The following is a 288,358-nucleotide window of genomic DNA, read 5'->3' as shown; positions in this document are numbered from 1 at the left end:
TGGGCCGGAGTTGCCATTGTTCTTGAAAGAGGTGTACAAATCCACGGGTGTTCCACGACAATAGCTGGTGAGGAAAGTCAATATTTTCTACCTTATGCTAATGGCTGTTATGGGGTGAGGCCCTCAAACTCGGTGTGCGTTTGAAGCTCATCTGGGCCCATAACTCTTTCCTTCTTAGTTCATTTGCGGTTTGCTCCACTGGCGAACAATTTTCTCTTTCTTCATCTTGGTCGTCTTCACAATGAACTTCAAAACCAAAGAACAAAAGTTCCTTGGAGGCTTCCTTTATAGCTGTCATTAAGGACTGCGAATTCAGATGTAGCCTGACCCAGTCCAGGTGGTCTTCGGGCATATATTCAACCACTGCAATGTCGTCCGATTTTGTCGCACAAAGTGTTGGAATGCAATAAAGCAGTTTTAATATGTTCCGTCTGTTCAAATTCACCTGTTTTTGTTTAGGCAAGATGTTTTTAATCTGGACTCTCTATAAACCATAGCCTGTTGTTGAAATTTGTTTTTTGCACCAATCACTTAAATGACATTCAAGTTTTTCAGCTTGAGCTCTCGTGAGTTTCGGGTTAAGTGTTTCGCACAGGACCTTTTCACGGATAGGAGAAGCTTTCGCCTGTTTACTCTGTGCCTTTGTTTCTTTATTAGCCAACGGCATAGAAAGCGTCATCACTTTTTGCTTTTTTGCCAGGCCACCACCTCGAGGAACGGCCACGTTCAACTCTGCAGGCTTCGGCAAGATTGACTTTCCTTTGTCTGTAGCAGTAGAGGAACTTTCCACCACAATGGAAGAGGCGTCATCTTCATCATCATCAATCGAATAAGTAGAGTACTCACATAACTCTAGCGAAGCTTCAGAGTTTGCATCGTCTTCAACTTCAAAGGCATCTCCGTTTCTTTTGGCACAATTTTGAGTCGAAATTTGTAATCCAGAGTTGTTAGTGGATTTTTGCATTGCCTCATTTGTTTTCTCGGCACGAGAAAATAGCGTTGGGCGAGGAGAAGTTGTAAGATTCCTTATACATTTTTTTTCACAACTTATTCGTGCACGTTTGGCTGCCAGTTTCTGATTTGGACGTCTTTGTTGTACTTTTAACTACCATTTCGTGGAGGTAGCTGATGATCATTCACAAGCTCTGGGGTGGTTGTTTTATTGAAAATCCCAAACGACACTTTCTTTGTTAGCGAACACAGCTCCACAACTACTGCCCTCGGCACTGGCAGCTTATCGCCACTTGCGATACCCTGCTCAGGTATAGCAGGTAACGCTCCACCCTTTCTTGTTTCGTCTGTGGCAATCTGCTGTGGCAAAGCTGGATTATTGCCTGGGAGCTTTTGACTGTCCCCAACTTTATTAATCGTTGAGATTTCACTTTGAGGTCTGGTAGATGCCTTTAGGGGGGCTATTAGATGACATTTCGGGCACTCTGGACCCACTCGACTACTGGGTACCCCATCGATCCCTTGGCAGATGTTATTTGCCTTGCAAGACGATGATGATTTTACTTCTGAAACTGTTGTAGGTCTTACAAAGGCGTGAGCGTCACATTCAACACGTTTTTTTGTTGTTATATTATGGCGCATCCATTTAGTACATTCAATTACAGCTTCGGTTAGAGATGCTTGATCTCCATGCGACTGTTGGGCAAGATCACATAATCTATTTTGCCATTTTAGAGAGATTTCAACTTCATGATCAAGTCTTTGCGCAATTATTTGCGAAAAAGATTCTAGGGTAGCGATCTTATTGTTGACAGAAGCTAACAGGGATGTTTGGTCACGAACGGCGTCATGCAACGATTCATAAAGCTTCATAAAGGGCAATAGAGCAATCGATGTTGCAGCAAGCACATTGTTGTGAATTTGTATGCCAACTGCCATTGATAAAGAGCTTTTTGAGGGTTGGTCGTTTCTTCCTTCCTCTGAAGCCATTTTTTCATGGGAGCTGGTGGTAGAGTGCTCAGATAGCAAACTCGCCACGTTAGAATCATTCGTCGTAGCTCTCTTTTCTACTTCCTTGACGATTAGCGACTCCGTGTCTCCAAGGGGTCTTAATGGAGGCGCCGTGGAAGAAGTTGCTTGGGACAATGGCTCGGATGACTTGCCACATGGATTTGCTGAGGAAATACTCTTTTTGGACTCCATCATCTTTGCTGGCGTGTGTTGGTTTTGCAAGAAACTGTCATTTAATCGGTCACACATGGCCAGGAAATCGGCTTTTAGTCTCGCTGTTAGCCGTACTTCACGTGCTGAAATTTCGGAAAGGACGGCATCAGGAAGGGACTTACTTTTTGATGTTTCCGTAGTAATAGCTTTCAGCCTAAGCAGCTCCGTCTGGTTCAAATCGATCTCTGGCACAGCAACAAAGTTGGCCTTTCGGCTCTCTACCGTGTCTTGCACTATGTTTTTTCTTGATGTAAATCTTAGAGGATCAATATGCCTTCTCTCCCCACGTCTCATTTCAAGTGTTGCATCCAGATTACCAGCCATGCTCGCCCCATTCTGTGATGGCGAACCCACCGCTGGCGGGATTCTTGGGGCGAAAGAAGTACATAGAACATGTGACCCACACGGCTCCCCGATGTCGCGTGAGTCACTCTGCCTAGCATACAGCGGAGACTGCACCATCACTTCCACCTGGCCCAAAACACTTCGGAGATTGATTGCGAGTAGGTCAGAATCAGTAAGCTCAAAGGGCGAACCCTGTGCATCCTCACTAGCGTCGACATACACAGACGGGGAGGGCAAGACGGCCGACTCTGCTTCACAACTAACAAACTGTTCACCAAGAGAAGTTTTGGGATCCATGGTTGTGGCAGGCATGGTTGTGGCAGGTGTGTGTCCATGCGTTGGCACTCCGAGGGCACCCAATAATGTTAATGTCAAGGAGGCAAGGGAAGGAACAGTGCCCACCACATTATCTGTATCAACCTCAAGTTCGATCAAATCAGCTTGGCTTACATCCTTTAACATTCTCTGTGGTAGCTTCTTGGGGGAAAGAAGAGATTTGAACCGCGTCTCAGGGCCAGTTTTTAGACTCTCGGTTGACATGCCGCAGTTTTCGCTGACCGTTTACAAGCAACTGGAACAACTGGAGACAACTGCTTCTACTTGCCAAGGATATACAAGCGAGCAAGCAGGCGGACAGTGGACCACGGTGGACTGCGGTAGACTGAACTCATCACCGAACTCCGCGCTGCGCTCCGCGCTCCCACGTAGAATATAAAGGCAGGACCAGAAGTTAAAGGGGCAGCAGTCTACCAAAACAAAGTTTTTTGAATCAGCTCCTCTCGAGTATGCACAAACAGAGTTCTGCGGTAGACTGAACTCATCACCGAACTCCGCCTTGTTGGGGACAGCAACGAGGATGCTGGCACAGTAGTCCAGTTTAGAGAAGACAAGAGTGGTTAAGAGATGCTTGGCGGTGTTGAAAGGAAGGAGGTACCTGATTTTCCTAATATTTAGGAGACTGAGGCGACCGGTTGTTACAGTTTTGGAGATAAAAGTGGAGACAGCGTGAGAGGAGTCATAGATAGATGATGCAGAGGTTTCTAGCTGACGAGGAATAGGGGAGTGTCAGGTGGGAACTGGATACACAAGCGAGGAGATGGGAGAGTATTTGGCAGGGAAGAAGAGCTCCAGACAAGGGCTTGATCAAGAATCGTAAGAAGAGAGACAGTAATAAGGAGATCAGAGTGTTCAACAGTGTCAAAGGCAGAGGATAGGCCAAGGAGAATTAGGCAAGAGGATAGGTTGGTGTGCTTGGACATTCATGAGAGTAGTTTCTGTGGAGTGACAGGAGCAGAAAACTGCTTGTAGGTGGTCACGAATTTTGTGTATGTCTAAGAAATTGGTAGTAAGACGGTTGCCACAGCACCACTGCTTTTTTAGGAGAGGGGTGACCGTGGCCATTTTGAAAATAGAGGGAAAGCGAGCAGAGTCGAAGGACAGGTTTAAGAGTTCAGTGAGGTGAGAGGCCACTAACGGGGCAATAGGCTTGACTAGCTGAGGAGCAAGAGGGTCTGATGGGGCACAAGAAGGGGTTATCCTTCATCAGAAGTGATAGGACATTAGTGTGACTAAAGTGGGAGATGGAGGCAGAGGATGATGGTAGAGTAGACGGAGTGTGGAGGTGAATAGGGAGTCTCTAATTTCTGAAATGTTTGCAGCAAAGTATTTGGCTCAGTCATTTGCTGCGAAAGTGGAATTGATAGTCATAGGCTTAGGAGGAGTGAGTTTAGGGTGCCCTGTAACTGACAAGTATGGTTGGAATGATAGTCGATTGAGGGTGAATTCCCTTTTCGCTCTATCAAGAGAGAGTTCAGAGAGTTCAGGGCAGAGAGGTAGAGTTGCTGGTCCTCGTGAGTAGGTACACGTCCATTTGCTCAGCAGCCTGCACACTTCTGTGCAGAGACAGTTTTTGGGGCGACGCATGGTTGAGGGCGCTGAGACTTAGTGGTGAACATTAGCAGTGGGACGTGAGCAGAGAATGAGTCATATAGTAGGTATTGCAAGCTGTAAAAGGCAGTGTAGTGGAAGAGGCATCAGTTATAGATTGTGTAGTGGGAGGTGCAGAATACATGAAGTGAAAAATAGGGGAAATCTGTATTGCATAGGGAAAAGTGCATTCTGGTACGTAGAGTCCTGTGGGATGGGCTCATATTGACTTGCACAGAATGGATTTTGGGGAATGTATTTATGTGGTATGACTATACTGAGTTATGAAGAGTGCACCTTGGGACATGTAGTCCTTGTGGAGTCCTCTATAACAGAAGAAAGGAGAGTGCATGCTGACCTGATAGTGTTTTGTGAGGCAAAGCACACCCTGAGACACATCTTCACGTTAAGGATTATGTATGGAATGTGGCAGGGTGCATTCTGGGACATGTAGTCCTGTGGCTGCATCTGCACTGATTGGGAATTGGGCCTTTCAGGATGTCTTGTGGAGAGTCCTCAATGAATATTTTGATAAAGAGCAATCTGAGCAAGCAGTATTGCACTGGGCCGTCCATGCAAAGCAGGATTTATCCTGTGACAATGTGGGCTATACATACGTGTGTGGGATTGCAAGCCAGAATGGGTTCTTGGCCTGTAGTTCAGCAGACGCCAGTGTACTGGGTTAGACAGAGTGCATCTGGGACATGTAGTCCTTGAGGGGATCTCTGTGTACTGAAAGCAAAAACATGCATTTGCAGACATAGGGCCTCATTACGACCTGTGCGGTGTCCGAATGAAGGGGGCCGGTACGGGACCGGTCTCCTTTATTCCGACAGTGCTGATTACAAGCTTCCCATCGCGGGACCCGGATCGCACGCCTGGTAAAACCAGGCGTGCTTTCGGGTCCAGCGAGGGGAAGAAGGAGGTAACCACGGGCCAGTTGTAATCTGCCCTTTGTTACCTCCCTGCCTATTACCATTGAGCCCTATGGGGGCTTAACTGGCAATGGGGAATGGTTCCAGCAAGGAGGAATGACCGGGTCCTCCAATGTTGGAATGACCCGGTTATTCCTCATTGCAGGAACCCGGTAAAGGAGCCGGTTTGGCGGCAGCCATGGAGCTACTAGCTCCATGGCTACCTCCAAACTTGTAATGAGGGCCAAAGAGTCATGGGGGGTCATCTGTACTGTGTTTACTGCGGCCCTTACAATAATGCGTGTGTGCATGAGGGGTGTGGGGGGTGTTCTCTGCTGAGTGGGCGTTGCCCCTGAGCTATCCTCCCGGCCCATTTGGGACATGTAGTCCTCGTGTGACCTTTGCACTTTGACACAAACTCCTGTTGAGGCATTTTTATTTTGGAATGTGTGGTACACTCTGGGGCATGCACTCCTGTAGGGGTATCATTAGTGAGTGAGGCAGGGTGTTGCATTCCTAGGACAGGTACTCCTGTGGGGGACTGCTGTTCGCACTCTGCCTCACTCAAGGATGAGTGCATTCTGGGACATGTGGTCGCTAATTGTGCTACTCGACTTGCCGAGAAAGAGGGCATTCTGGCACATGTAGTCACGTGAGTGTTTGTTGTACTCAAGGGGGGGTGACTTGGTTGGGGCATGACTTGTGCGGCATGTATTCTAATAGTAACATCTGGAATGAGTGAGGCACAATGCTCCCAGCGACATGCCTTCCTGTAAGATCATACGTGCTCAGTGAGGCAGAGTGCATTCTGGGACATTCCCTGGGAGCTCAGACCTGAGTGAGGTAGCTCTCACTGCGAGAAATGCGTTCCCGCTGGGCCTCTGTACTCATTGGAGAAGTGTGCAATTTGGCATGAGGTGGATTGCCCGGGCATATACTGGAAACACCTTGCTTGTGATGGGAGTTCTGGCCATATACACTAGTAACTGGCATGTGCCCAGGCACCTAGGCATATGAGGCTGAACCTGGGCATAAACTGGTTGTCGATGGTTATTTGGTGGATGTACAAGCCGTCCAGTTTATGGCCATCGTACCCTCACCTCACAAGCTCACAAGGCACAATTCATTCAGGGATGTTTGCCATCGGCTTGTGCCCCCACCCCCCTCGCCACTCCAACCCCTCCAGTAGGAGTAATGTCTGAAGTTTCATTAGGGTTTATTCTGAACAGAACATTGTATACACAAATCCCTCTGTACATGCGGCTGTGCCCTCACACAATCTCAGCCATTCATGGGCATGCTGGCACTCTGGAGGGCATATCTCAGAGCACCACCCTCATTCACAAAGGTCTTGACCCCAGGAGCGGTCCTTTTGTGGCACTTTTCCCTATGTCTGCCTGCCAGAGTTTAATGCTCTGTCCTAGCTGGATGAGGTTAATAGATGCAAATCACACTGTTTCCTCTTGTAAATGCCTATCCGGCCTCAACCATACCCTGTCCTTCTCTTTCTTTCTCCAGCCTTTTTTTCTTCTGTGGTGTTTTATGTTTTTTAAGCGAAATCTTTCAATGAAACACACCCCACCAACCTCCCAGAATATTCCAAACAAAACAGGGATCAGAGCTGAATCCTGGGGAACCCCACAGAAAACAGGAGCAGGCATACACCGATGGGGAGTGAGTGAGAGAGTTTGGGAACAGTCAGAAAGAAAAGAGTGAAACCAGGCAAGGACAGAGCAGCTGAGGACAACCGGCTGAGCAAGATGGAATGATCAATGGTGTCGAATGTAGCCGACAGATCTAATAAAATCAGCACTCCAACAGCATGTTGATCAGCAAACCACAGCAAGTCCTCCTGGGCAGTGTCCAGAGCAGTCTCAGCACCACGGCCCGGACGGAAAAAGATTGAAAAGAATCACAGAAATCAGAGTTTTCGAGAAAGGAAATCAACAAGGGAGAGAGCAGAGATTCGAGAAGTTTCATAAGAAACGGGTGGAGAGCAATAGGGTGGAAATTAGATGCAAGAGAGGGATCCTAAAAAGTATTTTTCAACAAAGGTATCGCCAAATCATGTTTAAGAACCGAGGGAATAGACCCAGACGTAAAAGAGTGATTCAACACAGAAACCACTCTAGAAACAATATCAGACGTAACCACGCTAGAAACAATATCAGACGTAACAGATTTCAACACTAGGCTTTCCTGTCATCCTTTATGAGGATGGCAGGCAGCTTCCTCTCTCCCTTCCTTCAGTCCCTGACTCTATTCACTCCACTCTTTCTAACTGTATGCTCGCCATCCAATCTTCTGTGTCTTCTCACTATCTTCACCCATCTAAAGCGGAAGTCCTTTGCTTTCCTGCTTTGACTATTCCCCTCCTTTCCCCTTTATCTGTCTCTTTTTCCCCACCTTCTCTTCCTATTTCTGCCTCAGCCCGCACCACGGGCCTTATCTTTAACACTCCTCTTTCTTTCACCACTCATGTTACTTATTCTAAATCTTGCCCTGTTCAGCTTTTTGACATTCCTAAGGCCTGTCGTTTCCTTACGTCTGATGCTACTAAGCTCCACGTCTCTTCTCTTGTTTTTTCCCGACTCTTCTATTGCTCTACCCTAGTTCTTGGACTCCTTGTCTCCCGTCTTGCCCCTCTTTGTTCCATTTGTCAGGCTTCCATTTTTGTACTGTCCACCCTCCCCTCACGGGATTCTATTTCTGCCGCCTTGCAGCACCTTCATTGGCTTTCGTTTGCTTTTTAATTTCCTTTGTGTTGCTTTTAAATCCCTACGTATTCTTGCACCTCCCTGTCTTTCTTCCCTTTTTTTCGATCTATGTTCCTTCTCGCTCTCTTGGCTCTCAATCCCTTTTTCTTCTATCAGTTCCACGTCCTCCCAGTGCCTCCTCCCATCTCGGCTCATTCTCTTTGTTAGCCCCTAAACACTGGAACACTCTCCCCTTTTCACTACGTTCTTTTTCTTCTGTTTCTCTCTTTAAAACCCAGCTCAAGGACCAACTTCTTTCTTCTTCTTAATCTCCCTTTGTACCACGCATTGCATCTGATCGTACCTTTACTGTTCTTTGTACAGCGCTTAGGCGTTAGCCACTATATAAATAAAAATAAAATAAAACATACATTACTGCCTTTGCAATTGCATGAATATCTTACCTCTTTCCATTTCCTTTGGTTTTGCTTCTTCTCAGGGATTGAGCCATTAAGGGTTAATAAAGTCTAAGTGGGCATAGACCAAAAAAGGGGAGGGCGCTACTGGTGCTTGCCCTCATTTATATAAAGAAAAGAGATGTAATTGCACCAAAGTAAAGACAAATAGAAGTAAGTGTGTCTTGAACCAATAAGAAGAAACATATTGTGGCAATCCTGTTATCTAAAGACCTGACCGCTAAGACCACCATCCGCAACTGGGTCGCCTGCTGGGACTAGTATTGCAAATTGGTGATGAGGTCCACATCCTGGTCTCAATATATGGTCCTAATGACCACCCCACAAGAACATTTACAGTGATTCATTTCATCGGGTGATGTCTTTCCAAGATGGTGAGTTTACCACGGGGGAAGATTTGACCACTCTCCTCAAGCAATAGCTTGCTAGATTGAACCAAAACATTGCGCCCTCCCAAATCGTGTATCATCAACGCTCGAAGAGATAATCACTGAATTGAGTCTGGAGGATGTGTAACGTTCATGCCTCGGATTGCACACATTGGGCATCATTATGAGTATGGTGGTGCGGTAAAATTCTGTGGTAACGTGGCGGTAATTCCATTACTGCCACGTTCCCATTGCATTTCTGCATGACCACACTACGAGTTTGGGGCTAAGAGCTGGAAGAAATTTGCCCACCTATCTTCCCCAAAATACAGCAAAATCGGCAGAATTACCGCTGGCGGAAAATCTGATGAAATCCCGATGGAGTCCTATGGGCTTAAATAAATGGGGACTAACACCGCCTACCACCACTGGTAAATCCACCGGACCAAGTGACGGTAACAGTAATTCCATTTGGTGGTATCTTGTTAATGTTACCGCCGGGATACCACCAAACTCGTAATGAGACCCATTGTTCTTTCGTACACAAAAGGCGTTCATGAGTATACCTATGCAGACAATGCCCTTAGGTATCTGATCGCTCAATGGCTGCCAGTATCCTATCACTTGGAGCCGCGCGGGCGGGAAGGATAGGCAGCGCTGACTTGCTACAAAATCACCCCGTAATAACGTTAAACCTTTTCGAACATTTTCGAACGATAAACCTCCGGTTTCAATAACTACTTCTCGGGAAGCTTTTAAGCCTGCAATTAAGGGTAGGTGATAGGCCGGCGGCTGCGCCCAGGAAAGCAATGCCCAAATCATGACTGGTGAGCTTCTTTGTCAGGTTTAGAATACCTGCATTAATTCAGATTTATGGCATAGAGCTGAAAATAAGAAATCCGATTTGTGAATTAATTACATAAACGGATTGTAAATATTTAGCTATTTCATTTTGCACAACTAGAAGTTTGGCCAAAAGCCAGGGTGACGCATTACACAGTTTCCCGACAACTGGGTTATCGGTCATGTTTCATGCACTGCTCAAGCTGTTGGCGACTGCCAGAATCTGTCCTGTGTTTTTCCATTTGGTGCCAGCCCGCCTCCAGCCTCAGCCAAGTCATGACATGATATGATATTGCATTTATAACACGCCTAGACACAAGTGTTTCACATCACCCGTTTGCTTTGCATAACTCAGTCTGGCCCTCAGGAATGCCTTGCCAACTTTTGGCATGCAGCTCCAGAACTCAAGTTCTCCCCAAGAATATGGCTGAGCTATGGGACAGCTTGCCACCTCCCGACAGGCAGAAATTGATATTTGAACGACAGGATAGCCGTACTTATTATAAACCGCGAGTATGCGCATACAGGCAAATGGTGACCCAGTTCTGGGAAGAGCATCAACAGCACACCTAACTTACAATGACACAAGGTCCTGGAAATGGCAGAGATGGCCTTTACAAGGAAGGGGCGGAGTCTCAAAAAGTAGCACAAATGGAAGGAGCACAGAGAATGCAAAGATGCGCTGTCCAGCCTCCTTGCATACACACGGCCCTGACACTAAAGTAATACAAGCTCCCAGCAACCGTAGGGATGCTAGGAGCGCATTTCACATGGATAGCCCCCCACCCTCAGTTGGGGGGTATGAAAATGCAAGTGGGACAGCCGCGGTCATTCCGATGTCCTTTGTTGGTTCGGCAGCTCCTTTTTTCGGCTTAAGTCAATGCTGGTTTAAACCCTGTTGAGGCCCCCAGGGAGTTGAAATTTCGGGGTCCCCTCACAAATTACCTCCTACTATCGGTTTTTCATTTGACTAACCACCAATTTTAATAAACCAATTTTATTACGGTCTGTACATTACACGTAAATAGTTTGCACCTGATTTTATTTACAAACTGCCAGCTGCCGGAAGGTGAGCTTTGAAGAGACAAACTGTTACGTGAATCTGATGTCTCTGGCTTATGTACTTTAAGTTGTTAATGGGAACATTACATTAATACAGTATTTTCTCTTTAGAGTCTTAAATGTAAAGTTTTCGTTTCTTTGAGTTGATTTATTTTTGTTTTATCTTTTGGAAACAAGTTTAAGGAAGCTGGATTGTAATTTTCTTTCAATATCAAATCAATATTATTTTGATCTGCTGTCGCGGGGCCCCTAAAAGGATTGGGGCTCTAGGCCGGGGCCTACTGTGCCTATTTGGTAATCCGGGACTGGCTCAAGTGATGAGATGCACAAGCGCATTATGAGAATCTGGCCCAAAAGGTTCAACCGCACAACCGTGGCCAGAATGCACAGCGCTTAGCCAATATCCCCCAGGAAATCTGGGCATGGCCCCCGTTGGACACACGGCAAAGATGTCCAGAGATGTCGCGTGAGCGGAAAATACAATGTTGCAAGAAGAGATCATATTTACATGTTGGTAGGTTGGGAGTGCCATGAATTAGTTGCTCACTATAAATGATTCCTTCAGAACTTATATTTAATAATGGATCAAGATTGAGGAGAACACGGTCAGAAACCCAACAGAGAGAGAGGCTGCCCTCCAAAAACATGTGCAATGAACACAATATGGCTGGAGCTGCTGCCTGTAGCCCCATTCTACTTACTTTAATTCAGACACGTGTGTAATAAAATCAGGGTCCACATTTAGCCGTGGTCCTGGTGCCTCGGGCTCCATATTAAGAGGGGATCCCTTCTGAACCCCAAAGGCGGTCCAGCATGATCCTTTTGTTACTATCGCATTCTGGTTGACGCCAGAGGGCCAGACTCGGGTTCAAGGTTCTGTACCTGGTTGCCACTCACCAGACCTAGCATTGCCTTCATGGTCAGGCCAGCGGGAGATGAATAGTATATCACACAGGTTCGTGTTGTAGCCGGGATCAGTACGTTTTTGTTTCTGGTAACCTTTCTAGACAGAGCTCCCCAAATCTCATGTTCCTCTCTTGGTGCAAACATGGCACCCGCCGTCCATTGTCAGTAACCACAAGGGCTTACATCATTGCCGCAATGCCTCTAGGCTTGCATGTGCAGTGTCAACAACCTGTTGACGCTAACTCTTCGGGGCCGCTACTCTTGACCCATTAAGTATGATGCATCCACATGTTTCTGAAAGTTCTTCCCGCTACTTTTTAAACACCCATATTTCTTCTGGCCAGGGGTGTTGCTAGGTCTGGAAAAGATCTGGGGCTACGCTAATGTCGGGACTGTCGGGACTTGGGGCTAGCTAACCTTTTGGTTGTAGCCTGTGAGCTTCTATCCGGAGCTACAACTAAAAAATGTCGGTTATAGCCCCCCCAACCGTCCTAGCAACGCCTCTGGTCTCAGGAGTTATGGACTCACAGGCATCTCACAAAAGCGCAGCACCGGAGTCAGACTTATTTAAAACCTATGGAACATTTTGGGTTGCCATATTTAATAGAGCTTTCAATTTAATGCTGGTGACTGGTCTCCTTCTCTCTAGTTGGCACTGGCAAGCGGTTATACCCCTCTTCAAAAAAGGCAAAATAACTCTGCTAAGTAAAATACAGATAATAGCATAACAACAGCAGCGGATAGGCTTCTGCAACAATGTATGGTCCACCATTACATAGGCCCTCATGATTGGTTGCCACTCTATTCCAACCCTGGACATTCGGCCCGTTAGCAGCACGTAAGCAACGAAACCTAGGTACAAGGGAACAATGTCAGACAACTGTCATCTTTAGCTAATTAGCCTACCATCTCTCATCAGTTAGGCCCCAAAGCCAAGGCTTCTTATCTGTAGTTGACCTTGCTGACTGTTCCCTTCTTCTCATCTTTAAAGGGAGTGTAGGTACATTGCTCTCTTCATCTGAAGCTTTATGAATAGGCCTTGTCTTCTGGTCTTGTAACACACGTGAGGAGACCATGATTTTGTCCATTCTGTCCTTTTCTTCAGTGCTATTTGATGCAATTATGTTTGGTGCTATCGCTCTCCTTGGCATCTGAGACTTGGTTGCTCCGTCTTGCATATGCTTTCTGCATCTTTGATTGTTCGATACTTGGCACTCACAGTTATTCACTCCTTTACTTAATGTAAGAGAAATATGTCTTACGTACATGGCTTATCCTCTTCAACTCCTCTCGTGCCTTACAGTTGCTTCATGCAGCAGCCTCCTTGATTCTGAGCCAAACACATATCCTTTGTTCTTGCACAAATCTGTATTCCAGCGCCTGTCAGCTCAGCAGCCTTAGTCTTCCTCTTCTCGAGGCTTCTCAATTACTATTATACGATGCCGACGTACATTTTCTCAACATGTCTGCTTTAGACGCGTTATATTTCCTGCATTAGCAAGCTTCTACGTGGTCTTCTCTACCTTGCGTTTCTGCATGTATACATCTACTGCATCTCTTGCTACTTATCTTCTACGTGTATTCTTCCTATTGGCAAATATCTTTAGTCACATCTTCATTCTCTAGCTGGCCATACCTCAGGGTTACTGCGCCCATGTATCTTCTTCATGACGTCACTTCACACTTGTCAGACTTTACTTATATATCCAGTGGTGTCTGCAGGCTCATGTCTACTGCATCAGTTCGCGGGTACATTTGGTAAAGTTGTCTGAGTGTATAGCGTCTTTCATACCTTCGATGTGGTATTGGGATGATACCAGGTGTCATGCACACTGTGCTCTTGATGTTCTTCCAATATGACAGAGGTGGGGGGTGGGATCCGTGTACATCTACCTCTCTACAGGCCCTGTTCCTGTTTAATCTGTTAATTAATGGTAAGACCTTCTGATTGCACAAAGACAGGATGTTCCTTTGGTAGGAGGTAGGGTGGTGTCCTTTCTTTGGTATGCAGAAAACACATTCCTAATGGCTCAACTACCATCCTCCACCCCCAGGGCTCTTCAGAATGTAATTGGCCCACATGGGGCCTTTAAGAAAGAAAGAAGGAAAGTTCTCAGTAGAGATCTTGAAATAAAAGTGCAGGATGGTTTCCAGGAAACTCTCTGTTAACTGTTTAGTTATAAGGATGAATGGTTGGAGGGGTGAAGCAGTTCCCTACTTGCGGACATTATTCTCTGAAAAGCTATTGGGTTGGCCTCACATTTGAAAGCAAGCCTCCAGTATGGCACAGACAAACAAAGTAATATTGCACATGGACAAGGAAAAATCCTAAAGCGTGGGGTTGAATGGTGCTGAGGTACAGGGGTGTTGTACGCTCGTGTCCAGATAAAGGGGGGGCGTGCATTTATAAAATGACTTCTGGGGGTACCAGAATCAACTACTAACTTCTTGGCTATTCACGAGGTGACTCAGCCATATATTTCATGTATTGCCAATATGGGACCAGTATTGCTTTGGCTCTTATTATAGTGTGAACCAATCGTGCCTTTCTCTCATATGATTCTGGGTGATGTTGGTTCCTGTCATTTTATAACCTAAATTCCTTGGATTAAGTTTGTCCGAGATACACTCATTACAGTTGACAGAAATAGGATAAATCGATTGATTAGAGAGTTGTGCATTTGTAAAGGTTTTATTCCCGCACCGCAGCGTGCATGTGCCCGCTCACCCCTCCCTTTTGTCCTGGTTGCTAACTTGTTTGTTGGCTCTCCCCACTCCCTCCCTCCCATTGTGCTCTCATTGGTTGGCAGACCCTTTACATCAGCCACCCAAGACACCCTCTGCCATGGCAGCCCCCTCAGCCAAGGACCAAAGGCTAAGGACAGCTCCAGTGTTGTGTGGTGCGACTGTTCAGGTAAGTCAAATATGGGTGTGTTGCATTGTGCTGTGCTCAAAACCATAGCCCTTTCCCCCTTCTAGGAAAATAAAATCTGGGTGTGTTGTATTGTGCTGTGCTCAAAAACCTTCCTTTTTTCCCCTTCTGGGAAAGTCGAATCTGGGTGTTTTTGGATTCCGGTAACTGTGGCATTGTTGCTGGTTCTCTCTAGGCTCCCAGCTAGATCCTCACGCAAGGTGTGCCATTCATTGTTGTGAGTGACTTGTTCCCCTCCTGTGTCTTCCTTTGTCGTGACCCCGGCCCTCCTCCTCCACTCCCCCTGCGTATTCTGAGTTGTGTGCCATAGGACTGTGCGTCTCTCTCTTTCTTCTCTCACCCCCTTCTCCTCCACCTACCTCCATTGCACCCCCTATGGTGCTTGCTGTCTCTCCCATCTTCTCTTATTGCCACTCTATCTCTTACCCTATCCCTCTCACTAGGTCTGGAAGGAAGAAGTCCAAAAGAGACATCCTGGTCTCCAACCCAGGCCTCCCTATCGCTGATACCTACACCAGTGTTTCCTCCAGACAGACCCTCGCTGACATCCTCTTTGTCATCCCAACTCCAGACCTATGGACCCTTCATATGGTCTCTGTTCTCTCTCCTTTCTCCTCCTTTCCCATTAACGGTGGCACTAGGTGGGAGGTCCTCTTGGCCCCCTTCCACTCCTCCAAGACCATCATTAATGTCTATCTGAACGGCACCAGCTTGGTTCAGGGCCCTCAGTCCAATGTCCTCCTTTTTGATAGGCATTTCCTGCATCTGTCACCTACTTGAAGAACTCCACCTAGATGTCCTTTCTCTCACGAGACATGGTTTACGGCCAGTTCTGTCACAGGATTTGACACTTTCCTCCCTGTGGGCTACAGGATCCTCTCTGAACCCAGAACCAATCTTTCCGGAGTGGGTCCCGGCACCTGTCACCCCAACGCAGGCCTACTCCTCCTTTGAATGCCTGGTCTGCAGGCTCTTTATCTGTCCCGGCCTCTCTTTAACTGTGACCACCATCTACAGGCTACCTGGCCAGGTCGCCCTCTTCCTCTCTGAATGGGCCAACCTCTCCTCTTCTCTCCTTGCTGCTACTTCTCAACTTCTCCTCCTCAGAGATCACAACATTCACCTGGATTCTTCTAATCCCTCCTCTGGGCTTTTCCACAACCTCTGCAACACTCTCTCTCTTTCCATTCTGCTTTCTGGCCCGACGCACTCTGCCGGACATAACTTGGATGTTCTCATCTCCTCAGACATTCCCCTCTCTAACCCTCTCACAAGTCTTCTCTCTTAGACTTACCACTTTCTACTCTCCTCTCATCTAAAAATCTCTATCGCTCAGGCAAAGCCCCCCTCCCGCAGTACCACCTACCTACTCTGTCATTCGGCCCATGAAGCGTATGTCAGTGGATGCCTTTGCCTCTACTTTCTCTGCTCCTCCTACTCCTGCGGCTAACATACACTCTGACACAGCCCTTTCTAATCTGCATTTTTCTATGTCCAACACCTTGGACATCCTTGCCCCTGTCATGAGAATCCAGCTGATGCCTACCTCCAAGTGTCCCGGGAGAATAGCTCAGCGGCAACGCGGTCGCCTTGGAAGCAAGACGATACAAAGCAACACAGGTTCGATCCACGGGTCCACTCTTAGAAACCTCTCGGTATTTAAGTGTGTTATAAATATGCAACTAAGAAGAAAAAAAAAACAATTACGCAACTAAAAAACAAAAACAATTCCTGTACCAGCGCCTTGATGCCCGTGGGTTGTGTGAGCGCTTTAAAAATGCAAAATAAAATAAGTGCAACTCTTAGTATGTTTCCAACCCCACCATCCTGAAAAGCAAGTGCAAGGTGGTTGAGAGGAAGTGGCGGGCTTTGGGTGCATCCTCTGACAAACTGACCTGCCGCTGCACCAAAGGCAATGCAGACTCTCTGTCCTGTCCAAGAAGAGAGCACCCATTCAAGCCAGCTTCTCTGCGGCCTCTAACAACACGACCGCACTCTTTAAAATCTGCAAGGAACTGGCCAAACCTGTTGCAGTATCTACCTCTCCTGTTCTCTCCCAGTCCCTCTGTATGTCTCTGGCCACTCACTTCTCCACTAAAACTCAGGACATCCTGTCCACTTTCTTCCTCTCCCTCTTCCCCTCTCTGACCCCTTTTGGTCATCCCTCCCTCTCCTCCTACTTTCTCCTGTTTCTCTCCGGCAACACCTGACGAGGTTTCTAGACAAGTCCAATCTATGAAAGTGTCATCCAAGCAGGTGCTCCACTGCTCCTCCAGAACCATGATGAACCATATTGACACCCTCGCTCCAGTGTTGGGCAAATTCTGTAATCACTCTTGCTCCACTGGAACTTTCCCCTCTCCCCTTAAGCACTCCCTTGTGCACCCCCTCCTCAAGAAGCCGTCTACCGATGCTGCCTGTCCGGCAAACTATCGCCCAATCTCCATCACCCCTTTCCTGGGCAAACTCTTGGAAATGATGGCCATCTCTCAGCTTACTCTCCACACTGAATCTGTGGGTTGTCTCCATGACCATCAGTCTGGCTTCAGAGCTGCCAGAGGCATGGAAACAACTCCCCTGAACACCCATAAAGATCTGCTTGTTAACCTTGATTCCAGCATTCTTTCGGTCCTCATCCTCTTTGATCTTTCCTTTGCTTTCAACATTGCCAACCACGCCATCCTGATCAATCGACTCCGTGAGAACTTGGGCATCAACGATCAGGCCCTAGTGCGGCTGACCTCCTTCCTCTTGGACTGCACCTCCCAGGTCCAACTTGGTCCCTTTCTGTCTGCCACCTCTCTCTCTACCTGTAGCGCCCCCCGGGCTCTAACCTCTCACCCTGATTTTTGAACCTCTACTTGGCCACTTTGGTCCACCTGATCTCTACCTTCTCTAACTTTCAGTGTTATGCAGATGACACTCAGCTTTCCTTCAGGCTCCTCTCATCTCTCACTCATTCCTGACTGTCTATCCGCAATTCAGGATTGATGCACCTCCAACAATCTCTGCCTTAATGCCAGTAATACGGAGATCCTTCTCATTGGGACCCTAGACCCTGCTTTCTCTCTCTCACTCGAGCCGCCCACCTTGGGCCCTCTTCCTTCACCTTCCTACGAGGCAAAAAACCTCACTCTTAGACTGCACTCTCTCTTTCTCTCCTCACATCTCGGACATTGCCAAGAAGTCCCACTACCAGTTGCTCCCAGTCAAAGTGACTCTTCCCTTTCTTACATTGCACCAGAAGCTCGCTGTCTCCAGAGCCCTGGTTATTTCAAGGCTGGAATACTGCAACAGCCTCTTTCTCAATCTGCCTTCCTCTGCTCTCTACCCTCTGAAACTAATCCAGATCAGGGCTGCAAGACTTATCCTTGGCCTTAAGCCCAGGGATCATATCTCTTGAGCCCTGAAATCTCTCCACTGGCTCCCGGTGGCTGCAAGGATCAAGTTCAAGATCCTTTGCATTGTCTACAAGGCTTTTCGGGTCCAGGAGCCACACTACATCCAACACTCTCTCCCAAAATACCTTACTTCTCGAGCCCTTTGTTCAGCTTCCTCCAACTCTCTAAGGTTTAGACACTTCTCCAGGCAGAGAGTTGAGGGTAGACATCTCTCCACTGCAGTTGCCTCCCTCTGGAATGGCCTCCCTGCCCCTCTCAAACTTTAGGTGGACCACCTAAAGTTCCGGAAGCAGCTCAAAACTTTCCTCTTCTCCTCTGCTTTCTCTCTCTCCCTCCCCTGCTGACCTACCTGACCTACCTGTCTGCTGTACCGACTGGTTGCTTGGCTACCCTCAGAGTCTCACAGCGTACCAGGCTCTTTCTTGATCAGTCACCCTTGCACTGCCTCTGGCCCTACCATGCACTTAGGGGCTGTAACTGTAACCCTACAGTCCCTTGTTCTCCTTACACTACTCAGAGCCGCCCTGCCCTGGTTGCACTAACTCAGAGCATTGCTGCCCTGTTTTCCCCTCCCATCTCCCTTGCACTTCCCCCTTCCCTTTCCCCTTGCACTTCTTGTTCTCGCACTTGCACAATCCGAATGACACAAGTCCTTTTAAGATCATTTGTCTTCTCCTCCCTCTGTCTTCCCTCCCTTGTCTTGTCGCGCCTAGAAACACTTGTGTACAGGCGAGTTATAAATGACATATCATATCATATCATATGAGGAGGCCACTGCGTCCTGAAGGAACGCATACAATCGTAAAAAATAGAAAAACTGAAGTGGTCACCAGGAGAGCTGTTTGGCCTGGTGACCAGATCTCGTGGAAAAGAACCAGCTCGCTAGATTCAGGCTGGCAGCCCTCCCACCAGGAAAGAGCTTATTGTTATGGCAGAGCAGAGAAAGGTTTCCCTAATTTCTCTCTGTTTCAGGAAGCAACAGAGTTTCATGTTATTTTATTCTGTGCCAAATGTGCAAATCTGCGTTGTAACTCTTTGGTACCCCTTATTAAAATGCCTTCATTGAAGGCAGTGTAGCTGTTTCTGGTGGGGTAAAGGGTTAAACATTTTTGGGAAACGGTTGGGGTGAGCTTTTAGGGGTCGGAAATGAGGTTTTGGGGGGAACGCCCCCAAAGAAAAAAAAGTGCATTCTCTATTCAATATTCAATATATCTTCATTCTTTATTAAAAAAAAAGTACTTCGGTATAAAGACATGTAACCCCTGTGGGTCTCTTATTCCAGTATCTGTTAGACTGCGACTCACATACAAAACCAGTTCCCTTTCTGAGTCCCAGCCAGGCTTGTGTTGCACGAAGGTAGCCCCCGACCGAACTGGACTTGCGTCTATGGTGAGCTCAGAGCAGAGGGCCGCGTCAAGGCGTGCCATTTAGTTTTTTTTGTAATGCTTCTTTACACACTGTCCACCACTCGGATATTCTGCCCTGTTTGGTGAGCTCCCTCAGTGGCCTGATGGTGGCGCAGTCTCCGACGTACTTGGCACAGTAGCTGGCCATGCCTAAGCATTATCTCATGTGCCCACCTCAGTGAATCTGGGTATCATTACTGGGGCTTTGTTTCTCTTGGCTCTGCCTATATTCAACTGAGAAAATATATTCCAAAGAATCTTTTTCCAACACTATTCTTGTGCATTGCACCTCAAGGCACACACCGGGTGATAACATTATATGAATCCTGTTACAGCAGAAAAATATAATTGGAAGTTAACTAGATAGTCTGTAATCAGCCATAGAGAAGTAAAGAAACCTACTATTACCAAAATGGCACATCTATAATGTAAAGGATGAAACCGATCAATTTCATCGTAACTCAATATCTGGGCGTGCAGCCCAATACACAAGTATATAACTCGATATCGTCATTTGCACACACATCTCTTCGGCTGGAATACATGGTCCTCGGGCATCAATTGGCACAAGGCAGAAGGCCACATCCCCTGGGGATTTTCCCCGATCCCCCTCGATCCCACCACACACGCAATGTATCACAGAAACTGATTGTATACGGCCAATATAGTCTCCCCTGCCTGCAGCAAATCTTTATTATTTAAAAAAAAATACTTCTATCCAGCTCATAGCCATGAAGAGTATACATTTCATCACAAAGAAATGATCAGAATCATTAGTCCAAAAGTTTAAAACTGTAACATTGAAGATAAATATACAAGATATAAAATACTGTTAAAAAACATCCAGTATAAAACCTGAAAGACAGACAACAATAAATTAAATACAGTTTAAAAACAACAAATGGAAGCATAAAACCATGAAAACTATATGTTCAGAAGGGATAGTAATCTTGGGTTGCTTTTTTAAAAAAAATGTTTTTATTTTTGTTTGGGGCGCCTCCCAACCTCCTGTATCCCCCCAAAAATTAATCGTTTATCCCACCATAAATATATTCGATATAAGGGTTTTCAAGTTATATGTTTAGATATATAAGTGTTTTGGTATAATTTTCGATTTAAAGACTGTATCCCGTAATCTTGCAACCCTTATCAAATAGTAATTATTTTACATTTAATGGCAATCTCAAGAGTTGAAGACTTCCACAATGTAGCCTCACTAGTCAATTATATTTATAATACAGTACTCGACAACTCCTTACACCTTGGAAGCTATGCTCAATAGATATATTTGAGAACTCTACAGACAATGTCCCATTTTTCTGTTTGTCTGCGGAGCATCACTGCCTCTGAGGTAGTGCAAATGCCTGCAGATCTTAACACATGTACGGTAAAAGAACGTAGCCGAAAATACTGAAGCTGAACAAAGCGAGGCTCAAATGCTCGCATTTTAAAACCTTTTTTTATTTTTATATATGTCCCCCGCTTTTGATGTTATGTAAACGGGGGACACCTCAGTAGCCCCTGAAGCCAATAATGCCAAACTGGGTGCGTGGGAGGCACCCCCGCAAATCCTGTTCCCCACGTTCAGCATTATTGGATCCAGCATTTTCTACTATCTCGAATGCGGCACAAACGTGCATGCCTTTTTTTTCTTCACGATCATTTCATCCGAAAACGATCTTAACGGTGTCTTTAACTAAAGTGCACGCAATGCCCTAAAGTTGGGGCAAAAAAAGAGGAAATGCACAATTGTTTCTTCATCCATGTTACAAAGAAGACAAATACCAGAGCCATCAGTAGCCCAAGACTTAGTAAAAGAAGCCAACATAAGGGTCCTCATCCAGAAGTTCATATAAAGGGTACATGCAAACTGGGGGACTGGCACAGTCAAGATATTCCTCAAATCCAAAATCTTGTTCGACCATAGGATAGCCTGGGCCTAGTTTTAAACCTTGACATGCTTCCTCCATTTTCGAGCTAGAGTGTGCAACAAACCGCTGTTTCACTCGGGCTTCAGTGGTACTTTTCTGTGCTGTCATACTTCATGCTCATCCATAGCATCCAAAGACTTTTTGACTAACAAAACCCATGGCAAGCTTTTTATGATAGCTACCCCTCTCCGCCACACAAAGCTGTGATACGTTCGGTATGAAGAGCAGAACCTCTTTGTGTTCCAGTCTATAATGAAAGTGCATACACAATCTCTTTTTTCATCAGCTTTCAAATTTAGGAGAGGAATTCCCTCCCCAAATAGACTCTCCAAATTGCATTCCATAATATTTGAATCTGTGGGTATGCCCAAACCTATGGGCCAGTGTACAGGAGATGAGCAAACTCGCCAGCAGACAAATGAGTCACCATAACTCATAGTGCGTATGTGTTCTCAAGTGTAAATACATATGTACGATTAAACAATTTGTGTTGTTTTTCACAATTTTTCAAACAGGAAGACATGTCAGGTATCAAATCCCAGTATGCCATAAAGCCAGACACTTCTATCAGCATCCCCTATTGCTCTGCCCACATAGGGGGCCAAAGCAGAGGATCCAGGACATATTATCTAGGAACAAGTGAGGCTAAACCAGCTTTATACATGGCTATTGATCATCAGGATCTTCAAGTGTGCTTTACCAGCACATCAATGTCTAGTTGGCAACCAATGGGTCAATTAGTTTCTTAAATGTGTCTACTATCCTTCCATGATCTAGCCAACCTCATGGCTGTAGTATTCTCTCCTAACACAAATCTGATAACGGAATAAGTCTTTGATTAACATATAGGTCTTGTATTCGTCATTATCCTATTCTGCTAGAAGTGTGTGCAGGAGACTCTCACCATTGTCAGAGAAAATTCTTAATAAGCAGTAAGGAAGAGGGTTGGTTAAAAGAGATGCCTGAAGACTGTTGCCTGGGGCTCCAACATCTCAAACTAAACTCTATAGTGAGGAATATTGAGATGTCTTGGGATCCACTGCCTTGAGGGATATAACACTTGCAGTGGGGTGAGCGTTGCTATCAGTGCCATCCCCTTCATTTGATTAGCCCAGTGCTTGAACCTAACTAGTTAGGCAGCTATGTTGTATAGACCAACAGTGTGACATGGTAAAGGGCCCCATAGTATTGCTTACTTTAAGAATACAAATACAAAAATGATGTCTGGCCTGCTTACTTTTCATTATTGAAATGAGATTTGAGATCACACCTAAGCTTGGTCAGTATTAGAATCGGAAGCATCTGAGACAAATAAAGCAGTCTCAGCAATGTCCAACTTGAGTCCAACTCCATATTCCGATCTACCACATATGGTGTCAGAGGTGGGATGCAGTGAGGTCCACTTGCCCAGACAAAGAGAGCGTCTTGCAGAGCGGGATCACCACCATAGCCTAACAGGGAGTGGTGCCCCATTGGGGAGAAGTGACAAATACCGCTGATTTGTCACAGGCTATAGAAAAGATAGTAGTCCTCAAGTCAACTAACCTCCTCAAGCAGTGCGCCAGTAGCCTGCCAGACCGTTCACCCTGCTTCCACACCAATCAGGAACCACCAAACTGTCTATAAAGGAAGAGATTAAGTTCTGTATGCAATCTCAGAGTGTCTTGGAAGTCAGACTCGCTCTTTGAGATACTAAATGACAGCTCCGTTTGCCTCTGAACGTTTGGCTTTGGCTTCTATATTTTTCTTTTTGAGATCCGAAGCTTATGATGCCCCAAACATCTCTTGATAGTTGTTTTCATAGTGTCGAAAGGCGTGAAATAAACGATAGTTTGCCTACAAAATCAGCTTTAGCTCCTCTTGGAGTTCGACACAGAAGTCTTTGTTGTTTAAATGACATGTCATCATGCTTCATGGTCGTTTGCTCCTAAACATGCTCTCTAGATACAGTGAAATATCAACAATCTAGTGGTCAGATTTCACAATTTTCCAGTGCCAAGTACACCCTCAACCAGGCCTTTGGAAAGGAAAATGTTAATTCTTGAGTAGGAACTACAAACAGGTGAGTAGAATGTATGGCATCTTTCCTGGTGTTGAAGTGTGTGTTGCACATGCACCAAGTCAGGTTTAATGAAGACATTTCAATCTAGAGATGGGTTCAGGGTGAGCCAACCACCCACCCTGAGACCTATCCAAACCTCCCTCGAGCCACTCGTTAAAATCACCAGCAATTACCATCATGCGTTCTGACTGTGGAGTTGGCAACCTGCCAGAGTCGGCTGAAAAGGAATCTTAATAGCCCACATGCGCATAAACATTCCCTAGGGTGATGGTTGTATTCGCTACAATTGCATCCACAAGCACAATACTGCCCTCAATGCCATCAGTCTCAGCCCTTGAAACAGGGACATGTAGGCTTTTATTAAATATGATGCAATCCTACGCCTTAGAAGAGGGACATGTGAAAGGGCCACCGTGAATCGACTATCCAATATGTACTTTTGATAAGCCTCTTAGTTATGGCTCTAGTAAAGGAATATCATGTCCGCCTTTTCACTGTATAATGTAGAGGGCAACTTTCTCTTCTTCACCAGGATATTAAACTCCTTAACATTCCAAGAGATAATCTTAAGAAGGTCAAACATACCAAGCAAGACCTAGCCAAGCCACGGCAGGGTTATTAGAACAGAAGACTAAAAAACAAGCTTGACCAACAAATTACTCACCGTAGCCATACCATAAACCTACATAAGATAAAAACCCACAAAAAAAGAAAAACCCAAGCAAGTATCTGATGCTCAGTAAGGACTGAAATCAAACAACACCTTCAAGTGAAAGCAAAAACCAGAAGAATTGGTCCATTCAATCGGAGAGTGCCCCCGGCCCTCTATCATCTGTGGTACAACATGTCAATGTTCCGTCTGGAATGTCAGTTCAGGCATCGTCCCCATATGAATTCCCCATGCATATAGATTACATTCTCTGAATTCTCATACCTCAATCGGGGTCTAGCATTGGAGATAGTATGACTAGCACCCTGTTTCTTTTTTTTGTTACAATGTACCCGAATGTGTGGGGCTTATTAAATCAGGTGTAAGAAGCGATGGATTTCAAGATTGTCCAGGTAATGAGTGAGATGTCAAGCAACAAAGGGAAGCATTCAAACTAGCATGTTTGGCAATAACTGCCAGCACTGGACCTACCTGTTGATGTAAATAATGTGTAGTAGGATCTTATTAGAAGAGAAAACTTGTTTTGTTCTAAAGGTCAGTGCAGTTGTCGCAGTTCATGCGTGCAAAGGTTTTTCCTGTAAGAACATGTACTTATATCACCGGATACCCCACCCTTGAGTCTAGATGAGAACTTCTGATAGAACCCAACATTATTATTTTCTAAAATCTGCTAACTCTTTTTCCGTTTCTCGTAGGTATTACGTCGATCCGGATCCTAAAACCCTTATTCACTACTCTACTTTGCGATGGCACGAAAGGACAGGCTGGCCGGTAATTTATATTGGGGAACAGCAAATATGGAGTGAGGCAACACTTGAGTCGGGCTTAAATCATGAATACAGGGAAGAGGAAAGGGAGTTGAAGAATCTAGGAAATAGAGTCTATTGAGGGTGCAAAACTGTTATTTAAGAGGATTCAATTCAACACTACAGCTAAGTCAAAGCCTAGTCTGGGGTACGGAATGGAAACCCTTATTGATATATCTTTATGTCCAGTTCATAAGTCCTGGATGACTACACCTATATAACACCCCTCTCCTAGAATCCCACTGACCCCACTGAGCCAAGAAGTAGTTCTGTTTTGCAAGTTTAAAAGGTTTATTTGAGAAAAATTTAACAAAATATATATATCACACTTTTATGATAAATTAATAATTAATATCATACTTAAGAACATGAGCAGTGATCAACAATGAATAATGTCCTACTAGTAAACTGATTTGGTTTCTCAGGAGTAGTATAAAGGATGAGGTAGCACACTTGGGAATAGGAACAGAAGAATAAGGTGGTAGAGAATGCTTTATATAAGTTCAGAGGGATGCAATGTTGAATGAAAATGCAGTACAGAAAATACTCAATATGATTTCAACAAAACATTGTAATCACTTTTCTCTGGCAATTCACTCCCCCCCCCTTTATACAATGCAAGGAAATGGAAGGGAAGCACACAGTTCTCAGAAATGCAATCAACTGTAATTCAGTTCACCCCAGCAAGCTTAGAGAAAACAGATATGAGTTTGAAATACAGGCAAAAGTGCTTTGAGAGGTGGCAATGAAGTGAGGAATATGCTAAAAATGGTTTTAATTCCCTTTAGGAGGTTCAGGGTGAGTGATAGCTAACTTATATGAGTTCAGGATCACTTTAACAATGCTCTAGGAGTAACTAGCAGGTTAAACAAGTTTTTGGCAAAGTAAAGCAAGGAAGCTGCCGCTTTTCACACGTGAGAGAAATCAGCTGAAATCGCAAGTCGCGGCAAGAGTATACATAGCAAGTCGGTTTTAGATTCGTTGAAAAGCTGAGATTCTAAGCTTTCAGAGGTAAGTTACAGCAAGTTTCTAGCCCAAACGGTTCCCGAGATATGCACGATTTTGTAAAGGTCATTTTTCGGATTTAAAGTTAAAAGCTCAGAGTGGCAAGTGACAGCTTTACAGCTGCAGAAATTACAAATGACAGCTATGCAGCTTTGCAAATGGCAGGTGACAGTTAGAAGGCAGTTCTCCTTAGGTTAAATATTTAGATTAGATTATTTTACACTAAGAGCTTATTCCTGTCACAATCTGATCTAAGTACTCACAAAATGTTTTGGAAGATTTGGACCTCGTCACGGATCTGTCAGGTTAGCAGCACTGGTCTCACCCCGGACGGTCTCTGCGCACAGCACTTCACAATCTGGTCTCTGGTTCCGGGTACACGGTCTGGTCTGCTGGCTCCTGGATCTTTTGCTCTGCTTTCTGGATGTCTCTACTTCCGGGTACAGCACTGCTTTCTGGCAAAAGTTCTGTTGAGAGGAGTTCTCAGTTCGCCCGGCTGTGGGTAGTTGCAAATGACTTGCTGGATGCTGAGGCCTGCTGAGAGGAGTTCTCAGTTGGTGGGTTCAGGCCCTTGCTTTAAGTTCTAAAGTATAAGTTCTAGGTTCTAGAGTATGTAGCTGGAATCAGTCTGGAGGTGGTGTGGTCCGGCAAAGCGCGTTGCAGCAACTGGATTTGAATGTCTCTACTTGTCCCAGCAGTCTCTTTTTATGTGTTTTGAAAATGGGTGTGTGCCTGGGCCTAGCTAAGCCTGCCCCTCTCTACTTGTCATTGGCCCAATTCTCCCCTCTCCCATGATTGGGGGAAGGAAATGTGAGTCAGAGTGATGCTGTAGGTTTTATGGGTCAGAGGATCCTCCCCTGGTCAGTTTCCACACAAATCTATATTTGACCCAAATACATATTACACAGATACGCAGTTGTTTAAAATTACATGCACCCATCACATATCACATGAGGTATACTCTGTTCAAACTCTGCTCTTCCTGGGGGCTTGCATTCAGAAATGGCAACATTTTGCACTTTTTAACTGGTTTTGCAATATCGGACATTTACCCAAATTTACACACATGTGCGCAAGGAGCGTGGACATTAATTGATAAAGTGTCAGATTTTTAACATGCAGACATTTGGAGTGAGACCCTATTTTCCGCTAGCAACCCCCCAGATCATACCACCAGGTCCTAAAACCTCTTAAAATGTGGGCAGAAAAATCACAAGAATTATGGTATCATTTAGATAATTTTGACAAGTCCGCACCATGAGTTATACATGTTTCTTAAAATCATATTCTGGCCAACAGGGGTGTGTCTTTTCTGGTCACATGGTGTAGAAACCAGTTTATCCAGTTTCTGCCTAGCTCAGAGACCCTGCCCCTCCCAGCTTCTGCCAAGGGGAAGCTATTTTACGGCCCCCTCAAAAAACCATCTGCCTGGGCCCTGGAAGGCCCATTGTTCAAGAGGAAGCCATTTACGATCCCCTCAATAAACCATCTGCCTGGGCCCAGCACAGGCCTTTGTTCAACTCCCTGTAGTTGCTCCACCCCTAATCTAATCAGAGAGGTGACAACTCCTTTTGGCAAGGGGAAGAGTGGCTGAGCAGGTTTTAACTCCTGTGGGGGTAGATGTCAGGCAGAATTCAGTTTCATTAAGCCAGGTTTCAGCTAAATGTCACTTTTTGTCCCCCAGTTTAAGTCTATTACGATTTTTACATACACATTAAATAATTACTTCCTTCAAGTCATTTCAGAGTATAGTTTTACATTGTATCCACCTCTTAGCAAGTCTTTCCTTGGTCTGGTTTTGTTTCATTTGTTCAGTTTTACACACAAGTCTGGTGGTTTTAAAACGCCGACTTTCTGATAGTGGTGAGTACTGGTAATGCAACCATTTTTGGGATTTAATAAAATTAATTCCCCACAGTTCTAGGTTGCTTTTGGCAATCAGTATTGCCATTCCCAATGGTTTCAGGCTACTGTGTGGGTAGCCCAATGGTGGTTTTAGGCAGTGCCCTCCTGTGCTCACAACATAGGCAAAAATGGGTGGCAGCATATTCTTCATGCATTTCCCTGTGCATTTTCTGGGAAGTTCTGGCCATCATGATGTTTTCCATGCCAGTACTGCACAGTTTTCCTATTCTGGCGTACATGTGGGCTTTTTGGCCATCTTGGATTTTCTAAGCCCACAGCACCAAATGTTGCAGCATGATAGCTCAAACGTGGGTCAGGACACCCAACAAAGCCCCCCCACGCGACTGCACTTTGAATTTGAGTCGATGGGGAGTCGGGTGCACAGAATGTTTTGACCCACGCACTGGTATGTCCGCATAATGTTCTTCCAATTCTGCAAATGGCACAGTTCAGCATCTTTTCCTCCATCCGGTACTGATCGATCGGTTCTCCTCACCGGTCCTGATGGGAATATTGGGCGGTACCCCGAGCCCCTTGGGTCTCTGCTCCCGGTCTCCGGATCGTCCTCCCTGGCCAGTCTCCAGGTTTTCTTTCTCCTAGGACGACAAAGGAAAAGCGGCAATACCTATTCATGGACATTTCTCCCCCATCATTGATATAGTGGGGTGGCATATCTATTTTAGAACTCAACAGATATGAACATGCACATTTTTTTAAATTAAGCGACAGGAACACATAAACCTGAGAAACACAGAATTTGATAGGTTATATGTAGGATATTTTTAGGGTTGGAATTGAATTACTCTGGAGCGGTACCCTCTGGGATTACAAAGGACTCCTCCAGTTGCTGCAAAGTGTGCCTGGGATGGCAACACTTCAACTGGTTTATGTGGACCCACTTGTCTTCCCCCTCTGCCAAACCGCCTTTGGGAATGCGGATCTTGTAGGCCACAGGGGAGATCTTGTCTATAATCTCAAAGGGTCCCTTCCATGTAGGCAAGAATTTTCGCTGTTTTGCCTGGTTTCTTTGGAAGTTGTATAAGTAGACCCGATCCCCCAAATGATATTCCTTCCTGGAAGTGTTCAGGTCATAGTGGGTCTTCATACTCTCGGCTGATCTTTCTAGATTCCGCTGAGCATAGGCAAAAGCATGTTGAAGGTGTTTCCTTAAATTCTCCACATACTCATGAGTTGTGGAGGCATTTATAAACGTTTGCTCTTGGGTTCTGTAGAGCAAATGCTGGGGAAGCATCATCTTGCGTCCAGTCATCAACTCAAATGGTGACATTTTGGTTGCAGATGAAGGGGTAGATCTGATGGCCATTAGGACCAGAGGTAATCGGATATCCCAACTTGGCCCAGAATCTGCCACAAACTTCTTTAATATGCTCACAATTGTCCGGTTGTAGCGTTCTACTGCTCCAGAAGAAGCTGGCCTGTAAGCAATGTGTAGCTTTCTCTTTACCCCCAGTATCTCCCACATCTTTGTCATCACTTCACTGGTGAAGTGGCTACCTCTGTCTGACTCAATCCTTTGAGGTAGACCAAAACGGGAAAAGATGTGGTTAATCATCAAGGCAGCTGCCGTTTCTGCCTTGCAGTTTGGGGCTGGGAGACATTCCACCCACTTGGTAAACAAGCATGTCACAGTCAACATGTACTTATTCCCCCTAGCGGAGCGAATCACGGGGCCTACAAAGTCGATTTGTAAATCTGACCATGGGAGTGTCATTCCCCTCTTTTGGAGAGGCGCCCGGTGTGTGAGGGATGTTGGCTGAAATTGTGCACCCACAAGACAACCCTTCAAATATTGGTTGAGGTCCTGGCCCATGTGTGGCCAGTAGGCAACCTCTCTTAAGATCTCAAGTGTTGTATGAAACCCCCTATGACCGGCGGTAGCCGCATCATGGGCGTGACTTAACATCAGGCTTCGGAAGGAGGTAGGAACCACCCACTGATCGTGGCCAGCTTGGGATTTCCTTACCAACAAACCGTCTTGGATCCGGAACATTTTTGGACATTTCATGAACACTGTAAGGTCCTCTTTCCCGTTGTAATCGGTATCCGTCAGGGGAAAGTTCTCAGGGTCCTCAATGTGTTGGCAAAATTTACCAATTATTGGATCCCCCTTCTGAGCGGTAATCAAATCAGCATCAGGGGTCTCCTTACTCCATTGTGCAATTGAAAGATCATTGTGAGCATTTGTCTGGGACCTAGTGATAGCAGTGACCTGGATTTCCCCCAACAGGGACTCTATTTCGATTAGATCCCCTTGGATGGCCCCGGTTTTGGCCAGCTGATCAGCTAAGTCATTTCCAGTTTTGTCTGGTCCCTCTACTTTGGAATGACCCTTGATCTTTTTCCAGTAGATGGTCATCCCATTCGATGTGACCAGATCATCAATGTTTTGGATTAACTTCCCATGTTTCAAGGGTTTGTTGTTAGCACATAACATGCCTCTGGTTTTCCAATTAACCAGGTGCTCCACGAACCTGTTCCGTACATAATCAGAATCTGTGATTATGACCAGTTCGTGGAGTTGATGTTGGACAGCAGTGAGGATGGCTTGATGCACAGCCATCAATTCTGCCACCTGACTACTTCGGGGACCAATTTTATATCCAGCGGAGGGTTCTGGGGACTCATTCACCCGTGCATTCCCTACGCCGGCCACCAGTTCTTTCTCCCCGTTGTTGTCAACATGGTAAGAGCATCTATCCACATAGACAGTGGGCATTCCCTCACACTTGTCCTCTTCAAAGACTTTGTGTGGGGAATTAAGGTATGCCTCCATGTTGTCCTTGATTTTTAGACTTTCGTCCTCGAGACAGTTTTCTCTGGCACAATCATGCAAGTCAGCCAGACCTTGCGCGAGGGGACTCTTCTTGTTTTGGCCATATCTGACCTCCACAGGAAAGCCTTGCATTGACAGAATCCAGGCAGTAATTCGGGAATTACTCACATTTCCGGCCCAGATTCTGTCACTTTGGAGATATTGCAGAGGCTGGTGTGGAGTCTCCACTATGATGTGTTCCCCATGGATGAACGGGCGGTAATTCTTCAATGCCCACACCATTGCCAGGAGTGCCTTCTCACAATCGTTGAATTTTTCCTTCACAGAGGATAAAGTTTTGCCCGCATAGGAGATTACTTTATTTACCTCGTCATGCTTTTGGTATAATACTGCCATCAAGCACGTATTAGAGAACCCCGTCTCCAGGAAGAACTCCTTGTTTCTGACAGCGTAAGCTAGGCAGGGCGCTTGTGAGAGGCTTCTTTTGAGTTGTCTTACTGCCTCGGCTTGTTCTGGACCCCATTCCCACTTGACCCCCCCCTTCAGGAGCTGAATCAGGGGTCTGGTGATCTCTGCGTAGCCCTCAATGAACTTTCTTCTGTAATTAGTCAGTCCAAGGAGGCTCCTTAGTTCCCGCAGAGTTGTGGGGTCTTTCAGTTTCTGAAGTGCTTCCACTATCTTTTCCTGGGGACAGAGACCCTGAGGAGTAATCTCATGCCCCAAGAAATTAACACGGGTTCTACACTACTGTGCTTTCTGAAAGGAAAGTTTTGCTCCCGCGGCCCTCAACTGGGTCAGAACATAACAGATCTCTGCTATGTGTTCCTCCACAGATGAACTTTTGATGAGGACATCATCTACATAAGCCAGGTTACCCCTTGCACCCAGGCAGGGCATGGCCTTGTGTAGGAAAATGTTGAATTCATTGCCGGAGTTGAGGTATCCGAAGGGAGTCCGGGTCCATGTGTACTGCTGGCCCCCAAAGGTAAAAGCCAGCTTGTATTGGTCCTCCCTACTGACAGGCACAGTCCAGTATCCATTGGTCAGGTCTATTGCAGTGAATACCTGTGACCCCTGGATCTGGGCCAGCCCTTGGTCAATGTAGGGCAGAGGCCATCGGGAAGTATGGACCCGTTTGTTGAGCTCCCTGAGGTCGGCGCAGAGTCTCCACTGGCCGTTTGGCTTCAATATTCCCAGCACCGGATTAATTAAGGTGCTGTGTATTGGATGAATTATTCCCCGGGACTCAAGGTTCTTAATTATTTCAGTAAGGGACTCCATGGATGCGAGAGGCAAACGATATTGCTTCACAAACACTGGAGTCATTCCAGGGTCCGTGGGAATTGCTGTTGTGTGGATGTCGGTGCGGCCACAGTCATATGAGTCTACCGCAAAGAGATCTTGGAAGTCCAAGAAAACTTGTTTCAACTTTTGCTTTTGTTCCAGAGTCACACAGGCATCAGCTAGGTTGACTCTCTCTTCCACCATCTGCCTGAAGCCTGGAAAGACTTCTGGTTTGGCTATCTCAGCGGCCTCCTCCAGCTGGGTGGAGAAGTCCCTGGTCAGAGTGCTGATTTGGACTGGAGGCCTCAGGTGGGAAAGGCAACCCTCATGGACCTGGAAAATCACCTCATCCCTCCTGAAGTCACAAGTCACATCTTCCTTACCATAGGGGCAGGACGTGTACACCAGGAAGTTCCCCCCATGCCGGGTAAAAATCCTGTCTGGTGTTGTATTGTCCTCACTGTCACTGTCAAAACAGTCCTTGGGGATTGGTCCTAACAGTTCATTTCCTAAATCAATGGAGAAATGTCGGTCATCAACCGCCATTCCAATAATGGTGCCTGCGGCTAGAGTAATACTCTTTAAGTCGCTGTTATCCACCTCAATTAGAATGGTGTCATGTTCTATGTTGACTAATGGAGTTGGGTTTACCCCCAACCCTTGCTGTTGGAGAGAAGCGTTTAGATGTATGTAAGCATCAGGGTTTTCCAAATGTTGTCCTCTTTTAACTTTCACTTCCAGGGAGAATTGTCGGGTCCTTTCTGGGATGGTGACTTCCTCTTTGATCTGAATTTCAACTGCATAAGGTAGCAATTGAGCTGACCTAAATGCTTTTTCTGGATCATCAAAGCCCCTGGGATTATCCGCTAATCGGGACCAAGCTTTGAAGTTTATTAGGTCCAAACTAATGGCAAAGCGATTGAGAATGTCACTGCCTAAGTAAAAGACGGCAGTGACGTCTCGCACGACCCAACAATTATGGACTATGCTCTTGTTGCCAATGGAGATTTTGAGCATACACCTGCTTAGCAGGAGATGTTTGGAATTAGGTGCTTCCAGATCCATTTCCCATTTGTCTATCAGTTTGAATGTGGGAATGGCTGGATCTTTTGGGAGTTGGCGGAACATGGCTTCGCTGATGAAGCTCTTACCGTTGTTCACATACACTCGAGCGAGAACAGAGTCCTTCCCATCATTTAACTGAACAGGGATGAACAACTGCTCTCCAATTTGCTGAATATCAGCCAGGCTCTGAGCTGATTTCACATCTTTCTGGACTATAGGAGTGGGAGTTTCTGATTGTGGATTGGTGAAGAATTTCAGAGTGTTTCCTTCCAGTGTGGAATACCACCTTAAACTGGAAGGAAGGTTGATTTTCAGAAATAGAGAGGACCCCCCATCACCAGTCTGTTGTCCTACTGCTATTACTGTCACGTCTGGAGTTTAGTTGTTCTGGAAGTGAAATTCTACTTGGTCAGATTTTTGTTCAACCATGTGACAGGTGCCGTTTAAACTAACATGGTTGACACTCTGTTTTAATTTTATTGGTCGGCTAGTCTGGGTCCAGAGGACCTTGTTTACACAATCTATTAGGGGTGACAACCTTCTCAGGAGGTCATTCCCTAGTAAACAAGGGGAGCCCTCTGGAGTCACTACTATGACCGGGTGTTTCACCTTGTGTCGCCCAATTTTAATGTCCAAGTCTGCAGTCCCCTCAATGGGAATTTCCTTCCCGTCAAAGTTCTGCAGTTGTCCAGGAAGAGAGATGAGAGGAATTTGGTAATTCTCCCCCCTTCCTGCATGTAGTTCCTCAAAGGCCCTTTTGGACAGAAGGGTAGCTTGGGATCCAGTGTCCACCAGTGCCAAAATTGTACCCTGCCCCTGTACTTGTACCGGGGCATAGTATCTTCCCTCCTTCTCCTCAAGGGGGCACAGATAATGCACATTTTTGGACAACTGGTGGGCTAACTTTCTGGTTTTGGACATTGCTAGAGAAGAGATTTGGGCAGAATTCTGTGGAGAGTCTTGGGAATCTGAAAGAAAAAGTTGGCAACTGGAGATCAGAGCCATTGTGGGTTCCCCTGGTTCCGGTTCTGGGCCGCCCCCCCCTTTTTGGAGGCAGTCACCAGGATGGGTTTGAACCAGGGGATTTTGGTATTGTGGGTTCTGGGATGAGATGATGGGCGGCGGTAGCTCAGTCTCCATATCTCCCCAGTCTGGATTGGAATCCCTTGTGACCCATTTTTCTTTGGGAGGAGTTCCCCCATCTCTGAAGGAGAAGATCCTTTTCCCAGGATCTTCTGAGGATCCCTCTCCCTCAAATTGCAAGATCTGTACCTCCTCCACAAAGTGGGTCTGTTTGGGTCCTTTGTTTCTCCTACCCCCCCTCTGCTCCTTGGGAGGCAGGCTTTCAGGGGTAGGAGATTTTGTTTCCGGTTCCTGGTTTTCCAGGGGCTGTTTACAAGTTGGGAAGGAAGCTTCCTCCAAGGCTTTACACCCCCCTTCCCCTTGTGCCTCCTCCCTGGGAACCGGTGGGTTATCGGGGTGCTGCCCCCATCATTGTTCTGGAGCACCCGGTCCCGAGTTTGGGGCATTCTGCGGTGGCATGCTCATCTGAGGGTTCTGTTGAGCCCTCAGTATGTGACCCAGATCTCGTGCCATATTTTGGACCTGGCGCTCAAGTTGTGAAACCCGCTCAGGCTGATACGGGGCTCTATTTTCTCCCCTGGGCTGATCCCGGGAAGGGTAGCTATCCCTTCTCTGGTAGTACCCCTGGTTGGGAAGATTTTGGTACCCCTCCACCCTTGGCCTCCCCTCTCCTGGATTAGGTTGTCTGGGCTCAGGGAATTGGGGAAAGAAGGATGGATGATTTTGGGGCTGGAAATTGGGTGGATACCTGGGGAAAAAGTTCTTCCCAGGATTTGGAGAATTTCTGCCCTCCTCGGGGAAGTTAGGAGGGAAGTTCCCCGGGTCAGGTGCTTGGCTGGATCCCCCCCTTGGGCTGGAGGAGTCCACACATAACCCAGGATTGGTCGGTTTCCCTTATAGCGGGGATTTACATACTCAGGAGAGCGGGGGACCCCATTTGTGGGACTACCTCCTCGACTCCCTGTCTGTGACTGGCCCGAGGGATTTCTGGGCTTAGGATTATTAGGTGCAGGTAGGTTATTAGGCCCCCCCATCTCCAAGTCTAAAACGGGGGCAACCTTTACCTCTGCCACCTTGGCAGCAGCAGGGGTGCTGTTGGTTTTGGGGTTTTTGGCCGCATTATTTTTATTTTCTATGGGCTTCTGCACCTCATAGATCCGGGTAGCCTGTTCAATGGGTCATGATGTATTTGGGCAAGGCATGGAAAAAAGTATTGATAAATTCTCTGCTGTCTGTGCGCACCCTTCTGGTGGTCTGCACAAAAGCACGCTTTAATTCTTGCAAGAGGATCAGGCCTCTTGTGGGGCCTGATCCTCCCCACACTGCAAATTGTAGGCTGCCTTGCGAGCCTCTTGGGGATTTCTGTGAACAGAAAAATGTTTTAATATGGCCGCCCTATAGGTGGACCACCTTGAATGATTTTGGTCCTCCAGCCCCACAAAGAAACTGGAGTACTCTGGGGAGAATGTCCACTTTACATATTGGATACAGCTTTGGCTGTCCTTCAAATGAAAAGTCTCCATCATTTGCTCATAGAGCTCCAAGTGTTCCCAAACAGAGTACTTGGCGTTCTTATGATAAGGCGTGATGACACTCCTGATTGCCTTAATCTGTTTCAATGGGTCCTTAAGCAAGGCCCTTTTTGCCTTATTGGCCTTTTTGGTTCGGGTAACCCTGGTCCATTCATCCTCTGACTCAGAGGCACTGCTCCCAGAGGTTCCTGTCTGCTCTTCCAGGTTTTCCGGATTCTGCGAGCCTGGGAATGGCTGGCAGAATGTGGGGACCTGGTCTCCTGTGTCCTGCGCCGTTCAGAGGAGTCTTCAGATTCCTCCTTGCTGCCAGGATTTGATGGGTACCCCCCCCACTGACCTAACTGGGCCGAAGTTTTCAGGATGCCCTTAATGGGCCTACTCTCCTGGGGTTCCCCACTAAATTGCACCGTGCTTGGGTGCCCATACCCGGATGCCCGCCCCTCATTCCTGGGAGGTACTGGCCTATGAGCCCCATACTTCTGGTTGGAGAGTAATCTGCCAACCCCGTGGCCCTGGGCTCATGTGTGCGAGGGGACATGGGGTGGCAGAGTCCCGGGACTGAGAGATATGAAGGCCTCTGGTACTAGGGCTCCTGAGGTTATGCTCAGGAGTCTCCCTCTCCCAGCGAACCTGGTCTCTATCCGCCCCTGCTCCCTGTTGCAATGCAAGAGCCTGCGCTTTCAGTTCCTCAGTTAAGGCCTTACTCGACTCTATCAGTCTCTCCTGCATCGCTACCTGTTGCTGGAGCCTATCATTGTGCTGACAGAGAGCCTCATTTTCTCTCTGTGCCTCCTGATTGGTCCTGGAGTACTGGGCCAGTCTCTGCTGCAGGAGGGTTACCTCCTGAGCTGTGTCCCTATTGGCCTGCTCCTTTCTTGCCAGAGCATCCTCCACCCTCCTGGTGTGCTCTAACAAGTTCTGGTGTTCTTTTTGGAGGTCACCCAGTCCCTGGAGGGCCAGGTGATTTTCTTCCATTTTCCTTTTTAAGTGGCAGACTTCCTGGCCTAAGGTATCCCTTTCCTGACTAAAAGCCTGTATCTGTGCCGCCAGGTCGTCCCTTTGCCTTTGGAAGGCACCAGCTTTCTGGTGCTCCTGATCAAACTCTGCCTGGGTATCCAGGTCTTTCAGAATCAATTTGATTGCTTTCCTCTTTCTCTCTGTTTAATCAAATTTGCAGGGTGGCTACCTGTTCTGTGCATGCCCTGTTGAAGTCCAGTTGTTGCTCCAGCTTTTTCTGGCTCTGCAGACGGGAGTCCAACCCTTCTTGGTACTCCTTCTGCAAGGCCAGAAATCTGGTATCCTGATCAGCCTTCTCCTGTTGCAGTCTATCCACGTCCTCTTTTATTTTAATGATATACTGCCTACTATCATTTTCCTACCCTGGCTCCCCTGCAGCCTCTGCTCAGAAGAGACCAGGTCAGATTGGACCTTCTCTAACGCCATCTGTCGCTTATTCGCCAGATCTTGGCTTTCAGTACATTTATCCTGAATGTCTCCCATAGATAGGTACAGGTATGCCGCTATCCTGGCAATCTTATTGTGTTCATCTTTGGCTTTAGGAGCCATATATAGTTCACTCAGGGCCACATGTAATGGACCCTGATCTCTCCATATGTCTGACCCTGTTTCAGTGACCTGTTGCGCGATGGCCTGCAACCAGACCGTTTGGTCCTGGTGAGTCCACTCACCTCTCACAAATAGCTTATGTAAGAGGTGCTCCCTCGCTATTTTCATGTCTACCAAGGTCGTCATTCTAGAGATTGATCTCTGTCCTGACTTACAGAAATTAGTATTTTATTTTTGCAAAACAGACCTTTTCCTTAGAGTGTCCCTTTGAAGAGGGCTTTGCAGCGTAAAACAGCGTGGTGATCCGACCGGATGTATGTATCCCGTCAGTTAGCACACTGTATTAAGCTGCACAAGTGATAAATCTAACCCAGACGTCCGGCTCGAGCCCCCACTTTGTAAGAGGATTCAATTCAACACTACAGCTAAGTCAATGCCTAGTCTGGGGTACGGAATGGAAACCCTTATCGATATATCTTTATGTCCAGTTCATAAGTCCTGGATGACTACCCCTATATAACACCCCTCTCTTAGAATCCCCCTGACCCCACTGAGCCAAGAAGTAGTTCTGTTTTGCAAGTTTAAAAGGTTTATTTGAGAAAAATTAAACAAAATATATATATCACACTTTTATGATAAATTAATAATTAATATCATACTTAAGAACATGAGCAGTGATCAACAATGAATAATGTCCTACTAGTAAACTGATTTGGTTACTCAGGAGAGAATGCTTTATATAAGTTCAGATGGATGCAATGTTGAATGAAAATGCAGTACAGAAAATACTCAATATGATTTCAACAAAACAATGTAATCACTTTTCTCTGGCAATTCACTCCCCCCCTTTATACAATGCAAGGAAATGGAAGGAAAGCACACAGTTCTCAGAAATGCAATCAAATGTAATTCAGTTCACCCCAGCAAGCTTAGAGAAAACAGGTATGAGTTTGAAATACAGGCAAAAGTGCTTTGAGAGGTGGCAATGAAGTGAGGAATATGCTAAAAATGGTTTTAATTCCCTTTAGGAGGTTCAGGGTGAGTGATAGCTAACTTATATGAGTTCAGGATCACTTTAACAATGCTCTAGGAGTAACTAGCAGGTTAAACGAGTTTTTGGCAAAGTAAAGCAAGGAAGCTGCCGCTTTTCACACGTGAGAGAAATCAGCTGAGATCGCAAATCGCGGCAAAATTCATGAATGCGTGAATCGCGATTACGGCAAAGTCGTAGCAAGTCGGTTTTAGATTCGTTGAAAAGCTGAGATTCTAAGCTTTCGGAGGTAAATTACAGCAAGTTTCTAGCCCAAACGGTTCCCGAGATATGCACGATTTTGTAAAGGTTGTTTTTCGGATTTAAAGTGAAAAGCTCAGAGTGGCAAGTGACAGCTTTACAGCTGCAGAAATTACAAATGACAGCTATGCGGCTTTGCAAATGGCAGGTGAAAGTTAGAAGGCAGTTCTACTTAGGTTAAATATTTAGATTAGATTATTTTACACTAAGAGCTTATTCCTGTCACAATCTGATCTACGTACTCACAAAATGTTTTGGAAGATTTGGACCTTGTCGCGGATCTGTCAGGTTAGCGACACTGGTCTCGCCCCGGACGGTCTCTGCACACAGCACTTCACAATCTGGTCTCTGGTTCCGGGTACACGGTCTGGTCTGCTGGATCCTGGATCTTTTGCTCTGCTTTCTGGATGTCTCTACTACCGGGTACAGCACTGCTTTCTGGCAAAAGTTCTTTTGAGAGGAGTTCTCAGTTCGCCCGGCTGTGGGTAGTTGCAAATGACTTGCTGGATGCTGAGGCCTGCTGAGAGGAGTTCTCAGTTGGTGGGTTCAGGCCCTTGCTTTAAGTTCTAAAGTATAAGTTCTAGGTTCTAGAGTATGTAGCTGGAATCAGTCTGGATGTGGTGTGGTCCGGCAAAGTGCGTTGCAGCAACTGGATTTGAATGTCTCTACCTGTCCCAGCAGTCTCTTTTTATGTGTTTTGAAAATGGGTGTGTGCCTGGGCCTAGCTAAGCCTGCCCCTCTCTACTTGTCATTGGCCCAATTCTCCCCTCTCCCATGATTGGGGGAAGGAAATGTGAGTCAGAGTGATGCTGTAGGTTTTATGGGTCAGAGGATCCTCCCCTGGTCAGTTTCCACACAAATCTATATTTGACCCAAATACATATTACACAGATACGCAGTTGTTTAAAATTACATGCACCCATCACATATCACATGAGGTATACTCTGTTCAAACTCTGCTCTTCCTGGGGGCTTGCATTCAGAAATGGCAACTTTTTGCACTTTTTAACTGGTTTTGCAATATCGGACATTTACCCAAATTTACACACATGTGCGCAAGGAGTGTGGACATTAATTGATGAAGTGTCAGATTTTTAACATGCAGACATTTGGAGTGAGACCCTATTTTCCGCTAGCAACCCCCCAGATCATACCACCAGGTCCTAAAACCTCTTAAAATGTGGGCAGAAAAATCACAAGAATTATGGTATCATTTAGATAATTTTGACAAGTCCGCACCATGAGTTATACATCTTTCTTAAAATCATATTCTGGCCAACATGGGTGTGTCTTTTCTGGTCACATGGTGTAGAAACTAGTTTATCCAGTTTCTGCCAAGCTCAGAGACCCTGCCCCTCCCAGCTTCTGCCAAGAGGAAGCTATTTTACGGCCCCCCCAATAAACCATCTGCCTGGGCCCTGGAAGGCCCATTGTTCAAGAGGAAGCCATTTACGATCCCCTCAATAAACCATCTGCCTGGGCCCAGGACAGGCCTTTGTTCAACTCCCTGTAGCTGCTCCACCCCTAATCTAATCAGAGAGGTGACAACTCCTTTTGGCACGGGGAAGAGTGGCTGAGCAGTATTAACTCCTGTGGGGGTAGATGTCAGGCAGAATTCACTTTCATTAAGCCAGGTTTCAGCTAAATGTCACTTTTTGTCCACCAGTTTAAGTCTATTACGATTTTTACATACACATTAAATAATTACTTCCTTCAAGTCATTTCAGAGTATAGTTTTACATTGTATCCACCTCTTAGCAAGTCTTTCCTTGGTCTGGTTTTGTTTCATTTGTTCAGTTTTACACACAAGTCTGGTGGTTTTAAAACGCCGGCTTTCTGATAGTGGTGAGTACTGGTAATGCAACCATTTTTGGGATTTAATAAAATGAATTCCCCACAGTTCTAGGTTGCTTTTGGCAATCAGCATTGCCATTCCCAATGGTTTCAGGCTACTGTGTGGGTAGCCCAATGGTGGTTTTAGGCAGTGCCCTCCTGTGCTCATAACATAGGCAAAAATGGGTGGCAGCCTATTCTTCATGCATTTCCCTGTGCATTTTATGGGAAGTTCTGGCCATCATGATGTTTTCTATGCCAGTACTGCACAGTTTTCCTATTCTGGCGTACATGTGGGCTTTTTGGCCATCTTGGATTTTCTAAGCCCACAGCACCAAATGTTGCAGCATGATAGCTCAAACGTGGGTCAGGACACCCAACAGTTAGATAGAGGTATTAGATTGTTAATAAAGAAAATGGGGTCATTATTAGAGGATCCTATCTTATTCCCAACGGGCAAATGATCAAGCATGGATGGAGCAGATCTGTGATGCTCTATAGGAATAACAACATTTTGGTGTTGTTGAGATGGGCTCTTGGAAGTTCGATGTCAGGGATGCTCTTCACATGACACTCTTGTTCCTGTAATATTGAATTGATGGGAGACCATTGGTAGTAGTGCTTATAATCAAAACCTGCAGTGCTCTGTTTCTTTGGATCATATTTTTGATTAGAATTCTACTTGGACAACACTAAAGGCTTATTGGTACTAAGTTGAGAAACTAGTGCCGCTGCACTAAAGCCAGGGCTAATCTGGTTGTGAATATATTTCAGTAGGGCTTTGATATCATAACAGCCCATTGGCCACCCACCTGGCCATGTAGCATAATATTCTGGTGTATTCCCTGAGCAGTATCTTGCAGGCCACTTTCAAGAAGGGCCTTCACCAGGAAGGCCTGGAACTCATTTTCTGTTGGTGGGAGGTCTCCTCTGACAGATCTCTTCATGTCTCAGGATGAAAAGTAGTGTCCTCGCTCTCCTTGGGAAATGCCTTTCTCCTATGAAATGAACAGACACTTTATGCGTTCCCTCTTCTTTGCCTCATTGGCAACATTCTCCACAAACTGCAATGTTCCATCAGCTGTCACCTCTGTCTAATTGCTCCTCACAAGTCCTCCAGGAGTTAATTCTTGGACCTGCTTGAGTTGATCCCATCCATGGCTTTTCCCCAGAAGACAGAACCTACTGTCTCAGCAGGGAGGTCAGGTTCTTGGTACCTCCATTTAATTGGCTTTCTTAGCAGCCTGTTCCCTGAGGACCTAAAGTTTGACCGGCTCAGCTTATCTCAGGAAAACGTAACATTGTTGGTGCAGCAAGAAATTCCAGTGCTCACATTCCATATTTAAGCAAATGGATCAATTGTTTGATATTGGAACCTAGACATGTGGCTCACATCCTCTCTGCTGCCCTGGATCAAGTCCTTCCTTTATGTCTTACTTAGCGATCATGGGTATCTCTCTGGATTCTTGCCATAGGTATGTCTTCGCCTTTGGTGCATACCCTTATGCTGGTGGCAACTGCTTTTCACTCTCAAACCTAGTGCTCAAGAGACACTTTAAAAGTCTTCTCAAACTCTATGCCTTTATGTGGGCTACTCACCTCTTCTCTGGCACATGCGTCTTTTAAACCTACATCCTTGGCAGACATTTCTTTGATAACTTGGAAGATGGCATTCTTAGTCGCTGTTACTTCATCTTGGAGAGTCAGTGAGCTCAAGGCTTTATGTGCTTGGGAGCCTCAACTTACCTTCCACAGGGACACAGTTACAGTCTGGCCTCCATCTTCTTTTGTTCCCAAGCTGCTGTCATCATTTCACTGCAATCAGGAGGTTTCATTGCCAGCTTTCTTCCTGAATCCTTCCTTGGACGCTGAGCATGTTCTTCTCTCCCTTCACGTTGCTAGGGCTCTGAAGATGTTTTGGGAATCATCAAGAGACCTCACATCTTTTCATCACTTGTTTGTTACCTTCCGGGGTCTGGCCCATGGCACAGAGGTCTCCAAGTCTACTGTAGCTCATAGTCCGGTAGCCTTCAGTCAGGAATGCTACAAATGTAGGAATGCGTCTCCCGGTGGGGGCATTAATGCACACATGTGTTGTGTCTTGACTGTCGTGTAGTCAGAAGAGTCCTCTGTCTACAAGTGCCGCACAGAGAGAATCTAAATCACTCTCTGTACAACCTTTGAGGCCACAGATGGGAGATGATCTTCCGGAACCGTGGACCTCTGGGAACCCCGAACCACTGTAAATAAAGCACCGGTTAAGTAACAAGCCTAAGACAGCAATAACAAACCAGACAACAAGGAAGTGGAACGGTCTTACCAATAAGTGGCCGTGGAGTATCTGCTGCACCTATAGAGGAGGTTCCGGGACCCAGCAAGGCTGTTTCCTTTTGCAGGGCAATGGATGACACTAAGCTGCGTGTGCCGGGCCCACCTGCTGCCAGAATCCGGACAAGGAAGCTGAGCGGAACGTAGTACCAAAGGGTTAAGGAAGTAGAATGTCCAGAAGGCAGTCCGTGAATCGTAACAAGGAATCCAATGAAGCAAGAGCCAGAAGCCAGGGGAAATCCGATAGCAGTCCGTAGAGTAATCCGAGGTCAGTGTCCAAGTAGTCCATAGGAATAACTTTAGCACCGAACAGGTGTCCAAATAAACAGCTGTGAAGCACCGAAGTGTTGTGATGCAGCTGTTTAAATACCGGCGCTGCCTATTACCTTCCGGTCACATGAGTCGCAACCGCATCACGTGAGCGTAACTTAGAAACACGTGAGCGGGAGATGCTGGTCATGTGATGCGGAAGAAGCCGGTCTCGCAGTCGCCAAGGGACACGCCACTGGAACGGGCATCTCTGCGAGTAGGCAGCATGTCGAACCATGCGCGGTAGCACATGGGGACTCGGGGAAAGCACAAGTGAGTCCCAGAACTGGGCAAGAGGACGGGATGGAGTGGAGGAGCGAGGACGGGCAGGGGGACACTAGGAACACTGAGGGGTGAGTGTGCGGAGTGCGTGACAACATGATCCAGGCCATAGCCGATTCTGTGGGCTTCCAATGACATGCCCCCTTAGAAGACCTTTCCAAGTCACCAGCCTGGGCTACTTCTGTTGCCTTTTGCAAACCCTTTACCACGGGCATCAATACTAGGTCTGAAATGTGCTTTGGAAAAGCAGTGCCGCGCAACCTTTTGACTAGTGAGTGGCCCCATCCTCCCTTTTAGAATTAGATGCTGTGCAATCGCCCATGAGTATTTTGGAAATGGGAAAATGTGTAGGAGTAAGTACAGGTTAATCACTGTAGTACCTGCAATACTTTTAGTGTTGACGTGTTAACTGTTTTGTAAAGGCAACAAAATTGTTCCGAAATACACTGGGAAGAAACAAAAAACCACCTACCTGGGGATTTATATGGTGAACAGATGTCTGAAGAAACCCTGGTGGATCTTCGAAGAATAGGAGAAATCCCCCTGATAACTCCTCAAAGGACCTGCAAAAGCTTGTCCTTTGTGAAACTCTGAGGGAAACCCTAGTGGGGGATAAAACCCTGGAAGAGCTGCTGGTGGGCGTTGTCTTCCTGTGGAGACCTGGTGAGAGCTGGTCTGGGTATTCTTTCTGGCTGTTTTAGACGAGAGGCCTTTGAAACTGAGCTAAATATAGTGGGTAAAAATGAACACAGTTATTCCTGAAAGTAAGGAAAGGAGAAGTTCCTATAGAGGGATCTGAGAGCTTACCATGTGCTAAACATGAAGAGAGCGGAGAGGTAAGGAATCTCCGTTGTGTTGCAAAAGTAAGAGGGCACTATGATGAGGGAAAGAAAAGACCCGTAAGATTTAGGGTGGATGTATCTAGTTCTATAAGAGTAGGATGAACTAGGAGAAAGCCTACCCTTTTACTTCCAAGTCCTTTTGAGCCAGCCTGAGTGGATGAGGAAAATCTGGAGGTTCCCAACAAGGTATTGCTATAAAGGAAGGGTGAGGTGTTTCCTCCTTATGGGTCTCCCTCTGTCTTCACGGACACGTTGGTAGTGTTCCCAGGATGTTGTAAAGACTGAAGGGTGGGAAGGAGAGCATGGGAGTGAAAGACTTTGGGTAGGCGGGTTGGGGGGGGGCGGTCCAGTGCATTCATTTGGGAGATATAATGCTGCGGTGCATCATGCGCTGGTCCCGCACCCATGCAGTTGAGCGTACGATGAGTATGGACGAAAGGTAATTATGGATTTGGAGTATATTAGTTTCTAGGATATGTAGCTTGTACTTTTTTTTCATTCATTTCACACATTCCTCCCAAGTGGCTTTTGTTTTGTTTTTGATTTACAACTTTATTTGAAATATGGCCACTGTGGTGTATGGCCCACTTAACTGTGGGTGTAGGGCCCCTTTAAGGGAGTGAGTCATGACTTTGTCACAGCTTGTCTAAATCAAAGGGCTCTGCTGGCACGTGAAGAGCAGTGAAGCAGCACCCCAGGAAGTGGCAACTCGTGTCTGCGTGGTTATTCTGTCTTGGGTCGCTGTGTGACCACGGCCTGTGATCACTGCCACGGCCTGGGTTACCCCAGCACCAAGGCGGTCATCTGCTGGGTGCCCCCAGACACAGTAACACATCTGGTGATCCGGATGGCGCAGGGTGCCCCCTGCGGTCAGCCTACTGCGAGCCTGCAGTACTAGTGGTAATCCGGGTGATCCCGGAATCTGGTGCGGCCTGGCTCGGTGAGTGGTGGCGGCCACCGCCACTTCTTGCTAGTACTCGTGAGAGAAATCATGAGATCTCGTGGGTCCTTTTTTCAAAACGCCCACCAAGATGGCCGCTCCATGACTTGACTAGTCTTCCGATACTTCAGCTACTATTCCAAAATGGCCACTGCTATGATAACGATGGTCACACGCTATTCCAAAATGGTTGTGCCGCTCCAGGATGTGTTTTTGGGCTTTTCCTTTGATACTAGCTGCACTATGATAACCCTGCGAACAGAGATGGGCATCCAGAGGGAACGTTGGGCTTCTGGGCTGAACCTGTGTTTTATTTTCTCAGGGTCTTAGGCTTTTCTCTAGAACCTACCTCTTATGAATTAGTGGGTCTTGGCGGGAGCACTATTAGGGCAAACCTATTGCAGTACTCATGCTGTCCGATACTGCCTTTCTTCGTTTATTTTCTCCTTATTTTTCCTCCGGTGACTGCTTCTCGGGATGCTGGACTATGAAGATGCCTTAGAATCCTTCTTCATTTCCGGTTGTGGTCTCCCATGGACAGGGCCGCAGTGATAATGAAGATTTACACAAAAGGCGACTCGCTCTTTACTTTCCCTCCGACCTGTTGCAGATGTGAAGCTATTCACCACCCCTCTTTCTGTGTCGCTGTCCGTCGAGATCCTCCCCACTGTCCTTACACCACTTCCTGTCCTTACTCGGGCACGGGAAGAGATGTCCAATGATACTCGGGGCTCTATTATCCCACACAGTCTCCGTCGATCAGCGTGTTTGTCTCTCACTCTTTTAAGGCATAAAGTTGTGGCTGTCCAAATTTGGATATGGCACAAACTTTAATACCAAGGTGAAACCCCTACAGCTGGAACAAAAGACCTGTTTAATGAGGAGTGCTTAACCTAGTGGTGGGCAACCTGCGGCCCTCTAGATGTTTTAGCCTACAACTTCCGAACATAAGCAGCGTAGTCAATGGTGAGGGATCATGGGAGGTGTAGTCCAGAACATCTGGAGAGGCGAAGCTTGCTCACCACAGCCCCTAATCGGATGTCTGGTGTCAACTCACAGCCGTCTCGTTACTTAGATATAGATCAAAAAGAGATTGGCTATTCATGAACATGCTCTAGCCAAAGGCAAGGCTGTCTACTGGAATATCCTTGTCCCAGGAGGATAGCTGAGGGGCAATGTGCTCGCATTGGAAACAAGATGACACGAAGCAACACATGTTCGATCCCTGGGTCTGTGCTTACAACTTCTGGGTATTAAGTGCGTTATAAATACACAACTAAGACATATTCCTGTAACAGCGCCTCGATGCCCCCGGGCTGTGTGAGCGCTTTAAACATACACAATAAATAAAATAAAAGCCTCCCAGCGAGACATCAGAATCGTGCAGCATCCCGGCTAATAACACTGCCTGGATACCCTTATTGGCATAGTATTCAACCACCCCGACATTGCTTGTTTGAACATTTCAAAATTGCTTTTCTAATTATACATCTCAGGATTAATTTCATCTGAATATATATTTCTTTTAAATGTATCCCTCAAATACATCTTCCTTCACTGAATCAAAAAGCAATTTCGAATGAACCAGCAAAAGATGGTGTATTTCAGGGAGGTGTTAGGGTTCCCACCACAGACAATACAAAAAAAACTCCATCAAATAGCCACAAAATAAACATTAAAATAAAATCATAAAAAGGCGACAACAATTTAAAAAACAGCAAAAAAACGAACAAATGACTTCATAAATAAAATTATTCTGAAGAAATTGATAAGTAATAATTGATAAACAATTATTGATTACCGTTCCTTTAAACAAAAATCACAGGGAATGGTGAACTGTTCTTCCCTGCAGCGAATCAGATGATGTGGTTATAAGCAGGGGTCCCAATCAAACTCGAATATTGTGCCATTACATAAAAATATCCAAGTATGCCCGGAACAATGAGCAGTATTTATGCTGTTTGATTCCAAAGCGAGGAGCTTGCCAGATGCATTGTGACAACACTGCAGCCTCCTCCTCACCCCTTAGCTCTTTCAAAGGCTGGGGGCGCCATTAGGAAGAGCACCGCTCTGCTGTGGCAAAGCGGTGTTAGACCCCCATGTGGCGCTGGGAGCCTGTGGAGCTGGATTACAGCAGCTGATGCCCCCCATTGGCAGTTGTGGTAAAACCTGTCCCACCCTGGCCTTGTTACCACCATCTAGGAAACTACCACTGTCTACATTTAGCACTGATGTCCCGCAATGGTGGAATCCCAGGGCCAGCCTACTTATTTGAAGACAGTTGTGCGTTCTTTGAAATCAATGCCTTGCCTTCTGTACTGTAAATTCTGTATTCTGTTATCTGTAACTACTTAACTTGAGTCTACAATAAAAATCCAGAGCGATTTTAGGTGACTTTGATCAGGTAAGGTACCCATATTTCTACGTATTGTCCTCTCCTATAGATGCTCCCCTCTCGGTCCGTAGAAATAATATTTATTTGAAACATCTCTCACTTGGACACAATTCCATATTCAGACTGGAACCAAACCCTTTCAGTTTCCCACATATTATTCTAGTGTGTCAATCATAAATTATAATCATTTTGGAATCCCACATTACCGGTGTGTAAACACGCTCAAATTGGCCGGACACGGACCGATGTCCGCCCATTCCCGGGGTAGAATGTTCTTCCAAGAACCTCAAAGGCAATCAGATTCCTTTCCAATGTTTTTAATAAAACAATGACAACCCCCTGTATTTGCTTAACTTCTTCCCCAGTTGTGTTCCTCACTGTGCCTTCTTCTATCTTTATTTTTATTCCTGACTTTGCTTTTGGCAATGAGCCAAGCGGCTCTTTCTCTGGATAATGCTGATGAGGGGAGCCATGTCCGCGCGCAGTGTATACTGTACTGGCCCTACCCCCCCCTAAGGGAAACACGCTTTCGTGATCTCCATCATGGGGCAAGGCGGGGAGATACACTGTGGCGCATTCAACGACGCGCCCCGCTGAGCAGCCTCTGGGACCGGGGAGGAGTGCTAGCCCACTTGCTTCCCAGAAGGGAACACAATGTACCATCCAGAGACAGAAGATTGTCTAACAAGTGGGGCCTGAAGCTAACGTAGTTGGGACCACTGCCGTGACACTGACATCTGTAAATGCCCACACAGTGCTGCTGAGTGGGCGTTAACAGATTTTGGGTCGGCCGTGCCCGCTCTGGCCCTACCCTGTCAACGCCTCTGTAGATTGATGGCTGAAGTCGCAGTTACAAAGAGTGTTGTCCCATACGCCCAACAAGGGAGTAAGATACTGGTCTCATAGTAGGTACTGGTGTGGGGCTCCTCCTAGGTTAGCAAGTGGTAAGCTGAAGAGCAAACAACCCTCCCCCATGCCGTGGAGAGCACATGTGGCACTCTCCAGGGACCAGCTGGTGAGGGAAAGGTGTAACATGAAGGCAGTGCAGTTCCAGGGTTGAGAAATAAGGGGTCTCCCACTAGGCTGACCATTGGGGAACAGACTTTGGGCAAGGCCACAGCAGTGGTGTGCACAGGGGGTGGGGGGTGTGAGGAGAATGTGGCCGTGCCAGAAGGGAAGCGGAGTAGAACATTGCATTGAGTTGGAACAGAGGATGGCAGAGAGGGGATGGGGGCACTGTTTTCTTGCAGGAGGAAGAGGGGAGGTTCATGGGTGACTGTTTGGAAGTGGATGAGATGGAGGATGCTTGAGTGGGGCAGGAGGTGGTGTCTGATGGACAGGGCAAGGTGCGGACGGATGGATGATGCCATCAAGCAGAAGATTGGCAGACAGTGGCAGAGGAGAGTGAGGAAGTCAGTGTGCAGCGAATGGCTGAGAGGGCAACGGATGCAGCCTGTAGCCCCCCTCCACCGCAGCACAGCAAAGGTATCAAAGGAGGACGAAGACGCGCCGAAGTCAGGTGGTGGGTTTAGGTAGGTACAGAGGTTACCAAGAGGCGAGAGGATGGGTGGGTGATGCTATGCTTAAGAGAGAGATGTTCTGCAGGCAGGGGCCGAGTGCAAAGGAGAGGGTTGGGGCTAGGCAAAGGGATGGGTGAGGGGACACATGGCATGGGCGCCGGCAGTGCGGGCGAGAGTGGGAGCACAGGCGTCCAGCCGTCTGGTGATTGGGCTTAGCCTGCAGGCGAGCTGGGGAATGGAAGGAGAAGAGTAGGCATTCTGTGGGCATCCCTCTGCGGCTGGGTGACCAGGGTCCCCCCCCCCTTCCAGCAGCCCCTTCACAGGAGGCCCATGCAGGAAGGAGTGGCTAGGCAGGGAGGACAATCCCTGAGAGCCTGCCATTTCGGTGCAAGGCCATTTCACAGACAAGGCACATGTTGGGGTAAATCGAAAACTGACAAAACAAAAAATGAACAAAAGTAAAAATTAAGCAGATTTAAAATGAAAACGAAAATGCAAAGATTGAAATAATAAAAAGTATGGGGTATATGGTATAGTAAAAAAGGAAAAGTAAGAAAAAAGAAAAAGTGTGTGGAAAGGTGATGGACTGGTCAGCAGGGTGGGAAAGGAGGGACAGCAATGTGTTCCATCACCAAAAAGGAAGGAATATAACCACAAATATTTTTAAAAAAAGTAAATAAAAAAAGGTCAGCAAGTGGCCTTGAGGGGAAAAGCCCAAAAAAAACCACTGCATTGAAATGGCTGCATTGAGTTGCCCTTGCAGTGGGATCTCTTACATTGAAATGGCTGCAGTGAGTTTCCCTTGCAGTGAGATCTCTTACATTGAAATGGCTGCAGTGAGTAGGGCTTCGTGGGACATGGCTTGTACTGACATGGCTGCAGTGAGTAGGGCTATGTGGGAGATGGCTTGCATTGAAATGGCTGCTGTGAGTAGAGCTTCGTGGGAGATGGTTTGCTTTGAAATGGCTGCAGTTAGTAGGGCTTCGTGGGAGATGGCTTGCTCCCGTCTAAAATGGTGGCATTGAGTTTCCCTTGAAGTGAGATCTCTAACATTGAAATGGCTGCAGTGAGTAGGGCTCCGTGTGAAATCTCTGCCATTGAAATGGTTGCATTGAGTTGTGTGAGCTCAGATGGATTGCATTGAAGTCTGGGCTTAAGTAAAATGGCATGTTCCTAAACGGATGGATTGAGCCAGGCTCATGGTGAGATGGCTTGCTCTGAAATGGATGGATTGAGCCGGGCTCATGGTGAGATGGCTTGCTCTGAAATGGATGGATTGAGTCGAGCTCCTGGTAAGATGGCTTGATCTGAAATGGATGGATTGAGCAGGGCTCATGGTGAGATGGCTTGCTCTGAAATGGATGGATTGAGCCAAGCTCCTGGTAAAATGGCTTGATCTGAAATGGATGGATTGAGCCGGGCTCATGGTGAGATGGCTTGCTCTGAAATGGATGGATTGAGCCGAGCTCCTGGTAAGATGGCTTGATCTGAAATGGATGGATTGAGCCGGACTCATGGTGAGATGTCTTGATCTAAAATGGATGGATTGAGCCGGACTCATGGTGAGATGTCTTGATCTGAAATGGATGGATTGAGCCAGGCTCATGGTGAGATGGCTTGCTCTGAAATGGATGGATTGAGCCAGGCTCATGGTGAGATGGCTTGCTCTGAAATGGATGGATTGAGTCGAGCTCCTGGTAAGATGGCTTGATCTGAAATGGATGGATTGAGCCAGGCTCATGGTGAGATGGCTTGCTCTGAAATGGATGGATTGAGTCGAGCTCCTGGTAAGATGGCTTGATCTGAAATGGATGGATTGAGCCGGGCTCATGGTGAGATGTCTTGCTCTGAAATGGATGGATTGAGTCGAACTCCTGGTAAGATGGCTTGATCTGAAATGGATGGATTGAGCCAAGCTCATGGTGAGATGTCTTGATCTGAAATGGATGGATTGAGCCGGGCTCATGGTGAGATGTCTTGATCTGAAATGGATGGATTGAGCCGGGCTCATGGTGAGATGGCTTGCTCTGAAATGGATAGTTTTTCTACAGGGGTAACCCCCACGTTCTGATGATATTCCCTCCTACTAAGCGAGGATAAATAATATGTATTTAAACAAAAGGAAGGAACATATAACACACTACATCAACACAGTATATATCCTCAGACAGCAATTTCTTGTAGCAACCACGAAACCAAATATGGGCTGCATTATGTGTTCTCAATAATCATCAAAAAGCAGTATTACCAAAAAATATCATTTTTAATATATTAATCTCTCTTCAGCACAAGAAATACACTCATTTGTTTAAAAAACATATACACATAACATAGTCATATACATCTTAAAATCATGCCACCTCACAGTGTACAGAATTAAATGCCAAAAATGTCATTAGCACAACACAACAATGGTAACTCAATTTTTCTCATTCCCCATTGTGTGAACCAGCCCAACTTATATAAGTTTCAGTCCTCTGTGTTTCAAAATAACCGGACATTCATCAGGGGCAGAAGTAATCCTGTGCTCCAGGTCGGTTCTTCATACATATACACCAGGTTGCTATCTCCTCGGGTGTTAAAGCTGTTCTTTAGTTGGATATAGTCACAACTCAGTGGCAATGTCATCCATCATCTTTCTTTCCGATTTCCTAAACGAACTATCAGTACCTATTTAGGCGGTTATCAATACTCCGAAAAACACTACAGTAAAAGCCTGTATAGATAGGGCCTCTTCCTTCTAAAATTCCTCTTGCTCTTATCTATGCCAGCTGATAACTTGCAAAGAGGCAGAGTACTACATCTCACGCCCGGGATAATAGTAGATCAACACCCCTCTGAAATGGGACATTGATCCGGTCTCATGTTGAGATGCCTTTGTCCGAAATGGATGGATTGAGCCGGGCTCATGGTGAGATAGCTTGCGCTGAAATGGATGGATTGAGCAAAGCTTCTGGTAAGATGGCTTGATCTGAAATGGATGGATTGAGCCGGGCTCATGGTGAGATGTCTTGATCTGAAATGGATGGATTGAGCCAAGCTCATGGTGAGATGGCTTGCTCTGAAATGGGACATTGATCCGGGCTCATGTTGAAATGGCTTGTTCCGAAATGGATGGATTGAGCCAGGCTCATGCTGAGATGGCTTGTTCCAAAATGGATGGATTGAGCCAGGCTCATGGTGAGATGGCTTGATCTGAAATAGATGGATTGAGCCGGGCTCATGGTAAGATGGCTTGCTCCGAAATGGAGGGATTGAGCCGGGCTCATGGTGAGATGGCTTCCTCCAAAATGGATGAATTGAGCTGGGCTCATGGTGAGGTGTCTTGCTCCGAAATGAGCCGAGCTCATGGTGAGATGGCTTGCTCTGAAATGGTGCTTTGAGCCGGGCTCATGGTGAGATGGCTTGCTCTGAAATGGATGGATTGAGCTGAGCTCCTGGTAAGATGGCTTGATCTGAAATGGATGGATTGAGCCGGGCTCATGGTGAGATGTCTTGATCTGAAATGGATGGATTGAGCCAGGCTCATGGTGAGATGGCTTGCTCTGAAATGGGACCTTGATCCGGGCTCATGTTGAGATGGCTTGCTCCGAAATGGATGGATTGAGCCAGGCTCATGCTGAAATGGCTTGTTCCTAAATAGATGGATTGAGCCAGGCTGTCACCCGCAGATGTTCCGACTGGCGGTTTCTTCCGCGCTGGGTTTTGGGACGTAGGTACGGGAGGTACTAGTCCCTCCTTTGTGTCCGTTATTTCTTCCTCCTTGTAGCGCGGGCCGCTGGGAGTATATCTTCTCTCCCGGCCTAGCAGTCCCTGCATTGCAACTATCCTTTGGAAGCTCTCGCTCTTCCGGGTTTCTTCGCTCCTGCCTCGCTCTGTCCAGGCTTCTGTCACTCGCGCCCTCCAGCGAGTGTTCTTCTTTCTTTTTCTCCCCTCCAGTTTTCTCTGCTGCCGCCGCTCCTCGGCGGTTACTGTTTCTCTTCTTTTGCGGCCCCGTTCCCGCGGACAGGCGCCGCCCCTTTCCCAATGCTTTTCTTTTCTCTCTCCGCTACTTGTTCTGGCGCTTTCTCCTTTGCCTACCTCTCTTCCGGTCCTCGCCCCGCTTGTTGCATTGGCTGTTGGGCGTTCCGTGGAGCCCTGTTCTCCGGCTCCCCACTGCAGGACTCCCCTGTTCTAGTGCAGTGTTGCCTTCAGTTACTCATACGGATCCAATCTATTACCTACCTCCTACTCATCTGAAAGTCTACTTTCCGCTGGAACTATGACTTCCGTGCTACATACCAGAGGAGTCCAAGGGTCTTTTCCCCATTCAGGGTTTTTCCCCTATTTCTGCTTGGTTCCGGAAATGAGGTCCTCGGACAGCTGTTCTCCTCAGCAGTCACGGTGGCCTCCCTCCGTGACAAGCAAGCTCATCGGAAAAAGGAGAAGGATTATCTACTTCGACGGCGTCTGCAGGACCCCAACAGCAATTCCGGCAGTTCAGGTGAGGAGAGTTCGACAGAAGGGGGAGAAGAGGGAAACCAGGCACTTAAACTGTCACAGATTGCAACGCCAAAGAAAGATACAATGTCAGCCGAAGGGCAAGTGCAAGAACGTTGGAAGGCAATTCATGCTATGTCTCAGGAACTTCAGGGAGTCAAAGCTGAGAACGCCCTCCTTAGACAAATGGTATCCGCCAGGGAAACCCTCCTCCAGAACTACCGCCTACAACACTATCCTCGGGAAAGTTTGATGGTGCCCCCAAGAAAGTGAAGGAATTCCTAGAGGCGTGTACTGTCTACTTTACTTTCCGACCCCGCACTTTCTCTACAGACCAAGCGAAGGTCGGCTTCCTAATCTCGAACATGACGGGCAACGCTCTGACTTGGGCCACTCCCCTAGTCACAAGCAACAATGCCATTCTCCAAGATTACGCAGCGTTCCAAAATTCTCTGAGACAGACTTTCGAACGCCCAGAGTTGTCATTTACTGCTTCTGAAGAGTTGTTGAATGTAAAGCAAGGTTCTTTGGACATCCTGTCATATATCTCTGCTTTCAAAACAGTAGCTTCTGGCGCAGGCTGGCCAGAACCGGCACAATATGCCATTTTCAGGATGGGTCTAAAAGAGGAGATTAAGGATGAGTTAGCCAGATCTACTCGCTCACCTACCTTCTCGGACCTGCTAACTGCTGCACTACATATCGAGTATCGCCTACAGGAAAGGAAGACGGAAAGACGCAAACAACGAGGCTCAGGATTCCTCCTGGATTCTCGGGCATACTCTCCCCCTAGTCGCTCTCCCGCTGCCGCTTCAGAGGAACCGATGCAGATTGGCTCCACAAGAGCACCTCTGACTGCTGCCGAAAGACGGCGAAGGAGAGAAAAGGAACTTTGCGCTTACTGTGGGTCGGATCAACACCTTCTAAAGGACTGCACAGAACTGCCTAACAAGAGGCAGGGAAACGAGCGCCCTCGGCATCAATAGGGACTAGTGTCCGGGGGTTTCCAGTTCTGTCTACTCGTCCCTATGTTTCCCTAACAGTTTCTTCTTCTGACTCCAAGGAAGATTCCAGACTCATGGTAGTTTCAGCTTTCATCATGATAGAAGGCGAGAAAGTGGAGACTCTCGCATTATTGGACTGCGGAGCAGCAGGAAACTTTGTTGATACCCTATGGGCCGATAAGGTCGGTCTACGCAGGATACCCCGGAAGGAAGGTCAGAAGATAGAAGGAGTTGACGGCTCTCCACTATCATCCAGACTCATCACCCATACCACTGAAGAGCTATCCTTAACAGTTTTTCAGCACTCGGAACTGATAAGGTCCGACCTCATCCGGGCTGTACATTTTCCAATAATTTTGGGAATCACATGGCTTCGCAGACACAATCCCCAAATCGATTGGTCAAATAACCAGCTGAGTTTCTGTTCTGCATACTGCACCGAACACTGTCTTCCACAGAAGAGTCAGAAGGGCCTTCAATCTATTACGGCTCACACCTCCAACTGTGTGGGGGTTTTTGCACTACCCAAGTTTTGCTTGAAATACTCCAAAGCATTCCAAGAGAGCCTTCACTCCAAACTGCCACCCCATCGGCCCGAGGACTGTACCATAGATTTGGTACCCAATGCACTAGTTCCATTTGGCAGAATGTTCTCTCTAACACTTACGGAGAAGCTTGCGTTACGAAACTATTTGGACACGAATATGAAGAATGGGCTGATTCAGCCTTCGAAATCCCCTGCAGGGGCTCCCTTATTTTTCATCAAGAAGAGGGATTCTACTGAACTTAGACCCTGTATAGACTACAGAGGTCTAAATAAGTTGACTATCCGAGATCGTTATCCCATGCCATTGATCTCCGATATCATAGAGGCTGTACAAGGAGCCAGAATATTTACCAAACTTGACCTCAGAAACGCATACCATCTGCTCAGAATCTCCAAGGGTGACGAATGGAAGACAGCATTCCGCACCCCATTCGCCCTGTACGAGTATAAGGTGATGCCATTTGGACTGGTTAACACTCCTGCAGCGTTTCAAAGATTTATGGACAGAATGTTTTCTGACATGCATCCCACTTCCGTCATCATCTTTTTGGATGATATCTTGGTCTACTCCTCAAACTTACAGGAACACATCGTTCATGTCTCTCAAGTTCTTGAACGTCTACAAAAGAACAAGCTATTGGTTAAAGCCGAGAAGTGCAAATTTGCAGTACCTTCTGTTCAGTATCTGGGCTACAAGTTATCAGAAGAAGGGATAGACATGGATCAAAGGAAGGTTCAGGCCATTCTCAAATGGCCCGCCCCCACTTCTGTCCGAGAGGTGCAGAGGTTCCTGGGGCTCTCCAACTTTTACCGAAGGTTCATCCCCAACTTCTCGGAAGTGGTGTACCCCATCACTCGCCTTCTTAAGAAGGAGTCCTCTCCGTTCCGCTGGTCAACCGATACCGAGAACAGTTTCAAGTTGCTCAAACATCTCTTCTGCTCAGCTCTGATTCTCCGACACCCGGACCAAACTCAGCCTTTCATCCTGGAGACCGACGCCTCTGCAATTGCCTTCGGAGAGGTACCACTTCAGGCTATCGGTGGCGTGGAACATCCGGTAGCTTACTTATCCAAGACACTCTCACCCAGTCAATTGAATTATTCTGTCCTTGAAAAGGAGCTGTTGGCAATGAAATTGGCTTGCGATGAATGGCGCCATCTGCTCATGGGGCCCGACATCCCTTCCTTATCAGGACTGACCACAAAAACCTGAAAGCCCTCCAGGAAATGGAGTGTTCTAATTCCAGGCAAGCACGTTGGGCCTATCTTTTCTCGCAATATGATTACAAGATTTCTTACATTCCTGGGTCACTAAACCGTCTGGCAGACGCCCTATTCCGCAAGGACTCTAGCAAGGAATGGGCCTTCGGTATCCGCTGAACCCATGTTTCTTCGCAATCGGATATTGGCCCTTGTTAGTTCTTTCTTACAAGAGGTTAAAACCGCTGTGGTTCAGGAACTTCCCCAATTACCGTTACACTCCGACTCTCCCTATCAGGAGAAGGACGGCTGGCTGTTCTTCAAGAAACTATTGTATATTCCGGAAGGCCCGCTGCGGAAGAAGATTCTGGATTGGTGTCACACTTCTCGCCTTGCAGGTCGCCGCGGGGGAATCAACACCCTGGAGCTCATCTCAAGGAATTTTTCCTGGCCTTCCGTGAGAAGAGATACCCTGGATTTTGTGAAGACCTGTCCTATTTGTGCTCGGTCTAAATATACTACAGGGAAACCGTTGGGGTTACTTACCCAAGTTGAGATGCCTACTCGCCCCTGGGGGTTGGTTTCTACGGATTTCATTGTAGACCTACCGGAATCCGAATCCTGTACCTGCATCATGGTCACGGTAGATGCGTTCTCGAGGATGGCTCATTTCTCTCCTCTTTCTGGTGTTCCTACAGCCACCAAGATGGCTGAGGTGTTTGCACGAGACATCTTCGGACTTCATGGTTTACCTGACAAAATCATCTCTGATCGGGGTAGTCAGTACACCTCGAGATTCTGGACAGCCCTGTGTACCCGATTTGGGATTGAGAGAACACTCTCTTCGGGATTCCATCCCCAATCCAACGGGATGACGGAACGCCTGAACGCTACTCTCGAACTATATCTGAGATGTTATGTCACTCAGCATCAGGACAATTGGGTTTCTCTACTGCCTACTGCAGAATTCTCGTATAACAATACCAGGCACGCTGCCATTGGTCTCTCGCCATTCTTTTGTACTTATGGGGTCCACCCTAAGTCCATTCTTCCGGAGGTTCCCAGTTTCACCAACTCCCCAGCGGCCGGAGAGGTATTGGATCAGATCAAGGATGCCCATGCCTTGGCATTGCGGAGTTTAGAGAACAGCAGGAGACGATCGAAGATCGGAGCAGATAAACACCGCAAAGAATGTCCAGATTGGAAGCCAGGCGACAAGGTGTGGTTGTCCACCCGGTTTTTACCCAGATGGACAAGGCCCTCTAAACTCTCCCCTGGCTTTCTGGGTCCTTTTCCCAATCTTCTCAAGATCAATCCTGTGGCTTACCGTCTTCGGCTGCCTCCTTCTCTAAATCTCATTATTTCATTCATCTCTCCTTAAACCTTTCTATTCCGATTCTCATCACAGACCAGTGCCCGGACACACTCCCTCACAGACACCCAATCAAGCAGAATTTGAGGTCTCCAACATTAGAGACTCTAGGTTCTACCGAGGGAGGTTGGAATACCTTTTGTCCTGGAAGGGTTATCCGGAGTCGGAGGACTCTTGGGAACCTGCTTCTCAGGTGCATGCTCCTCGCTTGCTCGCCAGATTCCACCGCCTGCACCCGGGGAAGCCTGGGGTGGTGCGGACTGGAAGGGGGCATACTGTCACCCGCAGGCGTTCCGACTGGAGGTTTCTTCCGCGCTGGGTTTTGGGACGTAGGTACGGGAGGTACTAGTCCCTCCTTTGTGTCCGTTATTTCTTCCTCCTTGTAGCGCGGGGCCGCTGGGAGTATATCTTCTCTCCCGGCCCAGCGGTCCCTGCGTTTCAACTATCCTTTGGAAGCTCTCGCTCTTCCGGGTTTCTTCGCTCTTACTGTGGAAACAGAAAAATAATATGAGGCCGGGAAGCCCAGACAGAAACACACCAACACAGGTTACAAAGAACATACAAGTGCTTTATTCAAAAATCTACAACAGTTACCAAGTCAATTGACAAACGGATAGCTATTCGGCTCTCAGAGTAACATAAAGAACTTCAACGAGGGTTCGATGTGTTAGTGAGAGAGAGAGCACATTGAAATACCTGGGTCTTTTATACAATTTGTCCAGCTCTTGGCCAACCCTCTCGCGGGTTAACCATTCTATGAGCCGGGCCTATGGGTTCTTTGCCAGGTCAATCCTGTAATATATGCATTTTGATTAGTTTCACTGATATAGTTGTACATTTACACATAGGTCAACGGTAGGACAAGGTCTCAGTTCGCGACCCCGACAAGTGACCTGCAGGCATATTAATTATTCATGTGTACGGAGGTCACAACGGCCAGAGTCTTATTCAGAATGTCATTCGGCCTCCATTTTGATGTTCAGGGTGACTTCCATATAACAAGAGAACCTAAAATGCCGGCTTAATCCAAGATGGCGACTTACATTACTTTCTCTAAGGTCAAGACCTTGCCGTGGAGTTTGTTCGCATATGATGTTTAGACAACTTGGCGCAGGTCAATACACATACAATTGTTACGATAGGAGGCAAAATAGTGTTTCAATTCCAACAAACCCTCCTTTTGGCCTATGCCAAGTGCTAATATCATTTCTAATATCTTTGTAAATAACTCCATGCATTGTCGTCTATACATCCTGAATCATTATCTGTAATATCTGTAGCCATTAGGTCGTTCATCAGAACCTCTCGTAACACAAACTCTTTAGTTGCTGTATCTGGGGCATACATTTTGTGCCCTATTGTGCTCACTGCCTGAGCACAACATCCCCCTAGCATTACACATATACTAGGTAGACATTGGAAACAGCAACAAAGGAATAGCAGGATTCCCAAAATAACCAGTATAACAGAAAGCACCTTCCAACCCCAGGATCGTAGAGAATCCCAGAACCAAGCGCTAATATTCCAATCTCCCACAGGAACATGCACTTCAGAACTAAGGATGTGCAAGTTCTGTATTGCTTTGAAAATTGGCGGTGAGGAATCTGGTATGAAAACACAGCAAGCGGACCCCACTAATTTGCATACTCCACCACGTTCTGCCAGGATGACATCTAATGCCATCCGATTTTGGAGTGCTACCAATCTTTTTGCTTTCTGTTCTAATGTCATATTGTAGAGTATATCCGTGGTCCGGTTGATGGTTCTCTCCAGTACTCTTGCTAGCCCCCTAATATTTTCAGAATTTGCTATCTGTCCCCAAAATGGCACAACTGATTTTGCTAAATCTACCAATACTTGCCCAGGGGTATCTCCGTTCTCGTCCCGCCGTGGGCGAGCCTTAGAAACTTCCAATGTACTAGCTATGAATACCCCAGGTAACAGGATTCCTAAATAACAGTTCCCTGCCAATCCTTGGGCAACCAGGGAAATGCTGAACTACCGCAAACGAAATAGACAGGCCCCCCTACATACAGAGGCCTGTTCTCCCCGGTCAAATTTACAATGTTCACACAACCTTCAAAATCTCCCATTGACCGAGTGCCATTTCTTTGTACACAAAAGGGGACTGAATCAGGGCTATGATTAATAGAGTAGGAAGGAGGAACAGCGTCCTTATTGCCTTTCGGAGCCATTTTAAAGGAAATCAGAGGTTGAAAAGGAAGAGATAGTTTATCAGATGGACTAATAGAAGCAACATTAGGTTTACTTCTATTTGCAAAAAGCGAGCATCCCAGGGGAGTCAATTCACGTTTCTCAAAATCATTTAAATTAGTTCCATCAAAGTTCCCTGAGATGCTATCATTCCAACGGCCAAAGAATAGTGCTCTAAGAGAGGCATAGCAAGCAGTCATTAAAGGTAAAGGGTGAATATACCATCCTAGCCCCTTATTCCCATGTTGCGGTAAATGGGTGCAAATCCAGCAATTACTCTTATTAAAAATGGCATGCGTTGAATTCATTATTATCATTAAAGTGTTATTATGGTACTTTCGTCTATGCTGGGAGTCTCTAGGTGACAAAGTATGAAGGTGCACAGAGGGAGTCAAAGCAGTAGGTACAATTTCAATTGGCAGTAGAGGTTTTAGAGGGTAAATTTCTTCGAAGTACCAAAGTCCCACAGCAGTAATTACACAAATTCCAATTACTATTAACACAACACAGCAATACGTTTTCGGGGCCCAGGCACATTGTTCGTTGTCCGAGTTGGTCACCCCCTTATTTATAAGTCCAATGCGAGCAGCAGCGGTGGAGGTGGCAGGGATCGTAGTTTCTCAATCGACGACCCCAATGTTCGTTGCTGGCGACACTACGGTCGCGCAACTTCTTAGTCCTTCCCCAACCCTAGCCAGCAGAATCCCTTTTTTCCTTTTGTTCAAAAAGAACTTTCTTATACAAGAGAAAACTTTCAATCGCTTCTTTCCAGATGCACAGGAAAAACCCTGTGCCGTAGTTCTATTTTCTTCGTCGAAGGTCGTACCTGGTGGTACCCAGTACTGTTTGATCCGGAAATAGGGTAACGTCACTTCCTGAGGGAAGCAACGTATCGGAGGCGACGGACGTCGCAGCACTTGAAACAGTGTTTTCCGGAAGTGACCTTTTCAAAGAGTGCAGAGACGAAATGGACTGTTCCCCAAGCTCCACGGCCTCAGAGAAATTCTCCAACACACTCACAGCGCTATTTGCTAATGCAGGATCAGAGATTGTAGCATCAGCGAGGTGTTCTGCTTCTTCTGTAACGTGTGGCGTCGGGTGAAGAAGTTTCTTGACATGAGTCGCATGGATCCAGTGCTTCTTTCCAGCCACCCGCACTGCTGTTTGGGTGACCAACAGCACCTGGTAGGGTCCCTGCCAGCGAGGCACGTGACAGGAAGACCTTTCGTAGGCCTTCACTAGGACCCAAATGTTAGCAGGTCTCCCCATCACTTCCTCAAATGGAGAGAGCCCAGTCTTAGTTTGAGGTGTGGTACGCATGGCTAACAATACAATAGGTAAGGCATCTGGCCATTTCAGTTTGGTGCCAGCACATGTTTTGGCAAGCTTGTTCTTTAGGATACCGTTATGTCTCTCTACCAAACCAGCACTTTGAGGATGCCTAGCTGAGTGAAATCGCTTTTCAATGTGTAACGCTGTGCATATATGCAAAATTACTGCTGCAACTAAATGGGGACCGTTGTCCGACCAAATTACCCTTGGCAGCCCAAACCGTGGAAAGAATTCCTTTACCATAGTCTTTGCAGTGGTCATGGCAGTGGCATCCTTAACGGGGAAAGCCTCAACCCATTTACTAAAAGCACAAATAATCACAAGAACATATTTTAGATTGTTACACCGTTCCATCTCAATAAAATCAAAGTGGATGACCTCGAAGGGAACAGAAGGGGGCCCAAAGCTACCCCTTGGAGTTACTGGCCCCTTCCCCACATTGTGCTGTAAGCAAATCATACAATTCTGAACATGTCACTGTGCAATCTTCAAAATTTTATCATTCATCCAGACTTGTTCTAACATTTTCGTGATCTGCTGAGCACACACATGCGTAGGTCCGAGTGCCATCGTAACCATCGCCAGCACATATGAATCAGGGTGCAACCATTTCCCTTCAGATGTATCCACTTAACACCCATCGTCACCTAGTTTCCCCATTCCTTCGGCCCACTTTTTAGATTCTTCTATTCTGGCATCAGCTTGGATATTCGCACAGACCCGATACCCTCATCCATTACATAGGCATCTTTTGTTTCCCTTAGAGCATACATGTCTGTGCTAAGGTCTGTGGCCGTTTGCCTGGCTATCTGGTCAGCAAAAGCGTTCCCCTTTCCCACCTCATCTATGACCTTACGATGTGCTGCACATTTCATGATCGCTAACTGACTAGGGAGCGAGAGTGCCGAGAGCAATTGCACTATCAGGGGACCATGCTGAATCTTGGTCCCATGTGAGGTTAGGAACCCTCTTTCCGACCAGAGCCTCCCAAAGTTGTGAGCCACCCCAAAGGGGTACTGGCTATCAGTATATATGTTTACTGTATGCCCTTCGGAGAGTTCACAAGATCGGGTGAACGCTATAATCTCTGCGTGGATTTATGCGGAATTCTCTTAGTTTCAACAACCGTACTCAATTTAGTGACTGCGTAGGCAGCTGTAGATGTACCATCGGGGAGTTTGAAGCAGGAGCCATCACAAAACAGCTCCCCTTCCGCATTGCCCAAATGAGTATCTATAAGGTCTATCCTGCCCTTCGTTTCCTGTTCAGTAGTATACAGACAGTCATGTAATTCCTCGTCACCGCAAACAGTACTTTGCGGGAAAGGTAGGAGTTCAGCCGGATTAAGAACACAACACCTTTTAATTTGAATGTGAGGGGCAAACAAAATTAATTCATACCTCGTCAGCCGTGCAGAGGTGAGGTGTTGCGTTTGGGTTTTATTCAATAGAACATCTACAGAGCGAGGTATCATCAAAATTAAATCATGGCCTAGGACCATTCCCTCACTCTGTTTTACAGACGCAGCAGCAGCAGCGACAGCTCGCAAACATCTTGGCAAAGCGCATGCGACAGGATCAAGGGCGGAAGAGTAGTAGCCGCACAGCCTATTCTTCCCTCCGCGTTCCTGTGTTAACACAGCCAAAGCACATCCATCACATTCATGCACAAACAACACAAAGGCCTTGTCATAATTTGGAGTACCCAGAACCGCTGCAGAGCATAACGCAGTTTTGAGAAACTCAAATGATCGTTGATGTTCCGATTTCCATGGCAGCGGCAAAGAAATGCCCTTCTTTGTCAAAGCCAACATCGGTTTTATCACTAGTGAGAAGTTCGGGATCCACAACCTACAGTAAGAAGCCATACCTATTAAGGCTCTGACTTCCTTTTGTGTATTTGGAACAGACATGCCGGAAATGTGTTTTATTCTTTTAGGTGTCAATCTTCTTCCCTCCTTTGACAGGAGATAGCCTAAATAGGCGACCTCCTGACAACAATATTGAAATTTTTTGAGCGAAGCTTTATGACCGTTTTCAGCCAGATGAATAAGCAACAATACAGTGCCTTCTTTACAAGCACTTTCAGAATCTGCAGCTAAAAGTAAGTCATCGACATAGTGAAGCAATGTACAAGTAGGTGGCAATTCAAGGGTATCAAGTTGCTCTTTCAAAGCCCTACTATAAATGCTTGGACTTTCAGTATACCCTTGAGGTGCACGAGTAAATGTGAACGAACGTCCCCCCAAGGTGAACGCGAACAAATATCTACTCTCCTTGTGTATAAGAATACTAAAGAAAGCATTCTTTAGATCCACAACACTAAAGTGCGTAGCTGTAGCAGGGATCATTGTTAGTATTGTTGTTACATCAGGCACAATTGGAAATTGTGGGGCGACAACTTTGTTAATAGCACATAGATCAATTATAAAACGGTATGGGATTGCATTGTCGCCTTTCTTGTATACGGGCAAAATCGGGCTGTTACATAAACTACCTGCAATCTCTTCAATCACTCCTCGATGCACGAAATCGGAGACAATGCACTTCAAAGCACGCTCGCCCTCAACTGATATTTTATACTGCGGAATGCGTGGTAGTTCAACTCCATGTTTCAAAACTATTTTAACGGGTTCGATCTGTAGCACCCCGACATCATTGTCGTCAACCGCCCACAAACATTCCGGAACAACGCTAAACTCAGGAGGCAATGGTCGAGTCAGAAACTGAGAATTGAGAAGTTGCTTTGGTGAAACCGTCAGTCGCACTCCGTCAGAGGAACAATGAATTACTGCACTCAATTTCTTCAACAAATTTAACCCCAGCAAATTCTCTCCACAGTTCGAAGTCAGGAGGAAGGGACAATGGTCCGTGAAGGGACCCAAAGAAACAGACACCGGCGAAGAAACCGGGCAAGCAGTTGGTATGCCAGAAAACCCTACAGAAACATTTGTTTGCCCTGACAGTGGAATGTTTGGAACCCGGGAATGATCAATGGAGCACTTCTGTGCTCCAGTGTCTATCAAAAACTGATGTTTCCTATTCCCCACTAACAATTCAACGTAGGGACCTTTCTGATTAACGGGAATAGGTGAAGGTTCCAAACCCTGCTTCGGGCAGTCCTAACGAAATAAAATGTCGTCGGAAGGAAGCTCTTCAGAAAGGTAGGCAGCAGAAGGGTGATCAAATATGTTTCTCGTGTCCACACTCGAAGTCTGATTTTCCTGTGAAAAAGGTTGCTGAGGATCTTGCGAGAACTGACCTCCGTCAGGGCCCCCTGCTCCGGGGCGACCTCTAGGTCGTCTACCCATACATTGTTTGACCTTTGGCGAAGGACGGGGCTCTGTGCTCGCCAATGACATTCCTAGCAGCAATAGGCACATTGATTAACATTCACAGGACCCAGAGGAGCTTTTCCTTTTGGGACATACTGACATCTGGTCTGTGAAGTACCTCCTCTGGGATTTCTAACAATTTGTTGTAACAATACTTTAGTCTTCAAATCTCCTTTCCTCTTCTCTATTTTCTCTTTTTCATTATTAACACGGTTCTCATAATACTGAGCCATGTGCAAAACTTCAGATTGGGATTTCGCCTGCCAAGCGCTCTCAGAGGACATAATCTGTGAATGGATGTCGGGCAACAATCCACGTACAAATTTGTCCACAAACAACCTTTTCCCAGACTCTGTGCCCAAGTCCTGTCCACTGAAGTCAGAGAATACTTGTTCGAATCTATTAAAGAACTCGGTGGCACCTTCAGTTTTTCCTTGAACACAGGCCGTAAGCTTGTCCCAAATAATTCTTTTCTCAGGAATTATGGTTTTCAATTTTGTGACAATTCTATCAGGCAAAGTAAGTATTACCTGAGGTGGTTTCTCACCAGCTGGTCTTTCCCCATCAAACCTAATCATGTTAGCCCACGTATCTCCCAACCCTGGCACATCGTCTATTGTTCGAACCTGCTTCCATAAATCTACGGGCAGGAGTACAGGGAATAGCAAGTCAATATCACTTAAGGTGAACACAGAGGACTGCAAAACGGACTCTATCTCTTTGTAGAATCCTGTCGGGTTTTTCCTAATATCGGGAATTGATTGTCTAATAGTGTTCACTTCCTGTCGTGAAAACGGGACGTGAACAAATTGCGATACATAATGTGCAGGGATGTCCACAGCGGGTGCACCAGTCCCAGCGTTAGCGGGAATCTCAACCTTTGGGACAAATGTCGGAGGAACCTCTCTCATAGGCAACTGAGATATAGGTAACTCAGACCGCTTACTAAGCAACGAGGCCAGGTAGAGCGCTAAGGCAGCTGAAGAAGTGTCGGGCGAGAAAGTCCTCTTACAAATACCCAATAACTCTATAGGACAACTAACCTTCCTCCTTACACATTCATCCTAACAATCCGAGATCCATCGAATCGCATCTTTGGTACAAATTCGTACTTCCTCAGATGCCAATCTACGACACGGAAGGAACCGTTTCTGTACATACATCGTCTTCACCATCCTCATCCCGTAATTTTTCAAAGTCCCTCCTATACTCAAACAATCTCTCAACATGACCATGTACTTTCTCCTCTGTGTCCCTCGAAAGCGCTAAAGTATTTAAATCCCTCACCCCTTGTGGGAGATCCGTATTATGTAATCTACCCCACATTACACATAAATGAGTCCCCAAACCTTCGATAAAAACATTTTTCTCGGGAAAATTGCCCATATTTGATAATGTGGAAAGAACGTTAGCTTGATCACCTCTCTCCATACAGCCCATGCAAATAATTCCTGTTTCTTGTCTGCAGAAACAGTATATCGAGTTCTAATCTTTGACCCCGCACCCCGATCAACTTCAGTCAATACAGAACCACTCGGGAGCGGAGGTGTGGGCAAATTCAATGAGGGTGCAACTATCGGCACAAGAGGAAGGGGTGATAGGATAGGTGGAGGAACAACAACTGGAGGAATAGGAACAGTAGGTTGTACAGGGGGAACAAGAATAACAGCAGGAATAACAACAGGAATGGGTGGGGCACCAGGGAGAGGATCATACGGAGGTGGCGCAGAGGTACCAGGTCTGCGTTCGTTTAACAATTTTTCAATAAATTCTTCAGAAGCATGGAAATCTTTAGAGGGATACATTTTCTGGATACCTAGTGAGAAAGCCCTATCCATATTTTTGACTGACTCCAAATGTTTTTCCTTATCCTATAACAACGCCTTTTCAGCATTTGTTTTATGACGGCGTGCATGTTTATCCCTACTTTTAAGCTGCTGCAACGCTTCTTTTTTCCAATTCTGCAAAACATCGAATGCTGCAGGTCTGGCCTTCTTTTTTAGCAAGACCGATTCTAGGTATTCAATACGGGGGATCTCGAAACTACTATTGATTGGCCACTGAAATTCAGAGGCATGTCTGGTTTGTCTGTGCCAAATATCATTAAATACTATACTTCCAATGCCATACTTACAGTACATAGTACATGCTGGCGACCCCTCCTGTGGTGCCGGGCGGCTAAATTCCAAAGATTGTCGATCGCTGCGGAACAGAGCCTTGAAGCAGCTAGACAATTTCCCAGGCATTTCACAAAAAATTGGTGTTACCTGGTCAATAATTGTGTCTGCAGATACAATACACCAAATTCAAATTGTCAGGGTTAAATTAAGAGTCGGGTCACGACTGCACCTGACCAAACCTAAGGAGGACCTACGGTTTACCAAAGAACTTACCTAACGAATTTTACCTCGTTTTTGGTGGTTTCGACAAATCTGCCCGCCTCAAACATGGACCCTCGTCAAGATGCCGTGTCAGACCACACGACTATCGTCCAAGGATCGGATCGTGCAGCGCTGCCGAAGTATCACGTCTCGTTCGGTCGGGCCCGCAGTATCACACCGTCCGATCCCGGTTCGATAGTCCGCGTCAACCTTCAATGATCCGGGATCAATCTTGAGGGTCCCTATTCGGGCGCCAACTGTGGAAACAGAAAAATAATATGAGGCCGGGAAGCCCAGAAAGAAACACACCAACACAGGTTACAAAGAACATACAAGTGCTTTATTTAAAAGCTACAACAGTTACCAAGTCAATTGACAAACGGATAGCTATTCGGCTCATAGAGTAACATAAAGAACTTCAACGAGGGTTCGATGTGTTAGTGAGAGAGAGAGCACATTGAAATACCTGTGTCTTTTATACAATTTGTCCAGCCCTTGGCCAACCCTCTCGCGGGTTAACCATTCTATGAGCCGGGTCTATGGGTTCTTTGCCAGGTCAATCCTGTAATATATGCATTTTGATTAGTTTCACTGATATAGTTGTACATTTACACATAGGTCAACGGTAGGACAAGGTCTCAGTTCGCGACCCCGACAAGTGACCTGCAGGCATATTAATTATTCATGTGTACGGAGGTCACAACGGCTAGAGTCTTATTCAGAATGTCATTCGGCCTCCATTTTGATGTTCAGGGTGACTTCCATATAACAAGAGAACCTAAAATGCCGGCTTAATCCAAGATGGCGACTTACTTTACTTTCTCTAAGGTCAAGACCTTGCCGTGGAGTTTGTTCGCATATGATGTTTAGACAACTTGGCGTAGGCCAATACACATGCAATTGTTACGATAGGAGGCAAAATATTGTTTCAATTCCGACACTGCCTCGCTCTGTCCAGGCTTCTGTCACTCGCGCCCTCCAGCGAGTGTTCTTCTTTCTTTTTCTCCCCTCCAGTTTTCTCTGCTGCCGCCGCTCCTCGGCGGTTACTGTTTCTCTTCTTTTGCGGCCCCGTTCCCGCGGACAGGCGCCGCCCCTTTCCCTATGCTTTTCTTTTCTCTCTCAGCTACTTGTTCTGGCGCTTTTCTCCTTTGCCTACCTCTCTTCCAGTCCTCACCCCGCTTATTGCATTGGCTGTTGGGCGTTCCGTGGAGCCCTGTTCTCCGGCTCCCCACTGCAGGACTCCCCTGTTCTACTGCAGTGTTGCCTTCAGTTACTCATACGGATCCAGTCTATTACCTACCTCCTACTCATCTGAAAGTCTACTTTCTGCTGGAACTACGACTTCTGTGCTATATACCAGAGGAGTCCAAGGGTTTTTTCCCCATTCAGGGTTTTTCCCCTATTTCGGCTTGGTTCCGGAAGTGAGGTCCTCGGACAGATGTTCTCCTCAGCGGTCACGGTGGCCTCCCTCCGTGACAAGCAAGCTCATCGGAAAAAGGAGAAGGATTATCTACTTTGACGGCGTCTGCAGGACCCCGACAGCAATTCCGGCAGTTTAGGTGAGGAGAGTTCGACAGAAGGGGGAGAAGAGGGAAACCAGGCACTTAAACTGTCACACAGGCTCATGGTGAGATGGCTTGATCTGAAATGGATGGATTGAGCCGGGCCCATGGTAAAATGGCTTGCTACGAAATGGAGGGATTGAGCCGGACTCATGGTGAGATGGCGTCCTCCAAAATGGATGAATTGAGCCGGGCTTATGGTGAGATGGCTTTCTCCGAAATGAGCCGAGCTCATGTTGAGATGGCTTGCTCTGAAATGGTGCATTGAGCCGGGCTCATGGTGAGATGGCTTGCTTTGAAATTGATGGATTGATCCGGGCTCATGCTGAGATGACTTGCTCCGAAATGGATGGATTGAGCTGGGATCATGGTGAGATGGCTTGCTCTGAAATTGATGGATTGAGCCGGGCTCATGGTGAGATGACTTGCTCCGAAATGGATGGATTGAGCCGGGCTCATGGTGAGATGGCTTGCTCTGAAATTGATGGATTGAGCCAGGCTCATGGTGAGATGGCTTGCATGGATGGATTGAGCCGGCCTCATGGTGAGATGGCTTGCATGGATGGATTGAGCCGGGCTCATGGTGAGATGACTTGCTCTGAAATGGATGGATTGAGCCGGGCTCATGGTGAGATGGCTTGCTCTGAAATGGATGGATTGAGCCGGGCTCATGGTGAGATGGCTTGCTCTGAAATGGATGGATTGAGCCGGGCTCATGGTGAGATGGCTTGCGCTGAAATGGAGGGATTGAGCCGGGCTCATGGTGAGATGGCTTGCTCTGAAATGGATGGATTGAGCCAGGCTCATGCTGAGATGGCTTGTTCCTAAGTGAATGGATTGAGCCAGGCTCATGGTGAGATGACTTGCTCTGAAATGGATGGATTGAGCCGGGCTCATGGTGAGATGGCTTGCTCTGAAATGGATGGATTGAGCAGGGCTCATGGTGAGATGGCTTGCTCTGAAATGGATGGATTGAGCCGGGCTCATGGTGAGATGGCTTGCTCTGAAATGGAGGGATTGAGCCGGGCTCATGGTGAGATGGCTTGCTCCGAAATGGATGGATTGAGCCAGGCTCATGCTGAGATGGCTTGTTCCTAAGTGGATGGATGGAGCCAGGCTCATGGTGAGATGGCTTGATCTGAAATGGATGGATTGAGCCGGGCCCATGGTGAGATGGCTTGTTCTGAAATGGATGGATTGAGCCGGGCTCATGGTGAGATGGCTTGCTCTGTCTGAAGATGGGTGGATTAATTTGCCCTTGTGGTGCGATTGCTGCATTACAGGTCTATCCTCTGCCTCATTTGCAGGGCAGGCCATAGTGCTTAGTAGTCAAAGTTTACGAAAAGAAGTAGTGGAACTGTGTTCCCTGCCAGCCCGCACCCGCTCCTCACAAACCCCATCGCCACGCCCCATCCCAGGCGCAATACAAATCCCGTAGCTGGGTCCCACCTTCCCTCCGTTCCACCCCCTCCACTGTGTAAAAGCTGAAAGAAACAGTGAGAAAAAAAAGCAAAATGCATTTTAAACGACCCCACATTAGCTTTATTCCTTGTCCCCACCAGCCTGCAGCTTTACGCACCCTCTCCTTTCTAATCACCCACCATTCTCCCCTCTTAGGGGGTATGCAGACACGCCTCCCACCTACCTATGAACTGCAAGTACAGCTGTGCCTGAAGAATTTTCATTTTAGTTGCTTGAATGCAAAAGAATCAGTCTGATTACTGCAGGATCAGGGCTATGATGGTGTCTGGGAATGTCCCTAGCAGGCCAATAACAGCAGCCCAGCAGTTCTATGACAGCTCACCTGATGTGAGGTTGGGGCTGATCCAGCTGGCCCCAGGTTCGAATCCCCAGTAAGGCAAACACAAACATGCCTGCTGTATAAGGGAATGCAGTGCAAGTTTCAACTTCTTCTTACACTTTTATTTAAAACAAAACCTTTCAGGAATAGTTTCTTTTTAAAATAAAAGTCTAGGAATGGTAGAACTGAAAACAAATAAGTATCGGAGCACCTCTCCCATCCGCTCCCGCTCACTTCAACCACTGTCAGTGCGGGTCTTTCCCATGCCATGGGATGTTTGTGCAGGGGTGTTGCTACGTCTGGAAAAGATCTGGGGCTATGCTAATGTTGGGACTGTCAGAACATGGGGCGAGCTGCTAGCTAGCCTTTTGGTTCTAGCCCCTGAGCTTCTATCCGGGGCTACAAACAAACGACCTGGGGCTATAGCCCCTTCATCCCCTCCCCCCAACAACGCCTCTGTGTTTGTGTATGGTCAGGTCACACAAACCCAGGAAGGGTCTTGAAGGCGGGTGTGGGTGGAAGGGGAGCACAGGACTGGAGCAGGATGTGGCGAGCAGAACTCACAGGCAAGGAGAAAGAGCGGGGCAAGAGAGAGCTAAGAGTTAGGTGCAGGAGATGACTTGAGGAGATGGGGAGGGGTATAAAAGGATAGGCCCTTCCCTTGGGGTGATAGGTAGCGATTGGAGATGGGGCCCCCACTTCTAAGGGCTAAAGCAGAGCAGGACAGAGGCACAAGAGCGCATGGGAAAGTTGGCACGCTTTGGAAACGGAAGCGGATCACTCCCACTGGCATGGCGCCAGTGAGTTAGGCTGTCTGAGAGGTGTCTGCCATTAAAATGGCTCGGTTCCTAATTCTTGCTGGATGTTCAGCGGAGGCCAGCGCACAAGAAGCTTTTATTGTTTTCAGATCGAATGCTCAACATGTGTGGGAAGAAAGACAGCCCCTTACTCAATGTTTCAGCCAAGTGGTCCAGGATAGTTTCTCAAAAACACAAAAGGAACAGTTCAGAAAGCGTCTGGCGGAAAAGGCACCTGATCCTTTTTAAAAAGAGATATGTTGCCTACATGTTACACATAAATAGCTGTATTAGGTGCATTAGCCCAACGGGCTGACCCCGCAAACCCCTTCCTCTGAGACCAGGAGACTCAGCCCATTAGATCCCTCTTTCACCCCAATTCGGAGGATATTTACTTTCACAAAGAGATGCTCATCATCGGGAGGTGTCGGCCATCTTAAATACTGGCAGAGGAATTGGCTTCATCATCTGAGGTTACATTAACATGGCCAGCGCTTTTCATTCCAGATTCCAGCCTGGAAGCGCGTAACTGGGGTTTGACTGCTCTGTGTATCCCCTGAGATTCTATCCCGGGCTACAACCAAAAGACCTGGGGCCATATCCCCCACCCCCAACCACACTCCTAGCAACGCCTCTGCTCTCCAACTTCCTCAATTTGGGAAGGCTTAAGCCTTCCCAAGCAAGTAGCTGGCTTTGCCACTGAATGGGAGTAAAAGGATTGTTAGTTGGTTACTTTTTATATGTATGTGTGTTTGTAATGTTGGGAGGGGGTTGTATTAGACCCTATGGTTTGTGACAAAATGTATGTTTCGAATGAGTGAGGAATACATTGCCATTATTTGAATATATGTGTACCAAGAAAGTAAATGAATAATAGGTTGGACTTGTACTGGTGCAAATCTGTTGTTAGTATCCATCTTGAGCACCCGCCATTTTACATTTCTTGTCTGTCATTTTGTTTTCATGCAGGCACTCTCCACAAGTACGTTTTACGACGACGAATGGTTATTCGGGCGAAGGAACGATACCAAATATCAGACAGGAGCAGAGTGTTGCTAGGGGCGAAGGAACGACAACAAATGTCAGACAGGAGCAGAGTGTTGCTAGGGGCGAAGGAACGACAACAAATGTCAGACAGGAGCAGAGTGTTGCTAGGGGCGAAGGAACGACAACAAATGTCAGACAGGAGCAGAGTGTTGCTAGGGGCGAAGGAACGACACCAAATGTCAGACAGGAGCAGAGTGTTGCTAGGGGCGAAGGAACGACACCAAATGTCAGACAGGAGCAGAGTGTTGCTAGGGGCGAAGGAACGACAACAAATGTCAGACAGGAGCAGAGTGTTGCTAGGTGCAGTCGATTTGGGAAAGGAAAGGAAAAGCAAGCACAGAGTGATTAGCTCCCCATGCCACACATGAAAATTCCTTCTCGTGTGTTCTCCGCGAGTCCTGGCATGATCCCGCTCTGCCCGGATGAAGTCGAAAGGAAAGGGAGGGTTCCCGCGTTCCCTGGGCGTGTTCCTATTGTGGAATTCTGGTGATTCAGATGTTCGTGAAAGAGCCCAAACCCAACTACTTTTATGCAGTCAAAGTGTTTTTTTATTTGCATTTTCCAGAGGCCAGCAATTTGTGGCTCTCCATATGTTTAGCCTATGACTGTCCACCATTGACTGTTGGCTAGGGCTGATGGGTGTTATAGTCCCAAACATCTAGAGAATCAAAGGTTGCTGACTCCTGGCATATTCACAGTTCCATTTCTTGCATCAGTCTTAGCGCTATAAATGCTTTGTAAGGTGCTACATGTGCGGAGGTGAGGAAAGACATGATGGGCCTGATGGAGGGCCAGGCACATAAACATTCCTTCACCAACGTGTTGCTTTGAGGTTCTAGTGTTAGCACGCTGTCCATTAAGATTCAGAGGTTCTTGAGCACTTTGGATGTTTCCAGACAAGCACCCGCCTTTGTGGACCATGGGATCATTCTAGAAGGCAATCCATTTTTAGGGCAGGCCATGATTTTGGTTTATTTGGGTTGAGATTCAGGTTATTCCTGGTCATCCACTGTCATGCTGGGCCCCTGGCTGCGCCGCTGCGCCACTGCGCCTGTAATCCAGTTCTGGAGACGGTCTGTTGGCTCCACGTTGAGGGGTCTCTCCGCCTGGTCCGGTGAATAGGCAGCACGGCAGGGTCACTCGCCACACCGACAGAGGTAATAATAACTGGGCTGTGCAAGGCAGCAACACTCCTGACACCACGTAGCAACACCACCAAGACAGTGCAAGCACTGAACAGGGATGATGGATGGTAGACAGTAGAAAAGAAGGCAGAAGTTTGCAGAGTTAGAGAAGGCCAGGGAACCCCTCAGAGAAGAGAGAAAGAACAAGCAAGGAACAAACTGGTGAGGAAGGGCTGGAGGTCAGGAAACAGGACAGGAGAAGAATAAGGCACAGGGAGGAGTAGAGCAACAGGGAGAAAGAAGCAGAGGAGCAATGGAAAGAGTCCCGGGAGTGTCCCATCAACCGGAAAAGGGTGCAACGGGATTTGTCCTTCCGTGTCTGGGTTCTAAATACCCACTGGTATGGAAATGAGGCCAGGCCTTTGTTGCATCGTTGCTATGGGCAACGGCCATGCACAGCAAACTGAACCGGCAGGCCGCTGCAGGTCCTCCAGGCGTGCTCGGATCGACAATCATGGCTGACCCCATTGTCGACAAATTCAACGTGGAATGGAAACGCAGCTGAACCGTCCCCATACGCCAGAGGGATAGCGCTGCCACACCGGAGTGAGATATTATGAGATATTATGAGGGGCTGGAGCTTGTGCTGGTGATGGTTGAGGGTTTGATGAAGATTTGTGTGTCGCTGGTGCTAGTGGCTTATGTGAGGCCAGAACTCTTGATAAGTCTCGTTAGTGGGGCCTGGAACATGTGAAACAGGAGAGGCAGTTGAGCTGTTCCTTGAGGTCCTCTGCTGGTCATGAAAGGGGGCAGCCAGGTGGAGTATGTTCTTTCTGTGATGAACAGTATCTTTCGTGCCAGATGTGTTGCCCAGACCGGCTTCTTTGCGTCTTTTCATTAGGGAGGCCTGACTGTCAGTGTCAAAAGCTGAAGAGATGTCTAGAATAAGGGCCAAGCGTATATTGGCATCTGGATTGATGCTTAGGTATTCCCATATAGATAGGAGTGCTGATCCTTAGGTATTCCCATATAGATAGGAGTGCTGATCCTTAGGTATTCCCATATAGATAGGAGTGCTGATCCTTAGGGATTTCCATATAGATAGGAGTGCTGATCCTTAGGGATTCCCATATAGATAGGAGTGCTGATCCTTAGGTATTCCCATATAGATAGGAGTGCTGATCCTTAGGGATTTCCATATAGATAGGAGTGCTGATCCTTAGGGATTCCCATTTAGATAGGAGTGGTGATCCTTAGGTATTCCCATACAGATAGGAGTGCTGATCCTTAGGGATTCCCGTGTAGATAGGAGTGCTGATCCTTAGGTATTCCCATACAGATAGGAGTGCTGATCCTTAGGGATTCCCATATAGATAGGAGTGCTGATCCTTAGGAATTCCCATGTAGATAGGAGTGCTGATCCTTAGGTATTCCCATACAGATAGGAGTGCTGATCCTTAGGTATTCCCATATAGGCCTTTCGGCTCAACATTTCGGGTTGTTCTTTGTAAATCTCAGTTTAGGTGATCAAGTCCCAGTCACTTACAATGCTGGAGCTTTCAAGTGTCCCCCCGATTCCGGGAAGATACCTTTTTTCTAGGTCCCCAGGGTCCATGTATGCTTGCACTCCAGGGCTAAACAGGGGTAGAAGCTGGGCCAGGAGAGTGATTGGCAAAATTCCAGAGCTTCAACCAAAAGGCTTGTAGCTGGAGTTTATCTAGCAGCCTCACTTACGCTTTCTGGCCACCTCCTTAGCTAAGGGTCCTGATTTTGTTCATCAGTGATCCCATTTCCACCTTCCTGATAGATAGTCCACAATGGACTGGTCCCCTCCTCTACTCGCTAGTCTGCCACTCCTCCTTGGCCTCCTCAACACTTCCCCACATGCGCTACCTCCACCCTTCCCACACTCATGCGAGTCAGGTGTCCGGTTTGCCTTCACCGGATCCTCCACAATGCCTCTCCGTATCAATCTTCATCTAGCTTCACCTTCTTTACCTCCCAACTCTTACAATCTCTTCTCCACTTGATTCCACTTGAATATATCTCCAGTTTTATTTATTCTACCAACCATTTCTGTGTTCTCCCTGCAATCCTCTTTAGTATTTTCTCTGAGGTTCTCAATCTGCCTCCCTCCCTCCTGTTGGTTGTTCTCTTTCTCTCTCTAATATCTCTTCTGAGTTCCTCCTCATCACCTCTTGCCTCCTCGCCGATGATCTCTCTATCATATCCTGCAACCACTTCCTTGTCTCTACTTATAATCTCCTCATGTCTCCTTCCCTCCTGCTTGATGTTCACTTTCTTTCTCGTGTGTCGCCTTCCAACCTCCTCCTCATGTCCTCTCTTTACTCCTCCTGAATATAGCCTCCAACCTCCTTCCTGATATTTCTCTTAGTGACCTTGTTTTCTGCTCCTGCCTTACTTTGATGTTCTCTCCACTTCCTGTTTTCACTCCTCAAACCTCCTCTCCACTGTCTCTCTCCACCTCCTCTTTTCTTATCTGGACCTCCATTCTCCACCTCTTCTCAGTCCCTTCTATCCTCCCTGAATTCCTTTTTCTCTCTCCTCTACATCCTTGCCACAGCCTCCCCTCTCCTCCTGGCCTCAGCCTGTTCTCTCCTCATTTGCCTGCTCTCTTCTCCCTGTCTCTGTCTCCTCTCGCCCACTATCTCTCTCCACCTCCAGCAACATATGTAAATCACTCTTAAAATCCTTTTACTTTCACCCATGCTGCACTGCGTGACCCACTTATAAAGCACTAGCCCCACACATTGGGCCATCAGGCTCATGAGTAGGTACATGCTTATTGTGGCATGATGGGATTGGAGCAGTGGCCTGAACTGAATTCACCTTATCGCGTTAAGTCTCTGCTGCTGTGTGCGGTGACTCAGTGATGCATACCAGGCCAATTTCAGGGTCACCACCATCTTGGATGGCTTGGGCGCCTTTCGGAAGCCGTAGAGTTGATCACCCTCCCATTCTCTCTCCGGTACTGACAGCCACGCACTTGCCCTGCACCAGACTGTCCTTGACGGGCCCATTGGTCAGTACTCAACCCCCAAAAACTTGTAATACAAGATAGCTGCACCGTGTGAGGACAGGGTGCAGGACTTACATACTCCAGCACAAATCAATACTAGGGACTCAGTAAGTTGGCAAAAGGGAAGTCCGTTTAATGATACATACATCAGCTTGTGGATATCAGCAGCATCACGAACACCTGTCTCACCCCGACTTCCCCGAACTTCAGCACAACAACCTCTTTTGTGGGCAAACTTCATCATCATTGACGTACACTTCTATAAAAAAACCCTCATGCAATATAATTGGTTGGGAAAGGTAACTTAAGTATAGGTGTTATATCTGTATATGAAAATAAAGCATACAGATTGGATAACTCTTATCGGGTGGGCGTCTACGCCCATCCCTCTACAACACACGTGATTGACGTCACTAAAAGTACGACGTCCTATTGGTTACAGTCTCTATAGGACCATAGATTACATGGTCCATTGTGATTGGGTAAGTTACACCCCTAAACATAAATCTCCATTTTAATTAGCCGCATACAGAATAGACACCCTGGTGCCTGGTGTCCCAAGATTCACCCTGCCTCCCTTCCATCAGTCAGTGGTTTAGGGCTATGTGTCAATTAGTTGGCTGGGTATGGCCTCGGATCTGTAGTCTCTTATCAGGAAAAGTTATGGCACCCTCTGGTTCTGAACGACATCAGGCGGTGGTACATCTTCGCGCCTGTCTGGTCACGTGTTGGTCCACCGTGAATCTGCTTCAGTTCTCAGTCTTTTGTGCATTTGATTCTGTGTTCGCTTGGCCACCTGCATGGGCCTCTCTTATCTTGAACTTCACGGGCGGGCTGGCATGCTCTGAAGTTGGAGCCTCGTGAGCTCATGCTCACCTCCCCTTCTCTGGTTGACCTCGATTTCCCCGGCATGAGCCATCCTTTGTTAAGTTTCGATCCCGCTCTTTTCCTCAGCTTGGACTTAGATGTGAAACTCAGCCGGTTGGGCCTGGGCCGCCTGGGCTTTCTTCTGCTCAAACAAAATGTAGTCGCACATGTACATTGTGCTTTATTGAGGTAGACATATATAGTTGGTGCATGCCGCTCTATTTTTCTACTTAAGCATTGCAGGCGGTATCGATTACTTAGCATCTTGCGTTTCAAGCTTATTTACACACGTTCAATAAGGCGGTTGCTTCCGTCTTGTCTCATGGCACCATTCTCATGCGTTTTCACAGTGTCTCTCCCCTTCGTCCATTACAATTCTCCTCGCAGTTGTCGGTACTGGCATGCATAGCTTTCAGTAGCCACTTCTGGTTGTTCTCGGGGCTGCCAGGGCCCTTAGTCTATTTCCATTGGCCTTCCATTAAGGCCTTCGGGGTTTCCTCGTGGACAGTCTGTAAATACTTGTCGTTTCGTACCAATGGCAGGTACGGTTGTCTGATTGGGTAGCATGCTGTCCAGGGTTGCCTGGTTATGGGCATTTCAACAGGTATTGATCTTTTAATGTACACAGGGCAGAGGCCCATTGCAGCCCTTTGTTGGTTCAGTTGCTCCTCGTATGTCACATACCTTGGCGAGTACCTTACTGGCAACTCGCAATGGGGGGCATGGGTGCAGGTCTTATCTGGGACCTCCTCTACAAGACGTTGTCAGCATGGTGCCACTGTCTTTATCAGTTTCCGCTAGATACTTTCCTGAACCTAGGCCGCCATAATGGGGGACCATCATGTAAACACGACATTAGTGTGTTGACTCATTGGTAGCGCATGATCAAGCCTAAAAGAGGCAGGGGAATTAAAGGCATGGTCTAGTAAAACATTTTATTTAAAAAATAGATAGGCAACATAAAAAAAAATACTAGCATTCTCTTTTTTAAAACTTCCTATGTAAAATGTTGAGCTATTCAAGCTCAAAATTCGCAAAAGCAAGCACATGGGCGCATCCATTTTGTGAAATGGATGCCCTCCTGTGCTGGCTTTTGCTTTTGCGGCACTAATGAAGGAAAAGCCAGCCAGCTGTAGTAAACAAAAGCTACCGCTGGGTGGCTTTCCCTTCATTAGTGCTGTACGCGGAGGACGGGGACCGGAGACCAGAGCAGGAAAGCTACAGCTGAATCTTGGTAAGTGCTATTTATTTTTTTTAAAAAATAAGCACTAGCTGCGTTTTTTTTCTACGTTTTCCGGGCTGGAGGAGCCCGGAAAACTTAGAAATAAAACCGCAGCTTTAAAAACGTTGTATTTATGTTTGCGGTCGCTTTTGAAGCGACCGCAAACATAAATACAACGTTATTGTGTTGGAAAACGCTGCAGTTTTTCTTTCCAAGTTTCTCAGGCTCCTCCGGCTCGGAGGAGCCTGAGAAACTCGGAAAGAAAAACTGCAACCTTTTCCAACACAACCGCATTGTGTTTCTGCCTGCTGTGGCTATCACTTTTGGTCTCCGGTGCTCCCCTGGGAGCACCGGAGACCCAAAGACATAGCCACAGCAGGCAGAAACACAACGCGGTTGTGTTTACATGTCGTGTAGTGTTTCTGCCTACAGCTGATTTCCCATTTGGGGCTCTCGGGCTCCCCGTGGGGAGCCCGAGAGCCCCAAATGGGAAATGCTAAATGCTGCGTTGTTTCCGCAATGCTGCGTTGTTTCTGCCTGAATCTGCTTTCCCATTTGGGGCTCTGGGGCTTCCCGTGGGGAGCCCGAGAGCCCCAAATGGGAAAGCAGATTCGGGCAGAAACAACGCGGTTGTTTTCCACAATGCCGCGTTGTTTCTGCCTGAATCTGCTTTCCCATTTGGGGCTCAGCCCCAAATGGGAAAGCAGATTCAGGCAGAAACACAACCCGGTTGTGTTGGAAAACGCTGCGGTTTTTCTTTCCGAGTTTCTCAGGCTCCTCCGAGCTGGAGGAGCCTGAGAAACTTGGAAAGATAAACCGCAGCGTTTTCCAACACAATAACATTGTATTTATGTTTGCGGTCGCTTCAAAAGCGACCGCAAACATTAATACAACGTTTTTAAAGCTGCAGTTTTATTTCTAAGTTTTCCGGGCTCCTCCAGCCCGGAAAACTTAGAATAAAAACCGCAGCTAGTGCTTATTTTTAAAAAAAAATAAATAGCACTTACCAAGATTTAGCTGCAGCTTTCCTGCTCTGGTCTCCGGTCCCCGTGTTCCGCGTACAGCACTAATGAAGGGAAAGCCACCCAGCGGTAGCTTTTGTTTACTACAGCTGGCTGGCTTTTCCTTCATTAGTGCCGCAAAAGCAAAAGCCAGCACAGGAGGGCATCCATTTCACAAAATGGATGCGCCCATGTGCTTGCTTTTGCGAATTTTGAGCTTGAATAGCTCAAAGTTTTACATAGGAAGTTTTAAAAAAGAGAATGCTAGTATTTTTTTTTTATGTTGCCTATCTATTTTTTAAATACAATTTTTTACTAGACCATGCCTTGAAGGGTGTTCTGCTAGTGAGAGTCCTCTGCTTTAGTTCTGCAGAAAGGTAGGGCTGTCGTGGGGCAGTGGAGGGATCCCCTGTGTACCTTGTCCAGGTCCAGTGTTGCATCGCATCCGCTACCACAACCCTGTAGCGGACTTCCAAGTCTCACAATAGGAACTTCTTCTAATCTGAATAAGTGAGTGAAGAGGTCAACTCATAATGACCCCCTTCAATTTTTCTTATTTGTGACCTTATTTTTAATTTGGGTGGTACCTCATGTTGATGCAAAGAAGATGCATAAAATATGAATGGTTGGGGATTCCTGGATCCTTGGCTACCCCAGCACATTCCAAAAACCAGATTAGAGATCAGTTTGGATTTACACGGTGCAGGGTTGTGTGGCACAGATGCTGTGGAACTAAACCCCCAGACATTTTTGGTGTTATTTGCAATCTAGATACAGGAATGTATGAAGTAAAAAGACATTTAAAAAGTTGAGCTTTAATATGGTGCTTCATGCCGGAGACCATCCTCTAAACGCAGGACCAGGACTCAAACGCGTCATGCTGTGCATTGCGTCCAAGACAAACTTCGGTGCCCCTGAGCTATCCTCCCGGTCCGGCCGCTGCATCACGTTATACTTGGGACACAATGATCTGGGATTTAGAAAAGGGGGAACTTGATTAAACAAACGTAGGAAGTAGCATTATAATCTACATTTCTCTAACTTGGTCAATACCTTGTCTATCACAGTCTTAAGGTCATCTTCTGATTCCAAACACTGGGCCTCATTGCAGTTCGACATTGTGGGGAAAAAGTGGTGGTAATTCCACTACTGTTCACTTTTTTAGGTGGTAACCTAATTACCACAATTTTTACTGAACTACAAGTTTGACCATTCCTCTTTGCTTCTGCTTTCTCTCCCCCTCTCCCCTGCTAAATTTCTGACTGAAATTGCACTGAATCTGCAACTGGGCCCTCTCACCGATCTCGGCCCTTGGCCCAGACACTCTCCTCTTGCACTGCCTCCCTGGCAACCCCTGCACTGCGGGACTGTCTCTGTATCCCTACAGCTCCCCTTCCGAGCACTTGTCTGCACTTACCTTGCAGTTGGCCCTTATTATTATTTATCGTGTTATTCTACTTCCCCTGTACTGCACTTTCCCCTCTCCCTTTCCCTTGCACTTTCCCTTCCCCTCTTCCCATGCACTTGCGCGATCTGAATGACACTTGGCCTAGTAGGATCGTTGTCTGTCTTCCCTTGTTCCCTCCCCCTGCCTCGTCGCGCCTTGAAACACTTGTGTATAGGCGCGTTACAAATAACATATCATATCATATCATATCATACCATGAAATAGAGGACTTTTTTTCCAGCATCGTGCTGTAGGTACATTTGCCTTTTTGAGGCCCAGTATCCCCATGGAGTCCAATGGGGATTACCATTGTCCTTCCACCAGCAGCAATGGTAAACCCACAGGACCAAGCGGCAGTAAAAGTAAACGAGTTTGCCAGTAATTTGGTGGATTCACTGCCGAATCACCACCAAACACATAATGCGGCCCCTTGCCTTGAAAATAATTGTGTGTGTTTACCGCATGTGCATGGTCTATCCATTTGCATGTATTAATCTATATGTATTGGTCCCACCATGCATGTGTATACATGTGTGGTCTAGTAAGCGAGTGTTGCATAGGTTGTTTTTAGTATTTTGTGCATGTGAGCGTGTGTGTGTATATATGTGTGTGTGTGTATTGGCTGAGTACTATTCTTGTGTGAGAATATTTATCCTTTTAGGCTGTGTTCAAGGCGTGTGTGTGGGAGGAACCATTGTGCATGTGTGTATCCCTGTGTCCACATATATTTGGACAGTGTCCATTGTGGTTTGTGTGTGAAAGCACATGCATAAACTGCAAACACGGATCATTTGTTGGACCAATATAAAAATTGCCTTTTTTTGCACATTGTTTTTATTTGCGTGACAGCGTCCCTTTAAAGTTCAACAAACAGGGCGTGTGTGTCTGGATGTGGCCAGACACCTTTTTTTTGCAAATATGACCTACAACGACAAGGTCAAGTTAAAGAGGACAATGTTTTCTCATTTTCCTATGTAAAGTGTCATGCAACCTAAACTCACGTGCACTGCAAGTAACTTTAACTCAAGTGCACTGCAAGTAACCTAAACTCAAGTGCACTGCAAGTAACCTTAACTCAAGTGCACTGCAAGTAACCTAAACTCAAGTGCACTGCAAGTAACCTTAACTCAAGTGCACTGCAAGTAACCTAAACTCAAGTGCACTGCAAGTAACCTAAACTCAAGTGCACTGCAAGTAACCTTAACTCAAGTGCACTGCAAGTAACCTTAACTCAAGTGCACTGCAAGTAACCTAAACTCAAGTGCACTGCAAGTAACCTTAACTCAAGTGTCGCTACCTCGATCCAGCAATATATTTATATATGAAAATATGTATTATTCTAATTATGATTCATAATATCATTATTATAATTACTAAAAACAGATTATTTCGGTTATATGTGATTTTGCCGACTTCAATTACAGCGCGGTACTTTTCATCACGGTCATAATACCGAAAAACACTTTTTAAAAATGTTATTTGTAGGGCTCCCCCACCAACCCACTGTTTTTCCACCGTTATAACGCCACTCCAACCCCATCCTGACTCATTTTAACCCCTCACCCCACTACCTCATATATATTTAATTTTTTCGTGTGTTTTTGGGTGTTCTGTACCACAGTGAAATGTACCACTCTGTTATGTTTTCGGTAAAATAACTGGGTACGGTATCTAGTGTTTCCATCAAAAAGGTTTCCAACTAAACCTTTCCCCATCGAAAATATATGCATTGAATGCAGATATGTGTAGGGTAAAGGGTTAATTTTCGTTGGGGTGGGTTTTTAAGGGTAAAAAACAGGGGGTCGAGGGGGAATCCCCCCAAAAAATACAAAAAAATGCATTCGATGTAAATATTTTCGATGGATAGGTTTCGATGTAAAAAACTTTCGTTGGAAAGGTTTCGTTGGAAAGACCATAAACCCTGGGTACCATTATTTCGCATACCAAAACAGGGAAGACATGCTTTTGATTTTAGTCTCAGACTCATTGGTAGACAGACACTGGAAAACCACTAGTTCACACGTTTACCTAATAGTTAGGCCCAGTTGGTTTGGCCTCTTTTGAACAGCGGCAAAAACAGTGACACCCTAAACAGTTGTAAATTACGTCCGGCTGCAAGACAGACCTACAAGCAAGTGGGGTGCAGAGCTGTAGAAGGAAGAAACAAAGTCACAAAACATACACCAGTACTAGGGTTCGCTTTTAAAATGGCAAGAATACGTTTCTAGAACAGTCGAACAGTCGAAATGAATGTGTGCACAGGTTTGTTCCTTTAATATTGTGAGTGCAGTGAGAGCGTTCGACAGCAAAGAAAAGTGTGTTGTCTTAGAGCAGAGCGTTTGTGGGCAGCGTGGCAGAGAGTGCGCTGCGAAAAAGCAACAAGTTAATACCCTGTGGCGCCAAACGCAAGTCTGCGAGTGGGGGGGATGCATGCAAACATCACTGTGTGCGATGCACTGGTTTGCAAAGCTGATTTTGCGTATACATTAAACACCCCGTCCTAAGGATAAAAGAAAGGGGACTGCACATAAAACATGACTGCGTTACTCTAGCCCGGCCGTCAACTCGCTGCATAATCGGCCAGCCACAATCAGCATAAGCGGGCGTATTTCCCACTCACAAAGGGGCCACTGTTTGCAGAACTTCTCTAAACTCGGTTCAAACAAGTGCCATGACCTTTGCTACTCAGTCTTTAGCTTCTTAGCTTTGATCTTACAAAACATGAAAGCAAGGCTTCAATTTCACAGTGACTACTGTTGTGCCAGGGGACGCCCTGACGTTGCAGGACTCTTCCCCATTGCGAGCGGGTGTGGACCTGTGACCAGGATGACAAAGAGACCCGATTGGACAACGGCTGAGGTCAGTGTTGTGGCCCGCTCCCGGTTCACCGGAGCGGGCCTCCTCAGATGCCGGGTCCACCTGATATGTACCAATGAACTGCGTCCAGGCAGTATGGACACTGCAGTAAGAACCCTGCATACTCCGGATCACCGGAGGGGGATACCTGGGCTCGGGGCACCCAGCTTACCGCAGCTCCGGCTCTGGGGGGCACCCAGGCCGGGGTTGCACCCACCGATGGCCGTGATCACACAGCATAGCATTCCGTTGCGACAGTGTTGCCCAGCAGGGGCACCATCCGGCTGCAGGGCTACACCAGTAGGCTGACAATAAACACGCCAGAGTCAGTTCTTGGTCAGCTGACGAGCCGGAAACGGCTTGTCCCTTTTATTGGGTTGGTCACATGGCTACCACCATGTGACCATTACACAAATCCTGGGAGCTACCATGCTCTCACGAGGGGTGACATGCAACACTCCTCCTTTTTCATAACGACCAAACAACACTTCCAGGATTGCACAACGGGCTTCCAGCAGCCCTCACACTCACTCAAGCGGGGCCAAGACATCACACCACAATACACACAATAATACTAGGACTATAAGTGTATGTAATCTCCACACACTTAGGGGCCCAGATCAGCCCCAGGGGTGACAGTCAGGGTTGATGAGCTATCGTGACACGTTGGAAACTCCACATGCAACCACACCCTTTATTAACCTGGGTGAGTGGACCTTGCACCACTGACACAGCACCATTGCTCATACCCCATCTGCGTGCCTTCTCAGTGCCCCCTGCTATCGTTTGTCTCGTATGGGAGGGCCGTGCCTTCTCGGTGGCGGCTGCTAGAGCCTGGAATGAGCTGCCTTTGGCCCTCCGCGCTACTGAAGACCACTTCACTTTTCGTCGGCTGCTTAAAACTACTCTGTTTTAGCCGCTTCTCTCCTTGGTGTTATTACCGCACTGGTTTTGATTCCCCTGCAGTAGCCAGCACCAAGATGCCTTTGGGTGTACGTGCGCTTTACCAAGTTCAATTAACATAACATAACATAACTGGCACCCCTCAACACAAAAAAACCACAAGCGCAGGAGCACAGCGTCACACACCATCTTGGCAGGGCCATTTTAAGCATGTCCGGGTTCTGCAGGTTCCCAGCCTTCATGTGTATTAATACTGGGTCCATTTAAGCACTTGCAGGACTGCAGGATACCAGTCCGACTTCCCTTAGGATCTCTTCAGGACAGTTCAGAGTTCAAGGGCCGGCAAAGTCGCACCTGGGGGCACCAGGGACCACATCGGTCTAGCCCTTAGCTGGTGGGGCAAAGACTGTGGCTGGATGCGGGTGGCAAGATAACGGGCCAGCTCAAAGTTCAGGGCCGGCAAAGCCGCAACTGGGGATGCCAGGGGCCACCTCTGCCTCGTCTCTAGATGGTGGCAGGAAGAAAGTGGCAGCACAATGGCCGGGTGCTGGTGTTAGACGATGGGCCACTCACGTCACTTCCCCCTCCACACAGGGGCAGAAGCAGGTCACCGCAACTGACATGGGGCGCGCAAGCACTCGCGAGAGTTGCAACCCTCCTCCACTCCTTATTCCTCTTGGGGGTCACTGCCACCCGGTTCTAAGGTGGCGACCGCACTTTTGGCACACTGGCATGGGGCCTGCCGTGTATGGTGTGCATGGGCAGCCCCACACTTCCTTCACTGTGCATTTGCATGATGTTGCTCCTACCTGGAGCCTGCAACCGATACCCCTTCCATTGTGCCAGCACTGCCGACATCACTGTGTCCTTTCCTTCCTCTCCCCATCTTTTGTTTTCAAACTGGTCATCACCGCTGCTGGGCCCGGGATCACACTAGGGCCCCTCTTTTGCAAGGCTCGGACCGAGAGTATGCCCATTTCACCACCAGCAGCCCGGAATGTTAGGAGGGCCACTTTCATTCTCTTTTCCACTACCCCCTCTCTGGGGTGTCTGGTGGGCCTTGAAGGCCTGTCCCTGTGCCCCTCCTTGTGGCATGCACGCTCAACAGCGCTCCTTTCTTACACTGCTGCAGGCCCAAGTGGTAATAGGCCACGCCTCCTCCTCTTGGGGCTGCTGTGGGCCTCAGGGTTCCTCTATTCTTTCCCCCATGGCAGGCCCGGGTCATGATGGGCCACCCCCTTCTTTTCGGGGCCAGTGTCCCTTTGTTCTCTTCTCTCATTTTTTTGTTTTTTTTTGCGGCCGATGGGCGGGCCGCCACACACACATGGCCTCACCTGCCCTTCTCGCAATGCCCTCTGGACACCGGAGCGGCATGCAAGAGCCTGCTATGCCTTCGCCGCTACAGGCCCGGAGTTCTTCAGTTCACACCCCTTCTTGCCGGGGCATCTGCAGAGCCTCAGCAGTCTTGTACCGCACCACCGCGGGCCCAGGTGTTGATGGGCAACGCCTCCTCTTCCGAGCTGTTCATTGTTCGGCGGCCACTGCCGTCTCCACCTCGTACGTGACCGATGCCGCCTTCCTCCTCCTTCTTTGCGTTTACCACCACCTCTTCACACGTGGCCCATGCCGCTTCCAGGATTGCACAACAGGCTTCCAGCAGCCCGCACCCTCACTCATGTGGGGCCCAGACCGCTCTCATCGCCATTGTTGTGGCCCGCTCCCGGTTCAACAGAGCGGGCCTCCTCAGATGCCGGGTCCACTCGACATGTACCAATGAACTGCATCCATGCAGTATGGACACCGCAGGGAGCACCCTGCATACTCCGGATCACCGGAGGGGGACACCTGGGCTGGGGGCACCCGGCTAACCACAGCCCTGGCTCTGGGGGCACCCAGGCTGGGGTTGCACCAATGGCCGTGATCACACAGCATAGCCATTCCGTTGGGACGGTGTTGCCCAGCAGGGGCACTATCCGGCTGCAGGGCCACACCAGTAGGCCTTCGGCATGTGGCGTGGCACCAGCATGGTGCTGACAGTAAATACGCCAGAGTTAGTTCTTGGTCGACTGACGAGCCGGAAACGGCTCGTCCCTTTTATTGGGTTGGTCACATGGCTGCCACCATGTGACCATTAAACAAATCCTGGGAGCTACCATGCTCACAGGATGGATGACATGCAACAATCAGGAGACAGTAATCCCTTGTGCGCATGATTCAGATGAGGATCACAGAGGTGCACTCCAAAGAATCATTACACAGTCTGGTAGACCGACTCACAGCAACTGGGGATGAGGCGGGCAAAAGTCCCAGCAGCAAGGACACTTGCCGGTGGTCCCTTCATGATCCCTGCTGCTGCAATTAGTGACTGATGCAAGCCCAGCGACCACGCCCCCCAAAAGGATAGCAGCCCTACACAAACAGGGTGATCGTTAGGCCACTCCTTAGTCTGCCGCAACCCCAAAGGGAAGGCAATTGCAACCATCATCCCACACTCCTACGATGCTACTAATGGATAAAACATCCACAACCGAGAGTGGGGAGTGACCACAGCATGCTGTAAAACTACGAGCCATAAGGGACCAGGAGAAAGCAGATGGGTTGCCTCCGCTACACCCATAAACCCCCTTAGCAGGAGACCTCATCAGCTGGCCGGGCCCAGACAACAGGCAGAGCTGCCCGCTCACAAACCATTTCATGGGTGCCCCATCCATGGAACTCCAGCCATTAGGACCCCACTGAGACCTATGGGCTGAAAACCTGGAGATGTACTACACATCGAAAGATGAAACCGATGATACAGCAAGACGATCGATTCTCCTACTTTATTCGGGTGTAGAAGTTCACAAGATATTTAAGACTCTTCCAAGAGGTGATGGTTCATTCAGGGGTGCCAAGGATGCACTGCACACATCCTTCATCCCTGTGGTAAGCAAGGGCCATGAATGTTTTAACCTTCATCAAGTGTGCTATAGGTCATCCAAGTCCCTAGATGCCTTCCAGACTCGTCTAAGAGTTGGCGAGGAAAATGAAGAGGGGCAGCAAATTATCCAACACTACTACTCCTACCCTCAATTTAGAAAGCAAATTAAGCATATTCTAAAAGAGCAGGACATATTGCTGCAACTAATCTAAGACATAGGAGGAGCGCACGAGCGTGCTACGGCAAGAGCGTGTCATATGGAGGAAACATGAAAGCACTAAACACACAAGACAGAGGGGACAGGGAGGTCCCTCAAAAGGACAGAATACTAGGGACATGGAAGTGTCCAAAGGCCCCTGCAACCCATGTGGAGGCATCCTTCCCCATCCACAAGGCTGCTGTCCCATGTGGAGGCATCCTTCCCCATGCCCAAGGCTGCTGTCCCATGTGGAGGCATCCTTCCCCATGCCCAAGGCTGCTGTCCCATGTGGAGGCATCCTTCCACATGCACAAGGCTGCTGTCCCATGTGGAGGCATCCTTCCCCATGCCCAAGGCTGCTGTCCCATGTGGAGGCATCCTTCCACATCCACAAGGCTGCTGTCCCATGTGGAGGCATCCTTTCCCATACCCATGGCTGCTGTGCCATGTGGAGGCATCCTTCCTCATGCCCAAGGCTGCTGTCCCATGTGTAGGCATCCTTCCAGATGCACAAGGCTGCTGTCCCATGTGGAGGCATCCTTTCCCATACCCATGGCTGCTGTGCCATGTGGAGGCATCCTTCCCCATGCCCAAGGCTGCTGTCCCATGTGGAGACATCCTTCCACATTCCCAATGCTGCTGTTGTCCTTTGGAGGCTTTCTTCCCCATGCCCAAGGCTGCTGTCACGTGTGGAGGCATCCTTCCACATGCACAAGGCTGCTGTCCCATGTGGAGGCATCCTTTCCCATACCCATGGCTGCTGTGCCATGTGGAGGCATCCTTCCCCATGCCCAAGGCTGCTGTCCCATGTGGATACATCCTTCCACATTCCCAATGCTGCTGCTGTCCATTGACTGGAGGCATCCTTCCACATGCCCAAGGCTGCTGTCCCATGTGGAGGCATCCCTCCCCATGCCCTTGGCTGCTGTGCCATGTGTAGGCATCCTTCCCCATATGCCCAAGGCTTCTGCTGTCCATCGACTGGAGGCATCCTTCCCCATGCCCTTGGCTGCTGTGCCATGTGTAGGCATCCTTCCCCATGCCCAAGGCTTCTGCTGTCCATTGACTGGAGGCATCCTTCCCCATGCCCAAGGCTGCTGTCCCATGTGGAGGCATCCTTCCCCATGCCCAAGGCTGCTGTCCTATGTGGAGGCATCCTTCCCCATGTCCAAGGCTGCTGTCCTATGTGGAGGCATCCTTACTCATGCCCATGGCTGTTGTCCCATGTGGAGGCAACCTTCCCCATGCCCAAGGCTGTTGTCCCATGTGGAGGCATCCTTCCACATGCACAAGGCTGCTGTCCCATGTGGAGGCATCCTTCCCCATGCCCAAGGCTACTGCTGTCCAATGACTGGAGGCATCCTTCCCCATGTCCAAGGCTGCTGTCCTATGTGGAGGCATCCTTTCCCATACCCATGGCTGCTGTGCCATGTGGAGGCATCCTTCCCCATGCCCAAGGCTGTTGTCCCATGTGTAGGCATCCTTCCCCATGCCCAAGGCTTCTGCTGTCCATTGACTGGAGGCATCCTTCCCCGTGCACAAGGCTGCTGTCCCATGTGGAGGCATCCTTTCCCATACCCATGGCTGCTGTCCTATGTGGAGGCATCCTTCCCCATGCCGAATGCTGCTGTCACATGTGGAGGCATCCTTCCACATGCACAAGGCTGCTGTCCCATGTGGAGGCATCCTTTCCCATACCCATGGCTGCTGTGCCATGTGGAGGCATCCTTCCCCATGACCAAGGCTGCTGTCCCATGTGTAGGCATCCTTCCCCGTGCCCAAGGCTTCTGCTGTCCATTGACTGGAGGCATCCTTCCCCGTGCACAAGGCTGCTGTCCCACGTGGAGGCATCCTTTTCCATACCCAAGGCTGCTGTGCCATGTGGAGGCATCCTTCCCTATGCCCAAGGCTGCTGTCCCATGTGTAGGCATCCTGCCCCATGCCCAAGATTTCTGCTGTCCATTGACTGGAGGCATCCTTCCCCATGCCCAAGGCTGTTGTCCCATGTGGAGGCATCCTTCCACATGCACAAGGCTGCTGTCCCATGTGGAGGCATCCTTCCCCATGCCCAAGGCTACTGCTGTCCAATGACTGGAGGCATCCTTCCCCATGTCCAAGGCTGCTGTCCTATGTGGAGGCATCCTTTCCCATACCCATGGCTGCTGGGCCATGTGGAGGCATCCTTCCCCATGCCCAAGGCTGTTGTCCCATGTGTAGGCATCCTTCCCCATGCCCAAGGCTTCTGCTGTCCATTGACTGGAGGCATCCTTCCCCGTGCACAAGGCTGCTGTCCCATGTGGAGGCATCCTTTCCCATACCCATGGCTGCTGTCCTATGTGGAGGCATCCTTCCCCATGCCCATGGCTGCTGACCTATGTAGAGGCATCCTTCCCCATGCCGAATGCTGCTGTCACAGGTGGCGGCATCCTTCCCCATGCCCAAGGCTGCTGTCCCGTGTGGAGGCATCCTTCCCCATGCACAAGGCCGCTGTCCCATGTGGAGGCATCCTTCCACATGCACAAGGCTGCTGTCCCATGTGGAGGCATCCTTTCCCATACCTAAGGCTGCTGTCCCATGTGGAGGCATCCTTTTCCATACCCAAGGCTGCTGTGCCATGTGGAGGCATCCTTCCCTATGCCCAAGGCTGCTGTCCCATGTGTAGGCATCCTGCCCCATGCCCAAGATTTCTGCTGTCCATTGACTGGAGGCATCCTTCCCCATGCCCAAGGCTGTTGTCCCATGTGGAGGCATCCTTCCACATGCACCAGGCTGCTGTCCCATGTGGAGGCATCCTTTCCCATACCCATGGCTGCTGTGCCATTTGGAGGCATCCTTCCCCATGCCCAAGGCTGTTGTCCCATGTGTAGGGATCCTTCCCCATGCCCAAGGCTTCTGCTGTCCATTGACTGGAGGCATCCTTCCCCATGCCCAAGGCTGCTGTCCTATGTGGAGGCATCCTTCCCCATGCCGAATGCTGCTGTCACATGTGGCGGCATCCTTCCCCATGTCCAAGGCTGCTGTCCCGTGTGGAGGAATCCTTCCCCAAGCACAAGGCTTCTGTCCCACGTGGAGGCATCCTTCCACATGCCCAATGCTGCTGCTGTCCATTGACTGAAGGCTTCCTTCCCCCATGCTCAAGGCTGCTCTCCCATGTGGAGGTATCCTTCCCCATGCCCAAGGCTGCTGTCCCATGTGGAGGCATCCTCCCCCATGCCCATGGCTGCTGTGCCATGTGGAGGCATCCTTCCCCATGCCAAAGGCTGCTGTCCGATGTGGAGGCATCCTTCCCCATGCCCAAGGCTTCTGCTGTCCAATGACTGGAGGCATCCTTCCCTATGCCCAAGGCTGCTGTACTATGTGGAGACATCCTTCCCCATGGCCAAAGCTGCTGCTGTCCATTGACTGGAGGCGTCCTTCCTCATGCCCAAGGCTGCAGTCCCATGTGGCAGCATCCTTCCCCATGTCCATGGCTGCTGTGCTATGTGGAGGCATCCTTCCCCATGCCCAAGGCTGCTGTCCCATGTGGAGGCATCCTTCCACATTCCCAATGCTACTGTTGTCCTTTGGAGGCTTCCTTCCCCATGCCCAAGGCTGCTCTCCGATGTGGAGGCATTCTTCCCCATCCCAAGGCTGCTACTGTCCATTGACTGGAGGCATCTTTCCCCATGCCCAAGGCTGCTGTCCCATGTGGAGGCATCCCTCCCCATGCCCTTGGCTGCTGTGCCATGTGTAGGCATCCTTCCCCATGCCCAAGGCTTCTGCTGTCCATTGACTGGAGGCATCCTTCCCCATGCCAATTGGCTGCTGTGCCATGTGTAGGCATCCTTCCCCAAGCCCAAGGCTGCTGCTGTCCATTGACTGGAGGCATCCTTCCCCATGCCCAAGGCTGCTGTCCCATGTGGAGGCATCCTTCCCCATGCCCATGGCTGCTGTTCCGTGTGGAGGCATCCTTCCCCATGCACAAGGCTTCTGTCCCACGTGGAGGCATCCTTCCACATGCCCAATGCTGCTGCTGTCCATTGACTGGAGACTTCCTTCCCCACGCTCAAGGCTACTCTCCCATGTGGAGGCATCCTTCCCCATGCCCAAGGCTGCGGCTGTCCATTGACTGGAGGCATCCTTCCCCATGCACAAGGCTGCTGTCCCATGCGGAGGCATCCTCCCCCATGCCCAGGGCTGCTGTGCCATGTGGAGACATCCGTCCCCATGCCAAAGGCTGCTGTCCCATGTGGAGGCATCCTTCCCCATGCTCAAGGCTGCTGCTGTCCAATGACCGGAGGCATCCTTCCCCATGCCCAAGGCTGCTCTACTATGTGGAGGCATCCCTCCCCATGCCTAAGGCTGCTGCTGTCCATTGACTGGAGGCATCCTTCCCCATACCCAAGGCTGCTGTCCCATGTGGAGGCATCCTGCCCCATGCCCAAGGATTCTGCTGTCCATTGACTGGAGGCATCCTTCCCCATGCCCAAGGCTGTTGTCCCATGTGGAGGCATCCTTCCACATGCACAAGGCTGCCGTCCCATGTGGAGGCATCCTTTCCCATACCCATGGCTGCTGTGCCATGTGGAGGCATCCTTACCCATGCCCAAGGCTGTTGTCCCATGTGGAGGCATCCTTCCCCATGCTCAAGGCTGCTGTCCCATGTATAGGCATCCTTCCCCATGCCCAAGGCTTCTGCTGTCCCATGTGAAGGCATCCTTCCCCATGCCCAAGGCTACTGCTGTCCAATGACTGGAGGCATCCTTCCCCATGCCCTTGGCTGCTGTGCCATGTGTAGGCATCCTTCCCCATGCCCAAGGCTTCTGCTGTCCATCGATTGGAGGCTTCCTTCCCCGTACACAAGGCTGCTGTCCCACGTGGAGGCATCCTTCCCCATGCCCATGGCTGCTGTCCCATGTGGAGGCATCCTTCCCCATGCCCACGGCTAATGCTGTCCAATGACTGGAGAAATCCTTCCCCATGTCCAAGGCTGCTGTCCTATGTGGAGGCATCCTTCCCCATGCCCAAGGCTGCTGCTGTCCATCGATTGGAGGCTTCCTTCCCCGTACACAAGACTGCTGTCCCATGTGGAGGCATCCTTCCCCATGCCCAAGGCTACTGCTGTCCAATGACTGGAGACATCCTTCCCCATGTCCAAGGCTGCTGTCCTATGTGGAGGCATCCTTCCCCATGCCCAAGGCTGTCCAGTGACTGGACAAACGTGTGGACGGAGTTCCAGACAAAGCCATTTTGCCAGGACATGTTGGGCCCAATGGCCAACGTCAAAGTAACCCAAACCACCGGCAAGCAACAGACAGTCAGGTGGCCCAAAATACAAGTTTGTAATTGTTAGTAATCCACACAAAAAATATCACGTATGGACTAGGTGATGAAGACATCGCTCACTGTACAGAAATTCAAAGAAGAGGCTGAGTGAGCCTTGTCTGGAGTATTTTCAGGTATGTCTACATTAGATTGGGTTTGCAAGGTCTTTAATGTATTTTCACTAAACCTGATTCAAGTGTCTTGTTCGATCATGTTTTCCTCGCGATCCCTTAATCCTGTTGATTACTTCTTGTTTATTTCATGTTTTTGCACGGTTCATGGAGTTAGTTAATTGTTGTACATATAACCTCACGTGTTCAAAGCTATCAAATGTGATTATCTCACAAACTAAATATATTAACTTTTTACTAAAGAAATTAAGTATGATATTTGACCATTGTATTACATTAGCACCTGAGAAAGATTGGCAGGCTGGATTGCTCATTTAAATATTGACTCAAGTTTCAGTGGTGATTTACATAGTGTTATTGTTTAATGACCTGCTTTATCAGTGGAACACTCTTGTTGTTTTTGCTTAAGTGTACCCCTTGTGGTCACTGGATTAGGAGTATGCCCTCCGATATGAGAAAGCAACAAAGGAGGATAGCTCAGCGGCAACGTGCTCGCCTCGGAAGCAAGATGACACAGAGCCACACAGGTTCGATCCCCGGGTCTGCATTTAGAAACCTCTGGGTATTTATGACAGGTTATAAATAACCTGTCATGTCATAAGGGCGATTGGCAACAGTAGTCAAAGGGGATCAAGAATTGCTGGCAAATCAAGCACAAGAAGCAGACATTGAAGACTTCTTCATCTCTGCGGTGTGTGAGGCACTAGGAGGAAAGGAAGACTAACACGCTGCGTCATTAGCATAGCATAAGATAACATATATGTACTCAAAGATACAGGAACTGTGTAAATGTCGTGTCATGCCCCTGCAACAGCCCTCCCCACCTAGCACATCCAAAGATATGTTTCTTTACTTAAGGTGGGTCGCAGCCACTTCCCCTTAAAGGGACATTCTACCCCCAAGTAACAAATGATTGAAAATCAACAGAGGGCAGGCTTTACATTTCAACATGGTGTGCCATCAGGGCTTTGTGGTGCTGGGCTAGTCAGGGCTTGCCCCCGGCAGTCTTCAAAAATAACCTTTGAACCAGGGCTCCCAACCTGTTTGTCAATGCAATACAGTAAACAAAAAGTTAAGTGACAATACTGATCTTCTCCTATAGATGTCATTATCTTCCATGTTTAGATAAGTGACAATACTGCTCAACTCCAATATATGTCACTATGTGCCATGTTTATATAAGTGACAATACTGCTATACTCCAATAGATGTCACTATCTGTCATGTTTAGATAAGTGACAATACTGCTCTACTCCAATAGATGTCACTATCTGTCATGTTTAGATAAGTGACAATACTGCTGTACTCCAATAGATGTCACTGTCTGCCATGCTTAGATAAGTGACAATACTGCTATTCTCCAATAGATGTCACTATCTGCCATGTTTAGATAAGTGACAATACTGCTCTTCTCCAATAGATGTCACTATCTGCCATGTTTAGATAAGTGACACAACTGCTCTTTTCAAACAGATGTCACTATCTGCCATGTTTAGAATCGTATCTGTACATACATTTTGAATTAGACTGTTTCTAATCCTGAAGGGAATGGAAAGTATAATTTAGAGAACGCATTATTTAAGTTTTGGTATTGAGGTCCTTTCATTAGATCAATGCACAAGAACTGAGGTATCAGAAAGTGCATTGACGGAATGTAATATTATTTCGATATTCTAATTGAAATTAATCAGGTTTTTGACTGCACATTAAATATATCTAACACCCCTTTTAAACATATGTATTCTATTTCATTTCAGGCTTGAAAGCTTGCATGTCTATTAGGCGATGTCTTTGATTTCATGAGCCCACATCTTTTAAAGGCTCTTCAGCTATTGGGATTTTGGGCCAGAAAGAGTTTAGGCCCCGCCCACAAATATGCATATGTGACATATTGGAGTCCCCTCTCGATTTCCTATCACACTTAAAGCGGTTTGTGCAATACTGCAGGGCGCCTAGGCAGTGTCCATTTTGTGATGGGAGTACATGAAGAGGAGGTGGAAACTCTCCTTTATTCCTATCAGAAATTATTTGATGGCGCAGGCTATTTAAAAGTGTAAACGGTTAAACTCCATGTCGTCCAAACAGTGGCACTAAGACATCGATGGATCCCCTTCCACATGCAGAAAAGGGTAGAAGCATCCCTCAAACAGCTATAAGCAGAAGATATTATTAAAAGGGGCGCATAGCCAAACCCCTTGGGTGTCCCCGATAGAAGTGGCAAATAAACTGAAGCAGCCTGAAAAGGTGCAGATTTGTGTGGATATAAGGATAACCAATTGCACCACGAAGAGAGAGACAGACGTCCAACATCCACATTAGATGACGTAATGGCAGACATGCTAGTATCCACGATACGCTCCACGATCGATCTTAAGTCAGGCTCCACTCAAGTTCCCCTGCAGACTGACTTGAGACCAATAACTATGTTCTGATCTCACATTGGCCTTTTTAGATGTAAGACTCCAAGCTTCGGAGTCTCGTTGGCAACAGAAATATTTCAACCTATGATAAGAGAAGTGCTGGCAGGACTCACTTGTGTTATCAATGTGAGTGATATACTAATACACGCAAGCTCAGAAAAAGAACAGGTAAAACAACTTGCTGCTGTTTTTTAAAGGCTAAAACAGCACTGTCTGACTCTTTATAAGGATACATGCAGAAGGTCCACTTCTTCAGATTCATATGTCAAGTACAAGGGCTCCCGGTGGACCCGAGAAAGATGGCATACATCAAAGCGGCAAACACACAGGGAATTCTGTCCGACATGCACAGATTTTTAAGGGGTGGCCAATTTCTGCGGTCGCCTCATCCCAAAGTGGGCCACACTGGCAGACCCTCTGAGAGCGCTAACCAAGAAAGGCACACTCTGGTTGTGGGGCCCTCAGGAAAGAGCAGCCTTTGAAAACACGAGCAACAACTAATTGCTGTGTCTTTGTTTGACCATAAAAAATAAGTGGAACTCCTGGTCGATGCAAGCGTGGTAGGCCTTGTGCTGTCCTAGTCCAGAGAGACTGAAAGGGTACAGTCAATCCAATAGCATGAGCCAGCTAGGCAATGCCACCCATAGAGCATCAGCATTCCAAAATTGAGAGGGAAGCCTGTCCCATACTATGAGGCTGCGAGCACTTTCATCTATATATTTTTGGCAGATCAATCAAGGTGGGCACTGGCCTCAAACCACTCCTACCGACTATGCTGGGCTCTACACCTCGATCCTTGCAACTGGTTGGAGAGGTGGCTGATTCAATTACAAGATTATGGTGTCACCACAATTCCAGGCAGGAGCAGACAATCCGGCAGACTAGTTATCGCAACATCCTGCCCTCGACCAAGGGCATGTAGGACCAGTTGGTAAAGAGGCTGAGGACCGCATCCGGGTCATCATGGGAGTAGCAATCCCTAAGACCATGTCTGTATCAGAAATTGCAGAAGTGGCTACCAAACATCACGGAACTCAGACAGTGTTGGAGCAACTGAAAAGGGGAAAGTTGTGTAACTACCTGTCAGATCAAAGCCACAGGATACCAGCAACCCAAGCATTCCTCCACAGCCTACAGAGGTTAAGGGCTGAACTGTTGGCAGGCACAGTAGGGTTACTGCTGCAAGATCCCCACCCAAAGCTTATTTCACAAGTTATGAAACTGACCCCCACAGGCTATTCACTGGCCAAAGCTAGACTCAGAGAAAATTACTGGTTGACGGATCTGGAAGGAGACATGCGGGGTCATTACGAGGTTGGAGGTAAGTACCGGTCATTACCGGCATGGATCAAATACCGTGTCCGTGCTGGTAATAGACCGCTAAAAGCAGCCTATTACGACTTTGCGGGCACGAGCTTTGCGCCATGCCGGTAATGACCTTACCGACATGCCGGTAAAGGGCGAAAAATCGCCCTTACCGGCATTGCACGAAGCGTAGATAGCTCCACTGCCATCCAAGCCATCTGTATTAGCGGTCACCGCTAATAAGCGGAACGTAACTAGCGTCATCGCACAGGAACGGGAAAGAGCACAGCGGCCATCTTTAAAAACACAATCCATTGCCATCATCTGTAACCTTGACCACAATCCCGACCACACCTCTTCCTCACCTATACCATAACCTGCAGCATATAAGAATGCCAAAATCTCTCAAAAAAAGCACAGACCGCCTGCGCAAGGAGCGCTTCACACAGGAGGAGCTGAACATGCTCGCCGAGACGCTGCAGGAACATGCAAAGGTCGTTTTCTCCACCAACATGTCCCGACCCGCATTGCTGCGCAAGAAGGCCATATGGGCGGAGGTGGCGCAGAAAGTGAGTGCCGTTGGAACCACCCCGTGCACACCAAAAGACGTCCAGAAGCGCTGGGACGACCTGCGCTTACGCGTGCGCAACATCCTCGGCGTCAACCGGAAACAGGGGATGACTACAGGTGGTGTTGCGGACTCCCCCATCAAGTTGCAACCGTGGCAGGAGATCTGCGCAAGCACAATAGGGATGGAGGCCATAGAAGGAGTGGGGGACATGGAGCGAGGAGACCCGTCTTCAGCAGATGCAGGTAGGTGTCACAAAATAAACACTCTAAAGTACAACACGATGATGTCCCCCTGAACTGACAGTGCAATGATGGAAGGCAGGGTCCACCAGACACATTTTTGCAAGACTGCCTACAGGCAGTACACAGCACCAACTCGTCCACATGCATGATGCACCCCATATATGTCTCTTCCCCGACGCATCCCTTCATTACCCACCCAAAAGCCAAGCAACCCTTATGTCACTACCCCAATGGCAATCTCCTGCCATTCCATAGAAAAGCAGCAACCCCAATGCATGCCTGATGCACGTTGACCCATCACTAATGCCCTCCCTCTCTTGCTCCGCCATAGGCACGCAATCAGACACTGATGATCTGGACACCAGGGAGGATGCCGCAACGCCCCACAAGAAGGACAGGGGCATGGAGGGACCAAACTGCCCCTCTACATCAAGGGGAAGAGGGCAAGCTGCAGATTTGCACAAGGGCAAGACAACACCAGTACCTCCACCACCAGATTCCATCACGGCCAACACCACAGCAGCCACACCAGCCACCAACACCCAGGAGCCAGTGGCTGAAGGCACTGTTTCGGTATTGTTGGGGAGACAGCTGCCACAGCAGCCGTGTCCAACGATGAGGCTGAAAGTCTCACACAAGGCACAACTTCTTCTACAGGAACACTGAACTCGCCACAATTCTCACCAACCAGAATTGACAACATCAACAGGCAAGAGCTGTCTCCTGGGGAGTCATGGGCCAACAGTTTCAGCCCCCCCACAAAGCCTGCATGAGGATCCAACGATGGCAGCGGCAACTCATAGCTCCACCAGTGTCCCAATCAGCCAAGAGGGGATGAGGGCCATTCAACAGCGGCAGGAGGAGCTGGCAGGGCTGTTAACCCAGCATATCACAGAATGTGGACATGCAAGGGATGAGATGAGGGAATGCGCCTCTTCCATCAGATCTGCTATTGAGACAAGCTCCAAAGACATTTGTAGCGAATTGGCAGCAATGAGGCAGGTACTCTCACAAATGGTGGCAGCAATGCAGGCCATGGCTCCGGCACAGGTGGCCGAACAACCTGCCACATCGTCGAACGTCAGCTCCACGAGGTCCAGCCCCCTGCCTAGGTCTGGCTGGAACCTGCGCAGGTCGGCCAAGGGTCCACCTGATGCCGGAAGAGGAGAAGGGGTGTAGGCTCTGGCAGGCATCCTGAACTCATGTTGACTTACGGTGCATGCAAGTGCACACCATGTGTGGGGAAGTTGAGGGGGGTGTGGAGAGGGGTGAGAGGGTGTGTGGGGGAGTTGAGGGGGAGGGGAGAGAGGGTGTGTGGGGGAGTTGAAGGGGAAGGGGGGAGAGGGTGTGTGGGGGAGTTGAGGGGGCAGGGGAGAGAGGGTGTGTGGAGGAGTTGAGGGGGGAGTGGGGAGAGGGTGTGTGGGGTGGAGGGCTTGTGCACTTTGTTATGTTTCTTTAATACACCTGTTGGAAAATCATAATTCACATGTGTGGACATTGCTTATTGTGTACATGTGCTTTATTGGTGAACCGTCTACAGTGTCCGTGTCCCTGACACACCCAGTGCCCTGAGTGCCACCTCCATGTCACACTCCCCATCCATGTGTGCTAGAAACATTGGTTAATCAGAGTCAGGCGCATGTCACGTCCCTCCTGTGCATCGCTGCCTCCCTGAAGTGCAGCCCCATCTCCACCCTCCTCATCCTCATCGTCAGGTGGTTGCAGTTCAGCGTCAGGGGGCAGAGGCACATTCCGTCTGATGCACATATTGTGTAGCATGACACATGCCATGACAATCTTGCCCACCTTCTCATGTCCGTACAGGAGTGCCCCACCAGACCTGCTAAGGCAGCGAAACCGTGCCTTCAAGAGACCAAATGTCTGCTCAATCACCACACGGGTACGTGTATGCGCACAATTGTAGTCCTCCTCGTGCCTGTTCTGCGGGTTCCGGACTGGGGTAAGGAGCCACCTCTTCAAGGGATAGCCTGCATCACCTGCATGTGGGCAACAATGTATATGTGTAAGTCATCACATCATATGGGACCTGTATCAATGACACCATAGCATGCATTTATTTCCTGTTTGCAGCCACATATCCATGCATGAATAGAGACACACGTTGTGACTGCTATGTGTGCATTGCTCCTATGGACAGGTGTGCGTGCCATCGTCTAGTGGGCGCAGGAGGGTCCTATTCCTTGTGAGTGATCATGCACTGTGTTAGTCCACGCTGGTTGTTCCCATGATCTGGCTGATGTGCAGTCATTTCTATGCGTTCATCCTGTCACTGTTGATGGCAGCCTCATGATGCTCTCACTATGCACAACAAATGGTGATATGCAGTTTTGGTGGACCTCTGTGTTAGTGTATTGGTGTTTTCATGTATTTGGCCCTCATGTGACTCCTTTGTACGCAGTAATGGAGGACTGTCCTTTCTGTTCATGGTATTTGGTGCTGTGTATTGGCCATACTAATTGCCTGTAGCTGCATTGTGTTGCGGGGGATACGGTCTGATTATGTACAGTGCACATGTTGATGGCTATGGGATGGTTGTAACACTGCATCATTTTCATGCTAGGGCAGCTTACGTCTTGCATTTTGGGGTCAGGTGTCAGGTCCAGTCTGGCCTGCTTTGGGGTATGAGCATGGTCCATTCTCTCAGGCACTCTCAGCCAGGTGAAGTATGCATCTCCCCCCCCCTCTCAGCCAGGTGAAGTATGCATCTCTCCCCCCCATCTCAGCCAGGTGAAGTATGCATCTCCCTCCCCCCCCATCTCAGCAAGGTGAAGTATGCATCTCTCCCCCCATCTCAGCCAAGTGAAGTATGCACCTCCCCCCCATCTCAGCCAGGTGAAGTATGCATCTCCCACCCCCATCTCAGCCAGGTGAAGTATGCATCTCCCCCCCATCTCAGCCAGGTGAAGTATGCATCTCCCCCCCATCTCAGCCAGGTGAAGTATGCATCTCTCCCCCACATCTCAGCCAGGTGAAGTATGCATCTCTCCCCCCCATCTCAGCCAGGTGAAGTATGCATCTCCCCCCATCTCAGCCAGGTGAAGTATGCATCTCTCCCCCCCACCCCATCTCAGCCAGGTGAAGTATGCATCTCTCCCCCCTCCATCTCAGCCAGGTGAAGTATGCACCTCCCCCCCATCTCAGCCAGGTGAAGTATGCATCTCCCCCCCATTTCAGCCAGGTGAAGTATGCACCTCCCCCCCATCTCAGCCAGGTGAAGTATGCATCTCCCCCCCATCTCAGCCAGGTGAGGTATGCATCTCCCCCCCCATCTCAGCCAGGTGAAGTATGCCTCTCCCCCCCCCCATCTCAGCCAGGTGAAGTATGCACCTCCCCCCATCTCAGCCAGGTGAAGTATGCATCTCCCCCCCATCTCAGACAGGTGAAGTATGCATCTCTCCCCCCTCCATCTCAGCCAGGTGAAGTATGCACCCCCCCCCCCATCTCAGCCAGGTGAAGTATGCATCTCTTCCCCCCATCTCAGCCAGGTGAAGTATGCACCTCCCCCCCATCTCAGCCAGGTGAAGTATGCATCTCTCCCCCCCATCTCAGCCAGGTGAAGTATGCATCTCCCCCCATCTCAGCCAGGTGAAGTATGCACCTCCCGCCACCTCAGCCAGGTGAAGTATGTATCTCCCCCACCCCCATCTCAGCCAGGTGAAGTATGCACCTCCCCCCCATCTCAGCCAGGTGAAGTATGTATCTCCCCCCTTCTTAGCCAGGTGAAGTATGCATCCCCCCCCCCCATCTCAGCCAGGTGAAGTATGCATCTCCCCCCCATCTCAGCCAGGTGAGGTATGCATCTCTCCCCCCCATCTCAGCCAGGTGAAGTATGCACCTACCCCCCATCTCAGCCAGGGGAAGTATGCACCTCCCCCCATCTCAGCCAGGTGAAGTATGCATCTCTACCCGCCCTCCATCTCAGCCAGGTGAAGTATGCATCTCTCCCCCCCACCATCTCAGCCAGGTGAAGTATGCATCTCTCCCCCCATCTCAGCCAGGTGACGTATGCATCTCCCCCCATCTCAGCCAGGGGAAGTATGCACCTCCCTCCCATCTCAGCCAGGTGAAGTATGTATCCCCCCCCCCCATCTCAGCCAGGTGAAGTATGCATCTCCCCCCCCCATCTCAGCCAGGTGAGGTATGCATATCTCCCCGCCAATTCTCAGCCAGGGGAAGTATGCACCTCCCCCCCATCTCAGCCAGGGGAAGTATGCACCTCCCCCCCATCTCAGCCAGGGGAAGTATGCATCTCCCCCCCCTTCTTAGCCAGGTGAAGTATGCACCCCCCCCATCTCAGCCAGGTGAAGTATGCATCCCCCCCCATCTCAGCCAGGTGAGGTATGCATCTCTCCCCCCCATCTCAGCCAGGTGAAGTATGCATCTCCCCCCTCCCATCTCAGCCAGGTGAAGTATGCATCTCCCCGCCATCTCAGCTAGGTGAATTATGCACCTCCCCCCCATCTCAGCCAGGTGAAGTATGCATCTCTCCCCCCCCCATCTCAGCCAGGTGAAGTACGCAACTCCCCCCCCCATCTCAGCCAGGTGAGGTATGCATCTCTCCCCCCCATCTCAGCCAGGTGAAGTATGCACCTCCCCCCCATCTCAGCCAGGGGAAGTATGCATCTCCCCCCCATCTCAGCCAGGGGAAGTATGCATCTCTCCCCCCCCATATCAGCCAGGTGAAGTATGCATCTCTCCCCCCCCCATCTCAGCTAGGTGAAGTATGCACCTCCACCCATCTCAGCTAGGTGAAGTATGCACCCCCCCCCCCAACCTCAGCCAGGTGAAGTATGTATCTCCCCCACCCCCATCTCAGCCAGGTGAAGTATGCATCTCCCCCCCAATCTCAGCCAGGTGAAGTATGCATCTCCCCCCCCTCCATCTCAGCCAGGTGAAGTATGCACCTCCCGCCACCTCAGCCAGGTGAAGTATGTATCTCCCCCACCCCCATCTCAGCCAGGTGAAGTATGCATCTCCCCCCCCCCCAATCTCAGCCAGGTGAAGTATGCACATCCCCCCCATCTCAGCCAGGTGAAGTATGTATCTCCCCCCCTTCTTAGCCAGGTGAAGTATGCATCTCCCCCCCCATCTCAGCCAGGCGAAGTATGCATCTCCCCCCCCATCTCAGCCAGGTGAGGTATGCATCTCTCCCCCCCATCTCAGCCAGGTGAAGTATGCACCTCCCCCCCATCTCAGCCAGGGGAAGTATGCACCTCCCCCCCATCTCAGCCAGGTGAAGTATGCATCTCTACCCATCCCCATCTCAGCCAGGTGAAGTATGCATCTCTCCCCCCCCATCTCAGCCAGGTGAAGTATGCATCTCTCCCCCCATCTCAGCCAGGTGACGTATGCATCTCCCCCCATCTCAGCCAGGGGAAGTATGCACCTCCCCCCCATCTCAGCCAGGTGAAGTATGCATCCCCCCCCCCATCTCAGCCAGGTGAAGTATGCATCTCCCCCCCCCATCTCAGCCAGGTGAGGTATGCATCTCTCCCCCCCATCTCAGCCAGGGGAAGTATGCACCTCCCCCCCATCTCAGCCAGGGGAAGTATGCACCTCCCCCCCATCTCAGCCAGGGGAAGTATGCATCCCCCCCCTTCTTAGCCAGGTGAAGTATGCATCTCCCCCCCATCTCAGCCAGGTGAAGTATGCATCCCCCCCCATCTCAGCCAGGTGAGGTATGCATCTCTCCCCCCATCTCAGCCAGGTGAAGTATGCATCTCCCCCCTCCCATCTCAGCCAGGTGAAGTATGCATCTCCCCCCCATCTCAGCTAGGTGAATTATGCACCTCCCCCCATCTCAGCCAGGTGAAGTATGCATCTCTCCCCCCCATCTCAGCCAGGTGAAGTACGCATCCCCCCCCCCATCTCAGCCAGGTGAGGTATGCATCTCTCCCCCCCATCTCAGCCAGGTGAAGTATGCACCTCCCCCCCATCTCAGCCAGGGGAAGTATGCATCTCCCCCCCCCATCTCAGCCAGGTGAAGTATGCATCTCTCCCCCCCCCCATCTCAGCTAGGTGAAGTATGCACCTCCACCCATCTCAGCTAGGTGAAGTATGCACCCCCCCCCACCTCAGCCAGGTGAAGTATGTATCTCCCCCACCCCCATCTCAGCCAGGTGAAGTATGCATCTCTCCCCCCCAATCTCAGCCAGGTGAAGTATGCATCTCCCCTCCCCCATCTCAGCCAGGTGAAGTATGCATCTCCCCCCATCTCAGCCAGGTGAAGTATGCATCTCCCCCCCATCTCAGCCAGGTGAAGTATGCATCTCCCCCCCCATCTCAGCCAGGTGAAGTATGCATCTCCCCCCATCTCAGCCAGGTGAGGTATGCATCGCCCCCCATCTCAGCCAGGTGAAGTGTGCATCTCTCCCCCCCATCTCAGCCAGGTGAAGTATGCATCTCTCCCACCCCATCTCAGCCAGGTGAAGTATGCACCTCCCCCCCATCTCAGCCAGGTGAAGTATGCATCTCTGCCCCCCATCTCAGCCAGGTGAAGTATGCATCTCCCCCCCCATCTCAGCCAGGTGAAGTACGCACCCCCCCCCCACCATCTCAGCCAGGTGAAGTATGCTTCTCCCCCCCCATCTCAGCCAGGTGAAGTATGCATATCTCCCCCCCCTATCTCAGCCAGGTGAAGTATGCATCTCTCCCCCCCATCTCAGCCAGGTGAAGTATGCATCTCCCCCCCATCTCAGCCAGGTGAAGTATGCATCTCCCCCCCATCTCAGCCAGGTGAAGTATGCATCTCCCCCCCATCTCAGCCAGGTGAAGTATGCATCTCTACCCCCCCCATCTCAGCCAGGTGAAGTATGCATCTCCACCCCCCCATCTCAGCCAGGTGAAGTATGCATCTCCACCCCCCCATCTCAGCCAGGTGAAGTATGCATCTCTGCCCCCCCCCATCTCAGCCAGGTGAAGTATGCATCTCTCCCCTTCCCATCTCAGGCAGGTGAAGTATGCATCTCTCCCCCTCCCCATCTCAGCCAGGTGAAGTATGCATCCCCCCCCCTTCTTAGCCAGGTGAAGTATGTATCTCCCCCCTTCTTAGCCAGGTGAAGTATGCATCTCCCCTCCCCATCTCAGCCAGGTGAAGTATGCATCTCTGCCCCCCCATCTCAGCCAGGTGAAGTATGCATCTCCCCCCCCCATCTCAGCCAGGTGAAGTACGCATCTCCCCCCCACCATCTCAGCCAGGTGAAGTATGCTTCTCCCACCCCCCCCATCTCAGCCAGGTGAAGTATGCATATCTCCCCCTCCCCCCATCTCAGCCAGGTGAAGTATGCATCTCTCCCCCCATCTCAGCCAGGTGAAGTATGCATCTCCCCCCCATCTCAGCCAGGTGAAGTATGCATCTCCCCCCCATCTCAGCCAGGTGAAGTATGCATCTCCCCCCCCATCTCAGCCAGGTGAAGTATGCATCTCTACCCCCCCATCTCAGCCAGGTGAAGTATGCATCTCTCCCTCTCCCATCTCAGGCAGGTGAAGTATGCATCTCTCCCCCTCCCCATCTCAGCCAGGTGAAGTATGCACCTCCCCCCCATCTCAGCCAGGTGAAGTATGTATCTCCCCCCCTTCTTAGCCAGGTGAAGTATGCATCTCCCCCCCATCTCAGCCAGGTGAAGTATGCATCTCCCCCCCATCTCAGCCAGGTGAAGTATCCATCTCCCCCCCATCTCAGCCAGGTGAAGTATCCATCTCTCCCCCATCTCAGCCAGGTGAAGTATGCATCTCCCCCCCATCTCAGCCAGGTGAAGTATGCATCTCCCCCCATCTCAGCCAGGTGAGGTATGCATCTCCCCCCCCATCTCAGCCAGGTGAAGTGTGCATCTCTCCCCCCCATCTCAGCCAGGTGAAGTATGCATCTCTCCCACTCCATCTCAGCCAGGTGAAGTATGCACCTCCCCCCCATCTCAGCCAGGTGAAGTATGCATCTCTGCCCCCCATCTCAGCCAGGTGAAGTATGCACCCCCCCCATCTCAGCCAGGTGAAGTACGCATCTCCCCCCCACCATCTCAGCCAGGTGAAGTATGCTTCTCCCCCCCATCTCAGCCAGGTGAAGTATGCATATCTCCCCCCCCATCTCAGCCAGGTGAAGTATGCGTCTCTCCCCCCCATCTCAGCCAGGTGAAGTATGCATCTCCCCCCCATCTCAGCCAGGTGAAGTATGCATCTCCCCCCATCTCAGCCAGGTGAAGTATGCATCTCCCCCCCATCTCAGCCAGGTGAAGTATGCATCTCTACCCCCCCCATCTCAGCCAGGTGAAGTATGCATCTCCACCCCCCCCCATCTCAGCCAGGTGAAGTATGCATCTCTGCCCCCCCATCTCAGCCAGGTGAAGTATGCATCTCTCCCCCTCCCATCTCAGGCAGGTGAAGTATGCATCTCTACCCCTCCCCATCTCAGCCAGGTGAAGTATGCATCTCCCCCCCTTCTTAGCCAGGTGAAGTATGTATCTCCCCCCTTTCTTAGCCAGGTGAAGTATGCATCTCCCCCCATCTCAGCCAGGTGAAGTATGCATCTCTGCCCCCCATCTCAGCCAGGTGAAGTATGCATCTCCCCCCCCATCTCAGCCAGGTGAAGTACGCATCTCCCCCCCACCATCTCAGCCAGGTGAAGTATGCTTCTCCCCCCCCCATCTCAGCCAGGTGAAGTATGTATATCTCCCCCTCCCCGCATCTCAGCCAGGTGAAGTATGCATCTCTCCCCCCCCATCTCAGCCAGGTGAAGTATGCATCTCCTCCCCATCTCAGCCATGTGAAGTATGCATCTCCCCCCCATCTCAGCCAGGTGAAGTATGCATCTCCCCCCACCCATCTCAGCCAGGTGAAGTATGCATCTCTACCCCCCATCTCAGCCAGGTGAAGTATGCATCTCCGCCCCCCTATCTCAGCCAGGTGAAGTATGCATCTCCACCCCCTCATCTCAGCCAGGTGATGTATGCATCTCTGCCCCCCCATCTCAGCCAGGTGAAGTATGCATCTCTCCCCCTCCCATCTAAGGCAGGTGAAGTATGCATCTCTCCCCCTCCCCATCTCAGCCAGGTGAAGTATGCACCTCCCCCCCATCTCAGCCAGGTGAAGTATGTATCTCCCCCCTTCTTAGCCAGGTGAAGTATGCATCTCGCCCACCATCTCAGCCAGGTGAAGTATGCATCTCCCCCCACCATCTCAGCCAGGTGAAGTATGCATCTCCCCCCATCTCAGCCAGGTGAAGTATGCATCTCTCCCCCCCATCTCAGCCAGGTGAAGTATGCATCTCTCCCCCATCTCAGCCAGGTTAAGTATGCATCTCCCCCCATCTCAGCCAGGTGAAGTATGCATCCCCCCCCCATCTCAGCCAGGTGAAGTATGCATCTCCCCCCATCTCAGCCAGGTGAAGTATGCATCTCCCCCCCATCTCAGCCAGGTGAGGTATGCATCTCCGCCCCATCTCAGCCAGGTGAAGTGTGCATCTCCCCCCCCCATCTCAGCCAGGTGAAGTATGCATCACTCCCCCCCCATCTCAGCCAGGCGAAGTATGCATCTCCGCCCCCCATCTCAGCCAGGTGAAGTATGCATCTCCCCCCCCATCTCAGCCAGGTGAAGTATGCATCTCCCCCCCATCTCAGCCAGGTGAAGTATGCATCTCCCCCCCCATCTCAGCCAGGTGAAGTATGCACCTTCCCACCATCTCAGCCAGGTGAAGTATGCATCTCCCCCCCCCATCTCAGCCAGGTGAAGTATGCATCTCCACCCCCCCATCTCAGCCAGGTGAAGTATGCTTCTCTCTCCGCCCCCCATCTCAGCCAGGTGAAGTATGCATCTCCCCCCCCATCTCAGCCAGGTGAAGTATGCATCTCCCCCCCATCTCAGCCAGGTGAAGTATGCATCTCTGCCCCCCCCATCTCAGCCAGGTGAAGTATGCATCTCTCCCCTTCCCATCTCAGGCAGGTGAAGTATGCATCTCTCCCCCTCCCCATCTCAGCCAGGTGAAGTATGCATCCCCCCCCTTCTTAGCCAGGTGAAGTATGTATCTCCCCCCTTCTTAGCCAGGTGAAGTATGCATCTCCCCTCCCCATCTCAGCCAGGTGAAGTATGCATCTCTGCCCCCCCATCTCAGCCAGGTGAAGTATGCATCTCCCCCCCCCATCTCAGCCAGGTGAAGTACGCATCTCCCCCCCACCATCTCAGCCAGGTGAAGTATGCTTCTCCCACCCCCCCCCATCTCAGCCAGGTGAAGTATGCATATCTCCCCCTCCCCCCATCTCAGCCAGGTGAAGTATGCATCTCTCCCCCCATCTCAGCCAGGTGAAGTATGCATCTCCCCCCCCCATCTCAGCCAGGTGAAGTATGCATCTCCCCCCCATCTCAGCCAGGTGAAGTATGCATCTCCCCCCCCATCTCAGCCAGGTGAAGTATGCATCTCTACCCCCCCATCTCAGCCAGGTGAAGTATGCATCTCTCCCTCTCCCATCTCAGGCAGGTGAAGTATGCATCTCTCCCCCTCCCCATCTCAGCCAGGTGAAGTATGCACCTCCCCCCCATCTCAGCCAGGTGAAGTATGTATCTCCCCCCCTTCTTAGCCAGGTGAAGTATGCATCTCCCCCCCATCTCAGCCAGGTGAAGTATGCATCTCCCCCCCCATCTCAGCCAGGTGAAGTATCCATCTCCCCCCATCTCAGCCAGGTGAAGTATCCATCTCTCCCCCATCTCAGCCAGGTGAAGTATGCATCTCCCCCCCATCTCAGCCAGGTGAAGTATGCATCTCCCCCCATCTCAGCCAGGTGAGGTATGCATCTCCCCCCCCCATCTCAGCCAGGTGAAGTGTGCATCTCTCCCCCCCCATCTCAGCCAGGTGAAGTATGCATCTCTCCCACTCCATCTCAGCCAGGTGAAGTATGCACCTCCCCCCCATCTCAGCCAGGTGAAGTATGCATCTCTGCCCCCCATCTCAGCCAGGTGAAGTATGCACCCCCCCCATCTCAGCCAGGTGAAGTACGCATCTCCCCCCCACCATCTCAGCCAGGTGAAGTATGCTTCTCCCCCCCATCTCAGCCAGGTGAAGTATGCATATCTCCCCCCCCATCTCAGCCAGGTGAAGTATGCGTCTCTCCCCCCCATCTCAGCCAGGTGAAGTATGCATCTCCCCCCCATCTCAGCCAGGTGAAGTATGCATCTCCCCCCATCTCAGCCAGGTGAAGTATGCATCTCCCCCCCCATCTCAGCCAGGTGAAGTATGCATCTCTACCCCCCCCCATCTCAGCCAGGTGAAGTATGCATCTCCACCCCCCCCCCCCCCCCATCTCAGCCAGGTGAAGTATGCATCTCTGCCCCCCCATCTCAGCCAGGTGAAGTATGCATCTCTCCCCCTCCCATCTCAGGCAGGTGAAGTACGCATCTCCCCCCCACCATCTCAGCCAGGTGAAGTATGCTTCTCCCCCCCCCATCTCAGCCAGGTGAAGTATGTATATCTCCCCCTCCCCGCATCTCAGCCAGGTGAAGTATGCATCTCTCCCCCCCCATCTCAGCCAGGTGAAGTATGCATCTCCTCCCCATCTCAGCCAGGTGAAGTATGCATCTCCCCCCCATCTCAGCCAGGTGAAGTATGCATCTCCCCCCACCCATCTCAGCCAGGTGAAGTATGCATCTCTACCCCCCATCTCAGCCAGGTGAAGTATGCATCTCCGCCCCCCTATCTCAGCCAGGTGAAGTATGCATCTCCACCCCCTCATCTCAGCCAGGTGATGTATGCATCTCTGCCCCCCCATCTCAGCCAGGTGAAGTATGCATCTCTCCCCCTCCCATCTAAGGCAGGTGAAGTATGCATCTCTCCCCCTCCCCATCTCAGCCAGGTGAAGTATGCACCTCTCCCCCATCTCAGCCAGGTGAAGTATGTATCTCCCCCCTTCTTAGCCAGGTGAAGTATGCATCTCGCCCACCATCTCAGCCAGGTGAAGTATGCATCTCCCCCCACCATCTCAGCCAGGTGAAGTATGCATCTCCCCCCCATCTCAGCCAGGTGAAGTATGCATCTCTCCCCCCCATCTCAGCCAGGTGAAGTATGCATCTCTCCCCCATCTCAGCCAGGTTAAGTATGCATCTCCCCCCATCTCAGCCAGGTGAAGTATGCATCCCCCCCCCCCCATCTCAGCCAGGTGAAGTATGCATCTCCCCCCATCTCAGCCAGGTGAAGTATGCATCTCCCCCCCATCTCAGCCAGGTGAGGTATGCATCTCCGCCCCATCTCAGCCAGGTGAAGTGTGCATCTCCCCCCCCCATCTCAGCCAGGTGAAGTATGCATCACTCCCCCCCCATCTCAGCCAGGCGAAGTATGCATCTCCGCCCCCCATCTCAGCCAGGTGAAGTATGCATCTCCCCCCCATCTCAGCCAGGTGAAGTATGCATCTCCCCCCCATCTCAGCCAGGTGAAGTATGCATCTCCCCCCCCATCTCAGCCAGGTGAAGTATGCACCTTCCCACCATCTCAGCCAGGTGAAGTATGCATCTCCCCCCCCCATCTCAGCCAGGTGAAGTATGCATCTCCACCCCCCCATCTCAGCCAGGTGAAGTATGCTTCTCTCTCCGCCCCCCATCTCAGCCAGGTGAAGTATGCATCTCCCCCCCCATCTCAGCCAGGTGAAGTATGCATCTCCCCCCCATCTCAGCCAGGTGAAGTATGCATCTCCCCCCCCATCTCAGCCAGGTGAAGTATGCACCTTCCCACCATCTCAGCCAGGTGAAGTATGCATCTCCCCCCCCCATCTCAGCCAGGTGAAGTATGCATCTCCACCCCCCCATCTCAGCCAGGTGAAGTATGCTTCTCTCTCCCCCCCCCCATCTCAGCCAGGTGAAGTATGCATCTCCCCCCCCCCATCTCAGCCAAGTGAAGTATGCATCTCCCCCCATCCCAGCCAGGTGAAGTATGCATCTCCCCCCCCATCTCAGCCAGGTGAAGTATGCATCTCCCCCCCATCTCAGCCAGGTGAAGTACGCATCTCCCCCCCACCATCTCAGCCAGGTGAAGTATGCTTCTCTCTCCCCCCCATCTCAGCCAGGTGAAGTATGCATCTCCCCCCCCATCTCAGCCAGGTGAAGTATGCATCTCCCCCCCCCCATCTCAGCCAGGTGAAGTATGCATTTCCCCCCCATCTCAGCCAGGTGAAGTACGCATCTCCCCCCCACCATCTCAGCCAGGTGAGATATGCTTCTCTCTCCCCCCATCTCAGCCAGGTGAAGTATACATCTCCGCCCCCCATCTCAGCCAGGTGAAGTATGCATCTCCCCCCCATCTCAGCCAGGTGAAGTATGCATCTCTACCCCCCATCTCAGCCAGGTGAAGTATGCATCTCCACCCCCCCATCTCAGCCAGGTGAAGTATGCATCTCTGCCCCCCCATCTCAGCCAGGTGAAGTATGCATCTCCCCCCCATCTCAGCCAGGTGAAGTATGCATCTCTCCCCCTCCCCATCTCAGCCAGGTGAAGTATGCATCTCCCCCACCATCTCAGCCAGGTGAAGTATGCATCTCTCCCCCCCAGCTCAGCCAGGTGAAGTATGCATCTCTCCCCCCATCTCAGCCAGGTGAAGTATGCATCTCTTCCCCATCTCAGCCAGGTGAAGTATGCATCTCCCCCCCATCTCAGCCAGGTGAAGTATGCATCTCTCCCCCTCCCCATCTCAGCCAGGTGAAGTATGCATCTCCCCCCCATCTCAGCCAGGTGAAGTATGCATCTCTCCCCCCCAGCTCAGCCAGGTGAAGTATGCATCTCTCCCCCCATCTCAGCCAGGTGAAGTATGCATCTCCTCCCCATCTCAGCCAGGTGAAGTATGCATCTCCCCCATCTCAGCCAGGTGAAGTATGCATCTCTCCCCCCCATCTCAGCCAGGTGAAGTATGCATCTCTCCCCCCAAGCTCAGCCAGGTGAAGTATGCATCTCTCCCCCCATCTCAGCCAGGTGAAGTATGCATCTCCCCCCCCATCTCAGCCAGGTGAAGTATGCATCTCTCCCCCATCTCAGCCAGGTGAAGTATGCATCTCCCCCCCATCTCAGCCAGGTGAAGTATGCATCTCTCCCCCCATTTCAGCCAGGTGAAGTATGCATCTCCCCCCCCCCCATCTCAGCCAGGTGAAGTATGCATCTCCCCCCCATCTCAGCCAGGTGAAGTATGCATCTCCTCCCCATCTCAGCCAGGTGAAGTATGCATCTCCCACCCATCTCAGCCAGGTGAAGTATGCATCTCTCCCCCCATCTCAGCCAGGTGAAGTATGCATCTCCCCCCATCTCAGCCAGGTGAAGTATGCATCTCTCCCCCCATCTCAGCGAGGTGAAGTATGCATCTCCCCCCCCATCTCAGCCAGGTGAAGTATGCATCTCTCCCCCCATCTCAGCCAGGTGAAGTATGCATCTCCCCCCCATCTCAGCCAGGTGAAGTATGCATCTCCCCCCCATCTCAGCCAGGTGAAGTATGCATCCCCCCCATCTCAGCCAGGTGAGGTATGCATCTCTGCCACCCCCATCTCATCCAGGTGAAGTATGCATCCCACCCCCCCATCTCAGCCAAGTGAAGTATGCATCTCCCCCTGCCCCCCATCTCAGCCAGGTGAAGTATGCATCTCTCCCCCCATCTCAGCCAGGTGAAGTATGCATCCCCCCCATCTCAGCCAGGTGAAGTATGCATCTCCCCCCATCTCAGCCAGGTGATGTATGCATCTCCCCCCCACATCTCAGCCAGGTGAAGTATGCATCTCCCCCCCCCCCCATCTCAGCCAGGTGAAGTATGCATCTCTGCCCCCATCTCAGCCAGGTGAAGTATGCATCCCCCCATCTCAGCCAGGTGAAGTATGCACCCCCCCCCATCTCAGCCAGGTGAAGTATGCATCCCCCCATCTCAGCCAGGTGAAGTATGCATCTCCCCCACATCTCAGCCAGGTGAAGTATGCATCTCCCCCCCATCTGAGCCAGGTGAAGTATGCATCCCCCCCATCTCAGCCAGGTGAAGTATGCATCCCCCCCCATCTCAGCCAGGTGAAGTATGCATCTCCCCCCCTGCCCCCCATCTCAGCCAGGTGAAGTATGCATCTCCCCCCCCATCTCAGCCAGGTGAGGTATGCATCTCCCCCCCATCTCAGCCAGGTGAAGTATGCATTTCCCCCCCATCTCAGCCAGGTGAGGTATGCATCCCCCCCCCATCTCAGCCAGGTGAAGTATGCATCTCCCCCCCGCCCCCCATCTCAGCCAGGTGAAGTATGCATCTCCCCCCCCCATCTCAGCCAGGTGAAGTATGCATCTCCCCCCCATCTCAGCCAGGTGAAGTATGCATTTCCCCCCCATCTCAGCCAGGTGAGGTATGCATCTCCCCCCCATCTCAGCCAGGTGAAGTGTGCATCTCCCCCCCCCATCTCAGCCAGGTGAAGTGTGCATCGCTCTCCCCCATCTCAGCCAGGTGAAGTATGCACCTCTCCCACCCCATCTCAGCCAGGTGAAGTATGCACCCCCCCCCCCCATCTCAGCCAGGTGAAGTATGCATCTCCACCCCCCCATCTCAGCCAGGTGAAGTATGCATCTCTGCCCCCATCTCAGCCAGGTGAAGTATGCATCTCCCCCCCCATCTCAGCCAGGTGAAGTATGCACCCCCCCCATCTCAGCCAGGTGAGGTATGCATCTCTGCCACCCCCATCTCATCCAGGTGAAGTATGCATCCCACTCCCCCATCTCAGCCAACTGAAGTATGCATCTCCCCCTGCCCCCCCCCATCTCAGCCAGGTGAAGTATGCATCTCTCCCCCCCATCTCAGCCAGGTGAAGTATGCATCCCCCCATCTCAGCCAGGTGAAGTATGCATCTCCCCCCATCTCAGCCAGGTGAAGTATGCATCTCCCCCCCATCTCAGCCAGGTGAAGTATGCATCTCCCCCCCCCATCTCAGCCAGGTGAAGTATGCATCTCTGCCCCCATCTCAGCCAGGTGAAGTATGCATCCCCCCATCTCAGCCAGGTGAAGTATGCATCCCCCCCATCTCAGCCAGGTGAAGTATGCATCCCCCCCATCTCAGCCAGGTGAAGTATGCATCTCCCCCCCATCTCAGCCAGGTGAAGTATGCATCTCCCCCCCATCTGAGCCAGGTGAAGTATGCATCCCCCCCATCTCAGCCAGGTGAAGTATGCATCTCCCCCCCATCTCAGCCAGGTGAAGTATGCATCTCCTCCCCGCCCCCCATCTCAGCCAGGTGAAGTATGCATCTCCCCCCCCCATCTCAGCCAGGTGAGGTATGCATCTCCCCCCCCATCTCAGCCAGGTGAAGTATGCATCTCCCCCCATCTCAGCCAGGTGAAGTATGCATCTCTCCCCCTCCCATCTCAGGCAGGTGAAGTATGCATCTCTCCCCCTCCCCATCTCAGCCAGGTGAAGTATGCGCCTCCCCCCCATCTCAGCCAGGTGAAGTATGTATCTCCCCCTTCTTAGCCAGGTGAAGTCTGCATCTCCCCCCATCTCAGCCAGGTGAAGTATGCATCTCCCCCCACCATCTCAGTCAGGTGAAGTATGCATCTCCCCCCCATCTCAGCCAGGTGAAGTATGCATCTTTCCCCCCAATCTCAGCCAGGTGAAGTATGCATCTCTACCCCCCCCCCATCTCAGCCAGGTGAAGTATGCATCTCTCCCCTCCCCCATCTCAGCCAGGTGAAGTATGCATCTCTCCCCCCCATCTCAGCCAGGTGAAGTATGCATCTCCCCCCATCTCAGCCAGGTGAGGTATGCATCTCCCCCCCATCTCAGCCAGGTGAAGTGTGCATCTCCCCCCCCATCTCAGCCAGGTGAAATATGCATCTCCCCCCCCATCTCAGCCAGGTGAAGTATGCATCTCCCCCCCATCTCAGCCAGGTGAGGTATGCATCTCCCCCCCATCTCAGCAAGGTGAAGTGTGCATCTCCCCTCCATCTCAGCAAGGTGAAGTGTGCATCTCTCCCCGCCATCTCAGCCAGGTGAAGTATGCACCTCTCCCACCCCATCTCAGCCAGGTGAAGTATGCATCTCCCCCCCCCCATCTCAGCCAGGTGAAGTATGCATCTCCACCCCCCATCTCAGCCAGGTGAAGTATGCATCTCTGCCCCCCATCTCAGCCAGGTGTAGTATGCATCTCTGCCCCCCCATCTCAGCCAGGTGAAGTATGCATCTCCCCCCATTTCAGCCAGGTGAGGTATGCATCTCCCCCCCATCTCAGCCAGGTGAAGTGTGCATCTCCCCCCCCATCTCAGCCAGGTGAAGTATGCATCTCCCCCCCCCCCATCTCAGCCAGGTTTAGTATGCATCTCCACCCCCCCATCTCAGCCAGGTGAAGTATGCATCTCTGCCCCCCCCATCTCAGCCAGGTGAAGTATGCATCTCCCCCCCCCATCTCAGCCAGGTGAAGTACGCATCTCCCCCCACCATCTCAGCCAGGTGAAGTATGCTTCTCTCTCCCCCCCCATCTCAGCCAGGTGAAGTATGCATCTCCCCCCCCCATCTCAGCCAGGTGAAGTATGCATCTCCCCCCCCATCTCAGCCAGGTGAAGTATGCATCTCCCCCCCATCTCAGCCAGGTGAAGTATGCATCTCTACCCCCCCCCATCTCAGCCAGGTGAAGTATGCATGTCCACCCCCCCATCTCAGCCAGGTGAAGTATGCATCTCTCCCCCTCCCATCTCAGCCAGGTGAAGTATGCATCTCTCGCCCTCCCCATCTCAGCTAGGTGAAGTATGCATCCCCCCCATCTCAGCCAGGTGAAGTATGCATCTCTCCCCCCCATCTCAGCCAGGTGAAGTATGCACCTCTCCCACCCCATCTCAGCCAGGTGAAGTATGCATCTCCCCCCCATCTCAGCCAGGTGAAGTATGCATCTCCACCCCCCCCATCTCAGCCAGGTGAAGTATGCATCTCTGCCCCCCATCTCAGCCAGGTGAAGTATGCATCTCTGCCCCCCCATCTCAGCCAGGTGAAGTATGCACCTCCCCCCCATCTCAGCCAGGTGAAGTATGCATCTCCACCCCCCCATCTCAGCCAGGTGAAGTATGCATCTCTGCCCCCCATCTCAGCCAGGTGAAGTATGCATCTCCCCCCCATCTCAGCCAGGTGAAGAACGCATCTCCCCCCACCATCTCAGCCAGGTGAGGTATGTTTCTCTCTCCCCCCCAACTCAGCCAGGTGAAGTATGCATCCCCCCCCCCATCTCAGCCAGGTGAAGTATGCATCTCCACCCCCCATCTCAGCCAGGTGAAGTATGCATCTCTGCTCCCCATCTCAGCCAGGTGAAGTATGCATCTCTGCCCCCCCCCATCTCAGCCAGGTGAAGTATGCACCTCCCCCCCATCTCAGCCAGGTGAAGTATGCATCTCCCCCCCATCTCAGCCAGGTGAAGTATGCATCTCCACCCCCCATCTCAGCCAGGTGAAGTATGCATCTCTGCCCCCCATCTCAGCCAGGTGAAGTATGCATCTCCCCCCCCATCTCAGCCAGGTGAAGTACGCATCTCCCCCCACCATCTCAGCCAGGTGAAGTATGCTTCTCTCTCCCCCCCATCTCAGCCATGTGAAGTATGCATCTCCCCCCCCCATCTCAGCCAGGTGAAGTATGCATCTCCCCCCCATCTCAGCCAGGTGAAGTATGCATCTCCCCCCCATCTCAGCCAGGTGAAGTATGCATCTCTACCCCCCCCATCTCAGCCAGGTGAAGTATGCATGTCCACCCCCCCATCTCAGCCAGGTGAAGTATGCATCTCTCCCCCTCCCATCTCAGCCAGGTGAAGTATGCATATCTCGCCCTCCCCATCTCAGCTAGGTGAAGTATGCATCCCCCCCATCTCAGCCAGGTGAAGTATGCATCTCTCCCCCCCCATCTCAGCCAGGTGAAGTATGCATCTCTCCCCCCCAGCTCAGCCAGGTGAAGTATGCATCTCTCCCCCCACCTCAGCCAGGTGAAGTATGCATCTCCCCCCCATCTCAGCCAGGTGAAGTATGCATATCCCCCCATCTCAGCCAGGTGAAGTATGCATCTCACCCCCCCATCTCAGCCAGGTGAGGTATGCATCTCTGCCACCCCCATCTCATCCAGGTGAAGTATGCATCTCTCCCCCACATCTCAGCCAGGTGAAGTATGCATCCCACCCATTTCAGCCAGGTGAAGTATGCATCTCCCCCCATCTCAGCCAGGTGAAGTATGCATCTCCCCCCCCATCTGAGACAGGTGAAGTATGCATCCCCCCGCCCCCCATCTCAGCCAGGTGAAGTATGCATCTCCCCCCCCCCCCCATCTCAGCCAGGTGAAGTATGCATCTCCCCCCATCTCAGCCAGGTGAAGTATGCATCACCCCATCTCAGCCAGGAGAAGTATGCATCTCCCCCCCATCTCAGCCAGATGAAGTATGCATCTCCCCGCCCCATCTCAACCAGGTGAAGTATTCATCTCTCCCCCATCTCAGCCAGGTGAAGTATGCATCACCCCCCCATCTCAGCCAGGTGAGGTATGCATCTCCCCCCCCATCTCAGCCAGGTGAAGTATGCATCTTTCCCCCATCTCAGCCAGGTGAAGTATGCATCTCCCTCCATCTCAGCCAGGTGAAGTATGCATCTCCCCACCCCATCTCAGCCAGGTGAAGTATGCATCCCCCCCCCATTTCAGCCAGGTGAAGTATGCATCTCCCCCCCATCTCAGGCAGGTGAAGTATGCATCTCTACCCCACATCTCAGCCAGGTGAAGTATGCATCTCCCCCCCATCTCAGCCAGGTGAAGTATGCATCTCCCCCCCCATCTCAGCCAGGTGATTTATGCATCTCCCCCCCATCTCCGCCAGGTGAAGTATGCATCTCTCCCCCATCTCAGCCAGGTGAAGTATCCATCTCTCCCCCCATCTCAGCCAGGTGAAGTATGCATCTCCCCCCCATCTCAGCCAGGTGAAGTATACATCTCCCCCCCATCTCAGCCAGGTGAAGTATGCATCCCCCCCCATCTCAGCCAGGTGAAGTATGCATCTCCCCCCATCTCAGCCAGGTGAGGTATGCATCTCCCCCCATCTCAGCCAGGTGAAGTGTGCATCTCCCCCCCCCATCTCAGCCAGGTGAAGTATGCATCTCTCCCACCCCATCTCAGCCAGGTGAAGTATGCACCTCCCCCCCATCTCAGCTAGGTGAAGTATGCATCTCTGCCCCCCATCTCAGCCAGGTGAAGTATGCATCCCCCCCATCTCAGCCAGGTGAAGTACACATTTCCCCCCCACCATCTCAGCCAGGTGAAGTATGCTTCTCCCCCATCTCAGCCAGGTGAAGTATGCATATCTCCCCCCCATCTCAGCCAGGTGAAGTATGGATCTCTCCCCCCATCTCAGCCAGGTGAAGTATGCATCTCCCCGCCATCTCAGCCAGGTGAAGTATGCATCTCCCCCCCATCTCAGCCAGGTGAAGTATGCATCTCTACCCCCCCCCATCTCAGCCAGGTGAAGTATGCATCTCCACCCACCCATCTCAGCCAGGTGAAGTATGCATCTCCACCCCCCCATCTCAGCCAGGTGAAGTATGCATCTCTGCCCCCCATCTCAGCCAGGTGAAGTATGCATCTCTCCCCCTCCCATCTCAGGCAGGTGAAGTATGCATCTCTACCCCTCCCCATCTCAGCCAGGTGAAGTATGCATCTCCCCCCCTTCTTAGCCAGGTGAAGTATGTATCTCCCCCCTTCTTAGCCAGGTGAAGTATGCATCTCCCCCCCATCTCAGCCAGGTGAAGTATGCATCTCTGCCCCCCATCTCAGCCAGGTGAAGTATGCATCTCCCCCCCCATCTCAGCCAGGTGAAGTACGTATCTCCCCCCCACCATCTCAGCCAGGTGAAGTATGCTTCTCCCCCCCCATCTCAGCCAGGTGAAGTATGCATATCTCCCCCTCCCCCCATCACAGCCAGGTGAAGTATGCATCTCTCCCCCCATCTCAGCCAGGTGAAGTATGCATCTCCCCCCCATCTCAGCCAGGTGAAGTATGCATCTCCCCCCCCTCTCAGCCAGGTGAAGTATGCATCTCCCCCCACCCATCTCAGCCAGGTGAAGTATGCATCTCTCCCCCCCCATCTCAGCCAGGTGAAGTATGCATCTCCCCCCCCCATCTCAGCCAGGTGAAGTATGCATCTCTGCCCCCCCATCTCAGCCAGGTGAAGTATGCATCTCTCCCCCTCCCATCTCAGGCAGGTGAAGTATGCATCTCTCCCCCTCCCCATCTCAGCCAGGTGAAGTATGCACCTCCCCCCCATCTCAGCCAGGTGAAGTATGTATCTCCCCCCCTTCTTAGCCAGGTGAAGTATGCATCTCCCCCCCCCATCTCAGCCAGGTGAAGTATGCATCTCCCCCCACCATCTCAGCCAGGTGAAGTATGCATCTCCCCCCATCTCAGCCAGGTGAAGTATGCATCTCTCCCCCCATCTCAGCCAGGTGAAGTATGCATCTCTCCCCCCATCTCAGCCAGGTGAAGTATGCATCTCCCCCCCATCTCAGCCAGGTGAAGTATGCATCTCCCCCCCCATCTCAGCCAGGTGAAGTATGCATCTCCCACCCCATCTCAGCCAGGTGAAGTATGCATCTCCCCCCATCTCAGCCAGGTGAGGTATGCATCTCCCCCCCATCTCAGCCAGGTGAAGTGTGCATCTCCCCCCCCATCTCAGCCAGGTGAAGTGTGCATCACTCCTCCCATCTCAGCCAGGTGAAGTATGCACCTCTCCCACCCCATCTCAGCCAGGTGAAGTATGCATCTCCCCCCCATCTCAGCCAGGTGAAGTATGCATCTCTGCCCCCCCATCTCAGCCAGGTGAAGTATGCATCTCTGCCCCCCAATCTCAGCCAGGAGAAGTATGCACCTCCCCACCATCTCAGCCAGGTGAAGTATGCATCTCCCCCCCCCATCTCAGCCAGGTGAAGTATGCATCTCCACCCCCCCCATCTCAGCCAGGTGAAGTATGCATCTCTGCCCCCCCAGCTCAGCCAGGTGAAGTATGCATCTCCCCCCCCCCCCATCTCAGCAGCCAGGTGAAGTACGCATCTCCCCCCCACCATCTCAGCCAGGTGAAGTATGCTTCTCTCTCCCCCCCCATCTCAGCCAGGTGAAGTATGCATCTCCCCCCCATCTCAGCCAAGTGAAGTATGCATCTCCCCCCATCTCAGCCAGGTGAAGTATGCATCTCCCCCCATCTCAGCCAGGTGAAGTACGCATCTCCCCCCCACCATCTCAGCCAGGTGAAGTATGCTTCTCTCTCCCCCCATCTCAGCCAGGTGAAGTATGCATCACCCCCCCCATCTCAGCCAGGTGAAGTATGCATCTCCCCCCCATCTCAGCCAGGTGAAGTACGCATCTCCCCCCCACCATCTCAGCCAGGTGAAGTATGCTTCTCTCCCCCCCCCATCTCAGCCAGGTGAAGTATGCATCTCCGCCCCCATCTCAGCCAGGTGAAGTATGCATCTCCCCCCCCCCATCTCAGCCAGGTGAAGTATGCATCTCTACCCCCCATCTCAGCCAGGTGAAGTATGCATCTCCACCCCCCCCCCATCTCAGCCAGGTGAAGTATGCATCTCTGCCCCCCATCTCAGCCAGGTGAAGTATGGATCTCCCCCCATCTCAGCCAGGTGAAGTATGCATCTCTCCCCCTCCCCATCTCAGCCAGGTGAAGTATGCATCTCCCCCCCATCTCAGCCAGGTGAAGTATGCATCTCTCCCCCCCAGCTCAGCCAGGTGAAGTATGCATCTCTCCCCCATCTCAGCCAGGTGAAGTATGCATCTCCTCCCCATCTCAGCCAGGTGAAGTATGCATCTCCCCCCCATCTCAGCCAGGTGAAGTATGCATCTCTCCCCCCCATCTCAGCCAGGTGAAGTATGCATCTCTCCCCCCCAGCTCAGCCAGGTGAAGTATGCATCTCTCCCCCCATCTCAGCCAGGTGAAGTATGCATCTCCCCCCCCCATCTCAGCCAGGTGAAGTATGCATCTCTCCCCCCATCTCAGCCAGGTGAAGTATGCATCTCCCCCCCATCTCAGCCAGGTGAAGTATGCATCTCTCCCCCCATCTCAGCCAGGTGAAGTATGCATCTCCCCCCCATCTCAGCCAGGTGAAGTATGCATCTCCCCCCCATCTCAGCCAGGTGAAGTATGCATCTCCTCCCCATCTCAGCCAGGTGAAGTATGTATCTCCCACCCATCTCAGCCAGGTGAAGTATGCATCTCTCCCCCCATCTCAGCCAGGTGAAGTATGCATCTCCCCCCATCTCAGCCAGGTGAAGTATGCATCTCTCCCCCCATCTCAGCCAGGTGAAGTATGCATCTCCCCCCCATCTCAGCCAGGTGAAGTATGCATCTCCCCCCATCTCAGCCAGGTGAAGTGTGCATCTCCCCCCCATCTCAGCCAGGTGAAGTATGCATCCCCCCCATCTCAGCCAGGTGAGGTATGCATCTCTGCCACCCCCATCTCATCCAGGTGAAGTATGCATCCCACCCCCCCATCTCAGCCAAGTGAAGTATGCATCTCCCCCTGCCCCCCATCTCAGCCAGGTGAAGTATGCATCTCTCCCCCCCATCTCAGCCAGGTGAAGTATGCATCCCCCCCATCTCAGCCAGGTGAAGTATGCATCTCCCCCCATCTCAGCCAGGTGAAGTATGCATCTCCCCCCCATCTCAGCCAGGTGAAGTATGCATCTCCCCCCCATCTCAGCCAGGTGAAGTGTGCATCTCCCCCCCATCTCAGCCAGGTGAAGTATGCATCCCCCCCATCTCAGCCAGGTGAGGTATGCATCTCTGCCACCCCCATCTCATCCAGGTGAAGTATGCATCCCACCCCCCCATCTCAGCCAAGTGAAGTATGCATCTCCCCCTGCCCCCCATCTCAGCCAGGTGAAGTATGCATCTCTCCCCCCATCTCAGCCAGGTGAAGTATGCATCCCCCCCATCTCAGCCAGGTGAAGTATGCATCTCCCCCCATCTCAGCCAGGTGAAGTATGCATCTCCCCCCCCCATCTCAGCCAGGTGAAGTATGCATCTCCCCCCCCCATCTCAGCCAGGTGAGGTATGCATCTCTGCCCCCATCTCAGCCAGGTGAAGTATGCATCCCCCCCATCTCAGCCAGGTGAAGTATGCACCCCCCGCCCCCATCTCAGCCAGGTGAAGTATGCATCCCCCCCATCTCAGCCAGGTGAAGTATGCATCTCCCCCACATCTCAGCCAGGTGAAGTATGCATCTCCCCCCCATCTGATCCAGGTGAAGTATGCATCCCCCCCATCTCAGCCAGGTGAAGTATGCATCTCCCCCCATCTCAGCCAGGTGAAGTATGCATCTCCCCCCCGCCCCCCATCTCAGCCAGTTGAAGTATGCATCTCCCCCCCCCCCATCTCAGCCAGGTGAGGTATGCATCTCCCCCCCATCTCAGCCAGGTGAAGTATGCATTTTTCCCCCCCAATCTCAGCCAGGTGAAGTATGCATCTCTACCCCCCCATCTCAGCCAGGTGAAGTATGCATCACTCCCCCCCATCTCAGCCAGGTGAAGTATGCATCTCCCCCCCATCTCAGCCAGGTGAAGTATGCATCTCCCCCCCCATCTCAGCCAGGTGAAGTATGCATCTCCCTCCATCTCAGCCAGGTGAAGTATGCATCTCCCCCCCCCATCTCAGCCAGGTGAAGTATGCATCTCCCCCCATCTCAGCCAGGTGAGGTATGCATCTCCCCCCATCTCAGCCAGGTGAAGTGTGCATCTCCCCCCCCCATCTCAGCCAGGTGAAGTGTGCATCTCTCCCCCCCATCTCAGCCAGGTGAAGTATGCACCTCTCCCACCCCATCTCAGCCAGGTGACGTATGCATCTCCCCCCCATCTCAGCCAGGTGAAGTATGCATCTCCACCTCCCCATCTCAGCCAGGTGAAGTATGCATCTCTGCCCCCCATCTCAGCCAGGTGAAGTATGCATCTCCCCCCCATCTCAGCCAGGTGAAGTATGCATCCCCCCCATCTCAGCCAGGTGAGGTATGCATCTCTGCCACCCCCATCTCATCCAGGTGAAGTATGCATCCCACCCCCCCATCTCAGCCAAGTGAAGTATGCATCTCCCCCTGCCCCCCATCTCTGCCAAGTGAAGTATGCATCTCCCCCTGCCCCCCCCCCCATCTCAGCCAGTTGAAGTATGCATCTCCCCCCCCATCTCAGCCAGGTGAGGTATGCATCTCCCCCCCATCTCAGCCAGGTGAAGTATGCATCTCCCCCCCGCCCCCCATCTCAGCCAGTTGAAGTATGCATCTCCCCCCCCCCCATCTCAGCCAGGTGAGGTATGCATCTCCCCCCATCTCAGCCAGGTGAAGTATGCATCTTTCCCCCCCAATCTCAGCCAGGTGAAGTATGCATCTCTACCCCCCCATCTCAGCCAGGTGAAGTATGCATCACTCCCCCCCATCTCAGCCAGGTGAAGTATGCATCTCTCCCCCCCATCTCAGCCAGGTGAAGTATGCATCTCCCCCCCCCATCTCAGCCAGGTGAAGTATGCATCTCCCCCCATCTCGGCCAGGTGAAGTATGCATCTCCCCCCCCCCATCTCAGCCAGGTGAAGTATGCATCTCCCCCCCATCTCAGCCAGGTGAGGTATGCATCCCCCCCCATCACAGCCAGGTGAAGTGTGCATCTCCCTCCCCCCATCTCCAGCCAGGTGAAGTGTGCATCTCTCCCGCCCAACTCAGCCAGGTGAAGTATGCACCTCTCCCACCCCATCTCAGCCAGGTGAAGTATGCATCTCCCCCCCATCTCAGCCAGGTGAAGTATGCATCTACACCTCCCCATCTCAGCCAGGTGAAGTATGCATCTCTGCCCCCCATCTCAGCCAGGTGAAGTATGCATCTCCCCCCCATCTCAGCCAGGTGAAGTATGCATCCCCCCCATCTCAGCCAGGTGAGGTATGCATCTCTGCCACCCCCATCTCATCCAGGTGAAGTATGCATCCCACCCCCCCATCTCAGCCAAGTGAAGTATGCATCTCCCCCTGCCCCCCCATCTCAGCCAGGTGAAGTATGCATCTCTCCCCCCATCTCAGCCAGGTGAAGTATGCATCCCCCCATCTCAGCCAGGTGAAGTATGCATCTCCCCCCATCTCAGCCAGGTGAAGTATGCATCTCCCCCCCATCTCAGCCAGGTGAAGTATGCATCTCCCCCTCCCCATCTCAGCCAGGTGAAGTATGCATCTCTGCCCCCATCTCAGCCAGGTGAAGTATGCATCCCCCCATCTCAGCCAGGTGAAGTATGCATCCCCCCACCTCAGCCAGGTGAAGTATGCATCCCCCCCATCTCAGCCAGGTTAAGTATGCATCTCCCCCCATCTCAGCCAGGTGAAGTATGCATCTCCCCCCCATCTGAGCCAGGTGAAGTATGCATCCCCCCCATCTCAGCCAGGTGAAGTATGCATCTCCCCCCATCTCAGCCAGGTGAAGTATGCATCTCCCCCCACCCCCCATCTCAGCCAGGTGAAGTATGCATCTCCCCCCCATCTCAGCCAGGTGAGGTATGCATCTCCCCCCCCATCTCAGCCAGGTGAAGTATGCATCTCCCCCCATCTCAGCCAGGTGAAGTATGCATCTCTCCCCCTCCCATCTCAGGTAGGTGAAGTATGCATCTCTCCCCCTCCCCATCTCAGCCAGGTGAAGTATGCGCCTCCCCCCCATCTCAGCCAGGTGAAGTATGTATCTCTCCCCTTCTTAGCCAGGTGAAGTATGCATCTCCCCCCATCTCAGCCAGGTGAAGTATGCATCTCCCCCCACCATCTCAGCCAGGTGAAGTATGCATCTCCCCCCCATCTCAGCCAGGTGAAGTATGCATCTTTCCCCCCCAATCTCAGCCAGGTGAAGTATGCATCTCTACCCCCCCCATCTCAGCCAGGTGAAGTATGCATCTCCCCCCCCCCCCATCTCAGCCAGGTGAAGTATGCATCTCTCCCCCCCATCTCAGCCAGGTGAAGTATGCATCTCCCCCCCATCTCAGCCAGGTGAGGTATGCATCTCCACCCCCCCATCTCAGCCAGGTGAAGTGTGCATCTCCCCCCCCCCCCATCTCAGCCAGGTGAAATATGCATCTCCCCCCCCCATCTCAGCCAGGTGAAGTATGCATCTCCCCACCATCTCAGCCAGGTGAGGTATGCATCTCCCCCCCATCTCAGCCAGGTGAAGTGTGCATCTCCCCCCCCCCATCTCAGCAAGGTGAAGTGTGCATCTCTCCCTCCCATCTCAGCCAGGTGAAGTATGCACCTCTCCCACCCCATCTCAGCCAGGTGAAGTATGCATCCCCCCCCATCTCAGCCAGGTGAAGTATGCATCTCCACCCCCCCATCTCAGCCAGGTGAAGTATGCATCTCTGCCCCCCATCTCAGCCAGGTGAAGTATGCATCTCTGCCCCCCCATCTCAGCCAGGTGAAGTATGCACCTCCCCCCCATCTCAGCCAGGTGAAGTATGCATCTCCACCCCCCCATCTCAGCCAGGTGAAGTATGCATCTCTGCCCCCCCATCTCAGCCAGGTGAAGTATGCATCTCCCCCCCATCTCAGCCAGGTGAAGAACGCATCTCCCCCCACCATCTCAGCCAGGTGAGGTATGTTTGTCTCTCCCCCCCATCTCAGCCAAGTGAAGTATGCATCTCCCCCTCCCCCCATCTCAGCCAGGTAAAGTATGCATCTCCACCCCCCCATCTCAGCCAGGTGATGTATGCATCTCTGCTCCCCATCTCAGCCAGGTGAAGTATGCATCTCTGCCCCCCCATCTCAGCCAGGTGAAGTATGCACCTCCCCACATCTCAGCCAGGTGAAGTATGCATCTCCCCCCCCCCATCTCAGCCAGGTGAAGTATGCATCTCCACCCCCATATCTCAGCCAGGTGAAGTATGCATCTCTGCCCCCCCATCTCAGCCAGGTGAAGTATGCATCTCCCCCCCCATCTCAGCCAGGTGAAGTACGCATCACCCCCCACCATCTCAGCCAGGTGAAGTATGCTTCTCTCTCCCCCCCCCATCTCAGCCAGGTGAAGTATGCATCTCCCCCCCCATCTCAGCCAGGTGAAGTATGCATCTCCCCCCCATCTCAGCCAGGTGAAGTATGCATCTCCCCCCCATCTCAGCCAGGTGAAGTATGCATCTCTACCCCCCCCCCCATCTCAGCCAGGTGAAGTATGCATCTCCACCCCCCCCATCTCAGCCAGGTGAAGTATGCATCTCTCCCCCTCCCATCTCAGCCAGGTGAAGTATGCATCTCTCGCCCTCCCCATCTCAGCTAGGTGAAGTATGCATCCCCCCCATCTCAGCCAGGTGAAGTATGCATCTCTCCCCCCCCCCAGCTCAGCCAGGTGAAGTATGCATCTCTCCCCCCATCTCAGCCAGGTGAAGTATGCATATCCCCCCCATCTCAGCCAGGTGAAGTATGCATCTCCCCCCCCCCCATCTCAGCCAAATGAGGTATGCATCTCTGCCACCCCCATCTCATCCAGGTGAAGTATGCATCCCACCCCCCCCATCTCAGCCAAGTGAAGTATGCATCTCCCCCCGCCCCCTGCTCCCCCATCTCAGCCAGGTGAAGTATGCATCTCTCCCCCACATCTCAGCCAGGTGAAGTATGCATCCCCCCCCATCTCAGCCAGGTGAAGTATGCATCTCCCCCCACCATCTGAGACAGGTGAAGTATGCATCCCCCCACCCCCCATCTCAGCCAGGTGAAGTATGCATCTCTCTCCCCCCATCTCAGCCAGGTGAAGTATGCATCCCCCCCATCTCAGCAAGGTGAAGTATGCATCCCCCCCCATCTCAGCCAGGTGAAGTATGCATCCCCCCCATCTCAGCCAGGTGAAGTATGCATCTCCCCCCCCCCCATCTCAGCCAGGTGAAGTATGCATCTCCCCCCCATCTCAGCCAGGTGAAGTATGCATCCCCCCATCTCAGCCAGGTGAAGTATGCATCTCCCCCCTATCTCAGCCAGGTGAAGTATGCATCTCCCCGCCCCATCTCAGCCAGGTGAAGTATGCATCTCCCCCCATCTCAGCCAGGTGAAGTATGCATCTCCCCCCCCATCTCAGCCAGGTGAGGTATGCATCTCCCCCCCATCTCAGCCAGGTGAAGTATGCATCTTTCCCCCATCTCAGCCAGGTGAAGTATGCATCTCCCTCCATCTCAGCCAGGTGAAGTATGCATCTCCCCACCCCATCTCAGCCAGGTGAAGTATGCATCCCCCCCATTTCAGCCAGGTGAAGTATGCATCCCCCCCCCATCTCAGGCAGGTGAAGTATGCATCTCTACCCCACATCTCAGCCAGGTGAAGTATGCATCTCCCCCCATCTCAGCCAGGTGAAGTATGCATCTCCCCCCCATCTCAGCCAGGTGAAGTATGCATCTCCCCCCCATCTCAGCCAGGTGAGTTATGCATCTCCCCCCCATCTCCGCCAGGTGAAGTATGCATCTCTCCCCCATCTCAGCCAGGTGAAGTATGCATCTCCCCCCATCTCAGCCAGGTGAAGTATGCATCCCCCCCATCTCAGCCAGGTGAAGTATGCATCTCCCCCCATCTCAGCCAGGTGAAGTATGCATCCCCCCCATCTCAGCCAGGTGAAGTATGCATCTCCCCCCCCCATCTCAGGCAGGTGAAGTATGCATCTCCCCCCCATCTCAGCCAGGTGAAGTATGCATCTCTCCCCCCCATCTCAGCCAGGTGAAGTATGCACCTCCCCCCCATCTCAGACAGGTGAAGTATGCATCTCCCCCCCATCTCAGCCAGGTGAAGTATGCATCTCTCCCCCCCATCTCAGCCAGGTGAAGTATGCATCTCCCCCCACCCATCTCAGCCAGGTGAAGTATGCATCTCTACCCCCCCATCTCAGCCAAGTGAAGTATGCATCTCTCCCCCATCTCAGCCAGGTGAAGTATGCATTCCCCCCCATCTCAGACAGGTGAAGTATGCATCTCTGCCCTCCCATCTCAGCCAGGTGAAGTATGCATCTCTTACCCCCCCATCTCAGCCAGGTGAAGTATGCATCTCTCCCCCCCATCTCAGCCAGGTGAAGTATGCATCTCTCCCCCCCATCTCAGCCAGGTGAAGTATGCATCTCCCCTCATCTTAGCCAGGTGAAGTATGCATCTCTACCCCCCCATCTCAGCCAGGTGAAGTATGCGTCTCCCCCCATCTCAGCCAGGTGAAGTATGCATCACTACCCCCTCATCTCAGCCAGGTGAAGTATGCATCTCCCCCCCATCTCAGCCAGGTGAAGTATGCATCTCTACCCCCTCATCTCAGCCAGGTGAAGTATGCATCTCCCCCCCATCTCAGCCAGGTGAAGTGTGCATCCCACCCCCCCATCTCAGCCAGGTGAAGTATGCATCTCCCCCCATTTTAGCCAGGTGAAGTATGCATCTCTACCCCCCCCCCATCTCAGCCAGGTGAAGTATGCATCTCCCCCCATCTCAGCCAGGTGAAGTATGCATCTCCCCCCATTTTAGCCAGGTGAAGTATGCATCTCTACCCCCCATCTCAGCCAGGTGAAGTATGCATCTCCCCCCCATCTCAGCCAGGTGAAGTGTGCATCCCACCCCCCATCTCAGCCAGGTGAAGTATGCATCTCCCCCCATCTTAGCCAGGTGAAGTATGCATCTCTACCCACCCCCCCATCTCAGCCAGGTGAAGTATGCATCTCCCCCCATCTCAGCCAGGTGAAGTATGCATCTCTCCCCCCCATCTCAGCCAGGTGAAGTATGCATCTCTCCCCCCCGATCTCAGCCAGGTGAAGTATGCATCTCTACCCCCTCATCTCAGCCAGGTGAGGTATGCATCTCTGCCCCCCCCCATCTCAGGCAGGTGAAGTATGCATCTCTCCCCCCCCCATCTCAGCCAGGTGAAGTATGCATCTCCTCCCCCATCTCAGCCAGGTGAAGTATGCATCTCCCCCACCATTTCAGCCAGGTGAAGTATGCATCTCTACCCCACATCTCAGCCAGGTGAAGTATGCATCTCTACCCCCCCATCTCAGCCAGGTGAAGTATGCATCTCCCCCCTGCCCCATCTCAGCCAGGTGAAGTATGCATCTCTCCCCCCCATCTCAGCCAGGTGAAGTATGCATCTCTCCCCCCCATCTCAGCCAGGTGAAGTATGCATCGCTCTCCCCCCCATCTCAGCCAGGTGAAGTATGCATCCCCCCCCCATCTCAGCCAGGTGAAGTATGCACCCCCCATCTCAGCCAGGTGAAGTATGCATCTCTCCCCCCATCTCAGCCAGGTGAAGTATGCATCTCCCTCCACCCCATCTCAGCCAGGTGAGGTATGCATCTCTCCCCCCACCTCAGCCAGGTGAAGCATGCATCTCTCCCCCCCATCTCAGCCAGGTGAAGTATGCATCTCTCCCCCCCATCTCAGCCAGGTGAGGTATGCATCTCCCCCCCATCTCAGCCAGGTGAAGTATGCATCCCCCCCATCTCAGCCAGGTGAAGTATGCATCTCTCCCCCCCCCGCATCTCAGCCAGGTGAAGTATGCATCTCTCCCCCATCTCAGCCAGGTGAAGTATGCATCTCCCCCCCCCATCTCAGCCAGGTGAAGTATGCATCTCTCCCCCCCATCTCAGCCAGGTGAAGTATGCACCCCCCCCCCCCATCTCAGCCAAGTGAAGTATGCATCTCTCCCCCATCTCAGCCAGGTGAAGTATGCATTCCCCCCCATCTCAGACAGGTGAAGTATGCATCTCTGCCCTCCCATCTCAGCCAGGTGAAGTATGCATCTCTTACCCCCCCATCTCAGCCAGGTGAAGTATGCATCTCTCCCCCCCATCTCAGCCAGGTGAAGTATGCATCTCTCCCCCCCATCTCAGCCAGGTGAAGTATGCATTTCCCCCCCCCATTTCAGCCAGGTGAAGTATGCATCTCTGCCCCCCCCCATCTCAGCCAGGTGAAGTATGCACCTCCCCCCCATCTCAGCCAGGTGAAGTATGCATCTCCACCCCCCCCCCCATCTCAGCCAGGTGAAGTATGCATCTCCACCCCATCTCAGCCAGGTGAATTGTGCATCCCACCCCCCCATCTCAGCCAGGTGAAGTATGCATCTCCCCCCATCTTAGCCAGGTGAAGTATGCATCTCTACCCCCCCCCATCTCAGCCAGGTGAAGAATGCATCTCCCCGCCCCATCTCAGCCAGGTGAAGTATGCATCTCCCCCCATCTCAGCCAGGTGAAGTATGCATCTCCCCCCCCATCTCAGCCAGGTGAGGTATGCATCTCCCCCCCATCTCAGCCAGGTGAAGTATGCATCTTTCCCCCATCTCAGCCAGGTGAAGTATGCATCTCCCTCCATCTCAGCCAGGTGAAGTATGCATCTCCCCACCCCATCTCAGCCAGGTGAAGTATGCATCCCCCCCCATTTCAGCCAGGTGAAGTATGCATCTCCCCCCCCCATCTCAGGCAGGTGAAGTATGCATCTCTACCCCACATCTCAGCCAGGTGAAGTATGCATCTCCCCCCATCTCAGCCAGGTGAAGTATGCATCTCCCCCCCATCTCAGCCAGGTGAGTTATGCATCTCCCCCCCATCTCCGCCAGGTGAAGTATGCATCTCTCCCCCATCTCAGCCAGGTGAAGTATGCATCTCCCCCCATCTCAGCCAGGTGAAGTATGCATCCCCCCCATCTCAGCCAGGTGAAGTATGCATCTCCCCCCCCATCTCAGCCAGGTGAAGTATGCATCCCCCCCATCTCAGCCAGGTGAAGTATGCATCTCCCCCCCCCATCTCAGGCAGGTGAAGTATGCATCTCCCCCCCCATCTCAGCCAGGTGAAGTATGCATCTCTCCCCCCCATCTCAGCCAGGTGAAGTATGCACCTCCCCCCCATCTCAGACAGGTGAAGTATGCATCTCTCCCCCATCTCAGCCAGGTGAAGTATGCATCTCTCCCCCCCATCTCAGCCAGGTGAAGTATGCATCTCTCCCCCCCCCCATCTCAGCCAGGTGAAGTATGCATCTCTACCCCCTCATCTCAGCCAGGTGAAGTATGCATCTCTCCCCCCCATCTCAGCCAGGTGAGGTATGCATCCCCCCCATCTCAGCCAGGTGAGGTATGCATCTCCCCCCATCTCAGCCAGGTGAAGTATGCATCTCTACCCCCTCATCTCAGCCAGGTGAAGTATGCATCTCCCCCCCATCTCAGCCAGGTGAAGTGTGCATCCCACCCCCCCCATCTCAGCCAGGTGAAGTATGCATCTCCCCTCATCTTAGCCAGGTGAAGTATGCATCTCTACCCCCCCATCTCAGCCAGGTGAAGTATGCATCTCCCCCCATCTCAGCCAGGTGAAGTATGCATCACTACCCCCTCATCTCAGCCAGGTGAAGTATGCATCTCCCCCCCATCTCAGCCAGGTGAAGTATGCATCTCTACCCCCTCATCTCAGCCAGGTGAAGTATGCATCTCCCCCCATCTCAGCCAGGTGAAGTGTGCATCCCACCCCCCCATCTCAGCCAGGTGAAGTATGCATCTCCCCCCATCTTAGCCAGGTGAAGTATGCATCTCTACCCCCCCCCCCCATCTCAGCCAGGTGAAGTATGCATCTCCCCCCATCTCAGCCAGGTGAAGTATGCATCTCCCCCCATTTTAGCCAGGTGAAGTATGCATCTCTACCCCCCCCATCTCAGCCAGGTGAAGTATGCATCTCCCCCTCATCTCAGCCAGGTGAAGTATGTATCTCTACCCCCTCATCTCAGCCAGGTGAAGTATGCATCTCCCCCCCATCTCAGCCAGGTGAAGTATGCATCTCTACCCCCTCATCTCAGCCAGGTGAAGTATGCATCTCCCCCCCATCTCAGCCAGGTGAAGTGTGCATCCCATCCCCCCCATCTCAGCCAGGTGAAGTATGCATCTCCCCCCATCTTAGCCAGGTGAAGTATGCATCTCTGCCCCCCCCCCATCTCAGCCAGGTGAAGTATGCATCTCCCCCTCATCTCAGCCAGGTGAAGTATGTATCTCTACCCCCTCATCTCAGCCAGGTGAAGTATGCATCTCCCCCCCATCTCAGCCAGGTGAAGTATGCATCTCTACCCCCCCCATCTCAGCCAGGTGAAGTATGCATCTCCCCCTCATCTCAGCCAGGTGAAGTATGTATCTCTACCCCCTCATCTCAGCCAGGTGAAGTATGCATCTCCCCCCATCTCAGCCAGGTGAAGTATGCATCTCTACCCCCTCATCTCAGCCAGGTGAAGTATGCATCTCCCCCCCATCTTAGCCAGGTGAAGTGTGCATCCCACCCCGCCATTTCAGCCAGGTGAAGTATGCATCTCCCCCATCTTAGCCAGGTGAAGTATGCATCTCTACCCCCCATCTCAGCCAGGTGAAGTATGCATCTCCCCCCCATCTCAGCCAGGTGAAGTGTGCATCCCACCCCCCATCTCAGCCAGGTGAAGTATGCATCTCCCCCCATCTTAGCCAGGTGAAGTATGCATATCTACCCACCCCCCATCTCAGCCAGGTGAAGTATGCATCTCCCCCCATCTCAGCCAGGTGAAGTATGCATCTCTCCCCCCCATCTCAGCCAGGTGAAGTATGCATCTCTCCCCCCCGATCTCAGCCAGGTGAAGTATGCATCTCTACCCCCTCATCTCAGCCAGGTGAGGTATGCATCTCTGCCCCCCCCCCATCTCAGGCAGGTGAAGTATGCATCTCTCCCCCCCATCTCAGCCAGGTGAAGTATGCATCTCCCCCCCCATCTCAGCCAGGTGAAGTATGCATCTCCCCCCACCATTTCAGCCAGGTGAAGTATGCATCTCTACCCCCCCATCTCAGCCAGGTGAAGTATGCATCTCTACCCCCCCATCTCAGCCAGGTGAAGTATGCATCTCCCCCCTGCCCCATCTCAGCCAGGTGAAGTATGCATCTCTCCCCCCCATCTCAGCCAGGTGGAGTATGCATCTCTCCGCCCCATCTCAGCCAGGTGAAGTATGCATCGCTCTCCCCCCCATCTCAGCCAGGTGAAGTATGCATCCCCCCCCATCTCAGCCAGGTGAAGTATGCACCCCCCATCTCAGCCAGGTGAAGTATGCATCTCTCCCCCCATCTCAGCCAGGTGAAGTATGCATCTCCCTCCACCCCATCTCAGCCAGGTGAGGTATGCATCTCTCCCCCCACCTCAGCCAGGTGAAGTATGCATCTCTCCCCCCCATCTCAGCCAGGTGAAGTATGCATCTCTCCCCCCCCATCTCAGCCAGGTGAGGTATGCATCTCCCCCCCCATCTCAGCCAGGTGAAGTATGCATCCCCCCCATCTCAGCCAGGTGAAGTATGCATCTCTCTCCCCCCCGCATCTCAGCCAGGTGAAGTATGCATCTCTCCCCATCTCAGCCAGGTGAAGTATGCATCTCCCCCTCCCCCCATCTCAGCCAGGTGAAGTATGCATCTCTCCCCCCCATCTCAGCCAGGTGAAGTATGCACCCCCCCCCCCATCTCAGCCAAGTGAAGTATGCATCTCTCCCCCATCTCAGCCAGGTGAAGTATGCATTCCCCCCCATCTCAGACAGGTGAAGTATGCATCTCTGCCCCCCCATCTCAGCCAGGTGAGGTATGCACCTACCCCCCATCTCAGCCAGGTGAAGTATGCATCTCATACCCCCCCATCTCAGCCAGGTGAAGTATGCATCTCTCCCCCCCATATCAGCCAGGTGAAGTATGCATCTCTCCCCCCCATCTCAGCCAGGTGAAGTATGCATCCCCCCCCCCCATCTCAGCCAGGTGAAGTATGCATCTCTTCCCCCCCCCCATCTCAGCCAGGTGAAGCATGCACCTCCCCCCCATCTCAGCCAGGTGAAGTATGCATCTCCACCCCCCCCATCTCAGCCAGGTGAAGTATGCATCTCCACCCCATCTCAGCCAGGTGAAGTGTGCATCCCACCCCCCATCTCAGCCAGGTGAAGTATGCATCACCCCCCATCTTAGCCAGGTTAAGTATGCATCTCTATCCCCCCCATCTCAGTCAGGTGAAGTATGCATCTCCCCCCCATCTCAGCCAGGTGAAGTATGCATCTCTCCCCCCCATCTCAGCCAGGTGAAGTATGCATCCCCCCATCTCATCCAGGTGAAGTTTGCATCTCTACCCCCTCATCTCAGCCAGGTGAGGCATGTATCTCTGCCCCCCCATCTCAGCCAGGTGAAGTATGCATCTCTCCCCCCCCACATCTCAGCCAGGTGAAGTATGCATCTCCCCCCCATCTCAGCCAGGTGAAGTATGCATCTCCCCCCATCTCAGCCAGGTGAAGTATGCATCTCTACCCCCCCATCTCAGCCAGGTGAAGTATGCATCTCTACCCCCCCCATCTCAGCCAGGTGAAGTATGCATCCCCCCCGCCCCATCTCAGCCAGGTGAAGTATGCATCTCTCCCCCCATCTCAGCCAGGTGAAGTATGCATCTCCCCCCCCATCTCAGCCAGGTGAAGTATGCATCTCTCCCCCCCATCTCAGCCAGGTGAAGTATGCATCCCCCCCATCTCAGCCAGGTGAAGTATGCACCCACCCATCTCAGCCAGGTGAAGTATTCATCTCCCCCCCCATCTCAGCCAGGTGAAGTATGCATCTCCCCCCACCCCATCTCAGCCAGGTGAGGTATGCATCTCTCCACCCCATCTCAGCCAGGTGAAGTATGCATCTCTCCCCCCCATGTCAGCCAGGTGAAGTATGCATCTCTCCCCCCCATCTCAGCCAGGTGAGGTATGCATCTACCCCCCATCTCAGCCAGGTGAAGTATGCATCCCCCCCATCTCAGCCAGGTGAAGTATGCATCCCCCCCATCATAGCCAGGTGAAGTATGCATCTCTCCCCCATCTCAGCCAGGTGAAGTATGCATCTCCCCCCCCATCTCAGCCAGGTGAAGTATGCATCTCCCCCCCCCCCATCTCAGCCAGGTGAAGTATGCATCCCCCCATCTCAGCCAGGTGAAGTATGCATCTCTCCCCCATCTCAGCCAGGTGAAGTATGCATTATCCCCCCCCCATCTCAGCCAGGTGAAGTATGCATCTCTGCCCCCCCATCTCAGCCAGGTGAGGTATGCACCTCCCCCCATCTCAGCCAGGTGAAGTATGCATCTCTTCCCCCCTCCCATCTCAGCCAGGTGAGGTATGCATCTCCCCCCCCATCTCAGCCAAGTGAAGTATGCATCTCCCCCCCCCCATCTCAGCCAGGTGAAGAGTGCATCTCCCCCCCCATCTCAGCCAGGTGAAGTATGCATCTCTCCCCCCCATCTCAGCCAGGTGAAGTATGCATCTCCCCCCCCATCTCAGCCAGGTGAAGTATGCATCTCCCCCCCATCTCAGCCAGGTGAAGTATGCATCTCTCCCCCCCATCTCAGCCAGGTGAAGTATGCATCTCCCCCCCCATCTCAGCCAGGTGAAGTATGCATCTCTCCCCCCCATCTCAGCCAGGTGAAGTATGCATCTCCCCCCCCCCTATCTCAGCCAGGTGAGGTATGCATCTCCCCCCCATCTCAGCCAGGTGAAGTATGCATCCCCCCCCCCATCTCAGCCAGGTGAAGTGTGCATCTCCCCCTCCCCATCTCAGCCAGGTGAAGTATGCATCTCTCCCCCCCATCTCAGCCAGGTGAAGTATGCATCTCCCCCCTCCATCTCAGCCAGGTGAAGTATGCATCTCTCCCCCCCATCTCAGCCAGGATAAGTATGCATCTCCCCCCCCATCTCAGCCAGGTGAAGTATGCATCTCTCCCCCCCATCTCAGCCAGGTGAAGTATGCATCTTCCCCCCCCCCATCTCAGCCAGGTGAAGTATGCATCTCTCCCCCCCCATCTCAGCCAGGTGAAGTTTGCATCCCCCCCATCTCAGCCAGGTGAAGTATGCATCTCTCCCCCCATCTCAGCCAGGTGAGGTATGCATCTCTGCCCCCCATCTCAGCCAGGTGAAGTATGCATCTCCCCCCCCATCTCAGCCAGATGAAGTATGCATCTCCCTCCCCATCCCAGCCAGGTGAGGTATGCATCTCTGCCCCCCCATCACAGCCAGGTGAAGTATGCATCTCTGCCCCCCCCCATCTCAGCCAGGTGAAGTATGCATCTCCCCCCACCATCTCAGCCAGGTGAAGTATGCATCTCTGCCCCCCCCCCATCTCAGCCAGGTGAAGTATGCATCTCCCCCCACCATCTCAGCCAGGTGAAGTATGCATCACTGCCCTCCCCATCTCAGCCAGGTGAAGTATGCATCTCTCCCCCCATCTCAGCCAGGTGAAGTATGCATCTCCCCCCATCTCAGCCAGGTGAAGTATGCATCTCTCCCCACCATCTCAGCCAGGTGAAGTATGCATCTCCCCCCCATCTCAGCCAGGTGAAGTATGCATCTCCCCCCCATCTCAGCCAGGTGAAGTATGCATCTCTCCCCACCATCTCAGCCAGGTGAAGTATGCATCTCCCCCCCATCTCAGCCAGGTGAAGTATGCATCTCTCCCCCCCATCTCAGCCAGGTGAGGTATGCATCTCTCTCCCCCCATCCCAGCCAGGTGAAGTATGCATCCCCCCCATCTCAGCCAGGTGAAGTATGCATCTCCCCCCATCTCAGCCAGGTGAAGTATGCATCTCCCCCCCCCATCTCAGCCAGGTGACGTATGCATCTCCCCCCCCCCCATCTCAGCTAGGTGAAGTATGCATCTCTCCCCCCCATCTCAGGCAGGTGAAGTATGCATCTCCCCCATCTCCGCCAGGTGAAGTATGCATCTCCCCCCCATCTCAGCTAGGTGAAGTATGCATCTCTCCTCCCCCATCTCAGCCAGGTGAAGTATGCATCTCTCCCCCCCATCTCAGCCAGGTGAAGTATGCATCTCCACCCCCATCTCAGCCAGGTGAAGTATGCATCTCCCCCCCATCTCAGCCAGGAGAAGTATGCATCTCGCCCCCCCATCTCAGCCAGGTGAAGTATGCATCTCCCCCCCATCTCAGCCAGGTGAAGTATGCATCCCCCCCATCTCAGCCAGGTGAAGTATGCATCTCCCCCCCCATCTCAGCCAGGTGAAGTATGCATCCCCCCCATCTCAGCCAGGTGAAGTATGCATCTCCCCCCCCATCTCAGGCAGGTGAAGTATGCATCTCCCCCCCATCTCAGCCAGGTGAAGTATGCATCTCCCCCCCATCTCAGCCAGGTGAAGTATGCATCTCTCCCCCCCATCTCAGCCAGGTGAAGTATGCATCTCCCCCCCCATCTCAGCCAGGTGAAGTATGCATCTCCACCCCCCCATCTCAGCCAGGTGAAGTATGCATCTCTGCCCCCCCCCCCATCTCAGCCAGGTGAAGTATGCATCTCCCCCCATCTCAGCCAGGTGAAGTATGCATCTCTACTCCCTCATCTCAGCCAGGTGAAGTATGCATCTCCCCCCCATCTCAGCCAGGTGAAGTGTGCATCCCACCCCCCCATCTCAGCCAGGTGAAGTATGCATCTCCCCTCATCTTAGCCAGGTGAAGTATGCATCTCTACCCCCCCATCTCAGCCAGGTGAAGTATGCGTCTCCCCCCATCTCAGCCAGGTGAAGTATGCATCACTACCCCCTCATCTCAGCCAGGTGAAGTATGCATCTCCCCCCCATCTCAGCCAGGTGAAGTATGCATCTCTACCCCCTCATCTCAGCCAGGTGAAGTATGCATCTCCCCCCCATCTCAGCCAGGTGAAGTGTGCATCCCACCCCCCCATCTCAGCCAGGTGAAGTATGCATCTCCCCCCATCTTAGCCAGGTGAAGTATGCATCTCTACCCCCCCCCCATCTCAGCCAGGTGAAGTATGCATCTCCCCCCATCTCAGCCAGGTGAAGTATGCATCTCCCCCCATCTTAGCCAGGTGAAGTATGCATCTCTACCCCCCATCTCAGCCAGGTGAAGTATGCATCTCCCCCCCATCTCAGCCAGGTGAAGTGTGCATCCCACCCCCCATCTCAGCCAGGTGAAGTATGCATCTCCCCCCATCTTAGCCAGGTGAAGTATGCATCTCTACCCACCCCCCCATCTCAGCCAGGTGAAGTATGCATCTCCCCCCATCTCAGCCAGGTGAAGTATGCATCTCTCCCCCCCATCTCAGCCAGGTGAAGTATGCATCTCTCCCCCCGATCTCAGCCAGGTGAAGTATGCATCTCTACCCCCTCATCTCAGCCAGGTGAGGTATGCATCTCTGCCCCCCCCCATCTCAGGCAGGTGAAGTATGCATCTCTCCTCCCCCATCTCAGCCAGGTGAAGTATGCATCTCCCCCCCCCATCTCAGCCAGGTGAAGTATGCATCTCCCCCCACCATTTCAGCCAGGTGAAGTATGCATCTCTACCCCCCATCTCAGCCAGGTGAAGTATGCATCTCTACCCCCCCATCTCAGCCAGGTGAAGTATGCATCTCCCCCCTGCCCCATCTCAGCCAGGTGAAGTATGCATCTCTCCCCCCCATCTCAGCCAGGTGAAGTATGCATCTCTCCCCCCCATCTCAGCCAGGTGAAGTATGCATCGCTCTCCCCCCCATCTCAGCCAGGTGAAGTATGCATCCCCCCCCCATCTCAGCCAGGTGAAGTATGCACCCCCCATCTCAGCCAGTTGAAGTATGCATCTCTCCCCCCATCTCAGCCAGGTGAAGTATGCATCTCCCTCCACCCCATCTCAGCCAGGTGAGGTATGCATCTCTCCCCCCACCTCAGCCAGGTGAAGTATGCATCTCTCCCCCCATCTCAGCCAGGTGAAGTATGCATCTCTCCCCCCCCATCTCAGCCAGGTGAGGTATGCATCTCCCCCCCATCTCAGCCAGGTGAAGTATGCATCCCCCCCATCTCAGCCAGGTGAAGTATGCATCTCTCCCACCCCCGCATCTCAGCCAGGTGAAGTATGCATCTCTCCCCCATCTCAGCCAGGTGAAGTATGCATCTCCCCCCCCCCCATCTCAGCCAGGTGAAGTATGCATCTCTCCCCCCCATCTCAGCCAGGTGAAGTATGCACCCCCCCCCCCATCTCAGCCAAGTGAAGTATGCATCTCTCCCCCATCTCAGCCAGGTGAAGTATGCATTCCCCCCCATCTCAGACAGGTGAAGTATGCATCTCTGCCCCCCCATCTCAGCCAGGTGAAGTATGCATCTCTTACCCACCCCATCTCAGCCAGGTGAAGTATGCATCTCTCCCCCCCATCTCAGCCAGGTGAAGTATGCATCTCTCCCCCCCATCTCAGCCAGGTGAAGTATGCATCCCCCCCCCCATCTCAGCCAGGTGAAGTATGCATCTCTGCCCCCCCCATCTCAGCCAGGTGAAGTATGCACCTCCCCCCCATCTCAGCCAGGTGAAGTATGCATCTCCACCCCCCCATCTCAGCCAGGTGAAGTATGCATCTCCACCCCATCTCAGCCAGGTGAAGTGTGCATCCCACCCCCCCATCTCAGCCAGGTGAAGTATGCATCTCCCCCCATCTTAGCCAGGTGAAGTATGCATCTCTACCCCCCCCCATCTCAGCCAGGTGAAGAATGCATCTCCCCGCCCCATCTCAGCCAGGTGAAGTATGCATCTCCCCCCATCTCAGCCAGGTGAAGTATGCATCTCCCCCCCCATCTCAGCCAGGTGAGGTATGCATCTCCCCCCCATCTCAGCCAGGTGAAGTATGCATCTTTCCCCCATCTCAGCCAGGTGAAGTATGCATCTCCCTCCATCTCAGCCAGGTGAAGTATGCATCTCCCCACCCCATCTCAGCCAGGTGAAGTATGCACCCCCCCCCATTTCAGCCAGGTGAAGTATGCATCCCCCCCCCATCTCAGGCAGGTGAAGTATGCATCTCTACCCCCCCATCTCAGCCAGGTGAAGTATGCGTCTCCCCCCATCTCAGCCAGGTGAAGTATGCATCACTACCCCCTCATCTCAGCCAGGTGAAGTATGCATCTCCCCCCCATCTCAGCCAGGTGAAGTATGCATCTCTACCCCCTCATCTCAGCCAGGTGAAGTATGCATCTCCCCCCCATCTCAGCCAGGTGAAGTGTGCATCCCACCCCCCCATCTCAGCCAGGTGAAGTATGCATCTCCCCCCATCTTAGCCAGCTGAAGTATGCATCTCTACCCCCCCCCCCATCTCAGCCAGGTGAAGTATGCATCTCCCCCCATCTCAGCCAGGTGAAGTATGCATCTCCCCCCATCTTAGCCAGGTGAAGTATGCATCTCTACCCCCCATCTCAGCCAGGTGAAGTATGCATCTCCCCCCCATCTCAGCCAGGTGAAGTGTGCATCCCACCCCCCATCTCAGCCAGGTGAAGTATGCATCTCCCCCCATCTTAGCCAGGTGAAGTATGCATCTCTACCCACCCCCCCATCTCAGCCAGGTGAAGTATGCATCTCCCCCCATCTCAGCCAGGTGAAGTATGCATCTCTCCCCCCCATCTCAGCCAGGTGAAGTATGCATCTCTCCCCCCGATCTCAGCCAGGTGAAGTATGCATCTCTACCCCCTCATCTCAGCCAGGTGAGGTATGCATCTCTGCCCCCCCCATCTCAGGCAGGTGAAGTATGCATCTCTCCTCCCCCATCTCAGCCAGGTGAAGTATGCATCTCCCCCCCCCATCTCAGCCAGGTGAAGTATGCATCTCCCCCCACCATTTCAGCCAGGTGAAGTATGCATCTCTACCCCCCATCTCAGCCAGGTGAAGTATGCATCTCTACCCCCCCATCTCAGCCAGGTGAAGTATGCATCTCCCCCCTGCCCCATCTCAGCCAGGTGAAGTATGCATCTCTCCCCCCCCATCTCAGCCAGGTGAAGTATGCATCTCTCCCCCCCATCTCAGCCAGGTGAAGTATGCATCGCTCTCCCCCCCATCTCAGCCAGGTGAAGTATGCACCCCCCCCCCATCTCAGCCAGGTGAAGTATGCACCCCCCATCTCAGCCAGTTGAAGTATGCATCTCTCCCCCCATCTCAGCCAGGTGAAGTATGCATCTCCCTCCACCCCATCTCAGCCAGGTGAGGTATGCATCTCTCCCCCCACCTCAGCCAGGTGAAGTATGCATCTCTCCCCCCCATCTCAGCCAGGTGAAGTATGCATCTCTCCCCCCCCATCTCAGCAAGGTGAGGTATGCATCTCCCCCCATCTCAGCCAGGTGAAGTATGCATCCCCCCCATCTCAGCCAGGTGAAGTATGCATCTCTCCCACCCCCGCATCTCAGCCAGGTGAAGTATGCATCTCTCCCCCATCTCAGCCAGGTGAAGTATGCATCTCCCCCCCCCCCATCTCAGCCAGGTGAAGTATGCATCTCTCCCCCCCATCTCAGCCAGGTGAAGTATGCACCCCCCCCCCCCATCTCAGCCAAGTGAAGTATGCATCTCTCCCCCATCTCAGCCAGGTGAAGTATGCATTCCCCCCCATCTCAGACAGGTGAATTATGCATCTCTGCCCCCCCATCTCAGCCAGGTGAAGTATGCATCTCTTACCCACCCCATCTCAGCCAGGTGAAGTATGCATCTCTCCCCCCCATCTCAGCCAGGTGAAGTATGCATCTCTCCCCCCCATCTCAGCCAGGTGAAGTATGCATCCCCCCCCCCATCTCAGCCAGGTGAAGTATGCATCTCTGCCCCCCCCCATCTCAGCCAGGTGAAGTATGCACCTCCCCCCCATCTCAGCCAGGTGAAGTATGCATCTCCACCCCCCCATCTCAGCCAGGTGAAGTATGCATCTCCACCCCATCTCAGCCAGGTGAAGTGTGCATCCCACCCCCCCATCTCAGCCAGGTGAAGTATGCATCTCCCCCCATCTTAGCCAGGTGAAGTATGCATCTCTACCCCCCCCCCCATCTCAGCCAGGTGAAGAATGCATCTCCCCGCCCCATCTCAGCCAGGTGAAGTATGCATCTCCCCCCATCTCAGCCAGGTGAAGTATGCATCTCCCCCCCCATCTCAGCCAGGTGAGGTATGCATCTCCCCCCCATCTCAGCCAGGTGAAGTATGCATCTTTCCCCCATCTCAGCCAGGTGAAGTATGCATCTCCCTCCATCTCAGCCAGGTGAAGTATGCATCTCCCCACCCCATCTCAGCCAGGTGAAGTATGCATCCCCCCCCATTTCAGCCAGGTGAAGTATGCATCCCCCCCCCATCTCAGGCAGGTGAAGTATGCATCTCTACCCCACATCTCAGCCAGGTGAAGTATGCATCTCCCCCCATCTCAGCCAGGTGAAGTATGCATCTCCCCCCCATCTCAGCCAGGTGAGTTATGCATCTCCCCCCCATCTCCGCCAGGTGAAGTATGCATCTCTCCCCCATCTCAGCCAGGTGAAGTATGCATCTCCCCCCATCTCAGCCAGGTGAAGTATGCATCCCCCCCATCTCAGCCAGGTGAAGTATGCATCTCCCCCCCCATCTCAGCCAGGTGAAGTATGCATCCCCCCCATCTCAGCCAGGTGAAGTATGCATCTCCCCCCCCCATCTCAGGCAGGTGAAGTATGCATCTCCCCCCCCATCTCAGCCAGGTGAAGTATGCATCTCTCCCCCCCATCTCAGCCAGGTGAAGTATGCACCTCCCCCCCATCTCAGACAGGTGAAGTATGCATCTCCCCCCCATCTCAGCCAGGTGAAGTATGCATCTCTCCCCCCCATCTCAGCCAGGTGAAGTATGCATCTCTCCCCCCCCCCATCTCAGCCAGGTGAAGTATGCATCTCTACCCCCTCATCTCAGCCAGGTGAAGTATGCATCTCTCCCCCCCAACTCAGCCAGGTGAGGTATGCATCCCCCCCATCTCAGCCAGGTGAGGTATGCATCTCCCCCCATCTCAGCCAGGTGAAGTATGCATCTCTACCCCCTCATCTCAGCCAGGTGAAGTATGCATCTCCCCCCCATCTCAGCCAGGTGAAGTGTGCATCCCACCCCCCCATCTCAGCCAGGTGAAGTATGCATCTCCCCTCATTTTAGCCAGGTGAAGTATGCATCTCTACCCCCCCATCTCAGCCAGGTGAAGTATGCATCTCCCCCCATCTCAGCCAGGTGAAGTATGCATCACTACCCCCTCATCTCAGCCAGGTGAAGTATGCATCTCCCCCCATCTCAGCCAGGTGAAGTATGCATCTCTACCCCCTCATCTCAGCCAGGTGAAGTATGCATCTCCCCCCCATCTCAGCCAGGTGAAGTGTGCATCCCACCCCCCCATCTCAGCCAGGTGAAGTATGCATCTCCCCCCATCTTAGCCAGGTGAAGTATGCATCTCTACCCTCCCCCCCCCATCTCAGCCAGGTGAAGTATGCATCTCCCCCCCATCACAGCCAGGTGAAGTATGCATCTCCCCCCATTTTAGCCAGGTGAAGTATGCATCTCTACCCCCCCATCTCAGCCAGGTGAAGTATGCATCTCCCCCTCATCTCAGCCAGGTGAAGTATGTATCTCTACCCCCTCATCTCAGCCAGGTGAAGTATGCATCTCCCCCCCATCTCAGCCAGGTGAAGTATGCATCTCTACCCCCTCATCTCAGCCAGGTGAAGTATGCATCTCCCCCCCATCTCAGCCAGGTGAAGTGTGCATCCCATCCCCCCATCTCAGCCAGGTGAAGTATGCATCTCCCCCCATCTTAGCCAGGTGTAGTATGCATCTCTGCCCCCCCCATCTCAGCCAGGTGAAGTATGCATCTCCCCCTCATCTCAGCCAGGTGAAGTATGTATCTCTACCCCCTCATCTCAGCCAGGTGAAGTATGCATCTCCCCCCATCTCAGCCAGGTGAAGTATGCATCTCTACCCCCCCCATCTCAGCCAGGTGAAGTATGCATCTCCCCCTCATCTCAGCCAGGTGAAGTATGTATCTCTACCCCCTCATCTCAGCCAGGTGAAGTATGCATCTCCCCCCATCTCAGCCAGGTGAAGTATGCATCTCTACCCCCTCATCTCAGCCAGGTGAAGTATGCATCTCCCCCCCATCTCAGCCAGGTGAAGTGTGCATCCCACCCCGCCATTTCAGCCAGGTGAAGTATGCATCTCCCCCATCTTAGCCAGGTGAAGTATGCATCTCTACCCCCCATCTCAGCCAGGTGAAGTATGCATCTCCCCCCCATCTCAGCCAGGTGAAGTGTGCATCCCACCCCCCATCTCAGCCAGGTGAAGTATGCATCTCCCCCCATCTTAGCCAGGTGAAGTATGCATCTCTACCCACCCCCCATCTCAGCCAGGTGAAGTATGCATCTCCCCCCATCTCAGCCAGGTGAAGTATGCATCTCTCCCCCCCATCTCAGCCAGGTGAAGTATGCATCTCTCCCCCCCGATCTCAGCCAGGTGAAGTATGCATCTCTACCCCCTCATCTCAGCCAGGTGAGGTATGCATCTCTGCCCCCCCCCATCTCAGGCAGGTGAAGTATGCATCTCTCCCCCCCCATCTCAGCCAGGTGAAGTATGCATCTCCCCCCCATCTCAGCCAGGTGAAGTATGCATCTCCCCCCACCATTTCAGCCAGGTGAAGTATGCATCTCTACCCCCCCATCTCAGCCAGGTGAAGTATGCATCTCTACCCCCCCATCTCAGCCAGGTGAAGTATGCATCTCCCCCCTGCCCCATCTCAGCCAGGTGAAGTATGCATCTCTCCCCCCCATCTCAGCCAGGTGAAGTATGCATCTCTCCCCCCCATCTCAGCCAGGTGAAGTATGCATCGCTCTCCCCCCCATCTCAGCCAGGTGAAGTATGCATCCCCCCCCATCTCAGCCAGGTGAAGTATGCACCCCCCATCTCAGCCAGGTGAAGTATGCATCTCTCCCCCCATCTCAGCCAGGTGAAGTATGCATCTCCCTCCACCCCATCTCAGCCAGGTGAGGTATGCATCTCTCCCCCCACCTCAGCCAGGTGAAGTATGCATCTCTCCCCCCCATCTCAGCCAGGTGAAGTATGCATCTCTCCCCCCCCCATCTCAGCCAGGTGAGGTATGCATCTCCCCCCCATCTCAGCCAGGTGAAGTATGCATCTCTCCCCCCCAGCTCAGCCAGATGAAGTATGCATCTCTCCCCCCACCTCAGCCAGGTGAAGTATGCATCTCCCCCCCATCTCAGCCAGGTGAAGTATGCATATCCCCCCATCTCAGCCAGGTGAAGTATGCATCTCACCCCCCCATCTCAGCCAGGTGAGGTATGCATCTCTGCCACCCCCATCTCATCCAGGTGAAGTATGCATCTCTCCCCCACATCTCAGCCAGGTGAAGTATGCATCCCACCCATTTCAGCCAGGTGAAGTATGCATCTCCCCCCATCTCAGCCAGGTGAAGTATGCATCTCCCCCCCCATCTGAGACAGGTGAAGTATGCATCCCCCCGCCCCCCATCTCAGCCAGGTGAAGTATGCATCTCCCCCCCCCCCCATCTCAGCCAGGTGAAGTATGCATCTCCCCCCATCTCAGCCAGGTGAAGTATGCATCACCCCATCTCAGCCAGGAGAAGTATGCATCTCCCCCCCATCTCAGCCAGATGAAGTATGCATCTCCCCGCCCCATCTCAACCAGGTGAAGTATGCATCTCTCCCCCATCTCAGCCAGGTGAAGTATGCATCACCCCCCCATCTCAGCCAGGTGAGGTATGCATCTCCCCCCCCATCTCAGCCAGGTGAAGTATGCATCTTTCCCCCATCTCAGCCAGGTGAAGTATGCATCTCCCTCCATCTCAGCCAGGTGAAGTATGCATCTCCCCACCCCATCTCAGCCAGGTGAAGTATGCATCCCCCCCCCATTTCAGCCAGGTGAAGTATGCATCTCCCCCCCATCTCAGGCAGGTGAAGTATGCATCTCTACCCCACATCTCAGCCAGGTGAAGTATGCATCTCCCCCCCATCTCAGCCAGGTGAAGTATGCATCTCCCCCCCCATCTCAGCCAGGTGATTTATGCATCTCCCCCCCATCTCCGCCAGGTGAAGTATGCATCTCTCCCCCATCTCAGCCAGGTGAAGTATCCATCTCTCCCCCCATCTCAGCCAGGTGAAGTATGCATCTCCCCCCCATCTCAGCCAGGTGAAGTATACATCTCCCCCCCATCTCAGCCAGGTGAAGTATGCATCCCCCCCCATCTCAGCCAGGTGAAGTATGCATCTCCCCCCATCTCAGCCAGGTGAGGTATGCATCTCCCCCCATCTCAGCCAGGTGAAGTGTGCATCTCCCCCCCCATCTCAGCCAGGTGAAGTATGCATCTCTCCCACCCCATCTCAGCCAGGTGAAGTATGCACCTCCCCCCCATCTCAGCTAGGTGAAGTATGCATCTCTGCCCCCCATCTCAGCCAGGTGAAGTATGCATCCCCCCCATCTCAGCCAGGTGAAGTACACATTTCCCCCCCACCATCTCAGCCAGGTGAAGTATGCTTCTCCCCCATCTCAGCCAGGTGAAGTATGCATATCTCCCCCCCATCTCAGCCAGGTGAAGTATGGATCTCTCCCCGCATCTCAGCCAGGTGAAGTATGCATCTCCCCGCCATCTCAGCCAGGTGAAGTATGCATCTCCCCCCCATCTCAGCCAGGTGAAGTATGCATCTCTACCCCCCCCATCTCAGCCAGGTGAAGTATGCATCTCCACCCACCCATCTCAGCCAGGTGAAGTATGCATCTCCACCCCCCCATCTCAGCCAGGTGAAGTATGCATCTCTGCCCCCCATCTCAGCCAGGTGAAGTATGCATCTCTCCCCCTCCCATCTCAGGCAGGTGAAGTATGCATCTCTACCCCTCCCCATCTCAGCCAGGTGAAGTATGCATCTCCCCCCCTTCTTAGCCAGGTGAAGTATGTATCTCCCCCCTTCTTAGCCAGGTGAAGTATGCATCTCCCCCCCATCTCAGCCAGGTGAAGTATGCATCTCTGCCCCCCATCTCAGCCAGGTGAAGTATGCATCTCCCCCCCCATCTCAGCCAGGTGAAGTACGTATCTCCCCCCCACCATCTCAGCCAGGTGAAGTATGCATCTCCCCCCATCTCAGCCAGGTGAAGTATGCATCTCCCCCCCCATCTCAGCCAGGTGAGGTATGCATCTCCCCCCCATCTCAGCCAGGTGAAGTATGCATCTTTCCCCCATCTCAGCCAGGTGAAGTATGCATCTCCCTCCATCTCAGCCAGGTGAAGTATGCATCTCCCCACCCCATCTCAGCCAGGTGAAGTATGCATCCCCCCCCATTTCAGCCAGGTGAAGTATGCATCCCCCCCCCATCTCAGGCAGGTGAAGTATGCATCTCTACCCCACATCTCAGCCAGGTGAAGTATGCATCTCCCCCCATCTCAGCCAGGTGAAGTATGCATCTCCCCCCCATCTCAGCCAGGTGAGTTATGCATCTCCCCCCCATCTCCGCCAGGTGAAGTATGCATCTCTCCCCCATCTCAGCCAGGTGAAGTATGCATCTCCCCCCATCTCAGCCAGGTGAAGTATGCATCCCCCCCATCTCAGCCAGGTGAAGTATGCATCTCCCCCCCCATCTCAGCCAGGTGAAGTATGCATCCCCCCCATCTCAGCCAGGTGAAGTATGCATCTCCCCCCCCCATCTCAGGCAGGTGAAGTATGCATCTCCCCCCCCATCTCAGCCAGGTGAAGTATGCATCTCTCCCCCCCATCTCAGCCAGGTGAAGTATGCACCTCCCCCCCATCTCAGACAGGTGAAGTATGCATCTCCCCCCCATCTCAGCCAGGTGAAGTATGCATCTCTCCCCCCCATCTCAGCCAGGTGAAGTATGCATCTCTCCCCCCCCCCATCTCAGCCAGGTGAAGTATGCATCTCTACCCCCTCATCTCAGCCAGGTGAAGTATGCATCTCTCCCCCCCAACTCAGCCAGGTGAGGTATGCATCCCCCCCATCTCAGCCAGGTGAGGTATGCATCTCCCCCCATCTCAGCCAGGTGAAGTATGCATCTCTACCCCCTCATCTCAGCCAGGTGAAGTATGCATCTCCCCCCCATCTCAGCCAGGTGAAGTGTGCATCCCACCCCCCCATCTCAGCCAGGTGAAGTATGCATCTCCCCTCATTTTAGCCAGGTGAAGTATGCATCTCTACCCCCCCATCTCAGCCAGGTGAAGTATGCATCTCCCCCCATCTCAGCCAGGTGAAGTATGCATCACTACCCCCTCATCTCAGCCAGGTGAAGTATGCATCTCCCCCCATCTCAGCCAGGTGAAGTATGCATCTCTACCCCCTCATCTCAGCCAGGTGAAGTATGCATCTCCCCCCCATCTCAGCCAGGTGAAGTGTGCATCCCACCCCCCCATCTCAGCCAGGTGAAGTATGCATCTCCCCCCATCTTAGCCAGGTGAAGTATGCATCTCTACCCTCCCCCCCCCATCTCAGCCAGGTGAAGTATGCATCTCCCCCCCATCACAGCCAGGTGAAGTATGCATCTCCCCCCATTTTAGCCAGGTGAAGTATGCATCTCTACCCCCCCATCTCAGCCAGGTGAAGTATGCATCTCCCCCTCATCTCAGCCAGGTGAAGTATGTATCTCTACCCCCTCATCTCAGCCAGGTGAAGTATGCATCTCCCCCCCATCTCAGCCAGGTGAAGTATGCATCTCTACCCCCTCATCTCAGCCAGGTGAAGTATGCATCTCCCCCCCATCTCAGCCAGGTGAAGTGTGCATCCCATCTCCCCATCTCAGCCAGGTGAAGTATGCATCTCCCCCCATCTTAGCCAGGTGTAGTATGCATCTCTGCCCCCCCCATCTCAGCCAGGTGAAGTATGCATCTCCCCCTCATCTCAGCCAGGTGAAGTATGTATCTCTACCCCCTCATCTCAGCCAGGTGAAGTATGCATCTCCCCCCATCTCAGCCAGGTGAAGTATGCATCTCTACCCCCCCCATCTCAGCCAGGTGAAGTATGCATCTCCCCCTCATCTCAGCCAGGTGAAGTATGTATCTCTACCCCCTCATCTCAGCCAGGTGAAGTATGCATCTCCCCCCATCTCAGCCAGGTGAAGTATGCATCTCTACCCCCTCATCTCAGCCAGGTGAAGTATGCATCTCCCCCCCATCTCAGCCAGGTGAAGTGTGCATCCCACCCCGCCATTTCAGCCAGGTGAAGTATGCATCTCCCCCATCTTAGCCAGGTGAAGTATGCATCTCTACCCCCCATCTCAGCCAGGTGAAGTATGCATCTCCCCCCCATCTCAGCCAGGTGAAGTGTGCATCCCACCCCCCATCTCAGCCAGGTGAAGTATGCATCTCCCCCCATCTTAGCCAGGTGAAGTATGCATCTCTACCCACCCCCCATCTCAGCCAGGTGAAGTATGCATCTCCCCCCATCTCAGCCAGGTGAAGTATGCATCTCTCCCCCCCATCTCAGCCAGGTGAAGTATGCATCTCTCCCCCCCGATCTCAGCCAGGTGAAGTATGCATCTCTACCCCCTCATCTCAGCCAGGTGAGGTATGCATCTCTGCCCCCCCCCATCTCAGGCAGGTGAAGTATGCATCTCTCCCCCCCCATCTCAGCCAGGTGAAGTATGCATCTCCCCCCCATCTCAGCCAGGTGAAGTATGCATCTCCCCCCACCATTTCAGCCAGGTGAAGTATGCATCTCTACCCCCCCATCTCAGCCAGGTGAAGTATGCATCTCTACCCCCCCATCTCAGCCAGGTGAAGTATGCATCTCCCCCCTGCCCCATCTCAGCCAGGTGAAGTATGCATCTCTCCCCCCCATCTCAGCCAGGTGAAGTATGCATCTCTCCCCCCCATCTCAGCCAGGTGAAGTATGCATCGCTCTCCCCCCATCTCAGCCAGGTGAAGTATGCATCCCCCCCCATCTCAGCCAGGTGAAGTATGCACCCCCCATCTCAGCCAGGTGAAGTATGCATCTCTCCCCCCATCTCAGCCAGGTGAAGTATGCATCTCCCTCCACCCCATCTCAGCCAGGTGAGGTATGCATCTCTCCCCCCACCTCAGCCAGGTGAAGTATGCATCTCTCCCCCCCATCTCAGCCAGGTGAAGTATGCATCTCTCCCCCCCCCATCTCAGCCAGGTGAGGTATGCATCTCCCCCCCATCTCAGCCAGGTGAAGTATGCATCTCTCCCCCCCAGCTCAGCCAGGTGAAGTATGCATCTCTCCCCCCACCTCAGCCAGGTGAAGTATGCATCTCCCCCCCATCTCAGCCAGGTGAAGTATGCATATCCCCCCATCTCAGCCAGGTGAAGTATGCATCTCACCCCCCCATCTCAGCCAGGTGAGGTATGCATCTCTGCCACCCCCATCTCATCCAGGTGAAGTATGCATCTCTCCCCCACATCTCAGCCAGGTGAAGTATGCATCCCACCCATTTCAGCCAGGTGAAGTATGCATCTCCCCCCATCTCAGCCAGGTGAAGTATGCATCTCCCCCCCCATCTGAGACAGGTGAAGTATGCATCCCCCCGCCCCCCATCTCAGCCAGGTGAAGTATGCATCTCCCCCCCCCCCCATCTCAGCCAGGTGAAGTATGCATCTCCCCCCATCTCAGCCAGGTGAAGTATGCATCACCCCATCTCAGCCAGGAGAAGTATGCATCTCCCCCCCATCTCAGCCAGATGAAGTATGCATCTCCCCGCCCCATCTCAACCAGGTGAAGTATGCATCTCTCCCCCATCTCAGCCAGGTGAAGTATGCATCACCCCCCCATCTCAGCCAGGTGAGGTATGCATCTCCCCCCCCATCTCAGCCAGGTGAAGTATGCATCTTTCCCCCATCTCAGCCAGGTGAAGTATGCATCTCCCTCCATCTCAGCCAGGTGAAGTATGCATCTCCCCACCCCATCTCAGCCAGGTGAAGTATGCATCCCCCCCCCATTTCAGCCAGGTGAAGTATGCATCTCCCCCCCATCTCAGGCAGGTGAAGTATGCATCTCTACCCCACATCTCAGCCAGGTGAAGTATGCATCTCCCCCCCATCTCAGCCAGGTGAAGTATGCATCTCCCCCCCCATCTCAGCCAGGTGATTTATGCATCTCCCCCCCATCTCCGCCAGGTGAAGTATGCATCTCTCCCCCATCTCAGCCAGGTGAAGTATCCATCTCTCCCCCCATCTCAGCCAGGTGAAGTATGCATCTCCCCCCCATCTCAGCCAGGTGAAGTATACATCTCCCCCCCATCTCAGCCAGGTGAAGTATGCATCCCCCCCCATCTCAGCCAGGTGAAGTATGCATCTCCCCCCATCTCAGCCAGGTGAGGTATGCATCTCCCCCCATCTCAGCCAGGTGAAGTGTGCATCTCCCCCCCCCATCTCAGCCAGGTGAAGTATGCATCTCTCCCACCCCATCTCAGCCAGGTGAAGTATGCACCTCCCCCCCATCTCAGCTAGGTGAAGTATGCATCTCTGCCCCCCATCTCAGCCAGGTGAAGTATGCATCCCCCCCATCTCAGCCAGGTGAAGTACACATTTCCCCCCCACCATCTCAGCCAGGTGAAGTATGCTTCTCCCCCATCTCAGCCAGGTGAAGTATGCATATCTCCCCCCCATCTCAGCCAGGTGAAGTATGGATCTCTCCCCGCATCTCAGCCAGGTGAAGTATGCATCTCCCCGCCATCTCAGCCAGGTGAAGTATGCATCTCCCCCCCATCTCAGCCAGGTGAAGTATGCATCTCTACCCCCCCCATCTCAGCCAGGTGAAGTATGCATCTCCACCCACCCATCTCAGCCAGGTGAAGTATGCATCTCCACCCCCCCATCTCAGCCAGGTGAAGTATGCATCTCTGCCCCCCATCTCAGCCAGGTGAAGTATGCATCTCTCCCCCTCCCATCTCAGGCAGGTGAAGTATGCATCTCTACCCCTCCCCATCTCAGCCAGGTGAAGTATGCATCTCCCCCCCTTCTTAGCCAGGTGAAGTATGTATCTCCCCCCTTCTTAGCCAGGTGAAGTATGCATCTCCCCCCCATCTCAGCCAGGTGAAGTATGCATCTCTGCCCCCCATCTCAGCCAGGTGAAGTATGCATCTCCCCCCCCATCTCAGCCAGGTGAAGTACGTATCTCCCCCCCACCATCTCAGCCAGGTGAAGTATGCTTCTCCCCCCCCATCTCAGCCAGGTGAAGTATGGATATCTCCCCCTCCCCCCATCACAGCCAGGTGAAGTATGCATCTCTCCCCCCATCTCAGCCAGGTGAAGTATGCATCTCCCCCCCATCTCAGCCAGGTGAAGTATGCATCTCCCCCCCCTCTCAGCCAGGTGAAGTATGCATCTCCCCCCACCCATCTCAGCCAGGTGAAGTATGCATCTCTACCCCCCCATCTCAGCCAGGTGAAGTATGCATCTCCCCCCCCCATCTCAGCCAGGTGAAGTATGCATCTCTGCCCCCCCATCTCAGCCAGGTGAAGTATGCATCTCTCCCCCTCCCATCTCAGGCAGGTGAAGTATGCATCTCTCCCCCTCCCCATCTCAGCCAGGTGAAGTATGCACCTCCCCCCCATCTCAGCCAGGTGAAGTATGTATCTCCCCCCCTTCTTAGCCAGGTGAAGTATGCATCTCCCCCCCCCATCTCAGCCAGGTGAAGTATGCATCTCCCCCCACCATCTCAGCCAGGTGAAGTATGCATCTCCCCCCATCTCAGCCAGGTGAAGTATGCATCTCTCCCCCCATCTCAGCCAGGTGAAGTATGCATCTCTCCCCCCATCTCAGCCAGGTGAAGTATGCATCTCCCCCCCATCTCAGCCAGGTGAAGTATGCATCTCCCCCCCCATCTCAGCCAGGTGAAGTATGCATCTCCCACCCCATCTCAGCCAGGTGAAGTATGCATCTCCCCCCATCTCAGCCAGGTGAGGTATGCATCTCCCCCCCATCTCAGCCAGGTGAAGTGTGCATCTCCCCCCCCATCTCAGCCAGGTGAAGTGTGCATCACTCCTCCCATCTCAGCCAGGTGAAGTATGCACCTCTCCCACCCCATCTCAGCCAGGTGAAGTATGCATCTCCCCCCCATCTCAGCCAGGTGAAGTATGCATCTCTGCCCCCCCATCTCAGCCAGGTGAAGTATGCATCTCTGCCCCCCAATCTCAGCCAGGAGAAGTATGCACCTCCCCACCATCTCAGCCAGGTGAAGTATGCATCTCCCCCCCCCATCTCAGCCAGGTGAAGTATGCATCTCCACCCCCCCCATCTCAGCCAGGTGAAGTATGCATCTCTGCCCCCCAGCTCAGCCAGGTGAAGTATGCATCTCCCCCCCCCCCCATCTCAGCAGCCAGGTGAAGTACGCATCTCCCCCCCACCATCTCAGCCAGGTGAAGTATGCTTCTCTCTCCCCCCCCATCTCAGCCAGGTGAAGTATGCATCTCCCCCCCATCTCAGCCAAGTGAAGTATGCATCTCCCCCCATCTCAGCCAGGTGAAGTATGCATCTCCCCCCATCTCAGCCAGGTGAAGTACGCATCTCCCCCCCACCATCTCAGCCAGGTGAAGTATGCTTCTCTCTCCCCCCATCTCAGCCAGGTGAAGTATGCATCACCCCCCCCATCTCAGCCAGGTGAAGTATGCATCTCCCCCCCATCTCAGCCAGGTGAAGTACGCATCTCCCCCCCACCATCTCAGCCAGGTGAAGTATGCTTCTCTCCCCCCCCCCATCTCAGCCAGGTGAAGTATGCATCTCCGCCCCCATCTCAGCCAGGTGAAGTATGCATCTCCCCCCCCCCATCTCAGCCAGGTGAAGTATGCATCTCTACCCCCCATCTCAGCCAGGTGAAGTATGCATCTCCACCCCCCCCCATCTCAGCCAGGTGAAGTATGCATCTCTGCCCCCCATCTCAGCCAGGTGAAGTATGGATCTCCCCCCATCTCAGCCAGGTGAAGTATGCATCTCTCCCCCTCCCCATCTCAGCCAGGTGAAGTATGCATCTCCCCCCCATCTCAGCCAGGTGAAGTATGCATCTCTCCCCCCCAGCTCAGCCAGGTGAAGTATGCATCTCTCCCCCATCTCAGCCAGGTGAAGTATGCATCTCCTCCCCATCTCAGCCAGGTGAAGTATGCATCTCCCCCCCATCTCAGCCAGGTGAAGTATGCATCTCTCCCCCCCATCTCAGCCAGGTGAAGTATGCATCTCTCCCCCCCAGCTCAGCCAGGTGAAGTATGCATCTCTCCCCCCATCTCAGCCAGGTGAAGTATGCATCTCCCCCCCCCATCTCAGCCAGGTGAAGTATGCATCTCTCCCCCCATCTCAGCCAGGTGAAGTATGCATCTCCCCCCCATCTCAGCCAGGTGAAGTATGCATCTCTCCCCCCATCTCAGCCAGGTGAAGTATGCATCTCCCCCCCATCTCAGCCAGGTGAAGTATGCATCTCCCCCCCATCTCAGCCAGGTGAAGTATGCATCTCCTCCCCATCTCAGCCAGGTGAAGTATGTATCTCCCACCCATCTCAGCCAGGTGAAGTATGCATCTCTCCCCCCATCTCAGCCAGGTGAAGTATGCATCTCCCCCCATCTCAGCCAGGTGAAGTATGCATCTCTCCCCCCATCTCAGCCAGGTGAAGTATGCATCTCCCCCCCATCTCAGCCAGGTGAAGTATGCATCTCCCCCCATCTCAGCCAGGTGAAGTGTGCATCTCCCCCCCATCTCAGCCAGGTGAAGTATGCATCCCCCCCATCTCAGCCAGGTGAGGTATGCATCTCTGCCACCCCCATCTCATCCAGGTGAAGTATGCATCCCACCCCCCCATCTCAGCCAAGTGAAGTATGCATCTCCCCCTGCCCCCCATCTCAGCCAGGTGAAGTATGCATCTCTCCCCCCCATCTCAGCCAGGTGAAGTATGCATCCCCCCCATCTCAGCCAGGTGAAGTATGCATCTCCCCCCATCTCAGCCAGGTGAAGTATGCATCTCCCCCCCATCTCAGCCAGGTGAAGTATGCATCTCCCCCCCATCTCAGCCAGGTGAAGTGTGCATCTCCCCCCCATCTCAGCCAGGTGAAGTATGCATCCCCCCCATCTCAGCCAGGTGAGGTATGCATCTCTGCCACCCCCATCTCATCCAGGTGAAGTATGCATCCCACCCCCCCATCTCAGCCAAGTGAAGTATGCATCTCCCCCTGCCCCCCATCTCAGCCAGGTGAAGTATGCATCTCTCCCCCCATCTCAGCCAGGTGAAGTATGCATCCCCCCCATCTCAGCCAGGTGAAGTATGCATCTCCCCCCATCTCAGCCAGGTGAAGTATGCATCTCCCCCCCCCATCTCAGCCAGGTGAAGTATGCATCTCCCCCCCCCATCTCAGCCAGGTGAGGTATGCATCTCTGCCCCCATCTCAGCCAGGTGAAGTATGCATCCCCCCCATCTCAGCCAGGTGAAGTATGCACCCCCCGCCCCCATCTCAGCCAGGTGAAGTATGCATCCCCCCCATCTCAGCCAGGTGAAGTATGCATCTCCCCCACATCTCAGCCAGGTGAAGTATGCATCTCCCCCCCATCTGATCCAGGTGAAGTATGCATCCCCCCCATCTCAGCCAGGTGAAGTATGCATCTCCCCCCATCTCAGCCAGGTGAAGTATGCATCTCCCCCCCGCCCCCCATCTCAGCCAGTTGAAGTATGCATCTCCCCCCCCCCCCATCTCAGCCAGGTGAGGTATGCATCTCCCCCCCATCTCAGCCAGGTGAAGTATGCATTTTTCCCCCCCAATCTCAGCCAGGTGAAGTATGCATCTCTACCCCCCCATCTCAGCCAGGTGAAGTATGCATCACTCCCCCCCATCTCAGCCAGGTGAAGTATGCATCTCCCCCCCATCTCAGCCAGGTGAAGTATGCATCTCCCCCCCCCATCTCAGCCAGGTGAAGTATGCATCTCCCCCCATCTCAGCCAGGTGAAGTATGCATCTCCCCCCCCCATCTCAGCCAGGTGAAGTATGCATCTCCCCCCATCTCAGCCAGGTGAGGTATGCATCTCCCCCCATCTCAGCCAGGTGAAGTGTGCATCTCCCCCCCCCATCTCAGCCAGGTGAAGTGTGCATCTCTCCCCCCCATCTCAGCCAGGTGAAGTATGCACCTCTCCCACCCCATCTCAGCCAGGTGACGTATGCATCTCCCCCCCATCTCAGCCAGGTGAAGTATGCATCTCCACCTCCCCATCTCAGCCAGGTGAAGTATGCATCTCTGCCCCCCATCTCAGCCAGGTGAAGTATGCATCTCCCCCCCATCTCAGCCAGGTGAAGTATGCATCCCCCCCATCTCAGCCAGGTGAGGTATGCATCTCTGCCACCCCCATCTCATCCAGGTGAAGTATGCATCCCACCCCCCCATCTCAGCCAAGTGAAGTATGCATCTCCCCCTGCCCCCATCTCTGCCAAGTGAAGTATGCATCTCCCCCTGCCCCCCCCCCCATCTCAGCCAGTTGAAGTATGCATCTCCCCCCCCATCTCAGCCAGGTGAGGTATGCATCTCCCCCCCATCTCAGCCAGGTGAAGTATGCATCTCCCCCCCGCCCCCCATCTCAGCCAGTTGAAGTATGCATCTCCCCCCCCCCATCTCAGCCAGGTGAGGTATGCATCTCCCCCCATCTCAGCCAGGTGAAGTATGCATCTTTCCCCCCCAATCTCAGCCAGGTGAAGTATGCATCTCTACCCCCCCATCTCAGCCAGGTGAAGTATGCATCACTCCCCCCCATCTCAGCCAGGTGAAGTATGCATCTCTCCCCCCCATCTCAGCCAGGTGAAGTATGCATCTCCCCCCCCATCTCAGCCAGGTGAAGTATGCATCTCCCCCCATCTCGGCCAGGTGAAGTATGCATCTCCCCCCCCCATCTCAGCCAGGTGAAGTATGCATCTCCCCCCCATCTCAGCCAGGTGAGGTATGCATCCCCTCCCATCACAGCCAGGTGAAGTGTGCATCTCCCTCCCCCCATCTCCAGCCAGGTGAAGTGTGCATCTCTCCCGCCCAACTCAGCCAGGTGAAGTATGCACCTCTCCCACCCCATCTCAGCCAGGTGAAGTATGCATCTCCCCCCCATCTCAGCCAGGTGAAGTATGCATCTACACCTCCCCATCTCAGCCAGGTGAAGTATGCATCTCTGCCCCCCATCTCAGCCAGGTGAAGTATGCATCTCCCCCCCATCTCAGCCAGGTGAAGTATGCATCCCCCCCATCTCAGCCAGGTGAGGTATGCATCTCTGCCACCCCCATCTCATCCAGGTGAAGTATGCATCCCACCCCCCATCTCAGCCAAGTGAAGTATGCATCTCCCCCTGCCCCCCCATCTCAGCCAGGTGAAGTATGCATCTCTCCCCCCATCTCAGCCAGGTGAAGTATGCATCCCCCCATCTCAGCCAGGTGAAGTATGCATCTCCCCCCATCTCAGCCAGGTGAAGTATGCATCTCCCCCCCATCTCAGCCAGGTGAAGTATGCATCTCCCCCTCCCCATCTCAGCCAGGTGAAGTATGCATCTCTGCCCCCATCTCAGCCAGGTGAAGTATGCATCTCCCCATCTCAGCCAGGTGAAGTATGCATCCCCCCCACCTCAGCCAGGTGAAGTATGCATCCCCCCCATCTCAGCCAGGTGAAGTATGCATCTCCCCCCATCTCAGCCAGGTGAAGTATGCATCTCCCCCCCATCTGAGCCAGGTGAAGTATGCATCCCCCCCATCTCAGCCAGGTGAAGTATGCATCTCCCCCCATCTCAGCCAGGTGAAGTATGCATCTCCCCCCCACCCCCCATCTCAGCCAGGTGAAGTATGCATCTCCCCCCCATCTCAGCCAGGTGAGGTATGCATCTCCCCCCCATCTCAGCCAGGTGAAGTATGCATCTCCCCCCATCTCAGCCAGGTGAAGTATGCATCTCTCCCCCTCCCATCTCAGGTAGGTGAAGTATGCATCTCTCCCCCTCCCCATCTCAGCCAGGTGAAGTATGCGCCTCCCCCCCATCTCAGCCAGGTGAAGTATGTATCTCTCCCCTTCTTAGCCAGGTGAAGTATGCATCTCCCCCCATCTCAGCCAGGTGAAGTATGCATCTCCCCCCACCATCTCAGCCAGGTGAAGTATGCATCTCCCCCCCCATCTCAGCCAGGTGAAGTATGCATCTTTCCCCCCCAATCTCAGCCAGGTGAAGTATGCATCTCTACCCCCCCCATCTCAGCCAGGTGAAGTATGCATCTCTCCCCCCCCCCATCTCAGCCAGGTGAAGTATGCATCTCTCCCCCCCATCTCAGCCAGGTGAAGTATGCATCTCCCCCCCATCTCAGCCAGGTGAGGTATGCATCTCCACCCCCCCATCTCAGCCAGGTGAAGTGTGCATCTCCCCCCCCCCATCTCAGCCAGGTGAAATATGCATCTCCCCCCCCATCTCAGCCAGGTGAAGTATGCATCTCCCCACCATCTCAGCCAGGTGAGGTATGCATCTCCCCCCCATCTCAGCCAGGTGAAGTGTGCATCTCCCCCCCCATCTCAGCAAGGTGAAGTGTGCATCTCTCCCTCCCATCTCAGCCAGGTGAAGTATGCACCTCTCCCACCCCATCTCAGCCAGGTGAAGTATGCATCCCCCCCCATCTCAGCCAGGTGAAGTATGCATCTCCACCCCCCCATCTCAGCCAGGTGAAGTATGCATCTCTGCCCCCCATCTCAGCCAGGTGAAGTATGCATCTCTGCCCCCCCATCTCAGCCAGGTGAAGTATGCACCTCCCCCCCATCTCAGCCAGGTGAAGTATGCATCTCCACCCCCCCATCTCAGCCAGGTGAAGTATGCATCTCTGCCCCCCCATCTCAGCCAGGTGAAGTATGCATCTCCCCCCCATCTCAGCCAGGTGAAGAACGCATCTCCCCCCACCATCTCAGCCAGGTGAGGTATGTTTGCCTCTCCCCCCCATCTCAGCCAAGTGAAGTATGCATCTCCCCCTCCCCCCATCTCAGCCAGGTAAAGTATGCATCTCCACCCCCCCATCTCAGCCAGGTGATGTATGCATCTCTGCTCCCCATCTCAGCCAGGTGAAGTATGCATCTCTGCCCCCCCATCTCAGCCAGGTGAAGTATGCACCTCCCCACATCTCAGCCAGGTGAAGTATGCATCTCCCCCCCCCATCTCAGCCAGGTGAAGTATGCATCTCCACCCCCATATCTCAGCCAGGTGAAGTATGCATCTCTGCCCCCCCATCTCAGCCAGGTGAAGTATGCATCTCCCCCCCCATCTCAGCCAGGTGAAGTACGCATCACCCCCCACCATCTCAGCCAGGTGAAGTATGCTTCTCTCTCCCCCCCCCCATCTCAGCCAGGTGAAGTATGCATCTCCCCCCCCATCTCAGCCAGGTGAAGTATGCATCTCCCCCCCATCTCAGCCAGGTGAAGTATGCATCTCCCCCCCATCTCAGCCAGGTGAAGTATGCATCTCTACCCCCCCCCCCATCTCAGCCAGGTGAAGTATGCATCTCCACCCCCCCCATCTCAGCCAGGTGAAGTATGCATCTCTCCCCCTCCCATCTCAGCCAGGTGAAGTATGCATCTCTCGCCCTCCCCATCTCAGCTAGGTGAAGTATGCATCCCCCCCATCTCAGCCAGGTGAAGTATGCATCTCTCCCCCCCCCCATCTCAGCCAGGTGAAGTATGCATCTCTCCCCCCCAGCTCAGCCAGGTGAAGTATGCATCTCTCCCCCCATCTCAGCCAGGTGAAGTATGCATATCCCCCCCATCTCAGCCAGGTGAAGTATGCATCCCCCCCCCCCCATCTCAGCCAAATGAGGTATGCATCTCTGCCACCCCCATCTCATCCAGGTGAAGTATGCATCCCACCCCCCCCCCATCTCAGCCAAGTGAAGTATGCATCTCCCCCCGCCCCCTGCTCCCCCATCTCAGCCAGGTGAAGTATGCATCTCTCCCCCACATCTCAGCCAGGTGAAGTATGCATCCCCCCCCATCTCAGCCAGGTGAAGTATGCATCTCCCCCCACCATCTGAGACAGGTGAAGTATGCATCCCCCCACCCCCCATCTCAGCCAGGTGAAGTATGCATCTCTCTCCCCCCATCTCAGCCAGGTGAAGTATGCATCCCCCCCATCTCAGCAAGGTGAAGTATGCATCCCCCCCCATCTCAGCCAGGTGAAGTATGCATCCCCCCCATCTCAGCCAGGTGAAGTATGCATCTCCCCCCCCCCCATCTCAGCCAGGTGAAGTATGCATCTCCCCCCCATCTCAGCCAGGTGAAGTATGCATCCCCCCATCTCAGCCAGGTGAAGTATGCATCTCCCCCCTATCTCAGCCAGGTGAAGTATGCATCTCCCCGCCCCATCTCAGCCAGGTGAAGTATGCATCTCCCCCCATCTCAGCCAGGTGAAGTATGCATCTCCCCCCCCATCTCAGCCAGGTGAGGTATGCATCTCCCCCCCATCTCAGCCAGGTGAAGTATGCATCTTTCCCCCATCTCAGCCAGGTGAAGTATGCATCTCCCTCCATCTCAGCCAGGTGAAGTATGCATCTCCCCACCCCATCTCAGCCAGGTGAAGTATGCATCCCCCCCATTTCAGCCAGGTGAAGTATGCATCCCCCCCCCATCTCAGGCAGGTGAAGTATGCATCTCTACCCCACATCTCAGCCAGGTGAAGTATGCATCTCCCCCCATCTCAGCCAGGTGAAGTATGCATCTCCCCCCCATCTCAGCCAGGTGAAGTATGCATCTCCCCCCCATCTCAGCCAGGTGAGTTATGCATCTCCCCCCCATCTCCGCCAGGTGAAGTATGCATCTCTCCCCCATCTCAGCCAGGTGAAGTATGCATCTCCCCCCATCTCAGCCAGGTGAAGTATGCATCCCCCCCATCTCAGCCAGGTGAAGTATGCATCTCCCCCCCATCTCAGCCAGGTGAAGTATGCATCCCCCCCATCTCAGCCAGGTGAAGTATGCATCTCTCCCCCCCATCTCAGCCAGGTGAAGTATGCACCTCCCCCCCATCTCAGACAGGTGAAGTATGCATCTCCCCCCCATCTCAGCCAGGTGAAGTATGCATCTCTCCCCCCCATCTCAGCCAGGTGAAGTATGCATCTCTCGCCCTCCCCATCTCAGCTAGGTGAAGTATGCATCCCCCCCATCTCAGCCAGGTGAAGTATGCATCTCTCCCCCCCCATCTCAGGCAGGTGAAGTATGCATCTCCCCCCCATCTCAGCCAGGTGAAGTATGCATCTCTCCCCCCCATCTCAGCCAGGTGAAGTATGCACCTCCCCCCCATCTCAGACAGGTGAAGTATGCATCTCCCCCCCATCTCAGCCAGGTGAAGTATGCATCTCTCCCCCCCATCTCAGCCAGGTGAAGTATGCATCTCTCGCCCTCCCCATCTCAGCTAGGTGAAGTATGCATCCCCCCCATCTCAGCCAGGTGAAGTATGCATCTCTCCCCCCCCCCATCTCAGCCAGGTGAAGTATGCATCTCTCCCCTCCCATCTCAGCCAGGTGAAGTATGCATCTCTCGCCCTCCCCATCTCAGCTAGGTGAAGTATGCATCCCCCCCATCTCAGCCAGGTGAAGTATGCATCTCTCCCCCCCCCCATCTCAGCCAGGTGAAGTATGCATCTCTCCCCCCCAGCTCAGCCAGGTGAAGTATGCATCTCTCCCCCCATCTCAGCCAGGTGAAGTATGCATATCCCCCCCATCTCAGCCAGGTGAAGTATGCATCTCCCCCCCCCCATCTCAGCCAAATGAGGTATGCATCTCTGCCACCCCCATCTCATCCAGGTGAAGTATGCATCCCACCCCCCCCATCTCAGCCAAGTGAAGTATGCATCTCCCCCCGCCCCCTGCTCCCCCATCTCAGCCAGGTGAAGTATGCATCTCTCCCCCACATCTCAGCCAGGTGAAGTATGCATCCCCCCCCATCTCAGCCAGGTGAAGTATGCATCTCCCCCCACCATCTGAGACAGGTGAAGTATGCATCCCCCCACCCCCCATCTCAGCCAGGTGAAGTATGCATCTCTCTCCCCCCATCTCAGCCAGGTGAAGTATGCATCCCCCCCATCTCAGCAAGGTGAAGTATGCATCCCCCCCCATCTCAGCCAGGTGAAGTATGCATCCCCCCCATCTCAGCCAGGTGAAGTATGCATCTCCCCCCCGCCCATCTCAGCCAGGTGAAGTATGCATCTCCCCCCCATCTCAGCCAGGTGAAGTATGCATCCCCCCATCTCAGCCAGGTGAAGTATGCATCTCCCCCCTATCTCAGCCAGGTGAAGTATGCATCTCCCCGCCCCATCTCAGCCAGGTGAAGTATGCATCTCCCCCCATCTCAGCCAGGTGAAGTATGCATCTCCCCCCCCATCTCAGCCAGGTGAGGTATGCATCTCCCCCCCATCTCAGCCAGGTGAAGTATGCATCTTTCCCCCATCTCAGCCAGGTGAAGTATGCATCTCCCTCCATCTCAGCCAGGTGAAGTATGCATCTCCCCACCCCATCTCAGCCAGGTGAAGTATGCATCCCCCCCATTTCAGCCAGGTGAAGTATGCATCCCCCCCCCATCTCAGGCAGGTGAAGTATGCATCTCTACCCCACATCTCAGCCAGGTGAAGTATGCATCTCCCCCCATCTCAGCCAGGTGAAGTATGCATCTCCCCCCCATCTCAGCCAGGTGAAGTATGCATCTCCCCCCCATCTCAGCCAGGTGAGTTATGCATCTCCCCCCCATCTCCGCCAGGTGAAGTATGCATCTCTCCCCCATCTCAGCCAGGTGAAGTATGCATCTCCCCCCATCTCAGCCAGGTGAAGTATGCATCCCCCCCATCTCAGCCAGGTGAAGTATGCATCTCCCCCCCATCTCAGCCAGGTGAAGTATGCATCCCCCCCATCTCAGCCAGGTGAAGTATGCATCTCCCCCCCCCATCTCAGGCAGGTGAAGTATGCATCTCCCCCCCATCTCAGCCAGGTGAAGTATGCATCTCTCCCCCCCATCTCAGCCAGGTGAAGTATGCACCTCCCCCCCATCTCAGACAGGTGAAGTATGCATCTCCCCCCCATCTCAGCCAGGTGAAGTATGCATCTCTCCCCCCCATCTCAGCCAGGTGAAGTATGCATCTCCCCCCACCCATCTCAGCCAGGTGAAGTATGCATCTCTACCCCCTCATCTCAGCCAGGTGAAGTATGCATCTCTCCCCCCCATCTCAGCCAGGTGAGGTATGCATCCCCCCCATCTCAGCCAGGTGAGGTATGCATCTCCCCCCATCTCAGCCAGGTGAAGTATGCATCTCTACCCCCTCATCTCAGCCAGGTGAAGTATGCATCTCCCCCCCATCTCAGCCAGGTGAAGTGTGCATCCCACCCCCCCCCATCTCAGCCAGGTGAAGTATGCATCTCCCCTCATCTTAGCCAGGTGAAGTATGCATCTCTACCCCCCCATCTCAGCCAGGTGAAGTATGCGTCTCCCCCCATCTCAGCCAGGTGAAGTATGCATCACTACCCCCTCATCTCAGCCAGGTGAAGTATGCATCTCCCCCCCATCTCAGCCAGGTGAAGTATGCATCTCTACCCCCTCATCTCAGCCAGGTGAAGTATGCATCTCCCCCCCATCTCAGCCAGGTGAAGTGTGCATCCCACCCCCCCATCTCAGCCAGGTGAAGTATGCATCTCCCCCCATTTTAGCCAGGTGAAGTATGCATCTCTACCCCCCCCCCATCTCAGCCAGGTGAAGTATGCATCTCCCCCCATCTCAGCCAGGTGAAGTATGCATCTCCCCCCATTTTAGCCAGGTGAAGTATGCATCTCTACCCCCCATCTCAGCCAGGTGAAGTATGCATCTCCCCCCCATCTCAGCCAGGTGAAGTGTGCATCCCACCCCCCATCTCAGCCAGGTGAAGTATGCATCTCCCCCCATCTTAGCCAGGTGAAGTATGCATCTCTACCCACCCCCCCATCTCAGCCAGGTGAAGTATGCATCTCCCCCCATCTCAGCCAGGTGAAGTATGCATCTCTCCCCCCCATCTCAGCCAGGTGAAGTATGCATCTCTCCCCCCCGATCTCAGCCAGGTGAAGTATGCATCTCTACCCCCTCATCTCAGCCAGGTGAGGTATGCATCTCTGCCCCCCCCCATCTCAGGCAGGTGAAGTATGCATCTCTCCCCCCCCCATCTCAGCCAGGTGAAGTATGCATCTCCTCCCCCATCTCAGCCAGGTGAAGTATGCATCTCCCCCCACCATTTCAGCCAGGTGAAGTATGCATCTCTACCCCACATCTCAGCCAGGTGAAGTATGCATCTCTACCCCCCCATCTCAGCCAGGTGAAGTATGCATCTCCCCCCTGCCCCATCTCAGCCAGGTGAAGTATGCATCTCTCCCCCCCATCTCAGCCAGGTGAAGTATGCATCTCTCCCCCCCATCTCAGCCAGGTGAAGTATGCATCGCTCTCCCCCCCATCTCAGCCAGGTGAAGTATGCATCCCCCCCCCATCTCAGCCAGGTGAAGTATGCACCCCCCATCTCAGCCAGGTGAAGTATGCATCTCTCCCCCCATCTCAGCCAGGTGAAGTATGCATCTCCCTCCACCCCATCTCAGCCAGGTGAGGTATGCATCTCTCCCCCCACCTCAGCCAGGTGAAGCATGCATCTCTCCCCCCCATCTCAGCCAGGTGAAGTATGCATCTCTCCCCCCCATCTCAGCCAGGTGAGGTATGCATCTCCCCCCCATCTCAGCCAGGTGAAGTATGCATCCCCCCCCATCTCAGCCAGGTGAAGTATGCATCTCTCCCCCCCCCCGCATCTCAGCCAGGTGAAGTATGCATCTCTCCCCCATCTCAGCCAGGTGAAGTATGCATCTCCCCCCCCATCTCAGCCAGGTGAAGTATGCATCTCTCCCCCCCATCTCAGCCAGGTGAAGTATGCACCCCCCCCCCCATCTCAGCCAAGTGAAGTATGCATCTCTCCCCCATCTCAGCCAGGTGAAGTATGCATTCCCCCCCATCTCAGACAGGTGAAGTATGCATCTCTGCCCTCCCATCTCAGCCAGGTGAAGTATGCATCTCTTACCCCCCCATCTCAGCCAGGTGAAGTATGCATCTCTCCCCCCCATCTCAGCCAGGTGAAGTATGCATCTCTCCCCCCCATCTCAGCCAGGTGAAGTATGCATTTCCCCCCCCCATTTCAGCCAGGTGAAGTATGCATCTCTGCCCCCCCCCATCTCAGCCAGGTGAAGTATGCACCTCCCCCCCATCTCAGCCAGGTGAAGTATGCATCTCCACCCCCCCCCCATCTCAGCCAGGTGAAGTATGCATCTCCACCCCATCTCAGCCAGGTGAAGTGTGCATCCCACCCCCCCATCTCAGCCAGGTGAAGTATGCATCTCCCCCCATCTTAGCCAGGTGAAGTATGCATCTCTACCCCCCCCCATCTCAGCCAGGTGAAGAATGCATCTCCCCGCCCCATCTCAGCCAGGTGAAGTATGCATCTCCCCCCATCTCAGCCAGGTGAAGTATGCATCTCCCCCCCCATCTCAGCCAGGTGAGGTATGCATCTCCCCCCCATCTCAGCCAGGTGAAGTATGCATCTTTCCCCCATCTCAGCCAGGTGAAGTATGCATCTCCCTCCATCTCAGCCAGGTGAAGTATGCATCTCCCCACCCCATCTCAGCCAGGTGAAGTATGCATCCCCCCCCATTTCAGCCAGGTGAAGTATGCATCTCCCCCCCCCATCTCAGGCAGGTGAAGTATGCATCTCTACCCCACATCTCAGCCAGGTGAAGTATGCATCTCCCCCCATCTCAGCCAGGTGAAGTATGCATCTCCCCCCCATCTCAGCCAGGTGAGTTATGCATCTCCCCCCCATCTCCGCCAGGTGAAGTATGCATCTCTCCCCCATCTCAGCCAGGTGAAGTATGCATCTACCCCCATCTCAGCCAGGTGAAGTATGCATCCCCCCCATCTCAGCCAGGTGAAGTATGCATCTCCCCCCCCATCTCAGCCAGGTGAAGTATGCATCCCCCCCATCTCAGCCAGGTGAAGTATGCATCTCCCCCCCCCATCTCAGGCAGGTGAAGTATGCATCTCCCCCCCCATCTCAGCCAGGTGAAGTATGCATCTCTCCCCCCCATCTCAGCCAGGTGAAGTATGCACCTCCCCCCCATCTCAGACAGGTGAAGTATGCATCTCTCCCCCATCTCAGCCAGGTGAAGTATGCATCTCTCCCCCCATCTCAGCCAGGTGAAGTATGCATCTCTCCCCCCCCCATCTCAGCCAGGTGAAGTATGCATCTCTACCCCCTCATCTCAGCCAGGTGAAGTATGCATCTCTCCCCCCCATCTCAGCCAGGTGAGGTATGCATCCCCCCCATCTCAGCCAGGTGAGGTATGCATCTCCCCCCATCTCAGCCAGGTGAAGTATGCATCTCTACCCCCTCATCTCAGCCAGGTGAAGTATGCATCTCCCCCCCATCTCAGCCAGGTGAAGTGTGCATCCCACCCCCCCCATCTCAGCCAGGTGAAGTATGCATCTCCCCTCATCTTAGCCAGGTGAAGTATGCATCTCTACCCCCCCATCTCAGCCAGGTGAAGTATGCATCTCCCCCCATCTCAGCCAGGTGAAGTATGCATCACTACCCCCTCATCTCAGCCAGGTGAAGTATGCATCTCCCCCCCATCTCAGCCAGGTGAAGTATGCATCTCTACCCCCTCATCTCAGCCAGGTGAAGTATGCATCTCCCCCCATCTCAGCCAGGTGAAGTGTGCATCCCACCCCCCCATCTCAGCCAGGTGAAGTATGCATCTCCCCCCATCTTAGCCAGGTGAAGTATGCATCTCTACCCCCCCCCCATCTCAGCCAGGTGAAGTATGCATCTCCCCCCATCTCAGCCAGGTGAAGTATGCATCTCCCCCCATTTTAGCCAGGTGAAGTATGCATCTCTACCCCCCCCATCTCAGCCAGGTGAAGTATGCATCTCCCCCTCATCTCAGCCAGGTGAAGTATGTATCTCTACCCCCTCATCTCAGCCAGGTGAAGTATGCATCTCCCCCCCATCTCAGCCAGGTGAAGTATGCATCTCTACCCCCTCATCTCAGCCAGGTGAAGTATGCATCTCCCCCCCATCTCAGCCAGGTGAAGTGTGCATCCCATCCCCCCCATCTCAGCCAGGTGAAGTATGCATCTCCCCCCATCTTAGCCAGGTGAAGTATGCATCTCTGCCCCCCCCCATCTCAGCCAGGTGAAGTATGCATCTCCCCCTCATCTCAGCCAGGTGAAGTATGTATCTCTACCCCCTCATCTCAGCCAGGTGAAGTATGCATCTCCCCCCCATCTCAGCCAGGTGAAGTATGCATCTCTACCCCCCCCCCATCTCAGCCAGGTGAAGTATGCATCTCCCCCTCATCTCAGCCAGGTGAAGTATGTATCTCTACCCCCTCATCTCAGCCAGGTGAAGTATGCATCTCCCCCCATCTCAGCCAGGTGAAGTATGCATCTCTACCCCCTCATCTCAGCCAGGTGAAGTATGCATCTCCCCCCCATCTTAGCCAGGTGAAGTGTGCATCCCACCCCGCCATTTCAGCCAGGTGAAGTATGCATCTCCCCCATCTTAGCCAGGTGAAGTATGCATCTCTACCCCCCATCTCAGCCAGGTGAAGTATGCATCTCCCCCCCATCTCAGCCAGGTGAAGTGTGCATCCCACCCCCCATCTCAGCCAGGTGAAGTATGCATCTCCCCCCATCTTAGCCAGGTGAAGTATGCATATCTACCCACCCCCCATCTCAGCCAGGTGAAGTATGCATCTCCCCCCATCTCAGCCAGGTGAAGTATGCATCTCTCCCCCCCATCTCAGCCAGGTGAAGTATGCATCTCTCCCCCCCGATCTCAGCCAGGTGAAGTATGCATCTCTACCCCCTCATCTCAGCCAGGTGAGGTATGCATCTCTGCCCCCCCCCCATCTCAGGCAGGTGAAGTATGCATCTCTCCCCCCCATCTCAGCCAGGTGAAGTATGCATCTCCCCCCCCATCTCAGCCAGGTGAAGTATGCATCTCCCCCCACCATTTCAGCCAGGTGAAGTATGCATCTCTACCCCCCCATCTCAGCCAGGTGAAGTATGCATCTCTACCCCCCCATCTCAGCCAGGTGAAGTATGCATCTCCCCCCTGCCCCATCTCAGCCAGGTGAAGTATGCATCTCTCCCCCCCATCTCAGCCAGGTGGAGTATGCATCTCTCCGCCCCATCTCAGCCAGGTGAAGTATGCATCGCTCTCCCCCCCATCTCAGCCAGGTGAAGTATGCATCCCCCCCCATCTCAGCCAGGTGAAGTATGCACCCCCCATCTCAGCCAGGTGAAGTATGCATCTCTCCCCCCATCTCAGCCAGGTGAAGTATGCATCTCCCTCCACCCCATCTCAGCCAGGTGAGGTATGCATCTCTCCCCCCACCTCAGCCAGGTGAAGTATGCATCTCTCCCCCCCATCTCAGCCAGGTGAAGTATGCATCTCTCCCCCCCCATCTCAGCCAGGTGAGGTATGCATCTCCCCCCCCATCTCAGCCAGGTGAAGTATGCATCCCCCCCATCTCAGCCAGGTGAAGTATGCATCTCTCTCCCCCCCGCATCTCAGCCAGGTGAAGTATGCATCTCTCCCCATCTCAGCCAGGTGAAGTATGCATCTCCCCCTCCCCCCATCTCAGCCAGGTGAAGTATGCATCTCTCCCCCCCATCTCAGCCAGGTGAAGTATGCACCCCCCCCCCCATCTCAGCCAAGTGAAGTATGCATCTCTCCCCCATCTCAGCCAGGTGAAGTATGCATTCCCCCCCATCTCAGACAGGTGAAGTATGCATCTCTGCCCCCCCATCTCAGCCAGGTGAGGTATGCACCTACCCCCCATCTCAGCCAGGTGAAGTATGCATCTCATACCCCCCCATCTCAGCCAGGTGAAGTATGCATCTCTCCCCCCCATATCAGCCAGGTGAAGTATGCATCTCTCCCCCCCATCTCAGCCAGGTGAAGTATGCATCCCCCCCCCCCATCTCAGCCAGGTGAAGTATGCATCTCTGCCCCCCCCCATCTCAGCCAGGTGAAGTATGCACCTCCCCCCCATCTCAGCCAGGTGAAGTATGCATCTCCACCCCCCCCATCTCAGCCAGGTGAAGTATGCATCTCCACCCCATCTCAGCCAGGTGAAGTGTGCATCCCACCCCCCATCTCAGCCAGGTGAAGTATGCATCACCCCCCATCTTAGCCAGGTTAAGTATGCATCTCTATCCCCCCCATCTCAGTCAGGTGAAGTATGCATCTCCCCCCCATCTCAGCCAGGTGAAGTATGCATCTCTCCCCCCCATCTCAGCCAGGTGAAGTATGCATCCCCCCATCTCATCCAGGTGAAGTTTGCATCTCTACCCCCTCATCTCAGCCAGGTGAGGCATGTATCTCTGCCCCCCCATCTCAGCCAGGTGAAGTATGCATCTCTCCCCCCCCACATCTCAGCCAGGTGAAGTATGCATCTCCCCCCCATCTCAGCCAGGTGAAGTATGCATCTCCCCCCATCTCAGCCAGGTGAAGTATGCATCTCTACCCCCCCATCTCAGCCAGGTGAAGTATGCATCTCTACCCCCCCCATCTCAGCCAGGTGAAGTATGCATCCCCCCCGCCCCATCTCAGCCAGGTGAAGTATGCATCTCTCCCCCCATCTCAGCCAGGTGAAGTATGCATCTCCCCCCCCATCTCAGCCAGGTGAAGTATGCATCTCTCCCCCCCATCTCAGCCAGGTGAAGTATGCATCCCCCCCATCTCAGCCAGGTGAAGTATGCACCCACCCATCTCAGCCAGGTGAAGTATTCATCTCCCCCCCCATCTCAGCCAGGTGAAGTATGCATCTCCCCCCACCCCATCTCAGCCAGGTGAGGTATGCATCTCTCCACCCCATCTCAGCCAGGTGAAGTATGCATCTCTCCCCCCCATGTCAGCCAGGTGAAGTATGCATCTCTCCCCCCCATCTCAGCCAGGTGAGGTATGCATCTACCCCCCATCTCAGCCAGGTGAAGTATGCATCCCCCCCATCTCAGCCAGGTGAAGTATGCATCCCCCCCATCATAGCCAGGTGAAGTATGCATCTCTCCCCCATCTCAGCCAGGTGAAGTATGCATCTCCCCCCCCATCTCAGCCAGGTGAAGTATGCATCTCCCCCCCCCCCATCTCAGCCAGGTGAAGTATGCATCCCCACATCTCAGCCAGGTGAAGTATGCATCTCTCCCCCATCTCAGCCAGGTGAAGTATGCATTATCCCCCCCCCATCTCAGCCAGGTGAAGTATGCATCTCTGCCCCCCCATCTCAGCCAGGTGAGGTATGCACCTCCCCCCATCTCAGCCAGGTGAAGTATGCATCTCTTCCCCCCTCCCATCTCAGCCAGGTGAGGTATGCATCTCCCCCCCCATCTCAGCCAAGTGAAGTATGCATCTCCCCCCCCCATCTCAGCCAGGTGAAGAGTGCATCTCCCCCCCCATCTCAGCCAGGTGAAGTATGCATCTCTCCCCCCCATCTCAGCCAGGTGAAGTATGCATCTCCCCCCCCATCTCAGCCAGGTGAAGTATGCATCTCCCCCCCATCTCAGCCAGGTGAAGTATGCATCTCTCCCCCCCATCTCAGCCAGGTGAAGTATGCATCTCCCCCCCCATCTCAGCCAGGTGAAGTATGCATCTCTCCCCCCCATCTCAGCCAGGTGAAGTATGCATCTCCCCCCCCCCTATCTCAGCCAGGTGAGGTATGCATCTCCCCCCCATCTCAGCCAGGTGAAGTATGCATCCCCCCCCCCATCTCAGCCAGGTGAAGTGTGCATCTCCCCCTCCCCATCTCAGCCAGGTGAAGTATGCATCTCTCCCCCCCATCTCAGCCAGGTGAAGTATGCATCTCCCCCCTCCATCTCAGCCAGGTGAAGTATGCATCTCTCCCCCCCATCTCAGCCAGGATAAGTATGCATCTCCCCCCCCATCTCAGCCAGGTGAAGTATGCATCTCTCCCCCCCATCTCAGCCAGGTGAAGTATGCATCTCCCCCCCCCCCATCTCAGCCAGGTGAAGTATGCATCTCTCCCCCCCCATCTCAGCCAGGTGAAGTTTGCATCCCCCCCATCTCAGCCAGGTGAAGTATGCATCTCTCCCCCCATCTCAGCCAGGTGAGGTATGCATCTCTGCCCCCCATCTCAGCCAGGTGAAGTATGCATCTCCCCCCCCATCTCAGCCAGATGAAGTATGCATCTCCCTCCCCATCCCAGCCAGGTGAGGTATGCATCTCTGCCCCCCCATCACAGCCAGGTGAAGTATGCATCTCTGCCCCCCCCCATCTCAGCCAGGTGAAGTATGCATCTCCCCCCACCATCTCAGCCAGGTGAAGTATGCATCTCTGCCCCCCCCCCATCTCAGCCAGGTGAAGTATGCATCTCCCCCCACCATCTCAGCCAGGTGAAGTATGCATCACTGCCCTCCCCATCTCAGCCAGGTGAAGTATGCATCTCTCCCCCCATCTCAGCCAGGTGAAGTATGCATCTCCCCCCATCTCAGCCAGGTGAAGTATGCATCTCTCCCCACCATCTCAGCCAGGTGAAGTATGCATCTCCCCCCCATCTCAGCCAGGTGAAGTATGCATCTCCCCCCCATCTCAGCCAGGTGAAGTATGCATCTCTCCCCACCATCTCAGCCAGGTGAAGTATGCATCTCCCCCCCATCTCAGCCAGGTGAAGTATGCATCTCTCCCCCCCATCTCAGCCAGGTGAGGTATGCATCTCTCTCCCCCCATCCCAGCCAGGTGAAGTATGCATCCCCCCCATCTCAGCCAGGTGAAGTATGCATCTCCCCCCATCTCAGCCAGGTGAAGTATGCATCTCCCCCCCCCATCTCAGCCAGGTGACGTATGCATCTCCCCCCCCCCATCTCAGCTAGGTGAAGTATGCATCTCTCCCCCCCATCTCAGGCAGGTGAAGTATGCATCTCCCCCATCTCCGCCAGGTGAAGTATGCATCTCCCCCCCATCTCAGCTAGGTGAAGTATGCATCTCTCCTCCCCCATCTCAGCCAGGTGAAGTATGCATCTCTCCCCCCCATCTCAGCCAGGTGAAGTATGCATCTCCACCCCCATCTCAGCCAGGTGAAGTATGCATCTCCCCCCCATCTCAGCCAGGAGAAGTATGCATCTCGCCCCCCCATCTCAGCCAGGTGAAGTATGCATCTCCCCCCCATCTCAGCCAGGTGAAGTATGCATCCCCCCCATCTCAGCCAGGTGAAGTATGCATCTCCCCCCCCATCTCAGCCAGGTGAAGTATGCATCCCCCCCATCTCAGCCAGGTGAAGTATGCATCTCCCCCCCCCATCTCAGGCAGGTGAAGTATGCATCTCCCCCCCATCTCAGCCAGGTGAAGTATGCATCTCCCCCCCATCTCAGCCAGGTGAAGTATGCATCTCTCCCCCCCATCTCAGCCAGGTGAAGTATGCATCTCCCCCCCATCTCAGCCAGGTGAAGTATGCATCTCCACCCCCCCATCTCAGCCAGGTGAAGTATGCATCTCTGCCCCCCCCCCCCCCATCTCAGCCAGGTGAAGTATGCATCTCCCCCCATCTCAGCCAGGTGAAGTATGCATCTCTACTCCCTCATCTCAGCCAGGTGAAGTATGCATCTCCCCCCCATCTCAGCCAGGTGAAGTGTGCATCCCACCCCCCCATCTCAGCCAGGTGAAGTATGCATCTCCCCTCATCTTAGCCAGGTGAAGTATGCATCTCTACCCCCCCATCTCAGCCAGGTGAAGTATGCGTCTCCCCCCATCTCAGCCAGGTGAAGTATGCATCACTACCCCCTCATCTCAGCCAGGTGAAGTATGCATCTCCCCCCCATCTCAGCCAGGTGAAGTATGCATCTCTACCCCCTCATCTCAGCCAGGTGAAGTATGCATCTCCCCCCCATCTCAGCCAGGTGAAGTGTGCATCCCACCCCCCCATCTCAGCCAGGTGAAGTATGCATCTCCCCCCATCTTAGCCAGGTGAAGTATGCATCTCTACCCCCCCCCCATCTCAGCCAGGTGAAGTATGCATCTCCCCCCATCTCAGCCAGGTGAAGTATGCATCTCCCCCCATCTTAGCCAGGTGAAGTATGCATCTCTACCCCCCATCTCAGCCAGGTGAAGTATGCATCTCCCCCCCATCTCAGCCAGGTGAAGTGTGCATCCCACCCCCCATCTCAGCCAGGTGAAGTATGCATCTCCCCCCATCTTAGCCAGGTGAAGTATGCATCTCTACCCACCCCCCCCATCTCAGCCAGGTGAAGTATGCATCTCCCCCCATCTCAGCCAGGTGAAGTATGCATCTCTCCCCCCCATCTCAGCCAGGTGAAGTATGCATCTCTCCCCCCGATCTCAGCCAGGTGAAGTATGCATCTCTACCCCCTCATCTCAGCCAGGTGAGGTATGCATCTCTGCCCCCCCCCATCTCAGGCAGGTGAAGTATGCATCTCTCCTCCCCCATCTCAGCCAGGTGAAGTATGCATCTCCCCCCCCCATCTCAGCCAGGTGAAGTATGCATCTCCCCCCACCATTTCAGCCAGGTGAAGTATGCATCTCTACCCCCCATCTCAGCCAGGTGAAGTATGCATCTCTACCCCCCCATCTCAGCCAGGTGAAGTATGCATCTCCCCCCTGCCCCATCTCAGCCAGGTGAAGTATGCATCTCTCCCCCCCATCTCAGCCAGATGAAGTATGCATCTCTCCCCCCCATCTCAGCCAGGTGAAGTATGCATCGCTCTCCCCCCCATCTCAGCCAGGTGAAGTATGCATCCCCCCCCCATCTCAGCCAGGTGAAGTATGCACCCCCCATCTCAGCCAGTTGAAGTATGCATCTCTCCCCCCATCTCAGCCAGGTGAAGTATGCATCTCCCTCCACCCCATCTCAGCCAGGTGAGGTATGCATCTCTCCCCCCACCTCAGCCAGGTGAAGTATGCATCTCTCCCCCCCATCTCAGCCAGGTGAAGTATGCATCTCTCCCCCCCCATCTCAGCCAGGTGAGGTATGCATCTCCCCCCCATCTCAGCCAGGTGAAGTATGCATCCCCCCCATCTCAGCCAGGTGAAGTATGCATCTCTCCCACCCCCGCATCTCAGCCAGGTGAAGTATGCATCTCTCCCCCATCTCAGCCAGGTGAAGTATGCATCTCCCCCCCCCCCATCTCAGCCAGGTGAAGTATGCATCTCTCCCCCCCATCTCAGCCAGGTGAAGTATGCACCCCCCCCCCCCCATCTCAGCCAAGTGAAGTATGCATCTCTCCCCCATCTCAGCCAGGTGAAGTATGCATTCCCCCCCATCTCAGACAGGTGAAGTATGCATCTCTGCCCCCCCATCTCAGCCAGGTGAAGTATGCATCTCTTACCCACCCCATCTCAGCCAGGTGAAGTATGCATCTCTCCCCCCCATCTCAGCCAGGTGAAGTATGCATCTCTCCCCCCCATCTCAGCCAGGTGAAGTATGCATCCCCCCCCCCATCTCAGCCAGGTGAAGTATGCATCTCTGCCCCCCCCATCTCAGCCAGGTGAAGTATGCACCTCCCCCCCATCTCAGCCAGGTGAAGTATGCATCTCCACCCCCCCATCTCAGCCAGGTGAAGTATGCATCTCCACCCCATCTCAGCCAGGTGAAGTGTGCATCCCACCCCCCCATCTCAGCCAGGTGAAGTATGCATCTCCCCCCATCTTAGCCAGGTGAAGTATGCATCTCTACCCCCCCCCCCCATCTCAGCCAGGTGAAGAATGCATCTCCCCGCCCCATCTCAGCCAGGTGAAGTATGCATCTCCCCCCATCTCAGCCAGGTGAAGTATGCATCTCCCCCCCCATCTCAGCCAGGTGAGGTATGCATCTCCCCCCCATCTCAGCCAGGTGAAGTATGCATCTTTCCCCCATCTCAGCCAGGTGAAGTATGCATCTCCCTCCATCTCAGCCAGGTGAAGTATGCATCTCCCCACCCCATCTCAGCCAGGTGAAGTATGCATCCCCCCCCATTTCAGCCAGGTGAAGTATGCATCCCCCCCCCCATCTCAGGCAGGTGAAGTATGCATCTCTACCCCCCCATCTCAGCCAGGTGAAGTATGCGTCTCCCCCCATCTCAGCCAGGTGAAGTATGCATCACTACCCCCTCATCTCAGCCAGGTGAAGTATGCATCTCCCCCCCATCTCAGCCAGGTGAAGTATGCATCTCTACCCCCTCATCTCAGCCAGGTGAAGTATGCATCTCCCCCCCATCTCAGCCAGGTGAAGTGTGCATCCCACCCCCCCATCTCAGCCAGGTGAAGTATGCATCTCCCCCCATCTTAGCCAGGTGAAGTATGCATCTCTACCCCCCCCCCATCTCAGCCAGGTGAAGTATGCATCTCCCCCCATCTCAGCCAGGTGAAGTATGCATCTCCCCCCATCTTAGCCAGGTGAAGTATGCATCTCTACCCCCCATCTCAGCCAGGTGAAGTATGCATCTCCCCCCCATCTCAGCCAGGTGAAGTGTGCATCCCACCCCCCATCTCAGCCAGGTGAAGTATGCATCTCCCCCCATCTTAGCCAGGTGAAGTATGCATCTCTACCCACCCCCCCATCTCAGCCAGGTGAAGTATGCATCTCCCCCCATCTCAGCCAGGTGAAGTATGCATCTCTCCCCCCCATCTCAGCCAGGTGAAGTATGCATCTCTCCCCCCGATCTCAGCCAGGTGAAGTATGCATCTCTACCCCCTCATCTCAGCCAGGTGAGGTATGCATCTCTGCCCCCCCCCATCTCAGGCAGGTGAAGTATGCATCTCTCCTCCCCCATCTCAGCCAGGTGAAGTATGCATCTCCCCCCCCCATCTCAGCCAGGTGAAGTATGCATCTCCCCCCACCATTTCAGCCAGGTGAAGTATGCATCTCTACCCCCCATCTCAGCCAGGTGAAGTATGCATCTCTACCCCCCCATCTCAGCCAGGTGAAGTATGCATCTCCCCCCTGCCCCATCTCAGCCAGGTGAAGTATGCATCTCTCCCCCCCCATCTCAGCCAGGTGAAGTATGCATCTCTCCCCCCCATCTCAGCCAGGTGAAGTATGCATCGCTCTCCCCCCCATCTCAGCCAGGTGAAGTATGCATCCCCCCCCCATCTCAGCCAGGTGAAGTATGCACCCCCCATCTCAGCCAGTTGAAGTATGCATCTCTCCCCCCATCTCAGCCAGGTGAAGTATGCATCTCCCTCCACCCCATCTCAGCCAGGTGAGGTATGCATCTCTCCCCCCACCTCAGCCAGGTGAAGTATGCATCTCTCCCCCCCATCTCAGCCAGGTGAAGTATGCATCTCTCCCCCCCCATCTCAGCAAGGTGAGGTATGCATCTCCCCCCATCTCAGCCAGGTGAAGTATGCATCCCCCCCATCTCAGCCAGGTGAAGTATGCATCTCTCCCACCCCCGCATCTCAGCCAGGTGAAGTATGCATCTCTCCCCCATCTCAACCAGGTGAAGTATGCATCTCCCCCCCCCCCATCTCAGCCAGGTGAAGTATGCATCTCTCCCCCCCATCTCAGCCAGGTGAAGTATGCACCCCCCCCCCCATCTCAGCCAAGTGAAGTATGCATCTCTCCCCCATCTCAGCCAGGTGAAGTATGCATTCCCCCCCATCTCAGACAGGTGAAGTATGCATCTCTGCCCCCCCATCTCAGCCAGGTGAAGTATGCATCTCTTACCCACCCCATCTCAGCCAGGTGAAGTATGCATCTCTCCCCCCCATCTCAGCCAGGTGAAGTATGCATCTCTCCCCCCCATCTCAGCCAGGTGAAGTATGCATCCCCCCCCCCCATCTCAGCCAGGTGAAGTATGCATCTCTGCCCCCCCCCCATCTCAGCCAGGTGAAGTATGCACCTCCCCCCCATCTCAGCCAGGTGAAGTATGCATCTCCACCCCCCCCCATCTCAGCCAGGTGAAGTATGCATCTCCACCCCATCTCAGCCAGGTGAAGTGTGCATCCCACCCCCCCATCTCAGCCAGGTGAAGTATGCATCTCCCCCCATCTTAGCCAGGTGAAGTATGCATCTCTACCCCCCCCCCATCTCAGCCAGGTGAAGAATGCATCTCCCCGCCCCATCTCAGCCAGGTGAAGTATGCATCTCCCCCCATCTCAGCCAGGTGAAGTATGCATCTCCCCCCCCATCTCAGCCAGGTGAGGTATGCATCTCCCCCCCATCTCAGCCAGGTGAAGTATGCATCTTTCCCCCATCTCAGCCAGGTGAAGTATGCATCTCCCTCCATCTCAGCCAGGTGAAGTATGCATCTCCCCACCCCATCTCAGCCAGGTGAAGTATGCATCCCCCCCCATTTCAGCCAGGTGAAGTATGCATCCCCCCCCCATCTCAGGCAGGTGAAGTATGCATCTCTACCCCACATCTCAGCCAGGTGAAGTATGCATCTCCCCCCATCTCAGCCAGGTGAAGTATGCATCTCCCCCCCATCTCAGCCAGGTGAGTTATGCATCTCCCCCCCATCTCCGCCAGGTGAAGTATGCATCTCTCCCCCATCTCAGCCAGGTGAAGTATGCATCTCCCCCCATCTCAGCCAGGTGAAGTATGCATCCCCCCCATCTCAGCCAGGTGAAGTATGCATCTCCCCCCCCATCTCAGCCAGGTGAAGTATGCATCCCCCCCATCTCAGCCAGGTGAAGTATGCATCTCCCCCCCCCATCTCAGGCAGGTGAAGTATGCATCTCCCCCCCCATCTCAGCCAGGTGAAGTATGCATCTCTCCCCCCCATCTCAGCCAGGTGAAGTATGCACCTCCCCCCCATCTCAGACAGGTGAAGTATGCATCTCCCCCCCATCTCAGCCAGGTGAAGTATGCATCTCTCCCCCCCATCTCAGCCAGGTGAAGTATGCATCTCTCCCCCCCCCATCTCAGCCAGGTGAAGTATGCATCTCTACCCCCTCATCTCAGCCAGGTGAAGTATGCATCTCTCCCCCCCAACTCAGCCAGGTGAGGTATGCATCCCCCCCATCTCAGCCAGGTGAGGTATGCATCTCCCCCCATCTCAGCCAGGTGAAGTATGCATCTCTACCCCCTCATCTCAGCCAGGTGAAGTATGCATCTCCCCCCCATCTCAGCCAGGTGAAGTGTGCATCCCACCCCCCCATCTCAGCCAGGTGAAGTATGCATCTCCCCTCATTTTAGCCAGGTGAAGTATGCATCTCTACCCCCCCATCTCAGCCAGGTGAAGTATGCATCTCCCCCCATCTCAGCCAGGTGAAGTATGCATCACTACCCCCTCATCTCAGCCAGGTGAAGTATGCATCTCCCCCCATCTCAGCCAGGTGAAGTATGCATCTCTACCCCCTCATCTCAGCCAGGTGAAGTATGCATCTCCCCCCCATCTCAGCCAGGTGAAGTGTGCATCCCACCCCCCCATCTCAGCCAGGTGAAGTATGCATCTCCCCCCATCTTAGCCAGGTGAAGTATGCATCTCTACCCTCCCCCCCCCATCTCAGCCAGGTGAAGTATGCATCTCCCCCCCATCACAGCCAGGTGAAGTATGCATCTCCCCCCATCTCAGCCAGGTGAAGTATGCATCTCCCCCTCATCTCAGCCAGGTGAAGTATGTATCTCTACCCCCTCATCTCAGCCAGGTGAAGTATGCATCTCCCCCCCATCTCAGCCAGGTGAAGTATGCATCTCTACCCCCTCATCTCAGCCAGGTGAAGTATGCATCTCCCCCCCATCTCAGCCAGGTGAAGTGTGCATCCCATCCCCCCATCTCAGCCAGGTGAAGTATGCATCTCCCCCCATCTTAGCCAGGTGTAGTATGCATCTCTGCCCCCCCCATCTCAGCCAGGTGAAGTATGCATCTCCCCCTCATCTCAGCCAGGTGAAGTATGTATCTCTACCCCCTCATCTCAGCCAGGTGAAGTATGCATCTCCCCCCATCTCAGCCAGGTGAAGTATGCATCTCTACCCCCCCCATCTCAGCCAGGTGAAGTATGCATCTCCCCCTCATCTCAGCCAGGTGAAGTATGTATCTCTACCCCCTCATCTCAGCCAGGTGAAGTATGCATCTCCCCCCATCTCAGCCAGGTGAAGTATGCATCTCTACCTCCTCATCTCAGCCAGGTGAAGTATGCATCTCCCCCCCATCTCAGCCAGGTGAAGTGTGCATCCCACCCCGCCATTTCAGCCAGGTGAAGTATGCATCTCCCCCATCTTAGCCAGGTGAAGTATGCATCTCTACCCCCCATCTCAGCCAGGTGAAGTATGCATCTCCCCCCCATCTCAGCCAGGTGAAGTGTGCATCCCACCCCCCATCTCAGCCAGGTGAAGTATGCATCTCCCCCCATCTTAGCCAGGTGAAGTATGCATCTCTACCCACCCCCCATCTCAGCCAGGTGAAGTATGCATCTCCCCCCATCTCAGCCAGGTGAAGTATGCATCTCTCCCCCCCATCTCAGCCAGGTGAAGTATGCATCTCTCCCCCCCGATCTCAGCCAGGTGAAGTATGCATCTCTACCCCCTCATCTCAGCCAGGTGAGGTATGCATCTCTGCCCCCCCCCATCTCAGGCAGGTGAAGTATGCATCTCTCCCCCCCCATCTCAGCCAGGTGAAGTATGCATCTCCCCCCCATCTCAGCCAGGTGAAGTATGCATCTCCCCCCACCATTTCAGCCAGGTGAAGTATGCATCTCTACCCCCCCATCTCAGCCAGGTGAAGTATGCATCTCTACCCCCCCATCTCAGCCAGGTGAAGTATGCATCTCCCCCCTGCCCCATCTCAGCCAGGTGAAGTATGCATCTCTCCCCCCCATCTCAGCCAGGTGAAGTATGCATCTCTCCCCCCCATCTCAGCCAGGTGAAGTATGCATCGCTCTCCCCCCCATCTCAGCCAGGTGAAGTATGCATCCCCCCCCATCTCAGCCAGGTGAAGTATGCACCCCCCATCTCAGCCAGGTGAAGTATGCATCTCTCCCCCCATCTCAGCCAGGTGAAGTATGCATCTCCCTCCACCCCATCTCAGCCAGGTGAGGTATGCATCTCTCCCCCCACCTCAGCCAGGTGAAGTATGCATCTCTCCCCCCCATCTCAGCCAGGTGAAGTATGCATCTCTCCCCCCCCCATCTCAGCCAGGTGAGGTATGCATCTCCCCCCCATCTCAGCCAGGTGAAGTATGCATCCCCCCCATCTCAGCCAGGTGAAGTATGCATCTCTCCCCCCCCCGCATCTCAGCCAGGTGAAGTATGCATCTCTCTCCCATCTCAGCCAGGTGAAGTATGCATCTCCCCCTCCCCCCATCTCAGCCAGGTGAAGTATGCATCTCTCCCCCCCATCTCAGCCAGGTGAAGTATGCACCCCCCCCATCTCAGCCAAGTGAAGTATGCATCTCTCCCCCATCTCAGCCAGGTGAAGTATGCATTCCCCCCCATCTCAGACAGGTGAAGTATGCATCTCTGCCCCCCCCATCTCAGCCAGGTGAGGTATGCACCTACCCCCCATCTAAGCCAGGTGAAGTATGCATCTCTTACCCCCCCATCTCAGCCAGGTGAAGTATGCATCTCTCCCCCCCATCTCAGCCAGGTGAAGTATGCATCTCTCCCCCCCATCTCAGCCAGGTGAAGTATGCATCTCCCCCCCCATCTCAGCCAGGTGAAGTATGCATCTCTGCCCCCCCCCCCCATCTCAGCCAGGTGAAGTATGCACCTCCCCCCCATCTCAGCCAGGTGAAGTATGCATCTCCACCCCCCCCCCATCTCAGCCAGGTGAAGTATGCATCTCCACCCCATCTCAGCCAGGTGAAGTGTGCATCGCACCCCCCCATCTCAGCCAGGTGAAGTATGCATCTCCCCCCATCTTAGCCAGGTGAAGTATGCATCTCTATCCCCCCCCCCATCTCAGTCAGGTGAAGTATGCATCTCCCCCCCATCTCAGCCAGGTGAAGTATGCATCTCTCCCCCCCATCTCAGCCAGGTGAAGTATGCATCCCCCCATCTCATCCAGGTGAAGTTTGCATCTCTACCCCCTCATCTCAGCCAGGTGAGGCATGTATCTCTGCCCCCCCATCTCAGCCAGGTGAAGTATGCATCTCTCCCCCCCCACATCTCAGCCAGGTGAAGTATGCATCTCCCCCCCATCTCAGCCAGGTGAAGTATGCATCTCCCCCCCATCTCAGCCAGGTGAAGTATGCATCTCTGCCCCCCCATCTCAGCCAGGTGAAGTATGCATCTCTACCCCCCCCATCTCAGCCAGGTGAAGTATGCATCCCCCCCGCCCGATCTCAGCCAGGTGAAGTATGCATCTCTCCCCCCATCTCAGCCAGGTGAAGTATGCATCTCCCCCCCCATCTCAGCCAGGTGAAGTATGCATCTCTCCCCCCCCATCTCAGCCAGGTGAAGTATGCATCCCCCCCATCTCAGCCAGGTGAAGTATGCACCCACCCATCTCAGCCAGGTGAAGTATCCATCTCCCCCCCCATCTCAGCCAGGTGAAGTATGCATCTCCCCCCACCCCATCTCAGCCAGGTGAGGTATGCATCTCTCCACCCCATCTCAGCCAGGTGAAGTATGCATCTCTCCCCCCCATGTCAGCCAGGTGAAGTATGCATCTCTCCCCCCCATCTCAGCCAGGTGAGGTATGCATCTACCCCCCATCTCAGCCAGGTGAAGTATGCATCCCCCCCATCTCAGCCAGGTGAAGTATGCATCCCCCCCATCATAGCCAGGTGAAGTATGCATCTCTCCCCCATCTCAGCCAGGTGAAGTATGCATCTCCCCCCCATCTCAGCCAGGTGAAGTATGCATCCCCCCCCCCATCTCAGCCAGGTGAAGTATGCATCCCCCCATCTCAGCCAGGTGAAGTATGCATCTCTCCCCCATCTCAGCCAGGTGAAGTATGCATTATCCCCCCCCATCTCAGCCAGGTGAAGTATGCATCTCTGCCCCCCCATCTCAGCCAGGTGAGGTATGCACCTCCCCCCATCTCAGCCAGGTGAAGTATGCATCTCTTCCCCCCTCCCATCTCAGCCAGGTGAGGTATGCATCTCCCCCCCCCATCTCAGCCAAGTGAAGTATGCATCTCCCCCCCCCCCCATCTCAGCCAGGTGAAGTGTGCATCTCCCCCCCCATCTCAGCCAGGTGAAGTATGCATCTCTCCCCCCCATCTCAGCCAGGTGAAGTATGCATCTCCCCCCCCCCCATCTCAGCCAGGTGAAGTATGCATCTCCCCCCCATCTCAGCCAGGTGAAGTATGCATCTCTCCCCCCCATCTCAGCCAGGTGAAGTATGCATCTCCCCCCCCCCCATCTCAGCCAGGTGAAGTATGCATCTCTCCCCCCCATCTCAGCCAGGTGAAGTATGCATCTCCCCCCCCCCATCTCAGCCAGGTGAGGTATGCATCTCCCCCCCCATCTCAGCCAGGTGAAGTATGCATCTCCCCCCCATCTCAGCCAGGTGAAGTGTGCATCTCCCCCTCCCCATCTCAGCCAGGTGAAGTATGCATCTCTCCCCCCCATCTCAGCCAGGTGAAGTATGCATCTCCCCCCTCCATCTCAGCCAGGTGAAGTATGCATCTCTCCCCCCCATCTCAGCCAGGATAAGTATGCATCTCCCCCCCCATCTCAGCCAGGTGAAGTATGCATCTCTCCCCCCCATCTCAGCCAGGTGAAGTATGCATCTCCCCCCCCCATCTCAGCCAGGTGAAGTATGCATCTCTCCCCCCCCCCATCTCAGCCAGGTGAAGTATGCATCCCCCCCATCTCAGCCAGGTGAAGTATGCATCTCTCCCCCCATCTCAGCCAGGTGAGGTATGCATCTCTGCCCCCCATCTCAGCCAGGTGAAGTATGCATCTCCCCCCCCATCTCAGCCAGATGAAGTATGCATCTCCCTCCCCATCCCAGCCAGGTGAGGTATGCATCTCTGCCCCCCCATCACAGCCAGGTGAAGTATGCATCTCTGCCCCCCCCCATCTCAGCCAGGTGAAGTATGCATCTCCCCCCACCATCTCAGCCAGGTGAAGTATGCATCTCTGCCCCCCCCCCATCTCAGCCAGGTGAAGTATGCATCTCCCCCCACCATCTCAGCCAGGTGAAGTATGCATCTCTCCCCTCCCCATCTCAGCCAGGTGAAGTATGCATCTCTCCCCCCATCTCAGCCAGGTGAAGTATGCATCTCCCCCCATCTCAGCCAGGTGAAGTATGCATCTCTCCCCACCATCTCAGCCAGGTGAAGTATGCATCTCCCCCCCATCTCAGCCAGGTGAAGTATGCATCTCCCCCCCATCTCAGCCAGGTGAAGTATGCATCTCTCCCCACCATCTCAGCCAGGTGAAGTATGCATCTCCCCCCCATCTCAGCCAGGTGAAGTATGCATCTCTCCCCCCCATCTCAGCCAGGTGAGGTATGCATCTCTCTCCCCCCATCCCAGCCAGGTGAAGTATGCATCCCCCCCCCATCTCAGCCAGGTGAAGTATGCATCTCCCCCCATCTCAGCCAGGTGAAGTATGCATCTCCCCCCCCCCATCTCAGCCAGGTGACGTATGCATCTCCCCCCCCATCTCAGCTAGGTGAAGTATGCATCTCTCCCCCCCATCTCAGGCAGGTGAAGTATGCATCTCCCCCATCTCAGCCAGGTGAAGTATGCATCTCCCCCCCCCCCATCTCAGCTAGGTGAAGTATGCATCTCTCCTCCCCCATCTCAGCCAGGTGAAGTATGCATCTCGCCCCCCCATCTCAGCCAGGTGAAGTATGCATCTCCCCCCCATCTCAGCCAGGTGAAGTATGCATCTCTCCCCCCCCCATCTCAGCCAGGTGAAGTATGCATCTCCCCCCCCATCTCAGCCAGGTGAGGTATGCATCTCCCCCCCATCTCAGCCAGGTGAAGTGTGCATCTCCCCCTCCCCATCTCAGCCAGGTGAAGTATGCATCTCTCCCCCCCATCTCAGCCAGGTGAAGTATGCATTTCCCCCCCCCATCTCAGCCAGGTGAAGTATGCATCTCTCCCCCCCTCATCTCAGCCAGGTTAAGTATGCATCTCCCCCCCCATCTCAGCCAGGTGAAGTATGCATCTCTCCCCCCCATCTCAGCCAGGTGAAGTATGCATCTCCCCCCCCATCTCAGCCAGGTGAAGTATGCATCTCTCCCCCCCCCCATCTCAGCCAGGTGAAGTATGCATCCCCCCCATCTCAGCCAGGCGAAGTATGCATCTCTCCCCCCATCTCAGCCAGGTGAGGTATGCATCTCTGCCCCCCATCTCAGCCAGGTGAAGTATGCATCTCCCCCCCATCTCAGCCAGGTGACGTATGCATCTCCCCCCCCCCCCCCGTCCCAGCCAGGTGAGGTATGCATCTCTGCCCCCCCCCATCACAGCCAGGTGAAGTATGCATCTCTGCCCCCCCATCTCAGCCAGGTGAAGTATGCATCTCCCCCCACCATCTCAGCCAGGTGAAGTATGCATCTCTGCCCCCCCATCTCAGCCAGGTGAAGTATGCATCTCCCCCCACCATCTCAGCCAGGTGAAGTATGCATCTCTGCCCTCCCCATCTCAGCCAGGTGAAGTATGCATCTCTCCCCCCATCTCAGCCAGGTGAAGTATGCATCTCCCCCCATCTCAGCCAGGTGAAGTATGCATCTCTCCCCACCATCTCAGCCAGGTGAAGTATGCATCTCCCCCCCATCTCAGCCAGGTGAAGTATGCATCTCCCCCCCATCTCAGCCAGGTGAAGTATGCATCTCTCCCCACCATCTCAGCCAGGTGAAGTATGCATCTCCCCCCCATCTCAGCCAGGTGAAATATGCATCTCTCCCCCCCATCTCAGCCAGGTGAGGTATGCATCTCTCTCCCCCCATCCCAGCCAGGTGAAGTATGCATCCCCCCCCCCATCTCAGCCAGGTGAAGTATGCATCTCCCCCCATCTCAGCCAGGTGAAGTATGCATCTCCTCCCCCCCATCTCAGCCAGGTGAAGTATGCATCTCCCCCCCATCTCAGCTAGGTGAAGTATGCATCTCTCCCCCCCCATCTCAGGCAGGTGAAGTATGCATCTCCCCCATCTCAGCCAGGTGAAGTATGCTTCTCCCCCCCCCCCCATCTCAGCTAGGTGAAGTATGCATCTCTCCTCCCCCATCTCAGCCAGGTGAAGTATGCATCTCTCCCCCCCCCCCATCCCAGGCAGGTAAAGTATGCATCTCACCCCCCCCATCTCAGCCAGGTGAAGTATGCATCACTCCCCCCATCTCAGGCAGGTGAAGTATGCATCTCTCCCCCTCATCTCAGCCAGGTGAGGTATGCATCTCCCCCCATCTCAGCCAGGTGAAGTGTGCATCTCTCCCCCCCATCTCAGCCAGGTGAAGTATGCATCTCCCCTGCCCATCTCAGCCAGGTGAGGTATGCATCTCCCCCCCATCTCAGCCAGGTGAAGTATGCATCTATCCCCCCCATCTCAGCCAGGTGAAGTATGCATTGCTCCCCCCCCCATCTCAGCCAGGTTAAGTATGCATCTCCCTCCCCCCATCTCAGCCAGGTGAAGTATGCATCTCCCCCCCATCTCAGCCAGGTGAAGTATGCATCTCCCCCCCATCTCAGCCAGGTGAAGTATGCATCCCCCCCATCTCAGCCAGGTGAGGTATGCATCTCCCACCCATCTCAGCCAGGTGAAGTATGCACCCCCCATCTCAGCCAGGTGAAGTATGCACCCCCCCATCTCAGCCAGGTGAAGTATGCATCTCTCCCCCCCATCTCAGCCAGGTGACGTATGCATCTCCCCCCCATCTCAGCCAGGTGAAGTATGCATCTCTCCCCCCCCCCCATCTCAGCCAGGTGAGGTATGCATCTCTACGCCCCCCATCTCAGCCAGGTGAAGTATGCATCTCCCCCATCTCAGCCAGGTGAAGTATGCATCCCCCCCATCTCAGCCAGGTGAAGTATGCATCTCCCCCCCCCCCATCTCAGCCAGGTGAAGTATGCATCTCTCCCCCATCTCAGCCAGGTGAAGTATGCATCTCCCCCCATCTCAGCCAGGTGAAGTATGCATCTCCCCCCCCCATCTCAGCCAGGTGAAGTATGCATCTCTGCCCTCCCCATCTCAGCCAGGTGAAGTATGCATCTCCCCCCCATCTCAGCCAGGTGAAGTATGCATCTCCCCCCATCTCAGCCAGGTGAAGTATGCATCCCCCCCCCATCTCAGCCAGGTGAAGTATGCATCTCCCCCCCATCTCAGCCAGGTGAAGTATGCATCTCCCCCCCATCTCAGCCAGGTGAAGTGTGCATCTCTCCTTCCCCCCCATCTCAGCCGGGTGAAGTATGCATCTCTCCTTCCCCCCCATCTCAGCCAGGTGAAGTATGCATCTCTCCCCCCCCCCCATCTCAGCCGGGTGAAGTATGCATCCCCCCCATCTCAGCCAGGTGTAGTATGCAACTCCCCCCCATCTCAGCCAGGTGAAGTATGCATCTCTCCCCCCCCCCCCATCTCAGCCAGGTGAAGTATGCATCTCTACCCCCCTATCTCATCCAGGTGAGGTATGCATTTCTATCCCCCCCCCATCTCAGCCAGGTGAGGTATGCATCTCTCCCACCAATCACCTACCCACATCGCATTTCCATGAGCCTAACATACAACTCACTGAGAAGCCAGGATCTCTGCCCTGCGTGTCGCTCCATGTAGTGTGGTATCGTGGAGTTCCGCATTACCATTGAATCATGGGTTGATCTGGGGAATCGGGCACAACAATGTGTGATTATCTTGTTTGAGTCACACACCATTTGCACATTGATGGAGTGGTATAATTTACGGTTGTGGTACAATACATCCATGGCATGTGGGACCACCAATTCCACATGGGTGCAGTCGATGGCGCCAATGCAACAAGGGATGCCGGCCAGTGAATGGAAACCAACTTTGGTGTTGGAGATCTCCTGGGCTGTCCGTGGTAGGTAAATGTGGTCGCTTGTGTGCTTCATGAGGGCATCAAGCACTTGGTTCAGCGTACGTGAGAATAATGGTTGTGATATGCCATGCATGTGCCCAACTGTGTGCTGGTAGGTGCCTGTGGCCAGGAAGTGGAGCACAGACACTACCTTCAGCAGGGGTGGGATGGCGCTGCGTATTTCATTCAGGCTGACAAGGTCGTCATGTATCATGTCCACAATGGTGGTGATGGTGTCCCGGTCCCGATGGTACGGGGTATGGATCTGCTCAGGGGTTAGGTTGAATGGACTGGCTCTGATGCGAGGGATTGGGGGCTGCCTGCGTGGTGCCACTGGCTGCACTGGTGGGGCATGCTGGCCCTGCCTCGCCCTCCTTCTCCTCCTGCATCTCCTCTGTGCTGTTGTTGTTGTTGTTGTTGTTGTTGTTGTTGTTGTTGCAGCAGTTCCACTGCAATCATGTCCTTCAGCCCCAGCATTGCTAGTAGTATTGGAATCATTGTGGAGTGTGACTGGATGTGGGAAGGGGTGGGGTGTGCTCCTTTTGTGCTGCCCCAGTCTATTTTGCCTCCACCTGTGCTGATTGTGTGCACCTGTGGCAGTTGGGAACACTGCACATGGCCGTTTACAGGTGGTCCGCGATGCCGATATTTGCTCCATGCCGGTAAGGTACTTTTCGGGCTTCAGTAGGCCGTTATTTGCATGTCCGCCTGACTTGTGATGTCCTCCCGTTTACGCCATGCCGGTATTGCCGGCATGAAGGGTCGTGTGCCCGCGGCCATGCCGCTATTAGCGGCACTGTTAATTACGGTGCACCTAATAGCGGGTTGGCGTGTGATAATCGTCCAAGCGGTATGGGATGCCAGTAATCCATTACCGGCATCGTTTTCCCCTTACCTCCAACCTCGTAATGACCCCAGGCTCTCACTCCTGCAAGAATATAGATGGTGCCAAGCATCGGGTGCCCAACAAAAGACACCCCCTCCATTGAATCGCCAGAGAGAAGCAAAGTCCCACGGAAAGACCTGAGCATCGACTTTGGGACGGTCCTACAAGCCAGTCATTTGTTGGTGGTACTCAACCAATTGTCCAGGCACACTGAGGTGAACATTATCTGTTCTAGAGAGGCAGAAGAGGCGATAGCAGGGCTAAAAGAACTATTTTCATCACAGGGCATACCAGAAACACTTAGATATGACAACAAACCACCGCTCCAAGGCAGGGAGTTCGAAACATTCATTAAGCTGAATGGTATCACACACAAGAGGATAATCCCATGCTGGCCCAGAGCCAATGTGACTGCCAAAGGTTTCCTGAGTCCCCTCAACAAGACGCTTGCATAGCCCATGAACAAGGGGAAGCACTCGAAAATGCCCTGACATTGTTCCTAATGGTGTATCGAGCCACCCCACGCATGGCTACGGGGGTGTCTCCCGCGGAAGCCCTGTAGGACCAGGATGGTATGCTCTGTCCTACCAGAGCGTGAATTGTGTATGAGAAGACAGGTTAGTGAGGCAGAAGGAAATCAAAGGTAATTGTAAAGAAACCCTCAGGCAACGCCTCATTGCAGTGTCCGTCTCCCAGATTAGGTAGATCACTGTGCAACTATGGAGAAAGGAGGGTCGATGATGAGTGCCGATGCGGCAGTCGCATGCAGCCTGAAACTGCAGATGGTTTAAAAGAATAAACAGTGGAGGGGAACAGCCGAAGAGAGAACGACCAAGAGGAGCTGAAGCAGTGCTTAATTTGTGGCGGTGTTTGCCAGGGCATGGCCCTGGCTCTTATTTTTGAGCCCCAACACTTATTGTCTCAGATGCACTTTAATTATGAAGTGGTGATGTTCAGTGCATCCAGTAACTACAATGAGCAGGTGCCAGCTGTAGTGTAACTCCAAATATGCTGACACTGTGGGGAGCAGCTATGGGTGGTGGGGAAGTGCCCACCCACAGTGCCACAGGAGTGCTAGAAAATATTTGGGCCCTGGCACTTATTTTTTTACAAATTAAGCACTGGGTTAAACATCGAGCCTGCACTGGTTTGCGGATAAGTGTCCGGAACAGGGATGTGATGGCGAAATGCCACTGATCGGAGATACTCCATTAATCGGAAGCAGCCTGCAAAGGTATCCCATGAGTTGTACAATGTGTTCCGACTCGTTTACATGACTGTAGAGTGAGTTGTAAATGTCTGCTATCATTTTTCTGTACTTGGGATCGGATGTTGTGACAGACTCCCAACATGAGAGTTTCCAGTCATGCCAACGAGATAGTAAAGCAGGGATCAAGTCCTACCAAATAAAAGTGGGTGACTCATTAACATACCAATTGAATGTGGCTTCACCAGAAATTGGCATATCAAGATGCCCTCTGCTCTGAAAAAAGTGGGGTACCCCGTCCATTCGCGTGCACCCTCGACTTGAACCCTGTAATAAAGGGAAAAGTCTAGTGAAGGAGCAGGGTCAGTACACAGCAATCCTGTGTATGCGTGTTTTTTTGTGTTGGGCCTGCGCTCTCATGAGAGTAGCTACGCTGCCTGCCTGCCTGCCTGCCTGCATGACTCAGCAGCTGCTGTGACTACACTTCAGTAGTAGGAGGAGTGTTGTGGGGGGGGCCGGTCATTACCCTGGATATAAACTGTGCTCAGGTTCACAGCCAAAGAACCTTTGCTCTGTTGGCTATTACAGGCCTGGGTATGTCGCCCTTTCCATGCAGTCTCTTTGGCACAGTCAGTTAATACATGTGACTGTTAACTGAAGTTTGGGGGTCGGGCACATCCCTGCATGGCTTTTGAAATTGAAATGGCCGAACTATAGTAACTATTGTTTGTTTTGCAACTGTTTGTGAGCAAGATGTTGCGATTTATACAGTCACAGCTGTGCTTCTGCCAGTAGTCACCCTCCCTTTCCCCAAAACAGGAAACAGGTTTCGAAATAAAAGAAAACTCCACAGACTCAGTGGGACAGGAGAACAATCCTGGCACAAGCGGGATATCTGCTCACCCTATTTTCTGTAGGCATAGGCACTGTATTTTCCAGGTCCCTGCCATAATGGCAATAAAATGGCAGCAGCGGACACATATTGCTAGTGCCTGGGCATATTGTGGCAGTGCCCGGCAGATGCCTGTCTAATACCTATAAAAGAGCCAGGCTGTTGGCTTTGCCAATACTTGTGTTTAACATTAATTCAGTGCAAGGAACAGATGCAAGGACAAGCATATTTCTTATGTAGCAAGTGGCTAAGGCATACTTGGTGAAGACAGTTGTATTACGTCAGGAGGTGGCTTGGATGGTTTATAGCTGCAGTTAAGCCATTACCTTTCTGAAGTCTGCTCATTGTTAGACTCAAAGAGATCCATGAGGAATGCATTATGGGCAGGGAGGGGCAGGTCATGGGTGAGAACAGACACAGGGTCTAGCATGGCCACAGGTGATCAGTGGGTAAGACGCCACATACAGGTTGAAGCTCCCTCTCTTATCTTCACTTCCTATGTCTGTAGTTTCAGCTTGTAGGCAGACCTTTTAGCTCCCCATAACAGCCAAAACTCAAGGTAAGCTCCCACACCCCTTCATCTTGCCTCTTTCTTATTCACAGTTCCGTCAAAAGGTAGGTCTGGGAAACAGATTCTCATGGTTGTGCACAGGTTGTCACTACTCCGAACATACGCAGTAGGCATCCATGCCCTGTTCCCCCATGCATGAGGATATACCCACTGTGCTGTTGTTTCTTCATTCAGTCTTTGTGGACTCGAACCTGCGCCTCTCACATTGCCTCTGACCAACCCTATCTCAGGAAGAAGAGGGGAACCCAAGAAGATGCCCCCAGCAGCTCGAAGCACTAAAGCAGGCCGCAGCACAGTAGCCCGCAGAGCCGGATGTTGGAACACATTGTGGAATCACAATAAGGAAGAGACCTCCGGAGGAGGCAGACATGCCTAACCGAGCTCCCTTGATGCAAGGGGGGTGTTGAGTGTATGCTCTGCATAAATGCATAATATGATTGTAAACATTTCTTATGTGCATCTCCTTCTGTTGCCAAGTGTGAGGTCAGATGGTTCCAGAGCATGGAATTCTCAGTATTGTCATTGTTTGAGCAACAGCAGTTGGTTGAGGGCTGCAGAGCTGGTTGGGGGTCTTTACCTGTGTGTCTTATACTGTGCATTGACATTCAATAAATCTTTCTTCTGACTTACCTGGCGTGGTCTATGGCACAACATTGGCGACGAGGATGAGATGCTAAAGGAACTGGCGTCCATCTGGGACCAGACCCCGACCTGAAGACCCCCGACCTTGAGGCAAGGAGAGGCCGCCATCCTTCTAGATCCGTTTCATACCGCCTGCCGGATCAGAGAGGCAGCTGGAAGCCCGCCAGCATGTGGAGCGGCTTCACCCTATGCCCGGGGGAACAGCTGTTCTGCTGTTGAAGAGGACGACCCTGTGAGGGTGATTGCGTCCCCCGCTCTACCAGGAAAAGGGGGGAGCTTGGCCTCGGAGCTGCGGATCCATTCAGGGTACAAGTGTGAGTCGCCACCCCCCCTGTCTGGCAGCCGAAAGGGGAATTCTGTTTTGCAGGTGCGGAAGCATACAGAGTGCCGGCGTGGGTGATTGCCCCTCCACTTTCCCCAACTGAGGGAGAGTTCGCTTGGGAGCTCCAGATTAGTACCGGGCGCTGCGGTGGGAGATTACCCCTTCCTCCGCCAACCCAGAGGGAGAGCTCAATGCAGCCTGCTTCCCGGAGTGATTTGGAAGGTGTGGCGACCATTGGTGGATACTGAAGAGTCTCTGCCCACACGCGCGTCTGCCGTCACGTGACCAGGGGTGGTCGCGACACGTGACCGCAGCTTACGGCAGCAATCAGGAAGTGCTTCGGGATCAGAGGAGCGGAGGAGAATCAGCTGTGTTTGCTTACCCGCCCAGGGCCCAATCGGGAAGGCGGTGGCGCGTGTGTGTGCGTACCCTGGAGACAACGTGTATATTCTAATAGCGCACAGGTGAGGCTTTATTCTTTTGAGAGCCCACATGGTACAGTGAAAGAGCGAGCTACATTGCGCACACATCTATTTGCACACCAGCAATCTAAACTGCAAGTGTGTGGATTGAGTGGAGAGTAGCAACACATAAGCACTGAACAACGAATGGCTTTGTCAGGTGTCCCTGGGCCCCAAATGTTTATGGCCACACCGGGCCCACCTAGGATTAAGTGGGCCCCCTGGAAGAAGGGGTTTCTCCATTATGTCAAAGCTACATGTGGTAATGGAATGTCGGTTGAATGAAAAGTAGCAATGCTGATGCACTTTCTTGGCTATGAAGGCCAAAGGATTTATGATACACTCCCAGACGCAGTGCAGCTAGATATGGAAGGTGGGGCGAATGATTTTGATGAAGCGCTAGAAAAAGTTAGATAAACATTTTGAGTCCAAAATAAGCACGGTACTTGAATGGTATCACTTTGGTATGAGGTTCGAACATGAAGGGGAGTCTATGGAAGACTATATTACAGCTTTGAGACACCTATCCATAAATTGCAAATTTGGCGGAACATTGAACGAGCACATAAGGGATCAATTGATGCTACATTGTGCCAGCGACAAGATATGTGAGGAAGTGTGGCTAAAACATGACCCCAATCTGGATGAGGTTGTTGGCATAGCTAAGAGAATTGAGCATACGTTAGTGTGTGGCTAAATGGTCTATTAAAGAGACAAAAGTGTCTCAGTCCAGTGAGGTGATGAGAGTGGGCGGTAAAAAGAAAGACAGCATGAGAGACAAAAAGAAACAGAAGGCAGACTCCCAAAGCGCTATGACCCTGACCACAGTAAGGGGGGAGGAAGTCAACATGGGCATAAACCAGTCCAGAAGGATGGGGCGCAAGGCAGTGTTAAAAGGGATGATAGGTTATGCTTCCGGTGTGGAAGTACACGCCATCTATCAACGTCTCCCGTATGTCTGGGGAGACGGGCCAATTGTAGTATTTGCAAGAAATGGGGGCATTTTGAAAACTGTTGTAAGAATTACCGCATAGGCGGAGGAAAAGGCACTATGTTGGTTGATGAGTGTGAGGTGATATCCTCCGAAGAAGGTGAAATGTCGGAGAATGAGATTGTTACAGTGCATATGGTAAAGAGTACTGGAGTTGATGAGTCCGAACACCCTTCTGCTGGGGTTGAGATAAATGGCCATCAAGTGAAAATGTTGGCGGATTCATGCTCAAAAATCACATTAATGTCCAGGGCAGTGTATGAAAACATAGTGTGTGGACGTATGAAAGATCTGAAGCCATCAGATAAGAATCCTGGGGGTTACAATGGAAGCAAAATAGAGGTGTTGGCATGTTGTGAAGCTCAATTTAAGTTTAAAGGTAGGACAACATGTGGAAAAATGTACATCACAAAAAATTGTGAAACATTGCTTGGTTGGAAGGAGCAAAGAGGCCTGAGGATCAAACTAGATCCCAATAGTAAAGAACAAGTATTGAATGTAACATCAGAAACTGATAAAACTGATTGAAATAAGAATGATATAATTTTGAAATACCCAGAAGTTTTTAACAAGGGTGTGGGATGTCTTAAAGGGATGATACATAAAATTGTTGTAAAGGAGGGAAGTGTACCGGTTGCAGCAAAACTCAGACCTTTGCCAATGTCAATGCGTAATGCAGTGCGTGAGGAGCTAAGAAAGTTAGAAACAGAAGGCATTATTGAGCCTGCCAAAGCTGTGGAGTGGATTTCCCCAGTGGTAGTGGTGAAAAAAGGAAATGGCGATCTGAGAGTTTGTATTGATTTAAGGGAACTGAATCGGTGTGTGATAGCCGATCAACATCCTCTTCCAAACATGGGAGAACTATTAAGTCGAATTGGAAATGCAAAGTTTTTTGCCAAACTAGATATGGCAAGTGCCTATCACCAGATAAATTTGGATAAGGAGTCTCGCAAACTTACAGCCTTTATTACGTATGAACGGATTTATCAATTTTGTCGCATGCCATTTGGTTTGATATCAGCTTCATCTGTTTTCCAAAAAGGTATGGATGAACTTCTTAAAGATATATGTGGGGTATGGTGTTTTCAAGACGATGTATTGATATGTGGGAAGAGTGGGGAGGAATTAAAAGAAAAGGTTGAGGTGGTGTTGGAGATATTCAAAGGAAGATGTATAACGTTGCGAGGGGAGAAATGTGTGTTATCAACCCGAGTGGTAGAATACTTGGGTCATGAAATATCAGAAGATGGGTTAAGACCGAAAAGAAAATTGGTGAATGGAATTGTGAGAATGCAACCGCCGAGAAATAAAGCAGAATTGAGATCATTTCTGGGCACAATTGAATTTTATCATCGGTTTGTAGAAAAATATGCCGATAGTGTGACTAGACTAAGGGCGTTGTTGAAAAAGGGAGTGGAGTTTGAATGGGACAATGAGTGTCAAAGGGAATTTAGTGAAATGAAATTGAAGATTGACATGGCAAAACCTTTAGCCATGTATGATACTAGAAAGAGGACCATTCTCTCTGTTGATGCAAGTGATATGGGTATAGGTGTTGTAATGTCCCAGATGGGTACAGATAGAAGTGAAGCAGTTGTAATGCATGCCTCTCGCATGTTGAAAGGTGCTGAACTCAATTATTCTGTATTGGAAAAGGAAGCCTTGGCATGTCATTGGGGCATAGAGAAACTCAGGAAATGTATGTGGGGTCAGGAATTTACCCTGAGAACCGACCATAAGCCTCTCAAGGCAATTTTTGAAAGCAAAGGACTTGATAAAGTTTCGAGGAGAGTTGCCTGTTGGGTAACCAGACTTCAATGTCATAAATTTGTCATTGAGGTAGTATCGGGCAAAGAGAATGTACAAGCTGATCATCAGGGGCGTTGCTAGGGGGGGGGCTAAGGGGGCTATAGCCCCTGATCTTTTGGTTGTAGCCCCGGATATAATCTCAGGAGCTACAGCCAAAAGACTAGCTAGCACCCAGTCCCAACAGTTCTGACATCAGCGTAGCCCCGGGTCTTTTCCAGACCTAGCAACTCCCCTGCTGATCATGCGTCTAGAGTAAGAATAGAAGATGATAATGTTGATGAGCATGACAAGTTTGTGGAGGTGGGGAATATGGTGTTTGCAACTGTAGAAGGTGTTATACAGAGAGAGGAGTGGCTTCATGTGTTGGAGTCGGAGGAAATGTGGAAGCGAATAATGAGCTTTGTCAGAGAGGAGTGGTCAGAGAAGAGGCTGTTGTCTGGTGAAGAGAGAGCACTATGGGAGGTGAGGTTTGAGTTCTCAGTGAAAGAAGGGTTATTATACCGGTGGGACAAGTTGGTTGTTCCAGGATGTTTAAGCGAGAGATTGATAAGAACTGCTCATCAAGGTCATATTGGAGTGTATAAAACTAAAGAGGTAAGAAAAGATGACTATTGGTGGCCAAAGCTTGACGGAGAAATTGAAAAAAGAGTGGGAGAATGCGCTGATTGTATCAAATCTGGAAAAAACGTGTCAGCTGTGGCCCAGCCGGTGAGGAAAGTACTTGCACCCAAAGGGGTATGGTAGGATTTGGCAATAGATGTATTGGCCCGGTTGATATGGGTAGAGGGCGAGGAAGATTTGTACTTGCTTTAGTAGATGCATTTTCGCAGTGGACGGAATTCAGAGTGTTGAGGGAAGTAACATGCCAGAATATTGTGAAATTCTTAGAAGATGTATTTGAGAGGAAAGGTTTGCCAAGAAGTATTCTTACGGACAATGGTCCACAGTTCACTGGGAGATTTTTTAAAGAATATTTGAACAAGTGTAGGATAAAGCACAAAAGGACTGCGCTCTATTATCCCCAAGGGAATGGCATGATTGAGAGAGTAAACAGGTGTATTATGGAAGGAATCAGAGGGGCAAGTGCATGTGGTATGGATAGGAAAGTTGCAGTAAAAGAACGCCTATATGCATTGCGAATGGCACCGTCTGTTGAAACGGGTGTCAGCCCTTTTGAATTGATGAGAGGTCGAAAAGGCAATAGCTTATTGTCTCCAGCCTGGTTGGGCAGAGCGAGAGAAACGGACAATGTGGTGGATGATGTGAGGAAGAGGATGGATGTTCGAAAAAAGATAAATGAGAACTTTCCTAGAAACAGGACAGTGGATGAAGTGGGGGATCTTATTAGGATAAGGAGGGCTGTGATTCCCAGAAAGGGGGAACCTCTTTATTCAGATCCAGTTAGAGTTGACCAAGTGTTTGAAAATGCTGTGAGACTAGAAAGTGGACAGATTTGGAATATGTCCAGAGTTGCTAAAATGAAGAAGTGAAGTCATTATCTATGAAATGTTGCATTTTTGCTTTCATGGGTTGTCAATTTTACTTTTGATATTGTTCCATTTTCATGGGTTGTCAATTTTACTTTTGGTATTGTTCCATTTTCATGTCTTTGTAGTTAAGTTAGAATAACGAATAAAATAAAAATGTGTTTTTGTTTTAGATAAGGGAGGGGGGTGTGTTGAGTATATGCTCTGCATAAATGTATAATATGATTGTAAACATTTCTTATGTGAATCTCCTTCTGTTGCCAAGTGTGAGGTCAGATGGTTCCAGAGCATGGAATTCTCAGTATTGTTATTGCTTGAGCAACAGCAGTTGGTTGAGGGCTGCAGAGCTGGTTGGGGGTCTTTACCTGTGTGTCTTATACTGTGCCATGACATTCAATACATCTTAATTCTGACTTACCTGGCGTGGTCTGTGGCACAACAGGGGGTTCTGGGGCACCAGACCGAGCAACAAGAGATGGCAGCATGGAATGGTGGAAAGTGAAGATACCCTAGGGACATTTGGAGGAATCCAGGATGAAAGTCCACCAAGCCATGTGCTCCTGGAAAAGGATGGCATCCAGGGAATGTTATGTACTGTTCACCCACTGTGACGAGTCTGAGGATGTTGTCCCTTTTCCCTTGGAGGGGGACCTTTCCCTTGGGGTCAGGGTGGTGCGTCCACTGTCCAATAATCCCCCTTGGGGTGGTGCACCGAGGGGGGATTGCATGGGGAACAAATCCCACTGTGGGATTAGGGATAATCATCATCAGATCATGCAGTATCATTCCGCTCTTCCATGTTCAAACCCTTTGAGAAATACTCCCGTTCTGTCTCTAGATGAATCTTATATATATTGTTGCCAAGGCAGCTAAACTCCTTTACCATGCTGTTACCCAGCTAGTCATCCTAACTGGGATAACAACATTGAGAAGTCAGATGATACAAAGTATTGTGCATATAACTCTACGATTGGTACTATGACGAAGAAGATGATTAGGAGGAGAAAGATCACTTGCGGGATATCGAGCGAGAGGTCTAGGTCCCAGCGGCTAGTGATTGGCTACATGGACTAAAACAAGCTGACATGGGAGATCCCTGGCAGTTCAAGCTCATATGCTGAGAAGATGCAAGAGAGCGAGAGCTGTCCCCCAAGAGGACAAGCGGGAGCCATAACCGGACGTGAACCATACTGCAAAAATTACAAGGCTCGCTGCCGAAGCAAGGCCTCAGTATGCAGAAACGCTACAGACCCCGCTGGAAGCTCAGACACTACCAGTGCCTCCAGGAAGAATACAGCTGCCTGGAAACTGCTGGTACCGCCAAGGTGAAGGCTAACAGGTACGTGGGTTGCCCAGGACCTGTGAGCGGTCCGGGGAAGCAACGTGGTGTACTCAAGAAATTGAGAACAAGAGGGTCTGAGACCCTACCCTTTGAAAGTCAGAGGGAGACTTCTGAAAGTCAGCGGGAAACAATTGAGCAACCAAGAATAAGAGGGTCTGGGACCCTACCCTTCGAAAGTCAAATGGAAATCAACAAGCAATCAAGAACAAGAGTTCTGGGACCCTGCCCTTTGAAAGTCAGAGGGGAATCAAGCGAGAAACCAAAAATAAGAGGGCCTGGGACCCTACCCTTTGAAAGTCAGAGGGAAATCAAGAATAAGAGTTTCTGGGACCCTACCCTTTGGAAGTCTGAGGGAGACCAATGAAAAACTAATCAGATACAGCAGAACTGTGTGAGTCCGGACCCGCTCCCATACACCAGAGGATCTCGGACCATAACCAAAAAACGTGTCTGTGGCCCTGAAGTACATCAGAGATGGTTGTATACTTGGCAGGAGAGTGAAACTAAGCAGACACAACAAAACTGTGCGAGTCTGGGAACTGCACCCAAAAGCAAGACGGCCTGCGACCCTAGCTAAAGAGAGGGTCTTGTATCCAGACACAATTGCATAATTGGCAGGAGAGTGTACTGGACGGATACCACACAACTGTCTTAGTCTGATACCCGCAACCAAGTATGTAAAAAGGGTTTGGGACCCTGAGAGAAACAAAGAGGCAATTCAACAACAATTATTTGACTGACAAGAGAGTAAATCAGTGTGGACTAAGAAATTGCAATTTGAAGACCTGCACTTACATAGGAGAATAAAATAAGAAGGTAAACACCCTGTTATAGAAGAAGTGGAGCTCTACACTTAGTAGCAGATGTGCCAAGCTGATTTGATACCCTAACTGTGAAGCTAACTATCCCTCTTGAACTATTTGGTGACTTAAGATAAGAGGAAGTCTTCGGGAAAGGAGCACAATCCTAGATTTTCAAAACTTCTATTTTTTTGGAACATTATTTTGTCTCACTTTTTACTACCAGTGAAACTGGGAACTTTTCTGTTCTTTTAAAACATAGTGAACACTTGTTACTTTGAGAAGAGACCATGCTTGCACAGTTATCTTGGGTTATTAGTGTTAGGGACATAAGTAGGTTTTTGGGCACACACAAGTGACAGACCTTTTAGTTTTGGACTTCCTGAAAAAGCCATGCGTTTCCTTTGAGGTAGGGAATTCCTCTTAGCTGTAGGGATAGAGAGGCGTTTTTCCAACACCATTATTGTTAATAAAAGTCTTTTCCAAAAATATACAACATTGTGTCCGAGCCTTACTTCTGCATCCTTACACTGCCTACAGGGACCTGGAAGGCTGAAGCCAGAGGCCATCAACCGGAGATGCTAAGGTTAAAGTAAGACTCCATGCCAGGAGGGTAGACGAATGCTGGCTACATTTCAAGGACCCAAGTGCAGGGGTAGGGGGGTGTTACATCAGAATTTGTATTTTGGGATTTCTAAAACTACTTTTTGTGGCCCCTCAACATTTTGCTTTTTCTGTGTCTTTTTTGCTTCATAAACTTCGTTTTGGTGGCCAGAGGGACTTCTCCCTGCAACTTCATCTGGGGTCCCCTTCTATTATTACGTCCCCTTTTTTTATCTTATATAAGATTTATGGAATAGGGGAACCCCTAAGGTGTCTAGACCCAGGAGTGCCTCTCAAACTCCACATTATTTCACTAAGTGGATTTTAATGACCATACACACATTTTAGGGAGTAGCTTTTGCTTCACCAGGGGTGAAATCCATTTTACCAATTTGGTAGCCCAATATACCTTTTTTGGTAGCCATTGGGGTACCATTAGTTTTACTTTTAACCTTGCTCTCAGTCATTTGTTTTTCAGGGCTTCTCTTTGTCTAGATGACTGTGTGAGCCCACAATGACAGCCTCTGTATTGATCCTAACTGGTTTAGGCAATTATAGGTCCCTGGACTATCCCTCTTATTTCCTGTGGGAATGGCTAAGACTACGTGGCAGTCCTACTGACCACCCATTAGGGTTGGTCATCTGACTCTAATCACTCAGCCCTCTTTAGGGATTGGCTAGCTGGCCTGGGGGAACAGCTAGTGGGCAGGATCCCACCTCATGCACCCTCTATGAGGCACATCGGGTAGCGTCAGGACCAATTCTGTCCTTGGTGTCTCACTTTCCCCAGATGAAAGTCTAGAAGAGCCCGAATGCCTCTGCAGGAAGTACCACCCCTATTTTGCCTATATTTTGGAAACCGGAAATTGTGACATGTGCAACACCAGTAAGGGTACCTATTCCGCAAAGAGTCTTTGAGATGAAGTATCCATTAAGAAAGCCTTATGTGAAGTATCCTCGAAAGGCTGATGATCTCCTGAGAGAAGCGCCTGAAGAAGTATGAAGATATGGAAAGGAGAAGCTGGTGACGTCATGAAGAATGAGGATGACGCACTGAGAAGGATGACCAGAGAAGAGAATGTATAGGCATTATAGAATCTGATGGCGAAGTAAAGAATCGCAAAGGATTTCCTGTACGGAACAAAGATTGCACAAGTGCAATGAATACTGAAGAAAATGCAAGCCGTTCAATAACTACAGACGCTCTAACGCAAGTAGACTAAGCATTCATAAGGCTGGCTATACGCAGTATAGACTGCAAGTGGTGCTGCCAACATAAATGTATATAGAGATCTGGGCATTCAATGATACATTTTAGTAAGCAAGTTTCCATGAAGGAAGATGGATTGGAAGCTACATTTGTTGCAGCAAAGAATAGGCTCAAATTTGAAGCAAGCTACGAGAGGCTGTCTGGCTTGATGTCAAAGACTGGACGCAGGCAGGAATTTGCTTATCAGTGTGTGAAGAACAGTACACGTGAGAAGCCAAGGCATTACTTGTTACAGTTGCAAAGAAGGAACACCATGGGCGCCAAGTTTCTTTATTAAAGATGAATAAATGCTAGAATACAAGCAAATTCATGGTCTCTGATCACATGAGCTGAGGATGAGAATAGATGAAGCGCATGGTGCACCGGACTGAAGATAGCGAGTGCTCACACTCCCATATATTCCCAGAGATGAGAAGCTACTGCAAGGCCAAGTGCAAAGACAATGTGAATGGCAGACGGTATGAGTAATGAGATATGGCAGGCTAATTGGGTGGGAAGATAAGGACAAGTCCACCCACCAGCACCCCGGGTACCAGCTTACGTGCTGCTAGAAGAGTAAAAGCGTGTCAACCAATTGTAGAAGGCTGTATAACGAAGAGTCTTATAGTTTAAGAGCCAATGAGGTGTTGTGTGATTTTTGTCAGAATCATTGAGATTATGCTTTGCGACCTCCGTTGATATCCGTTATACTCCCTGTTTAAGATAATTGTTAATAAAACAGTGTTATTTGCCAACTTCCCGAGTCAGTCTTTTTGCGTAGTTTGAAAAGTTATTCTCGGTCCCATCCGTAGTACAATATGTTACCAAGAGTAAAATGGCCCCACGGGTTCACGTGGTAGTAGAGGATGGTTCCTAAGACCCATCGACATAGTAAACTCTAGTGCTTCAGACGATGGAGTACCCTTCGCCATCTAGCTGGAAGATTGCAAGGTTTCCTGTGGAAAACGGCTGATATCGAAATTCTTGCAAGAAAATCGATACAGGTGGGACGTATCCCACTTTCACGAAATCCCTCCTGGTTTCCACAGGTGCTTTTCAGACGGAAGGCGAAAGTGGTCGATTGGAGAGGGGAGTCGATAATGAAGACCTCGAGCTGAAAGAACCAATGGTGAGTAGACTAAGGGGAATGGAAAATTGTGGGAATGGGATTTTGGAAAAGTTTTTAAAAAAGTAACAGGGGTATTTAGAAAATAGTGTAGAGATAGTGATGAGTGATATTTTTTATAGATAAGAGATGAAGAGTTAAGCCAGAGAGTCCTGATTCAAGAACATTACAGAAGAAGCTGTTATACACTTCAGTCAAAAGTAAACTAAGAGACACAGAGATAGATCCCTGTAAGATAATGACTTAAAATCCTATCAGGGTATGTTTAGGGGCAGAGATAAGGACTAGAGCTCTGAGGATTAATGTAAAGAGTCGACTAGTTTGTCTGTTTGTCTATTTGTCTGATTTGAGGTGTCGAAGAGCAACATTTATGTGAAAAGAGTTGAAAAATGTCAAGGAGATATAGTCTAGCTAGAGAAGTTGTCGGTACCGACTTATAGTTAGGCTGAGGATATTGAGAACTTAGAGGTTTTTGGGCAGCAAATTGTTGGAGCACGCTCATATTTGTTGTTTTCACAAACGAACATTATAAAGCAGTGGTAAGTATTAACAGTCAATTGAGACTTGTCACAATGGAAGATGTTACTCTTTTGATGCATCTGTGCAAAACCTTGCCAAAAAATATGCCCAAGCTCAAACAGTATAGTGCGGAATGGGATGAAAGGCACGGCAGATAAGATGTTCATGCCATGGCCACAGGGGGGATCTTTGGCAAAGGTGATATTGCAACACATGACCACATACTTACACGCTGCGTACACAGGAAAGAAATTAGAGAAAAGGTTAGCTATTTTCGAGCTTTCCAAGATGTACCAAGAAGAGAGAGAGGATCCGCCACGTGAGGTTTGTATGCTTAATCAGTGCAAGGAGGAAGGTGTTTAGCCTTCTGCTCCCCTTGCCTCACCTGAGATAAAAAGCATCAGTACAGAAAGCAAAGGATTGTATCCATTGAAAGAATTGAAGGCACCAACAGAGTATAGTAACCCGATATACGAACCACCTGCTTATAACAGTGACGATAATCCAGAGGAGACTAGGAAAAAAGAAAAGACCTTTATGGCCTTACAAAACAGGGAAGAGAAAAGTGAGCGATCAAATACATCAACAGAGACAGAATAAGAAATGAATAAATGAAAGGAAGAAAAGGATAAAGCTGACGAGGTAACGCTTGTACAGAGCGAATGGATGGAAGGACAAATATTGCTTAAACTAGTTGGGAAAAGCATTAAGAAAGTTAGGCAAAGGGAAGATCAAGATGAGTAAGATAGGAAAGACAGGGAACGAGAAAAGAGATTAAAAGAAGATGAGCGATAAAGTGAAAGCCGGCTGCAGCGAGAACAGCTGTATCAGCAAGAGCAGCAGAGGAAAGAAGAAAGGGCCGAAGAACAAAGAAAGTATGATAACAGACAGAGGGTAATAGAAGAACAGGATAGACAGGACAGGAAAAAGGAAGAAGAGGAAGTGCAGAAATTAAGAGATAGAAGGATACAGAGATGAAAAGAAGAGGAAGAAAGAAGAGCAGAGGAAAAGAGAGAAGAAATGAGAAAGAAGAAGGAAAGTGTTAGATGGGAAGCAAGGAAGTGGCAAGAAGAAGACAAAGGATTAGAACGAAAAAGGAAACAGCGAGAATGCGAGATTAATCACATTCAGAATGAATTAATGGAGCCAAGTCCAGTGATACAATGGGGCGATATAGGAGAGTTACTCCCGTTACAGGGAGCAACGTCAGGACCATCTAAAATTACATTAGATGAGGATTACGATATAAAAAGCATTGGAGATAGGATCGATAAAGCCTATCAGGATTTAAGAGAAAGAGGTGAATCGGGAAGCCGAGAAAAAGGAGGCCCATCTATAATCTCCCAATCACGAGGTTAAGAGGGAAGCTCACTCGTTCTTAAGCATAGAGCCTTGTCTTGAAGCAGGCTAACTTTAGACAAGTGTGAAAGAGAAGAAAGCCATACTAGCTCAGGACTAGACATGTCAGACGAAGAGAGAGAATCCTTCAGTGGGGAGGGAAGGAGTATTTGCACCTCTGAAGGAGGCTTACAGGTAGACAAGGAAGTAAAATGGTCTGATTTAGAACAACCTAAGGATAGGACATCAGATCCTATAGAATGCCCAGAGCACCCTAAAGGATGATCGTATAGCCTAAGGGGAGAATCGCCGCCATATGTAAATCGGTTAAGGTCCTGCCAGGAAGAAGGCGATCAGGAACTATTGCTCCTACTATGGACAGACAGACGATGGGAGCGGATTGCGGAATAGGATTTACACAATTCCCCCTGTTAGAAAAAGGAGGGGCGAGACCACAGTACATTGCATGGCTATTTCTCTCTCTTCCTCCTATTCTGTGTCTCTTTCCTTGACGTTAAAGACCTCAGCTGTCAGTAGCTCTCTGTTCTACTAGTCTGTATTTTGAACACAGATGAAGTCTCTCAATGTTCCAACTCTTTCCATCTGTTATCGTTAACGTATTCCCCAAGATTTCGTGAATTTTATTTGGTGGGCTCTACTTGGTCAAGGTCTCTTTATCTTTGTGCCAGTTGTTGAGTCTTTGTGGCTTATCTGGAAGCCTGCATCTTTTTGCATTTCTTTTGATGTTTCTTTACTCTGTCATGCATTTCATCATAAGTTGTCCGAAGAGCTGATTGGACAGATAACAATGCCTCTTGGCTATCAGTCACTTGTATAGTACTTATGTTCATGCATGTTCATGCATTCAACCTACCCTCTCATCATGAGTGAAAGAGGGCCTCTCTCATGTGCTTAATTCCATGCATCTTCAGGTGTGACTGCATCTCAGCAGGCCCAGATTGAACTCCATTATCCATGCCAATTTGGGGTGTTGCAATAGGTCTGTGGAACCCTACTTTTAAAACTGCTGTCATAGTGGCTCCTGGGAACAATTTCTGTCCACTTAGTGGCAGTCTGCTGGCGGTCCATTTACTCCATCGGCCAATGAAACCTATTATCACTTCTTTCTCCACGTCTCTGTGCCACTCAACAGTAAGAAGTGGTTCAGGTTTCTCAAAGGGCATTTTCCTCTTTTGTTGCATAGCTGGCATTGATCCTCGGGGGGTTCCGCTCTGTGGTTAATGCCTGGCAAATGGCGCTCTCGTAGCACCTTCCCGGTGAGTGTTCGTTCCAGGTTGCCTTCAGGTACTGGTTGAATGATAGCGGCATAGTCATCTTCACTCATCTTAGAAGCAGATGACCTCGTGCATGGAACTTGCAGGCTACGTTTCAGAGTGGGTGTAGGCTCTGGGGGGTGTGGCATTCATTTCTCTGGGCTACAAACTGTAAGAATGCTACTAAACTGCTGGTTTCTCCCGTATGTACTTTTCATGCACTCTGTGCTTTTGACCACATCTGTCTCATTATTGTGGCCAAACCGATTTCCTCTTGTATGGTCTTTGATGGTCACGTATGATTCTACGTGACCATCTCTGAGAGGTAGTCGCAAAAGGCAGTCGCATTTTGATTCCGTCTCCCCATAACATACCTTTAATTCTTGCATTTTAGAGGATAGCCTGGGCTCGTCCAGGAATGGGGTGTCCGGAATTTGGTTTTCCCAGGAAGTTGAGCAGTGGTTTGTCAAAATAGAAAGTATATTGTGCCTCCTACGCCAAGCTGCTCGAAAGTCGCTTGCGAAAGAAATCTGTGTTGCAAGGTCCTGACCTTAAATCCGTGTAAACCGCCATTTTAGGATTCGTTGTGTAAAAGTCACCCTGTCAGCTAAAATGGTGGACGATGTCATTCCAGAATACAACATGGCCGTCTTGACCTCTGTACATAGCTAATGTGTAATTTGCCTGCAGGCCACTTGTTGAGGTCGTGAACTGAGACCTTGTCCTTCGTTGACCTATGTGTAGAAGGATTACTCGTGCAATGAAACTAATCCACAAGCATATGTTGAGACAATGTATTCAAATACTGAACGAAGAACATCTGTTTAACTACATTGTATTAATGTTTAAGAAGGCCTGCATGGAAAACTTTAGAATACACAGTTATTGCATACGCTTGTTGATACATGTATTAAAGGCAAACCAGTTATATGCGGTTATTTGAGGCTTGGCACGAACCCTAGATCGGTGATGTATTAAAAGGAATATTAACCCGAAGTGGGGCTGGACATCGTGCCCACTAAATGTATAAAACGCGAATGCATTCTAATGTACAGCGTCTCTCACTGAACACACTGAACCACGCTGGAGTTCGTTGAATTGTACTGAGGGCCGATAGCTATCTGATTTTGCTCTGTTTTTTGTAACTGGATTCAGTATAAAATAAAGTACTTTGTATGTTCCTTTGTAACCCGTGTTCGGTGTGTTTCCTTTTGGGGTACTCAGCCTCGATATATTTTTTCTGTTTTCACAGTTGGCGCCCGAATAGGGACCCTCAAGATTGATGCCGGATTGTTGAAGGTTGACGCACGCTATTGGACCGGGATCGGACGGTGTGACATAAGGGGCCCCCTGAACGAGACGCGACACCTCAGCAGCGCTGCACGACCCGATCCTTGGACGATAAGCGCGTGGTCCGAGACAGCATCGTGACGAGGGTCCACTTATCGAGGCGGGCAGATTTGCCGAAATCACCATACACAAGGTAAGATTAGTTAGGTAAGATTCTTAGAAGTACCGATCGGTCCTCCTTAAGTTTGGTCAGGTAAGTTGTGACCCGTTTCTTAATTTAACCCTGAAAAATTTGAATTTTGGCGTATTGTATCTGCAGACACAATTATTGACCAGGTAACACCAAGAATTTGAGATATGCCTGGGAAATTGTCTACCTGCTTTAGGGCATTATTCCGCAGTGATAGACAATCTTTGGAATTTAGCCGTCCCGCACCACAGGAGGGGTCGCCGGCATGTACTATGTACTGTAAGCATGGCATTGGAAGTATCATATTTAATGATATTTGGCACAGGCAAACCAGGCATGCCTCCGAACTTCAGTGGCCAATCAATGGTAGTTCTGAGATCCCTCGTATTGAATATTTGGAGTCAGTCTTGTTAAAGAAAAAGGCTAGACCTGCAGCATTTGATGTTTTGCAGAATTGGAAAAAAGAAGCGTTGCAACAACTTAAAGGCAGAGAGAAACATGCATGCCGTCATAAAACGAACGCTGAAAAAGTGTTGTTATATGACCAAGACAAACAGTTTGAGGCGACTAAAAATATGGATAGGGCTTTCCACTTGGAATTCAGAAAATCTATCCTTCTAAAGATTTTCATATTTCTGATGAGTTTATTGACAAATTATTAAATGAGCGAAGGCCTGGTGCCTCTGAGCCACCTCTGTATGTTCCTCTTCCCACTGCTGTACCTCTTCCTGCTGTTATTCCTGCTCTTCTTGCTCAACCTGCTGTTCCTATTCCTCTGGTTTTTGTCCCTCCACCTGCTCCTCTGCCTCTTTTTATTGCACCAGTTATAGTACCTCCATTGAATTTGCCTGCTCCCTCTCTTCCAAGTGGTCCTGAGCCGCTTGTAATCGATCGAGGTACAGGAACAAAGGTTGCCACTCGCAGTACTGTACCGCCGGAGAAGAAACGTGAGTTAATTGCATGGGCTAAGCATTGTATGGAGAAGGATGATCAAGCTAGCGTTTTTGCCACACTTTGTAATACGGATAATTTTCCTGATAAAAATGTTTTTATTGAAGGTTTAGGGATTCAGTTATGTATAATGTGGGGAATATTAAATAACGCGGATGTTCCGCAAGGGTTAAGGGATCTAAACACTCTAGCGCTTTCTAGAGACACTGTGGAGAAGGTAAATGAGCATGTCGAGAGGCTATTTGGGTATAGAAAGGAGTTAGAAAAGTTACAGAATGAGGATGATGAAGAGGAAAATATGTATGTACAGAAATGGTTCCTTCCGTGTCGTAAAACGATATCGGAGGAAATGCGAATTTGTAAGAAAGACGCGATTAGATGGATTTCAGACATATCGATAACTCCAGTTGAGGTATCTGACACATATAGTCAATATACGTTAGAAATGAAGAGGAAAGTGATACAGGTAATGGTAGAATACCTGCAGGATGAATGTGTAAAAAGGAAGATTAGTTGTCCCACAGAGGTATTGAGCATTTATAAGAGAGCTTTTTCACTTGACACTTCTTTGACTGCTTTAGCGCACGACTTGGCTCTGTTGCTTAGTAAACGTTCAGAGTCAACTATTTCTCAGTTGCCTATGAGAGAGGTTCCTCCGACATTTGTCCCGAAGGTTGAGGTTGCGGCCGATGCTGTAAATAATACAGTCGCTGTGAACATTCCTGCTCATTATGTATCACAGTTCGTTCACGTTCCGTTCTCAAGACAGGAAGTGAATACTATTAGGCAATCTATTCCTGATAGTAGGAAAAATCCAACAGGGTTCTATAAAGAGATAGAATCCGTTTTGCAGTCCACAGTGTTCACCTTAGGTGACATTGATTTGTTGTTTCCTGTACTCCTGCCCGTAGATTTATGGAAACAAGTTAGAACTATTGACGATGTACCCGGGTTGGGAGATACATTGGCGAATATAGCTAGACTCGATGGGGAAAGGCCAGCTGGCGAAAAACCACAACAGGTGATATTAACTCTGCCTGATAAAATTGTTGCTAAATTAAAAACCATAATTCACGAAAAGAGAATTATTTGGGACAAGCTTACGGCCTGTGTCCAAGGAAAGTCTGAAGGTGCTACCGAGTTCTTTAATTGGTTCGAACAGGTATTCTCGGATTTCAGTGGACAAGACTTAGGCACACAGTCTGGAAAAAGATTATTTGTGGACACATTTGTACGTGGATTGCTGCCTGACATCCAGTCACAAATTATGTCTTCTGAGAGCACTTGGCAGGCGAAATCACAATCATAAGTACTACACATGGCTCAGTACTATGAGAACCGTGTCAATAATGAAAAAGATAGGATTGAAAAACGGAAAGGCGATTTAAAAACTAAAGTGCTATTGCAGCAAATTGTTAGGGGCCCCAGAGGGGGTAGTTCTCAGGTTAGAGGTCAGTATGTCCCGCAGGGGAATGTGCCCTTGGGTCCTGTGAACATTAACCAGTGCACTTATTGTCGTCGAGAGGGTCATTGGCGAGCACAATGCCCCGTCCTTCAACAAAGGTCGAATAATACATTTGGTAATATGGGTAGGCGATCCAGAGGTCTCCCGGGCGTAGGGGGCCCTGGTAGAGGTCAGTTTACACAGGACCCTCAGCAACCTTTTACGCAGGACAATCAGACTCCGAGTGTGGACACCAGGAACATATTTGATCATCCTTCCGCTGCATATTTAGCTGAAGAGCTTCCTTTTGATGATATTCTGTTTCGTTAGGATTGCCCGAAGCAGAGTTTGGAACCTACACCTATTTCCGTCAATCAGAAAGGTCCCTACGTTGAAATGGTTGTGGGAAATAGGAAACATCAGTTTTTGATAGACACTGGAGCACAGAAGTGTTCCATTGATCATTCACGGGTTCCAAACATTCCACTGTCAGGGCAAACCAATGTTTCTGTAGGGTTTTCTGGTGCACCAGTTGTTTGTCCGGTTTCTATGCCGGTACCTATTTCTTTGGGTCCCTTTACGGACCAGTGTCCATTTCTGTTGACTTCGGATTGCGGAGAGAACTTGCTGGGGTTGAATTTGTCAAAAGAATTAAATGCAGTGATTTATTGTTCTTCTGATGGAGTGCGCCTGACGATTTCACCACAGCAATTTTCTGTCTCGCAATTTTTGACTAGACCTTTGCCTCCAGAATTTATTGATGTACCAGAGAGCTTGTGGGCTGTCGACGACAATGATGTCGGTGTTTTACAGATTGAGCCTGTCAAAATAGTTTTGAAACATGGAATTGAGCTGCCACGCATTCCCCAGTATAAGATTTCGGTTGAGGGCGAGCAAGCTTTGAAATGTATTGTTTCCGATTTTGTGCATCGCGGGGCGATTGAAGAAATTTCAGGAAGTTTGTGTAATGGTCCGATTTTACCCGTGTACAAGAAAGGCGATAATGTAATTCCATTCCGTTTTATAATTGATTTACGCGCCATTAATAAAGTTGTGGCACCACAATTTCCAAATGTGCCTGATGTAACGACAATCCTAACCATGATTCCCGCTTACAGCTACTTACTTTAGTGTTGTGGACTTAAAGAATGCGTTCTTTAGTATTCCTATACACAAGGATAGTAGATATTTGTTCGCGTTCACCTTAGGGGGACGCTCGTTTACATTTTCTCGTGCACCTCAAGGGTACACAGAGAGTCCTTGTATTTATAGTGGGGCTTTGAAAGAACAACTTGATACCCTTGAATTGCCCTCTACCTGTACTTTGCTTCAGTACGTTGACGATTTGCTTCTAGCTGCTGACTCTGAGAGTGCCTGTAAGGAGGGCACTGTGTTATTACTTATTCATCTAGCTAAGCATGGTCACAAAGCTTCGCTTAAAAAATGTCAATATTGTTGTCAGGAGGTCGCCTATTTAGGCTATCTCCTGTCAAAGAAGGGAAGAAGATTGACACCTGAAAGAATAAAACACATTTCTGGCATGTCTGTCCGAAATACACAGAAGGAAGTGAGGGGCTTGATAGATATGGCTTCTTACTGTAGGTTGTGGATCCCGAATTTTTCACTAGTGATCAAACCGATGTTGGCTTTGACGAAGAAGGGCATTTCTTCGCCATTGCCATGGAACGCAGTACACCAGCAGTCATTTGACTTGCTTAAGACTGCATTATGCTCTGCACCAGTTTTGGGCACACCAAACTATGAAAAGGCCTTTGTGTTGTTTGTGCATGAATGTGATGGATGTGCTTTGGCTGTATTAACGCAGGAACATGGAGGGAAGAATAGGCCGTGCGGTTACTATTCTTCCGCCCTTGATCCTGTAGCATGCGCTTTGCCAAGATGTTTGTGCGCTGTCGCTGCTGCTGCCGTGTCTGTAAAAGAGAGTGAGGGAATGGTCCTAGGCCATGATCTAACCCTGATGGTGCCTCACTCTGTAGATGTTCTACTGAACCGAACTCAAACGCAACACCTCACTTCTGCACGGTTGACAAGATATGAATTGATCTTGTTTGCTCCTCACATTCAAATTAAGAGGTGTTGTGTCCTTAATCCGGCTGAACTCCTACCTTTTCCGCAAAATACTACTTGCGTTGATGAAGTACCACATGATTGTTTGTATACGACCGAACAAGAAACAAAGGGTAGAACTGATTTGAAAGATACTCCTTTGGATAATCCGCAAGGAGAGCTGTTTTGTGACAGCTCCTGCTTTAAACTTCCGGATGGTACATCCACAGCCGCTTATGCATCACTACATTGAACACGGTTGTGGAAACTAAGAGAATCACGCATAATTCTGCGCAGGCCGCAGAGATTATAGCATTGACCCGAGCTTGTGAACTTTCCGAAGGGCTTGCAGTAAATATATGTATATATACTCATAGTCAGTATGCCTTTGGGGTGGTTCACAACTTTGGGAGACTTTGGTCAGAGAGAGGGTTCCTAACTTCGCATGGCACCAAAATTCAACATTGCTCCCTAATAGTACAACTACTCTCAGCGCTTGCGCTCCCTACTCAGTTAGCAGTTATGAAATGTGCAGCATATCGAAAGATTGTAGATGATATTGGAAAAGGGAATGCTTTCGCTGATCAGATAGCTAGACAAACTGCCATAGATCTCTTCACAGAGATGTATGTTTCAAGGGAGACTGTAGATGCCTATGTAATGGAAGAGGGTGTTGGGTCTGTATGGGATATCCAAGCTGATGCCACAATGGGAGAGTCTAAGAGGTGGTAATGGGGAGACCTGCCAATATCTGTCGAACTTTAAAGAATGTTGAAAATGTATTACTTTCAGATTATTGTAGCCAATTGACTAAAAACTTGTATTTGATTTATCACCAGGTACGAGAAGCTTTACCTGTGCGATATGAGGGCCCGGGCCACGGCATACGGCCTGGGAGTTGGGTGCTCGTCAAATCATTTGGGTGCACCTCCTGCCTCACGCCTCGCTGGCGTGGGCCATTCCAAGTCCTGTTGGTCACCCAGACAGTGGTGCGGGTCGCTGGACGAAAGAACTGGATCCACGCGTCGCACATCAAGAAACTTCCTCACCCTGTGCCACACGCTACAGAAGAAACAGAACCCCTCGCTGATACTGCAACCAATGATCCCAAAGCAGTAAGCAGCACTGAGAGTGTGTCGGAGAATATATCTGAGCCCGGGAGGCTTGGGGAAGCTGCCATTTTGTATCCGCACTCTCCACACATTTTGCACCCGGAAACGGCTGTTTCGAATTCAGCCCCTTCACTTGCCTCCGACATGTTGCTTCCAGCAGGAAGTGATGACATATTGTTTCCGGATCAGTCAGTACTAGGAAAAGTACGATATAACCTGTGACCACGAAGGTAGACTTACGGCATGGTTTTGCTGTGCATCTGATAGACTTACGGCACGGTTTTGCTGTGCATCTGATAGACTTACGGCACGGTTCGGCTGTGCATTCGGAGAAGGAAAAGAGTCATCGAGGGCTTGCATTTTGCCCAAATTTGAGAAAGGGGATTCTGTTGGCTGGGGTGGTGGAAGGACTAAGAAGTTGCTCGACCGGGAGGTCGCCAGAAACAAACTTTGGAGTGTTTGTTTGAAGACTATGATGCCCGCCACTGCTACCGCTCGTATGGGACTTGTAAATAAGGGGGTGACCAACCGGGAGAATGGACAAAATGCCCCGGCCCTGAAAACGTATTGCTGTAGTCTTATAATGATATTTGTTTTTTTAATAGTTGCTGCCTTAGGATTATGGTACCTCGAGGAAACTCACTCTTTAGAATTTTTGTTGCCTACTGAAAGTGCACCCATTGTTCCTACTCCCTTTGTACATTTGCATACCTTATCCCCTCGGGATTCCCAGCACAGACAAAGGTACCACAATAATACTGTACTACTTATCATGAATGCTACACATGCCATTTTTAATAAATCCAATTGCTGGGTCTGCTCACATTTACCGCAACACGGGGATAAGGGGTTAGGTTGGTATATTCATCCTTTACCGTTGACAACTGCCTGCTATGCTTCTCTTAGAGCACTGTTCTTTGGCCGATGGAATGATAGCATCTCAGGGAACTTTGATGGCACCAATTTGAATAGTTTTGAGAAACGTGTTTTGACTCCCCTGGGATGCTCGCTTTTTGCAAATAGGAGTAAACCAAATGTTGCTTCTATTAGGCCTTCTGACAAACTGTCTCGTCCTTTCCAATCTTTGATTTCCTTTAAAATGGCTCTGATAGGCAATAAAGATGCCATGCCTCCTTCTTACACTGTTAACCATAGCCCTGATTCAGTTTCTTTTTGCATACAGAGGAATGGAACTCAGTCAATGGGAAATGTTCTAGGTTGTGCCAATGTTGCAAATTTGACTGGGGAGAACAGACCTTTGTATGCAGGCGAACCTGTCTACTTTGTCTGCGGTAATGTAGCATTCCCATGGTTGCCCAGGGATTGTCAGGGAACCTGTTATTTAGGGATCCTGTTACCTGGGGTGTTTATAGCTAGTACAAAAGAAGTTTTGAAGGCTCGTCCACGGCGGGATGGGAAAGGTGACACCCCAGCACAAGTCTTGGGAGATATAGCTAAATCAGTTGTGCCATTTTGGGGGCAGATAGCGAATTCAGAAGATATCAGAAAACTAGCGAGAGTACTGGAGAGAACCATCAACCGGACCACCGACATACTCTATAATATGACGTTAGAACAAAAGGCGATAAGATTAGTAGCACTTCAAAATCGAATGGCATTAGATGTCATTCTAGCTGAGCGTGGTGGAGTAAGCAAATTAGTGGGGTCCGCTTGCTGTGTTTTCGTACCAGATTCCTCCCCAACTATCTTCAAGGCAATACAGAATCTGCACGTCCTTAGATCCGAAGTGCATGTTCCCGAGGGAAACTGGGATCTGAGCGCTTGGTTCTGGGACTTCTTGCGATCTTGGGGTTGGAAGGTACTTTCGGTCTTATTGATTATTTTGGGAATACTGTTGTTTCTTTGTTGCTGTATTCAGTGTCTGCCTGGTATGTGTTCGATGCTAGGGGGATGTTGCGCACAAGCGATAGGTTCGATAGGACATAATGTATGCCCCAGATAAGACTTCCAAAGAATATGTATTGAAGGATATTTTAGCAAAAGACCTAATGGCAATAGATATTTCCGATAGTGATTCAGGGTGCATGGACCATGATGCATGGAGTTATTTGCAAGGAGGTCCAAAGTAGTTTTTAGTACTTGGCATAGGCCAAAAGGAGGGTTTGTCGAATAGAAAGTATATCGTGCCTCCTATTGTAATAAATATATTAATATTGGCCTACGCCAAGCTGCTCGAAAGTCGCTTGCGAAAGGAATCTGTGTTGCAAGGTCCTGACCTTAAATCCATGTAAACCGCCATTTTAGGATTCGTTGTGTAAAAGTCACCCTGTGAGCTAAAATGGTGGACGATGTCATTCCAGAATACAACATGGCCGTCTTGACCTCTGTACATAGCTAATGTGTAATTTGCCTGCAGGCCTCTTGTTGAGGTCGTGAACTGAGACCTTGTCCTTCGTTGACCTATGTGTAGAAGGACTACTCGTGCAATGAAACTAATCCACGAGCATATGTTGAGACAATCTATTCAAATACTGAACGAAGAACATCTGTTTAACTACATTGTATTAATGTTTAAGAAGGCCTGCATGGAAAACTTTAGAATACACAGTTATTGCATACGCTTGTTGATACATGTATTAAAGGCAAACCAGTTATATGCGGTTATTTGAGGCTTGGCACGAACCCTAGATCGATGATGTATTAAAAGGAATATTAACCCGAAGTGGGGCTGGACATCGCGCCCACTAAATGTATAAAAAGCGAATACATTCTAATGTACAGCGTCTCTCACTGAACACACTGAACCACGCTGGAGTTCGTTGTGTTGTACTGAGGGCTGATAGCTATCTGATTTTGCTCTGTTTTTTGTAACTGGATTCAGTATAAAATAAAGTCCTTTGTATGTTCCTTTGTAACCCGTGTTCGGTGTATTTCCTTTTGGGGCACTCAGCCTTGATATATTTTTTCTGTTTTCACAGGTTAGCCTCATAAAGTCATAAGGTCTGCCCCAATTATATATGTAATGGTGCGCCACAGCCCACGAGCGGACGACGTTCTCCCTTTTGAAACCCGAGAAAATTTCTTTGCGGATATACGTGATTACAACGCGGTGCACAATTACAAATTCGAAAATGTCGAATTCGAAGAACGTGCCGCGGTATAATCGCACATCGGAGCACCCACATCCACCTACCCGCCAACCTACCCGTGAACCCACCCGCCCCTACTTACCTGTTGGTGGCACATCTCGTTGTGTGCAGCCGACTCACCCACCTCTCTGCAACGCCGGTTCCCTTCACTTACGTCGATGGGAAACGGCGCTGCAGGGTCCACTTTTTTTTAAAAAAAACGTTACCATACAGGAAGCGTGGGGTCACCCCCCCAAACCCTCAATCCCATTATAGTGAACAAGGGTGTAGGAGACACCACACAATCCTCATTCCCCATGTTCACTACAATGTTACCATAAAGTATATTTGTTCTAAAGTTTCCGAAATTAGAACAAATATATCATACATTTATTTTCTGATTTCGTTTATACGGAACCCCTTCTCTGCATGGTGTGCTCCCATTGTCTCCATACTGTTGGACAAGTCTTTCACAAATGTAACATTAAGATTCCAGAGCTGCCCAGATTGACTTCAATTAGTCTTCATCAACTGGCCTGGAGGTTTCTGAAATGCTCCTCACCAAAATGCTCTTTAGTTGCACCCTGTCATACAATACCAACTAAAACCAAATAGTCTAGTTGCTTCTGGTCAATACTTTTTCTAACATTACGTTACTGTCATCATTTGTGCGTCCATGGATGAGGACATGATCTTGAAAGGCTTGGTCCCTTCTCTGCCCTTCGGCTTTATTCGAATGACACAAGGCCTAGTAGGACCGCATTTTGTTGTTTTTCCTCATCCCTGTCCCCACCACCCCTTTGTCTTGTTGCACCTTGAAACACCGTTTCCCATTTGCTGCATAGGCGCCTTATAAATACCCAATAAAATAAAATAAATGATGGTCATCAATCTCTGAAACGCATTTGCTATGGAACAGAGTTAACAGGGTAGTCTAGTGTACTGGAAACCCCAAAATGGTGCAATTAATGCTGTAGGGTGTTGTTGTACAGCTCTATCTGTTGGTCCACACTCCAAATGTCCAGTTTTGAGAAGACTGTGGTTCTGTTTGAGCAAAGCAGCAGGTCGGAGATGTTTGTCAGATAACATCTCAGTCCAAACTGCAGAGGTCTATGCACAGTCTTAGCTTTTGCATTTCAGCCTTTCCTGCGACAACAATCGGGCTGAGCCATTCGTGGCTTTCACCGACTCTATTCCGTCATCTCTAAGTAGAATACTTAGGCGAGTTTCTAGTTCAGCTCTCGTAGTCACTGACACCACTCTACCCTGTTTGACTACTTTTCTGATGTGTATTGGACGCACATATCATTTCAACATCACATTTGATCAGGTGATCATAGCAGTGTGATGTTCTAGTATCTTGCCATGCCTGAGTGAGCAAATGTTCATGATTTGTTTTTTCCGGACTGTGGTCCAACTTAATGTTCAGGCTCGCTTGGTTTCACCAACCATGGACTTAGCTGCCCTATTTCAATATGTGCACTGTACCATGTATCCATCTCTCTTTTTCTGATCAAATTGACATAATAGTTGATTGAATACTTGCTCATTTTGAAGAACCCATCATGGTCTTCTAGGCATCATTTTCTGTAGGTATCTTCTTAGAGGATTGGCAAATCAGCCACAGATTCTGCCAGCAGGTGTACTTTCTTCCCCGGGTATATATCACGTATGGTATTAACTGTTTCCGCTATATGCAGAGCATGGCCACGTTGCCACGTTCTCTGGGGATGTGGTGCTGGAATCGGTCTCTTTATAAGTTGTTGTTCTGGCATTTCACATCCCGCACACCTTTACCGCCACAGAAACATTCTCTCTGCAGCCTTTTGGTTTGTGCCCTAGTCCTCTGTCGATTGCTCCTGCAATCTCTTTTGTTGACTTCCGGTCAATCAGCTACATGTTTTATGACTTTTTCCATTTTTTCTTGTTGTTGTGTCTCCTCGACACTGGTTGTTATCATGAAGACTTCCTCTAGATTGGGATCGTTGCTTTGTACAGAATTGTCTTGAATGAGCAGGTTCTTGAGCCCATGTAACGTGATGTTTTTCTTTGCCCCAAAACACTTCTTTGTTCATTTGAGGGCCTCGTCATCAGGGGTGTTGCTAGGTCTGGAAATTATCTGGGGCTACACTAATGATGGGACTGTCGAGACTCAGGGCTAGCTGGTCTTTTGGTAGTACCTCCTGAGCTTCTATCCGGGGCTACAACCAAAAGACCTAGGGCTATAGCCCCCTCTGTCGTGATTATCAGGGTTGGTTGAACTATCCCCTCCTTCCTCCTCACCTGAATCGACTGTGGACTTTTCTTGTAGTTCCGGCCTTCTTCCAGGACGTCTTTGGGTCTGCGCTTTATCAGTCTTCCTTGCTTCCTTCTTTTGCCGTAAGTAGGGGCGAGCTCCCTGGGATGCCACACTGTCGGGTAACTAGAGAACACGAACAGCGGGGACTCCCGGGAGCCGGCACCTGAACAGGGAAAAAGCCCAAAAGGGCAGAAAAAACCCTGCAGCAAGTGTTCCGATGAAAGAGTCAGTGGCAATGAGAAGTCCAGGCGAACGATCCTTCAGCGTAGAACAGAACCAAAGAAGGGATCGGAGAACAGCTGTGATAAGGGCACCAGAAGTAGCCCCAGTGGCTCACAAATAGCTCCAGGAGGAAAGGAACCTCTAGCGCTCCGGTTTATATGAATGTAGAAGCATGGGCGAGGGAAGACAAGCCGAAGGGCAGAGAGGAAAGGGAAAGAGAGGGGGAGAGAGACCAGAACGAGCTGTACCGAAGCGAACAGCCCGAGAGAGCACAAAAAGGAGGACGAGACACGGGAAGCAACACAGGAGAGAAACACACGTAGGAGGGATACACCAAGCGTTACCTTCGAGGCTGGGAAACACAGTGAAGGTGCAACGCGAGGAACGCCACAGTGATCCGGCCGTAAGTAACGCCGGCGGCCATCTTGGAAAAACACTAGAGCGGTGCTCTCAGACGGCCGTCAGACGTGGTGGAACAAATTAATGGCGTCTCCATAGAGAAAAGAAACGCCGCCCGACTGAAGTCATGACAGTATGCCCCCTTCTACATGGGGGGCTCCCAGGCTTGCCTGGATACAGTCTGTGAAACTTTCTAATGAGTCGAGGGGCGTGAATGTGTCTCACAGGCTCCCATGTCCGTTCTTCGATGGGAAAACCCTTCCAGTGAACCAAATATTGTAGACTACCGTGATGGTAACGGGAATCCACCAGATGTGAAACCTCATATTCAGCTGGACCAGACTGCACATCAGCAGAATGCCTCTTGGATCGTCTCTTGTATGGATCCGGAAGGTATGGCTTCAAAAGGGAGGTATGGAACACGGGATGCACATGTTTAAGGGAGGGGGGTAGCTGAAGGCGGAATGCAACAGGGTTTACCTTCTTCCTGATTTGGAAAGGTCCGATATATCTTGGTGCAAATTTCCCTATGTGCGTCCAGCGAGGTAGAAATTTAGTGGCTAACCAAACCTTATCACCTTCCGACCAAGAAGGTGCGGCCTTCCTCTTCTTGTCAGCCCATAATTTATACACACGACGGCTAGCGTCCAAGGTTTCACTGGCTAGCGCATGGGTGTCTTTGAGTTCCTTCAGGAGGTGGTCAAGAGTGGGTGACTTTGAGGGTTGGATGTCTGCCAACGGCAGATGTTTCGGATGGTAACCAAATGTGCAAAAAAAAGGGGACATATTAGTGGCTGAATGTTTGGTATTGTTATAGGTGAACTCGGCCATAGGGAGAAAGACGTTCCAGTCCTCTTGTTTTCTGCTACAGAAACATCGGAGATATTGTTCCAGCGTGTGATTGAGCCTTTCCGTCTGACCGTTGCTTTGTGGATGGAACCCAGATGAAAGGGCTCGTTGAATCCCCAGTTGTTTACAGAGGGCACCCCAAAACTGGGAAGTGAATTGGGGACCTCGATCAGACACCACGGTCTCGGGAAGGCCATGAAGCCGCACTATTTCTTTCAGAAAGGTTTTGGCTGTTTCAGGGGCTGTAGGTACTCCTTTCAAGGGAGTGGAGTGAGCCAATTTGCTTAGAGAATCCACAGTCACCATGATGACAGTGTTCCCTTCAGAATTAGGCAGGTCCACAATGAAGTCTGTAGAAACGTGGGTCCATGGTTGTTTGGGAGCAGGTTCCTGTTGTAGAAGACCTAGGGGTTTGGTTGAATGATACTTATTGGAAGCACAGATGGCACAGGTAGATACATAAGAATGTACGTCTTGGTTCCAACCTGGCCACCAAAATAGCCTGGACACCAAATCCTTTGTGGCTCGAATGCCCTTATGACCAGCCATGGGTGAATCATGACACCATGAAAGGGCCAGCCTTTGGTGCTTCTTGTTGGGCAGGTACAAGGCTTGACCCTTGAAAAGGATTCCTTCTCTTTCTTCCAATTTGGAGGCTGCTTCTGTCTTAATCGGTGCACGGTGCTGTTCGCACTGGACTTCGCGCAAAAAAGTATTTGCCACAGTCCGTACCTCTTTGCCCGCTAACAATAATTCATGGCTAGAATCTGCCTCATAGTCCGACCCCAGATTGCGTGACAGGGCATCTGCTAAGATATTCTGTTTGCCTGGCAGATAAGTAATCACAAAGTCAAACTGAGAGAAAAAATATGCCCAACGGGCATGTCTAGCATTGCGACATTCCATCTGTTGGAGTATACAAAGGTTACTGTGGTCGGTACGCACTGTAAACTTATGCATGGCTCCCTGAAAAAGATGACGCCATTCTTCACAGGCATGTTTGATAGCCATTAATTCCCTCTCGATGACAGAATAATTTCTTTCACTGGGTGACAGAGTCTTTGAATAATACGCCACAGGATGTTCAAGACCGTCCTTGCCCTTTTGCAGGATAGCCGCTCCTATGGTTCCACCTGAGGCATCCGTCTCTACAATGAAGGGAAAAAGTTGATCCGGTTGTACCAATACGGGAGCCGAGGTGAATGCCTCCTTTAAGGTTTGGAAAGCTAAATCCGCTTCTGGTGTCCAAGTGAAGATAATACCCTTCTTCAAGAGTGATGTAATCGGAAGAACCATATTTGAGAAGCCTGAAATAAATTGGCGATAGAAGTTGGCCAGACCGTGGAAACGTTGTACTTCCTTAACGTTTCTTGGAGCGGACCAATGGGTGATTGCTTGTATCTTACAGGGATCCATACGAATGCCCTCATGGGAGAGGATAAACCCCAAATAAGACACCGAACAGGCCTCAAAGACACATTTTTCAGGCTTTACCAGTAGCTTGTTTTCCCGTAGACGTTTCAGCACTTGTCGGACCTGTCTTCTATGTTCAGGAAGAGAGGAAGAGTAAATGAGGATATCATCTAAGTATACCACTACTGAAGAGAATAGGAGGTCGGCAAATAATCTATCCATAAAGCGCTGGAATATGGCAGGGGCGTTTACCAAACCGAAAGGCATAACTCGATATTCGAAATGCCCTAGTGGGGTTCGAAATGCCGTCTTCCATTCATCACCCTGTCTTATACGGAGCAGGTGGTACGCACCCCTGAGATCCAATTTTGTAAAGACAGACGCACCTTGGACCGCTTCTATTATCTCTTTGATTAGTGGCATATGGTAACGGTCTTTGACAGTAAGGCGATTTAGGCCCCGGTAGTCGATACAAGGACAGAGTTCCGATGACCCCTTCTTCGGGATGAAGAATAGTGATGCTCCAGCGGGTGATTTGGACTCCTGGATGAGCCCATTCTGTAGATTGCAGTCCAGGTATTCCTTAAGAGCCTTCCGCTCGGGTAAAGATAGGGGAAACATCCTTCCAAAAGGAACAGGCGCATCTGGTAGGATCTCAATCGTGCAGTCTTCTCTTCTGTGAGGAGGAAGGGAGTGAGGTTGTTTGTCCATGAAGACCTCGGCATACTCCTGATAGTGTTCCGGTACTTGATGGAGAGAAGCTGTCAGCACGGATGCACTCTTCTGCAGGGAGTCTAGGGGGTATTTATTGTTTAAACATTCATTAAGACAAAGAGGCGACTGAAACTGGATAGTATTGTTAGACCAATCGATCTTTGGGTTATGTTTACGCAGCCACGGGATCCCGAGGATCACCGGGAAATGCACTGCTTTAATGAGGTCGAATACCATTTCCTCCTGATGTTGAAACAATTGGACCCGAAGTGGCAGAGTCTCTTGAGTAACAGGTCCTGAGGACAAAGGCTGGCCATCCACCCCTTCCACCGGAATGGGTAGATTCTTTGGAACGATGGGCACACATTTCTCTTGAGCCCAGGATACATCGATGAAATTTCCTGCTGCCCCACAATCCAACATGGCTAAGGCTTCCCAGAAGGTAGAGGAGTCCCGGGACAGTATAACCTGAAATACCATAAGACGATTGTCTTCACGGGGAAGAGGAGTCAAAGTGTTGGCACAGGGATTCATCCCAACACCCCCGGACCTATCCCTGTTTAGGTTCGGGGTGAATCGTTTCCCTGGCGGCGTGGAGGAACCTCAGGGCAATTACGGAGCAGATGTTTGCCAGAACCGCAATACATGCAGAGGCCTAGCTCCCTTCTTCTCTTCTTCTCTTCGGCTGTTAAAGGTCCTCGGGTGGTGCCTATTTGCATCGGTTCTTCCCCGATGGATGAGGTTGGATGTTCCCTAGAAGGGTTTGGGGAGAAAGTCGAGGGAGAAGATCGTGGACGTTTCCTTTCTTGTCTTCTCTCTCTCAATCTATACTCAATCTGGAGAGCGAGGGATACTAGTTCCTGAAATGTCTGAGGTCGTGCAATACGTGCCAGTTCATCCTTTATCTCTTCATGCAAGCCGCGACGAAACAAAGTCTGTTGAGCAGAATCAGGCCATCCGGCATTCGTGGCAAGCTGCATGAAGGAGGTAACATAAGTATGTACGTCGTGCGTACCCTGTCTGATATCGAGGATTGCTTCATAAGAGGCATACTGTACCTCGGGTCGGTCAAAGCGAGACTTTAGGAGTTGCACAAACAGATCGTAATTAGCAGTAGCTGGGTCAGCCTGTAACACCAACGGTGAAGCCCATGCCAAGGCACTTCCCGTTAAATTAGACACTAGGAAACCCACCTTAGCCCTGGTAGTCTCATAAGTACGAGGGCGGAAGGTGAAATATAACTGACAGGCGTCCAGAAATGCCTTCAATGTTTTTGGATCTCCGTCGAATTTCCCGCAGGGTAAAGGAAGGGGAGGTAGATCTCCACGGGCATCCTCACGAGCTGCTACCTGTTGTCGCAAAGACTGATTTTCGGACCGGAGGGATTGCACTTCTACGGTAAGTCCCTGTATGGCTGCCACCAATTCTTGGTACTGCTCGAGAGATGCCATGGGGGTCCTTGGGCGTTGCACTCTGTCGTGATTATCAGGGTTGGTTGATCTATCCCCTCCTTCCTCCTCACCTGAATCGACTGTGGACTTTTCTTGTAGTTCCGGCCTTCTTCCAGGACGTCTTTGGGTCTGCGCTTTATCAGTCTTCCTTGCTTCCTTCTTTTGCCGTAAGTAGGGGCGAGCTCCCTGGGATGCCACACTGTCGGGTAACTAGAGAACACGAACAGCGGGGACTCCCGGGAGCCGGCACCTGAACAGGGAAAAAGCCCAAAAGGGCAGAAAAAACCCTGCAGCAAGTGTTCCGATGAAAGAGTCAGTGGCAATGAGAAGTCCAGGCGAACGATCCTTCAGCGTAGAACAGAACCAAAGAAGGGATAGGAGAACAGCTGTGATAAGGGCACCAGAAGTAGCCCGAGTGGCTCACAAATAGCTCCAGGAGGAAATGAACCTCTAGCGCTCCGGCTTATATGAATGTAGAAGCATGGGCGAGGGAAGACAAGCCGAAGGGCAGAGAGGAAAGGGAAAGAGAGGGGGAGAGAGACCAGAACGAGCTGTACCAAAGCGAACAGCCCGAGAGAGCACAAAAAGGAGGACGAGACACGGGAAGCAACACAGGAGAGAAACACACGTAGGAGGGATACACCAAGCGTTACCTTCGAGGCTGGGAAACACAGTGAAGGTGCAACGCGAGGAACGCCACAGTGATCCGGCCGTAAGTAACGCCGGCGGCCATCTTGGAAAAACACTAGAGCGGTGCTCTCAGACGGCCGTCAGACGTGGTGGAACAAATTAATGGCGTCTCCATAGAGAAAAGAAACGCCGCCCGACTGAAGTCATGACACCCTCAGCCCGCCCTAGGAACGCAGAGCTCCTCATATCTCTCCGTCCTTTGAAATCCATCTGTTTTTGTATCAGACGGGAGGGTGTTAAATATGCGCTGTCCTTCAGTCCCCAATGCATTGATTAGGAGGGCCACCATCCTAGTTGCCTACACCGGATCCAACCCAAATGCTTCCATGTCGATCGGGAAGATCTGGCTCCACTGGGCCCAGGGGATTGCTTGTGCCCTAGAGTTTGCTTAAATATCATACCATCTCTATGCGGCTTCGCCTGTAGACACTCACATTGCCACCCCTGGCATCCCTATTCCCACCTTCTCTAATCAACCCTTTCCTTTTGTATATTTTGGGGTTCTTTTGGAATTGGATTTCGATATCTGCTTTTTGCTAATTTTCATTACTACCTTTTCATAGAAACAACTGTCTCCCAGGTAATGTCCCAGGTAATGTGACCTTTTGGCATCCCTTCCCTTGAAAAATGGCTCAGAACATGATGTTTATAGGGACAGGGAAGCTACCCCTTGTGCATCTCTACTGGTGACACCCGAGGCAGCTGTCTCAAATTGCTTTATCACAGTCCCAGCTCCTAGACTGGACGGTGCAGAATAGGGAGAAGGGTGCTTGACCCCCACAGGAAGAAGATTACGCAAAGTGGGGCCACGTATGCTGCCTTTACAGTATAATGTAATTAGATCCAATTGATGAGCAATATTTGGTTCACACCAGAACTCTCCCGCATTCAGAGAGAATAGCAAAGTTCAACTCCTATCAGAAACTGGGGGGTCCCATGCTGACAAACCACTGCCAAATAACTTTAATAATGTTTGTAGAAATGTGCACAATCTTCCTCTAAAGTAACACTGAGGCGGTATGCCCTGAGGTGGTGGGCCGACCCTGTAGATAATGGCCCGCCATTCAAGTTAAGGGCCTGAGTGCAGTGAGGTTCCCTTAATGAGGGTGGCGGGTGTTACCTGCAGGAGCATTTCGCCATTAGCACCCGTGTAGATCCCTACTTGTGTGATAATGGTATCTGTGTTTTGTTTAAAAAAAAACAAAGATTACCTTGCTTGGGCATGCCGGCACGGGTTCCTGAAGTCTGTTTTTCATGTTGATGACTGTGTCATCATCATCATGAAAACGGACTTCACAGATAGCAGCACTGAGCAGCGTGGGCCGCACACCAAAAGCGGGTTGATTTTTAATGTATTTATTTTAAAAAGACACCATTAGCACCCATGTAGGCTTCTAAATGGGTGCTAAGGTGAAGGGTGAATGGGGAAGGGAAGCACCTGGCCTAATGAAAAATGGTCGAAACGCAGGTTTTCCTTAGTGACTACAGCCCACGTTCCGAGCATTCTCATTGGTTGACGGCACCTCGTGTGAACTCATTTTTAACAGTAGACGTAAAGAAAGTTATTCATCCAATGCATTTCGGTTGTTAATATCCATCTTCAGGGTCATTTCTTGTCTGTGTTCATGTCCAGAACAAATGCTTCACAACATCATCTTTCCAAGGTCATATTGCCATGGAGCTAGGTTAGTTTGTGTGGAAATGCACATTCATTCAGTTGTAGCCAATGTGTACCAAAGAATAGTCATGGGCCTTTTGTATCTGGAATTATACCTTATTACTAGTCATAAAGTCGTCACCTCCCTAGTGTGCACAGCAGTATTTATTTAATTAACTATGTCAGGAGAACGGCACAGGAGCAATCTGTCTCTGTGTGGCTCCATCTCCTTCCGTCCCGCTCCTATTCTCTGTGTGCCGTTTCGCTGCCCCACCCGTGCTCCTCACTGCTCCACGAGCGCCATGCTTCGTGACATGGAATGGAGCGCGCCAACTGGACGGGCCGTGCCACTACAGTTCCCCTATTGATGTTCACCAAGTATATCTGCTTTGACCGAGAGACATATGATATGATATGATATGATATGGCATTTGTAACGCGCCTATACACAAGTGTTTCAAGGCGCGACGAGGCAGGGAGGGGGGAACAAGGGGAAGACAGACAACGATCCTACTAGGCCAGGTGTCAGTCAGACCGCGCAAGTGCAGGGGTAGGGCGAAGGGAAAAAGTGCAAGGGGAAGGGAGGGGGAGTGCAGTACAAATAAGTAGAATAGAAATAAAATAATAAATAAATAGGGCCAGCTGGTGGCAAGTGCAAGGTAAGTGCAGACAAGTGCTGGGGGGGGGGGGGGGGGCTGTAGTGATACAGAGACAGTCCCGCAGTGCAGGGGTTGCCAGGGAGGCAGTGCAAGTGAAGAGTGACTGGGCCCAGGACCGAGGTCGGTGAGAGTGGCCCAGTTGCAGAATCAGTGCAGTATTGGTGAAGAATTTAGCAGGGGAGAGGGAGAGAGAAAGCAGAAGTGAAGAGGAAGGTTTTGAGGTGCTTCCGGAACCGGAGATGGTTCTCCTCAAGTTTCAGGGAGGCAGGAAGGCTGTTCCAGAGGGAGGCCCCTGCCGCGGAGAGAGATCTACCCCCAGCTCGTTGCTTCGAGAAGCGGCTGACCCTGAGGGAGTTGGAGACGGATGAGCGTAGGGCTCGGGATATGTGATGAATCCTCCAGACTCCTCACCCAATCCGTGCCTAAAGTCTCTCCCCAGGTGACCTGGGAAAGGAAGACGCTTCCTGATCCTGACCTTGGGGTGGTGTTCTGCGGGAGGATCACCTGGGAGGAGAAAAGGCCCAGGGGAATGAGAGGACTCCATGGGATGAGACGCAATGCTTGTGTTCCTCTAGAGAGGATGTCTCCTCAATGCCAAATTATGTAATGCCTTATTGTAATAACCATCATTTTTTTCCACAAGATACACATATAAATAGGGTTGAAACCAATTACATGCTCCAAGGCCTTGAGAGAAATAAAAACCCTTCAAAAATCCCAGAGACTTGAAAAGGTAAAGACCTCCCTCACGCCCAAAGGCACAGTGAAAGGAAATCTGTGAATAGTAACGGATTAAAAGAACTGCCTCCCCTTTTCAATCAAGTCTGGTGACTAATCCTTGTGATGCTCCTTTAAAAAATATTATAAGGAACAGACTTGGGGTTAAAAGTAAAAATCAAGCTCAAAACCCTAACTTTGTCATTTGGGACTTAAAGTCCCATAATTCCCTAAGTGCTTGAACTTGTGTGTTCAAGGAAGGCGTTCAGCAAGTAAGCAGGAGTCGCGTATTAGTGAAAGTGGTTATCAAACTAATTTTGAATACTGAACCATTGAAAAGCAGCGAAAGCCCTATGAAACAAAATGAAATTACTGTAACTTTAAACGTGTGAGTCAGTGGCAAACCCAGCAACCCGATGAGCGGGATATTGTTAAGAATTAATACCTACAAGCATAGCCCAAGCCAAGAGAGACTAAAATCAAGGCAAATACAATCCAGCTGATATTGCCAACAGCAGAAGGGGCCTAATGAAAGGTCCATAAGTTGTCAAACTTGTTGACCATACTTTCTTCAACATATGGTAAAAGCTGATATAAACTCACATTGCCAAAGCCAAGGGAGAAGCAGAGTAAGACCTTATCCTTGTCAGTATTTGGTTATTTGCACAGTGGGGAAACAAGAGTGGCAAAAAGCCTGCCGTTCTGGAAAAGGATGTTCAGAAGAAGAGCATTATTTACAGAAGTGTATTAAAGGGCACCAATGTGAATCTTGTTTTCGCTAAAGAGTTGTTAAACGTTTTGAAGCTGCAAACTGTTGAATACGGTGAAGCTGTTGTTAACCTCTTGTCAGTTTATCTTAACCACAAAAGCACTTGTTGTTGTAAAACGCTGTTTAGGCAGAGAGTATACCCGGAAGGCAAACTTTCGGAGGAGTAGGCCTGGCATGGGAGTAATCCAGTTGGAAGTTGAAGTAGTGCTACAAAGTGGTCCTGACAGAGACAATTTATGTTGTTTGTGGTGTTGAAGAAAGAACTGTGTAAAGCTGTTACAAAGAAGTTGTACTTCTTTAGAACGTATCAGTTGTGGCAAATTATCCTGACCAGGATAACTATTGTTGCTATTAATGAACTGAGGAACTATCCTCTATCTAAGGAGGGTAAATCGTGTACTTGTTCAAGGAAGAGAAGATCCTTCAATCTATACAAGACCAATGGGGTCTAAAGGGTTAATGCATGAAATGGGTCCACAACCTAAAAAGGGGATGAAACAGACAGTGCAAATAGTCTTTAGCCCCTCCTACATCCAACACACTCCTAACTAAGAGGCAGTCCAATCCCTAAGAAGAGTGGAGCCTAATGCTCAAATGTACATGCAATGCTAGCGCACGCGGTAGTTCAAATGGGCAAAACAGGGTCTCTTCAAGGGTTTGTAGCAGCTCAGGAAGGTGGGTCAGGCGATGAAGAATAGGTTCCCACTATTCGAGGAGGGCCTCCACTTGAGGGCAGAGTTGATTCCAAGAGTTGGGAATAGTTTGCTAGCTCGCACTAGCAGTGAAAAGGAGAGGGGCTCCCAGGGCCCATTCGTGTGTTAAAATGGATGGAGGCACTAGGGGCCGCCGGTTAGGGTTGCGATTATTCACTGGCTCCCGGCGCACTCCGGACCAAACTTCGGCAGTCATGTCCACTTCGGCTGCAGGTTCAAGTTTGACAATTCGGCTCCACTCTTCTTAGGGCTTGGACTTCCTCTTAGTTAGAAGTGTGTTGGATGTAGAAGGGGCTAAAGACTATTTGCACTGCCTGTTTCCTCCCCCTTTTAGGCTGTGGACCCATTTCATGCATTAACCCTTTAGACCCCATTATTCTTAGAAGGCTTGAGTCAGAACCTCTCCCTGACCTGTTCCAAGGCAGTCCTTCAGACAGTTCCATTGAGGGTGTCCAAGTAGCCCCTCACCTGACTGCTGATCAACAAGCAGAGGTGAAAAATGTGCTGAGGCAATTTTCCCCCTTGTTCTCACAGTCTCCTGGTTTGACACCTTGGTGCAAACATGACATTGACACAGGAGACAGTGTACCTACCAAAAGTAGGGGATACAGGATGTGATACAAAGTAAGGTCTTACATTAAGACAGAGGTCAACAAAATGTTGTATCTTGGGGTGATTGAACCCTCTAGTAGTCCTTGGTCCAGCCCTGTGGTTTTGGTTCCAAAGGCAGGTACCGCTGAGTTGAGGTTCTGTGTGGATTACAGGGCTCTGAATGCTGTCACCAAGACAGATGGACACCCCTTGTCTTGAACAGATGAGCTGGTGGATACTTTAGGTTCCTCCAAGTACCTCAGCACGTTTGACCTCACTGCAGGCTTTTGGGTATTATGGTACAGGCTCTTCAAAAGGCCCACTTGACCATAAAGGCCAGTAAGTGCCAGATTGGACAAGGATCAGTGCTCTACCTTGGACATGATGTAGGTGGAGGGAGGATACAGCCTCTACCCAGTAAAGTACGAGCAGTACAAGACTAGCCTACCCTCACCACTCAGACCCAAGTGAGAGCGTTTTTAGGACTCACTGGGCTCTTAGGAATTTCATGGCAGACTAGAATTGTATGGCAGACTATGGCACCATAGCTGTGTCATGATCTCTGCTTCCAAAAGGTCAGGGTTTTCCCAACTCCCTTGGAAGCAGATCCATAACCCAGGTTCCGAGGGCCAACCAGTCCCAATTGGGACCTTTTGGACCCAGTCCTGGCGCCAGTGGCACCAGGCTCATAAATATGCCCAGTCCCAGCGCTGGAAGCGCCAGGCTCATAATGCTTGGGTGGACTTACCTGCAGCAGACCATGCTGCTTACTTGCCTGCCAGTTGAGCCTCTGATCCTCTTCTGTTTGGAACTACTTTTCCTGTTGGGTGGGGCAGGAGCCACTCCCTAGGTTCAGAACACTGGAACTCTTCTGGAAAGCAGGAACTCTTTTATTACCTAGGCGTGGCTGTGGAAGGAGACAACTAAGCACTACAGGAGGCTATTTAAACCACACCCGATGGATGAATCTTGCTTTGCGTTATTCTGCATCCTCTGCAGCAGAACGCTCATCGTGTCTTCTGCATCTGATCCTGGGCCTAAGGAAAAAGGCTTACCATCCTGAATCCAGTCTTCAGCAACACCTATAAAGACAAGAAAGAACAGGTTAGCATTACGGTCTTCAGTGACAGCGCTTCACTTACCTGGTCCATCGGCTGTCATCAACGCCTCGCGCTGCATTCCGGCATCTGAAAGACAAAGGCTTACCTACTCTTCGTGCGCTCCGGAGGTCTTCGCACTGCATTCCGGCATCTGAAAGACAAAGGCTTACCTACTCTTTGTGCGCTCCGGAGGTCTTTGCACTGCATTCCGACATCTGAAAGACAAAACAAGGTGCGTTTAAAGACATTGGGGAACTTTAATACTCACGTGCCATTACTCCTTTCCACATCTAACCCAGTGGGTATTCCGGCACCCTGCAGCCGCTCCAAACTTGTACCTGCAAAATAAAAAGACAGTTAGAGCGCATCGTGAAGCAGGCAACAAGCGCTTACTTACGTGCTTCCAGGCGCTTCTAATTCATCACACGGGCTCCATCTTCAACTCACTTCAGCCCGTCATCCGCCATCGCCGGAACCCTGCAAAACAAGAGACATCATTACTAAAGACTTTTAAAGACATTAGAATTACTCGAAACTTACCGTTCGTGCAGTAAACGACGGACAGCAGTCCTCTGAAGTCAAGAGGCCTGCTCCCCTTATCCAGTGAAGAAACTGGTTACAGCACCCTGCCCCGAGGCAGATGGAGAGCACGGCGTTCACTTACCTAAGGTGAGAGCGTTGACCTTTGGGGTTCTACAGGAGAAGAGAAAGGGAAGAAGAGAGAGACATTCAATAACCCAGTTCATTAATCCCATATTTTCTATCTGCAGACATCTTACCCTTCGAGTCAGACATACAGTGCACAGAGGTCCAGCCCAAAGAGCCAGCCGTGTGTTACACATCACCTTTGAAGATACGGTATACGCCCAGTCAAGACCGGCGCCTCTACGGGAATCAGGTGAGCGTTACAAGCTGCCCCTCTGACTGCTCTCACCACTCCTAAGAAACCCAAGAAGGTAACTTGGTCTGAAGAGTGTGGGAAGGCCTTCAATGGCTTAAAAGACTCCTTGTGCCAGACCCCTGTTCTCAGGGCCCCTGATTACCAAATACCTTTTATTGTGCGGACAGAGGCCTCTGACACTGGGATAGGAGCTGTACTATCACAAGTAGATGAGAAGGGTAAGGAACACCCTCTTGGATTCATTAGTCGCCAGCTTAAGGACCGAGAGCTCAGATGGTCCACAGTAGACAAATAATGTTTTTCTGTTGTGTGGGCCCTAAGGAAGCTGAGACCCTACCTCTATGGGACCCACTTCACTGTGCAAACTGATCATAAGCCCTTAAAGTGGCTAATGAACATGAAGGGAGAGAATCCAAAGTTGCTCAGGTGGTCCATAAGCCTGCAAGGATTTGACTTCACTATTGAGCATAGGCCAGGTGTCCAACATAGCAATGCTGATGGGTTGTCCAGAATGTTTAACCGACCTGAACAAGAAACTCATCCAGGGGTGGATTAATTCCCCCTGTCTTTGGTTTGGGAGGGGCGAGTGTTAGGAAAGATTTCCATTTCATGTGTTATGGTGTGCTGCTTCTAAAGAGGATAAGGCCTTTATTGAGGTGCATAAGTGTTTGTTATGCGATGGTGGGGAGTCTGGTGTCCACAGAAGGTTGTGGTGTATCCGAGGAGTTATGGTGTGCTGCTCCGAGGAGTTATGTTGTGCTGCTTCTAAAGAGGACAAGGCTTTGTCAAGGTGCATAAGTGTCTGCTATGGCATTTGTTGTGGTGCATAAGTGTTTCTTATGGGATAGTGGGGAGTATGGTGTCTACGGAAGGTTGTGGTGTATCCGAGGAGTTATGGTGTGCTGCTCCGAGGAGTTATGGTGTGCTGTTTCTAAAGAGGATAAGGCCTTTGTTGAGGTGCATGCATGTTTGTTATGCGATGGTGGGGAGTCTGATGTCCACAGAAAATTTTGGTGTATCCGAGGAGTTATGTTGTACTGCTTGTAAAGAGTATACAGCCTTTGTTGAGGTGCATAAGTGTCTGTTATGTGATGGTGGGGAATCTGGTGTCAAAAGATGGCTGTTGTGTAACCGAGGAGTTATGGTGTGCTGCTTCTAAAGTATATACGGCCCTTGTGAGGTGCATAAGTGTCTGCTATGTGATGGTGGGGAGTCTGGTGTCCACAGAAGGTTGTGGTGTATCCGAGGAGTTATGTTGTGCTGCTCCTAAAGAGAATAAGGCCTTAGTCAAGGTGCATAAGTGTCTGCAATGGCATTTGTTGTGGTGCATAAGTGTTTCTTATGGGATAGTGGTGAGTATGGTGTCTACGGAAGGTTGTGGTGTATCCGAGGAGTTATGGTGTGCTGCTCCGAGGAGTTACGGTGTGCTTCTTCTAAAGAGGATAAGGCCTTTGTTGAGGTGCATAAGTGTTTGTTATGCGATGGTGGGGAGTCTGGTGTCCACAGAAGGTTGTGGTGTATCCGAGGAGTTATGTTGTGCTGCTCCTAAAGAGAATACGGCCTTTGTTGAGGTGCATAAGTGTCTGCAATGGCATTTGTTGTGGTGCTTAAGTGTTCCTTATGGGATAGTGGGGAGTATGGTGTCTACGGAAGGTTGTGGTGTCTCCGAGGAGTTATGGTGTGCTGCTCCGAGGAGTTATGGTGTGCTGCTTCTAAAGAGGACAAGGCCTTTGTTGAGGTGCATAAGTGTTTGTTATGCGATGGTGGGGAGTCTGGTGTCCACAGAAGGTTGTGGTGTATCCGAGGAGTTATGTTGTGCTGCTCCGAGGAGTTATGTTGTACTGCTTGGTTACGGCCTTTGTTGAGGTGCATAAGTGTCTGTTATGTGATGGTGGGGAATCTGGTGTCAAAAGATTGGCTGTTGTGTAACCGAGGAGATATGGTGTGCTGCTTCTAAAGTGTATACGGCCTTTGCCGAGGTGCATAAGTGTCTGCTATGTGATGGTGGGGAGTCTGGTGTTCACAGAAAGTTTTGGTGTATCCGAGGAGTTTTGGTGTGCTGCTTCTAAAGAGGATGAGGCCTTTGTTGAGGTGCATAAGTGTCTGCTATGTGATGGAGGGAAGTCTGGTGCCCACAGAAGGTTCTGGTGTGTCCGAGGAGTTACGGTGGGCTACTTCCAAAGAGCATAAGGCCTTTGTTGAGGTACAGTCAGGACTGAGAGACATGTCCTTGGCCTCACGCACAGGGATCGTGATCTCTCCAGGACTGAAATCTCTTCAATGGCTCCCACTGGTGGCTAGGATTAAGTTCAAAACCCTCTGCATTGTCCACAAGGCCATCTGAGGACTAGGACCTCAATACCTTCAACTCTCTCTTCCTAAATATCTTCCCTCTTGAGTTCTTCGCTCATCCGCCTCCAACTTCCTCAGGGTCAATCGCTTCTCCAAGCAACGAGTTGGTGGTAGATCTCTTTCTTCTCCTGGGGCCTCTCTCTGGAAAAGCCTCCCTGCCGCTCTGAAACTTGAGGAGAACCATATATGGTTCCAGAAGCACCTCAAGACCTTCCTCTTTGCTTCTGCTTTCTCTCCTCCTCTCCCCTTCTGATCTCCTGGCTGAAACCGAAACCGCACTGGTTACCTGGCTACCCTCTGTTCTCGGGCCCAGGTTCCCTCCCCTCCAGTTGAACACCTGCACTGCCCCCTTGCAACCTTTACACTTGGGGGCTGTTTCTGTATCCCTACAGCCCCTACTAGCACTTGACCCCTGATGTCTGCTCTTAACCTTGCACTTGTCACCAGCTGGCCGCACTTTTATCTGTTGACTTATTTATTTACTGTTATCCTATGTACTGCACTGCCCCCCACCCTTTTCCCCATGCACTTTTCCCCTTCCCTTCCCCCCTGCACTTGCGCAATCTCAATGTCACCTGGTCTAGTAGGAGCACTGTCTGTCTTCCCTCTGTTTCCCCTCCTGTGCCTCGTCGCGCCTTGAAACACTTGTATATAGGCGCGTTATAAATGCCATATCACATCATACATACATTTTTGTTATGCAATGGTGGGGAGTCTGGTGTCCACATAAGGTTGTGGTGTATCCGAGGAGTTACGGTGTGCTGCTTCTAAGGAGAATAAGGCCTTTGCTGAGGTATAGATGGTGGTGCCTGGATGGCCGGATGTGGAGTAGGTGAAAGAGAAACGTGAACTATTTGGGGGCGCGACGTGTGAGCTAGTACCAGAAGATTGCTGGCTGATGCAGGGCAACAGAATACATTCTCCAGACGGCTTGAGAGAAGAGTTTTTAAAATGGTTTATGAGGGTTTAAACAAACTAGCTCTTGCACCAACTGCAGGTCCATGGAGTACTATTGGTGAACAGATACTCATGACCAAGATAAGTAGATGAACAGAGAATTAATGGCATATGTAAATAACGAGGAACAGCAGAAAGTTCAAAGAATTGCCTCAGACGCCCAGACCACCCCCAGTAGAACCAAGACAGAGACTGGGGAAAGAGATCTGGGGCCTCCATGTTATTGATGGAAGGATCAGTGTCTCCTGGTCATGACTGATCGTGCTTTTCTTAAGTGGCTGCAGGAGATAGGATTTGTAAACTGGGAGAACAACAGAATAGGAATCAAGAACGATGAATTATGGAACAAAGGCGGGTTGGCCATGTGCATAAAAGGAAGAGAAAGGAGCAGGTGAATGAATGTTTAGATATAACCAATATGGGCCCCTCGGACTGTGCAGCTATGAAACGCGTGACAGCTGGCCAGAAGACACCACAGTCCTCCAGGGAAACTAGATGGTTGCTATGGATATAAGTGAAATATGTCCTTATGTACTACTATGTGGAACACTGGTAGGTTTGTATTGGCAGGGCCACTGTTTTGGAATGCATTCATCCTTATGTAGATATGTATGTACAGTGTTGCTAGTATATTTGTAATTTATTTTTTACTTATTGGTTATTTATATTGAGCCTATACACAATGGGTTCAAGGCGTAACAAGACAAGAGGATGGGCGAAACAGGGACAAAACAAAATCCGATCCTACTAGGCCTTGTGACAATACAGATCGTACAAATGCAGTAAAGAGAAATGCAGGGGAGAGGGGAGGAGGGGAGGTGACAGTCAGGGTGGCAGGGACTGTGAGAAAAGAGAATGCCAGGGCAGGCCGGGTGGATAGAGCCAGGGGAAAGCAGAGAGTGCAGGGGAAGGAAGGTACATGAGCTAAGTGCATGGTAAGGTGCTAGAAGGGCTACAAGGTTGCAGGCCTAGCCAGGCTAGTATGGGGGGAGGGGCCCAGAAGGGCAAGTGTAGGTTCAGGGTGGAAGGGGGAGGGGTCAGGGGAGACCAAGTGCAGGGGTAGACTGGATTACGGGGGCCTGGTGCCCTGTAAGGCTCTGAAGGAACCAGGCAGCCAGTCAAGAAGCGGACATGGACATTAGCAGGGGAGAGAGAGGGGGAAGGAAGAATAGAAAAGGAAGGTCTTGTGAAGCTTCTGGAACTTAAGGAGATCCGGCTCACGTCTGAAAGGGGCAGGGAGGCCATTCCAGAGGGAGGCACCTGCGGAGAAGAGAGATCTACCCACCACTCTCTACTTGGAAAAGTGTCTGGTCTTCAGAGAATTAGAGCTAGATGACCTAAGGGTTCTAGCATGAAAATATTTAGGGTGAGAGAGTTGGGTGTAGCGTGGTCCCGGCCCCAAAAAGACTTGTGGATGATGCAGAGGATCTTGAACTTGATCCTTGCAGCCAGCAGGAGCCAGTGGAGAAATTTCAGGGCAGGAGAGATCTGGTCCTTGGGCTTGAGGCCAAGGATAAGTCTTGCAGTCCTGTCCTGGATTAGTTGAAGGGGTTGAAGGGAGGAGTTAGGCAGATTGAGGAAGAGGCTGTTGCAGTAGTCCAGCCTGGAGAGTGCCAGAGCTCTGGAGACATTGAGCTTCAGGGGAAAGGTTAGAAAAAGGGAGAATGCCTCTGGGGAGGTGCAGCTGAAAGTGGACCTTCTTGGCAAGGTCCGTGATGTGAGGAGAGAAGGAGAGAGAAGAGTTGAAGATGACACCAAGGTTTTTTGCCTCACAGGAGGGTGAGGGGAGGGGGCCCATGGAGGGCGTCTAGAGTGTGGGAGGGAAAGAGGGAGCTGGGGTGCCAATGAGAAGGATTTCTGTCTTACTGGCATTAAGGCATAGATCATTAGCAGTGCACCATGCCTCAATGGCAGACAGGCAGTCAGGAATGAGAGAGGAGAGAAGGTTGACATCAGATGGGTTATAGGGGCAGTGTAGATGTTGAAAAGCCAAGGGGAGAGGATAGAGCCCGAGGGACTCTGCAGGTGGAGAGTGTGATGGTGAAGAGACAAGGCCCCAGTTGAACCTGGGAAGGTCGGTCCGTGAGGAAGGAGGTTAACGAGTGCAGAACCAGGTCTGTGATGCCCAGGGTGGCACGCAGCCGATTTATCAGGGTGTCATGATTAACCATATCAAAGTAGAGGAAAGGTCAAGAAGGATGAGAATGAAAGGAGAGCTGGAATCGAGATTAGAGAGCAGGTCTTCACGGGTGTTCAGGGGAGCAGTTTCCATGCCTCTGGCAGCTCTAAAGACAGACTGGTGGTCGTGTAGACAACCAACAGATTCATTGTGGTGGATAAGTTGGGAGATGGCCAGCTTCTCCAAGTGTTTGCCCAGGAAGGGGGTAATGGAAATAGGGAGGGAGTTTGCCAGACAGGAAGGGTTGGCAGAAGGCTTTTTGAGGAGAGGATGCACAAGGGGGTGCTTGAGGAGTCATGGGAAGGATCCAGTGGCAAAGGAGTGTAAGGAAAGATTTCATAATTGTATGTAATTTTCCCTCCATGTGGCAACCCCCAAACGTTTTTGCTGCTGTTTTACACCCTGATCTAGACTTTGCCAGAGAAGCGCAGCCTTTCGCCTCACTTCTCTGGGCTTTCTCTCAATTCTTATGGGGAAACTGACATGCCCTTAAGACAGTCAGTACTGGAAGACTTTGTTTCCCTTAGTCCTTTCCTTATGTTGCAGCTTTTGTGCAACATGAAACAAGAGTGCACCGTAACTTACATTACCGCGCTCTTGGGTCTCTAGTCATTCCAAAGGCCCCAAAAACTCTCGCTGGACTTATTATGAACTGTGCAAGTGTGTCACGGACGGGACTGGTGGCAGCTATCGTTTCTCTTGTGTTTTGAACCCTTTTTCGCCATGTTATCCGCGCTTACCGCGTTTGGCACAAATGAGTGGCCTGGCTCCAAAATGGCCATGCCACAAGGTTCTTTGTCCTGTCCGCTGACTGTCTTGCCCCTTCACCTTGCCCCAGGTCGAGCTGACCCGGGGCAGTCCTTATTTGGTCATGCACTTTCCCACGAAACACAATGCTTTCGCGGGCTTGTGCATGTCTTGTGTGTGCCTCCAGGATGTGGGCTGGGATGTCTGGTCCCAATACACATCCTGGGTGCCAGAGAGTCTGGAGTGTCCTGAATGCCTGGGTCCACCGTGGTCCGTGATAGGTCCACGTATGGCGTGAGTGTTTGCGAGCAGATCTCCCATTGAGTCATCTCTGTTTTGGCGCAAAGGGAACTTTGGATAAGAGGATGCTGAAAACACCACTACCAAGTCGATCTCCTGAGTTCACAGCGAACAAGGGATAAGGAGCCAAGTATCCTGCAACAAGAAGCTGAGTCGAGGAACCGCTGGTGACCCGCTGAAGGTTTGGCACCCTGAACTGCTGTCGTCCTGCGAGACCCCTCTGCATCTGATCGTCCTAGAAGGTCTGTGAAGGCGCTTTGACCCATTGGAATAGTGGGATCAACTATTCCCGGCACCTTCATCAAACCCTGCAAGTAAGCCTCTTCGGAAGTGTCCCTGGGCCAACCAGTGGGCTGACCAGTTTACGCAGGACGCTTTGCTCTGTCACCGCCGCCGTTTCGGGGAAGCCCTCGAAACTTGGTTTACTGCTTGCTCTGCATCCACAGCACCCTCACACCGAATTTCGTACACTTGGCATTCCCAGGTCTGAAGTGAGACGAGTGCGCCCAGACTAGAGTAAACGCGGTTGCCGTGTTGCCCTGCTTTGGTAACAACCTGTGCATGTCTGCTGCATTTGGGACACCCTCGACCCTGCATCCTGCTACGCAGAATCTACACGGTGTCAAGACATCCTGATCATCGCAGTTGAAACTGTAACGCTCACCTGATTCCCACAGAGGCGCTGGTCCCGGCTGAACTGTTATAGTCTCTTCAATTGAGAAGCGCAGAGCTCGGATGACTCTCTGGACTGGGCTTCCTCTTATTGACCGTCTGGCTTGCAGGGTAAGGTTTCTGCAGGCGGAAGAAAAAAGGGTTAATGACCGTTTGGCTGGACTTCCTCCTCACTAATCGCCAACTCTCCGAAAGTCCAATGTCCTGGTGAGCTCTCACCTTAGGCGTATAAATGCTGGGCTCTCCATCCTGCGACTTATGCAGGGGTGCGTGGGTTCCAGTTACGTCACTGGAGGTCCTCAAAGTCTTTTGTGGCCTTAGAAGTGGCACAGGTGCTGAGATGCCAAAAGGTGATGCCGCCGTTACTGCACGAGTGGATGCCAGTAGGTATAAAGAGTTTATAGTCTTGAAGAGATGCGCACCTTTAATGAAGTCTTTGCATTGTCTTTTTCAGGTGCCTGGATGCTGAGGGCGTGGTCACTGAGAGCGCGACACGTGCGGTTGTACGTAGGTATGGGAATTTCAATGACACCTCAATAATGTCCCTTGTTTTCTGTTTTCAGGTCTTGAGATGTTGCGGGCGTTGTTCGTCCGTTGCCGTTGCATGTGCGAAGTACGTGAGTATAATGATCTGTGACCTTATTATAGCACCTCTAACAATGTTCTTTTCTTATTTGCAGGTGTCGGGACCTTGCGGGCGTTTTCCCAGTCGCGGATGCACGTGGGGAAACACGTAAGTGTTAGGCTTTCTTGCAGTCTTTAATGGCACTTAAATAATGTCTTTTCTTGTTTTCAGGTGCCGGTCTGCTGGGGTTGAAGAGATCGTAATACGCGCACAAAAGCAGGTAAGAAAAGTAAATGCGGCCACTTCACCCGATTCCTACTTAACAATGTTCTTTGTCTTTACAGGTGCCGATAGGCTGCTGAAGAGAAGGCCGCGAATAATCCGTGAAAGCACAGATGGATCAGGTAAGCGAGCACGGCTGCGAACGTGTTGCAACTTGCTAACCTTATGTTTCTTTTGCTTGCAGGTTCTGCCTGTGTCTGGATTCCTGGATGGTAAGTATAGTTCTCGTGTCTTTCTTCCACAGGTTGCTGAGCTGAAGCTGGAGATGTAACTGGAATGCTGGAGCTGACTCGGTGAGCGTCCTGCTGCAGATGCAGAATAATGCGAAGCACGTTTTCCCAATCGGGTGTGGTTTAAATAGTGTTGGAGTGATTGGGTGTCTTCTTCCTCAGCCTCGCCCAGGTAAAAGAGTTCCTGTGTTCCAGAGCTAAGGAGTGGCACCAGCCCCACCCAGGTAAGAAAGTAGTCCCAGTTCCGGGAATAGTTCCTCCCAGCAGAAGGCTGGGGACTTCATCCTGCCAGCATTTGCAAAGGTGAGTATGCAGCATGGTCTGCTATAGGTAGGTCCACCCAAGCACCTTTGCAAGAATTATGAGCCCGGCGCCCCTGGCGCTGGGACTGAGGTTCCTTATGAGCCTGGCACCAGAGGCGCCAGGACATGGTCCAAAGGGCCCCAATAGGGGTTTGCTGGAGCCGGGGACGAGGGTCGTGAGCCTGCTTCCGGGGATGCTGGGCTTGACTTGGCTTCTCGGGAGCAGTGCTTATGACAGAAACTGCCAGCAACGTGAATTGAACTGGAGAAGTCTAGGTCTGCCTGCGTCGGGGACTGGTGAGTAGTCCATACCCCAACCGGTGGCCCCTCGCGCAGGAGCCCGTTTCTTTTCTACCGCTGTTGCAAAATAGCGACTCTATCCCGCACTCTCACCCTGCCTCTGCCCACAAGTGGAGGCCTTGCTTGAGTAGCGGGGACTTGTTCTGCATCGCTTCATTCACCTTCCTGAACTGCCTGATATCCTTGAAGAGGCCGTCGTTTGTCCATTGGCACCAGCGTGTGCAGGTACATTTGAGCATAAGGCTCCTCCCTTCATAGGGCTCGGACTTCCTCCTAGTTAGGTGTATTTCAGATGTCGAACTGGGTCTAATGATTACTTGCACTGCCTGTTTTCCTCCCCATCTAGGTGCTTTACATATTACGTGCTCCTAACTCCTTAGACCCCTCGGTCTTGTATATATTGTATTGATTGTGATGTGTTGGTTTACTTTAGTATTATTGTGATTCTTTGCTATGGTCGATGTTACAAAGGCCTTGTAATAAATGTGTCTATATTTTTAATATAACACCTGCCTGGAGTAATTTATACGTGTCCTTGCTTTGTGTGCTCATTGAGGTCTTTCAGTCACCCTCACCCCTCTTGAGACTTAGTCATGACCGCCGCCATTGCTACCCTGATTGGTCTGGCTTGTCCAGAGGTTACCCTGTTCCAAGAAACTAGGATGGCCTTCTGAACCTCTGCCCCTCCAGGTCTGAGTACAGAAATCCATCTTAACAAGGAGTGATTGCAGAAATCGGTCAAGGCTGGAGCAAGGGAGACAATGCTGTCCCTGATAGTTCTGGAGGCACAGGAGAGCACCTGTTTAGATGAGCAGACTTGTCTAGAAACCTCACCAGGTGTTATTGGAGAAAAAGAGGAGAGTAGGAGGGGAAGGGAGAGGGGGGCCTGAGAGTGAGTGCGGGAGAAGGGTGAGGAGCAGAGGAGAGTGAGGACAAGATGTCCTGAGTTTTAGAAATGAATTGAGAGGCCAGAGAAGTGCAGAGTGCCAGGGAAGGCGAAGTGGAGACTGCAGTAGGGTTGGCGAGTTCCTTGCAGATTTTGAAAAATTCAGCCATATTTTTAGTGGCTGCAGAGATGCAGACCTGGATATCAGCCTTCTTCCTCAAGCAGATGGAACGTCTCTATTGCATTTGGAACAGGCGGCAGGCCAGTTTTGCAGAGGATGTGATTGGAGCCTGCCACTTCCACTAGCTGCTCTGCACTTGCATTTCAGAGTGGCCAGGTCAGAGTCATACCAGGAGTTGCACTTGGAGGCAGGTTTCATGCGGATCCTCATGACAGGGGCAAGGATGCCCAGAGTGTTGGAGATGGAGAGTTGAAGATTAGTAAGTGCTGTGTCTGATTGAGAGTCAGTGGCAGGAGTAGGAGGGGGAGTGAAGTGGTGGGAAAAGAGGCAACTGACACTCGCTTCATAGGTCGAATGACGGAGAAGGTGGCTGGCAGTGCGGGTGGGGGCTGTTGGCTCATCAGTTAGGCAAAAATGCTGCATTCCGAGGGCCATTTGGATTAAAAAAACATTGGGGATTGTGGGGGGAAAAGTGTGTTTTATGCCACTGTCTGTTCGCAGTAGTTCCATAAATGTGCTTGGCTTATCCATTTTACACCGCAAAAGGGACAGTCACTCCACTTGACCGTTCTTCCACCCTGGGATGTGGGAAACCTAAATCCTAGTAGCTTTGTGACAAGCTACCGGCTAACCTTGGGGTTCAAGCTTTTGTACCTCCTGAGCTGGACATGTGACTCAAAGGTTAGGGGGCCCATTAAATACAAAATGTATTAACCAACATCTAAGTCCTGAAATAAGCAGCTACACATGTATATGGCAACATGCCGAATGGGAAGCTTCGCGGGAGCCAACGCGCCTGCTGTCCTCAACCCTCTTTTCTAAAGCATGAGGGAGACCTCTATGCCATATGCACTGGCATCCCACATGGATATATGCAGTATGGACAGGATCAAAGGTCAGTAAGAAAGGGACATTGGTGATATATACCTTGTGGCCATGAAATGCTTCCTCCGTTTCCAGTAGCCACGTGAAATCTTCGTCTTTCTTTAGGAGCCTACTCAGGGGAGTCTGTCTTCTTTGTGATGTTGTCGATGACTTTGACATAGCCGTCAGGTAGCCTAATAAACAACTTTTGGTTTGGGGCTTTCACAATGTCTTCAAACAGTTCTGACCTCAGTTTGTTTCCCTCCTGTGACACCATGTACTCCAAGTAGTCAACATCTTTGTGCATAAACCCGAAACTTTGTTGGTGCAACCTGATATCGTTTTCCAGGTTTTCACAGCAATTTGTCCACAATCTTATTGTATTTCTCTTTAGTCTCCCAATAGATCAGGATGACATCTGGAAATAGGCAACACTACAAACTTCACTCAACACGTGGTCAATCGTTGTCCGAAAAATGAATGGTGCATAGGACAAACCAAATGGCATGCAGTTATATTTACATAGACCAACTGCGGAGTTAATTGAATGCATCAAAGAGTTGTAGGACCTGATGATAATCTTGCCTCGTGTCTAGTTTTGTAAAGAATTTTATTTCATGGAGCATCATGACTAGTTCCAAAATGCTTGGTACCAGGCAATCACACATTATTATTTAATTATTCAAACATGTCAAAATCGATGCATAGTCTCAGTTTTGCTGCATCTTGTTTCTTTACCTGGACTAGCGGGGCTGCACTACTCCCTGGCTTCCAGTGATATGATGGTTCCATCGTTGCTAAGCTCGCTTAGCATTTCTTTGAGGCCTTGCCTCGCTGTGAAAGGAACAGGTCTCAGGCTGTGTCTTACAGCAATTCTTTCATCGCACAAACTACTTGAACATAGGTTTACCACTCGCTGGTGCTTGTTCCTCATGGGTTCCCACTTCTCAGGTTTTTTTTTTACATCAATTGTTCATTGCTGCAAATGTCAAGTTTCATTTTCAGCTTCTGCTGTTCATGCCATCCTAGGATGGGGATCTTCGTTTTCTACGTATACCTTTCACACCACCAATCTGCCTTGGAATTCGATGATGCACTCTTTGTACACCACCACATGTGTCCTGATCCTGCTGAAATCCTTAGGCCTTAACTTGGATACTTTCATTTTCAATTCACCCTGGGCCACCAAGGCCGGGAGGATAGCTCAGGGGAAACATGCTCGCCTTGGAAGCAAGTCAACACGAGCAGCAGAGGTTCGGTCCACGCTTAGGAACCTCTAGGTATTAAGCGCGTTATAAATAAATTATCATATCATATCATATAACATTCTAATGGGATAAGGGGTGAAGTTTGAGCCTGAATCAGCTATGCGCTTTTTCTGCGTCCCGTCAATTGGCACTATACAGTGCCGCCGAGAATGTATTTTTCATCGCCTGCATGAATCACTTTGTCAATGTTATCACTGCTTCTGTTTTCTTGGACTTCCTTGGATGGTTTTAGGCTGCAGGCCTTCGTGAAACGTGCTCCTTGTCCACATGCTACTCAGGTCTTATCTCTCATGCAGAACAGAGTGGGTCTGATCCTCAAAGGTTTGCACTGGAGCAAATGAGAAGATGCCCAGAGCATTTCTGGGACGCTCACCTGCAAAGGTGATTCACAAACATATTCTCAAGGGCATCTCAGAGAGGCTTCAGGTATCTCATGGCTTTCTCCAGTTCCAGACTTTGAGACTGGGTTAGAATGGAGCAGGTGAACCTTTGAGATGCTTGCAGGCATCTCTTCACTTCCGCTAGTGCACATTTTTTGAGAATCAGTCTCCTTGTGAAATAACTGTCTCAGAGGGGAGACCGAACCTACGTACATTGTGAAAGAGCTACTGGGTCTTGTCCAGAAGATGATCAGAGACTATTTGAAGAGAACTATGCACTAGAAAAGGAGCGACATTCTCCCAGTAGAATTTAAGTCAGTCAAATAATGGTAGGGTCCGTTAGAATTAGTTTGGGACGTAGGGCATATTAATTTCTGATTTCCTGACGAGTGACGAGCACCTTGAGTTATTGATACGGGCAGAGAAACCCCTCCAGCAATAGGGAAAGATAGGCATTATTCATATTATTATTATTATTATAATAAACAGCACTCAGAATGCCCTTCAAGTATCTGCATCCTTCTTCCGCCACACTCTATCAAAAAGGTCATTTGTTCCACCTCCTGACATTCTACTTCCCCGCCACATCCTCATGTTGTCTTTCCATCACTGCTAGTGGTGGCCGGCTCAGCTGCAGACCCTCTGCTACAGTCACAACCATTCAAAGGAGTCCATAGAAGGGGGCAATTGCTCCCCAATTTGCTACTTTGCCCCACCCCTAATTGGTAAACCTGCCCCTCCACCCCCATGGCAAATACCTTGTTTGTGCATTTGAAGGCTATTTGTTTGCTTAGACTATGGGCCTCATTATGACTCTGGCGGTAGCCGTGCCGGTAAATACCGGCACGGCTGCCGTCTGAATCATGAATTTTCCGGCACCTGGGAATGGGCAATTACCGGGGCATTACAACCCTGGCGGACCACGTAATTGCCCATTCCCGGGCACTGGAAAAAATACTCCCCATTCCCATTTGAGCCCTACAGGGCTCAGTGGGAATGGGGACGACGGTAGCACCGGCACCATTCAGAATGGTGCCGGTTCTACCGTCATTGTCTGCGAGCAGGTGCCGTTCTACCTGCCAGGTCAGACCTGGCGGGCTGAAAGGCCTCCGCTCGCAGAAATCATAGTTTGCTGGTCCGGAAACAACGGTACCAACAAGCTTACCGTGACCGTTGTTTCCGGATAGGCAAGCTTATAATCAGGCCCTATGTTAGTACTTTCGGCCTGAAAGGGACACCACGGGAATCAATGGGCCATGAATGGCACTGGGATCGGGGCCATCACTGTTAAAAGCAGGTTTCCTACATGCTGGGCACAATATTGTTTTCCAAATGTGCAGTTTACGCTTTCATAGAAAAACACAAAAAAGACACTTCTAAACTGAAACATGCTTCTTAAACTTACACCTTACTCAAACTTACATCCACTAGTTTTCTTTAAACTGTGTCTAGTTTTTTGTTTGACTACCACACAAATACCCTGTGATTTGTGTATCCCTTCCTTTGCGATTTATCACAGGATGTATTGATAAAGATTGTATATGGTTGTCAAACTGCTAAATCACAAATACATTCTTCCATTGTAAGTGCTTGCCCCTGGTATCTGTGTGCATCCTGCTGTGGCAGGTTCGAATCCCGGCAGCGTCAACTCAGTCTTTCATCCTTCCGAGGTCGATAAAATGAGTACCACTCTGTGGGATAATAATGTCTTCTGTTATTTGAGCGCTCTGAGACCTGGTGTGTAGCGCTATATAAGAAATACATTATTATTATTATTGGAAAAAGTTATTAGTAAACTAAACGGTGGGCTCATCGATGCCAACTTTTGATTTTCACTATGTGGGCAGAAATTCACCACCGATGCCCTGAATATAAGCAAGCGACATGCCCAACTCATCCCCTAGCCGAACGCATTTTGTAGCACTTGTTTTTTTTATAAGGAATTGCAAAAAGTCATACGATTAGCATCAGTTTTCAATATATAACATCTAGGCAACAGTCACTCAACCTGCTGAGCTACCCAGGTAGCCTTCTACTGAAGAGTGTGTATATGGATCCATTAATGTGCTCAAAACCCCTGTAGTAGCAACAGTGCAGTTTATGTACATAATTTGGTAATGTTCTGATCTTTCCTCAGTGGCAAGCAGGCGTTCGCAGAATGGAAGCTCTGACGTCAAGGAACTCGCCTGATGGTCACAGGAGAGTTCCATGATCAACAGCTGATGTAAGGGTAGGAACTGGGATACACTTAGATGGATTATTGGGGGTAGGAAATGTGTTGCACTTAGATGGTTTGTTGGAGGTAGGAAATGTGTCACACTTGGACAGATTGTTGGGGGCAGGATCTGTGTTACACTTAAATGGATTTTGGGGGTGCGAAATGTGCCGCATTTCAATAGAATTTTCGGGGGCCTGGAAATGTGTTACACCTAGATGATTTTGGGGGTAAGAAATAGGTGCACTTTAGTTTGGGGTTAGGAAATACAATACACTTAGATGGCCATTGGGGGTGGGAAATGTGCCGCATTTGAATGGAATTTTGGGGCTTGGGAAATGTGTTGTACTTAGCTGTATTTTCGGGGCAGGAGATGTGCTACACTATTGGGGTGGGAAAAGTTCCATATTTTACTGGAATTTCAGGGCTTGGGAAATATATTACACCTAGATGGGTTTTGGGGGTAGGAAATATGTGGCACTTAGCTGCGCTTTGGGGGTAGGAAATGTGCTCCACTTAGATGGAAGCAATTGGTTCGATGAGGAGGAGGATAGATACTTGAAAATAGTTGCATTTGATTCATATGGAGTTCGGCAATGTGTCATACTCTATTGCATATGGTGGCAGGCACTGTCACGGGAACCCAGACACTTAATTTGGGAATTATATCGCGCTAGAAGGACCTGGGGTTGGGCTGTGTATCACTCTTTGATCCACAAAGAGAGTGGGTATTGTGTTGCACTTAGACCATATGTGCAACTGAGTACTGCTCTTGGCACCTAGTTGGAATCCAGGAGGTAAACAATGTTGAATGTATAGTTAATCCATTTATTCCTCTCACACTCTGCAACTTTGGAATTTACCCAAAGGTACAGCCTCACCCCCACACACATCTGCTCTCACATGCAACTCAAACACCTTTGCACAACACCCCTACCATAAGAATGCAGCAACCCTTCATGACAAAAAACTCAACATACCTGTCTATCCTCTCATACACCCCCTACTGCTTAGCTCATAGTATAGCTCCTTCCACCCATCCCATCCACATGCCATTGAGTCATGGGTGACTAGCAGGGTCTTGGCCACCCTCTCATAACTTTAATAGCCAAAATGCACACACGCATAATAGCACCTCCCAATTTCCCATACGAGGGGATTCAACCAACAGCACGTTGGGACTATAATTATGGTGAAAGGCGATATAGAAATAAGGAAAATGAATTAAACTAATGCCATTTGTGTGATGTGATGAATCAGTAATGATTCGTCCCAGAAACCTGGTCTGGAAGCCTTCTCATGTGACCAGGGAAAGGCAGATGCTTCCTGATTCCCACACCCTAGGGGTGGTGCACTGTGGGAGGATCACATGGTGGGGAACAGGCCAGGAAGACTGGGAACCCTCACTGTTTAACGTTCCCCGTAATCCTACACTTTTGATGGCTATTTGCCGAACAGCAGAAGTTAGAAAATCTACCTGTTGTTGGGGACTACAAGTCCCATAATCCTATGAGTCCTGGGACAAGGAAGAGGGCTGAAGATGCATACTGTGTTTATAGTCAGGCAATTAGGCCTAACAGCCCACACCTGAAGGAACCTGAGTGGTCCGTCAGTTGTATGCCCCTTGTAGTGCACAATGGACGTTATATGCACGTAACAAGCGTGAAAAGTCCTTTGCCAAATACAAGGTGGTGAAAGGGAATAGGACGGGTTGCGCTAGAATCTGAGGTTGAGCATTTAGTTAAGAGTGGGTTGAGTTGGGTCAAGGAGGGGGGCAATCGTACTGGGGATTGGATGAGGTAGCATGAAAGGGAGGCAGGAGGGCAGGGAGTAGTGGGGATAACGGGGTGTCCCCCAGATAATGAGCCTGGGGAAGTGTAGGAGTTGGGGGTATGGGTAGAGATTTGATGGTGACCCATAAAGAGTCTGGGTTGGGGAGATGGTGGGAAGATGATCAGCAAAAGAAATTGTGTGAAAATCTAAGCGCAATGGGAGTCGCAAAAAGGATCATTTCACATTTCCCACGTCAGTTCTGTCATATCCGGTCGTAGCGTGGCAACATGTTTGGCGGACGTGACGTTAGCAAAGAATAAAAGGCGCACACCCTAACAAGGCGTGGTCATTCCTTACACCAGACTAGCCTGTATGTGTGTCATTGCACGTGGCCTACTCACATGCCCTTTATGAAATGACTGCCGACGAAGGACGAGACCCGTGGCAATCGCAGAAGCTTGCGACAAGAAGCATAATTTGCAGACTTCACCGCTTAACAGTGAAAGCAAGCACCCGCCAGAGGCCTCGGGTGATCTGGTGAGCATGCAGATAGTTCACTGAAACTTAAGAGCAAGCAGAAACCAGGAACCCAGCTCAGGGGAAACTAGCAAAACACCTCATAACCCTTCCCCCAAGATACATTACCCAAGTGGTGGACGGAGGAGCATGGCTGACACACACACAAGTAAGGAATCCATCTGGTGTGTATGGGAGAGTGGGGAGGAGAGGCATTGCTGTCAGTGGGACACGAGTACAACTGAAAACAACACCCCCTGTTGCCCTCCCATTCCAGTAATCACACCGTTATAGCTCTTCTGAAAGGTCAGAGTGCATGTGCAACACGAAAAGGCAGTCAGGGTGAGAGTTTTCCAGAGAAAGGAGGGGTGGAGCTCACATGGAGGGACGAGGACGAGGCCATGAAAGATTTGAAGGTCGAATAAGCACACGCTATTAAGATGAGCCCCCAACAAGGTTCTCGTGGCAGAGGCAGAAGGAGGAATAGATCCAATGGCCTGCAACGACCACAGGCAGCAAAGAGTCAATGTCAGAAACGCGGAGGTACACTGCCCCATGGGCAAAGATGCACAGCGGTTGGTCGTTAGTGTGGCTGAGGCGGGAAGCTAAAACAGAACTACTCATTGTAGCTACGCCCCACCGCCTCAAAAACATTAACACAGCCTACTCCTCATTTCCCATTGATGGCACTTCTATGCTGGTCCTCAAACATGTCAAAACGTTGGGGGTTTACTTGGACGCAGAGCTATCCTTGACCAAGCCCATTAATGCCCTTGCATAATCCACAGTTTACACCACCAAACTCATTTCTTTCTTCTAGGAATGGCCTAACGCTTGCCAGAGCTACTATACGTAGCAAATTGGATTACTGCAATTCTTCTCCTATAGGGCACGTTGGCCCCTAACCTGGCCAAGTTCTGACTCCTCCAAATAAAGCCCTCCGCGCTGCATTGGGGCTTCGCCGATTTGACCACAACACATCAACTCAGCGCACGGCCCATTGGCTCCCTGTCAAAGCCTGCATTGACTTGAAGCCGCCATACCTAATCAATACCATTGCAAAGAGCCAGCAGGTGCGACCACTCCGATCTTCCAGCAAACTCTCACTTGTCACTCCTCGATTCAAACACGCCAGAGGAGGAGGCGTCAGTTTCTGCGTTACAGCCCCCACCCTTTGGAACTCATCAGCCCCGATCATCAGAAGTGAACGCTCCTACCCTGCCTTCAAGAGACCTTCGGAAGCCTGGCTATTCAACAAACTAATTTACCCTGCAACTGGTGCTACTTTGATTTTGCTTATTATTTCAATGTTGTATTTCTTACTAACCTGTACAAACGCTGTGATACCCACGGGTCTGTGCGTTAACTAAATGCTAAATAAATAAATAAATCACTTTGCGAGTATTTGTAGGGCAGGATGGCCTCCCCAATCATTTCAGATGCCTGCACTGACAAAGAGGTGTTCTGACAGAATGGCGATTGTGTCTCAGGAAACCCCCGAAGCAGAAGGAAGCAGACGATCTCAGTCCTTTCTTGAGGAACAGGCAGGAAGAGGCCCCAGCCATGCTGCACTGTTACGATTCTATCCCCAAAGGTGCCAGTACTGATTGACACTGGTGCATCAGTTAATGTCATGCCATCAGTGCAATTCCAGAAACTGACACCTTTATTGGAAAATCCCTGAATATGCATTTTCACTTATGGGGATAAGCATCTGGAAGGAGCCTATCACACACAAGTAGACCATAATCAGGTATCGACGTCGGGGACGATCTACGTTACCTCTGAGGCAAAAGACATTGGGCCTCATTAGGACTACTGCGGTAAGGCAACAACGGCACCGGTAGTGCTACCGGCGCCGTTGTTGCCATACCGCAACATTACGATTTTGCTCGCGGGTGACGCTCTGCACACCTGGCCAGACCACGCATGCAGAGCGGCACCCGCGAGCAGAGCAGGATGGTAGCAACGGTACTGTTATGAACGGTACCGCTGCTACCATCCTCCCCATTACATCCTCCCCATTCCCATTGAGCCCTAAGGGGGCTCAAATGGGAATGGGGACGTACCAGCCACGGGTCCCGCTCAGGGGGAATTACCGTGCCCTCCAAGGTCAGAATGGCCCGGTAATTCCCCAATCGTGGGACCTGGAGCCGGACCCGAGTTTGGGGGTAGCCATGCCCTTATTAATGGCATGGCTACCTCCAACCTCGTAATGAGGCCCATTATCCTGAGCTGTAACACGGCCAAAGATTTAGGTTTAGCGCATTTTGTGTCCCAAGTCTATGAAACTGACATTCATGGTCTGAGACCAGAGTTCCAACATCTATTTCAAGTAGTAGGATGTTTGCAAGGGCAAGAAGTGAGTTTGCACGTCGACCCTACAATACCACCAGTCACTATACAGCATTGACGCTTTCCATCATTTGCAAAAGAAAGTGGAGGAAGTGCTGGGAAGATTAGAAAAGCAAGATATCATTGAGAGGGTAGAAGGCCCTACTTCCTGGCTCTCCCCCATCGTCATTGCCATGAAACCAAAACAACCAAGTCCTTATTTGTGTGGACAAGCGGCTACCTAATCGAGCAATTCAGAGAGAATGTCACCCAACGCTATCCTAGATGACATTATGGGAGACCTTCAAGAAGCAAAGGTACGATCGATCTGAGGTCTGGATATCACCAAATACCCCTCGACAAGGATTGGCGACCCATAACTACATTCTCATTTCATGTCAGCTTGGTTTGATACAAGCGTTTCAGTTTGGAGGTGTCATCAGCGGTCGAGATGTTTCAATACACCTTGAGGAGTGTACGGGCTGGCCTGTAAGGTGTCATCAATGTCAGCAGTGACGTACTGATATACTCAAAGACAGAAAAAGAACATCTAACATGGCTCGATGCAGTGTTCCACAGACTCCACCAAAAAGGTCTAACGCTTCATGAAAAGAAATGCTGATTTCTTCAGAAACAAATAAAATAATTTTGGGATTCGTGTTTCAGGACAGCAGAATTTCGTCAGACCCCCAGAAGGTGCTGGCCATCAAGAATGTTGCTCCCCCCATGACTCCAGTGGAAGTCCAGAGCTTTCTGGTAATGATCAATTTCTGCCTGAGGTTTGTCCCGAACTTGGCCACAATACCCGAGCCTTTGTGCAATTGGATCAGACAGGGCACAGAGTGGGAATGAAATTCTACGACTCTGAAGCCGTTTAAGGATGCCAAAGCCGGCGCTCGTGGACAACATGTCAATGGCGTTTTTTGACCCTGCCAAGCAGTCGGAAATTCCAGCCGGGTCGGCTTGTTGCGCTACTGGCGCAAGCAGATGCTAATGGCATACGCCGTCCCATTGCCTTCACCAGACAGTCGCAGACGCCTACAGAGAGGACGTAATCAGATTGAGCAAGAGGCACTCGCAGTACTCCGGGAGTGCTGTCATTTCCATCTGTACGTGTTTGGCAGACCAATGACAGTGGTTACGGATCACAAGCCCTTTTTGCTGATCCTACAGGGGTCGACACTTCTGCCATCCGTACGGCTGGAAAGGAGGATGTTACAGTTACAGGATTAAGGGGTTATGCCCTGTTTGTGCAAGTAACCAGGCTGATTACCTGTTACAGCATCCGGGTGACGAGGTGGTTGTCTCGACTGTGGGAGAGAGAGAATCTGAAGGCTTCATAAACATGATCGCAACATCGCCAGTACCTAAGTCCAAGACCCTGTGAGATGTTGAGGAAACAACTGCACGACATCTGGGCAGGCAAAAAGCAGCTCTTAGGGGGTGACTGGAAATCACTGCTAGCCGACGTTGGTCACTACACCCGCGACACACAGATATTCGGGCAGCGTCTGTGGAAGGTCTGTGCAGAGCTGCCAGTGAGGGCTGAAGGAGTCCTATTGCGAGGAACGAGAATTGTGGTGCTGCCAGAGCTTATTCAGAACGTGATCAATTTGGCAAACACCGGTTATCGGGGTGGGGGGGGCGAACAAGACTAAAGCCAGGTTACGGGAAAGTTCTGGTGTATGGAAATTGACAAGAAAGTGGATGAGGTGTTGGCAAAATGTCGTTGGTGTCAAGAATCAGGAACCATCCCCCCTCAATCCCAAGGCTGGCCCCCATTGAATCACCTGAGAGGGCGAAGAAACCATGGCAGGCTTTGAGCATGGATCACTTTTTAGTGATTCATTCTTTAGATATCCCCTGGTGAGATTTGTTGAGTTGGTAGCAGCAGAGACAGTGCTGCCATAATGGAAGATTGGAAGATGTGTTTGCAGCACCTGGACTTCCTTCCCCAGTCTGTGTGGTCAAATAATGGGGTGCTGTTCCACAGTGCAGCATTCAAAAAGGACATGGAATTCTATTGCACTCAACACCGACGCACCACCCAGTTCTGGCCCAGGGCCAATGGAGATGTAGAGAGGTTTATTCAGAAATTAAACAAGGGGATCAGAATAGCGACTTAAGATGGTACATCCATGGAAAGAGCACGGACACTATTGCTAATGGCTTATAGGACCACTCCACACGCTGCTAAAGGGGTGTACCCAGCTGAGGTTTTTCTCCAGAGGAAAATCATGTCTGTGATACCAGAACATGGTTCCAGGGAAATGCCAGAAATTGGCACCTCACTCGCGTTCGAATTTCGGGTAGTCCTCCAAATATTCTACGGCGTTCATCCCACAGCATGTGCAGTAACATCACCTTCTTGAGGGCTGCAGCAAACCCTGTGTCTTCCATGGCTTCAACATGCCTCTGGACTCCTTAGCCATGGGTGCGCTAGACAGTGGAGTCCCTTGGCGTCTCAGAAAAGCTGGGGACGTTGTGGTTCCGTTTAACCAGTTTTAGGCAGAATCATATGCAGTACCCTTTGGGAACACTACACACAATTAAGATTACAAGTGACAGTACAATTTCACCTTTGGTACAAGCCTGTACTACACAGTAAAGTGGTAGCAATGGCTGAGCAGCCATACTTATCTCAAGAGTAAAGTGAGCAGTATCAGATAGTTACACAAAGGACAGCAATTGCTATGATTCAAACACACACTGACTCAAGGTTTCTGAGTAAAGGAATATACATTAATTTACACCATCTGTTAAAAAACAGTTCACTAGTATACAGCAGCAGAAAATCACAATCTTAATACACTACACAACACCCAATCAATTCTGGACAAGTTAAGCTCAAAATGAAGTGTGAGCAAAATGGCACTCCAGCAATTTAGAAGGGAAGGGAAGGAACAAGGTTATCAAAAATCAACAACACTAACAAGTAAGTAGGCAGGGCAATCTAGAAAAGGCTTACTACAACTAGGATTCAAATCAATAGGCGTGGGCCAATGTTAATGTTTCAGAGTCTTTGCAGAGGATCACACAGTTCAGAGTAGTTCGCAGTTACGTCTTTGCCAAGAGTTCGAAACGAAGTTGGTCGGAGGAAAAGTTATTCAAAAGAGTAGAGAAGGACAAGCCTTTGGAGAGGCAAAAGATTTAAAACACTTTCACCGCGGTCGGACGGAACGAACGACCGGATTTGAACAATAGCTTAGATGAAGAAGAATGCTGTAGCTGAGGCAGAAGTTAATGGCAGATCCTGCAGGCTCACGGTTCCTGAAGCGACTGTCGGACTGACAAGAAGGAGGAAGACTGGAGGGTCCTGAGCTGCCCAGGGAAGAAGCCAGCAGCAGAGCAAAGCGTCGAATAAAAGGTGTGCTCCTTAAAAGCACAAAGGGACTCTCTCTCACTGGCTATCCGGTTTCCTGTAGCACAGCAAATTCGACCAGGCTGAAGAGGAGGTCCAAGGGCTTTGTGAGCTGGTTGGTCCCAGCAAGGTCAAGGGGAGAAGACTCCTTGCGGATCTCCTCTGTCGTCGAAGTTTCAGGCGATTCGGACCTTCAGCAGGGCTTCACTGGGATGTCCAGTAGTTGCAGCAGTCGTCTTCCTTCAGCTTCTCGTTGGCTTTCTCGATCCAGTGGCGACTATGCCTTCCAAGTCCCACAGACCTGCTTTTAAGCAGTTTTCCCCCATTCACACAGCCTGGCTGTCAATCACACACCAGGGTGGCTGTCCTGGCAGGACAGTCACATAACCAATCAAACTAGAGTGCGACTTGGGTCTCCAAGGAGACCCTGTGCAGGGGGCCTCAAACCCCTCCCTCACATCCTGTCACCCAGACACTGAGGCGCCTAAGGAGGGCTTCTATGTAGAAGCCCACCAAAGGACGGCAAACAAAGGAAGCAAAACTGGTTTGGCGCGTAGAGTAAAACACGAGAAAGACCTTTACAAAATGAAATGGTGAATTGAACTAGCCAGAACCGAATAAAAATAAAAGGGGTCCAGCGGGTTCAGAGTTTGAGGCTACCACCATAGCCTCTAACTATACCGTGGCTATTTTAATAGCTTGCGGTAGAAAGAAAAGGGTAGATACCACTGCCACCAGCCAAATCTTAGAGAAAGGGGAATGAAATAATGTTCCATGAGAAACAGACAAAAAGGGATAACTATTAACCCTTCCAGTACTCTATGGAAGATAGTTTGTACTGGGTCTGTAAATTTAAAAAGACCAGTAAAGTCAATGGCAACTTTACATGTTCTGGGAAACAGTAGTCAGTCCCAGAAAATGGAGTTTAATAGTGGGAAGTCTAAAAAGACAACCCTGTGTCACTGCACTAAAGGTGCTGTTTGACACACAGTAAAAAGATGATGCCTATGGAGTAGGTGATACTCCATATCCATGAACACAAAAATGTACAACACACAGCAAAACACATGTAAGAGTGGGGAAAAAAAGGCTCCCACTCTTACCAGGTCAAAAAAATAAATCCTAGCAATCCAGCAAAGCTCCTGAGGGACTCAGGTAAGGGAAACTAGCCATTCTGGAGAATTCTCCCTAACAGTTCCAGAGGTGTTGCCGGGGGTGGGGGCTGCGGGGGCTATAGCCCAGGGTTTTTTGGCTGTAGCCCCTCATAGAAGCTCCGAATTTACAACCAAAAGCTACCCTGGCCCCGGGTCTGACATTAGCGTAGCCACGGATCTTTCCAGACCTAGCCACACCCGTGTATGGACCCCTCATTTGTGGATGCTTTGCTTGCTGATCGGTAACGTGAGGCTCATCCACCCCTCGTCGCTACTCTGGAAACACAGTAGGCCTCATCACGAGTTGGGCGGTATCCCTTAAATGCGGTAGTAACGCTAGTACCGTCACATTTAAGGGCTGACCCTATTATGAGTTTGCCAGAAAGTTTGGAGTTTTTCCTCCAGCTTGTTGCTGGAGGTAAAAATCTTGCTCTCCGCCCATTATCAGCACTATTGCCGCCAGCGCAGCTACCGCCGGTGGTAATAGCGCCCTCAACCCCATTGGGGCCAATGGACCCAATGGGGAATGGTAACTTACCGCTGTACCGATACTCGTGATCTGGCGCTAATCACACCGGACCGAACAGCGATAATGCTATTTGTGCTGGCGGTAATACCGCCGGGATACTGCCAGACTCCTGATGAGGCCGAATGTATGTAGATGTCAATGCAGGAAACCGCTGCTCTGTGTGAAACGTGCATCTCTCATGCGCCCGCTCCCTTTGCTCTCTCGCACGTGCACACAACCCTAGGCATGGCCCCGGGACTCCACAGTGATGTGGATCCAGCGTTGGACTGGCCTATAAGGCAATTGTGCAATACTCGGAGTGCAGATCCCACCAGCTAGTGTAGAGCAGGTTTTTGGATCAAAGTGGACAAGTTTGATGAGTTTTTTCACTGTGCAGCTGGTAGTTTTGACAAGTGTCACTGAACAAATATTCTTTAAATTTGCCCAACCCCCTCCGTTCGGTGCTACTCAGTCTGTCACAAAAGGAACACATTCCGTTCGTGACTGTGGGCCACTTTTTAATTTATTTAATTTAATTTTGATTTATTGCTTTTTACATTTATATAGCGCACTAAACCCTCAGGCATCAAGGCGCTTTTTCATGACCAGTACTTACAGCAGTACAGACATAATTGGTGTAACTCGGTCCATTTATTTCATTTGTATAGCGCCCGGGTATCACAGCGCTTGAACAGAATTTGTAAAAGGAAATAGTAAAACACAAACGCTGAGCATGATCAAGGGAAAGACGTTTACTGTCTGTGCCCAAGCTAGTGTTGTGCCCCAGTCCGACCCCCAGCGGCCCTTTAGCTGCACCAGAAGCCTTGCTGGTATTGAGGAAGGGGTGGGGGATGGGAGGGGTCAGATGAGACACAGTACTGCCACACTGCGGCTCCACCACATTCCTCTTGTAAACAGAGCCAAGTCCTGGCCATCTTGCATAGCTACCCAGGGAACAGTGGCCCTGTGACCCCTGCATTGATTCTGACGGGTATTGATGTAGTGTGGCAGTGATGTAGACAGTAGCACAGGAAAGGCCAGCCCTGGCTGGGAACCAGCCCTGGCAGCGCCTCGCCGGCTCGAGTCTAGCGCCAGGCAAACTCCTGTATAATTGCTGCGGTTCCTCTCCGAAGTTCAAGGTCGAGGGTTTTGCCGCGCGGAATGTGATCCCCGAGGACTGGCGGGCAGCTGCGAGATTCCGCGGGGGTCCTCCTTATGCTGGCACAAGGTGCCCGGCGGGGGACGCTCGCGCGCGGCTGTGGGCAACGCACACGTGCCCTACCGGGACATTTCTAGAATATTCCTGCCAGTGCCTTCCCTGGAAGTAACACCACCCCTGTCCCAATAGTAAAGGTCACGATACAGCAACTTCCATAGAACCAACACAATGAATGTGTGAGTGTGGGAGTGCGCGCCCACAGACATGCTCTTTTAATGCCATCTTTGGATTGTGGGGACATTTTCAAGCCTCTGTAGAATGCAAGGAATGTATAATATTGAAGTCATTCCTTCTTTCTCTCTCTCTCTCTGACTCTCTGTCTCTCTCTCCCTCACTCTCTCTGAATCAGTCTCTCTCCTTCTCTCGCTCTCTCCTCTCTCTCTCCCTCGTTCTCTCTCTCTGACCCTCTCTCTCTCTTCCACCTCTCTCCCTCCTTCTCTCTCTCTCTCTGACTCTCTGTCTCTCCCTCTCTCTCTGACTCAGTCTCTCTCATTCTCTCTTTCTCCTTCTCTCTCTATTTCTCTCTCGCCCTCTCTCTCTGACTCTCTGTCTCCCTCTCTCTCCCCCCTTCTCTCTCGCCCTCTCTCCCTCTCTCTCTCTCTCTCTCTCTCTCTCTCCCCTCTCTCTCTCTCTCTCTCTCTCTGACTCTCTCTCTTCCTCCCCCTCTCTCCCTCCTCTCTCTCTCTGACTCTGTCTGTCTCTCTCTCTCCCTCTCTCTGTCTCAGTCTTTCGCATTCTCTCTCTCTCCTACTCTCTCTCGCCCTCTCTCTCTGACTCTCTGTCTCACTCTCCAGGGTCGCACTGGCCCATAAGATTGTCTCGGGCACCAATGAAAAAGTGGCCACCGTTGCAAATGGCAATTCATTCCTTTTGTGACATACTTCTTTGAGTAGTACCCAAGGGGGAGTTTTTTGATAAAATCTGATGCAAATTGTGCATTTTAAAGCATATGTATTCAGCAACACTGGTCAAAACTACTAAAGTGAAGTTACTCAACAAACTGTCCCACATTGGCCAAAAAAAGTGGCCCACTTTGATCCCAAAAACCGGCCCATCCCAGAATTGTGTGTATAGGCAAGTCCGAGCCTGTCTCTCTCTCTCTTCCTGCCTCTCTCTCTGACTCAGTCTCTCTCTCCTCTCTCTCTGTCTCTCTCTCCTTTCCTCTCTCTCTCTCTATCTCTCTCAATCTCTTCCAATATATAATATAGTATTGTGGGACCCCCACTCCCTCAGCTCCCAGCAGTGTCCCAGGGCCAGTGCCGGCTGTTGAATTTTTTAAGCGGAGGGGCATACATATTTCCCCCCAGATATGCCAAAGCGACCAAGCATAGCGCGGAAGCTCGAACCAGTCAAGGTGAGCTTGGGGTCGCAGGGGGAGGGGGGATCTTCCCTGGGAAATGGGTTAAAAGGCTTCATTTTAGAGCACTCTTTTTTAACAGTTCCCAAGTCCCAAGACTAATTAATAGTACTTAAAGAGGAGATGGGAGCTGCTGTACCTTGTAGCAAGACCTGATGGCAGCACATGGTAGAAGATCTCCGGAAACTTTAAAGGTACACTCCGCCTCCACTGTGTCTCCTTCTGTGATTCTGTGGTCTGTAGCCTGTGCTAAAGTGGCAGTATTTGGGCATGTGTGCAATCCTCTCAACTTTGATCATATGGCCCCTAACGGCTTCATGCAGGCAGCCTGCCAACTGAATTCAGACAGAAGTCATAAAAAGGGATGAGGCTAGTGAAACAAACTTCAAGAACTTTATAGATTTTCAGTACTGTGTTTTCAAGGCAGGAAAAAAGAAAGGTTTCAGAAGCAAGGGAACTCTCACTTGTAAACTTCAACCGCCATATACCAAGATCTTGTTTAGCAGTAAGGATGAAACAGCCAATCTCCATTGATCATCAGCCAAGCATTGTTGACAAATTAGTATTTTGGAGAATTTAAACAACATCCTTTGTACAGAAAGTATTCAAGTTTTGAGGTGGTAAGTCTCCATATGTCTTAATTACGAGATTGCTTTCACTTCATCTTTGATGGGATCCAGGTCCAATCTCTAGATTTCATCTGCCACCAGACTTTGAATGCTTTGTGGAGTGTGTGGCTTTTTAGGAAAGGCCTGTGTAGATATAATTGCTCAAATGTAACAGCCACATATCATCTATCAGTCGCAGGTTGCTTGAGGGTTTTGCGAACAGTGTTTAACCCGAGGATCAAAGGAAAGGGCAGAATTGCAAGTAACCTCTAGGACCCCCACCACTTCCAGGGCCAAACTCAGCCTTTCATCCTTCCGAGGTCGATAAATGAGCACCATTTTATTGTGATATAACCACATTTGTTTTTTTTTACACATTCTTTTTTTAAAATTAAACATGTTAAGAATTTATAAACATCGCAATTACAAGTTATATCAAATTCAAATAGTATTCCCTTTATATAGCATTTAAAACCAATTCATCACAGTCTTGCAATTTACATTTTTTTACCCCTCCATTCAAGTAATCAATTACCAGTATTCTTGTGATATAAAACCTGTGAATTGCTATACCCTTAAAACATTTAGAGTCAATTTAATTTCGTGGCCGGAAATCATTCTTTCCCAGAAAGCGTCAGAGGGGAGTCGATCAAGTGAACCTACTAAACTCCCCAAGTATTCCACCCTAATTTTCCAAGTACCTTTGCAGAATCTTAACAGGTGCTCTAAGGTTTGTTTACTTGGATCCGAGCATTCCGTACATAAACTCCGAATTCCTTCAGTGACACCCCATTTTGTTACTATTGAGCCTGTCTTAATCAAGTTCAGCCGTACTCTCATAAAGTTCTGCCTTCCTTTTAAATCAGGGAACTTTGTCAAGTTCCTTGGTACGAAACCCTGTTTTTTCCCGTACTTGAAAAACGCTTCAGGGATAGAAGACGATCTCACCATATCTCCTGTAGAGATCCAATCTCTCAAAGACAAGGCTTTCTTTACCTTCAACGTATTTGTGGCTAGTGTAGATTTATCAGATTCACAATAAATCAACAGATTTTCTGCCGTCTTTCTAAGTTCTCTCAGGGTTAGTGAGGTATCAAAGTTCATGTTGTCTAAAAGATTTTCAAACAGTGTGTTGGTCATTGGCTCGATGATAGATCTATATAGGGAGAGAAGTTTCCAGTCAACTGCATACTTGAGAGATTTTAAACCCAGCTCGTATCTAAGTGTTGCCGTGTGTAGTCCTTTGGGCAAACCTAATACCGGCTTCCAAATATAACTTTCTATTTTATGCCAATCAACAGACCACAAAAAAGGTTTTGCCTCAATTCCGTACAGTAGTACAGGGATCACTTTCACAACATAAAACTTTATTACTGGCATGATGGAGAATTTACCATACAGGCTAGAGGCTTCATTTGAGCTATTAATTGTGTCCCTTTGGCCAAAATTTCCCCGTACTGCGTCCCGACTGTAGGTGCCGCATGCAAAGTAAAGCCAAGGTACATTACTTCTTTTACCACCGGTATCGGTTAACTACCGATTGACCAACAATATTTGTTATCTTTAAGGCCTTTTCACTCAAAAATTACGACCCTTGATTTTTCAGGATTTACCACCAGGTCATTTATTTTCATATACGAATCAAGTGCCCTCAACAATCTTTGCAGACCGACAGGAGTCCTATCAAGTAGGACTATGTCGTCTGCATACATAAGCCATCTTATAGCCAATGACCCCACCCTTGGACTTATCAATGATGAGGATTCTATAGCGGCTCCAAAATCTCCCAGATAAAACTTAAAAAGAAATGGTGCCACCATACAGCCTTGTCTAACTCCCCTATTTATACTTATGTGTTCTGACAAGTGTCCAGCTGTATTTAATCTTACCCTAGCTGTGTTTCCGTCATGAAGATTTACTAATATGTTAATTAGAGTTTTTCGGGGCCCCTTTCTGTTCCAATTTACTCCAAAGTTTATCTCGGTTTACCATGTCGAAAGCACTCGACAGATCAATGAACGCGCCATAGAGGCTTCCTGCGTTATTTTTATCTTTTTGATTTGTTAATGAAGCAAGTATGATACCATTCAAGGAGGTAGAATGGCCACTTCTGAACCCTGTTTGTTGTTTGGGGATTATGTTGTTGTTTCCCGCCCACATTTCAAGTTCTCTTAATAATAGACTGGTAAACAACTTACTCTCCACGTCAAGCAGCGAGATTGGTCTATAACTTATTGGGTTTTCACCATCCCCCTTTTTAAAGATCGGAATTATGATCGAGGTCTTCCAAGAGGATGGAATTATTCTATTTTCAATCACTCCCTTGTACAAAATGTACAGGATTTCTCCCCACAGTGTCCCATTTCCTTTAAGAACTTGATAAGTTAAACCATTTGGTCCCGCAGATCTTTCCGCAGAAGATTTTGCGATCAAATTCAGAATATCCTCTTTATCAAAATTCAATCCCCAATTTCCATTATCCCCCTTGTATTTTTGGGCTCCCACTGGTTCCCGGTATTTTTCGCCAAAATAAGTCAACCAACTTGCTTCTGACACGTTGTTTATTTGAACAATATCTTGGTGTGTTTGAGAAGCATTAATTAGTGACCAAAAATGTCGTGAGGAATTATTTTGCAGTGCACGCAACATTTCTTCCCCATCCTTCTGCCACAACTCTTCTCTATGATGTTTGGACCAACTCTTTAAATTTTTCTTAATTTTTTTTGTTTCTGTCACTAATTCTAGCAGACTTTTTGCCCATTTCATTACGAGTCTTAGCTGTCTCTGTGTCTCGCGTTTTTTTGCCCAGACTGCTTCATCAAAATAATGTTTATGCATTTGTTGGAAACCTCTCTGAGTACTCGGCGGTGGATCAATTGACCACAAGAATTCATGGAACTGTGACGGGTTACAATTTTGATATAAAATATTGGCATCTCCCCAATTATAAAGCCCATCTAGGCCTTTATTTAACCGTTCCCCTTCCCTCTTATATTTCACCAAACTACTTTTCTGAGCGTTGACTACCACTCGATGGTCCCAAATCTCTATTGCATCCCCACAATATCAATTTAATTGTGCAACTAATCGCTTATGGTCACTTATTCCACCTTCTTCCACTGAAAAATGTGTACAGTTCTCGAAGCAGTTTGTTGATCGAAGCATGTAGTCCAATGTTGACTCTAATAGTCCCCTCTCCCACGTTGTGGCAGGAGGGACATCACCTTCTATGGATCCATTTAGGAGTTTTAAGTCCCATTCATCGAAGAAATTCAACCACTTTCTACCATTAGTTGTTATTTCTTTCATTATCCCTGTATGGCATTTAGATTTAATACATTGCGAATTTAAGTCTCCTGCGACTACTATATGGGCCCCGGGGTATCTTATACTAATATCACTAAGGGCCACCGAGAGTGATTCTAAAAACTCCAATAATTTTTCCCTTACAGGGTTCCAATACAGGTTCACAACTATTATCTCCTTAGCTAAGTCGTTTTAAATGAGCACCACACACCGTGGGTAATAATAAGCAGCGCTCAGATACCTGAGGGTTCGTAGCGCTATATAAATGCCAAATTATTATTATTATTATTATTACTGATCCTGGGTGTTGGGGGCTGCTCCGGGTCACCGGGCAGCCCCATACTCGGGTCGGGTGGCACCCGACAAGACACACTGGTGCGGCGTCCACGCCACATACTCATGGGTGGGGTGGTTCACCCCAACCACTCCGGGGACACCGGAGCTCCACACGTGGCCGGGGGGGAACCCGGCATACACCGACCCCGGCTCTGGGGGCACCCAGGCCGGGGCCATCTCACTGCCATGGTCACATGGCGTGGGGATCACCCCAGGATGGCTTTGCTAGGCAGGGGCGCCATCCGGACAGCTCTGCCCGGCAGGGGCACTGTCCTCGAGCTGGGCCCCATCCTTGGGCCCAGCGAACACGGTGCAGCGCCGGCCGGACGCGTAGAAAGAACAACACCGGAGTCAGGTTGTGGAGTGACTGGCGAGCCGGAAGCGGCTCGCTTCTTTTATTATGTTGGTCACGTGGCTACTGCCACGTGACCCATTACAACATCCTGGGAGCTACCACGCTCCCAGGAGGGGTTAACATGCAACACTGGGGAGAGCCCATGGTACAGTAACATAATTCAGTAAAGTGTAAACTGATTAGGAACAAATCACGCCCTCGTTTTTTGAAGGCCATGTTTTCAGGATGTCACACATGAAAGATGAAATGTTTTGTTTTTCCTTTCCAGATGAAAGAATTTCTCACAAACACATTTCTTTTTTCTTTTCCTTTGTTCAGACCCTGGACATGAGGCCGCGACCCCCAGATGGTCGCACGCCACAGTATGAATACCGCTGCCTAGAAATTGGCTTTTGAAAATTAAAAAGAAGGCGTAATTTGGGACTACACACACAGAGGATACATTCGGAATGGAAGTGTTCGGAATGATAACGTAGTCTTTCACAAGTCCCCCATACACGTCACATGCAGGCTGCAGCCCTTCTGTGTAACCATACGCCATACAAGAATATTTTCGAAATATGTTACACAAATAGAATACTTTGGAATTCAAGCAAGCACAATAGGCAGGCACAACATGCTTGTAATCGTGGACAATACACCATGAATACAGATACGCACAACCAATATGCTCTTAATGAATAGGCATATACTTCCCAACACAAAGACACAAACACGCATGCACACACACTCCGAAGTCAAGGCAAACACACACGCGTGCGCATACACACACACACAGGCCCACCAAAGTCAACACAAACACACACATGTGCACACACACAAGAAAGTCGACACAAACACACAAGCGTGCACACACACACACACACACACACACACGAAAGTCAACACAAACACACAAGCATGCACACACACAGACACACCAAAGTCCATTCAAACACACAAGAGCACACACACACCCACACACCAAAGTAAACACAAAAAACACAAGTACACACACCCCCCCCCAAACAAGAATCCCATGGATTATGTGTATGCACATAGAAAACTCTCAGAATGCAAGTAAACCCAACACACGTATACAATAAACTCGGAATGTAAGCAAACACTGACAGTATGCTTGGAATATACATGTACACCAACAATGTGCATTCAATGAAGATCCTTACACACCCCTTACAAACATCACCCCACACCCACAATAACACTGTACAAGTACAAACAATGCACTTGGAGCTCACACAACTACTACAAAAAATAGGTTTCCGGAATATGTATACACACATACAATACGCTCGTAATTTGAGTAACTACAATATGTACTTTACAAGACGCACAAAATATAAGTAAACACAGATAATACACTCAGAATATTCATATGCACATTTAATACTCAATATGCATATATAATATGCTCGGAAGGCACATAAGTACAGATAACATGCTCAACATATGCAACTCGCAAAGAATACCCTCTGAATGACTATGCATACACATGCCCCCACATCAAACTACAGACACACACCACCACCCTACACAGTCACCCCACACACATACACATAAATACGTAAAATAATATCTATAAATATTGGGAAAAATCCACACATAGACAATGAGCCACACACGCACACACACATGCACACACACACACACACACACACACACACTCAGGTACACACTTACACACAAACAGTCCAAGAGTCAAAATAAAAAAAAGCAGTCAAAGGAATTTTAAGTACCCCAGAATGCCATAGTACAATGGGATGCAAACATATTACTGCAAGTGCCGGCAGCACCCAGAGTAGGCTGTGTGACAGTGGTGGGAGGAATTCCCTTTACTGGAACAAGACTGAACATGTATCCACAATAGGACAGCCCACAGAGCGACTTGATGTGTCAGATTCTATCGATTACCTCAGACCCCCTAGAAGGAACCTAGGGTTGGGGCGGTTATAGGTGACAAGACGTTTTCATTCTTGGTAGATACAGTGGCGACGAGACCCTGTGTTAGAGAGAGAAGGTTTCCAATGCCAGGAATATCAATGGATGCACAAGGATTTTCTGGGGCTATGACAACTGTTTCTTTTACAGACGCATTTCCCATAAACACAGGAGAGCATGAGATGGCTATGCCATCGTTATACTCTCGAAAGACACCAGTAAATGTATTGGAGAGAGACTTGATGAGTACGCTAAACATGACGATTTCCTTCACTGTGGAGGGAATAATTTGTTCCACACTAGGCATTCATTATGTGAATGCTTGTGAGCTCATCAGAGCATTCTATTGTCAGAAAGCACAAAGAGGGTGCCACCAAACCCAGAGGTTTTCCTTTATGGAGTACAGATCTTATTGGCATGGCTTTCACAAATACAAGACAAAATGTTGAGGTTACCCTCAGAATTTCTGATCAGACCAGAGATATCCACGGATGTGGAGGAAGGACAAATAATGACAATTGAATTTGAAAAAGCAATAGTGAGAGAGGACAGAGTAATATTACACTGAGTTAATGGTGCAGGAGTGACCTGGCACACTGTAGTAGGACTTGACTCAACACACAGACTAACCGACTTGACTGATGAAGATCTATCTGAAGATGTCGACTCAGACGACGAGGTGATTATTGATATTTGTCTTACATATCATTTTCAGATAGAGTACAGAGAGGTTCCCCAATTAAGATTATTGGTGAAGAAGGTACCATTATTTATGCAGGAAGATTTGGCGAATGTTCATTGTGGACCAACGATCCATATGACATTGGTTTACTAAAAGGAGTAGGAGCAGTACAAATAAAACTCAAGAAGAATGCCATTTTACCACGAGTAAAGCAGTCTCCCATGTCCAAGGAAGCTGACAAGGGATTTTATGAAACCATTGATGCCTTGATGCGGCATGGTATATTAGTGCCTACAGGATCGCCATGTAACACGGCAGTGTACCCTGTAAAAAAGGCACAAGGGAGGTCTTAGAGATTTATACAGGATTTACGCCCTCTGAACATCATTCTTGAAGCTGAATTCCCTTTGTGCCAAATCCAGCAACAATATTATGTAATATATTGACTACAGCCCAATGTTTTACAGTGATTTGATTTGAAAAATGCTTTTTTCTCCACCCCTCTGCATGAAGACTCACAATATTTTACGACGTTTACCTATTGCGGAATCAGATTGCATCCCTTTCACCTCCCACAGGGGTGCTTTGAGACCCCCAGTGTCTTTAATCGAGTGCTGCAAATGAACTTGGGAAATGTCCAAACTGATAGCACATTCATACAGTATGTAGATGACTTATTAGTTTGCAGTAAAATGCAGGGAGAATGCAGGAGAGACTCAGTGAAATTATTGACAGTTCCGGCTGAAAAAGGCTATAAGGTGGACAAGGAGAAATTGCAATGTTGTAAGCAGAAGGTATTGTACATAGGCCATATAATATCAAAAGAAGCGAGGAAGGGGACACCTGAAAGAGCAGGGGCAATCAGCAAAATGGCCAGACAGAATATTCTAAAGGAGATACAACAATTTTTGGGACTCTGCAATTACTGCAGGGCGTGGCTCTTTGACTACAGCTCGTATGTGAGGCCATATTTACAAGAACTGAAAGAAAAGCAGACAAACAGGAGAGATATGGCATGGACAAGTGAGTTGATAAACACATTTGATGAGTTGAAAAAAGCAATCAGCACTGCTCCCGTGTTAGGGATCCCAGATTACAATGAAGATTTTCTTGTTCTCCCATTCAAATGGTGTTGTGATGATGGCTGTCTTCACACAGAGAATGCCATAGGGACACAAACTACTGGCATATTACAGCAAGATCTTAATCCAGTAATAAAAGACCATTACCTGTTTGATAAAGCACTGGCTGCGGCAGCCTTCGCAATTGAGAAATCAGCAACTATTACAATGAGCTGTTCCGTTATATTATATGTGGAACATGCTCTTTTTTCCATACTTGAGAAACCACAAAAGTATATTGGCGACCCAAAGAGCATCGGGTTACGAGGTCACAATCTCAAATTCTTTCATTAAGGTTGTTAGGTGTCGCACGGTGAACCCGGCAAGGTTCACATCAGAACCACTGGAAGAGGGAGATAATGCACATGATTGTGGTCCTTATACTGATATATATGTTGACGTGCCTCGCGTTAAGGGAAATCCCCATGGAGAGGGCATGATTCTCTTCATTGATGTGTCATCAACAATCAACCAGAGCAGTGGATTACGACATAGTGGGACAGGAGTGGTGAAAGCAATAGACAAGGGAAAGTTTGAAGTTGTGAAAAGTGCAAAATGACCAGCACAGTTTTCAGTGCAAGCAGATGAGTTGGTAGCTATGATCGTATTGCTTGGGTGACATGAGGATGAGGCAGTGACAGTGTACTCTGACTCAGCCTATGTGGCAACAACAGTACATTCAGGGTTGTCATGGTGGAAAAGGAGAGGCTTCCAATGCGCAGACAGCACACCAGTACAGCATACGCAATTGTTAGAGAAACTATTGGAAGCCCTTCAACCTCCATCAGCGCTAGCTGTAGTCAAGTGCACAGTGCATATGAGGGGCACAGACATGATTTCTTGTGCCAACAAAGCCAGAGATGCAGAAGCAAAAAGGGCAGCATAATTTCCCGAGAAACTAGACATTACAACTGCCCCAAACCAATACACAAGTAAAAGTAACAGGGTGATGACAGAAGCGTTCAATACACCGCCAATAACGCAGATTGTGGCGTTGTAGGGACATGCCCGCAAGAAGAGCAGGATTTGTGGAGAAAGAGGGGGTGATCCTTATCGCCCTCTGAATTAGTGTGTTGCCTGGATAGCTCAGGGAAACCTGTTATGCCCGTTGAGCTGCTAACAGTAGCACTGGAGCGGTTCATTATCCAGCATAAATAACCAAAGAATGCCTTACAGCATCGATTTTGGAGGACTGGTTTGTCCCCAATTTAAATGAGCATGTGACTCATTTTATTATAAATTGCATGACGTGTTCAAAATGTACTGCTTGACACACACTAAAAATGGTGAGAGGAACAATACCCCATCCTACTGGACCATTTTGACATTTGCATATCGATTATGTAGATATACTGCAAAACTGTAACAGTTACATATATATGATTGCAGTTGGATGCCTTTTTTCCCGCCCGATCAAAGCCGGTCCATGCACAAATCCAGAGGCTATATCGGCAGCAAAATTCCTCATACGAGAGGTGTTTCCCAGATGGGCAATATGGACCCCATTTTGTAAATGAAGTGTTCGAACATATAACATCCCTATTGGGTATAAGACACACATTCTCATCTGCGTACCACCCGCAAGCAAACAGACTTTGTGAGCACTGCAATAGCCTCTTAAAAGAACGCATTGAAAACATTAAAGACAAGTTGCTTAAGAGTTGGTTGCATTGCCTTCCCCTGGCTCTTTTTGCCTTACGCAATCAGCCAGGCTCTTACCACCACCTGACACCTCATGAGCTGATGACAGGACACAAAATGACTGCCCCAATTGCTCTTCCCACACGGGCTTCAACTGATGCTGAGACGGACGCAAAATTATAATATTTTCAATATCAGACATTTTTATTAAAATAAAAGGGTGGGATAAAGGCCTCGCTGTCCCTATCCTAAAGAGAATTTCCCTACCTAGGAAACTAAAAGTAAAGATCAATCTGTGTCAAGTCATCAAAACATATACACTGCCCTTGTGTCCAAACATACTAATCTGATTCTCACACTAAAATTGAACAACTAAGTGTGCAAGGAAATGTCTCTGACTTCTGTTTGGCAAACACTGTTCACAATTAAAGCAAGTCGATAGATCTAACAGAAACTGTCTTTTCCCAGGAGAAACCCTTGGATCTAGAGGGCAGTTCCCTTCCCCATGATATTTCAGGTAGGATGACAAAAAGTATCTCTTCCAAACAACAGTCTCTCAAGGATGGCAAAAGGTGTCTTTTTTAAACAACTGTTTCTTAAGGATTGGCAAATGTATCTCTTCAAACAAAAGTTTCTTAAGGATGGCAAAGGTGTCTCTTTCAAACAACAGTTATTTTGGTTCTTTATATCAGGCTCAGCAAGTTCCTGTGCAAACAATATATCCCATACTAGTTAGCTCTTCGTAGACTTTCTTGGTACTAAGTTTGCAAAAAAAGGATCTTGTTCAGATAAGAATTTCCATATAAGATTCTATTTAGCCTCTTTGGATATTTTGTTGAATCATCTGATGGTAATGGTAATGTTTATTTATATAGCGCCTATACACAGGCAAATGTTCCAAAGCGCTCAAGGAGGGAAGGAACAGGGAGAAAAATCAACAGTGGCTCAGAGCCCTTACATTTCTGAGACGATAACTGTCTGCACAGGCAGATTAAGTGGATATTATACATTTAACAGTTTAGATACAAATTAACAAGGGGGTCCTGGGAGTTCCTCTGCCAGACATTAGTCCTGGTTACGAGAGACTTACCCAGAGTCTTTAGCTCACTATCTTTCACAGAGAAGAAATATCCCAAACATATCAGTCTTTGTCCTGCCCTGGGGCAGTCCAGCACCGAAATGCTAGGCAATTCTCCTCTGAACAAGACTCCCAACAGAAACCCCAGACACGTGTTTCGGTCTGGTTGGACCTCATCAGTAGGGTGGATCTGTGCCTCTCTAAGAATAGTGAGCAAGGGGTCCATGTCTGGATTCCACTAGTAATTTAGGGTGAGACCCAAAGTTACTTAAATATGCAAGTTAACAAGGGGGTCCTGGGAGTCCCTCTGCCAGACATTAGTCCTGGTTACGAGAGACTTACCCAGAGTCTTTAGCTCACTATCTTTCACAGAGAAGAAATATCCCAAACATATCAGTCTTTGTCCTGCCTTGGGGCAGTCCAGCACTGAAATGCTAGGCAATTCCCCTCTGAACAAGAGTACCAACAGAAACCCCAGACACGTGTTTTGGTCTGGTTGGACCTCATCAGTAGGGTGGATCTGTGCCTCTCTAAGAATCGTGAGCAAGGGGTCCACGTCTGGATTCCCCTAGTAACTTAGGGTGAGACCCAAAGTTACTTAAATATGCAAATTAACAAGGGGGTCCTGGGAGTCCCTCTGCCAGACATTAGTCCTGGTTACGAGAGACGTACCCAGAGTCTTTAGCTCACTATCTTTCACAGAGAAGAAATATCCCAAACATATCAGTCTTTGTCCTGCCCTGGGGCAGTCCAGCACCGAAATGCTAGGCAATTCTCCTCTGAACAAGAGTACCAACAGAAACCCCAGACACATGTTTCGGTCTGGTTGGACCTCATCAGTAGGGTGGATCTGTGCCTCTCTAAGAACAGTGAGCAAGGAGTCCACGTCTGGATTCTCCTAGTAACTTAGGGTGAGACCCAAAGTTACTTAAATATGCAAATTAACAAGGGGGTCCTGGGAGTCCCTCTGCCAGACATTAGTCCTGGTTACGAGAGACCTACCCAGAGTCTTTAGCTCACTGTCTTTCACAGAGAAGAAATATCCCAAACATAACAGTCTTTGTCCTGCCCTGGGGCAGTCCAGCACGGAAATGCTAGGCCTCTCTATTCTTGGAGAGGCACAGATCCACCCTACTGATGAGGTCCAACCAGACCGAAACACGTGTCTGGGGTTTCTGTTGGAACTCTTGTTCAGAGGAGAATTGCCTAGCATTTCGGTGCTCTGACTGTCAGGACTTCCATTCATCAACTTAACTTCTTAGATACCCTGTTATACTTCTCTGCCAGGTATCTAATAACAATGCCTTATACCTCTACATACTTAGAGTGGATTGCCTGGTATGCTCCCCCGCCAGGAATCACTTTCTGGGTTCCTGCAGATCCCCTGGTATACGTCTCTTCCAGGTATCTCCCCCCAAATGCTCACTGCCTGAAGAGCTCCTTTCATCAGGTCTTCTTCTCAGCTCACTGTCCTTTAATTTAGCACGGCTGTATTACTTCAGTGTGCTTTCACTTCATTGGTTTGATGTTCTACTTGTTCCAACTTTCCCCACATTGACATCTCATGCATTGGACCATGTTCAAGTTCTGCCTTTTTAAATGTTCATTAGCATTTATTTGCTTGTGGTAACACTTGCTGCAACTTTCCCCATATTGAGATCTCATTTATGAGGACTTGTGCAAGTTTTCTCTTTGTACTTTACTTGGTTGGTATTCAAATATTCGTATTTGCTTGCCTGCCTGTCAGTACACCCCGGGGTCCCCAATGGCTCTGGGCAGACTCGACAGCATCTTGCAGCATTCCCGACCCATGGCATATTGCTGCGACGAAGCTTCTTCTCTGGGGCAGACTCCCTCACACTGCATACCTTCCTCCAGCGCTCCTGGCCGCGCCGCGCTCACCCATCGGCAAGACTGCCACTTCTCTGCATGACGGTGCCCCCGGTAGCTCTGCTGCTGCTGCCAGTACTCTGACTGTTCTCCCACAGTGCCAGCTGCATCTCTCCTGGCCTTACACCATGCTGGTATGTAATTGTGAGTTGCTGCCTGGAAATGCCGGCCTTCTCCAGTAATGTACTGTACCGTACTGCTTCCTTCTCCGGTTCTGCCTTCTTCTCTGGCTCACCTCTCCTCTTGAGTGCGGACACCATTTTTAAATGTCCAGTGCGCTCGTGTTGCATCAAAACAACTAGTCTGTATGTTTAACTTGTGTTGCTTTCAGTCTGCATTAACTCCTTCTTCCTCCTCCTCGTCTCAGTTCTTGAGGCTTTATGGGAGATGGAGTCCATAGAAATTCTAGGATTTCCAAAGTGATATTGTTTAGGATTTTTATTTCAAGAAACATTAGAGACAGGAGATGTTAAGTGTGTGTTATGTGTGCAGGAAGTATGAATGGTTGTCTGTCTAGAGTGATCTGCAAGAATGGATATCTGTATTTTACAAGGGGAGGAATGTGTATGGCAGCAACAAGCCTTCAAGAATTGAGGAATTATGAGGTCTTTTTCCCCAGAAAGGGAAGATTACCGTGTCTCTCCTGATGAGGTCACCACCTCCCCTCGACAGCCATCTCCTCCCACATGATCCTCCCTCATGGTACTACCCCCATCATGATCATAGCAACATTTTTCTCATTCTGATTCTGTTGTCTTTATTTCATTATTTGCATTGCAGTAAAAGAGCTTGTTATTAACATTGGGGCAAGGGCAGTATTAAGTGAGAATAGCACAGGTATAGCCACAGAAAGAATGTCCAGTGAATTGACACCCAAAGCACTCCCTGAATCAAGCACACTAATTAAAAGATTAAAGAGAGGTGTGCAAGGTGACCAAAATCACTTGAGCAAGTATTCTGATCATTCTCTCCACGTTGCCAATAACAAGTGGTCCAAGCATATGAGTGAAGTGGGAAGGGAATAGTCTGATGAGAGCTGCTTTGTGTGTTTCCTCATCCCGTATCTAATGAGTGAGTATTTATAGCAACAGACGTGCCTACAAACACAGCACACTGCCTAACACATCTTGCATTAACAAAGGAAGATGCTTCACGTGATGATCAATTTATAAATCAAATGGCCCTGATGATCAATGCCAAAACACAACACAGGGTAATGAAATAGATACTTTCAAACGAAAATAGGTGAGGGATTAAAATAGAAGACTGCAAATTGCTGCATTGCAGTGATGCACAAGGGAAAGAAATACCTGGTTGCTGGAATAGAGGCCAGTTACAGATAAAAGGAAGTGTACTTACTACTGAAGGGTGGGTTGATGGATTGATCGGCTGCAAAGCTCAAGCAATCCTAGAATAACCTGAGGAGGTTGTGTTGAATGCAAATAAAGTTTGCCTTGAAGAATGGCATAAATACACGAAACTGCTCACCTTGGTAGAAGATGAGGGAGGACCAGTACCCGTAATACCACTGAAAAATGCAACCCCTGTGCTTCAGAAATAATGGCACAGTGAAAGTTAGGATGAACATCAGTTGCGGACGTATTTTTGACATGCCAGTCATGAAAGTAGGCACAGCTGTATTAACGGACCACTATTGGGCATGCGGTTCAAAGGCATACATGCAGCTTCCCCCAAATTGGGGAGGTCTCTCCTCTATAGTAATAATAAGTGCACCAGCAATGTTGGTGCCTCAGAGTGAGGTGCAAATTGGTGATTTTCCTCTGATGAGTCAAAATGTACAAAATAAAAGGTCACTCACCCTGAAACGCACAAAAAGAGAACATTATTTTTCAGTGCACTCAGCAGAAGCATATGTGGACATACCAGATGAACACAAATTGTTTGGTAAAACAGCAATATTCTTTACCTCCTACCTTTCTCCCAGCTTCCAAGCAGCCATGAATGCAAAATGGTTACAAATACCCTGATGGGAGTTGATGCAAACAATAAATGTAACCATAAAAGGGTTTAATGCAATCAAGGAAGAGTTAAGAGCAGAGAGGCTAGCGACCCTTCAAAATAGGTATGTCCTTGATCTGATAACGGCCATGGAGGGAGGCAGTTGAACTAAGATCGGTCCGTCTAGCTGTACGTACATACCAGCAAACAATGAAGAGAATGGGACCCTTACAGAGGCTATCACAACCCCACAGGAACTGCACAACAAGATGAAAATGATGACTGGTTTTATTACATGTGCTAATGGGTACCCGCCTGGTTGGCAAGGGCATTGAAAATATTATTGGCCATACTGGTACTGGTCCTGAAAGCTATCAGTATCCTGAAGATAGCACTAAACCAATGCAAAAAGGTTAGCAAGAAGGCACCGGAAATGACCGTCATAATAAATGTGAATACTCAAGTACATGAGTGTACACAAACTGATGAAATACCAAGTATGTGCCCCATATACCGTCTAATTGGACCTCCTGGGACATTATCTGAATATCCTGTGGATCCCCACAATGTCACCGAACATTGGGTGGATTGTGAACCTGATAGGGATTGTTGCTTCATGACCTGTCATCCTGAAGAATACATAGCACAAGTGGGCAGCTTGAGGGGTGTGAGCAAAATATGGATACCCAAAGATAATTATAATGGAATGGGCAGAAATATGGGTAGTTGAAAATTCGACCAGAGGGAGAAGTGATGATGCAGATGAATACATCATTACTACCTTCTGCCCCAACCCAGCCCAGTACCACGAAGGTGAGAGACGTTACACACTGAGACAGGCTTACCACCCCATGAACCTAGATGTGGTTGATATTAGGAGTTAAACTGAGCACCATGAAACCTTATGCTTAACCACAGCAAATATATACGCAATCTGCCATAAAGAATTAGTTAGGATGTGCGACACAAGTAAGGACTAAACATAGTTTGTAGAATGCACAAATAGTGTGTGGTATAAATATAGCAACACAGTATAAGAAGACAGGAGTGTACTGTGTAGCAAGAAAGGGACTCATTATATCAATAGGACAATTAAACTATAGGTAGATAAGATTCTGAATAAATGGGTAGGGACAGCATCATATGGCAAGCACATAAGATTAATAGATGCGTCAATAGGTCGCCAATATGGAGACAGGAAGACAGCAGTGCATCCATTTTCCTAACACAGAGGCCGCAGCAGGTATCAGAATTAGCAGAACCCAAGATACTGAGCTTACGCAAACAGATGTATTCTAGAAACCTGTACAGAGCCCAGACAGTAGCTCACAGCCAAGGTCAGAAACTAGGAAGGGAGTAATAGAGGAACGGAACACAAGCACGAGATGACAGTTCCCAGGACAAGGAGCGGTAGACTCCAAGATTCATCAATTTTAATAAGAGCACAAACAACCATTGATGTCCAGGTGCATGAGATCAGTGAACCAAGAGACTATAGGAAAGTAAATGACTAGTGTCCCCAGTGGCCACAAAGAACACAATATGCACATTAGAATTAGCTAAAACCTTAATAAACTAAAGGAAATCCACTTTCAAACACGGTACGCTAACACGTGATACAGATACAAGAAACACTGGCTATTCATTACGAGCCAAACAGAGATAAAACACCTGCAGAACACCCTCAGTACACATGCAGACACCAGGCAGCACACATGGCCAACTACAACGGAAAGGCGAGGTCTCATCACTTCGGGATGATCTGGAGTATTCTTTACTTGGTATTATGGCAGACTGCAAATGTCTCTGCCTCCACTTTTGTCTCGCTCATATCTTGATGCTTTGTCAAAATGGCCAAAGTTGGTTAGGTAGATGTCAACCAATAAGAAGTCCCCATGAACACCACCTATGATGCCAGTCAATTAGCTGTTCCTGTAATAATGTATTAAAATTGTATCAATAGTAGGATGGGTCCAGGCTGATAGTATAATGTTACGTCATTGCTGATGTAATTGTGGTACAAAACGTGCTTGTAGTTATTGAAAATGTTGAGAACAATGAGAATGAGATGCTTGTATGATGTCCTGGCTTGGATTCCTTGTTTGAATAAAGCTGGGCTTTGACGTGCACCTGAGTCATCCATCATTGAGTATTATCACACTGAAAGATCTTAGAGTATTGTAATTGATACCCTTGTTCAGATTGCATGGTGTTTGAACCGTTAGTGAAGCTGTCCATCTATGTAAGGATTCCTTGGTGCAGACAGTGGCTAATTTTGTGTCTAAATATATTCATAGAGCCTGGTTAAAGAGAATCAAGGTCCTGGCGTGGATCCAGTGAATGTTTTGAATTGAACTAACCCCTATATGTAAAATTGTATTCTTGAATAGGGGGGTATTGACTGGGACTACTTGTTGATAAACTGTTTTTGGTATGTCACACTTTTACCTACTTTTGTAAATGTTTTTAGAGCTTATGAATTGAGGATGGTTCTCAAAATATGCACTGTTGGGATGCTTTGCAAAGTGTTTTTTTTTATGTGATGTTAAACAATATGGCTTATGCCAAATTCAGGTTATTTTGGATTGACTGAGTATTATTCTGACTAATTGTGTGATCCTGGGCAAACCTTTACATATTGCTGAACCAGTAGAGGGAGCAGAATGGGTTCATTACTGTTCTATATCTACACACATACATGGCAATGTACCCCCAATAAAAATAATGAAGTTACAAGGGGGAAAAGTGGTCTTCATTGATGGTTCACCGACAATAGATCAGAGCACAGGATTGAGGCATTCAGGAGCAGCAGTGAAGAGGAGTAAGGGTGATGATTTTGAGATTGGGGCAAGTATCAGATTGCCAGCACATTTTCCTGCATCAGCAACTGAATTAGTAGCGATGATGTTAGCATTCGAAGAGGACAAGGACCAGGTAGTGATAATATATTCTGACTTTGCCTATGTGATGTCTACAGTACACTCAAGACAGTCACCGTGGAAAAGAAGGGGCTTCCAGTGCACAGACCGCACACCATTGCAGCCTGCATCACTATCAGGAAGATTGCTAGATGCACTTGCATATCCCATGGTGGCTGCTGTGGTGAAATGTGCAACCCATGTAAGGGGCACAGACTTGGTTTCCCATGGAAACGAAGCAGCAGATCCAGAAGCAAAAAGAGCAGCCTATTTCCCACAAATATCAGATATAGCAATTGCCCCACACAAAATGATGCTTAACACGCAAGTAAAGGAGGGCTATAATGCATGATCATTGACACAAATAGTGGAATTGTAGGGATGCCCACCACAGACAGAGCAGGATCTTTAAATAAAGCAGGGATGCTCATTATCCTCCTCAGACCTAGTGTGGCGGCAGGATAGCACAGGGAAGTCTGTAATGCCACGCAAGTTACTTACAGTAGCGTTAGAACAGCTGGACTACCCAGCACACACCACAAGAGAATATGTGGCAGCAGATGTTTCAGAACACAGGTTTGTCCCAAACCTGCATGAGAACATTGTGAATGTTATTGTCAAACTGTGCCATATGCCAACAATATACAGCTGGACATACTCTATGAACGCTGAGAGGAGCCACACCCTGCCCTACAGTCCCATTTTGGCATTTGCAGATCTACTATGTTGATATGCTCCAAAGTTTTAATGGATACCAATATATGATTGTGGTGGTGACCCCCTTTTCACGCTGAATAGAAGCACGGCCATGTACCCAAGCAGACAGCAAGTCTGCTGCTAAATTCCTAGTACGTGAGGTTTTCCCCAATGGAGAGTGTGCGAAGCACTGCGGTCAGCCAACGGACCACACTTTGCAAGTTAGCTATTTTCTGAAGTAGCATCCCTACTTGGCATCAAGCATACGCTTTGTTCTGCTTACCACCCCAAGCCAACGGCGTTGTGGTACGCTTAAACAGCCTTCTAAAGGAACGCATTGCAAAGTTGAAAGATACGCTAAAGGAAAACTGTTAACACTGCTTTCCCCAGGCTCTTTTTGCCCTACATATTAGCCAGGCTGAGGTAGTCAAATGTCCCACCCCGAAAAACAGGGGTGGGATGTTTGACCACCTCAATAGAGCTATATCCTAATGTTAGAGCAAAGGTATAATGCTATTTGAGTATTAATCATGTTGTAAAACCATTTCACTGTCCTACTTCCGGACTTCTATGGAGAGAGGGGTAATCAATTCTTTGTTCTTCGGTTCAGTTACTTTTCACATTCCCGTTTGAGAATTGATCCCCCATAACAAAAAATTCACCTTTATTTATATACCCATGAAATAGTGACAGGTAGAAGGATGCTCTTCCCATGCGTGCTCGATTAGACGCAGAGAGTTCTGTGACTGTACTAGTTGATGAGATGCATGATTATTTAACTGCCTTGACTAAATGTCTGAAATGTGTTTCTCGGCAGATAAATGAGCGGCAGGGGGTCCAAGAAGCAACCAACGACAACAGCAAGGGAATTGTACATGTCAAAGCTGTGATACCCCCCTTGTCTTTGTTTTCAGGAGATCTGATTTATATGAGGAACATTGTTTGCAAGGGGCACAAGCCACGTTTCAAAGAACCATTTACTGTCCAGTATGCATCCCCACTGTAGTAAAGGTGTGTCGCAAGAAAGTGTGGGTGCATACAGGTGATGTCAAAAGATGTGTAGGCACTGCCCCCCTGTCAGATGAAGAGGAGCCAGAAAGAGGAGAAGAAGAGGTGACCAGATCCCAGACGAGGTTAAGAGTGAGAGCTGACTAGCAACGTGACACGTGACTCTGCACTACTGAGGATGTATTTCTCAAGAGCAAACGATTCTTGAGAAAGAGATATTTGGAAAAGATGGACTCCATTACTATCATGATTGGCACTCTTTTATTTTCCTTTTGTTGTTTCTGGTTTTCTTGCACAATAGCAGTAAAGAAATGTAGTGACAATACCACCAACATAGCTGCTAACATGAGTGAAGGAGTGACAGTAGTTAGGCGAGCAGGGAATAATGATGAATATATTTTAAGACCACATTTCCAAGGTTATACTCAGAAAATAAACAACCTTTGGTTCAGGTATATAACTAAGGTGGGAAGGGAGAAGTCAGATGAAAACTGCTTTGCTTGCTCACTCCTTCTGTACGCCTTGAGTGTCTCCCGATTGTTTGTGGCCGAGGAAATACCAATAAACAGGGCATATTGCTTAACTCACATTGCACTATGCAAAACAAGGGGACAGTTCCACGGAAGTTCGGCTTCATTAGAATGGGTGACATAAGTAGATTCCCCTTATGAAGATAACTTTATCAAGGAAAAGGGCATAATGAATAAAGTGATGAAATATACACTGTCATGGCCACAGAGAGGAGAAGTAACATTAACTGCCCATCCATTGTTGAGATGTGCTGACAATCAAGGAAAGGAGATACTCTTTTGCTAGGATAGACCACAGTTACACATAACAGGAGCAGTGTTTACCTCGCAGGGTTAGGTAGAAGAGATAATGGGATGTAGAGCAGATGCGCCTCTAGGATTCTCATGGCATTCTGTAGAAAATGCTAACACAAAATGCGTAGAAAAATGGAAACAATATGCCAGACTGTTGACATGGGTGGAAGACAAGAAATTGCCTGTATTCATAACAAGGATAGGAAACCCATTGCTGTGTTTCAGAAACAATGGCGCAGTGCACATAGGGAACAATGTGGGATGCAAACGCATCATGGCTTTTTGTCAGGCATGAAGGTAGGCACAGCAGTGGTAAAGGACCACTATTGGGCCTGTGGTTCACAGGCCTTTATGCATCTCCCACCAAATTGGGGTGGCATCTGTTCACTATCAGGGTTACATTCACCAGCACTGGTTCTGCCCCAAAGCAATGTGGTGCAAATAGTAGACTACGCTATGATAAAAGGTGACCAAAAGGAGAAAGGATACAAAAGGTCATAACGCACAAACCAAGACAATTATTTTCCAAAGGCATCTAGCGACGCATTGGAGAATATCCCATCTGAGCACCAGTTGTTTAGCAAGGCATCTATGTTCTTTCCATCTCTGGCTTGCTAATGGCAGCAAATGCCAAATGGTTGCAGATAACTAGAGGGGAGTTATTGCAGGCCATAAATGCCACAGAGAAAGGGTTCAATGCAATCAAGGGGGAGCTGAGAGCTATCAGATTGATGACTCTCCAAAACAGGTATGTCCTCTGCCTCCTCAACACCATGGAGGGAGCAGTGTGAGCAGAAATTTACTCAAGATGCTGCACATGTATAAATGCACACAATGAGCAGAATGTGTCATGGCCACCAACCCAGGGCCAACACTTTCATCCTCTAAAGGGTCCAAATGGACCCTGTCCTGGCGCCTCTGGCGCCAGGCTCATAAGAAAGTGTGCTCTGCACAGTTTGAATGCAAGGCACGTGCTCTCAGGCCAGGTGTGGCCATTAGAAGACATTGGCAGGCACATGCAGGAGTCTATGGGAGTGGTGAGGTGGGGCCAAAAGCGGGGGCTAAAGGGGAGTGGCTGGAGCCAGGCTATTTAAGCCAGCCCCACCCGCATGTAGAGGCTTTGCATTAATCTGCCCTGGGCAACGGAACGCTCTCCGCCGTCTGCAGCTCTTACCTGCTTCCAGCTCTTACCTGCTTCCAGCTCTGCACGCTGGGCCTGGACATCATCTGCAATGCGTGCATCCTACCTGAATCCAGCCATATCATCACTCACAGCGCCGCGCGCACCTTGTCTGAATCCAGCCTTACCATCGCCCACAGCACCGCGCGCATCTCATCTGAATCCAGCCATACCCTCGCTCACAGTGCCGCGCGCACCTTGCCTGAATCCAGCCTTACCATCGCCCACAGCACAGCGCGCATCTCATCTGAATCCAGCCATACCATTGCTCCTAACGCTGCGCGCACCTTACCTGAATCCAGCCATACCATCGCTCACAGCACAGCGCGCATCTCATCTGAATCCAGCCATACCCTCGCTCACAGTGCCGCGCGCACCTTGCCTGAATCCAGCCTTACCATCGCCCATAGCACAGCGCGCATCTCATCTGAATCCAGCCATACCATCGCTCCTAACGCTGCGCGCACCTTACCTGAATCCATCCATACCATCGCTCACAGCACCACGCGCATCTCATCTGAATCAAGCCATACCATTGTTCCTAACGCTGCGAGCATCTTACCTGTTCCTGCAAATCCATCGCCTGCAGCTCGTCTCGTCCTCACCTGTCTGAGCGCGCCTACGCGGGAGTCTTCTTCTTGTCCAGGATCTTCAGGGATCTTCCATCTACCAGCTGCTGACAAGTTTTCGGACCGCCGCTTTCCACCAGTCGATACCAAATTATCCCTTCCAGAGAAAAGGAACGCACAAGGTTGGAAACTGCATAAACACTTAACGCTTGGCTGCGCAATACCTAAGCCTTGCGTTTTACCTAAAAACTCTGATACTCTCAAAAAGTGCAACTCTTGGTATGACTCCGATCTAGCTGCCCTTAAAAACAAGTGTAGGGCAGCTGAGCGGAAATGGAATGCGTCAGGCGGATCCTCTGACACCTGGCCTGCTACCTCTTTGAAAGGCAATACTGACTATGCATCCACACCAAGAAAAGAGTCTTTATTCAAGCCTGCATCTCTGTGGCATCGAACAACACGGCTGAACTTTTCAAAGTCTGCAAGGAAACTGGCCAATCCTGCAGCAGCTTCCTCTTCTGTCACACCCACGCAGAACCTTTGCTCGGCCCTGGCTGCACTCTTCACCGCAAAAACCCAAGACATCTTTCCTCTCTCACTTCCTCACTAAATCATACACCAACACCTCTGGAGCCTCCCTTGGCCCACCCACCACTTCCCTCTTCTCTCACTCCTATCACACCCGATGAGGTCACCAGACAAGTCTGGTCTATGAAGGCCTCATCCAAACAGGTGGACCCCTGCCCCTCCAAAACCATTAAGGACAACCTTGACTCCCTCGCTCCAGCCTTGGCTGATCTCTGCAATCTCTCTTTTGCCACTGGAGTTTTCCAAACGTCCCTTAAGCACTCCCTTCTGCACCCTCTACTCAAGAAACCCTCTGCCGACCCCTCCATTCCGGCAAACTACCGTCCCATCTCCATCACCCCTTTCCTGGGCAAACTCCTGGAGAAACTGGCTATCTCTCAATTGAACCTTCACACTGAATATGCTGGTTGCCTCCACGACCATCAGTCTGGCTTTAGAGCATCCAGAGGCAAGGAAACTGCTCTTCTGAACACCCATGAAGACCTGCTCTCAAATCTTGACACTAACACTCCTTCTGTCCTCATCCCTCTTGACCTCTCCTTTTCCTTTGACACGGTAAACCACAACATCCTGATCCCACATCTCTGTGGCACCCTAGGAATCACAGGTCAGGCTCTGGCGTGGTTAACCTCCTTCCTTTCTGACCAGCCCTTCCAGGTGGAACTTGGGTCCTTTCTCTCTACTATCACTCTTTCAACCTGTGCCGTTCCACAGGGCTCTAACCTCTCCCCCTGGTTCTTCAATGTCTACATGGCTGCCCTGGCGTGTGTGATTGCCACTTTCATCTCTAACTTCCAGTGTTATGCGGATGACATGCAAGTCTCCTTCAGGCTACCCTCATCCACCTCCTCTACCTCGCTGATATCTGACTTTATGTCCGCAATTCAGTCATGGTGTGCTGCAAACAAACTCTGCGTAAGACTGAGATTGTTTGCATTGGGACTCCTGCTCCCGCTTTCCCACACACACTCTGGCCGGCCTCCCTTGGCCCTGCGCCCGCACCCACCTGCGAGGCAGAACACCTTGGTGTCATCTTTGACACCACTCTCTCCTTCTCCACTCATATTTCTGACATCTCTAAAAAGTGCAACTACCAGCTGCACCTCCTCAGAGGTACTCTTCCTTTTCTTACTTTCCCCTAGTGGGTCTCTGTCTCCAGAGCACTGGTTCTCTCGAGACTGGACTACTGCAACAGCCTCTTTCTCAACCTCCCTGCCTCTGCTTTGCGCCCTCTGCAACTCATCCAGAACAGAAGCGCAAGACTTATCCTTGGTCTCAAGCCGAGGGGCCGCATCTCTCTGGCACTGAAATCCCTCCACTGGCTCCCTGTGGCTGCAAGGATCAAGTTGAAGACCCTCTGTATTGTCCACAAGGCTTTCTGGGGCCTGGAACCTAACTAGGTGCAACAGCCTCTACCTAAATACTGTCCCTCCCGAGCCCTCCACTCATCTACCTCGAACCTTCTGCGAATGAGCCGGTTCTCCAAGCAGAGATTTGGATGGAGATACTTTTCCTCAGCAGGGGCCTCCCTCTGGAATAGCCGCCCCCCTGCTACCCTCTGTCTTGAGCCTGATCTCCGTAAATTCCGGAAACTCCTTAAGACATTCCTCTTCTCCTCTTCCTTCTCTCTCCCTTTACCCTGCTAACCTCTCTCTCCCCTCTATCCCTCTCTCCCTCCTTTTCCACACAGCTTGCTACTGGCCGCTGGGTGTACCTCAGAGTCTTATAGGTCCCTGGTACCCTCAGCAGTCCTCTCGCACTTGCCCCCGGGCCTGCACTTGCTGCATTGCTACTGCACTTGGTCAATGAGAATAGCATCTCTCAGCACTTGCACAGTTCCTGACTAACTGGGCACACTTAATTCCCCCTCCCTATGTCCCCTCTCCTGTACCTTCTGTGCACTTGCACAATTTGAATATACCATGTCTTGAAGATCTATCTCCCCTGTATCCTCTCCTTGTATGGTGGTGCCTCAATGCACTTGAAAAAACTGCAGAATCGTCATCAGACCCATTTGCTGTTAATTGTATTATATGCCCTTACTCTGCATGTGCAGACTTGTATTGTTCAGAAAATCAAGGGCTCTGAATGACTGTTGTTTTTCCCTTTGTTCCCTCCCTCCTTGAACGCTTTGAACCACTTGCCTTATGTATAGGTGCTTTACAAATACACATGACCATACCTACCATACCATGTCATTGAAAGACCGATAGGACCCCCACGCACTGTGTTTGAGCCCCCTCTTGACCGTGAAAACTATACCGAGCCCTGAGTCAATTGTGAAGGTAATGGGGAGTGCTGCTTCATGACATGGCGGCCAGAATAGTATGTAGAGAAAGGAGGAAGCTTGGGGACAGTGGGTGTAAAATATGCATACCTAAGTATGGATAGGACAGGATGGAGGAAAATGTAGATGTGATCAATACATTGACCAGAGGGGGGAGTGTGGTAATGGCACCCCCAACGGCCCCACCTGTTCGCAATCCCCCTGTTTCCAATTATGAACGAAAGTATAAGCTAAGAAAAGTTCCGTAAACTGTTAGCAAAACACTAGTGGCAGCCGCCATTAAGAGTAGAATAGGTTGTGCGACACAGTTAGTAGATCTCGCCGTGGGTTTCATTTTGTTTTTCTGGCTCACTTTCTATGGTTTGAGCCTTACAACTTCACGATCAGACTCTCCCTCTGTTTCACTCTCCACTTCTCCGCAGACGAGTGCAGGGCAGCAGTACCCACATAGATGATGATTGATTAACAAAGGTATTTCAAAATGCACTTTATTTTGGGCCCGGCCTTGAATTATATTTGTGCAATCTAGAGCTGCAAGCTTTTTTCACTTTCCTCTTTAGGAACGATGCATTGTGGGACATTCTGGTCATCAGACGGATTGAGAACTGAAATAGGTTTGTTGAAAGTTGGTTATGGAGGCTGCGTGCAGGCCTTTAGGCCCTCATTACGAGTTGGCCGGTCTGGAAAATAAAGTGCAGATAACAATGTGTACCACCACCTTTCCGGACTGACCAACTCCAAGTCTTCCGGCAGACAATTGCTGTAATCACAGGCACCAGTTCTACCAGTGCTGATGATTGCAGTATCCCATTCCTATGGAGTCCTATGGGGATTTACCAGCATCTCTGCCACCAGTAATATTCCGGTAACACCGCGATATCAGGCAGCAGAGACAGTACAGTAGTCCCCCGGTATCCCACCGGAATTAACAGCAGGGTACCAGGGAATTTATAATGAGCACTGTTTGTTTTAGAAGGTGCATTAAGTTGCCTTGCTTTGTTTTGACTACCTTGAAGCAGTTACATAAAGAAAACACACAACCTTGCATGCTGTTTCCTTTGTATTACAATCACTGTGTTCCTTTATATGATGAGGGTTTATTTTGGGTTGGACCTAATCACCCAGGTGGAGCACTTTACCTAAAGCATCCACTTACTGGTCTGAAATGCCTCAGGTGCTATTCCCTTGTAGATATTGTGCCCCACCGCCCCCGCCCCCCCCATGAGCTGGACTAGGAGCCAGAAATATCCTTTAAAAATGTTAGCACACCAGCCCCATAGCGTAGCAAGCGATTGTATCCTTTGAGCCCAAGCAACCCAAGGGTGGTCACCGGATAAAGGGCAGGGGTCTTCCATGAATAGTCGACTTTTTAGTTTTGGCTATTAGGTGTCCCTTGCAACTCCTATAAGCCGAAACTATTGCTTAAAAGTATAAATAGGGAGGAATGGCATATGAGGAGGGACACACAGTCTCTAGGTATTGTTTGGTTATGTGCCCAGCCATTGCCTGCCCATGGCCATGCTAATCCCTATGGCCTTTCCCACCCATTCCTGCCTCTGAGCCCAAAGCACCTCCTCATGGGAACTCTTTTGAGGTTGCTTTAATCAAGCCTTACCATCTGGCTTTGCATTCAAAGTGCTTGCCAGCATTTGTTCAAAGCAGTTTTCTGGGCCTCATCATAAGTATGCCAGTTCGGAATTAATGTCCTGGTTTACCATCACGTTTACGGACTAGCATACTACAGGTTTGACAGTGGGGTGGCCTGATTTACCTCCAGTCAAGAACTGGTGGTAACTGAGGCACCCCACTGGCAAAAAAACAACCGGTATTACCGGCACCAGTGTTACCGGCCCCCATGGAGTCCTATGCTACTCCAAGGAACGGGTGGCTACGGTACTCCCGGTTGGTGGTATCCCACCGGATTTACCAGCCCGGATACCACCAAACTTATAATGAGGCCCAATGACTTAATTGGAGTTGTATACAAGCTACTGGTATAATATCAATATATTACCAGACCTGCCTAAAGCCACTCGATTTATAACCACTCTGCGTGTCCTTCACTGAAGTCCTGTTAAAAACAAGCATTGGCAAACACAACAATTTTGGCCTGTGCTTACGTTTTAAGCTTTTGCCAGGCACCGCTATTAGATGTCCAGGTACTCGCACCATTTTGCACTTGCTACCAACAATGGGTAGTTGATACGTCTACGGCTGTGCCTGGCAAGTGCCTTTGCCATGCCTACAGAAAATCCCAAACCATTGGCACTTCCAATGCTTGTTAAATGGTATTTTAGGGTGCATATAGACGGATACTGGCAAATCAGGACTAGTCTGATGGATTCTGGTCGACTTCAGAACCTGGGGCTGTCAACAGAACCTGCATCAATAAACGATTCATTATTGTCCTTCCTTGTTGCTACCAATGATTAGTAAATAAAGCTGCAGCTCCAATGAAACAGAATGTCGTGTTCTAGTCATGCCTGTTCTGATCCACTGCGCAACACAGTAGGCAATCGCATGCAAACTAATGCATGTTCAAATATGAAGTGTTTGCAAATTTTGCTTTGAATGGGCAGTGCCTTCTCTCCAGCCCCATGGCACCTGGTATAGGTCAAACACGCTCCATGTCCCCAATAGGCTACCTGGGAAAATCCTGGGTTCCAATCTGGCCAGTCCAACAGTGCACCCTTGCAACCCTTGCAACCATCCACCTGTGCAGTCATAAACCGGCACTTAGATATTCTCCTTCCAAATGCTAGGGACCGAATAATGAATTAATACAGAGAAACAGGCACACCAGGTTCTGCCAGCCTCATCTGTAGTATTCTGTCCAATTCGGGGGCTGTCTGTCATGCATCAGGCTTGGAAGTATTGGAATAGGTGGAGATTCTCCTAACATGGTTGTGTATGTTCCACATTGACGGTCTATGCATTCCCAATATGGCCGCCAAACATTATTTAGGTCTTTTCCTCTAACAAGTCAGCACGTTGTATCATCTTTGATTCACTACGCTGACAGTTTCTGAGTTTACCCCACTGACTCACTTCTAGTGCTATCTCCTTTCTGCCTCCCTTTGATTCCAGCTGTTGTGGTTTTTCCTGTCTCTTGGGATTCCTTGCTGCTAAGGTATGTTTAGGATTCTGTCTATTTTTCCTGTCACCGTCTCGGGTATTCATTCCTATTTTTCCTATTTCCGTATTCTACTCAGTATCTTTCCCGTTCATATCCTTTCAGTTCTCGCTCTGTAGTTGGCTTCTTACTCCGTCTTTGGGGATTTTAACTCTAGCTTTTCATATTTCCTTTCCTGCTGTAACGCTCACCTGGTATCCACGGGGACGTCACTCAGCCTGTTCTGACCGCTTACGACCTCGAACCCTTCCCCGGAGGCTATTCGACTGGAGACTGAGCCTGAAACACAGGATTGGTAGAGTTTAACTCCTTATTGTCTCTATGTGCTTGAACCCGTTTTTCCCGAGGGTCCAACCCTTCGCTTTGTTCCACAGCTCACCTTGTTTTCTAGGATAGTGTGCTCTCTGTCCTGCTTTCAGCGCAGGGGCGCGTTGATTGATGCGGGCTCGTTGCTGCTTAGTTACTTCACTGGCAAGAGTCCGACAGGTAAGTATAATGAGTCTTTTGAACAGTTCTCTAACTTTGTTCCTTTCCTTCCTTAAATGATGGCCGGCGTCTAGGGATGGCGGCGTGCTGCTGAGATGAGTAGCGCTGAAGGTGAGTGAGAGCGCGATGCGCGATGCCCCCCTTTCGTATTTGCATTGAACGGAGTACTTTTTCTGTGTCTTTTAGGTGCTGCGACGTTTTCAGCGTGGATGCCGGTTATGAAGAACAAATGCGGTGAGTAAGCGCGGTATGCAGCACCTCTAGATGTTTCCACGCTAACCTGGAGTGTATTTCCCCTCTTGCAGATGGATGAGAAGTTCCAGAGACAGAGTTCCCCCAGAGCGGCTGGGATTCAGGTAAGCGTTTGAAGCTCGTACAGTATTTAAAAATAAGCAAAGATTTGCAGAATGCTTACTAATGCCTTTGTTCTGTTCTTTTCCCTTTTCCTTAGGAAGCGGTGTACCGGGATGGGAATGACACCGCTGAAGATGCCCGCAGAACAGAAGGAGCGATGAATGATGGGCAGAAGCGCTGCAAGGTAAGGCTGTTCCTAACGGTGTTCTTGTTCTTGCAGGAGCTGAGCGCAGAAGAAAGATGCAGGCCGACTGGAGAACGATCCGAACACGGTGAGTGTCACGCTGCAGGTGCAGAAAACGCAAAGCATGTTTCTCAGCCTGGGTGTGGCTTAAATAGTCTCTGGATATCCCAGGTGTCTCTGGGCTGAACCACAACCAAAAGACTAGACCGCACATGCAGTTCTGGGAACCAAAATATGTGGGGGCATCCATCTTGTCCCCATCACTGCACTACAAGTCCAATCCCCAATGTTATCCTATGGGAGTGAGTGAGTCTGGTGCCACAAGCGCCAAGTCTGACTCCAAGTGGGTCTTTGGAGGGATGGAGAGGCCCTTGAGGGCCATGTAGGTGATTGTGGCCTGGCTCCAGCCTGACATCTTGGAGGGCTGGGAACATGAGGGGCAGGAATCATGACACCTGCTTATGGTCTTCCTGAGACGCTTGTGTACATCTCTGTACGCTCTCACGTTAGCTCTCCTGTTTTCCCTTTTTCCTGCTTCGCTGATCACTCTCACTCTTTCTTGAGTCGGTCCGTGTCACCAATACCTACCAGTGCCGACTTTACCTTGTATCACTTTTCTTCCGTTTCTGTTCCAGTTTTTTCTGCCAAAGGCTTTTTCCCTGAAAGGGGGCTTGCTCCTTGGCTGTCCCGTAGCCTGGATCCTTATCAGGTCAAGATGGCTGCTGAGGGAGCTCGTCCCTATTTGCATCATAAAAAAGAAAAAAAGGACAAGTCGGCTAAGTCTACCAGGCGAAGGAAGAAGTTGGAAGAACCAGAGAGTTCACTTGAAGATACAGGTGAGATCATCCAGTCTTGACACCGTCATTGAGACATACTGCATCCTCTGACTTGTGGTTCAGCCTTTCCCAATATAAATCCAGAAATACGCACCTACACATTGCAATGGATAATGTTGGCAAGACATACAGAAAACATATCTTCAAGGCAGGGGCGGACTGGCCTATCGGTCATTCGGCCGCTGGCCCAACGAGATTGGGGTTGGGAGTGATCATGTGCCGGTTTTGTAAATCTCCCTGGGGCGGTTTTATAAGCGTTTTTAAGCACTGACAACAACAACCATAGATTTTGACAAAAGTAATGTTGCCGGCGCTTTGCTGGAAGTATGCATTCATGCGTGCACAGCCAGGCACATTCATCAAAGAAAGTTAACACTTTACTAAGTTTTCTCTTTGCTTTGATGAATGTAGCACACAAAAGCATGAGGCAGTATCCCATCCACCGGCGTGGCGCTGCCAGCAAGATATGATATGATATGATTGGTTATTTATAACGCGCTTAATACCCAGAGGTTTCTAAGCACGCACCCAGGGATCGAACCTGTGTTGCTCCGTGTCATCTTGCTTCCAAGGCGAGCATGTTGCCCCTGAGCTATCTTCCCGAGACGAAGAACACAACAGCACATACTGAAAGAGCACATTGGAAGTGCTGTTGGCGACGAGGGAGCACTGTGAGCAGGCCTCAAAGAGCGAACCCTATTGCCTCAAAGAACAAACCCTATTCAAGCTGCCTGCCTGCCTGCCTGGGTCCTGCCGAGGCCCGGATACACCGCTGAGACAACACTTTGTGCCGTCATGATGCTATGCAGTAAGTAGTAAAGCTACTCCCCTGTTTATTATGCAAGTAACATTAGTCGCCCTTGCCATGGGCAGCTGTCATTCTTTGATTTCCCTCCTCTAGAGCCAGAACATTAATCCTATTCCCACCTGAAGGGGGGCAGCCACCCCAGAAGGACAGCCTCACCCCCAATGAAGAAGTGTATTTCGTGGTCTCCGAGAAGAGGAGCAGCCAATGAGGCAGGGTTGATCGGAGAGGGGGTGTCCACACAGGGCCGTCTTGTCTTGAGCAGCCTTATAGGACGTGCTCTGTCTGAAGCGACATTTGCGGCCTCCCTCCCCCTCAGCCCAGGCTCACCAGGCCTTCCACTGCTGGATAAATATTGACCTTTTAACAGGGGCACCTGCCCCAGAGAGCCCCCACCTACCGTTGAAATTCCTCTTCCAGTGGGAAGGAACGCCTAATAATAGAGCTTGCCCACCCGTGTGTGACCCCAGGCCCACATATTCAGGACGCACGCAGCACCCATGGCCAATGCTGGAATTTCTCACCACACCGGAACTGCCCGTGCAGGCAACCGGGGCGTGGGGGATGGGGGCTGTGTTATGTCATGCTATATTGTGTTATGTGGGGCTACAGTTTTCTTAAGTTCTTAAGGCAGCACAAATAGAACGAAGAGTAAAAGACTGCTTCTTGGCGCTCCACTAGCGGGATTGGTCTTATTGGAGAGGACACTTGTGCACTGTGGTTAAGAGTACTATAGCTCTTGGTGACAAAGAGAGTTCTTTAGGCGCTCCAAAAGGCAAAGCGGCCCTTTGCTTGGATAGATGTATGGCAAAGAGTGACATAAAGTGCATGCATTAAGACCGAATTTCCCTTTTCCGCACCCAAATACTCGTGCAATTATGCATAGCTTTAATTGTCTTCTTTTAGCATGTATTTATATTGCTTTTAGTGCAAAGCAGTTAATTTACCTATTTATGTTCACTTCTCCTTTACAAATGTGAGCTTTTCTGTTTACCAGGTTTTTCATATATAGAAGGAGCATGGCAGCACCCAGAGGACATAAATATGCCTTTGTTGAAGATGCACCCTTTTGGACCCCATACTCAATGGCTGCTAAGTTTAAGGTGACCTATTGAGTCTGACTATGTGACAGGCACCCGCGTCGCGACAGACACTGCGGGTGCCTTTTCTTGATTGTCTCCGCTACAGCCCATAGTTTTATTGTGCACTTACTTGAAGCTTTCACTCTAGAGCAGGGGTCTGCAACTGTTGGCGCTCCAGATGCACTGGACTACAACTCCCATTGACCCTAGCCAACATAGCCAATGGTGAGGGATTATGGGAGTTGTGGTCCAGAGTATCTGGAGAACCACAGGTTACAGATCATTATTCTAGGGACACTGATGCAGGAGTTGATTCACTGGTGTGTGCTTCTAGGGCAGGGCTCTGCAACCTTTGGCTCTCAGATATTTTGGAAAATATCTCCCATCATCACCCCAAGTATAGGGAATGGTGAAGGATCATGGGCGTTGTAGTCCAAATCATCTGAAGAGCTGCAGGTTGCAGACCCCGATACTAGAGTCCATCCTTTTTTAATGAGGTCACTCAGGGGTGTGGATGGATCAGAGACAGGACCCGTGCATTTCAGCGAGTGCACGCTCACAAGATGGCGGCTGTCGCATAGCTGTCATCAAGGAAGGCGTGGCGACGAAGGGCAGAGGTAAGCTTGGGTAATGCCACAG

The 288,358-nt window shown here is 50.2% G+C and overlaps 1 long non-coding RNA gene across 1 annotated transcript; it reads right to left on the bottom strand.

Moving 5' to 3' along the window:
• Positions 1 to 99,016: 99,016 nt before the first annotated feature.
• Positions 99,017 to 278,113, bottom strand: LOC138513118 (uncharacterized). The gene is made up of 2 exons (XR_011281716.1): positions 277,958 to 278,113; positions 99,017 to 99,512 (listed from the first exon to the last, which is right to left on the bottom strand). It is a non-coding gene; the product is annotated as an uncharacterized lncRNA (long non-coding RNA).
• Positions 278,114 to 288,358: the final 10,245 nt, after the last annotated feature.

Source organism: Ambystoma mexicanum, chromosome 12, assembly GCF_040938575.1.
Source record: "Ambystoma mexicanum isolate Mex_15411 chromosome 12, UKY_AmexF1_1, whole genome shotgun sequence".
NCBI lineage: Eukaryota > Metazoa > Chordata > Amphibia > Caudata > Ambystomatidae > Ambystoma > Ambystoma mexicanum.
This window is presented reverse-complemented; position numbering and strand designations above follow the sequence as displayed.